Source organism: Tauraco erythrolophus, chromosome 18, assembly GCF_009769465.1.
Source record: "Tauraco erythrolophus isolate bTauEry1 chromosome 18, bTauEry1.pri, whole genome shotgun sequence".
NCBI classification, from domain to species: Eukaryota; Metazoa; Chordata; class Aves; order Musophagiformes; family Musophagidae; genus Tauraco; species Tauraco erythrolophus.
This window is the reverse complement of record NC_141482.1, coordinates 8,074,406-8,362,763: the sequence shown is the minus strand read 5'-3', so window position 1 is coordinate 8,362,763 and position 288,358 is coordinate 8,074,406. Positions and strand designations below refer to the sequence as shown.

The 288,358-nt window shown below is 40.0% G+C and overlaps 3 protein-coding genes across 6 annotated transcripts; 1 reads left to right on the top strand and 2 right to left on the bottom strand.

Annotated features, from left to right (window-relative positions):
* Positions 1–8,330: 8,330 nt before the first annotated feature.
* Positions 8,331–32,512, bottom strand: CSE1L (chromosome segregation 1 like). 2 transcript variants are annotated; one of them, XM_086623202.1, is made up of 25 exons: positions 32,481–32,512; positions 29,537–29,632; positions 28,872–29,014; positions 26,203–26,304; positions 25,617–25,762; positions 25,209–25,299; positions 24,837–24,944; positions 23,839–23,931; positions 22,384–22,551; positions 22,158–22,287; positions 21,412–21,477; positions 19,368–19,570; positions 17,837–17,921; positions 17,013–17,074; positions 16,133–16,269; positions 15,866–15,969; positions 15,198–15,295; positions 14,206–14,356; positions 13,499–13,707; positions 12,648–12,745; positions 12,360–12,445; positions 11,150–11,231; positions 10,558–10,704; positions 9,507–9,738; positions 8,331–8,817 (listed from the first exon to the last, which is right to left on the bottom strand). In XM_086623202.1, the coding sequence occupies exons 2-25, from the start codon at positions 29,619–29,621 to the stop codon at positions 8,728–8,730; spliced, it is 2,916 nt and encodes a 971-aa protein (XP_086479328.1). In that variant the 5' UTR covers positions 29,622–29,632; positions 32,481–32,512; the 3' UTR covers positions 8,331–8,727. The 2 variants fall into 2 exon arrangements, with proteins under 2 accessions (XP_086479328.1, XP_086479329.1); XM_086623203.1 differs by lacking the exon at positions 32,481–32,512 and adding an exon at positions 30,632–30,664.
* A 2,675-nt stretch (positions 32,513–35,187) lies between these two features.
* ARFGEF2 (ARF guanine nucleotide exchange factor 2) lies at positions 35,188–71,956 on the bottom strand. Of its 2 annotated transcripts, XM_086622820.1 has the most exons (39): positions 71,818–71,956; positions 64,523–64,553; positions 63,570–63,693; positions 62,693–62,839; positions 61,633–61,812; positions 61,011–61,230; positions 60,271–60,342; positions 59,831–59,979; positions 59,295–59,425; positions 58,530–58,764; positions 58,181–58,280; positions 57,815–57,954; positions 56,669–56,777; positions 55,971–56,172; positions 55,067–55,178; positions 54,280–54,485; positions 53,258–53,342; positions 52,993–53,164; positions 51,708–51,859; positions 51,393–51,521; positions 50,856–51,014; positions 49,523–49,670; positions 48,487–48,586; positions 47,596–47,636; positions 47,342–47,511; positions 46,580–46,731; positions 46,219–46,391; positions 44,915–45,075; positions 43,972–44,102; positions 43,744–43,873; positions 43,169–43,304; positions 42,216–42,354; positions 42,082–42,136; positions 41,706–41,820; positions 41,320–41,450; positions 40,063–40,231; positions 39,550–39,688; positions 38,407–38,524; positions 35,188–36,778 (listed from the first exon to the last, which is right to left on the bottom strand). In XM_086622820.1, exons 1-39 carry the CDS (start codon positions 71,954–71,956, stop codon positions 36,602–36,604), a joined length of 5,379 nt encoding a protein of 1,792 aa, XP_086478946.1. In that variant the 3' UTR covers positions 35,188–36,601. The 2 variants fall into 2 exon arrangements, with proteins under 2 accessions (XP_086478946.1, XP_086478948.1); XM_086622822.1 differs by lacking the exons at positions 35,188–36,778; positions 38,407–38,524; positions 39,550–39,688; ... (2 more) ...; positions 41,706–41,820; positions 42,082–42,136 and having other exon boundaries at positions 42,320–42,354; positions 43,183–43,304.
* A 28,877-nt stretch (positions 71,957–100,833) lies between these two features.
* Positions 100,834–257,801, top strand: PREX1 (phosphatidylinositol-3,4,5-trisphosphate dependent Rac exchange factor 1). 2 transcript variants are annotated; one of them, XM_086623099.1, is made up of 40 exons: positions 100,834–100,992; positions 164,904–164,975; positions 169,268–169,390; positions 176,562–176,666; positions 180,074–180,175; positions 190,540–190,701; positions 196,039–196,172; positions 199,573–199,688; positions 200,643–200,792; positions 204,271–204,418; positions 208,211–208,311; positions 211,910–212,013; positions 212,732–212,781; positions 217,188–217,263; positions 219,144–219,216; positions 220,555–220,697; positions 227,752–227,844; positions 232,010–232,158; positions 233,093–233,178; positions 235,687–235,823; positions 236,272–236,443; positions 237,733–237,920; positions 238,693–238,854; positions 239,429–239,639; positions 240,840–241,101; positions 242,134–242,340; positions 243,755–243,843; positions 244,232–244,314; positions 244,939–245,029; positions 246,780–246,908; positions 247,664–247,705; positions 249,634–249,851; positions 250,977–251,076; positions 251,720–251,863; positions 252,522–252,636; positions 253,083–253,149; positions 253,886–254,073; positions 254,749–254,851; positions 255,398–255,465; positions 257,759–257,801. In XM_086623099.1, the coding sequence occupies exons 1-40, from the start codon at positions 100,834–100,836 to the stop codon at positions 257,799–257,801; spliced, it is 4,965 nt and encodes a 1,654-aa protein (XP_086479225.1). The 2 variants fall into 2 exon arrangements, with proteins under 2 accessions (XP_086479225.1, XP_086479224.1); XM_086623098.1 differs by having other exon boundaries at positions 199,555–199,688; positions 240,843–241,101.
* Positions 257,802–288,358: the final 30,557 nt, after the last annotated feature.

The window sequence follows — 288,358 nt, the reverse complement described above, 5'->3', positions numbered from 1 at the left end:
TCCACATGATCTTCCTTGCAGGTTTGCCTTAAACCTGCCAGAAAAGCAACACCACAAACACCCCACAGATGAACAGTGGCTGTCGACATCACTGGCTATAGGATCACCCGGACGGACAAACCAAACGAAATCAAACCCTGCGTAACCTTCAGGACAGACAGAGCAGTGTAAAGATTTAAAAGGAACTTGTTGCTCTTACATCTCCTGAAAAACTTAGCGTTGTGATCAAAAAACAGTGAGCAGAAAATTGAGCCTGGTGCAGTGATGGCTGCCAAAGCCGGTGGTCCAGGAGGAAAACGTGTGGTGATGCCAGCATTGAGAAAGCAAGCTAACGCTGCTGATGCCAGCTGTCAGTGCTTGCACTGTGGTCTGTACTGGGAGAAGCTGGGGGCATCTCCTGCTGTTGTCACCCCATCTACACCTTTTATCGGAACAGCTGGACAAACCCAGTTCGGCCTCGGGAGTTTTGTTGCCCAGACCGGGCGCCCCTGAGACTCCGCAGGAGTCTGTAGCTGTTGTCACCTACTCTGGGCAGCCTGGGGAAGGAGGGTGGCTACAGCCACTCTCTCCGAGGGGTTCGCAGCGCCCAAACCCGCCGTGCTGCCGCCAGCCCCTGTTCCTGAGGGGGCCGGAGCCGCCACTGTCGCCCTCCGAGCTGGAACGGGGCTTTTGGGCAGAGGAGGATTGCCAACGTCCCCTGCCCGGGGCCGCCGCCACTCCCGCCTCACAGCGCTCGGGGGGCCCGGCCCCGCCGCTGTCACTGCCCGCGCCAGGGCGGCCAAGCCACCTGCCGCCCCCCGCTCGCCCCGGGGGCTCGGGGGGCGCCGCGGCCGTTCGGGCAGGAAGGGCCCGGCCAGCGGCCCCATCACGGCTCAGCGGGGGCGGCCCCGCCACTCGCCCGCCGCGACCGGCCCCGCTCCCCGCCGCGCCGGGCGCTCCCCCGCGCCGGGCCCCCGCCGGGCGGGGGGGACAGGACTGGGGGCTGCCCGCCCGGCCCGCCGCCGCCCCCGGGAGCCGGGCAAAGCCCCGTGCGGGCCGGAGGAGGGCGGGGAGCCGGGGGAGCGGGCCCGGCCCCACAGCCCCGCCGGCACGGCCCGGCACGGCCCCCGCTAGGCCCCGCCGCCGCCGCCACCCCCCGCCCCGCTGCCTCGGCGCCGGGGGGGGCCCGGGCCGCCTCCCCCCTCACCTGGCTGCCTGGGCTGCGGCTCCCGGGCCGGCGGGCGGTGCGGGCCAGCGGGCGGCTCAGTCCATGGGCCGGGTCCCGGGGGGGGGGGGGGCCGGGGGCGACCGCGGCAGCAGAGGGAGGCGGCGGGCACAGGGCAAACACTAAAGAGAATGAGCGGGGCCAGCTCCGGCGGGGGAGGAAGTGACGGCACCGCGCCGGGAGGCGGGACAGGCGGGTAGCCAATCGAGAACTGTCGAGTCCCCGCGGGCACCGCCCCCCTTTGCGCTCTCAGCCAATGGGCGCGGGGGCCGGCTCGGAGTACCGCCTCCTTCTTTGCGACTACAAGTCCCGGCGTGCCCCGCGAAAGAGCCGCAACACGCCTCGGCGCGGGGGGACTACAGCTCCCGGCGTGCCCCGCGCGCCAAGCGCCGTCGTGCCCGGCCAAGATGGCGGCGCGGCAGGCAGGGAGGGAGGGAGGGAGCGGGTCGCGGTTGTGCCGCCACGGCCGCAGGCTCCCTTCCGCGGGCGCGGGTCGTTCCCGGTCGCCTTCGTCTGGCGCCCGGCCCCCTCCGCGCCCGTCTCCTCTCGCCCGGGGACGGGCAGCCCCGTAGGTCGGCGGCCCGAGGGCCCCGGTTTGGGGGGCGGCTGAGGGGAGCGGTCGCACGCGCGGCCGGGCCGCGGCCGATGCCGCCCCCGGGAGCAGAGCACCCCCCCCGGAAGCAGAGCCCCCCTCCGGAAGCAGAGCCCCCCTCCGGGAGCAAAGCCCCCCCTCCGGGAGCAAAGCCCCCCCCCCCGGGAGCAGAGCCGCCCCCCGGGAGCAGAGCCCCGCCGGGGCCGCCGCCGCCAAAGCGGGCGCGTACGAGGCTCCTGCAGCGCAGCGAGAGGCCCGCCAGCCCGGCGGGGCTGCGGCTCCGGAGGGGCCGCAGCGGTGGGCGCCGCAGCCGCCCACCGGCACTGCGCACCGCCGCGGCCGGGAGCGCCTCCGTGCGCGCCGCCAACCCCCCTGCGCGCTCTGTGCTTCGCTTCTGCTCGGATGAAGCGAAGATGGAAGTAGAAAACGAGCATTTTATACACACATCGCTGCTTTTCTGGGAAAATAAAAAGTCTGAAAGGAAGGAAATAGCAGCGGTTGCTTGGCTGCCCCCCGGGAAGCCTGCTCTGCCTCTACAGAGAAATGAGGCCAAAGGCACATCTGCGTTCACACGGACACGTTCAGGTTAAACCACAGTGTAAATTTATTTTCAAAGCAGAAGTTAATAGCGAATGTCAGCCAATGCAACTAGGGAAGAGGACTTTAAAAAAAAATCTCAAATTTCATAAACGTGGTTGGGAAGGAAAAACCATACTGAACCTAAGATGATGTATCTCTTTACTTGTGTAAGTAAAACCAGTGACTACATAGATGCAAAATCCTTTGAACAGATACTGCCCAGGAAAAAAAATCCACAACTTGTGTGTACAGCTGCACACAACTGACATTATTGAACTCTGCAGCTAACTGGGGTACACTTAAATTCAAGCTCTACATGTGAATCTGAAGAGTAGATCTAAGGGTAGGTAAGCTAAATCTGTCTGCTTAGTCCCTATGCACAGCTTTCATTTGCCCTCTTTGCATCTACCCCTCTGTTTCCCAAAGACTACCCCTCTCAACTGCCAGTAATTAACTGCCTCTACCTTAACCGTGGTTCTCAGTTACTTTGTGATTGTTTCTGATGGACTCTTGAAATTGCTACCTGGAGTGAATCCCTGTACATCAGTTAAGGCAAAACCAAGATATGAATGTATTTATTTTGCATTAAGAAAAACTCCAGCATGCCGCTACCAAAGTCTATAATTTCTAGTAATTTCAGATTTGTCATACAAATTGAGCCGTTAAATACTGTTACATCACTTCAGATACCGTAGCTCTTGAAAGAAGAGTGAAAACTACCTTAGCAGCAGCATGCAGCTGTCCAGTGAACTTCTGACATCGTGACCCCCTCCTGGGTCACTGTAGCAATCAAAATGCCCCACAAGATTTAAATAAATGCCACCATTAATTTTTTTAGACTTAAGTGTAATTAAATATTTCAAAGACAACACTTTTCCTAACCTGTATGATTTCTTAAAGCAATACAACTGGTTTTTATAGCAAATCCACGTTAGCAGAGAAGTTAGCAAAAATTACAGTACAGTCTTTAACAGCCCCCAGTTGTGCTAGAACAGGTCAGTCCATTCCGTCAGAAAAAGACACTATGAGAACTTTTTGGTTTAGAAATATTTTATCTTTCTTAATAGGTAAAAATACATTTCAAGTTACAAGGTTGCATTTAAACCCTATGGCATCATTAAATCGCAAGTCAGTAATTTCTTCCATTGTCAGAAAAAAAATGTGGCATCCAGCCCACAAGATTTACTAACCAAATACATGTAACTTAATTCTACAGGAAATGCAAAAGCCTTCATATTTAGTGGGGAGAATCACAACTACGACATTTCAGCAAAAACAAATCAGAAATAAAACCCAAAATACCTAAAGCTCCATATCCATTTCTGTGTTTAATGTTGATATGGATTCCAAGGATACCATAAAGAAAATACATCATACACTTAAAACCCATCGACAATTTAGCATTTAAAAGACATTCTCCAGTATGTAAGTATACAGGTACATATCCCATATCACATTTAAACACGTGTTCGTATGTTCTTGTGCTCTGTTGCATAATAATACGTGCTGTTAGATGCTTTAATTAATCCGAGCCAGCAACAGTTACATTTCAGAAGGAAATGAAATTTCAACTGTTGTGTAATCATTACTGCAAGGCTTAACGCTGTCTATAACAGACACAACATTTGTGCAGGTTTTTTGTAGGAAGTTAGATGGAGACAGGGAATTAAAAAGCTATCTTTTTTTTTTTTTTTGGCAGATGAAGTTACGTGAAAAAATTCAGTTTTATGTTCTTTTGCCAGAAAATTGTGAACTTCTGGATGAGTGTAAAATCTGCACGATTGGGACAAAAAGTATCTGCAGCCAGATTACAAAGTTGAACATAATTTAACATTTGTCCATTCGTTTGAAGGAAATTTACTCCCCTAGTATGTGTATGATTATTAATTATTCAAAAATGTTACAAGACTTTTCCACTCTTCTTTATGAAGCAGCTTAAACAAGGACAGAGACCTATTTCTAGCTAATAATTTGTAAAAGATTTGAAATGTTAATTTTCTTTTATGAAGGAAGCAGTATTGTAATTATAATATTTTCAGATGTTCATGTAGAAATCTGATATTTGTTATTAATATATTTCCTTTGTTAAATCTTTATTTCAAAATACCTCTTATATCAGGCACAAAACCAGTGTGAATTTCTCTTCACAGCTTTTGAAAATGAAAACTTTTTACTAGGAAGCTAAATATATGAACTAGCTGTGCTAAAACCCCTTTATTCTGCTCTTCTGACATGTTTACTCATTTGTAAAAAATATATTTTACTTTCTATTAAGATTTATTACTTTATTATTAAAGTATTTTCTTCTATTCTCATATTGAATACAATGCACTAAGTCCAGCATAAGCTTTGACCTCATGCAAATGAGATGATTATTATTTTGAGATAAATTTTTTAAGCCTGTAGCCACTTTGCAACTACCTGTCAACTACCTGTCAATTCACTGAGCTGCTCCTGTACTAGCTGGGACATACTATTATTACCCATAGTCCCCAGGAACACCTGAAATATCCTCTGAATTATACTAAAGGCAATAATGACTCTATTTAAATAAGTAAGGGCAGGTAGAAGTTTAAGGGCAAACAAGCTGATTTTATTAGCCAATCTAGTGCAGGTATATAGATGCTGCACTGCAAATTGCTTCCCAAGTTTTGCCAAAATGTTTTTGAAGTGATTCACCAGACTTTCAGCAACATTTTTGACAGCTGGAAGCAGGCAGCCCTGGGACTGATAAAGGGAAGCTCGCTGAATGATAAACCTTTTCTGCACAAGAACAAGTGAACTTCAGGGAAGGGTGAAGAACTGCAAACAAACACATTGCTACGACCAGCTCTGAGCTGGAATCTCACACAATGCCTCATGGTTAACTCGTGCTGGTGACAGTACAAAGATATGCTTTGACAGCTTTAACCTCCCCCTTCTTGACAGCATTTCAGCTCTCAGGAAAGTTGTTTCATGGAAAGATCATGGAATGAGTACAAAAGTACACGCAACAATCAAAGAAGTGCAGCCTGATGGAAGGCATCTTCAAGCAAGCTACTGAGAACTTGAAGAAAGCCGAGTTTTCTGAAAGCAGAAGTGAGCTGAGGGAAAGAACGTGCTCTGGCCTCAGAGAATTCTCAGAATGAAACGTCTGGCTCGCTGCGAGGAGTGCTCTTAGCACATATTTATATGAAGAAACAGAGAAATAGGACTTGGCTTTAGTGTGTGCTGCCAACATTGCAGGAATGCTGGTAGTATCACAGCCCATTCACAACCCAAGAAAACAAGAACATGTACTGGTCTTGAGTGTGGGGTGGATTTTGTTTTGCCTTTTTCTTCTTTTTTCTTTTTCTCCCTTAAACCAACAACAAGGGATTTCTCCTGCTACAAAGCCTCAGAACATTACTTAGAAGCTGACAACCGCAAGTCAGTCAGTAGGCTCCAAAAAAGGACAGATTAGAGTTCCATCGTGTCAAAAGATCCCAAAACAAGTGCCTCTTTACCCATTTCATACTCAAAAAGGAGCAAGTAATCCTTTTCACCTTGAATTAGAATAATTTTCTACCATTATCAATTGCAAGGGAGAATTTGCTACTTATTTTCAGAAGTGTTTTGGAAGATTATCTCAGGTGATGGGCAGGAGTTAATTGTCTCGCATTGAATTAGATGCTCCCAAGTCCTCAGAAGATCCATTGGCACCAGATGTTTCCAGCCTGAGCTTTCTAAAGAAACTGGTATCTGCCTGTTTAACAAGGAATACACCAAAGAGTAGTCTAGAGAAGTTCAACAATCTTGCGAAAACTATTACGACATTGCTTGCTTGCATCAATTTCCACCAAACGTAACAGATAAATATAGCTGGAACATTGCGTTGCCTCCCAAGTTTTGAGAATGGGAGGTGTCAGAAGTAGCAGTGAAGGAGAGGGCACTGCTAATACCATTTGCCTGTCCTCCAAAGCAGAGACGCATCTGCTTGCCTGCACTCTACTTGCAAAGTTCATTTCCCTGGAAGGGTACGTGCTCTATAGAAACACTTGCATGCCTTATGAAATGTGCAGAATACATCAGGACTAAATAACATGCTGCTAGCAGTGCCACAGCCACGTCTGCAAAGTCTAAGTTATTCTACTCTGAGTGAGCTAAAGGACAAGTATGCCACTAGTATCTGTTGAAGTTACTTAGGCACTTATTCACACGGAATGTCTGTCCAACAACTAAAAGTCACATGTTGCAGTAAATGCAAGGTTGCAAACATTAAGATTCACTGATAACTTTCCATTCAGAAGAGACCATTTTTCTTTGAGTACCTCTCAAAAAGGTCCTGGCTTGTTGCTGTCAACTGTCCAGTTCCATCTATGGTTGGTCCTGGTAAGATACGAAGCATCTGTTCACTGCTTTACACATCGCAGCAACCTGTCCCCTAAAGAACTCTTGCTTAGACCTACAGAACTGAGATGGTCTGTTACAACGAGCCCCTTAACATTGCACAGTGCTGGAGAAGCCCTTCAGCACAATGTTATCCAGTGTACATGCACGGGCTGTCTACTGGAATAGATGCAAAGGTAGCATGTCAGATTACTGTTACATGACCACCAGTACCAATTTAATTTTGGTTCTTTGAGGCCGACAGGAAAAAAAGGTCTGTGAGTTCTCTGTAGAATTGTTCTCCCTACTATCCAAGGAAAAAGACAAAGCTGCAGAGCAGACACAGTTCAGAGTATCCTTTTGGCTTGCAGGCTTTGAATGACCACAGCTCAATTAACATTGACATTCGAGGTAGGCATTCAGTTCCTTACAAATGTCACACATCTCCTGTGGGGTTTCAGCCTGTCTATTGAAATTCATTCTGCAAGGCGCTTCGGCAAACTTTTAACACACATCACAGTCCCTCATCAGCAACAAGGCAGGTGCTTTTCATTATCACCACTGTATTATTTCACTCTTGAGAACTGCTTTCACTTCATACCTATGAACAAAGAAGGTCTCACACTGCATTACAGACCAGATTCAAGAAAATCTGTTGATGCCGACTCATTTAATACATTTTTAGGCACTTAGTTTAAATCCATTGTCTAACAAGCAACTCATTTCTTCATCTATAAAGAGATATGGCCAGCACGCACTCTCACATGGCAGCCACAGATACTCCGGAAGAACTGAAAGACAACTGATTCTCTGCTATGCTTCACCCTCAGTAAATGCAGTAACTTTCTTGATGCAAAGCCCAGCTTCAACAGGCATCCTGTCTACAAAAAAACAGTCCTGATTCAAGTCACCTGCAAAATTTCTGTGGATAAGTAACTAAAAAAATCTGTCACGTATGACGTTGTTTAACATCACGTAAGTCTGAGACTTCACTCTTATTCAGGAGTTTTTCAGTCTCTATCATTAGATTTATTTATAACCTTGCAGTACCAGCGCTCTAAAAGCCTATGGTCTAGTGGTCTGGTGCCCAGGCCATGTGAGAACACGGCACGGCTCAGGCACTTAACTAGTCACTTAAACAGCCATAACTACATAGTAAACTGATGCACTGAAAAGTCAAGGCTACCAAACCTAATCAGTAGATTTACAAGGAGACAGGGAGAACATCTGAGTTAGTTTAACTCGAAGATAACTGCTTCAGTTTCAGTACATCACTAAAGTCCACTTGGAGACTGGTATCCCCTGTAAGAGGGTGTATTACTGGCTTTTACTGCACTATCATGACATGCCTTGTTCAAAGAGAAGGGGTGCACCTGTTGATGAATATCAAGAGCAATAATAGCTTTGGATCTTCTGCCAAAGTCTGAGATTTGCTCCATATGGTCTTACAATGTATTTAAACTATTACTTAAGAAGAAGAAAAATCCTCACAGGCCCACTATTTTATATTCTAAGTTTAAAACATTATCTTTAAACCAACTACATTCTTCTAAAACAGTAAGCACACAGTGACAGGCATTTTAAACAAGTAGTACTTATTTATTCACAATTCAGATAAAGTTTAAGGAAAGACAAAAGAAATACAAAGGACAACATCAAAATGAAAAGGAATTTTAGTGACCGAAGTGAGTTTCTACAGCCAGTGCTCTCCATACATTTCAAAATGTTATCCAAACACTGCAGATGCAGATTTCAAATAAATCCCATAACAAACCGCTATGACTATTCCCTTTGAAATTAAACTGGGAATGGAAGTTAGCCACCTTTTATCTATGAGTACACAAACCACCAAATTCTTTCAGTTTCTGCTTAAAGCCACATTTATCTTTTACAAGATGGATTCTGCAATACATTTTCAAGTAGCATTTTTCATTTTGTCTGAGCTCTGCTATAAAAAAAAAAGTCAGTGTCAACCTTCTGATCTTGCTTGTGGAATACACAGAATTCAGAGCAGTGTCACACTTGCAGCTTGGAGGTATCCTTGGAGATACTGCAACGCTTCTGCGTTCAGACTAGTACTCAGCATTGATGGAACCTTAAAACATACGACAGAGCAGAACTGTCAACGTGTGTATACATTAAACTACTGTTATATCTTGTTAATCACTGCATCAACGTATAGTACGAAGTCAAGTGACATCGTGAGAGAAGCAGTTTTTCATTGTGAAAGCAGCTGTTGGAATTAAAATTCCTAATGCTGACAGTATTATGTACTTATCTGAACTAAATATGAAAGAAGAATAAAGAAAACCTTCAGTTATTAAAGTAGATATCTCAATGAAGCAAACATCAGATCTCTCAGGCAATCTTTACCTACTAAAATCTTGAACAAAACAAAGATGCTATGGGTTAAAATAGTTAACTGTAAAATTGTTAAATTTAACATGAGTTGCCTGAAATATCCTGAGCACATACAAACAACTGAACTGGAGACAACTATTAGTTATATACCTACAAGTGGATAAATTTTCATTTAAGAAATGGTATATTTGAGGCTTATTGCTAAATTAAGTAACATGAAAATATGGCCCTTCTAAGGTTACTAGGAAAAAACCTCACAAAAGCTATATTCCATTCAAGAATAAAACAGAGCAATACCTAGCATTCTGGTTATGACATACTTCAGTCTGCTGATTATGAAACATTAGCAAAAGAGATCCATTATAAAAAAAATTTTTCTCTGTAGAACTTAGCATTAGCATGTCATGTATAAAAATCACCTACCCTGCCTGGGCACGCTGTAGACAGCTTGTGAAGAGACTGTGCCAGATGGATTCTAGGATTGTTTACCATTTGACCTACAGGATCGTGTTCTTTTTTTCCAGCAAAGGCTAGCTGAGAGAATGCAGTCTGATATCCTGGAGTATCTTCTATGTCAATGAAGTGTTCTTCATCAGGGATAGTGTCATCCTCAGGCAGTTCAAAGAGGCCAATGAGGGCCTGCAGCAAAGGAGTCCTATATGGAAGAGGGGAGGATAAAATTGGAGTGCTTAAATAACGTTAGGACAGGGTGTATTTTACAAGAATGTTCAAATTACTGAGAATCCTTGACAGTTTAATCCTTGCAGATGCTTGCTTAGCTACTGAAATTTTAAGTGCCCAATCTAAGCTTGATTCGAAGAATTGTGGGTCTGTATATTTTACAGGCACAATGTAGGTGCTCATACTAAACACATGAGCAATGTATTTATTTATCAGGTCAAATTCTCATGAAACATACCTAAGAAAAACAATTATTTTCCAGATTACACCTTTCTCTAAGTACATGAAAGATTAAAAAAAAGTCCTAGGTCAGGGATCCAGTTGTTGTCATTAAATTCAAGCTACCCTAGACTGGCTTACAATCTTCCCAGATAGCTTACGCAAAATTCTCCTGTCAAGCTAAGATCTTACAGTTCCTCTGTCAGGCTGTTAAGTATGTGTGCTCAGGTCTTCTGACTAGCAGGACAGTTTAAAGTCAAAACTGGGCCTGGCTTTTCAGAAAGAATACAAGCTAAAAGAAAGTAGTGTGTTTTCTTAAATGCAGTCCTAGCTAGCCCAGTTAGTGCTATCTCCATCACAAAAATCTCAAACCAGTTCTGACATCTGCTTTAAAAATACAGTTTTATTTGTTGAGAAAGAGTGGTATGAAAAGCCTGAATTCAGCATCATAACAAGAGCAGGCCTGAAGAAATCACAACGGAGGGAGTTTATTTGAAGAATATACTTTGATAGCTCACATTTTCAAAAAATCAAATAGCCTCACTAACAGAACTTGAAGAAGTGTTCTACATACCACAGCTTTGTGTACTCAGTGTCCATCATAGGAGGACATTCTGTTAATATTTTTGTAATGCCAACAGCACAGATTTTCTTTTCAACTTGTCCAGACACTTTTTGGATTTCAGGAATTATAATTTTCTCCAAAACCATTCCAAACATCCTATTATGACATTAAAAGAAAAAGTATTAGAAAGCCTTATCAGCCTTATGATGACAAAAGAAAAACCAAGAACAATATGCAGCACTTGGAAAAAAAGAGAAAACCAGATAATATGTTATGATGCTGCCCTGCCACAGTAAATGCCTGGTAGAAATTTAAGCGTACAAAGTTTTCCACCTAGAGAGAATGAAAACATCACTCTTTCCTTTTTATGATCTGCTTAAGAGATTAATATCTTGAACTATCAACCAGAAAGGGTGGGCAGCAAATCAGAAAAAGAAAAATTGCTAGACAACTAAATCAACCACGTTAGAAGAAACATTTGGCTAGTCAAATTAGTGACAAATGCAGTTTGCAATTTTAGCTAAAGGAGACAACTATTACCTACTTTAAAAGATAAGAATTATACGGTAGTCTTAAATGAAAAAAAAAAACCTCTACTAACTTTGGCTGTATGCTGTCAAATATTTCCTGCAGAGCTAATGCCCCATATTTTACGCAGTACAAGTTTATGAAGACTAGGAAACCTGTAACAAGAAAAAGGTGGAATTAAAGCTCTACATGAAAACAAAACAATAGCTTTATGTTCAGCAGCAAAATAGATTCTAACAAGTTTTTCAAGGAGATAGAAGTGGCAATCATTACAAATGTTCAGTTCTAGTGAAGTACATTAACTTGCTGCCCTGAAGTTTGTCTAAAAACTGATCTTTACATGTACCACAACACACTACAACACAGCAGTAAGACAACCAAGAAAAGATTCAGCCCTTTTTCCGCTTACAGCAGTTACAAAGCATTAGGAAAGCTTTTTGCAAGTTTTTCAGATCAAAGACCAAAAGAACTCTCCAATGCTTTTAGCCGAAAACTTCATGCAGTGCCGTTTTCCAGAGCAGTTGCGAACCACTTTGCGTGGCCTTTGTACCAGAGCACAGATGCAATGCATTAAAAGCACCACTTGAAGTTCTGTTTGTGGAAGACCATTATAGGCCATCCTGGCATTCTTGCTTCCATCAGGTGGCATTAATCAGATTTTATAGGATTAAGTAATAGACATTACATAATTTGTGTAGTGACAGTATCATTAAAATAATTTAATCAGTATGACAATAATCTTTCTGTTACAGCAGGAATAACCAGAATACATATTTCAATAATTTGTCACAGCTTTGCTAGTTTAACACAAAGCCTTATCAATAAGTTAAGTCATATTAAGGCAGAATGACACAAATGCATAGAATATTTGACAGTAATAACACACAACTATGTGTAACAAAAGAAAGTGTGGTCAGTATTATTGTGTTCTGTGAGAGTGAAAGTTTGCTGACAGCAGCTGAGGATTAAACGGGGACACTTTCAAATAATTAATGATATCACAGAGAGTAAAAAAGTAAGAGGAATACAGAAAAGTCTTGTCCCTTGTTTTAGTCCCATTGCTTCAGTTTTCATGAATTAAGTGTCACCTGCTGTGGCAGCTGCCCTATATGCCACCCTTGATCACACAAATAATTTGAAGCAAGTCACTGACGTTAAGAGTCACTAGTGTCCCTTCATCTGCAGAGTCACAGGACATGACAGGATACTTATTCAGTACAGCTACATGTTCCAAACTGTTGGCATCACCAGCTCTGAAGCTTTTCATATCACAAGGAACTTACTTTTAATAAATTTTGTTGTTTTGGAATTTTGAAGTCTTTGGAATAGTAGAATGAAGATCTGTTTCCTGTACTGGTCAACCGATTCACTGGAAATTTAAAAGAATAGTTATTAAATCCATACTAGGATTTTACTAATGTCTCTTCACAGAAAACATGTATAGAATTGTTCAAAACTATTCTACTGATAAATGTGATATTTTTCAGTTGTTAAACATTAAGTGTACAAACATACCAAATATTAAAAGTCTACATAAATCAGCTTTGAATGTAATTTCAACTCATACTCACGGAGGCATATGCTCTATAATACTGTTTAGTAGATAGAATCCTTGATGGTCGTTAGCTTTAGAGGCAATCAACTTCTGGAACACACCCAACAATCCAGGCTGCAAGGAAAGCAAATATAAAACTCCGTACAACAGTTCTTCACATGTGACCTACCAGAAAATTGGCCCTTACCATTGAAGGCATACACCAAGGCAAAACCTTTCATAACCTAACACAAGACGCTGTTTCTGCAGTTAAGGAAAAGGAAGACAAATTTCTGTTGGGACCAAGCGATGCTCCTTTGAGCACTGAGATTAACTTTGATCAAATGAACACCAAAGCCAATTTGAACGTGCATGTCTGCTTCACCAATGGCATTGTCTAATCAAGTCTGACTATAGCAGATCATGCAGCAGAAATAACAGAAGTAAAGTATGCAGAATAAATCTCCCACTGAACTCACTAATCCTCAGATCTGCCAACTTTTTGGCTTCTCCTCACTCCTCGTCTGAAGACTGTTCTGAACAGAACCTCTGAATTTTCCAGACCCACAGTGTTCCCCATGAGGCAAACGAGACAGGAAAATTGTGGAAACTTACCTGCTCGCAAAAACTATGTGCAGGTATTTTACATCTTAATTGACAAAAATGTGACAGGCTAGGATTCATCTTATCCACATAATGGAAAAGCATCCAAAAAGCCTGCACTTGTAGTATTTTTTTGTCCTGCTACGTAAGCACCATTAATATATAGAACAAGCACAAATTCTGCACAAATCCAGCTATTCATTAAAGGAAAAAGTTCCCTATAACTTTTAATCTTAAGTCAACACGTCTAGAGGCACACACTGTGACTGTATCAATCCAACTTACAATTTTGTCAGCAGCAGCACTTGCTATTGTATTGGCACCCCGCTCTAAATAAGCCTGCAGGAGTCGGACCAAAGGAGGAATGTTTCCTGTCCTTTCCCATAATACTGGCTGAAGTAGATGAGGAAACAATGCCATATAGGATGACGGGATTTCATTTTTGTGCATTTCTAGAAGTAGGGACATCACTTGAAACACGTATGGAATGAATTCTGGAAAAGAAATGATGGCATTTACAAATTCAGCAAATATGGTCCCTGTTAATTCCTAGGAACCACATATCTATTGATTCAACCTACGATTGTATAGATTCCAACAAATAAAACCTCGGAGAAAGGTATCACTTCCCAAATTTAACTATTTGAAAAATTTGCTAGTGCTGTATATAGACAACTTCTATTTCCTCTATTTGTTAATGTTTCACAATGCAGAAAAACTACCAGAAACAAGGCAGTATAATTAAGAATAATAAGAGGCTTTGGGATAGTGATTGTTAGATATTTTTAAAATACAGTTTGTTTTAAAAGTAAGTTAATACAGCTGGTGTACCCTCTGAAACAACCCAGATGCTTCCCAAAAGTGTTTATTAGGACTGTGAACATGCTGCATTCTCACTCTAATTTCCTGTGTTACAGAAAAACTGCCATGAAATAAATCACAGCAACCAACTATAGTAGAGAGAGCACAAGCACTTACTGATTTTAATTTACCTTGCACATCATTCTGTAGTATCTCAGTGAACACCATAAACAAAGCCTCTTCAAAGCTTCCAACTGCATCAGGGTTTGCTTTGCATGTTATCCTTATTGACAAGCATATTGATTCGAACATGTAATGGTTAAAATGAGGTTTGCTTGGATTCTAAAAACAAGTTATAAAGAGATAAATCAACCCAAACTTGCAGCCAAGAAGTCTAAAGTACCAATTGGGAATAAGGATACTTATGACTCATTTATTAATATGCTAATGAAATTAATTCCACAGATAAAAGCAAACATAAAGACCTTTAAAGCATTAAGGTATTTATAAAAATCACCCTTCCTTTAAAGAAAAGTGTTTTTCAGAAGCTCTATGTAAACTAGCAAGCAGTTAAAGTATCACAAAACAAAAACTGAAAAAAACCCCGTATTTTTCAATCCTGTAAGTGTTGAGTCAATTCTTTATTGAACACTGCACACTTATTTAAACTCTGCAGCAAAGTTTAAACTATTCATAGTAGAAGGTTTTTTGACAGTTGATGAAGGTATTCTAAAGCATTCCCTAATGTCAATGTTCAAGAATATTAGTCCAGCCTGAACAAAAAACTAAGATAATTTTACCCAAAATCAGGAGGGCAATTGATTTAATTTAATCCCACGTTTCAGTGCCTAAATTTAATATTAGCCTCAGAAGCTTTACTGGACAAAGAAAAAAAGAGTTGTGAGAAAAATAGATTATTCTAATTGTGGCCTCTGCACAAGCAAATATTTGTACTAGAACAAACTGGTATTACAAAAAAGATTTCATATGCTGTTTCCAAATTTCAGATGAAAGCAAAGGAGAATGATTTGAAAATATGTCCTAAAAGAAAGGCAGTACTTCACTGGAAAGCTGTTTTAACTTATTTTAGTCAGAAAATACTGAACAATTTATAGTACTCTAATAGAACACGAGCAACAAGGTATACATTAGAAAGACTGCTCTAAAAGGTGACCATCTTTACCTTACTGACAGCCAGCAGTTTCTGTGTAAGCTGTGTGATGACAGAAGGGATGTATGGAATTATGGATTCCTGTAGCAGAGAAAAACTCCTCATGATGGCTGCAAATAAATTGAAAGTATTATCTTCTGGAGACATACATTTCTGTCATCCATTGTACACCTAAATCCTTTACCTTTTACTATTAAATCAGATCCCAAGGAATTAGGTACAGTGAGAAAGAGCACCTGCTGCAAGAGCAATCAATCTATAGTCATGACAAAGGACAAAGCACAGCCTCATTATCCCCATTCTACAGCTGGAGCATAGAAGATTAAGCAATTTTGAAAGACAATCATTTATCTTGGGCAAGTCTCAAATCTTGGTGTACTATTAGCCATAACCCACTCAGATCTACTGACACTGCTCAGGTAGTTGTCCTGACTACAAAGGCTACCATTTGAGTAATGATTTGTCACGATACGATTGTGTTTAATGTTTCTCTTTGGTACCATAAATTTAGTCAAAGGTGACTTACTACAGCCTGGTAAATAACTACAGGCTGTGCATACCACTTGAGCATGTCTGCATAAATTACATTTTTCAAATAAAAACTTCAGTAGCCTGTAACCATAAGCCTTTACCTCTAGTTAACAAAGTTACTTTTACATTGCAGAAGACAAAGCATTTACCTTTCATAATGTACTCATTTTCAGATGAGCCAGGAAGTGTCAGCGCTTTAAAAAGGTTCGTTAATAGCACTTCCACAAATGGTGCCATTTCTGCAGCTGTAATGCTGTTAAGTAAAACACAGCTCTTTAATGATGAAATATATTCACAAACTTTGAGCATTTTACAATACCGTAGTACTAAGAAATGGAAGATTCCCTACAGATATTTCTCATCTTTAATGGACAAAACCTATGTAGCAATGAATTTATTCCTGCTTGAAAACTTACAGGGTAGTATTATTTGTCCCTCTCATGGTAAACAGTCTTTCAAGAGCGTGGGCTGCGTAAGTGTGGACCACAATACTTTCTGCTTGAAGATGATTGATTAAGAGAGGAATAGATACCAACAGTTGTTCTTTAGGTACCTACAAAAATATGGCAACAAGTTATACACGTTACATAAAAATACAGATGGTTCAACACTAGAGCATAACCACTCTGAGCTGATCAGCTACAAACTGAAAGCTTGGCAAAGTAAGAAGTCTTAAAAGGCTCCTCCAGTTGCTAAATCACACCTTGACAACCAAGAGGTACCTATTTCTGTCATCATCTGTATACTTCCCCTGAACATCAATGTTGCATTTCATAACAAGCACATATTCCTAATGTGTATTTCTTTTCCCATCTTACTTTGTCTTAACAGACAATTAAGAAAATAACACAGTTTAAAAAAAAAATCACAGATATTTTAAGACATGAATAAAGGTAATTAAAATTTAGAAATAATACTCAATATATTTTCTTACTGTATCTCACAAATCGGAAAAGGTAAAGGACAAATGCTGCTGTACTCCCTAAGAAACACTGCAATGATATGAGCAATCAAATATATTTAGACTAACGTTCACTTGAAAGAGTCTGAGTGTGTCACAGAACTAAGCATGCTAAGATGTTCGGTGCTCCCGGAGCATACGGATAGCATACAGACTACATGTTAATTGGATATTTATAACAATACCATTTACTTTCAAAATAAAAATTCAGCATGAAGTGTTAAATGTGACTATCAAAATACCTGTTGAGTCAACATATGGCCAAGTAAGATAAATTAGGCTTGGCAAGTATAAAGTAAAATTGCAGTATATTTTTACATAAAAGAAAAACTTACTTGGTTTCTAAATATCATTATATATTTGATACCATCTGCTTTTAGCACAGGGAATTCATTCACTGCAATAGAAAAATAGGCAAGTTTTGTTGATGCTTTTCATATAAACGTGATTACTGAACACACACTACACATAGAGGTGACATTAAGCCATGATTTTTCCTCTCAGAAGTAATACACACGTTTTTCTATGCTGCTTAGTTTCTGCATTTCTGTATAGGCACTGTTAGACAGAAGAACAGTTTTAAGTACAAATCACACCCCAATATCATTAAATGTACAGTCTAACTCTTTCACATGACATTTCCCCTTCTGGCTCCGACTTGAACAGCATCCTATTACATATTCCAAGACATCTAACTATGTTCCAAATATCATAAGATAATTGCTGAACCATAAAATAAATTATGTGCCTTAAACCGAGACATCTGCAATCTTATCTACATGGACTGATACAGGCTGCGATCTAGCCTGCAGTGTTTTAACTTCTTAGGGCTTTGTATAGCATACAAGCTTGCCATAAGGTCTCAAACACAGAAATCAAATCACTTTGACTCAAAAAGTTTAAGCACATAGCTGATAGCCAACCATGTGTACATGCTCTGATCTTGCAGACAGCATGTGGGAATCCAACTTCATTTAAAAGCTCATTCATTGTCGGTCAAATAAATCTGAATTACTTCCCACGTGCCAAATGTTAACGGTCTTCTGTCTCAGAGATTATGTCGACATATGAGTGCTTGAGCCTTAAGAAACAACAGTCACTGTCAAGGCTGTAGACATATCACAAAAAACGTTATATCAAAATTAGCATTAAAACTTACCACTAGCAGATTTTAAGTCAGGTTGAATGTGATTCACAAAGAATTCTGTCAGATTAACAAGTTCGTTGGCTTGTGTTATTCCATGCTAGAAAAAAAAAACAAACCAACAAATCAACTCTGGGTTTAGATGTTGACATTCAGCTGGTTTTCTTACTCATTTTTGTGTGTTTTTAATAAAAGGAATCTTTTATTATGCACGTATGCACACAACGAGATTGTTGAAACTATCTTTAGTAGAGCGCCATCCTATTTCTTGGAGGAGGTGATCAACCTTCCAATCCTAACCATTCTATGATTCTTTTTCTCATGTTTTTAGTGTCTAGGTTTCAGTTGTGGCACTATTGAGGTTTGAAGTTACCAGCTCTGACTTGAGGAATAATAAATAGCATGTAACACAGTAATTATCAACCAAAATTTTAGTAAGATGCTGATATTTTCTGTCTAACTTGATACTTTTTTTGTGATTGGCCTTTTAAAAAGGAGAAGTTCAAGACTCAAATTCCAATTCTGACTTACAGCAGCAAAATAAGACTCTCATGAAAAATGCAACTTAGTTGTCTCTTATGAGAAATGCAACTAATTTTTAAACCATGATTTTCAGATGGATATATATTGGTCAAGTGTTCTAAGTGATGGTATCCCGTATTTGCCACTAAACAGCACGGAAAAAGAAAGACGTACAACTTAGTAGTTTTGTAACTGCTAGAAGACTCTAGTTCACATTATGCATCACGATTATTAGCAATTGCTGTGCAGTAGTATAGAACCAGAGTTTCAGGAGAAGACAGAACCTTCAGCAAAATTGCAGAAAGATGCTGTACATAATGTTTTACTATGTTTGCCTCAAATCTGTCTCGTAAAGCCACTGAGATCTGAACTGTAATAACATTTAAAGTATTTATTAGTATATTAAAATATGTTCTGTAGGACAACTGAAACAATGCTACTGTTTCCAAACACAGTTTAGCTCAGGTGTGGCTTTTTGATGTATCCAGCCTATTAGTTGCCTTCTCCCAAACAAGTAATGAGATCCATTTCCAGCCATCATTAGCATTCACATGGCATTTCCAAATACTACACACTCAAATAACAGGACACATTGGTAAATATAATGACAAGAACTGTAAGAGTCACTTAGATTCCTTCTAGTCTGCTTAACACTTCTGATCTCCTTCTGTAAAGCTAAGTTGGCCTTCCATGGCGTGCCAACTCTGGCTCAGCACCATTCGAAAGCTCAGAGGTTCTAGAGACAAGCTAATTTTGTTTCTTTCTATGGCTGCGTCACACATGTTAACAGACGTGCCGAACAGTCACACATGCTTGCTGACTTTGCCTGATCTATCCCAATATCAGATATCACTGAATTACCAACTGTGATAAGACCAAATAATGGATAATTTTTAACCTCATCAACTTAAACTACTACAAATAGCTATTCCCATTCCGAAGCAGCAAAAAATGAATTGCAGTTCTCATATACACTACAATATTGGAATGCATATGGATTAAAGTGAATAGAACGTTCAAGTACCTTCTGTGTTTGAGCTTTGGACGCCAAAGATGTAACAAGGTAAATAGCTGCATCTTTGTGCTTCCAGTTAACAGATGGATTCTTCGCATATTCTTGCAGCATAGAATTAACATATCCAGAAAAAATCCCTGTCACAGGCCCTTCAAAAAATTTGCACAAGCCTCTGACTAGGTCACAAGCTGCTCTGCGCCTGGTGTCAATATCTGCATGAGAACCAAAGATCCTTTGGTTATGAGAAAGTACACATCTTTTCTTCTTACTACACGTAATAACAATATGCAGTTTCTCAAGTTACAGCCACACCTCACACTAAATATTGCAATCCTCAACACTGATGCAAAAGAACACATTTAAGTCTTTTACTTACTGTCGTACCAGGGACTATTTGTACAACAAAAGAGGAACAGACACCCACCAATACTGCATGCATGGTCACAGGTTTCACTGCCCTCTAAAGAAAGCATCAGTAAGCATGAGGGGTCTTGACAATTATGCACTCGAATGTACTGGGTCTGGTTGGGAACGAGTTAATTTTCTTCATCGCAGCCCATATGGTGCTGTGTTTTGTACTGGTGACTAAAACTGTTGATAACACTTCAGTGTTTTGGCTGTTGCTGAAGAGTGCTTGCACAGTGTCAAGGCTTTCTCCTTCTCCTGCTCTGCCTTCCCAGCAAGTAGGGTGGGGGTGGGCAAGCAGCTGGGAGGGGACACAACCTGGACAGCTGATTCAAACTGACCAAAGGGATATTACAGGCCATGTAACATCATGCTCAGCAATAAAACTGAGAGGGACAGGGTTTTTGGGGAGGTAGCCACTGCTCAGGGACAGGCTGAGCATCAGTCTACATGAGGCAGGTGGTGAGTGACTGACTTTTTTTTTCCCCTCCTTCTCTTTTCTTCTTTCACTTAAACTGTCTTTATCTCTATCCATGAGTCTTCTCACTTTTATTCTTCCAATTCTCTCCCCTATCCCACTGCAGCAGGGTGAGGAGCAAGCAAGCTTCTGGGTGGCGCTTAGCTGCTGGCTCACCACAATGAACCAGCACATTTTTGTAAAAAATATCTGTAAAGTTTTTTTTTTTTCCTTTCTTGAAACAAGAAAGGTCAACTGGCCTTTAACACAATATAGTAACAGAAGGGACTGAAGGAAAATAAAACAAGTCAATTTAAATGCAATAAAGTACATTTCTAAAGTAATCTCTGAAGAACATAAACACTTCTTGCCTCAATTCTCTTTAAAGCAGAAGCAGTAAACAAATAAAAGCTACATAAATACCTAAAATGCAGCCAACTCTGGATAAGAATGATAAAATTTTTGCTTCAAAAAAGTTCAAAACCATTTTCCTCCAATTTTGTGCTCCACTCCAAGTGTAATTTCTTAAATCTATTATGAAGTGTCATTAATCTAAAAGCATCGGTCAGCAGTTAGCGGCAGAACAGCATATACAAAATTGTCACACATATCTAGATTTGGTTCATTTGTGCTCTGACCTGGCTGAAGACCAGACAGCTACAATCAGAAAATCCAGCAGCTCTGCTAGCACAGCACTGTGTTCTCAGGACAGTTACTGTACTGGTTTGAACACAGTGCTGGCGTACAAGGGCTGGCTGGTGTCCAGCTGGCTTGATCACAGATTTGTACGCAACACCAGTCAGAATTTCAGTTTAAACATGATAGACTACTAAATACAGGAACAGCCTATCCATGTTATTTAAAACTCTACACATAGGAACTAAATACACAACTGAGGCCACTATTCAACACTGACTTACAGGCTATATTTGCTGAAATGAGAATGTGTGCAATGCAGGAGACATACCAATCCAATTAAGGAGAAAACCCTATAAAAACAGTGTTCAAACCAGAAAGACTTTGTGATGGGTACATCATGACAGTAAACTTGATCAAAAACTGGATAAAATCTCATGTTGGGGGGAACCTTCCCAATTTCAAAAATAAGTTACAAAAGCTTCAGTAAATTGCTTCATCTCTTTAGAGCTATATTTAAAGTCCAAGTATTCTTAGTATAAATCTGTGGATTACCAGATCCTTCCAAATCCCTTCTTATATATTCTTCAGAATTATCTTCAAATGCTTCTTCATCAGCCGCTGAAAATATAAAATACGTAGAAGTTAAAAAACAGAGACCTTGGTATTTAAAGGTAAAAAGGTGTATTATTATCAACTTGCTATTTTCCCAAGTACTTTTCTATAACATTAATAGAAATTAACCAGAAATATCCAGCCACACTAGCCTGTTCAGCTTGTTGCTGCCTCACAAATTAGTCTTTCATACTCGTGAGTGCTCTGGTTAAGAAAAAGAAACGAAAAAAAGAAAGGACGTATTCAACACTAAGTGTATTTAAAGAGGCTTCCAGAGGCATAGAATTAAGAGAGAGAAGCTTCTTATCACTGCAATATTTAGATACTAGGATTGATATGAGCGAAACAAGACTTGGAGAAACAGATGTTACAATTTAGTAGGCCTGATATCCACGTCTATCCAGACTCCTTGAATTATCTTGCTACTCACTTTAAGTATGAGCAGTGATTGGTGACTTCCTATACTTTTCAATTTGAGATCCCAGTAAGACAGAAGAACTATTAGATATATTTATACAATTCTACAAAGCCCATCAGACAGCAATCTGCTGTGGAAACTTGATTTTGAATCTAGTATGAAAGTAGACCAGAGCTGTGCTCAATTCTTAGTCCTGCAAAGCAACACATCATTACAATTACAGTTAAATTTTATTGTGTCTTTGAAAATACAAGTCTCAAAAAGTTACCTCTAAATTCCATATTGGGAACAATAACTTTTTCACAGATGCTTGTCAACGTATTCTGGTCTTCAAACAGATGCTTGTAATGTGGTCTCTCACAAACTGAGGCCAGAAACTGGATTGCATTACTAACCAGCTAGAACAACACAAATGGAGCACATTCAGTTTTAGCATGACTGACCAAGTCATAATTCATTATTAAACTCAACAAGATCAGTTTATAACAACTTACCAAGTCATATTTCACTTCCTGGCCTGTTGTGACTAACAGGTTCCAGATTGCTGTTACAAAACGTGGCAGGTAGGGCTGGAATTCTTCATCATATTTTTGAGCATATAAAGCAGCATTATCACAGATTTGTGATTTCAAGAGCTCCAGTAATCCAGCTTCCTCTTCATCCTCACATAAAACAAAACTAAGAACTTAAACATCCAAACTTCAGCGCTACTTAAATATTAAGAGTACCAAAACATTAGAAGGAAATACTTACAACTTTTTTTACCATGTTCTAAATAGGTGAATGAAATCCCTTTCACTTCTCTAGAATTACTATATTGTGCTGATTTTATTGGAACTGTACTACATTTGAACTGAAAGCACTATGCACTTTAAAGCATTTAGACCTGATAAAGTTTGACACGAAATTAATTTACAAATGCAATAGGAAAAAGAACAACACAAGATGCTGAAAAATATGCTTAGAAAACATTGTATCTTGCTACTTTAAATTGGTATAATTGTGAAGATAGTTCCCTCCCCTTCCCCAAAACAGCACAGATGCTTGTGGAGCCACAAAGCAAAGCGAATTGGGAAACTGAGCTGAAATTAAAAAAACAAAAACCAAAACCCAAACAACCAAGCACCACTCCAGTTTCATATTCCTCCACCCCCCAATCCTCACCTTTCCCTTTTAATGCATATCACTTCCTGACTCAGTTCAGCACACAGCAGCATCAATGTCTGTGCCGGGCAATAGCCCACTGACACAACAGAAAAGTGCAGCAAAGCTGCTTTTAGCAGCAGCGTTAGCCTAAAACCACCACAAAACTCTAGTACATGATACACTTAATATGCCTCTCTGTGGAGTCTAAAGAAACTCATAGAGTTGCTTTGGCTCCATCATGTGGCAGACTATTGCACTGGATCTGGAAGAGACCAGCATTTAAAACAAAGCATGCACAAAATTAATTTAAGCCATTGATAACTCGGTATCATCTTTCACCTGTGAAACTACTAATTCTTGTAATTAGACAAAGACAGCAAACGCTAAACTAAAGTAATTTGGGATGTCATTCCTTCTACTTTCAACTGTTTCAAGTTCTTTAAGGTACTCTGTTTTCTAAAACACAGTGCATGAACCAGCTGAAAGGTACAGAAAACCTGAGCACTGCGACTCTCTAATGATCAGGTTACCTCCTTGAAAGAATCTACTCATTGATGAGTATCTGTAATTTGATTTCTGTGCACAGCTGGGTATACCTGTAACTGAGATATAACTTCAAGAACAGGACCTCAAATTTCTTAAGACAACAATACAACTTCTCTTAAACCCCATTTCTTTATAGCCATTCTATTCCTTTGTTTAGCCAACAAAGAAAACACTGCATTGTTCAGAGTTAGACCTAAGTCCTCAGTCAATCCTCTCCACTACACAGAAGCAAACCAGGAGGTTTATGCAGTACTTACATCAGTCTGCAAAAGTTTATTATCTAAAGTTAAAAGACTATGAAAATTTGTCATCCATGTTTCCATGTTATCTTCAAAAAACTCCGGAAGATCCTGTGAAGGAAAAGCATACATCTACATTTTCATTTCTGACTGCACTGCTTAGATAACATACCTACACTGCAAGTAGTATGTATCCACCTTATGATCTACTGAGGGACCAGGAAGAGTTGAAAACAATCTTCGAAATGAAACACTTCCCTCTCCTCCTCCTCCCAAACAAAAACCCTCCAGACAGAGGCTTGGAAATACAGTATTTCCAAATAAACTAGTTGCTTACACCCGATACAGCCTACAGTTTTATAAAGAAAGAAACTTACTGCCTCTTACTCTGGGAACAAACAAGCACAAGCCTCCCTTTTAACTCCAGCTTGCTCTTTTGCCCAATATGGAAGAACAGCTCGAGCAATCAAGGCACAACCATCAAATTTCAGACTTGTGTTCATGTTGAGACACTAAATATATGTCACCTCAGCAAAGTATCTTTTTACCATTTTTAATTTCGTGCATTTATTTAATGTTAGAAATTTAGATCCAATTTCAAAACACAAAACCCCACACTGCTACCAGAACTACTTGCTACTACAGGGCGGTAAGAGCTACTAGTTTTAAGTGACTCACCTACAGGAGTGAGTTCATGTCAATACAGACATACACATAAAGGAGCACAGCGGGTACAAACTTGGGCATTTAACTTCTGTCTTTCACAGCTCATACTCTGAGAGCTACCCATACAAGAGCTTAGACTCTCTTGAAGTTTTGTTTAGATAGGGCCAAGCTAACATGTTAATTAACCCCATCCTTACTGTGCCTTTACTCCAGCATTGATGCAGACTGTCAACTTTTATTTTTGCGATAAAGTATGGCCTTAAAGGCTTGCTCAAATGGATCCTATAAATAAGAGCATTAACAGCTTCATGAGATCAAAGCAAAACTATTAGAAGAACAAGGAGATTCACCTGAAAATTTAAACTGTAGAACAGCTTCGCAATTAGAATGAGAGAAGAAAAGAGAACCTTCAAAGCACTAGCATCATTTGCATGTGTGCTGCAAAGTTCAATAGTCGCCTAGAAAAAGACATAAGATTCAGTCAAGTAACACACACAAAACACGTCGACAAGGTATTGAAAAGTGTCACGTAACTTGTTTTTTTTTTTTAAACAGAAAGGCACAGTTCCTTTTCCTCCCTTTATCGATCCTGCCAGATCTCACTTAATGACTTTAGTTTAAACCTCCTGGACAGTTTCAAAGCAACTGTTCTCATTTTGCAAGCATTCACAACAAGTGATTCAGAATGCTAAGTTGTTTAGAAATGACTCCAGAAGAAATACCTTAAAGAGATTTGTCAAGGGCAAAGCAAAGGCATCAAGAACAAGTTTGATCTCTGTCCATAATTCATTTGATTTAAATTCATGGCGGTACCTGACAAGTGAAAGAAAAATGCATGAAAAATGTAATAGTCTTCACATTTGTTACCAAATTAAGTTGCATACAATTAATTTTTTGTGCTGAATGTCGAAACAAATTGTGTCAGGTAAACAAGAACCAAACAACATATTTCAAGACCATGCAAGGCGTATGATTTGACAACCACTTAAAGTTTTATTAAAAACCCCATAACCGTAAGTAGAAGCCACAACTGTAGATTTTGTAAATCTATAAAATTAAGTATAAAGGTAAAAATGTAGAGTTGAACAGAAATTTTACAATCCATATAATACCTCCCTTGTTTCCAATACCTTTTAAACAAAGAGTGAGCAGTGCGAAGGACCCCATTAATGACGTGGAAATCTCCACTTTGAAAGCGATTCACCATTTCTGTCAGTAAGTCTGGCCACTTCTGAGGAAAGTCTTCCCGACCAATAATACTAATAGCATCACTTAACTGGAAAGGAAACAAAATCATTACATGATATAATACCAGGCTTCTCATTACCAAAAAAACACAGCAGTCATGCCAGATTTTGCAAATACCTGAGAAAATGTTTGGTATTCTTGTCAGATTCAAAAATAATCGCATTCGATATCTACTACTTTTCACCGCAAATAAATAAATCTCACTTTAAATCCAATGAGTAAATGCAGCCTCACTTTCTAGAATTACCGTATTTAACTGCTAAATGCTAGAACTTAGTATAAGATTGCCTTTAAAAAACAAAACAAACCAAAACTAGGCAGAAGCAGAAGTAGCTATAACAATACACTCCAAGTTATTTGGATTGGGATGACCTCATTGGTAAGGGAGCTGAGCTCAGCAAATAACCAGAGCCTCTAGAGAAGCTCTAAATATTCCAAAAGTCTCAGGGACACAACCAGGAATATTACCTGCTTTTGAATTTGTTCTGGGCTGCTAAGCATCAAGGGCACTATGTTGGCTTTAATGGCTATCCGGTCTGATTCACATATTTTGTTCGGTTCATCCTCAACCTAAAATTAGAACACAATTAAGTCACGGGCATATCAGCATACTCTAGGCAACAAGCAAATACCAGTATTTCAGAAATCAATTGCTCATACTGATTTATGTAACTATTATGTTTTTAAAGAAACTAAGAAGATCTGTTAAAGATAACGCTTACAGCGAATCCGTAACTGCAGCATCTGAAAAAAGCTGAAAGAAATTACACCTTTCTGTAACACCTTGAACTGCTTTTGTCCTCCTCCAACGGTGACTTTTCAGATCAGCAGCTCAGCAGTAGTAAGGGTGGGTGCATAAGCCAGTAGCAGACAAAGCTTAACCAATAGTCTCCTCTTCCACCACATCAAACCACATCTCTGTCCTCACTTCTGCCAATCTCAGACTCATTTTTGTCTGAGCTCAAGCCATACTGTCTAGAAACTGGACATGAAGATGTGGTTTTGATTTTGTAACCTGCAACATTGACTTTAAGAGTCACCCAATCAGTTCCAAATATCAATCTGTTCAAAGTCCAGTCGGTCAATACTGCCAAATTGTAGTAGATGACACAGTTTCTACTAGAGAAATAAAATACTAAGAAGGAAGCTTGTCACAACCCAGTGACAGCAGTGATAGTCACGTTATCTGTGATGACAGCACTGAAGTTCAGAAACCTAGAAATTACCCAGCAATTAGAAGAGGTAAGCACCTCCAGAGAGTAATTCAATGTTCTTAAGATGCTTAAGCCAGATGGCACTACCGTCCCTCCTCCTACCTCCCTTTCACCATCTTCCCATAAACTTAAAAAGAAATTTAGTCGTTTCAAAATTTCAGGAGTTACGTTTAGCTATAAACAAGCAGTCACAAAAGTAAGACCCAAAGAACTTGCTTTTCCATTCTATCACATTGCACTGAATCAGAAAAATGTACAGTCATTATACATACATTAAAATCAGAAAAAAGATTATCTTTAAAACCTGAGCTTTACAAGTTTCTATGATGTGAAAGGCAGCAATAGCTGTATTCGGCAGGCTCCAAGTAGGGAGGCTGCTACACATTTAGACAGATGACAGAGGTGATGGAGAGATTGGCAACAGTAAATCCTACTAGAGTTATTTACGACATTTTTCAAAGAAATGAGACCTTTTTAACAGAACACGAGAAGCAGCACATAAATGAGCATTCTGTACATACTTCAAAAACAGATTTAAAAAAGCAAACTCTTCTCTCTCTCCAGAAGTGCCCTGTATATCTGGCCCTCCAGACACTACCAAATCCAAGTCCTTGAGTAGGCAAAACCCTTTTTACTTTCACTGAACTCTGCATCAGTCAAGTCCAAGGCTGCTAAATTAAACCATGCGATCTAGGTAAGCTAGCCTTAGGGTTGCATTTTATGTTCATACAGCTGCTCTTGAAATGAAAGCTTCCATTTTGGACAAAACAACGTGCTTGAAGCCACATAACAATAACAACAGTCCTCTGGATGCACTTACTGCATAGCATCTCCATCTACTCCAAAACAAAATTTCATGAATTACATCAGCAATCATAAAAAGGAAGCCACTTACAAATTTCTCCATAAGAGAACATTATTTCTACTTACAATATACTACAGATGAAGATGTAATTTGGGAGAAATGACTGAGAATACAGTATTAGAGAAAGAAAGTTCTAGAAATTTCATGCTAGACTGAATGCACTGGTTTTACCAAACATAACCAGATGAAGGAATGCTACAGCTTAATATCAGCGGGGGGGAGCAGGGTGGAAATCACATGCAAATTTGTAAATAGGTAGCAGCTAAGATGTAATAATGAAAAACTAACCACTTTCCCTGTAGCAAAGCAACATTATACATTTGGTATTTTTCAGATACAAACAGTACTTTCAGCAAGACAAAGTATAAACAGTATCAATTAAAATCTCTCATCACTGAAAGAGTTGAGCTCTCAAATGTAATACTTTCTATCATAAATTAAATTTCATAAATGCTGAAAGCTCTGAATCAAAAACGTTTCTGATCTTTTCGAAACAAAAGGATAAAATGGGATTAAATGGCAATATTTCCATTTGATGTCTACAAATACTTCTAAGTGTTAAACTGGTGTGGCCGCCAAAATAAACTGTCCCACACTATTCTATGCCCTAGAAGCACTTACATGAAAGGGAAGCTATTATCATCACTTTCAGCCGCAGTGCTGGCTCGAAATGTTTGTAACACTACAACAATAGATACAGGCCAAACTGGCCAGCTCATGTGTATGGACACTTCGCAACCATTTCAGTTTAAATGACACTACTGTTAGTTAAAGGGACTTCAGATATTGTGCTTCTGCAAAACATGCACGTAATATTAGAGAAAGTTATTGTTCATCATTTTATCACCCAGCTCTAGCTCTTTTCAATAGAGGGGACTCCGATGGTCCAGGTTTTAGTCTCTCATCAGTAGATTACACCTTGTGTTTGCTCTCTGAACGAGCTACTTTCTTTCACAGAATACAGACATACACACATCCTTCAAGGTTACTCTACAGTATCTTACTGTATCTTAAAAAGATTATTAAATCTTAGCACAACTACTCACTAGGATACCTACAATTCTCCAGTTCCTTTTAATATAATTCTTGAACGTTACAGATGCACAAACTTTGATGACATTTTCCTGTGATTTTTCCAGCAGCGTTAGGAGTAACAACGGATAATTCTGGCTTCCTTCAACTGACTCAAGAAACTTTTCCGCTGCAAGAGAATACACTAAGGTTATTTAATGCTGAATTGATTTTTCTAACTGGACTCCTATAATCCCTCAAGCATCTATTGAAAATAATCAACACATGAACACTTCCCCAGAGTTTCACAAGAACAGAAATACAGAGCAAGAAAAGGTACTGCATCTTCTCTACTACTAAGCTCTTTAATGCTTCTGCTATTAACAAAAGCTCTCAGTTCAAAGCAGGATGTGGAAATATTGCCTCCTCATTGCTTTTAAAAGCCTAACATGCTAGAAGTAAATCCTGGTTTATTGTGAACAGCAACACTGTTTTAAATATCAGCAGCACAAAAACCCCAGGAAAATAGGAAAATAAAATGACAAAAAGCAAGCAGAATAAATTCATATTTATATCCATCCTTCATTATTTTTTTTTGTTTTAAAAGGATACTGAGAACTTCTGCGAAGAGGTTATTGCATAAATATCCATACAATTTGTTACACAGAGACAGAAGGGGCAAAAAGAAACTGAAGTCATGAGAATCACTTACCAGGACGTCTTATAGCAGGATCTGGATCTAGTGTTTTCTTTAGATATTCAGTTAAAGTCTGTAAATTAGCATCACTCAGCTCCATTTTGGCAGAACCTAAAACCCGTAAGTAGTTTTGTTACAAACACGGATCAGAAAATCTGTCTTATAAACTACAGGTATGTAAAACTAGATTCCACAGAAGATACACATCAGGTCTTTTTTACTACATCTCATAAAGCACAGTCCCATCTTGTAAGTCTCATCCAATAAAACAACAATCAGTGTGCATCAAGCACAAAACAGAAAACATTCTGTTTCTTCAACTACATGTACCTGTTATCGTGTGGTTTGCCGAAATCAAACACCTAGAAGAGGATCTCACATCCAGCAAACCATGAACCTAGCACAGCCTTTCAGGACAACAGGAGCTTGGTTTTGCTTTTGAGAACTACTGTCAGACCCAGAAGGTTGCTCCTGGTTGACAAAGCTGAATAGTCCTGCCCTATATAATTGTAAATAGAACAATTCAAAGTGTATTGGAGAATCAAGGCTTGTTTAAAATTAAATACGCATTATCAAAGAGAACTCTCAACAGAAAATTAATTTTTTATAATGAGACAAAAGACTGTGCAAAGTCAAAGGGTTTGTCCATGCTGTAAAATTAATTTAGAATAGGGAGTTAATTTAAACTGCAATACTTATTACAGAATAGCTCTGTGCAATAAGTCTAAATTACTCCACTCTAGTAATCATCCCACATACGTTCTCCTACCTACCACAGTGCTATATTAACTTCACAGTTTTAACTATTACAATTAAAATTACAGTAACACTAAAACAACGGCAAGACATACTTTAATGGTCATGCTGTTGCTCAGGATATCATCATCAATTCCGCCCATCGTTCTTACCACCAGCAGCACAGTTCACTCACTACAAGTAACGAAGAAGTAAAGACTTCCATTTTTCCTCTGGTGTTTCTAATTAGCAAGCTAGACTGAAATTTGTCTGTCCCACTGTGGATTTGTTTTATGTTGACTATCAGTGCTATAAATATAATTTCTATCTAAGCATGCTTGCAAAGGCAGTGAGTTTTAATGACACAATTCTTACTTTAACTATGGCATCTGTATCATCAGAAGAGACAGCAACAGTATCCTCTTGAATTAAAAGAACGTGAATAAGTAAGAGAGATCCCAACATATTCTGCAAAAAGTAAAAATCCACCTAAAGAGTCCTTCCTCCCATGTTTCACTCTCCTTCCCTTTTTGGGGGTTTATTTGTCTGTAGTCTTGTTTACCAATTCACATCAACCAACACAGCACAGCATAAGCAAACAGCACCAGTAATAGCTGGCTCATCTGTTCTACGAAACGATCTCATGCATCATTACTATGATGTTGAAACTAACACTTAAATCTTTCATACATTAAAAAATGTAAATTATCTGCTCCAGGGAAGTTTGTAAAGACGAGGTGCAAACCCATGCAGAAATCATTCATGACAACTAAACTCAATTCAAATGGAAAACCAAACTGAAGAGGAGATGACAATCCTGAATGACCTTTTACAAATACCTCACATACACATGTGATTTAGGAAGCCATGTAAAAAACATAAAACTGAAGCCGACCGTCAGTTTACTTTGAAGGCCAAACGTGAAGATTTGAATCCACTACTCAATCTCTCATAGAAAAGGATAAATATTTTCACCTGCTACCTACGTACTCTTATTTTCTTTTCTTCCTCTAGCTATTTTTTTGTTTGTTTGTTTTCCATTACAAAACCCTGGTGGTACTCACCAGACTGATACGATGCTTTTTGCTATGTTGTGACATTTACCTCCTGAAAAGGCCACAGAAAACGAGAACAGCTTCAGACCACCTCTCCAGAAGAAAACCCATAAAATATACTTAATGCATGAACCACTTTAGCCAAATTACTGACAGACCACTCATGGAAAAAAAGTGGGAAACCCCATAACAAACAAACCCCGCTGCCCTCCAAGCCTTACACTGTGAAGAACTTCAGAGAACTCCGCTCCCGCAGTCACGCACCACAGCGCTTACCAAGCGCCACCTACACGCCTAAGGATGTTCATGGCGCAGATTTTGCGGGAAAGACTATCTTCACACCAAACCGAGCACCTTCACACTCACTTTCCAGCTCGCCAAACCGCAGGCGTCGGGAGAAAGGCAGCAACTGGCCACGGAAGCAGGAGCGCGGACCCATCGCCCCCCCGCTGCGCGCTCACGCCGCTTCCCTGCGGACCAAGAGGCGAGGCCGCCCTGACGCGGGCCGCCACCCGGGAGCCCTTCCGCAGGGCCGAGCGGAGAAGCCCCCCGCGCCCCGGCCACCGGCGGGGCTCATCCCGCTCCTGCCGCCCCGCGAGGGCGGCCCGGCCCTCCCCCCGCTGCCCCAGCCCAGCCCCGCTCCCCTCCCCGCTGCCTGGCGGCCTGAAACCGTCAGCCGTCCATCCGAGGGACGGGGCCGCTCCGTCTCGCCCGCCGCCGCCAGACTGCGCCTCCCACGCTGCCTCCCACGGCGGCGGCTCGGCCCGGCTGGGGCCGCCGTGAGGCGGGCCCAGGAGCAGCCGTGCCCGTGCCCGCCCCCACCGGGCCGTGGACCGCGCAGGCTAACGGCCCCGGCGAGGGAGCCCCGAGCGGCACCCACCGCCCTCAGACTAACTTGCTCCCCTCCCCTCACCGCCACCTCCAGACTGGCAGCAGCGGTAGCCAACGAGAGGAGCACATTGCTCGGCCCCAGAGGCCGAGCGCCAATCGCGAGCTGCGGGAGGCGGGCCGAAGCACCCCAGCATGGTGCGCTGCGCCTCTCGCTGCGCCGCGGGCCCAGCGCCCGAGCCCAGCGCAGAGCGGAGCGGAGCGGAGCGGAGCGGCGGCCGGCCGCGGGCCGTGGGGCCGCCCCACCGCCAGCACCGCCGGGCCGCGCGCCCCCGCCTCACCTGGCGACTCCTCCTGGCGGCGGCGGCGACAGCGGCGGCGGCTCCGAGCGCTCCGGCTGCGCTTCACATTCAAACCGCGCTGAGAGGGCGCGGCGGCGGCACCGTGACGGCATCACGCAGGGCGGCTACGACGTTCGGCCGCCCGGCCAATCAGCGGCCTCTCCTTCCCCGACGCTCTCCGCTGTCAGCCAATTGCTGCCGCGCTGCGCCCGGGGCGGCCGACCAATGGCCAGGCTCTTCCCAGAAGGCTCTGGGGCGCCTCCCGGAGAGCGGAGGGGACGGGGAGAGCAGGGCGGGCGGGGTGCGGGGCGGGGTCCCGTGAGGGGGGCCCGGGGGGCGGCCCCGCGCCCGGCGAGACGGGGCTGGAGCGGGGCGGGGGCCGCAGGGCCTCGGGGGGGACAGGACGCGTGGGCGGCGGAAGGGCAGAAGCCCCTTTATTCGTTATAGAAAGGGGACAGTAACCAGCGAGGGAAGAGGGGGGTGTTTAAAAAACAAAATAAAAAGGGGGCTGGACCGTACGAAATAAAAATCCAATAAGCCACATGAAAACAGAAGCAACACTTCGTAAAACTTTATTGATTTACCACGGGATTAAAGCATGGAATATTATAACAGTATTGTACATAGTATTCTCGTGTAGAAAACTTTACATAGTTTTTCATATATAATTTTGGTATTCTCTCAAAAATGTATACATCCATGGGGCAAGGACTGCTCTTTAAATTATTGATATTAAATGCACTTAATATGGAGATCTTCAAAAAACTTAGGCATTTTAAATATGTGAAAACGTACATTTTACACAGAAATAACATTAAAGGTGCTGAACAAACAATTTACATATTAAAGGGAGCTGCACTTTTGACAGAAAAAGCTGAGTTCTACTTCAGGCTAAAGGGTACTATTTTTAATCTTACTCCATATAGTAAGACTTAGCAAAAATTGGAGGGGGGGTGTTTGCTTGTAGTAGGGGACATTGTTTTACATTGTTCTTTTTACAGTTTGGAAAGTGAGATAATGAGACAGATAACAACCTACTGTAAAAATAGTATTTTCTTGTACTGTAAGAGACGATACAATCAACTACTTAAAGGAGTTTTTAGGGTTTTCCTCTTAGCATCCTCCCCCTGCCTACCTACTTCCTAGAGGATTCCAAAATAAGAATAAATACCATGCAGTCTCCATATTTTTGTCATTATAGGTAAATCAGTTTATAGTTTAATTTGTTGCATAACACTACTTTACAAGTCTAAGAGGTTACTTTTTGTTACTCCACGTATTGCACAGATGTCTCAGTCTCTACCAGGATATGCTGACACAGAACCTTGTCCTCATTCATAGTTCCACTAAAGCCAGTAAAACCACCACAGGCAGATAAAGCCTATGGCAGCAGAGTCAGGACAAGATCAGAACCAGCAGTGGCTACTGCAGGAGTTCAGGCTCAGCATTTTTAGCTTCGTTAGGATGTCTATGGGTTATGATCTTTCTGACTGTACAAGGGAAACCAAACAGCTGCTGTGAACACAAGTGTTTCAGGTATCTGACTGAACATCCCATTCTTATTGCTTTAACATGTACAATCAATTTCAGAAAAGTGACAGGATTAAGGCTGTTATAATCCAATTGCATTCCAGTCCCCCTTCTCCTTCACCCACCACAGTGTCTAGGATGTTGTGATGTCACATACCTAATTTCAGCAGTTTATAAATGGTATAAATACAATAAAAGCTTTACTTAAGTAAAAGAACAGTCTCAGAACTAAGGCGGAAGGAAAAGATTGATTAAAGGCCCTTATTCTATATGCAGAGACAGTACAAACATTGCACATTACAGTAAAGAAAGCCCACAATGCAACTGTTGAGTAATTTAAGATCTGAAAATTAAGAAACTTGTTTCAAGACATGAGTTGTAAGGCTTTCAAAACTGTAAAACACAGAAAGAGCATGCAACTTGAAAAATTTTGTGTTTTGATAGTAAAGGGTATACATTCAATGAGGCAGTGACACATTCAAAATCTGAAAAAAAGTTTCAAATATTTTCTTTAGGACAATCTAGAACCAAAAGAAAAGGAATAGCCTATACTTACAGATTTAAATAGACATAAAATAAATACTTTATTTTCACTGTAATTGATGAAGTGACATTACCAGGGAATGAGCAACTACACTAAACACAAAAGGACACTTAAAAAGCAGCAAGTTAAATATCAGCATTGTTTATTTTTCAGTCTTTTCTTATTGTAAAAATAGAGCCATGTATTCCTTTCTAATAAATATCAGTGTATAGATTTCATCTAATGGGTGTTTAAAAGTTAAAGAGCCACAACCATCATTTGTTTTTCTTTGGTTAAAACTAAAAACAAAAATGTGAAAGCCTTACCCACTACTATTGACTGCAAAACTATTCCCAAACAATGCTTACATGGAACAAGCCAATTTACTGAAGAGCACCATATGAACCCTTTGGAAATAGCTCATTGAAAAGAACAACAACAACAACAAAAGATAAAAAAAGATGGGGGGGGGAATGAAAGAATCCCAACAGCTCTGAGAGTGGAAGATCCCAAGACAACTTCCACTACAGTGACCCCACCAGGAAACTCAAAAAGCAAAATAACAGGTTAAACAATATCATTCAAGTAGGTTAGTTGTTTTGGTTTCTGTTTGGTTGTTGTTTTGTTTGTGTTTTTTTTTTTGTGGAGGGTTTTTTGTTTGGTTGTTTTTGTTGTTTTGTTTGTTTGTTTGTTTTTTTAAATACTGTTATATTTTAGGTTTGCTACTATGGATAGCACAGTAGTTAATACAATACCTTTGTTTAAAGTATTTTAGGAAGTGGAACCTCTCCTCCCATCCTGCCACACTCTTCCAGCTTAGAGAAGTCTTAAAACTTGAAATTCAAATTATTTCAAAGGACAAACCTTAGTCCTGCAGTACTTCAACTGTAAACTGGTATTCTATCATGGAAGCTGTTGTCACAGAAAACAGGCATTTGGAAGAAAGGAAGAAAAACCTCTAGGGCAAGCAAAGCTGCAGTGTTAAGTAACATTTGCTTCACCGATACCTTCAAAACATGGAAACGTATTGGTAACTCTTATAGTAAATGAACCATCTTAAGTTAAATTTTGCTAGAGCAGTTTCATGGGAATTCAGTTTTCTCTTAGATCAAATTAGGAACTAATAGTTGAGAACAAAAATGATTTGCACAAAAAGACAAAACTGGAAGTTGCAGGTCTGCAGTAAAAAGAGACGGAACTCGGTATTAAGGACAGGACTTCTTGCTAAACAGACACAATTACTAAACAGATTATAGTCAAGGGTACAAAAAAAAAGGTGGCTTTATTTGTTCTAAACCGTGTTTTTAATATTACTGAATAAGCTCTGTCCATGACCTGGCAATGTATGAAAGTAAATGGAAAGTGTAAAAGCCTTTTAAAACACCTTTAACTCAAGACTAACAAGCTAAATAAAGTAGATGCTATTGTGTGCTCCTGATGTAAAACCTGCCATAAAACCAAAAATAAGTCTCAGAAAACGAAGCACTGATAATAAAAAAGGTTTTAAAAATGACTTGCTAAACAGGAGGAAAACCCTTTCCCAAATATTCTACAGGCTGTCAACTTCACAAACCGTAACACACTGCCTGGTCTAGTCATGTACACACAAAGAAAAACCCAGAATGGTCTTAGGTGGTCATTAGCCACTGCAGTATAGTTTATTGTGAACACATGTGCTAACATCACAAGGCTATACAACTATATTCGTTATTTCCAAGGGGCATAACTTCTATTGAGGAATCCAGCTGATTTAGCAGATTTAGCTGGGAGGCAAGACTGAACAATTGATAAAAGACAAGACAGACTTGATCGTAAGGATGACCAGCATTGAAACAAAGAGACTTTACATCTACTGTATTAACTCTGTAAGCAATAATTTAAATAAAACTGCTGATAGTTTTGTAGGATGGACAGAACAGGATTTTTTCCTCCTCCCCGAATGCCATTGTAGTAAGAGTAACTTGCTGCTGTGTTGATACACCAGGGTCCCATTTTTTCCCCATCCACTTCAGTTCATCTCTGGAGCAGAGCTTTATGTACAAGCTGAAGTAACCAACCCTACTTAGGGCTACCATGAAGGTAAAGTCATCCCAGTTGTCCGTATCTGCTCCTCTGTTACGCAGATTTTGAACACAACACCTATACGCAGGAAGAACTTCCGTAGCACAGCTCGAAGCTCAGGAATCAGGTCAAATTGCATGATTTCACACAAGTATGGATAATACGTTGAAGCATGTGCCCTAAACTATCAAAGAAGATATGAAAAAAGAACGTTATTCTCTATTACTATAGGAAAGCGCAGTTTTTCCACACTCATGGGTACATCAGCTTGTTAAAACACAAAGTCTTACCCGATCAAAGGTCCCCCCTGGATGGCCAAAAGGCCATCAAGTTCTGTGTCTGTTTTCTGCAGCAGCCTTAGCAGATGTCTACAGGAAACCATACACAGAGCATGCAGTTGGCATTACTTCCCTAAAACGGACTATTTTGTAGCTCAGGGATTTCTCAGGCTAGAGGTGGTATTGGGGACTGCTTGTAGAAACACCCCCCTCTGGTGTGAATTTGTCCAGTTGCTTCTCCAGACTCTTTAAAATGTCACCCACGATACATAATAAAGCCTTCCACAGCTGAAGCTAGTATGTGAAGTATTCTCCATTATGTGTGTTTTTCTTTTTTTGCCCCCACTTCAGTGACTTGCCATCTCCCAAACTCATTCGCCATCTCTTTCAGTATAAGCATTATCAGTTCTTCCCCTCTTCATACTCATAACGATGTTGTGCATCTCTAATTTTTATTTCTTTTCTGGATAAAAGATAACTGAATAAAAGTCTAACATGCATACAGTTCCATGTATGGGAACCAGTCTATATATGCCTTATTCCTGTCACACTCTCTAAACCCTTCTCCAGCTCCATTATAGGCCTTTTGATACAGGGGATCAGAACTGCAAACAGTTTTTGAGATGCAAATCTGTCAAGAATTTAACACAACAAGAAATATGTTCTGTCCTCTATTCGTTTCCTGATAATGCTCAGTATTAATTACAGGGAAAGTTAATGGAACACTTTCACCACAGAACTTTTACAACAGAAAGATACTGGGATTGTGTACTAAAGAATAGCCAAATTGCCATATTATCTACACGGAGATAAGACTATTCTCACAACACGCCACAGCCATAGAGACATCACTGAATTGCTGCTACACAGAGAAGCCAAGCCACCACTACTAACAATTTCTTAAAAATCTTGGTAAATTGCAGTAAAACATTCCCAACTACACCAAAGAGAAGTGAAATTACAGACTTTCCAATACAGAGAGAAAAAAAAAATACACCAGAAAAAAAATACACTTTAAAAAAAAAGGATGAAGTGCAATAGTATTGGAAAGTTAAAAAAAAGGCAAACTTCCAGAAGTTTCTCTGCCATGTCCTAACATAGTGAATACTTGCATTCACCTTTTCCTCAAAAGGGCTGAGATCCTGAAAAGTATTTTCTGCCATTACTGTCAAAGAACCAGAAATCCAGTTTTATAGTGGTGAAGTTTACCTCTACCATTCCTGTGCAGCTGTAATACAGTGCAAGCCCATCCTTTATTGAACACTCATTGAGCTTTCATGCAAAAGCTCTGCAGTTATTCTATCAGTATTTCTGTACAGCTGTGAATTTAATGGATGCAGTCCAATTTTTACAATGTAGAATGCTTGCAAAAAAAGGAGATGAAGCGATTGCTGTGTTTCAAGGAGAGTACACGCCATGTGAGTAAGCAAACTAGCCATCTTGAAATATGGATGACAACAAAGACGGAATTCAACAGAAGCAGAAATGAAAAATACTTGAATGTAGACAGATATGACTTCCAGCTCATTCTTACCTTTTCATCACTGATTTTCAGTGTTTTTGTTAAAAGCAACAGCAGGAGATTGGTCCAAGCTTCTCTGTGGCTTTCTGAGTTGACGGTAATAAAATATGCCAGGGCTTCACTGCATACACTGATGAGATGACACAGTTCAGACAAATGATAAAGAAAACCCATAACAAGTTTTTATAACATGCACTGTTTGTCTTCTCATAGTGTATTTTGTTTTCAAGCAAGAAGTGTTTCCATGGGAAAGTTTTCTATCACATACAACGATTTCAATTACACAAATTTGTCTCAATGATTTTTCTGTTACAGTAGTTGTTACAGCTAACTGAACTGAAATAGTTTGCATGTTGTCAACAAAGAACCATGGAGTCAGAGGTGGAAGAGTTTGATTTTCCTCATAAGCCTTCTGTAATTAAAGTGTTGTCGCCTTCAACCTGCAAACATTATTTCCTGATACTTACATTGGGGCAGCTTAGACAACAGCGACATGAAAGAGTTCTCCCTCCAAATGTAGGCTGCTTTAATAAACATCTGCAGAGCCCAGCAACATGGATTAAAGAGGGATTACTATCATATTAATAAATTGCTGTAAGACTGTCAACACGAGGAACAAGACGTACCTCTTACTATGGCTTTTTTGGGAGCGCTATTTTAATTAAAGAAGGAAACTTTTACACACTGAAAAGATTAATATGTCCATGTGTGGTGACAAATCAGAATGCTACTGAAATCCACTGCATTAGTGCCAATAGCAAGTTTAACAGTTCTTCACATTTGATTAGAGATTAGTATTCTGAAGTTTTATGTACCAACAACTCCCTTGTCAAATAAAGGGGACCCAATACCTTTTCATATTTATTTAGCATGATTTTCTACATTTACCTAAGCTCCAGATATACAACAGCTTATACAGTATTCATAAACCACCACTTTCGTAAAGAAAAGCTTATGTCAGACAAGAAGGTGCTTCATTTATTCCAAGTAGATGGTTTCCTTAATGCTGAATTAACTTTTTCCTAAAAGTGGTCATATCCCTCTCCATATACATTGCAAGCTCTGCTCAGGAACTCAAACCAGAATATTTCTATCCAAGGATGTACCCTACTGGCTGAAAACACAAACGCACCAGAATGAAGCTGATACTCTTACCTAAGCAGTCGTTGCTGTATCGCATCCCAGGAGTCTCGGCGGTTCTCATCCACATACATTCGAAAGAGTATTCTCAAGCAACAAGCCAAGCTGCTGGTCTCTTGTTTTAACAGATTGGGTTTTGATTTACCCTTGAACCCTAGAAATCAGTTACACATAAGGAGAGGGGGAACATTGACATCTGTAGTTACTAGCCAAGAGGTAAAGTTTATCAACAATACCCTCCACTAGTGAACAGTAATGATTTCTTGTCCAGATAGTATTTCCTCCTCCTTGATTTTGATAGAGACCTAATCTATTTATAAAGACATTTAACTACAGTAGTACCAAAAAAAGCAGATAACTTAGGAAACAGAATTATTCAAGTCATTAGGAAGAAGACAAGTAATGAAAGCAGGCAACACTGTCGGATTAACTGTAGAGGTTACTGCAATGGCATACTTTTGTATCTTGATAGCTAAAGCTGCTAAGTTGAGCTCAGTATCTTTAGCAAACTAGAAATAAAAGTCTCACCTGCTCTCCATAACACAGTTCGTTGTTCATAATTTGAATTAAAGGCTTTTGAAAATGAATGGGACTCTTGCAGACAATCTAGTAACTTAAAGAGGTGATGTGAAGACATATATTTATACATTCCTTGGTCTTCTGTGTCAATGTGGATATCTGCATCCAAGGCATCTCGCTAAAAGGAGGTGGGATGGGGGGGGAAGAGACGAGTGTCAGTAACAAATTGCTTTTATATAAGCTTAAGAGACTTTGATACTTCAAAGACCATATAGTACTAACTCCAGATTCAATTTTTAAGTACAAGTGAAATATTGGTGCAATGCACCACGGCAGAACAGTCCTGTCAAATATCAGAGTTGTACTCTTTTCAGTAGAATATTTTAAAAGACAGAAGTTATGATCTATACTAGTTATTGTTAAGAAAAAAAAATAACCAAGAACAACAAGGGAAGAACCTCCCTTATCAAGGCATAAAAAAGTCATAGTAATACAATATAGAACATTTCTTCTCCTCTAGGAACTGACTGAGTAGGTCTGCTGAATTCTGAAAAACATGACAACAAATCACAAAAATAGTGCAAGTTTAACTGTTGCATAGTGTAGAGATTCCCCATCTTTAGTTAATACCAAGTTTCATTAAAATTGGTCAATATTTTTAGCTAATTTCATTAGGAATATAACTATACCATCCCCAAAACACTGCCTGAAGGCACTAGCCCAAACATCTAGCTTAGGACTTTATTAAACATAGCCAAGCAAGAGCTACCTTGCACTATTTCCTAGAATCAGAATTTTCAGAGACAAAGACCTCTCCGAGGCAGGTAATGAGTTAAATCTTAACCACTAACCTTGCTAAAGTTCAACTTCTGCATCTTGTACTGTATAAACACATAGAAGCTGAGTAAAGCCTCAACTGTGGCTAAATGAAGACAGTCGGGCTAAACAACAGAAAAGAATGATCTTCCCGAAACAAACAAAAAACCATTTTTGATAAGTACGTATTCATCATAAAAACAAATGATAATAAAAACAATGGTAATATAATAATTCAACAAGCAGACTGCCAGGAAACACTGGAGGCAGTAAAAAAAATAATAATAAAAAAAAAATCACAGTTTAAGAGTAATGACACCCATGTTCAGGGTCATGCTGAGAGTCAGAAAAAGGAAGAGACTATATACTCTATTTTCTAAACACACTTTGCAGCATTCAACAGTCTGTACTTTACTGCCACAACAAAGTTATAAATAAGTCTGATGGTACCTGAGCTGCAGCCATGTGCTCAGCATCTTCCTTCTTGCTTGTGGCCGGATAGAACACTATATTATCAATGGTCTGTATCAATTCCAGCTGTACCACACACTTTATAAGGAGGCCAGCAAATAGTTTCTGGTCTAATGAAACGCAGTAACACAAGTTTCAGAAGCAACTTATGACAGTTCACTTACAATAGGCAAGCAAAGCACCACATTAGCATTTTGCTATTTAGAGATCCTGTGAATGATCTCAGAGAAAATTTCTCTGCAAGGCATAAACACAAGTTATAAAGATATACCCCAAGTTTAAGTGCCCAAAAACTTTCTCTACAGAGCTACAGGACTAAGAGTAGCTATAAAAGTTCATTTAATAAATTTGCATGTTTTCCTTACTTGTATAAGGACCACCTTTCCAGCTCTCATCTGTTGGATTTGAAAGTTGACTTTGTCCTCTTTCTGAAGCATTTTTATCCATGCTGCTTAAAGACTGGTGATCTAGGTCTAAATCCTAGAAAAGAATGAAGAACAAATCTAGCAATCCAAAACACTAACTACCAACTAGCTATCATTTTTCAGATGACTTCACTAGTCTTAGATTCAAAGGCTTCCTGCATCCATTCTTTATATCCTATTTTACAATGACACTAAATACAAGCTAATGTCAATTCCAGTGTTTGTTGTCAATTATATTTGCTACAATAAAATATTTCGAAAGCTAACCTGACACAAAACCCTTCAAGTTAGTTTGTTGCACTGAATTAAATCTTACCAAGTGTTTTTCAGCTGAATCTTCCTCCATTCCTGCAGGCCTCCACGTCAGCAAGCTTCACAAAGTAAAAAAAAAAGTAAATATTGTTGCTCTGGAATCAGGTGTTAGTATGAGAATTAAATTTATGAACTTACACATGAGGAATAGTAGTTTTGAAGATTTCTAGCATACAATTGCATGTCTGGCCCCACACTTCAGGGTTGAATTTCTGTCCGTTTAGTATTACCAGGTTTTCTAGGCAGTTTGTACCTGATCGAGCCAACTGCTCATTATCTGTGAAAGAAATGTTCTGTATTTATCAACTTCTAAAACATAAATGAAGAAATAAGCATTCTCTATTACTGCTCCATTCAACATTTTACCAATATTGTGAAATGCATGCTATCTTATCTTGAAGCATACTTATAAAGTATATTACAATAATATCAAGCTCAGGAACCTACTGCATAAAAATACCCCAGTGTTTAAAAAACAGAATTCATGAAACTGAAATCCAAACAGGGAAGACAAAGGACAGGAGAGAAGCAGAAAGGAAGCATACAGTGAGACAAAAGAAGGAAGAGCACCAAGTAGAAACTTATGATTTCCTGCAAGGTAGTCACATTCCATGCTAGCAATATGCAGGATTTCAGGCATAAGAGATGGAGCCTAAAAGAAAACACATTCTCTAGAAAGTTTTATTTATGGTTGAGAGAAGGAGGATGGGGGAGAGAAAAAAGAAAAAAAAAAATCAGAATGCATGTGTGTGTGTATATATATGAATATATATATATAAAAATATAAATATAAATGAATGAGGTATTTTATCCATGCAGCCAAACGGAGAAAGGTTGTTCCCAGAGATAAAGACAACTTTAAAAGCTTTTGCTGTCACAATAGCACCATAAACACATTATAAACACATTAACAGAAGAGCTGCCTAATTGATTAAATAGAATGATGCTTGAATATTTAAGATACTGCTTGTTACATAACATACTGTCCTAATGGTAGCTTTTATTCTTCCAAAATACAGTTAACTTTCCCCTTCTTAAGTAACGAGTACTTAAAAAACATATTGATCGAAAGATACAAGTAAATAAGCTACCTTGTTTTACACACCAGTGTAACTGTGCAAGTATGTCAGGAAGAAGGATCTCATTTAAAGCTTCGTAAAATTGTGTAAATACATCACAGATTGCATAAAGTGCGTGGTTGCATGTAGTGGTCATCCATTCAGATTTCTACGAGAAAAAAATGAAAAGTCTTTGGTTTTACATGGGTTCTTCCCTGAGGATAGCACTTGGTTTATGCATGGCTATTCAAAGCCTGTGGCCTCTGAGGAGTCGAATTTAGACAAAACCAAAACGCCTCACTACTGCAGATGTCTTGTCAGAAGCATTTAGTTGCCCACATGAATACTGTTCAGAAAACTATATATTTTCACAACAAACCCTGAATATTCTCCTTGAAAACATCCAGACAGAACAGACAGATGGGTCAGTGGATACTATGACAAGTTTGATTCATGCCACAGAATACGGCAGAATACAATAATGGATCATTAGGTTTGGGGTAGTATAGGGTAGAAACACACTGACAAGACAAACACCGTAAACTGCTGCCTTGATTGCTTGAGCTCTTGAAAATAAGAACTCAAACATTTGCTACTTTTTGTTTTACCTCTGTTTGTTGTTCAGGGAGTTTCATATTATCAAAAATCCGAAACACAATTCTGAACAGATCTTGCCACCAATGCTTTTCGAAGGTATGGCCATAACTCTTCATTATTTCAAACATCACTGTTAAGCCTCTATAAACAAACCCAAACAAATAAAGGAAAAGATGTTAAAATGCATACCTGTGATCTCTTCAATAACTGAATCAAAAAAAAAAGAAAGACTTTATTACCTTGTTCGAACATCTAATTTGCAACGATTGATGATACAAGAAAGTTCAAATAAAATGGGAAACCATCCTCTGACCCATACTCTGTCCCCAGGAGCAACATTCATGTCATCACTTGTGTATTCCCTTAATACCTTGGAGATGGGCAAGAAAAAAAAAGATTTTAAAAAAATTCTCAAAAATCTTTAAATCTGACAGATTTAGATACTACTAGGGGCACAGACAGACTTGAAAAGTTGGCTTAGTTTCTACCGTAACACTCAAACCCTGTAAAATGTAAGTATAAATCTGAGACATAACTATGTGTGAAAATACTGGAGAGAAAAAAAAAGGAAAATAAATACTTAAATCCATTTTACTTGAGTCCTGCAACTTGTAAAGCCTTTAGCAGAGGCTTGGACTTTAGGAAGTGAGTTTAACAGTGAAAGGCAACAATTATATAAATATAGGTAATAAGGAAATCTAAATTTGGCATAAGCCAGTTCTACACTCTTCCAGCATATTGAATACAGCATGCACACCTTGCAATGGTAACATGCAAGGCAATCCAACTCCAGGCTCTTTTCAGGAAAGTGGTTATTATATTAAGCATTCACACAATAGACTGATGTAGAAAAATATGCATGTATGTTACCTAGACATAAGTAGGGTGACAGAACAAGAATTACTGTTGTCCAAGTAATCCTAATACTATCGAAAAAAAAGACTATTTCATTCAGTTATTTCCAGTTTGGACTGATGAGACTTAAAATTTTTTAATTAGTCCTAGTCTCCTGCTGACATAATATCAAAATGACTCCTAATTCTGAATGAGCTTTTAATACAAACACTTGCTGCTGGGAGACTGAAGTTTGAGCCCAAAAGTTCTTTCTTAGTTACAGAATAGTCTCAGTTGAACAGTAGAAGACCGTGTAAGAACACACAAGGGTAAAATGAAAGAAGATACCTGTGGTCTTTCTGAAACATATTTTGCACAATACCGAATAAGTCTAATAGCTTCCATGCTGGTGTCCGGAAATGCAACATTACAGGCAAACTCAGAGAGACATTTTACTGCATCCTGAAATGAGTCAATTGCTGCTGGGAAGTGCTGTTGAAAAATATTTGCTGTGAAGAACAAACAAATACACTTTTAAAAATTTACTGATACTGAAACCCATAAAAAAACTGGCACTGATCTACAGATGTCAGCCATGGTACACTACTGAATGGACAAATATAAAAAGACCAGATCACCTAGATTAAACATGGTTCTCTGTCTTCCCTTGCATGCTTCCCCATTCCACTCTACCACCCAAATTTGTCAGCATCCCATTTTCTCAGGTTGGATAATTACCAATTTTACAATCTGGGATTATTTCATGGCTTCTTATATGGTTCAGTTTCCTTCCACAGCATATACAACCCAAAGCTCTTAAAATATTTTAAGAAATAATAGGAGTAAAGCTTGATGTTGGCTTCCCTGCTGTGAATGAAGCTACCTAAATTTACCTAAATTATTTAAGCCTATAAGTATTCATATTCTGTAGCAAGAGAAGAAAAATCAGTTGGATTTCAGACTGAAGGGATAGACTGAATAGGAAAGAAATCCAATCCATACAAGCTTTTGAACAAACTACAACTCCCAAGATCCATGCAATTCAAGTTAGCAAAAAAAATTTCGTTACTATTTGCATTTATTAATACTGTCCATAGCTCTTTTTCACCTGTGTTACTTAAATGTCCTGACACTACCCTCATGGGAACATTAAGAAAGCTATGATCAATATTGAAGGTCCATTTCAAAAACATTTGAGTTGGTTGTCCTCCTTTGAAAGTGGCAGCAGTACGTTGTTCAAACACACTTTCAGAGCAGGTAGGCTGTGTGAACTGAACTCTACAAGCAGTCACATATCAGAGTCACAAGCTTTACGTCTCCCGCTATATGATACTGAATCAGCATGGAAGCTCGTGAAACGTGTTCCTTAATCCAAAACAATGTATAGTGACAGATGGGGCAACATACAAACTTATTGAATCTATTCCAAACTTCCAAGTTCTATAGTCAGTTATCTACAAGTAGTTTTTACTGTCCATAGCAATCAGGAGACTTAACGGGTAACACTTAGCCACAGAGTTTAAACAGTCTGGCTGCAAGATCTTGTGTTTACTTACCTTCAAATACAAAAGGCTTATTCACATGAGCCTTTTAAACCAGAATCATAGTAACTAAGCTAATTTGGGTACTCGCATCTGTCAAGCATTACTTACTGACTATATGTGCTGTAGTCTGAAAGGCCAGCTCCACAATATTCCCATCATGGTCTGATGCTGCTTGATGAAAGACTGCAAAGATATTCTTCCAGCCTGAACGAATATTACCAGCTTGAGAGTTCACCATCTGAGCAATACAGCGTATGACCATGTCCCGGATAGTTGGAGATCTTAAAAAAAAAAACAACCAAAAACAACAAACAAAACCACAAACACACAAAACCAGAAAGTAAGACTTTCACAAGTGGCACAATTTTACACTGTGCCACTTCCATGCACACGACAAACTAACCCACACCAAGTAACATCTTTAAGTGGTATTTAAGCAAGGTAACACAGAAATTGCAGTGTATCACACCTGTTTTTCTTCATAATATGCTCAAAAGGCCTTAGGAAGTCCTTCTGGAAGCGGAAGTTGGCCAACTCTCCCTTCTCAAGAAATTTCATTGACAGCTGCCTTAATGAGTCTACAGCAAAGATGGCAACATCTTCATTAGGGTTACATCCAACCTAGAAGAAAAGCATATTTTCAAACGCTTACCAGCTAATGTATCACTTATATGAGTAATAAATTCATCATTCGAGTTTCATGTCAGTCCACTAAAGATCACTAGTATGTTCTAGTTTTCAGATATTTAGAACACAGGGGATGGCTTTCTCAGTCATTTCATCCAACTAAAAAGACCCATGGATTTTGCATGCAACAATTGCAGAACTATAATAGCCAGCTAGAAACAAACAAACAAAATCTTAGGTTAGCAAAACCCCAACCAAAAATGGTCTAGTTTCCTAAGGAAAATAACTTTGTTGATCCAGGATCATCTGTATGTATTCCAGAGGAAAACTAACTTGGCATTTGATCAGAAGGATAAGACAATGGCATAAAGATAAACTACAAATACAAAATTATATGATGAAGTGATTAAGGATCATTCACATACACATTGCCATTTCTATTTACACACTTCAGATTTTTATATAGGTGCTTCCTTTAGGTGCCTTTAATGGATTTTTTTTTTTCCAATATCACAACCTACACCACTAAGAACATAAAAAGCAGCAGCTGATTAAAGAAGTCCTGCTATTCCCGTACGTTCTGTAACTCGATCTAAAAAGCTACCTTATTGAAGTGATCTCCAATCACGTGCCAAATCCTTGACCACTGAAGCCTTATCCGATTCATGTTGTAATATGATATCTCCACTATCTTCTGCAGGCTGAACATGCGTGGATGGTGTGGGGAAGCCAGTTCATCCATGGAAACAGCACACAGCCATCGGACAAAGTCAACTGAACATTAAAACACACTACTGTAAGTTCAGGATGTTACATCACAAGCGTTCCTGTAATACACTAAATGGTCAGGATACTTACCTATTGCATTTCCATCCAGCCTAGTTGATCCTGTAAATATCCTATGGAACAAATAAATGAGTTGCAGTTTTAGCTGCGCATCCACAAGAGTCAATCACATCTTAGTGCTGTAGGCAAACGTCAGCACATCTCCTGGTGGTACTTTACAATCCTCCATGCCATGAACTCTGCAACTGTTTTTTTCCTTGGCAGCAGTTCATGATGTTCTCCTAGTCTAAGCATTCTCTTCCCTGCTGCAAGTCAGTCTACTATGCTCCTTCCCCATTGCAGGAAACAGGCACAGACTCACATTTTAATCCGGGGCAAGTAGTGCTGGAACACTCATTTGGGTGACAGTATATTAAATTTCATAGGGAGAATAAAAAGACATTAAAAAAGCTTTGCTGCAAGACTGAAGTTCACAAGATCAAAGAAAATTGCATGGTTTAATAGAATAATGTCATTTATTGACTTCAGATACCTGTCCTGTTCAGGCTAAATGAGAGAAAAAAACAAACAACCCCAAATACACAGAATACATATAAGTTGGGGATTATCAGACAGATTTCTGAAAAAAAAAAGCTAAATACTGTAATATCAACCTAATTCTGGTCTTCATTGGCTTACTTCAAAGAAAAGGCATAGAACCACATGGATACATACAGTGCCTCTTCTCATAATACATTACATTAGCTGTAACGCTATTTAATGACAAGTTTTTCTTTTGTGAAAATTCCGTGTCTAAAGAGATACACTTATTGGGTCTAGAAAGAGCACGTAAGTATCAGCATCTCTCTCACAAGAGAAATAGGCTTCAAGAACAAAAGCTTCTGTCAGAGACTGCAAATAAAGCAAGGATAGTCAGTAACTTCAAGTCACGTTTTCCTCAGAAAGAGATTACACTCTCAGTACCTGTCCACTGCTACCACTACACTCTGTGAACTGGTCTCTCCCACAGACTCCTGAATGCTCGCCATATGGCGTTTATCAGCTCCACTTCCAACGAGGTTACCTGCAATAAAAGCCATAAAAAAACAATATCTAGCATCACAAAGTCACAGTTTCATATTAACCCCAACTCCATACAAGTAGGCAAAGAAAAGTGACTACTACTTCCAAATAGCTTGTAATTTACACGCAGCAGGTGGTGCCTTTGCCAGATCATTACAAAATTACAGATTCAGTAAGAAGTATGAGATTTTTCACCTTAGGGCATTGTGTTTTGACCATCATGTTTATTAAGATAAGATAATGTAATACTGTTTAAAAGACTGTAAATGAGACAGTATTGTTTTAAACTATTAAGTCATATACAAGCAGTTAATGCTGGGCACAGTTCTGTTATACTCAGCATCATCATTGTGTATAGCATCTACTCCAGAGTATTTTCAAATTAAAAGGTTTCCCTTATGGTTTTCCAAAGATTGAGGCAGCTTGCCTGGTCCCTCTAATTTACAGCTTAAAATCTAAGGTTTCTTTCTTGCACATACTGCAGGAACAATACAAACTGGAACAGTAAACCCAACATGCAGAGATAAGAAATTTCTTTGAAAAACAAGTTATCAATCATCGAAACCTCCATTAGTTCCTGAAGATAATGGCTTATGTTTTTACTATTAAAAACACAGCATAAGAAAGAACTGGTAATAACAGTTACAAAACCATGACTTAAGCATAGTAAAACAGTTTTGACAACAACGTATTCCAAAAAACAAATCTGGAGAAGTTCTGTTAAATAACTTAACCCAATTGCAAAGTTAGAACAGATTTGGTAATTACAAACCCATCTTGAAATATACAGTTCCAACTTCTTAAGTTTCATTAATCCAATCTAGCTTCCCCTAGAAGCAACTACATATATTTTAATATCTTATAACATTAAGCTTTCTTAGCCATTACACTTCACTTATAAGTGCACCTTAGTGAAGTTCAAGATTATTAATCTTACCTAATCCCAGTCCCATAAACTCTTCCCCTCCAGATGCATAGCCTTTAATGCTTCCTTCCCTTTCACGCCCAGAGCCAGATAAATACCGAGTTTTCACTCCAGTTCCTATAAGTTGTGCTAGTTCCAGCTGGCTAATACATTTCAAGATCTAAAACCAAAAATAGTTAAACATTTTTCTTCTGGACATCATCATTTCTTTTTTCATAACATATAAATATATTTAATGTTTACAACCTTCCTAGGTTCTCTAACCTTTAAAACAACTTTGACAACAGTAACAGTTCTGATGTAGTTAAAACATTATCAATACAAATGGAAACAAACTTGAGTGATTCATTTAAGATCACAAGCTGTCACAAATCATTCCAATACAAGAAAAAAAAAATAAACAGTACCCAAAAATCTAACTTGGATCTCTAACTACTAGAAACCTTTTTATTACTTCTCACAGCATCAACTTTAAAAAGTTATAAACACCTTGGAGATGATATTCTAGGGAAGTTCATTGTCTCTGGGAGATGAAAAAACTGAATTATTGTAGCTACCACTGAGTAACGATGTTCCAACACAGACAGTGAAAATGCCAAAATTGTGCCTTGCCATTAGCACAAATTTGACTATTTCTCCTTTAGTTACTCCCCCATTGCAACATCCCTTGAACTGGCACAAGTATTTGTGAGGGTATGCTGTAAGACTAGTCCAAGTAATTTGTCAGCTAGAGTAGCTTTCGGCTCGTACTATCATGTAGTCAAAGATTAGTGCCAGAGAACATCACATAGCAGGAATGCCCCTTTTAGCAAAAGCACAGACTCAGACTTCATTAAAAAGCTCCTGGAAAATATGTTTTAAGAAAATACATATGATCCCAATTGCTTATCCTTACCTATCCCTCATCAAGTTATTTTAGCTCTAATTTTTCATGTGATCATGGTGTCAACGCTGCCAAATGCTGCACAGAAATCTGGACCAGTGAGCTAGAATATTTTTATTTACATGAACAAGAATAAAGTAGTTTCTGTGCAGAATTCTCTGCAGTCAAATGAGATTCTAACATGGTTTTAATTCCATATCAAAAGCACCTACAAAAATTGTAGTATTTGGTCACATAGTGTCTATAGGGTCCGTTAAAAAAAAAGTAGTGCATTATTTTTATATACATACACACATATATAAAAACATTAACAAAGTAACACACTTGCATTATTTTAAACATGGTTGACACATGCTCAGAGCTAAATGTAGTTAATAAAACCTGAAAGTAGCAGAACAACAAAATCCTGCAAGTTTTCAAAGGACAATGCAGCTGCACTATTTAAACTAATCAAGTTTTTACCTCATGCCAAGAGTTCCCAAGATAGTTGCCATCTGTGTGAGCAACTGTAATAAGGGTCTTGATGGTATCTATGTTCTTCTGTTTCATTTCTGTAATACTGGAACTGGCGGTCAACAAGGAAAAACGAGCAAGGGCCTGTACATAAGCATCTCGTTCAAGCTACAGGACAGAGAAAAAAGCATCGTAATCAAGTCCCTGAAGAGCTAGAGAAAGCCACTTGTCCAGCATGCCTACACAATTTTCCTTCTATGTATAGTTGGCAATTACATTAGAGCACTTTCCAGTTGAAAGAGAGTAGGAGGCAAGTTAGCAAATGCTCTTAATAGAAGACTCAGCAATAAAAGGAATGCAGAGTTGAAGAAAAGCTTGAGGATATCAAGATCTTAAACCAAATCAAAACTAAATTGTAATATTTTATTTTACCATTTCAATAAATTAGATGAGACGCTTCATTTTCTATGTACAAGTTACTTGTATTTCTTCATCTCCCTCCCAGAGCCTACTCTGCCCTTAGCAAGCCCTATGTCTTATACAAACCTGCATTCCAAAGATACAGGCTATTCTAATTGCACACCGTATTCCTTCCAAACAAAGGGATGCAACTTCTGTGTCATCACAGTTCTGCAAGCCAACGCTGTAAGCTGCCAACAATGGAGTCCATACAAGCTAAAGAAAGGAAGAAACTAATTTCAGAAATCTATTACAATTTTAGCCCAAAACATTAGGTAACTGAAACCAAATATAGCCGAAGAGTCCACCTGTTGCATCACCTAACTCTTCAGAGTAATTTTGCACTTTTTTCCATGCTTAAAACTCTTAGCAATGAACATGCAAGGAGAACTTCACACTCACTTTGAACATGGGTCTGACATGATCCAGATGAGTGGCACTAGTAAAAGGAGCCTTTGCGTGGCTTACGGCCTCCATAAGGGCTTTAGCTGTTTTAGCCATTTGTTCCATCTCCAAGTTATACAGTAACCTCCGCTGCTTCTCATTAGCTACACCTAAGGGGAACATCACACGGTTGCATTTGTTTCCTTTTTATAAAAGCACATTCCACGTCTTTGCACTGAGCACCACAAAATGTTAAATAAAAGGTATTGCAAATGAAATCTAAAGACAAAAATATTCCAGAATGCTAGATGTCAGGAGGCTGTCATAGGCTGCAAGCAAGGAACTCCAGCACTAAACCCCACACCCCAACTTAAGAATTTAGTCCATACAAAATAACTAATTCAGCCCTTTCTTATATGCTACATGTTATGACCTAACCATTGGAAGTCAGAATACTCTATTAAGTCACTCTGCCTGTAAAAATGGATGGAAAATTCTTAATATTCTTAGGCTGACATCCTCAAAACAAAACTAGCCCTCACCAACTTGATGAATAAATTAATCACTTAGTGTTTCTTTATATTAAAGGTTGCAACTTCAATTTTCAAGCAAATCAATTCTCTTCCTATTTTGAAGTAGGAAACTTGCAAACAGCACAGAAAACACTATGCTGAAGATTCAGAATTCACTAATTTGAATTAAATTAATACCAGCTATTCTGAGTAAAAGCAGAGTACAGCTGGGGATACTAGTTTCTCATGTACACTACACACAAGTTTTCATTTGGTCTAGATAGGGACAGGTGACTATAGATCATGACAAACTCTCTGATCTCTACCTTTTTCAAACATTATTACAAGGACTGTGGCACTTACCAGCTTCTGAACTACAACATGCTACTGATAGGGAGCCAAAAAAACCCAGCCCAAACCAAAAACCAATCTGTTGCCTAGCACATAAAAATGAGAAGTTAACTTGCAAAGCAAGTGCCACCTTCAGTTATTCTACCATTTTCCTCCTCACATTTCCATTTAAAAAAAACCTAACAAAACTAGTTTCTAGTGCATCTCTGGAATGGTGCCAGATGCACTTGCACAGCCACGTTTCCATCACAGAAGTAGACGTATTAAGTAATAACCGAGCCAGTTTCATTCCAAATATCCATATTAGCCATTCTAAATGTAATTTCTGTCTTGCACAAACATTTTTTCAAAAAAGGATCTGAACTCCACTATGCCATCCTGAAAGTTACTGCAATAGTTCAAGAGCACTGTGGTCTTTCCAGTTTCTAGTTCCTTCTTACTTGGTTTACTACACTTGGTTGTAATTGCGTATTCTTTTGTCTCTTTCATTGCAATTTTCTTTCCTTCTATTTCTTCATAGATTGTGGATAAATACTCTACTGGCAGGTCTTTACTGTCGTTGATTCCTCGATTCATTTTAATGTATTGCTCCTTTGTCATTTTATTTTTTACCTGTAAAAGAGAATGGAAGTTGGCTATCATATTTTGAATGCAAGTTCCAGAGAAATTTGAACTTCTACAAGTTTGGGATTTTTTAATTTCTACCTGTGGACTGTGCAAGTCTGTAGTCAGCATTATAATAGAGTATGCCAAAACATAGGCAGTGTCAGCACTAGCAAATAGTGTTTGCCTAAGAGAGAAAAAAAAACAGAACAGGTTTTTAGAGCCCTAATTCCTCAACCCTTTAGCTTTATTTTTGCATGCAAGAAAAACACCCAGAAGTGCTATGCATTCAACCAAAGAGCTAACAGAGTCTAAAATTAGTCTTTAGAAACACATGAAGCCCCAAGTGTTTTAAAATGCAAATAAGAAGAGGAAAATATAAAAGTATCTTTTTCACAATGTTGAAAACTGGAATTCTCACGTACATTCCCAAGAGATCATAGATTATCCTTCTTCAGGTAATCCTACAAAAACTAAAGAACAGCTTAATTTTTCACTCCCAGGGTTTCATAAAGAAATAAACAAAATCGATCTGGTGATGCACCAAGTGGACTAAGGAATGGGAACCCATCAAGCCTGAACACCTAGCTAAACTTCAGTGCTAGTTTACCGCATTAGAAACGATAGCAACGCTGCCTACTTGTTGTCAACTAACATATATACATTTTGTTCAAAGTCTAATGGGCAAAACCCAAGCGTAACATCTTACTAGTTATTTATGCTATGTGTTTTTAGTTTTAGCAATTGCTACTTCTTATTACTGTTGTTTATACTTGACTGATCTACATTTGTTTAAAAACAGAACAACTAATACAGAGGGAAGTTTAACTTACTTAGGGCTTCTCTCTTCCAATAATTCCTTCTAGCAAGTATTTGGGATTTAATGAGAACACCAGCATCATTATACTCTCTATCCAAAATTTCCATTTTTGCCTAGCTACTAAAGAGGCTAGGACCAACAAAAAGAGGGTCAGGACCAATACACTAGCAATAAGATCTGCTCCTCACACAAGCCTGCAGAAGTTCCTGACCTGGTATGGATGCAAGTTGCACCTTGCCCACTAAGGGCCACAAACAATACAGCATCCTTCAGGCACTTCTCCAACACAAAAGTTTTGAATTACCGTTGGTTGCATTCAATATATCTAGCAGCAAACTTCTCCATTAATCTATCGATCTTCTGGGCTTCACCTGGCAGACGAAAACCTTCCAGAAATATGCGCAGAGCAGAGACAAAGTCTTTTCCACAGAAATCAAGCTGGTCTACATAGGCATACATCACTTCCTTGTTAAACTTGTTGCTTTCCCCAAGAAATTCTCCCACTTGAGTCTAAAAACACAAGAGACAGTTATTACTGTGTAACCCAACTGCCAGCTTTGCAAGAAAGTTTATAATACAAGAATTGCACAGCTGTCAGTTTTGTAAGACTGACACACTTCACTGAGCAGGCAGAGTAACCGTTAGAGGGATGACAAGGAACCAGTGTCATCAGAAAATGCCTTTAGTCTGCATATTCTTGCTTCCCTCACTCTCCAAGGCAAGATCTGCATTACTACACTCAAGGAAAGCTGAACTGTGCCAAATTTCACTTGCAGTAGAGAATTCTTTGCCACTGCAGTACGTGATATTCCTTTGCTGGCAAGATACTGTTAATGCAGATAAAATGCCTGCTCCCATTTATGGGGAATCCCTTCAGCCCTTTACTGTAAACATAGCTACTTCACTAAAAAGCCTGGGGCAGCAAAGAAATAGAAAGTAGCACTGGTATTAAGTACTTTCATTAGAACCCTTATACTTTCAGCTATCAATGAAATATGAACTAAAGAGAGCGTGCATACAAACATCAGAAGACAGGGGAGAAGATGATAGGGGCAAGAATATTAATTATCTTATGTTCCATGTAGTCTTACAGAACAGAGGCGTTCTTCTTGGTGCAAAAACTGTGCCATGTCCTCTGCTGTAGTGCCGAGCATTCCCTGCTCCTGTAGATACTGTATTCCTCTCTTTGGTTTTTTATTAAATCTATTCAGACAAAAACATGGGGAAATTGAGACATACAATTTAAAAATATCACACCCTATGAATTGGTTTGTTTGTTTACAGAGGCCTTCTAAACTGAAGATTCTGTGCTGTAGCTCTATGTCACTTTTTTCTAACTTGAAAAAAGTCCAAGAATGTGCAATAAATGTTAACTATATCACAACATAGGCTACATCTCATAAGGTACGTTCGGTTGCTGGTAAGCTTTAAGTGCTGGAAAACTCACTTAAAACCTGACCTTTTTGAAATATTGAAGATTAGAGAATTTCCATTAAATGTTAAAAATGATGTTGTTCAAGACCTTTTTACAGCACTTACAGACAAAGATCTTCAAATTAATGAAAAAGCACAGCTGGACAATGACTTAATTATCGAAACTCTGATTCAATAAAAGAACTGTTTTGAAACTCTGTTTATGAAAACTGTGTTATGAAACTCTGTTTACAGAGTTTATGAAAACTCTGTTTCATTAAGCCTGCCGGCTTAAATCAATTTTTTTCTAGGTATACACACACCTTCCTGTCTTTTGCAGCTGAACCAGCACAAAGGAAAGCTGTAAAACCACCCTCCACTTCACCCAAGATTTTACTGAATTCCTTTTAACTAAATAGCCTCCAGTGTTAGCTTCTGACACCAGCAGGCAAGAATCTCCAGTGTTAAGATCAATCTGTAAGTGTCCCTGCAGGTTTGACTGTGTAAGACCATAAGAAAATATGGTTGTACAGATGGGTTTTTTAGCAGTAAACTTTTCTTTTCCTGTCATACTGGACTTACAGTTCTATCCCATGTTCAATTATTTCCTTTTGTTGCTTGATGACTTCAAATTGTTCAGGATCATCTGGGACAGCAGTCTGGGTGCCAACACTTCCAACTCCTGACGAAACAGTGGAGTCCAAGGAACTGACACTACTCCGCCTCCCTCCACTCTCAAGGCATTTACCTTCAGCCATTTCCTGTTCAGATGGTTTATATGAACCTATTTATAAAGAGGACAAGATTTAAGTTATCCTGTTCAGTCAAAAACTTTCAGTTATAAAACTTTTTAGCACAAATTTATGAGTCAATATTTTATCATGCACACTTTTTGGCAGTCTACGTGAAGATGCCATATTGAAGCAATTCTAAAATAGTCCAACAAAAGGCAGAAAAGCAGCAACTATGGAGAAATTTTTGCACTTCAACTTAGTAACTGCAAGATTTGTCATGTGTCTTATTCTACATAAGTCAGCTTTTATAATGTAGACAATGGCCTGGCTAAAACTCTTCAACACAACCTGGTTATTTGAACCAGACACTTGGAGGGTCAGTCACTGCAACAGCATTAACAATTGTTTGTTAAAAACGATTTGTTTACACAAATGCAGTAATGTAAAAACCTAGCATCCACACTTCTGAATAGCTTCTCAACACCGAATAAACACAGGGACAAACTTATTAAACTAATTAGTCTCTCCATAAGGAAACAATCTTACCCAAGCTAGCCTGATGATTTGGGTTCACATAAAGGTCTTTGCTCCATTCTACCATACATTTTAGAATAGAAACCAAACATTCAAGCCCTTTTTTCCTCAGGCTTAGTTCCTAAAAAACACAAAACGAAAAACTCAAACCAATACACGTATTTCCACCAGTTTTCAGAAGGCACTACATCACACCATTCAAATCGTAGCAAGTTCAGTTAGGAGGAAATCTATTGGTTATGCAAAGTTTCTTCTCCTTGACTATTTAGGCTGAACACACCCGATCCAAAAGCAATCATAACCAGACTGACACCAGAACACACTTCAGGTGTTTTAAGGAGATGGTCTATTGACAAGTGATGTGTACAACCAAGGGGCAATATACACCAAGTCCTAAATGCAGTACCTTTGTTGTACGAATGATTATGACCATCCAGTAAGCCTCTATAGTGTCAGATCTCTTCACAAGCAAGACAAGTGTCTCACTACCTCAGCTGTAAAGAATTCTATTCAAAATCTGAAACAATGATCTCCTGTTTTTTACTTCCATCTTCTGGTCAAAGGACCATGGAGAGGGAGAAATATCAAGCGTTGATACAATTCCAGTTTAAGGTGTTATGTGTACTCAATTCCAAGGTCAACACTGGCACCAAGTTCACTTCAGCCCTGAAAGCCATTAGGCTGGGCTAGAAAAACAGTGCTTAGGACAAGGCCAATGTCAGAAATATCTGCTCTTGCTGAAAGTAGTCTAGACTCTGCTCCCCCTCTAAGGACTCGGAAAGAATAATTTTAAAAACAAAATACTTGTGGTGGAGATATGGCACAAGAAGTTTGTGCAAGGCAAACACAAGATGAAGCTACTGCTGGTTCATAAGCACCAGAAGGGAAGTCATTTGAATAAGGCAGAGGAAGGCTCAATTGATTGTCTCTTCCCTGGCAGCCCCACAAAAGAGTCCAGAACAAGTCTAGCGTCACAATGCAAATATGCGGCAAAATCATCAGCATCCAACTGCAAATTAGGTAACTAATAAAATGTAACACCAGGTTAGACTACAGATAACACAAACTACTGGAACTATCAATAATGATGCAGAGACAGCACCATTTATGAAAAGGTAGTACTTTATCTTCAAAGTTGGTTTTTTTTTTTTTTTTTACCTGTAAAGGCGTCATTCCCAACTCATGCCCACTCCGTCCCTGTGCAATTTTGGACAAGTCATTTACAAGGCGTTCAAATATATTAGCAGCATTTAAATCACAGTCATAGTTAACATAAATATCCACTACACACTGGGCATCTGGAAAAGAAAAGAAAGGCTAAGAATTAAGATTTAGTGCAATAGCATTTTAAAAAGGAATCAGTCAGTTGGAGCAGGCAGTGGGGATGAAACCAGACATTTAACCCAAGTACTATGGGATGAAATTCAGTTTTTCACACTTCAACATTACACATGACATTTGTCTTCAAAATAATTTTCATTTGCTACCAGAGGAAGTGACTGCTTTTCACAACAATGGAAGTACCTGCACAAATTCTAGTTAAAGTCTGAATCACCATCCATTTGTGTTCAAAGGAGCTTGAAGAAGTCTCCAGAATATTCAGAAAGATCTCTTTGAAGAACACCTGAAAAATAAATAAGGTAGAAGACCTGATGCTCTGAAACTTATTAGAACCATGTCAAATGTATAAATCCATTTCTATTCAGTAATTTCTCTTGAAGAGTATCATATCTTGCATATTAGAATTTGAATACAGCAGTAATAAATCAGTTTAGCAAAACTAAGACATTAACTTCCAAGTTCCAGCTGTCTTTTTATCGTTGCAGTATTTTTATTCAAGAACTCGTGCATCACATAAATAAAAGTCTCTCACCTCAATCTGCATTTTTAAATGGGTCTTAAAATTCGAAAGCAGCGTGAGAAAGATGGCAAGAGAGAGTTCAAATACATCAGGAACAGAAGAGACTCCATTTTTAGATAATGCTACACAAAGATACTGCTTGATTGCATTGATGAACATTTCATGTGTCCTGAAAACTGGACCAGCATTCTGCAGTACCGAGAGAAGAAGCTGGAGAGACACTATCTTAGAACGCAATTCATGTGATCTAGAAAAAAGTCAACATTAAATATATTTTTATCGTATTTCTGAATACATACTTGTATTCAACATAGGCATTATAGCACTTCTTGCATGTCAAGAAAAAGTGACTGCTATTTTAATTAATTTCAATGTGAGGATCAGGAGCAGTGGAAATAAACCTGCAAGTGATTCTGGATGACATTTACTATCTTAAATTTGGAGATTTTCCAGGAATGTTAACATCTTGGACTAGGACAATAGATGCAACCCAGTGCCTCCAAGAAGCACTCCCCCAACTCCCCCATCAAAAACTTCACAAATACTGTAGTCAAGGCCACTTCAACTGACAGGATTAATAAACCCGTTAGACCAAAAAACCCTTCAAGTATTAAATTTTTAATAGTCTGAAACAAGTTTCAATCCTAGATTCATCAAGCTAACTGAAACAAGGGCCTGACAAGCAAATTCTGAATACCTGCTTTACTATACAGCAGCTACCTAACTGTCCCCAAAAGCTACCTGAAGAAGACAGTGTAATAAATACAGTCTCATTACTTGGGATCTGGTGGTCCATCACCAAGAGGTTTCATGGAGAGTTTGCACAACGACCTGAACACAAGGAAGGCATCCTTTTGTAGAACATGGGAAAATTTGGCAGCAGCTTGATGTCCAGACACATCTGTTTCCTTGAGAGCAAGACACACAACATTAGATCCTCAGTGAGACAAAAGAACAGAGCAATTAGGAAGATTCCACAGCTCCTCTGAGAATTAGCTACAGATTAAAAAAGGTACTTTTGGCAAAGTTTAAACTAAACCTAAGCAGGACAAGTGTTCTGGACCTTTTCACACATGTTGACTGACTCTTCCTCTTCGTCCCCACCCTGTATTAAAATACAGCTAACATAATCAATTTTAGAACAGTTGTTTTCAATACCTACTTAAATTGCAGTTGCTGCTTCCTTTTCGACCCAAGCAGGACACATACATTAAAGCTTCTGTCCCTTCCCTCCCCCAAATCCCATTGTATTAGTTGGCACGATAAAAACACTTCTCCCTAAATATACATTAGCATCCAGTGAAGTTATTTACCAGATTATCAGTGGAGGAAACAGATTGCCCGTCATCTGGAATCCCGTTAGTTTGCACATTTTCACTACTAGAGCCAGAAAGAGCAGTATCTGCAGACTCTAATGCAGGCAGAGCCTTAACTGCTTCTGTTACTTGCTTTTCTTCAGCCACTAAATGGAAAAGAGTAAAACTGATTGAAACCACCCATTGAACTTTTTTATCCCAGGATTTTGTGAAGCTCTACAACCAAGTGCAACAGAAGCAGCACTGGAACTAGAAAGTTTCTCAGTTACCAGCAAAAGAAGAATATTGTGAGACTATAAAAACCTGTTCTTACTGCCTTAGTAGGTGTTCCTGACAAGATATTTAGTAACAAAAAAATACCTTCCATGGTTTTATAATCACAGGAATAAAATTTGGAAATACACATGCGACTGTTTTACTTCAGAAGATTTTGCTACCTTTCACAGCTGACTTGACCACATCTTCCAAGATGCCTTTAACCATTTCCTTTCCTCCATCAGATGTTTCCTCTAATGAAACACACAAAGACATAATTTCAAATTTAGTACTTTTGTTTAGGAAGATGGAAAGGAGAAACATGACAGACGCAGAAGGGTTAAAAATGATAAATTTTCTTTAGTAGCTCTCCTCTAAAACCATTTCCAATAAGTCATACAAAAATACCCATTGATGTTATTTCCATTGTTTAAAACAAAGCACTGCTTTTTAATGCAGTGATTTTGTCATTTGTATTTATAAACTATTACAAACTTTTAGTTTTGGAATATCCTACATTTCTAATTCGGATACAGTATATGCTTACGATAAGGTCTTCACAATACACACTATTTTTACCACAGGACTTTAATTCCCTCAAAGTGATTCTGTCACTTCCCACATACCATGATTATTCTCTTCCTTTCCTTTTATCAATCTAATCAAGTCAAATTCCATTATAATTCCATATACATAAACTACATATAGTTGCACCAGAATTCTAGGGAAAACATGAGCCTTTCTTCAATGATTATAATGTTGTAGACATGAGCTAAGGATGGCCTGTATACTCTGAATGAGAAAACACAAGAATCACGATTTGAGCCAATAACCCCAGTCACTGCTCCCAAGAATAGCCCAAAAGAGTATTTTCCAATAGCAACATGGTAACTGAAAGCAGAGACAACCTATTCTTGTTCACCTGATGCTGAAAGAGTCAGATCCTGCTCCAACTTCACCTCTCTGTTCTCTGCCCTCTCAGGCTCACCGTTCGCTAATTCCACACTTGGAGGAGCAGTGGGTTTGCCTTCCTGATAGCTGTGCTTTAACTGACCGATCTTCGGAGACTTGGACACCACTTGAATTGCAGGAGACTGGGATTTTTGCTGATTTATTTTTTCTACTTCTCTGGATTCTTGTATCTTGAAAAAACAATATGAAAAAGTTAATCTAAGGCACAAAACATAAGGGAAAACAGATGTCCATGACGGCTGATGTTCCTTTGTGAATTCACGTGTTAACAAGAAACAGTGAAAATATAATCACTTGGCCAGTCAAATTAAACAGATGCTCTTGAAGTTTATTTTAAAAGCATCCCATCTTTGTTTGTACAGAGCCATTTGGCATAAACTACAGTGTGAAACCTTGTTATCAGCAAATAGCTTCATATTTTGCTTCATTGCAGGATTTGACAGGTTTTTTTTTCAAATTACAAATCAAAAGACACCCAAATACAATGACAGACCCACTAAAAATAGTAATAAAAGTTTTCTGTTCATATGTCAAGCCTAAACATTTGAGATGAGCAAAAGTAATATACATACAGCTTGATTTTCCATCCGTGTAAAAATGACATTTAACATCTGCGTAAGGGTAGCTTTGGCAGTTGTCTGATTAATAAGATTTTTACTGGCCAGATAGATGTTGTAACAGGTTCTAACAGTCTGAAGAATTGTTCCTTCATGAATTTCTATATACGGAGATGTTACTGCAGTGAGGAGAGCCTGAAAAAGTCCATAACACAGTAAAAATGAAATCTAAGCAAGTAGGCAGCAATACACTTCATGCTGGTCTTCCATAATAATCAGTGGGTTTGTTTCGAAACACATACATCTGTAATAAGACTTAATAAGGAACCTCTAGTTCTCTGAAACGACATTTCAAATCTAAGAAAGTTTAACAGAACTTTCATGTATCTCTGACCTCTCCTGAGCTGTTGAAAGTGTTTTATTACAACTAGTTTTCCACTAAGGGGATATTCCACCTCCAAACAAAACAGTTTTCGTTATATTATATGGCCTAATTTCTGTGAAAGGGCCAATTGGTCTACACTGCCATCAATTTGGTAGTTAGACTACCAACTAAGTTGGTAGTTAGACTACCAACTCCTAATCTCAGCTACGCTAGCCCAAATAGATATCAGAACCAGAACACACAGCTCTGGTACTACAGTGCTTTGTTGAGAACATATACTGCAGATCTCTCTGGAAAAATTGACCTGAGAGCAGACAGGCTAGAGCAGCAGGTCATGATACTGCATTCACAGTTACAGCACCTTCAGTTGAAGGCTGATAACAATTCATTGTCCTAATGAATGTGGGCATTACTAGCCTGGAAGATGAACATCAAGCTGTCTGCAAGATAAGGTATCCAGACCATGGCTCATCCCAGAAGGAAGGACAAACATTTATAAAGTATTCCCTTATGCTCTGCTTCACCAAGAGGAAATATATTTCACATACCAAGTCTGACCTGGTGACAGCCTCCTTAAATTCCATGACACATCTAACAGTGTAAGTAGTGCTTCCCATTAAATTTTTTTCAGTTACAAAATCAAAGACAGAAAGCAAATTAATACTGCACCAAATGAACCAAATAAAATACCTTAATTATCTGCAGTTGTACTCCTTCATCTGTTTGAGGACCCTGAAAGCAATTGCAAATGGTTTCAACTATTCGGTCAATCAGTCGTTTTCCAGGAGCTCCACTGTCTGGAGCATTGCCAGTGATATGTCCATATGCAATGAGTTTCTAGTTAGAAAGAATGCAGGTTAGACAACCATATCATGTTAACTAAACACAGCTCAGTACATCATAAAAAAGGGGGTTTTAGACAGTGTGCCTCACTTAACCAGTTTTAACACAACAATTTAACACCATCGAGAGCCTGGCTACCACATACTTGGACTGCTCACACATCTAGACAAAGCAGATTTAGTAAGTGATGCATAAGCTTTTTCCACCCAGGCCATTTCTTTCTACCATAACTAGACAATTTTTTTTTTTTTTTTTTAACATCAATCTTTGTACCTATTCCCAACAAAAAGGTTCTGTCCTTAAGCTGCATTTGTTTTTTTCTGTAAGAATCTAAGAAGGAACAAGGTAGAAAGATTCCAGCATCTGACCTCCCATCACATCAGCACTACAAGAAACACCATGGTAAATATTTCTTTTACAGCACCACAGATGAAACATCTGTACTGACGAATGTAAGCATTCATGAGCTCCAATAAAAGCTTGCTTCACTAGAAAACAAACACACATGCATTTCTGACTTTGACAAGACACACTGTCAGCCAAGTCTGGTGATAACCTATTTTGTATGGTTTATGCACCTAGGTACCCATAGTGGGGATCTTCACAGCTGTATGTACTCAGGACAGTATTACTACTGCACTCCAAGAATGCCAACAGCACACAATATTTTTGGAACTGCATGTTTCTTCACCTCATTCTGTCCAAGTTTAAACAGCACAGTTACCTGTAAACAATCCAGCGAAGTACTGACAATGCGTGGAGATTTTGACTGGCAGGCCAGTTCAAACGGAAGGAAATATTTATCCGCTTCAATGAAGTTTGCTTTTGGTGGAGCAGCAGTGCCTTCTCTAGGTCAGATAAGAACAGTCAGTAATTCTTCTAAACACGTAAACTACACTTCCTCTTTTTCTAAATTCAAAGCTGAATGGTACATAGCAGCATACAAATGTAATGCAAGTTTCTCTCCACATACTTTCTTAAAGAAAGCTCAATTTTCTTTAAAAATCTGATCTTTTTCATATATTCTTCAACTTAACTCCTCCTTCACTACACTCCAACACTGTCCCGGTACCCGAAATACCTACACAACTTAAATGATAAAACTATCAAAGCCACTCTGAATTAATTAAACAGGGCCCACATAAGGAATAGTAAGCAAAGAGAAACACATTGAGGGCTCACTTTAAATCATAGCACGGTGCTGGAAAAGTATTTTAAAATTTGGATTTAAGTAATATTTGAATCGGTATTCTTGACCTAGGTAGTTAGAGCATGTACTATCAGAGCATACTTACTGCTCTTTATGATTTCCTATCAGGCTATACTAGTAAAAGGAAGTGGAAAAACTAGCACCCTTTTGCAATTTTTTCACAGTGAAATTCAGAGGCAGTTATGGCTTGAGGACCCATACCCACGAACATTGTGTAATCGGAACACACAGGCCATTGGAGATATCCCTGTTCCTTGCAGGGGGGTTGGACTAGATGACCTTTGAAGGTCCCTTCCAGCCCTAACCATTCTATGATTCTATGATTCTATATCACGTTTTTGGCAGAAACGTGTGTAACTGGGTATTCACAAATTCATTGCCGTAATGTAGATACACTCTATCATTTCCACTGTCAAATTATTCCACTTGCTGTTTTCTGGCATAGTTAACAAAAATTAACAATTTACCTTTGCTTCTCCAGCTCTGCTTTTATTTCATCTGAAAGAAAGAAAAAATATTCAAAGCATTTACAACCCAACGTAAGTTATTGTTACCAGTAACACAAATAAGCAAAATGTAATAAAGCAAAGCTTTTGCAAACCAGGAGTCTTACACTTCAGAATTTGCGATTCCTGTCCTGTAACATCTTCAGATTCAGAGATCATACACAGTTATGCTGTTTTTTGGAAGGTATATCTCTCAATTTCTACATGAAAAAGCTATTTTTTTTCCCGAACATTCTTAACAAAAAGTACTTTTAGAAAACACAGGTATAGTACGTAAATTTTACTCAAGAGTAGGTCTACATCATAGAGAGCTCAGGTCTGCAGAAGCCTTTAAGCCACTGCATAAACCATAAGTTGAATGCATCATCAGACTTTCCTGTTAACTGCAGCGTTAGTTAGGCTGCTTTTGTTAAACCTCACATGACACCAGCTGAACAAATAAACTCCCAAGAGATAAGAAATCTTAAATGCATGCTGTCATTTTGCCAGTGGAGCTTTTTTTAAAAAAAAAAAAAATTACATTTTTAAGGAGCATTCTATAAAGTTAAATACAGGAAAAAATGCTTCTTTCTCATTTCTTTTGTATACAGCAGCAAATCCTAAAGATCCTAGTACGGCTTTTTGAGGATTTCTAGCATATCACCATGACGCACAATACCGACCAGATACACCAGACACAGCATAAGCACATACTGCAAACACTGACAAAAAGAATATCAAAACCAGCACACACAGTGAGGCTGCACAGCTACAACCATTTGTAACACCACGTGGAATCCTGTCCATCCCACCCTATTTCATGCGCCTGCAAATGATGATGCCTACAAAACTTGTTTCAATGGCAAAGTTGTCAGAAACAGATCATTCACTCAATACTCGTTCTCCACAACTCCGGAGAGGCACCATTGTTTGGGATCAGATGTTCAGAGTTCAGATGATTTCAGTGTTGCCTGTGAACCTCAACAATTTCTTCAGTCTCTGGAGCATCAATACACAAAACATACTAACAAACAAGGACCACAACAAACACGTATTACAGGTTTTTGCACTGTCCTATTGCTCAATGGATGATATAAAAGTTAATTTTTGCAGAGTACGCCTATTTTTTAACATTATTACCTCTGTTTTATAGGGAAAACAGAAGCAAAACATGGACAAAACCTGTATAACTACAAGCTATGAGTGATAAGCTACATCCAGGACTGGGACTTGCTATTCTGTCTGCCATACTCTCTCGTTAATGAAATCCACAGTCAGCAGTCAAGAAAGAAGCAGTATGACTTCCACTAGCAATAAATGATGTAACAAGAACTGAAGGAATAGTATAGAAACAGAATGGTTTGGGTTGGAAGAGTCCTTAAAGATCATCTAGTTCCAAATCCCCTGCCATGGCACAAATCCATCCAACAGACAAATTGAAGAGTCACAGGCAACAACGTGACACAGTTCTGCTCAGAAGCCCACCGTTTCCTCACCCAGTGCATCACACACCCCAGCAGTTTCAAAGGAGAAACGATTTTCACTTGCTGGTATTGCACAAGCCAGCGGCAAAGTGATGAGCCGAGCCAAGCGCACAGCCCCAGCGCCTGGGATTTCAGAATTAGGAGTAACTTTGCAGCTCTGCAACAGTGCAAACCAGCGTTGTCATCCCCTAATAATTTAGGTTTCAACTGGTAAGGAGAGTCAACAGAATGGAGACTGCTGATAAGAAATAACCAAGGTTTCCCATGCCAAACAGACAGACAATGTAAATCTGAACTCAGCACCACTACTTGGATCACTGTTTTCTTCATTCCAGTATCCAGCTGATTTATCAACAAGATGGGTAGTCAAAAGTTCAATTCAGCAAAATTTGAATTCAGTCCTTCCTCTTGATTTTATTAATTTCACCATCTTTAACACCACATGATGATCCACAGAGATACCAAGAATAACATACACTAAAGGACCCACCAATTTATTGTGTCCCTATTTAGATCTGTCTTATTATTAGAGCACCTTATTATTATACAGGAACTGGTTGCTTAAAAAACAGTTTTCTGAGTAGCTTTACACATTCAGAACACTTAGTCCTGCCTCCACGTCTTGGCAGAGAAAGGCATATTTTAGCTACAGCCAGAATCCCAAGTACAGCAGGATGCCAGGGTGGTCAGCTATACCACAGTTAATGCAGTATTTCAGAAACCTTATAGAACCAGGGTTTACAGTGGTCGTCTTTTTTTTTTTTTTTAACAACTGCAAAAACTCAACACTCTCTGAGCTAAGTTTATTTTTCCAAAGCAGAAAGTGCTCGAGTTAGCCAAATAGTCCTCCTTGCATCAAAACCAATTATTTGTCCAGTTTGGAAATAGATGACTTCCTTAATGTGATAATGTTTGGGTCAAGTCAGACTAGACACCTTTTGAATACTCAGTTTTTTTCTATAGCGCATGAAATAGAAAGTTATTTTACATAGTAAAGAGTTGCTGCAATTTTTTCCCATTAGTAGATTAATAAAATGAATATCAGAGAGAGTAAAAAAAAAATAAAAAACCATTCAGCTCAGGGAATGCAAGTTTTCTTTAGGGATTTTCTTATTTGCACACTTCCCTACTTCCCACTCCTTCTCAGCAGCTGCCACTTCAGAAGTTCTGGACAAGCCTAGCTTTTGTGATCTTTGAGCTGAAGATGAAACCTGTTCAATATCCACTAGTCTGGCAAGCCTATTACTCAAAACTTGTCTCAGTTCATCCAGTTGAATTTTGGCATCCTTCTTTCCATTGCACTCAGCTACTGGCAGAAGGAAAGCTGAAGTTCATACGCACCATCTTCATTCTGTCATACTATTTCGTGGGAAGTAGACAGGGAGGGCTTACTGGGGGGTCCCCTTGGAGGGTGGGCAGGGTCCAAAATAAAAATTCCTCACTTAAAAATCAAATTGTTTGTTAGAAAAAAAAAAATAAATCAAACTACAGGAGGAATATTGCAGCAATGAGTCCACTCAAGAAAATAAAAAGATTATTTTGTAAAAATTTACTACTAGACAAGAAAATGGTTTTGTTGTTACAATATATTATTCTCAGCTACAGAAATGTTCACTTCAACATTTAGGGTGTAACCAAGCAATGCTATTTTTTCCCAAATCTTTATATCCTACTGAAATAGTTTCTCTTTCTTTCAAAAAGATCACTTTCCCCCATAGTGTTTATTAGCAAAGCAGCATAGCAAAAAAAGTTCTGAATCAAAAGTTCACGAAGACCTTAGCCTTAAACAGACATGATCATGCCCATCTTTACTTATGTTAGATTCTGCATTGGAAAAATATGTAAGAATAGCATCCCATATTAGAGCAACAATTCTACTCTCAGAAAGATATCATAAATTAAAAACAACAAAACTCCACAAAAAACCTAACCAAGGCCTGACCAAGGTCCCCACAACTTTATTATATAAAGGTTTTTCTAAAAACCACATAAAAACAGCTGGACCACAACAGTATTCTAATAAATAACGCTGACAGAAAAGAATAAATGAAAGGATGAAAGTAAGTTAGAGGCATGCCTCTGCTACTGATTGCATCAAGATGGTTTGGAAACCTCCACGTCTGAAGCACTCATTTGGTGGTCTGACCACCAAAACTGCGTGAAACAGAAATTGTTGCCCAACTGTAGTCTGTTGCCATGAAGAGCTTGCCAAGCCCCAGGCAGGCACAGCCAGCTTCCAGGAACCTACCCACCATCACTCTTCTCTTCAAGACACGGAATTAAGAGGCACAGCTCAATTCCCTTCCACAGCTACAGAACACAGTCTGGATTTTGGTCAATGTCTGGTCACAGCAACTGACACCTCGCTTGGTGCTTCTGGTACCAGAGCTACCTGCTCCTTCCAAGGTCAGAGTGTGCAGGCACACATCACACCTGCTTCAGCCACAAACACCTTCAACTCCGGGCACTGTGTGCTGCCCACTCGGCGCAACCCTTTGAGCATTCCTACCAGGCAAAGGAATATCAAGGCCATAATAAAACCAGGACAAAGCTCATGCTGAGAGTAACTACCTTTCTGTATTAGATGGATGGTTTAAGTTTGCTTATATTGAAAACTATCTATTAACATGGGGGAAATAATCGCCTGCCTGCAATTAGATGCATCTTCTGTCAACATAGTAAAGTTTGTCTCAGTGGAAACAAACTAGTTCCTGTGTAGAAAACGGCACAGCTCGTGTTAGCACAGGACACAAGCAATGTCTTTCCATAGTTTGTCAGAACACCAGACAGCACTGCCAATACAAACACGGGGAGCAGCTGCAAAAGCTTCCCTCCCCCCAAACCAGCAAAGTCTACTGCACTGCCTAATTCCAGGCTGCCTTAAACTTAAATCAAAAACTCCAGCACTCCACATTTATTGATTCTATGGATGTACAGAGAACCCTTTAGAAAAGGCTGCCACACTGAAGCAAGACCATTTCCTCTTTGCCCCAGCATCCTCAAAACATGCTAGCCAAGAGGCTACTAAACTAAGAAATGCAAACTCATTTCAGACATCACTCATTTATACAGACCTTAAACACACAACAAGATTCCTACATGAAGGCATGGTTTAAGAGATGATTTTATTAAAAAAAACCCCAACTCATTAACAAGCTAACTAAACAAATTGTGTTGTTTACAAAGCTCAAAGATATGTACATGAAGGTGCCCGGGCATTCAAAGAAGGCCACATAACCAGGTTGGCTGCACAGTATGTCATTACAAACAGTACTAACAGGGCAAGAGTAATAGTTGGTTTGAGTCCCAGGTGCACAATTAGCATTAGACCAATATGAACTGCTGTGATACATACTGCCCGTGTTCCACTGTAAATTTTTCAGGATGGAGATTATTTCAGTAGATTTACTAAGAACCATGTGTACCTAGAGCTCCATGTAAATGCTTATTAAGTAACTATTTATGTACAATACACTGACTGTCTGTTGGAAACCAGTTTTCTTAAAACCACAGTTTTCTAAAGCAGAGCAGAATAGCTTCTCTGTTTAGAAACTCCATTTCTCCCAGTCTCTCCTGGGGCTTACTGGCACTAAGAGCACGGGATACAACTGTTACATGCAATTTTCAGTAGTAATTTACCTAAGTTCTCAGGCCCTGAAGACATTCAAAATAATACAGAACTAATGTAAAAGAAAACAAGAGTATCATTCCCATAGAAATATATTCCTGTCTCACCAAACAAAAAACTTAAAGCATATGTAATTAACAGAAACATTACAGCAGAAATTGTAGAAATAATTGCAGGATAGTTTATATTAGGTAGTTCTAGAATACATCAGCTCCTCTCTATTTAGAAAAAGGATGCATCATAGACTTCCCTAGTACCAAGAGCAGATCTCATTTACACCTGACCCGTGCCTTACATCCATAAGTTTGTGTAGATTACGAAGTTTGGCCTGAATTCCTCAGACTGCAAGCAATGTTCTTCCCACGTTTCCTAGCATATTTACTATTGTGGAGCACTTGATAATGAAGCTCACACTTAATCATAGTTCATTACTTACTTAATATAAAATACCAGCTTAATTAAACTTAACTAAATGCAAATAAAGCTGATTTATTCATTTGTGTAAAAAAAGAGCTTAACCTAAACAGAATAAAGTTTGGGGAAAAAAAAATCAGATGTAAATACAAGAAACTATATTCACACTGGCAACTTAAAATGATGAAGCAACATTTACCAAATATAACCGAGATCCTTCAGTACAGTAATCAAGGCCCTACTAGGGCAGGACAGTTGGGCAACAGAAGGTTATCCTTTCATGCTGCCCTCTGCTTTAGTCCAGGAAAGCACACAGACTTTTTTTCCAAGCAAGGTTAGCAAAAAAAGGTCGATGACCACAAGCATTAACTAAGCTCAAACATACTGTACCTTAAAATAAACAGACATAGCATAGTTATAAGCCAACACTAAGTGCTAATAGGTGGCTATTGCAGAGTACCCCTCCCCCAAAATCATAATCTTCAACGTGTGAGTAAACAAAGACATTCACTAGTAATCTTTCAAGAAAAGTTCCCTTTTGACCCTCTAAATACATTTACATAGCAGAAAAACAGGTTCCCAGTCCTGTAAATGGGTTGGGTGCATGTTGCGTGGGTTAGGGATGAAATCAGGAAAAGGAAGTAAGCAGGAAAAGTAGTCTCTAGCTGCTGAGGCACACGTGTTATGCTACTGCTCACAATGTCAACTTTAAATAATAATAAGAAATACTCTTCTGTCTGGTTACCCTTCTCTGCATATGCTGTCACTACAATTAGCTTCTACAAGTTTCCTGAAGGTGTGGGAAGGAAGACAACAATGACAGCTATTTTGCAAGCTTGCTTTCACAGTGCATTTGACAGAACTTGCATCTGCCCAGTTTCCTTACATACTCAACCTGTCTTTTCTTCTTTTCTGGATACAGTAAACGTTGCCTAAGTAAAGGAAAAATATTTGTGCAAAGCAACCAAAACTGTAATAGGTATGTCACCTTTGCAGAGTAAGAAAGGCCACAGAGAACTCCAACTGTAAGAGCTACACTGCTTTACCCAGTTTGTTTTTATCTCTTAATGATATACCATATGTTTTCAGAACTTTAACACGGAGAGTGTTGAAGTTCATCAGTTCGTACTTGCAGGAGATTTCAGGACCAGCCCACCAACTTCACAAAAAGTATTTTCAGCTCTGAAAGACAGCACAGACATTGTACGCATTCGGCTACACCGCTGACTGTTTTTACCCAGTCCAACCATGAGTTGGAGATAAGACGTCAGAAGATCACTAGCACTGGAAGATCTAAGACTCCACAAGTCGAGGGCCTTAAACAGCTTATTTCCTAGTTTGAAAGCTTATAATTAGTCTTCTCAAAATCGGTTCTAAAGCGACAAACCCAAGCCCCTTCTGCTTCCTATCGAGACCAGAACTCAGTAACACAGATGTCTGCGGGCCTTCCCCTCTCATTCGCACATCCCGTATCCGAGAGAGAACTCTCCCCCTCTCCCAGGTCCCGCGCCCAGCCAGAGCCCCGCCGGCGGCCTCGCAGCTGGGGGCCCGAGACTCGCTCGCACCCCGCCGGGGACCCGACGTGGCAGAGGACACCGCCCGGGGCCGGGGGGCGGTAACGCCGCCTCCCGCCCCGCCGGACCGGGCGAGCAGATTCCTTCCCCCAGTCGCCAGCGGCGCCTTCTGTCACCCCCCGGCCGGGGAGGGATCGTGGCCCCCGCCCGGCGCACGGGCCCCGCGGGCGGACTCACCCAGCGCCACCTGGCAGGCTCTCCGCAGCTGCCCGTGCGGCGGCCGCTTCGCCTCCTTCTCCGCCAGGATCTTCTCCAGGGCCCGCGACACGAACATGCTCTTGGTGCGGGCGTCCTGCTCGCGGGCCGGGGGCTGCATGGCGCGGCGGGGCAGCGAGGGGGGGGGGGGCGGGAACCGGCGCTCAGAGCCCGCGGCCGCACCGCGGCCCCATCGGCCGGAAGAGACGCGCCTCCCTCAGCGGCCGCCACCGCACCGCCGCCACGGCGCCGCCATATTGGCACCGTCACGTGACTCGGGCTGCCACCCCGCCTGCCCGCGATGACCTCCGACCCCTCCGCGGTGCCGGTAGCGACACGCGGCGTGGGGGGCGGGGCTAACGGAGGGGGCGGGGCCGCGGCGGCGGGCTGCGCGGCGCGGCCCGGCGGGGCCCGGCGGAGCTGTGCTGGCGGAGCTGTGCTGGCGGGGCAGCGGGCCGCGGTGCGGAAAAACGAACCACGGACCGGAGCGAAATGAAATTAACGGCACCTCCCCGCAGCCGCGCGCTGCTGGCGAGCTGCTGTGCTCGTTATGGCGGTCGGCGCGGGGGTCTGCGGGCGGGGCCTGCCCCCCATCGCCCGCTTCCCCGGGAACGGCGGCTCCGGCACACCGGCACAGGGCTCCCCCCGGCCTGCTTAAAAAATCAGGCGCTTTTCTCGTCCCTGCGCTTTCTGGGTGCAGAACCCGATGAACTTCCTTGCTGTAAAGCACGGTGCTGAAGTGGGTGTTGGGCTGTTGGGTCTCGGGCACAAATTTCGGTATCAGAATTGCAAGGATGGTTACTGCCGCAAATATTTGTACTGAACAAGGTACTGAAAGTCACATCCATGTAATACTCATTTTTATAATGCTTCTACGCATCTCAACGTTTGCATTATCACTGTTAACTGTCACAGAACGAGTCTGTGAAGAGGCACTGAGAAGGTGCACATGTGAAAGACCCAGACATAGCTGTACACTAAAGAATCACTGAAAATCAAATTTCAGGTCCCAGAAATCGAGTCTCATCTTAAAACCTTACACCCAGTTGCATTTCCTCCCTTTACCCTTTGCCCTTTGCCCTATGTGGTAGGGTGCCTTGCACCCAACATCAAATTCTGGATTCTTTGAAAGCCAGTCTAATCGTTGAAAATAATCGGTAGAGGTAATTTACTCCATTGATGCTCTCCACCATAATCTGGCAACCACCCCTCGAACACAGTCATCTCTTCTATGTCATTCCACAATGGACTTAATCGAATTAAGACAACCACATCTGAGAATACAGGGGCACATTAGATTGTCTAGATAGTAATTTTATTTCCCTATTTCCCGAGCAGCAGAACTCTAATTCTTTAAAACATCATTAATAGATCCTTAGTGTCAAGTTGTCAAGAGCTGCAATTTTTGTGCTAGAAACCACTACCAAAGGCTCCAAACCCAAACATCTGTGCAAAGCATTCCACAGGGAAAATGGAGAGGTGCTTTGTGATGACCTCTACTGTCCAGAGGTTTATGTGGACTGATTCATACAGAGCTGAGGACTCCATTTGTATAGAAAAACACAAGTTAGAGGATGGTAAATTAGAAATTATAACAAGGCTGGAGAAGAAGTTGGGAAGAGTCTCTATCTGGAAACAATTTTTAAGGTTTATTAGTATCTCAAGACTCGAGTTTTCCTTGGAGATCAACAGTTCCAGTATGGGTGTAATATAAGTGTGATTTCTTGGCATGTCATTAAATCACAATTTATCAGGGTGTAGCTGCCTCAAAAATCTGCTAGTTATATCTGTTCTCTTGACAGTAATAATATGTTCTGCCTCTTCTGCCAGCAGAAAATCTACCATGTAGTAAAGGTGAGACACTGTTGGAAGGTTAAAGTCCTTCTGAGAGTGTGTCAGCTGAAGCTGTCATAAGGCAACTGACTTGAACTTTCCTCTGCATTAAGTGAATAACGTGTGTTCAGAATGAATCACTATTCCAAGTCAGAATCACGGAAATGCGGGGCTGGAAGCACTTTAAGAGATCATTTAGTCCATCTCCAAGCACAAAGGCAGAATGTTGCCTCTTCGTGAAAAGCTCTAATAGAGGGGATTCAACAGCTTTTCAGTTACTTGCCTCCAGTGCTTCACTAACTATCCAAATAGGAAATTCAGACTCGAGTGAAAAATAGTTGTGTTGGGAAGGTGAGAAAATGTTATTGCTTCTACTAAGTTTTTATTCTAAGTAGTAATGCTAAGGAAATAAGACCTGTCTCTGGAAAAACTATGAGTTCAGCCATAACAAGACAAAGTGTGTGATTATTAGAATAAGAAAAGGAGAAGAGAGCTCAAGAATTACGGGATGCTTATTAAAAAAGGGGGGGCTTTCATCCTCATTTACACTAAGGGTTATTGTAATTATTTACATTCTTACGGACAGGTCCTTTTTACACTCGGAAGCTCCCAAAGAACCTCATCCTTTATTGTTACAGATAATGTTCAGGTAAGACTCTGCAGACTTTTGTTAGCATCTAGAATGGCCTTGCCTTGCCTGCCTTTTATTATTGTAGGATTTGAGGCAAAAGGAAGCAGATTCCTGACACAGACTGATTGTGCAAAGACCAAAGGATGCACAGTCGATCACACTGTTGTTTCAAATATAAAAATTTATCCGACACAGCCTGAGAAATGCATATATGCAAGATCTATTGTCAGAGGTAACTGGGATAGACTACTCCTTGATCCACCAGCACTAGCTTCTGAAGAAGCTGTCCAAGGAACAGCCTCCTCCCTTCTCTCATCAACACTGGGTCCCAGGCACAGTGGCAGATGGTTCTAATTGCTAACCCTTTTTTGCAGAAATTTACTTTTTCTCTTGATTAGGCTTAATGCCTGTGTTTGATTTTTGTATGTTCATGTGTAATCCATAAGCAGTAAACAGATAGCTTGTCATCTATGCTAAACTGTCTCCTTGCCAACACCAGTGATCTTACACTGCCCAGGAGGTCTGGAGTACAGACAGAATCTTTATTTTCCTTCTCTGAATGCTGGTGAGATATCTTTGGACATTCTTTAAATGTAATGATGCACTGCAGTTTTGGACAGGTTGAGGGGCAGGACACAGCAATACTCTGCTCCATTTGAGTGAGCAGGCAGAAAGGATGCCAGTAAATGTACAAAATCTGTGAAGAAAAGGAGGTTGGAATACCATGCTTGTGGCATCTGTCTTGCTACATGCAACAGGAGTTGGTAACAAATCATGATCCTTCTTATTTCTTGTAGGTGCAGCCGACTCAGAAATATCCTGATATCCCCAAATCAAGGGAGCCTTGGAAGATGACACAGGATGTAATATCCGTGAGAAAACAAAACAAAAGAAAACAAAAGTCATCTTTCTCAGAGAAGAGAAAACTAGAAAACACCAAAACCTATTAACATGTCTTCAGTTAATCATGCTAAGATGCAGATGGGCCTTGAGAATGACCAGAAAAAATATGTCCATGGTAGTCTATAGAAACTGAAATAAGGGCTTTTAATGCTTTTCTAGTTTTCAGTTTTCCAGGCTGGTCCAGTGGCTTGAGGAATTGCCAGCAGCTCAGTGCATCTGTGTTTAACGCTTCTAGTCAAGGACTTTCACCAGAAGGTTAAAATATACTTTGACCACAATAGCTTGAGGTGCAGCAGAACGTTCAGCTCACTCCAAGGGCAGTGATAACAATTCTTGTCTATCAATTGGCAGTAAACGGCACTGACAGGCATGACTTCATGTAAGGAAGGAAAGGTGATATGATACGATATCCTGGAGTTCAAATTTCTGTGGTGGGGCTTAACATACATCGTGGTTTAGTCTGGCTGGCAACTGAATGCCACACAGCCGCTTGCTCCCTCTCTCCCACCCTCAAGGAATAGGGAAGAGAATTAAAGAGGAAAAGGGAAGGAGACTTATGAGTTGAGATAAGAGCAATTTAGTAATAATAATAACAACAACGACAACAATAATAGTAATAATAAATAATGGATATATTTATATATAATGATAAAAATATATACAAACAAGTGATGCACAGTATAATTGCTCACCACCTGGTGACCAGCGCCTGTCCGGTCCCAGTAAATGATCCCGAAACAGATAAGTCCCAATATCGCAATCACAGATAAGCAAGAGGTCCGACGAGAGCGAGAGAGAGAGAGCACTCCGAGAGTCCGAGAGTGAGCGCCCTCAGAAGAGCGAGTGCCCTTTTTTCAGGTTAATCCTCATGTTCATACTGGGCATGACGTTGCATGATATGGAATACTTTGTTGGCCAATTTAGCCCTCAATCCTAAGTATAAGTTCAAATCATAAGGGGAGTTGTGGACGCTTCATCCTGGCTATGGTCCCCCCCGAGCCCGTTGTGCTCCTGCACACTGGCAAGAACACAGCAGCTGAAAAGTCCTTGAGATCTCAGTGCCAACTATAAACACCAGTGTGCCGTCAGCCTTCTTCTCATAGTGAATCCCAAGCTAAAACCAGAACACAGAGTTGTTCTAGCTGCTAAAAAGAAAAACTCTGTCCCAGCTGAAACCAGGACAACATACCACACTGATCTGTTTCTCTTGGCTGAAGCGATCAGCTGTTATTATCAAAATATAAAGTTCTAATCATGTTGGAACTGCCTGTTCTCTGGTGTTGCGTATGTGATAGCAATACTTCTAACATATTTTTCCAGCAAAATAGTTAACTCATCAATAATTGATTGGCTGCTGTGTAGCTTAAGACTAGGTTTTATGAGAGCTCACAGGCAAGAGACCTTTCTGAAACAGACCAGTGCAAGTAGCCAGATCACTTTCAGGACACCTCCTCAAATAAACTTTTTGGTTTCCCTTTTTTTTTTTAATCCCAGGGCTAGTGCTATGGGATGTAAACTGATTACATCCTCCCACCTGTACACAGTTTTACTCAGATGCTACTTCTGCCTCAAAAAACCAATCTAGTTCTGGTAAGGAAGCCTTCTCTCCATATGCAGACAGTGGCAAAAGAAGGGTAAGACATTAATTTTGGATTCTATCTCCTTTAAAGTGCTCATGTTTGAAGCCTTTGTTATTAGAGTTCAGATTTATCTTAGTTAAATGCAGGAGCTTGGTGACCGAAGCCCCAAAATCCAAATCCTGGTTCAAAATAGTGTAGGTTCCTCATTTAGGCGTATCAGTTAAGTGCTTAATGGTAGGTGGGATGAAGTGATGTACACTTGGGTGAAACACGTATCTGAGTTCTTATTTTGTTTTCTAGGTTTTATCAAATCTAATGGGCATGGAAATGATCGTATAACATTTCAAATGTATCTTAATTTAATGAATTAATAAAATAAATTTTAAATTAATTTTAAAAATCTAATGATGAAGAAAGAATGGAGTAGTCTAAATTTTCTCCTTCAGTACTTGAAACTCAAACAGCATAGCATTACATTGCAAAACAATGAAAGGGACCAAAATGGATGCAAATAGTAATAAGCAACATCACAGGGAAAAGAAAATTAATAGGTTGGAAAGATCATTTGAGGCATTATAAGTACATAATATAATTTGTTATAGTTCTTTAAAATAATTTGCTAGTTTTGCCCACAAGCATTTAGTCTGCTGGAATTATTTAGCTGGAATATCAAACCTAAGACAAATTAATAAACAGACTGTTTAAGTGAGTGGAATTTAGCAAACCTACCCCCACGCTGTTGGAATTCACATGGTACTTGGCTGAGCACAGGGCCAAGTCTATACAAGAAGTGCTTTGGCAATATAAACCTATCAGGATACTATAGGGGTAATTCTAGCAGTGATGTTCATGGCAAAGGTCTGAAGCAACGAATCTGCTAATTTTGCCCAAACAGTTTAGAGATACGGCTCCATTATCCCCCTCCCTGATAAATTGACCCTCGTGTGGTACCAGTAAAGCATTCCCACGATGAACCACTAGAATTGCAGTTTTGTCTTTATCATGTTAAGCACAATAAGAAATGTTGCCAGCATACCTGTATTAATCACAGATTGAATTTCACTGCAATTCTTGTTAAGCATAGAGCTGAACTATTTAACAATAAGACTGCTGTATAACATCTTCACAGACCTACCGCTTGTAAATACATTGAATTCAGTGGATTTGGATTTACAGCAATATGAGTCAGAGTCAAATTTACCCCAAGGAGATCCATTTTGGGCTTTCTAATAATTGGTGTATCTGCTAAAATATTCAAGTAGTTGATTCCCCTCCAGTTCTCTAATTGTTTTCTAGAATTATTTATCTCTATATTTTTATTTTATCTTGTTTTGTTTTGTTTTAATTTAATTACATTTTATTTTATTTTAAAGGAATCGGGACACATAATCAACTGAGGTAAACATATATATATATAGTTTGGTGCCCCTTCTACAAATTTGTTTGTTTGTTCACCTCCAATATCTGCAGTAAAGAGCAAGCATGTTCCTCTGGAATTTAGTTGCTGACTGTTAGACAAGTTCTGAAGCCAGTTGTGTAGTTTATACTGGATTCTGCTTAATGTTATGTAGGGATCCAGTGTTTGGTATATTGTACCCATACATTACACCTCCACATGCTAGCATTTTTAGATGTGTATTTTTCAGACATGCTCACAATCAGAAATGTGAGCTAAAACAATCCCCCAAGAACTGCCCGCATTTGCCATGGCTGTCTATACATCTGATTCTTAATTTGCTCACCTTAGTGTAAATCAAGGGTACTTCTATTGTTATCAGTGAAATTACAGTGATGCAGAAGTGACATGACTAAAAGGCAAATAAGGCCCTGAATCTTTTTTGAGGGATGCTGACTTAGTTATTGACACAAAAAAAGCTGTAATTACTGTCAGCAGCATTGCAGAACTAATTAAGCGGCAGAAGCTCTTCATGTATTGTCAGCCAAATCATTAATTCTGATTTTAGGATTTTTATTGTGGGACAGGATTAGTTTGCATGGGAGAAGCAAAATAGATAAAGGCTAGTTTTTAGGAAATGGGTTGAATAGACAGTTTTACAGAGATTTTTTTTAAACTTGTAGATCAATCAAAAACCTTGCCTTTCAAATCATATAGTAGTATCTAAATTCCTAGGTGTAGGGCTACAACTGAGGTTATGGTTTGGACTTAAAAAAGACAAGAATCAAGACGAGGCTTCAGTTACAATGAGCTCTTTCACTGTTGGTGGCACTGAAGCACATGAAGCTGGTGAATGGCAGCCTCTCCTATGTAAAGTTTGAGTTATAGGTAGGCTCGAGTTTGAGACTTACTGAGATTAAAGAACAGTTATCTATGGACTTTCGCTCAGGAACAAGTGCTCATACTGGAAGATGGAATCTATTTCATTTTCAGACTACTTTCACCTCCCCTGGTGATTTGCAACAGAATCATCACTGTGATTAGGATTAGAGTTGTGGAACTAAAGTTAGATCTGGAGGAGAAGGCACTCTTGAGTATAGAGCTTTGTATTAATAAGTTGAGGTTGAGAGTTCAAGAAAGGGTTAGGCCCTTGTAAGAGAGTAGAGCTAGTGTTACACCTGGTCTCCAAGCATCTATTTGGCTAAATTTAAGGCAGGAAATGTCAACAGGTACTGAAGTATGTTTAGTTTTGAATTTTGTCAAGGATTGAGTTTTGGTGAGCATTCTTCTTACGGCTGGAACTCACTGGGTTTTTTCTAGGCCTATTTTACAGGGACAAATTTTCATTAATTGAGGGCTGGTATCATCAGTGGCTACAGACATGTTTGTCAGGCTGAAAGCAGTTGCTTTCTTCACATTAACAAGAGAAGCGAGACTAGGTTTAGGATTAGGATGCGGGTTAATCTTTGGGTTCTGACTCCTTAAGGGAGGTTAGGCTAGAGTTTATAACAGGTCTCTGGGTTCACAGTGGCACTCATACCACCAAGGCTTGCCAATTACATTCATCACTGGAGGTGATAACAGTCTTTTCTTGGCATTAGAATTAGGGTTAAAGTTCAGACTCATCAAGGGAAGTGAATTAAGGTTAGGCTTGAGTCTGAAAGGCATGGCTACATGAAATGCACTGCAGGATCTATTGGGATGATGCAGACTGAGGGGGTTGGAGATGGATTTCCTCTGTAGATTTAAAAGTAGTTTGGTGACTCACATCCTTTTAACAATTCCTATTATGCATAGCACCAACATCATCATTATTTTAAACCAAAAGAAACAGTCATCCATGCCAAATGGAACATCTTGCAGGAAACAGTTTCGCACAGGCAGTATAATCCAAAAAAAATAATATATGCCACTCATCTCTGGGTGCCATGTGCTGGAAATATCACTATATAGAAAATCTAGGCATCTGAAACAGATTTGCAAATTTCTTTTCTAGGAACAGGCATAAAATTATTAGATGTCTTTTTGTCTCTAGGAAACTCTTTGGACTTGCTCCAGGAGAGTACAATGGATCCTGTATGTTGCATACAGTTTGTTTATGGGACCTGTTCTGTCTCCTTGACTTCTCTTCAGTTTGTTCTACTTTCTCACCAGTTTGCTTTTGTATTACTTTTAACAGCCTAAGAAATAGTACTGTGCTGTTTACTCACCAAAACAGCACACCTGGTAAAAATCTATAGCTTACTCTCACAAATGTAATAAAATAGGAAATTTGAGGAACTGAAACGTGATCTGCAGCAGTACTCAAAGGTAGAGTAAAGCCTTTCAGCAATACCATAGTTTACAAAACCTAAGGGACAAAATAACTTCCAGCAGAGGGCTTTACTCAGCCACAAGAAAAGTAACTCAGAAATACTGGTATTTATGCCATAACAAGGCACTCATCCCCGTGATGATATTCTGCCTAGGTTAGGGTCCATGACAAAGAACAGCAGCTCTTTTATATGCTTTCCTGTTTTATTATTGTCCTGTGTCTCACTTGTTTGGGCTATTGTAGGTCTGCCACTGTGCACGCATGTGACAGGATCACATGCTAGGAACTCCCACCCGCAACCCAGAATGGCTCTCGTTTCTGTGTTCTTGAAATAGAGCCCTCTTCCTCTTTGTTTTTTTCTTTTTCTCTTTCACAGAAATTTGAGTATTTTTAACATACAAGCACATTCTTTGATAAGTTGGCGAAAGAGGAGTTAGCGTGCAACTGGATATAAAAGCCAGATTACTTGAATCATTTGTACCAAACTAATGAGTTAACTAGATTAAAGACTGCTTGAGGATACGAGAAAGAAAATGTGGAAGAGGTGGAGAATAATTCTTTTCAAAATCTGTAATTAAAAAAAATGCAACCCAGTGGATGCAGCCTTTATGAGAGATTATGACCTTTTTCCATTACTTACATGCAAAAAAGGTTAGGCTGGGTATTATTCAGAGGTGTTGCCTGAGGTGATCTGTGCTCTCACTGGGTAATATTCTGGGCACATATAAATGGAAACAATTAATTCCCACAGAGCATTTTCCATGCTCACTTAATGTAAGGACAACAGCTGCAGAAAGATTCGTCAGTTCTGGGTGGGACCTTGTCGGATTGTCAGAAATTTAAGACTATGAGCTCACACAGCCAGACTGCTACTGAATAAAAAATGGTGTCTGCATGCAACATTGGCCTTTCAAAAGGCTCAGATCCCTCCTCTCATCCCTGCCTGTTTGAAGCATCACTTATTGCTAAAGAAACTAGTTCTTGCGCACGAATCTAGATAGTTTTACTTTGCCCAACTGGAATCCATGGGTGTCTCTAGATTGTATTTCATAGGCCACTTCATGTCTTCTGTCAAAACAGTTCATGCTGCAGGAAGTCAGCAGGACTGATCCGAAAGTCAGCTGGAGCGTACGTTGCAGATTACACAGTTACCCAGGCAGACTGAGTGGTTTAATACATCCTTAAACAATCTACCATCGGGTGCTGTGAGGCAGCCATGTAAGTGCAAGGCCACAGCCAGCCTCGTGGCTCTTATTCCAAGGCCACATAGATTAAACCATTTAGTTTTATTTACACAAAACACTCAGAACTCCTTTTCATTATTCACACTGGGAGCAGTACGCATTTTATTGCAGAAAGCATTGCTTGATGCAGCTAATAGAAAGTTTCCATACAGCTTCTTAACTAGAATGCTTCAACAGAGGCAGTTCAGTGGTACAGGGAGGAACCTGCCTGCACCTTTGCAAGCAACCCTACAAAAATGCAATGAACAAAAGGGTATGAAATGAGAATAAATGCCATTCAACATTGTGACAAGCCAACAATCCACAGCATGCCTTGATTCTCCAGGGTCCGCAGGGATTGCACAAGGCAGAAAGGAAAAGCTTTCACATTTTCTGAAACATTTTATGTCCTTTTTATTTGCTAGTCATGCCTGAACTGCCCTTATGGGTTTTCAAACCACTTTTGCCGAGTGCAATCTATTCATCCAACCAGGGAACAGAAACATTTCCATGTGATTTACATAACCAACTAACATAATCACCTTGCGTTTCAAACATCAATTGACAGATGGAGGCAATGACAGAAAGTGATAGATAGAATATGATCTATAGACTGAATATATATTCTTTCCCCTCATGAGTGTATCATCATGAAAACTATGCTTCACTTATAAATCCCAATTCTTCAGGCAGCACAGAGAAAAAAAAATATTATGGAATCAATACATGGATTGAAAACTAAGCCCCCAAACCCGCGGAAAACAAATAAAAGAATTTGAAAGATTGTCTACAATCACATCTACTTGGGAACATTTTATGGAAAGAAAAAGCAGGTAGCACCCATGAGCAAAGAATTTGCTCTGACTGACGTGCCAACCTTTGCTCGTAACTCCTACTGATGTCCATGTAAGGTTACAACTACCTGGCTCTTTGAAAATCAAGTCTGTTATTTAGGTGGTTACAAATGCTGTTTGAATTTATCCAAATAGATGGCACAGCATCAGCAGTATCATTGCATTTGAAATATTGTTGCGTTTGAAGTATTGTTAGTAGCTGTGAGCACATCTGCATTGGACTTACAATTTGAAAAAGCCAAGAGAGCTCGATGCCCATGCTGAGTAAGATGCACTGTTGCCGATTACTCCATTGCTTTGGAATTGCGTTAGGTTGGTTTATCCTTTTTCCAGTCTTAGCACTTATTTAAACCGTTTTTCTTCACTTGAGGGCGCTGAGAGCCTAGCTTAGCTCCGGAAAGGGACTACACCACTTGAGTTCACCAGCAGTACTGCTCAGAAGTAGCACAAAATGAAAAATTTAAAAAAAAAAAAAAAAAGGAAAAACCCCAAAACAACCAAAAAGAAAGGATCACTACAGTGTAAATAATGATTTTTAGTTACACATATTAACATGATGAAATTTTGGGTGCTAGAGGTTGAAAGCAACTATTGTCATACCGATCATAACAGATGGCTGTGTGCTGCTCTCTGCCTTGGATCAGAAGATGACCAGAAGCGCATCCAGGAGTAGAGTGTCATATCTGTTTCTCTGTGATCAACACCTCTTCCACACAAGCCAACGGACCGATCCGTGCCAGAGCTAGCCCATGAAGCTAAACAGAGACCTAAAGATTTGTTTGTCTTTGCTTCCATCAGGTGCGATCCTAGTCCTCCCCAATCCATATATGTCCAAATTCACAGCTTCCATTCAGCTCATTTTAGTTCCAGGAGTTAATATTTAATTCAGTGGCAGATCTGGTCCTCTTACAGACTTGAAGTGTTCACTTAATTCAGATTATCTTTCTCTTCCCTCTGGCTTCTCCTTTTCAAAGAGCTTTTTATGGCATTAATCTACACAAGTAGTCTTTTGATTTTTATTTTAAAAGATCTATAAGCAGAGCATCTACTTTCTGTCACTTCTTCACAATTGAACTGTCATTCAAGCTGTAAAGCACTAGTTAAACGCAAGAGGTAACAAAAGCAATGTTCCATTGATGTCATAAGCAAAGCCACTTTTCCTAGCTAAATCACATATGACTAATACATTGCTCATGCTGATGTGCCGGGCTGTGGTTTAAATGTTTCTAATGACGTTCTGTAACTATTTATATGACTACTGCTTAAGGATAATGTGGCAGTCAATTTTAAACATTTACAGTCTGTTTAAGCTAGAACACTACTTCCCACCATGGGTTCAGATATTTTAAACTGCTCTGTCCTCCTGGAATTTTTCAGCTGTAGCTTGATTTTGCTTGCAATACTACATGAATAAGAATGCGACAAGACAGGATGTATTAATTATTACACGTGCAAAATTAGAGCCTGAATGAAGGGCTGCTATAAACTGTGGGCCCTTTTAATGCTGATTTCATTGCCAAGATTTTTCTGCTACTATCATAGCACTTTAGCCTCCCTTCCTGGCAGGCATACGTCCCAGATAATCCTCCCTCTACTAATTTATGTTGTTAAAAACTAGATGGCTCAGGTCCTCATGTAGTCAAGCACAAACACTAAGGTGAATGTGGAAGAGTAAGTCTCCCTTCTTCATTGTAGGGCTTCCCCAGTTCCGTTCCCCATCCTGGAACTGACTGTCTATAGAAAAGGAATTTGTCTTAGAGCCTCCAGTTTCCCACCTGCTAGCTAAGAAACAATGAGCTCTGTGTGGTCACCTGAATTCCCAGGTTTCACTGAAGAAACATACAACAAAAAACAGATTCTGCCTCCAATTACAGACATGTGTAATAAAACTCGTGATCCCTTATCAGTGTAATACGGCTGCTTTGTTACAGTAAATTGCATAAACTCCTGCATGATAAAACACTGGCTTGTTCTTGATATGCCTTCCTGTTCCTAAAAGTATTAACAGTTCCCAGGTAAAGAGATACTTGTTCTCACAATAACAGACACTTAACTTTTGGTGGTGTCTTGGCCTCGTGGCCAAGATAGATACCACTATCATGTCATAGATACCACTATGTATCTATGATGTGTTATCTTTACAGAAATTTCAAATGCTTGCAATGGCTTCCTATGCTTGTCATATTAAAATGCAGCACTGAGAATTTAGAAATCCATTTAGTATAGGCATATGGTTAAGTAATATTTTACTATAAATAATAAAAAAGCAGAAGGAGTAAGAGATTAGAAAAAAATAGAAGCATTACTTCCTTTCTGCACCAGCTAATTCAGACAAAGCCAAAACACAACCAAGACGTTTGGAGACAAACAACTTGGTTGCATTATGCCTTTCAGCATAGTCAATCAGATGGGAAAGACCTCGAATAACCTGGTTTTCCCTGCTCAGAAAGCATGGGTGCACTGCCGATGCTCCGTGAAGAGGCCACAAGCCAGGTCACAGCGTTAATCACTCAGCGAGCTGTGAGGCCTAAGGAGAAAGATCCACAGTTACAAGAAAATGATGTGCACGCTGGTATCATAAGCAGTGAAATCCCCTCTAATTTTGCTGCATGCATTTAGAAGCTGAGAAGGCAGAAGTCTGGGGATCTCACCAGCATTCCCACAAATGTGCTTTGTCTCCTACGTCAATTGCACAACCTAACATTTTGCTAGCAATCCAACTAGCCAGAGAGAACTACAAGGAACAGTACAGCTGGTCTTGAGTTAATAAGGACTCACTGCCATGTAATGTGAGTTTGCCTCAGCTTAATACAATCATTTCTAGGCTCTGCTGGAATACAGCACACACTGTAGTGCTGTTCAACCATGGAGAGAGCTCGGAGAGAGGCCGAATGGGAGAATGGTTTATGCCAAAGAATTTCTTGGCCAGGGCTAGTTTAGATCTGGTTCATATTTTGTCTGAAACCTCAAAATCTGTTGATAACATGGCTCAAATGACTTTGATTATGGCTATTCTTATATGCCAATGCCCAGCCTATAAGACTATCTGTTTCAGCCCTTAGTGGCTTGGGTGTGCTTTCCGTATACAACAAGCTCACAACCAATACGTCAGTCTATAAAGTATTTTACTCCAGATTAAGGAAGGAAATAAAGAACAAATATAGGTCTCTTATGTGACCCTCCCTCTAACACATACCTGTAATTTATGTGTAGAACAACCTACAGCTTCTGTCAGTGGATGGCAAGTCGGTTCATTTAAAGATACAAAAAGCAGAAAAAAGAATCAGAATCTCTTTCCTGTTCTAACGTTGTAACACATGTGAAAGTTTAGGACAAGATACAAAGACAAATACTAAATATGTCCCAGGTGCCAATGTGAGACTGAGTCAACATGTCCTGGTAAGATTACTGTGGTAGCTGAAGAAGGTACTTTTCTATGGTGAGAACCTGGCAGCCTTGCTCACTGGTTAGCTTCTTCTACAGTGCTAAATCCAAGCATTTGTGAAGTAGGAATACAGCTTCCTAAATTATCAGATTGCCATAAATGCACGAGATTTTACAGAATTTAAAACTGGTATCTTCTCTATTAGCCTTCTGATTGTAAGGATTCATTTCTTGAAGATTTTCTCTCTAATCTCAAAAGTTGTGTGTCCACTGGAAAATGAAAGAAATGCTCTCACAAATCATGGCTCCTTTCCTAAACCAGTAGTGGCATATCCTCAATGACAGGATATGTGAAACCGAGCCTAGAAATCGCTTGTTTCTATCCAGAATGTCACTCAAAATAGCTCTGACTAGGGAGACTGAATTAGAATGATTTCATCCGGAGATCTCATAAAAAAACGTGATCACATACTCTTTTCCTCCACTCTTGTAACATCTCTCTACTTTGATGAGAAAACAGGAAACACATTTAATATTTAAATGACCAGGACAGATAGGACGATGTTATGATTCTCACAGTTAAACTCTATGGAACTTCAGAATAAGTGGGACAGCACATCAGTCTTCTTCACAAACAACCATTTATGATCCTAAAAGAGGAAAGAAATAATACGCAGCCTTTAAACTTAGTAGCTACCAAACCAGGTAATCAACCTGCTAGGAACAGCACTGTGAATATGGCAGATACACATATATTTGTACACGAGTGTAGTATGTCTACTACAGTCTTCTAAAGTAAGAGAAAAATGTCAAATGAGGCCATGAAGTCACCCTGTCAAGAAAGAACAACCATCAACATGATAACAGTGGAAGAGACGAAGAGCTCTGCCCTTTACATGTTTAGGGGTTCATTTGGTTGGTGGTTTGACATGGTATTAGTGGAGCCCTCTTCCTGTCCTGCTAAGCCCCTACCTGCTCAATATATCATAAAAAAAAGTTGTAGTCTATATTACATTTGAACAATGCCTCACTGAGGACTTCTTTCACATGAGCAACAAATGCACTTGGGCTTTCCAGCACGTGGCATAATGTCTTAATGTCTTCCAGCCCACATAATGTCTTCATCTCCCAAGACACACAGTTCTAATGTCAAATTAGGCACGCTCAGCAAACAGTGCTCTCTTCACACTGAAATGAGATTTGCAACTAACTGCAGTGCAAGAATAATGGGTTTGGTATAATTTTCAGAACTATTTTCAAGGTTTTTAAATTATTTTCCTCAAAATGTTTTAAGATCATATTAGCTGATTTTCTGAGGGAAGAATGTGAGTTATTTGGCTAATTCAAAAGCAACATAGAGTAGCTCAACATTACTACTGAACATAGCACTGCGCTGCATACAGATTTTAATTGCACGATGTGTATTTGTGGTCGAGGGCATACAAGGAAAGAAAGCCTTTCAAATAGAACAGAAGGCAGATAACCAGGGAAAGAACACATCTATCTACGTGTACGTGGTTGCAAGTAAATTCAGTGTTAATTACAAGAATTACCATTAAGCTGATGTAAAGAGCTAGTTGTAGCAAATATGTCTGTAGTGCAAGACATAAATCAAGAGCGTACAATGCCTAACAGGTGGACACAGTTCACAGTTTGTATTAGCTACTTCCTTGGCAAGAAGCTTCTCTGGATTTCTGCCCGGGGGCCAGGTGCTCCTCACTGATTGACAGGGCTAACCTCACAGCACTTCCCCACTGGCATATTGCTACATATTTTGCACTAGGAAGGAAACTCACCCTAAAAAAGGGATGCAGAATGGACAAGAAAATTCTTGGGAAACAGCACTTGTCTGCACAGTAGCTCAGTTCCCAGTCCAGCATCCACAGAAATTCCTTGTAGATCTTCTTTTCCCTTCTGCTGCCCATTTTTAATCATTTCCATAGGGACTGATTCTATTTATTCTGCTTGGCTTCTAGCTGTTTTCTCTGCTGTCCAGTAATGTACTTACTAGTGGATTTCCCAAGGGACTCCACATTTGATTCACTGTCTCAGCTCTCTAAATTTTTTCCAGTTCAACACTGCTTGCCCTAAAATCAATAAAGCCAGATGGTAAAAGAGTTCTCCCATTGCTAACAGTGTAATTGAGGTAACCAATGGATTACTAAACAAATTATTAAGTGGGTATTTATACGAGTATTCAGGTGGTATTAGCAAGACATTTCATCATGACTTTTATATACGATTTTCTCCCTCTCATTCCCACTGTTTTCTTCAAATCCAGATCTCAGCCCTTCTGTGTCTTTCTGACCAACTTACTGCCAGCAGTCTCACACTGAACTTGCATTCCTACCCAAAGAAGCTCTGTAATTTGAGGAAAGGACACTGACGATATAGCTAAACAGCATCAGGCAATGTCATGATATGAAGAAAAAAACATTTGACAGGAGAGGCAATATAGCTGCATTTACACAGTGCTGTGCCAGAGAAATTAGAGCAGCTGTTTCTGTAATTAGTCTACATACAGCACTCCACTAATGCATTAATACTCTTCTACCTCCACAGTCAGGCCTCTACATGAGTATTCTGCACACTGCTGACATTCTACCTTTTACCTTATAATATTTTACCTTGAAGTAATTTACAAAGGTTAATAGCCATATATGGAATATGTGAGATATACATCATTCTAAGTCAATAAAAATTAAATTCTTCTTTCCTTATAAAGCCAACAGGACTGATCAGGTTTTCATCTGTCTCTTTCACAAGAGAACTTGGATTTTCTCATAAAAAAATCTGAAAAACTAACACTTTGGTTAAAACCGAGATCCGCGGTTTTCATTTTTTTTTTGCATTCCAAAGGATCAGCAACATTGTCCAAAGAAAGCAGACACTTCTCCCACAGAATAATTTTGTTAAAATCCCGTATTTCAATCAAAAACAAATTAGAGATATTTTTTTTAAGCGGTCCTGGCAGAAGATGTTCCTTACTGAAATTGTAGTGGTCTGGTACCTACTGGGTAGAATACAAGACTCACGTGACTTAGTACTGTAAACCACATCTTCAGATGTGCTATACAGAAGCAGATAAAGACACTTCAATCCTGAAGGGCAGTCTCTGTTCATTGTCATAATAACAAATATATGTAACAATAATAGCATCTGTTAGGAACATAATAGTGTTTAGACAACCAGAAACGCAACAGAATCTGAAGATGAGATTTTAAATGTAAATGTTCACATATCCAAATATGATTAACTTCATGGCCTATTTTACTGAACAGCCACTGCTCTCGCTGACTGGCATCAGTGTGTGCTCCTGGTGAGCAGCAGCCCTACAACTAGTCATTTTAAGAAGCTTAACATACTCAGGCTTGAAAATGTGAGACTTTTTTCCTTTGATAGTCTTTAGAACCATGTCTAGGCCAGAAAAACTATAATCACCTAAATATATATAAACATTAGAAACAACTTGTCTTTACAAAAGACAAGTGTATTTATTTTTAAAAAATAGCAGCCAGAGTGAGAGAGCAGATGGGAAAAACGTTTTTGCCAATCACTGCTTTTGACTGGAGAGTGAGAAGTCTAATTGAGTGGAAGGACGCAATGAAATTGAGTAGCTCCCACACCCTGAAGTGCCTGAGAGGTGGAACACCCAGGGCTGGATAATCACTCACTTGCAATCTTTCCTGTCTGAGAGGTGATAATGAGACTTATTTGCCGCACATGCAAGTGCTAGTTAGACTTGCATATATCTGAGTGCCACGGGACTGACTTCCTACACATTCTGTCTTGTGCACAGAAATGCCTGTTCTGCATTGTATTTTGCGTTCACATAGGTAATAGTGCAATTGTTCGATTTTGCCGACAGAAACCTTGTATTCAGTAAAAATGAAGGAAACAGAATACTAAGCTACCAAAGATCCTAGTTTCAGTATAATAAAGCCTGTCAGAATTTCTTAAAACCGAAAGGAGCTGGATGTTTGCAGATTTACAGGGCTTTGGCAATTGCTCTCCACCTCTGACACACACGCCTGTGCATCAGCCCTGATTTTTCTTACTAGTGGGATGACTTCAGTCACAAGGAGAGCTATTAGTAGCACCAGGAATTAAATTGATAAGTGACCTTTTCTCTGACCTTTCATCTGATCTTTGTATCTCATCATTCTTGTAAGAACTCAGAGAGTCATCAAGAAATGTCCCTGGCTTTTACTGTACAGTACAGATTTTACTCATGCATGTACAGAACTCTTCATGTTTTTCACAAAGCCAGTTCAAGACAGTTCCTTGGCTCCTTGGTTCAGATTTAAGAAGACTTGTTTCCTTTCCTCTCAGCAGGAAAAGCTTCCTTTCTCTGCTCATTACTGCATTCATTTATTCTCCATTTGCTTTTAGGTATTCTTTAGAGGAATCTTCATTTAGACAAAAGGAGCTTTGTTCTGGTTTGGCCTCTTGTATCTTCTGCCTGCTGGGCCAGAATTAACATGTGTAACCCAACGGGCTAGTGAGCTCTCCAGTCACCCTTATTTTATTTAAGCTTATTTTCTTGATCCTTTCAGTGCTTCCGAAATACTTAATGAGACTAAATATTACCCAACCAAAAGAACATATTGACAAAACTCAAGTGTGTATGTGTGTGGAGAAATTGAGGGTATGGGACTGATTCCTCCTCTCTCCCTCCAGACTGGTTCAGTTTATAAAGTGTGAAATGATTTTGCTGTGCTGTTTTCTCTGGAAATTTTTCCACAACCTTCTTGAGTGTTTCTGTCTCATCATTACGTTGGCACTTTTGGCCCTCTTTTTAAAACTCGTATTTTAGTGCTCTAGTTTCCCCCTTTATCTCTATACTTCATTACTTAAATCTCAGCTATCATTTTAAGGAAATTTTCTATAAAAAAATTCAGTTGCAATATGTTGTACTGACATAGAAGAAAGAAGCTGTTAAACTGTCCTGGTCTGGTGTTATTAGGAAGGATGCTCAATTTGAAACTAAAATGGTTCTGTAATCTTTTCAGCCAGCAGAGTGGAAAAATAATTTCCATATCAGAGGTCATTCAAATGAGATGCGGAGACTAAGATTTACTGAACCCACCCCCCTCCACCCTTCGCCCGTGGGTATTGCCAATGACTTCAGCTGGCCTATTTGTATGATTACCTTGCACAAGCTTTGTTGCTGCGACCTGATGCGTACCAAACAGAAATCTAGCCAAGGCCTAAACTTCACATACAGACCACTGTCTTCTACCTCTCTAGAGAAGCACAGGAAAGATGGGGCTCTGCAGGGATTTGGTGCTTGAAAAATAAAAATACAGCTCTAGTGCAAGACATGCCCAAAGCATCAGCCATTCAAAGAGAAAGCTTTGTCTGCACACAAGGTGTTTCTTCTCCTTATTCTTGGGAGAAAGCAAACGTAAAAGGCTTTGCCTTCTTCCCCAGGGACTGGCAGAGCTCAGGGCTGCTGTCTGAAGTCTGCAAGGACTTCCAGAAAAGTCTGAATTGTGGAGGTCCACTTCAGGGCTTGGGACTATTTATGTAATAAATCATAATGGAGATCAGCAATGGGTGTAAAGGTGTAATGTTTAGCTGCACAGTCTAGTTCAAGTCAACATCCTCAGAAAGGGAAAGAAAATCCTGCTTAGCAATTTATACTTTATAGTCACTTAACACCAGGGTGCACCTGTGAGCTATAAAATCCAAGCATCATGCATGCTGAAGACAAACACCTTAGATTTTGGTAAGTACTTTTTGTTTAAATAAAGCATTCTGTATCGTGTTAGCTACATTCAGTTCAAATTAACTTTTTTTTTTTCCTGAAAAGCAATTCAAGCATAGCATTGAGTCTACATGGTGATATTTTTCTTCAGTTTGAAAAGGAAAGTGTATTTTTTCACTTATACTCCAGTCAATCATTCTGAACAAAACTTCAAATTTTCTCCCTCTGGACTTAGACTAGAAATTTTTGGTCAAAATTAGAATTTCTCAAAAGTACTAAGCTTCTGAAAGCAAAAGGGGCCATAACTGACATGTTTGCCATCGTTAATGCAATGTGATTGTTAAGAAAGCTGCAAGAAAAAACAGATCTGCCTCGTTTCCTTCCATCTTCTGTCTAAGACCTTCTCCCTGCAGTGTTCTGGGCCATTACTGTTTACACCAAGCTCCATCTTCTGTGGCAAAGCATGTAGTCCTCCTCCTAACGTTAATCTGCTGTCACTGGCTTCCTGTTATGACTTGTGCAGCATTTACACTGTAATTAAAATGAAAGTGTTCTGTGATTTCACAAGTGATACTGTCAGTTTAATGGCATTTTTGTTGCTACACCTACTTTAAATGTTGCTGTACTAAATTAGCAAGAAAAAAAGCAGCCCTCTTTGAAAATACCAATAAGGCAAAAAAAGTCTGATTCCCATTCTCTAGTGGGATTGCTGTAGTCATTTAGTATTCTATTAGATCTGGGTGATGATTTCCAGAATGTCTTCTACTCCTACACTGTGAGCTCCCAGCCCATGCACTGACCTTATATAAGTGGCTGTAATTCCATGGACTGCATCCAGCATTGATGTATGCAGCGGTGCAAGGCTATAGTTTCACAAATGGCTTTAAACTGACTTGCCTGTGAGTTACTGCCGAAGGAGGCAGTCCCATCCCCAGCCCTGCCCTTACCACAAGATCCTATGCTTCCTCTCATGCCAACAGTAGCTCCTGGGGGCTGCACACTGAGCCAGCCAGGGAGCAAATCTGACTAAAAAAGGACCTTTTGTTTGTTTGCCTTCCGGTTAATTTTCAGCTGGATCAGCTTATCAGTTCCTGATCCCATTCAACACAGTGTCACAAAGGAGGTGGCGAAAACATACAGCAATGTACAAAGGGGAAAAAGTGTAGCTCACACTTAGACTGACTAAGTCCAACCATAAAACCACAGTTTAAGCTACACATAGGACTAAATTTTCCCAGTTACATGAGTTCAGTCCTATGGATACAAAATATGTGCAATACAATAACTATGAAGAGAGTTTTACCCTAAATACAAGATGGCCAGGGAGACCTTAAATGGCGAAGTCATGTATTATGACAAAGCTATTATTTTGTGCTAATGTGATATCTCACTAGTTCAGCCCATCCTTAGTAAAATATCTTTAGTCTACCAAATGCATGTCTCCTTTACTCTTAGTATTTAGTGGAAAAGAGTTCACATATCATCTCACAAATGCATATTAGGTTACTCATGTCCTCCAGTATTAAAAAAAAAAAAAAAGACCAAAATTGCAGGTGCAGACAATAAAAACCAGAAATTACGTCTCTGTTCAAACACATTTGGAGCACCGAGTGTCAAAGAAGCAGCTGATGCAGCATCATGTTACACTGTCTTGCTCCTTTCCCTTACACCAGCACAGGGAGCAGGCCCCAACGGCGTCAATCACTTCGGCATGATCTGAACTTAAGCATGTGAATGATCCATCGAACCTCCTGAGCACATCTTGCAGTTGAAAGCCAGCAGAGGACAGATTGATGAACTATGCCAATCCCTAGCCCCTAAAATGAAGATCTACATCTTCAAACCACTGAGGCACACAGAAGAAAGCAGAGAATAGAACTGGAGAAAAGAAGAGCAGATGGATGGCTGCTGAATAGCATGTACTTCATAAAACATTTTTTCTCTGATCTTCAAATCTCTCTTCCATGAGGGAGACTCTTTTTTCTGGCTCTAGTTATGAAAACCACACGAGTTTAGAAGTGGCTGCATAATTCTAGTCTCTACCTCTTTGTTACCTTTTTATACACATTGGTTGTGCTGACACAAAGGTAGGTGGTTTTCCCTGTAAGATGTATTGATGGTTGAAAATAATACACATGCCGTTAGGAAGAAGCAATTTATAAACAAAAAACAAGCATCATCATTTGTGTTATTTTTTCTTCATGTACCTATAGAGAAAAAAAGTACAAAAGTGATGTTTTCTTGGTTGTGTTAGGTCAGGGCAAATACTTACTTGCAATACAATCTGTAAAACTTCCAGCAGCCTCTCTTAGTACTCCTCCAAAACAATAAATATCCTAAGAATGCTAATTTGTCAGCAAAAAATGTAAGGAATTGCAAACTTGTAAATGGTCTCATATGGGAAAAAAATCACTTGGAACAATCCCAGTTTAATTGACTATTTCATCAAAATCTGACAAACTTCCATTTGAAAAATAAAAATACATATTCACAAAATTAAAAAAAAAAAATCATTCTACTTCTAACATATTGAAGTTTGATGCATCTTCTTTTCCCCCACCCCTAGTTCTGGTGCTTTAGATGAAAGTACCTGAGCCTGCTGTCAAGACAATGTTTCTCTATTGTTGACTTTAGAGGGTAAAGATCATATCACATAGCATTATATGTCAGGAATATAGAAATGCTTTCTGCACATTACTTAAAAACAAAACTGCTTAAAAATATCCTAATTGAGCAAGACCTTTTGATTAATTAAACCAAAAATCTTCTCTCAGTTCAGAGCCCAATGAGAACCTTTAATTACATAATCAAAAATTGTGTCAGGAAAGAGCATCATGAAAATCTAATTAGCACTTTTTAGTACGTGATTAGTTTTAAGTAGGTGGCTATGATTGAGGAACAGCAAAGACAGGAAACATGATAAAAAAGGTGAATGAGGCAGTAGAAAGAAAGAGTATCAGAGAGTGAGTAATAACAAATACAACCTCCTCCCAGAGAGGTCTTCAAAATTGGATGTCTTGACTTGATCATAGAATCTATGAAATAAGACTTTCTTCTTCCTCAATTATATGCATTTAGGATTGACACAAAGGTCACTGAAGCCTATGAAAAGGAAATAGGCTGTGTTTCCAGTTAATTAGCGAGTTCAATACCAGGAATCTGTTCAAAAAGTTTTGTCCATCTCACCTGACCTTATGATGGAAACAACTGTCCATTCTTATTGTGCTGTCCCTCTGCTTAAATGAAACTGTGATGTAACATTTTACAAAATGTTGTGTGCAGGTCCCACGATATAGTTATAGCATCTCCCTCTTATTCTCAAATCCTGAATCCTCTTTGTCATGAGGTTGTGTTAGCCTTCAGTTTCCTCTGGGATATTAGAGGTTATCGAGTAAGTAGGTACATGGGGACACCAAGGAGAAGCACGGGTTTTCAGGCACTGCTTTCCCATCACACTCCCAGATGGCCTGAACAACACCACGGTTTAAAATCTGAGTTGCTGACTGGAACTTGTGTGACATCATGGGAGCCCCTTTGAGTGGGGTCTGTAAATTGACGCTGGGAACTGTAAATTCCTGAATTCCAGTTTTGCACATATTGACAGCTCTTGGGCAGCTACTTCAGCTGTCTATATCTCAGTTTCCCCATTTTCAAGTGGACATAACACTTACCTCCTTCTGCCACAAACCGTGAGTCTAATTAAGTGCTTTCAGAGTTTAACTGAATGTGTATACAATATTATCCTCTAATCAAAGAGAATTCCATGCAGCCCTGCCTAGTAATTTCGTTTCTTTGTTCTCCATGCTCATTCTAAGCCTCTATTGTTCCAAGTCACTGTGCAGTCAAGTTACCTGAGCATTTTTATTCTAAAATTACTTTTATGCTGATGTTAAAAAAGGAAATGCAAATGCTCCACTGGCAGTCTAGGTTCCTGGAGAGAAAGAACCTGAGAAATTATTTCTGCAAAGCTCACTGCAAACTACCCTCTATATCTGCTTGAAGATGAATCATTTGTAGCAATCAAAGGGATTAATTCTTAGCTAGAATAAATCAGCAGTGGCTTTAGTGAATCAGTAAGCTGCAATGAGTTATATAGGGGTAGGTGAATAGGTGATTCGTGCCCAATACACACATGCAAGAATCTGATTTCAATTACACTGATGGAAATCTCTATTAAACTACACAACTTTGACCGAAGTTTCTAGAATTACGCTGCATATCTACAGATACAACAATGGTGTTTAAATTAGCTACTGTCATTCACGAAACAGTTCCTGGAGTCAGGGTTTATTCTCTGCTCAGCAGCAGCCATAAGAGCAAACAGCATTTTAGAATATATGTAGAAACAGCAGACAGAACATCATGGTACCACTGAGCAAGTTCCTGACACACATACATCTTTACTGTATTGCAGAAATCCATTACTATCATCTCTAAAAGGATATAGTAGAACTGCTACAGGTACAGAGAAGGGCAGTAAAGATGGTCAATCAGGTTAAAATGGCTTCGTACAAGAAGGGTCTAACAGATGAAGGCATTTTACATGATGTGGACAGCACTGAGGGGAAATACACAAAAGGTCTGCAAAATCTTAACGGCGAGTAAAGCATGGACAGTGATTAAGCTCTATTTCTTGCAATACTAAAGTTAAGGTGCAATCAAGGAAATGTTTTTTTCATACAGTACATCAGTAAATGTGAACCAGTTGCTAAAGGATGCTGGAAAAGCCAAAGTTTATATGTGTGCAAAAGGTTTTAGGAGCATTCATTGGGGAATAGGCCCATTGGTGGCTATTAAAAACAATGGTCCAGATACAACCTCTAGCTCAGGAAATCCTTAAACTACCTTGAGCCAGGTACGTCATGCATAGGTCTTGAGTGCCAAAATTGTTTTGGGGAATCACATTTCAACTGACCTATTGATTTCCCATGAGTCCTTGGGCATTTCTATACTGCTCACTGAAATGGGCTGTGGATTAGTAAATGCTGAACTGAGAGGGTACATTTAGGGTGCCCTATGGACATCATGTACCAGATCTGGAAAGAGTGTAACTGTGATCATGTGAGCAATAGCTCTGTGATGCCTGCCTTTCTGCAGCACTTACCAGCTCATACGCAGCTCCATGCAAAGCTCATTCCCAGCTCTAAGCCTCTCCCAAAGTTAGCTTGCCATATGTGGACTGTTAGAGACTCATATTGACCAAGAGATCCAGACAAACCACCTTGTACGCTGACATACAGGAACCTATAATTCAGTGTCTCTTTTAACACCAGAATACAAACATACACACAAAGACCCAGTGGAGATCAACACAGGAAAGGAATGCTCAGATATCTTGTCTCTTAGATGCACACCATATCCAACACTCTTTATTGTCCACACGATTTTCACCACAGAGAGGTTCAATAAACTGTGAAATTGTGGTGTACTAAATTCCACTGAAAAGATGTATAAACATTTTCATAAGACAAAGCATGTGAGGCTGGAGTTTTTTTAGCCCCTAAAAAAAAAGTATAGGATTGGTTCATATAAATCATATATACACTGTGTGCACAGACAAAGGGTCACGCAGAATGTGTAATGCACTTGAACATCTGCCTTTGTCATCAAGTCACATTAAAACTAAGCATGAGTGGCAATTTTTTGATAAGCCAGAAATAAGGATTTAATTCAAAATTTCCTAAAGTTAGCAGAAAGGACATCTGTTAACTTCAGCAAACTTCAGAATGGTATGGTTTTGGGAAGCCTGATGAACAGATATTCTTTCAGAAAGGAATAACAATGGTTAAAAGAGAATAAAAAAAAAAACAGTGGGAGAGTGGCAGGTGGGTGGTTTGTCAGATCTTCCTTGCTGAGGCTAAAGGGTATATCAGTATAAACGAATAAATTCTACAATCACTCTGGATTTCTAAATCTTAGTCTACAGCAAATACGGTCCAAATCACATCCCACACAACTTTCTGGGAGCTTTTGCAGCGCCTTCAGCACACCAATAACGAACAATGTTTTCTCCTGTAAGAGTGAATGCAGCTGGTATGCAAGACAAACACGTAACTGATGATTATTTTCTTTGGTATTGTGATACCATGCAGAGACCTTAGCACCTTGGTGCTGCTGTGGTAGACAATGTACAAATAAAACAGCTCCAAACAACTTACAAGCACATGTAAATTAATTACATCTTCACGAAAGATGGTGAATTTCATGGTAATTGATATGTCAGCCTCCTGATAATTGACTCCCTGACTGGTTTACGATGTAGCAGTGTATTTTGTTTACTTTTGAAGTGCTCACTTGAAAAAGATATTGGGAGTAAAAATTCTCTTCAAAACTGAACAGTAGTTGTAAACTACTTGCTTTCTAATAATATAGAAAAATGAAAAAGAAGTAAAAAGAAAACAAGCTAGAAGGAACATATATTTGGTTGAAGCTTCATTAAGTTAACACAGAATATATTTTTAAAAATAAAAGATCTTGCTCGCTAATTACAGATTTTTGTCTTTAAAATGAAAAGCCATGCCACCAACTAATAAAACATCCATTCTGAAGGATTATGTGTATGTCTGAGATAATTTGGAAGGAAATAAACAGTAACTCAAAAGAACTCCACACTTCATCAAAATGAATTTTCCTACAGCTAAATGAAAACAATTTCTAAAAAGAGTGAAAAATCTCCCTTTAATTTTATTGCAAATATTTTTTCACAACATTTTAATCTTTCCAAGTAATATCCTTTTAAAAAACCCTACATAGTAATGCTTCTAATGTTGACAATAAAGCTAGAAAAATATTTTGAATCAACGCAGCTCATATACAATGTCAACAAAAAGGCACAGTGGTTCAGGCATTGCTCAGATAGCATCACACTGATTCTACGATGGCCTCCTGTCTCAACATTTGCTACAGAAATGAAATTATTGTAAGACTTTTGAGGCAAACACAGGAGACAGTTAACAAATTAACAACTTTAAAACTAACGACTTTCTCGTTCAGCCACAGGGTGGGGGCGTAGCTTTGGGGATGCTAATTTTTCCTAACAGAGTGTATTGTTATTTAAACCGTTAGGATCTTTCAGTAGAGAGTCTTGCCACTTGCCCCGAAAGAAAAAACATTTGACGATTTTTAAAAAGACATCAACTGGAGACATACTAACCAAATAAATGAAAATGCTGTAGTGACTGTCAGAAGAAAACAAAAGGTTAAACATCAACAATTTGAAAGAAAAGCAGCGAATTTAGAGTCTAATCTGACCTTCTGAAGACTTTTCTTCTCTGTCCTTGTGTCAGGCCTGTCCTGTGGTGCTCGTTCATCTCCCATAGCGCTCCTCAGTACGGCTCAGATCTGCATAAAATCCAAAATTATCGCTTGCTATTCCCTTCCCCTCAGAGCTTTTCCTTCAGACCCCCTACATTTAGGGAGACAAGAGCTTTCCACATTTTTCTTCCCATTTTGAGAATCATGTTTCAGACTGACATAGAAAGTTTAGAAAAGGAAATGTTTCCCATTGATGAGGTTGCAGAAAGTGGTATCACAACGTATGTTTGTGAAGGTGCATGTTGCACACCTTGACCCAAGGCTACATCATAAAGAGACGTGGCAACCTAATATATTATTGTTACTTGATAAAGGCAATTTCCACCCCTAGGACTGAAAGCATCTTAGATACTTGCTTTATAGTGCAGACTATAAAGACTATATAGTTGCCTGCTGCAACTATATCTTGACCCTTGAAGAGCTGTTTTTTCATTTCATGTAATATGATATCCACGAAGCCTAAATCAGACTTCAAGATGACAATTGTGTGTCGCCAATTTTCTCCTGCATAGAAAACTTCAGGGTAGAATAAAGACAATCAGTCAAGACAGAAAAAAAGTCACTGTTAAGTTAAAATACCAAAGAGATATTTTGTTTTAGCCTGAGGAAGACAATGACTTATTCTGTTATTTGTGTTAGTGTTTAAGGTAATAGATTAGATGGGTGTCGCTATCCTTACCACACTTAAAAGTTCACATTATTAATGTTTCTAAAATTTCCTCTTGAAACTTTTTTTTTTTCCTTAATATGAAATAAATAAATATGTATTTGTCATCTGAAGAAATCCTTGCAAGTTTTCTTGTGGTGTAATGAAGACGTTTGGAAGAATCTCCACTGGTACGAATCAAGTTAGCTTTTTGGAAGTCCTGCGCCGACTCGGTCTATTTTTGTGTGCACCTTGCCTCATTCACCCCCGCCCCTCCGCCTTGCACTCGCTTTGCACAAGCAGTTGCAACCAAGTTATAAAAAAGACATATTTTTGATTCGCGGAAATGAAACGCTCATGTTTGTGGCACACATGCCCTGTTGGCATGGAGGTCTGCGACAGCTTATTTCTGCCTTGTGCGTCCATTCTGCACGGGTGTTCCTGCGGGCACCTCTGAGCTGGGGGTGTGTGCCCGCCGCTCCGCTCCGCTCCGCGCCGTGCCGGGCAGGGCTGCGCGGGGTGCGCGGTTCGCGTTACCGGTCCCGGGTGTGCTGGGAACGAGCGGGGCGAGCACGGGGTGTGCGGGGGGCGCGAGGCACGCGTGAGCGCAGGGCGCGAGGTGTGCGGAGCGTGCAGAGGATGAGGAGTGCGGGTGCCTGTTGTGAGGAAGCGCGGGTGTGGTGTGAGGGGCTGCGGGGCGCGAGGTCCGTACGCGTGCCGGGTGCGGAGCTGAGGGAGCGCTGGCGCGAGGGGCGCCTTTAGGCGGGAGGGAGCGTAGGTGAGGGAGAGCCTCGCGCCCGACTCCCGTCCCGCCAGGCCGCTGCCCGCCGCCAGCCCGGCCAGGCCCCCGGAGGCCGGGCTCCGCCGCCTTCGCCCTCCCCGTCCACCCGGAGGCCGGGCTCCGCCGCCTTCGCCCTCCCCGTCCCGCCCTCCTCGACCCTCCCCGCCGCCGGGGCTTCCGTTCTGTCTTCATTCAGCGCTGTCTCGCCGCTAAGCGGTCTCCGCGCCGCTACCCCGGCATGTCCCGCAGCCGGGCTCTCCTCAGCCACCGGCCCCTGTAGCGCCTCCACCCGCGGGCTAGGCAGGGCCGAGCGGGCGGCAAGGGGTGCCGTTGCCCAGCCGCACCGGGCACTGCGCGGCCATGGGGGGCTCCTGAGGTGGCCGAGGAGAGCGGCGGGGAGGGGGAACGCCTCACCCCGCGGCCGCCACCATGGAGGCGCCGCCGCCGCCACCCGGCGCCCCCAGCGCTGCGGAGCCCGCCGGCTGCCCCAAGGACACCGACCGCCAGCTGCGCCTCCGCCTCTGCGTCCTCAACGAGATCCTCAGCACCGAGCGGGACTACGTGGGGACCCTCCACTTCCTGCAGTCGGTGAGCGGCGCGGCGGGGCGCGGGAAGCCCCCTCCGGGGCACCGGAGGGGGGGCTGGGCGGGCGGCCCGGCGCGGCGCGGAGCGGCTTCTCGGGAGGGCCGGGGGCTGCGAGCGCGTCCCGGCACAACTTGTGGGAAGTGCCCGGGGCCAGGCCCCGTGCGCCGAGGGAGAGTTTCTTCTGCTCGAGAGGCTGCGGGGGTGCGTGGGGGGAGGCTGCGTGTGAGGGGCCGCCGTGGGCAGAGCGGGACCGCCAGCGGCGGCGTTTTGTCCGCCGGTGAGGAGGAAGCCTGCCGCCGGAGCGGTGCAAGTACCGGATCTCGCAGCATCCTGGCGGTGCCGTGGCCGCTGGAGCCACGCGGGTGTCTCTGCCTCGCTGGGGGGTGACAGGGACGGATCCAGAAATGAATCTGCTTTACAGAGTACCTCATCCCTTTTGTTGCTGTTGTTGTTGAGGAGTTGCTGTTACACCCACTTGGAAACTCTACCCGTACTGTCTGTTATTTATAAATAAATACTATGTATATTTTGCTTTAATGGTAAACATAAATATGTGATTGGGCTGGGTGTGTCTGTGCATGTGGAGACGATTATACCCGTTCTCTGAAATTGTCCACGGACTAGTTCAGAAGTAAAACTCCATCTGAATATTTCCTTTTTCCTATATAGACTCTAGATGTGGAATTCATCAGCATACCACCACACTCCTGCAAATAACTAGACGAGCCTGCAGTAAAAGTTACTAGATAACAGATATGCCATAAAAAAGAAGAAGAAGAAACTTTGATCACACAGAGATCAAGAATCAAAGCAAGGGAAGTCTCTGCAGAGATTTCTAAAAGATTGGTCGGGGCAGAAATTCTTTCTGGTGTTTTGCTAGATAAGTACTAGCCGCTGATTTCATCTAAATGGGCTTAGACCCTGGACCCTTTTTGACTTGTCTTTCTGGCAAGGTTTTGTTTGTTTGTTTTTAAAATCAGTTTGTCTTCAGTGTTTTCCAGATTCACCCAAGGGGCAAACTGTCTAGCATAAAAGACAAATGGAAAGGATGTGGTTGCTTTATGAACTAGTCTCTACTTAAATCCTCCTTTTCTTTCTCAAATAGTTGAACTCAGAGCCTTTCATTTCAGAAAGCTTCCAACCGAAGTGCCAGTTAGCTTCATTGAGAACTGGGATTCTGTCTCAGTGTGAGGAGATTCTTAAAAAAGCTGCAAGTTTCGGAAGTGCCCCACCCTACAGACAAAACAAAAAACAAAACCCTCAGAAAACTCCTCTGTCCTAAGTACTGAATTTGAGATTTTGTCAGTTGCAGACTGGAATGCAGATTCAAGCTGTGTGTATTTTTAGTTTCAGTTCTTACAGCTGAATGCATTCACAGTGTTAATGGGATTTTCATATATTAAAAACCAAACCAAATCTTTTATTTGTTTATGTTCATTAACTTGGCAGTTTTCATAAGAGCTGTAGTGAGTAATGTGCCTTAGGTGATGGCGGGAGAAGATACTGACAGTACCCTTGGCTGTGTTCTCAGGATGGCACTGCAGACGGTCAGAGCCCTTCACAGTCACTTTGTTACTAGCTACTTGGTGTAGATTGGCTGTAGTGCTATCCTGAGGGGTTGATTCTGATAGTGCAGCTTTACCTCCCAGATGGAGTTTGTGTTTTGGCAATTATGTTTGGATAAAGCACTAAGGAATAAGATCTTTTCCTGTCTGTAGGCCTTGTTTTAGAACAGTGTTCACACACAGGCTTAACTTTAAGCATGTGTCAAATGTTCATGTGCTGTCCCAAATAATGACAGCTTCTTCAGCCATTGACCTAGTTCTTATGGGCTGAACCTTATACAACTGCATTCAGGTAGCTGAATGGCGTTAGCACCATGGAAAGGAGAATGAGGATCTACTGCAGCACGTGAGAGTAAAAAGAGTAGTAGTGGGATGAAATTTTTAAAAATAAAATTTGGAGTGAGAAATATTTTCTGCATAAATTTAATGCATATGACTTAATACCTTCTAATGAGATACCACAAAGGAAAGAATTCCGCCCTGCCTCCCACATTGGACAGCTGACGTGACATGCAAGTATAGTATCTATAGAGTTGCTGGAATTACAGGCAGTTATAGAGTGAAAGTTTTGCCTTACGACACTAATAAAAGTAATGCTGTAGCGCTGGGACCTGGTATTCTCAAATCCACTTGTGCCTCCCAAATAAAGTCCACTTTACTCCCATTAGTTTGTTTTTCTGAGTGCTCTGACATTACTGCATAGGATCTGCTGCTTCTGCCCCAGGGGTCTCTTTCTTACCATCTCACGTTCTGTGTGAGTAGCACTTACTCAGTGCAAAATAAATGTGAACTATTACACTTTCTGGGTACTGCACCTAGTTAACACTCAAATGTGGTTGGGTGATGTTAGTTTGTTTTTTTTTTTTATAGCGCGAATTGTACTGAAATTGATTACACTTCCAAATGTTGCAGAAGCAATTTTGACTGTAGTGGAGAAAAGACTGCAGTTCCTCCATGCAGGACAGCTCCAGTTCCCAGATCTTACAGAAGGTTGTTCCTGTCAAACATGAGATGAGAGATATGTGTGGTACAATTTCTTTGCTTGAGAAACTTTAATAGCTTTGATACATAAAGGAAGGCTAAATCTCATATCTTTCTGTCGTCAGAATGAGTTTTCCCTCAGTAGGATGGGACAGTTGTGCTTTACAAAAAGGTTAGGTGAGGGAATTTGTGCTCTTTGTTAAATGTTTGCTATTAAAGCCCTAGTCCTCATTAACTATTCTCAATAAACAATGTTTTAAAAAGCAAACAACAAAATTCTATGGGTTTATTCACAGCACTGAGGATACTTGCTAACAGCAGCTTCCTGTGTTCCCTGGTAATGTAAAAGAATCTTGTCAGTATTTAATGCTATGGATTTGCAAATAAATCAAAGTAACTTTGATTTGTTAAGAATGTTTTGGTCCTTTTTAGAAGACTAATATATGACCATGTTAAAGGAAAATTTTCCCTCTTCTTTTCTTTTTTATTTGCTTAGAAACCTTTTCCTGCTAAGCTGCAAGGAAAGTGAGTTCGCTATAAACATAAGGACTCAATCCTTATTTGCTTTGCCTAAAAGGTAGTGTTACTTATTTTGCTTCCATAGATTAATAAAGTGGGTATTATTAAAGTTATAGAATAAGGTGTTCTTTTTTTATCACAAAAAAATGTCAGTCACCATGAAGAATGTTTTGCTATGAGTTTTGTACTCATTTGCTAAAAATTTATAATAAATAAAATTAGTCTCTAGAATCTGTTATATTTCATACCTCAAGTGATTCTAGCAAAAGGGGTTATATCTGCAAATTTAACTTAGTTGTCCTGTGCCACTACAGCTAGATTAGGCTATTCGGTCTTTTAGATTTAATACATACAGTTAATTTTTCACTGTGTGTGTTGTTTGTAAGATTTTCAATCCATTGAATTTTGGACTCAGGAAGACATTCCTAGTCAGCTTTGGGCCTGTTTAGTTTCTGGTACTCCTGTTGATAGGTCGCATCACAGTATTGTGTATCCGAACCATGGGGAGAATAAAAACCAGTAGCTTTTCTCTGTGGTGTGTTCCAAATCTCACAAGATGAGATGATCAATTCCAAGGGACATAGCTTTTTTTTTTTTTAGAGACTCTGGGTTTTATATTAAATGGTAATACAATACAGATATGACAGTCATATGCATATCATGATTTTGGTAGTCTTACTTTTCCTACATTAAGCCTCAAAATGAGGAGTTACCATCCTGAGAGAGGACCAGTTCTTTCCTACCAGCTCTGATCTGAAGATCTACCAGATTTGAAGTTATTGAATTAATTATGAATATGCACATGCTGTATTGTGTCCTGTCTTATCTACCATTTTGTTAGGCAGATATGATGTTGCAAAATACAGAATCCTCCTTGGGGAAGTACTGTGTAAATCAGGAGTATTAATAGATAATACTGCAATTACTCAGATATGTTAAGAACTTTACTACTAAAGGCTCATCACACCACCAAACCTTTTAAACAGCAGGGAGAACTATGGGGAATGGATGAAAAATGTACGCTGCCAATGTCATCAAAGAACACTCTGATCAATAAGAAGCAAAGTGGAAATTGTCAGAAGCTAATGGAACTTTCTAAAAGTTCCTGATGGAGTAAGATAACTTCAAATAGATAAAGGCAGATAATTCTGTTGTAAGTCTCTGGTGAGATCATAAAGATTTTTATCTCCAGTCTCAGCTAATCCTTTGCTGCCTTTGGTCTCTCTAACTCTGCAACATATGCAGAAATATTACGTTTTATAAGTGATCTTGTAAATATTTCTTTTCTATGTGACAAAACTAAACCGGGTGATAACTAGTTTGAATGATCAGTCGGGTAAATGTCAAAGCATCTGTTGGTGGCATGCGGTCTTGCTAGCATGCCAAGGCTGACAGGAGTATGTGGCTTATAGCAGAGTCCATGGATACTGAGGTGCAGTGTTTGCACGTTGCAGCCCTTAAGCTTACCCATTCTCTAGGTATCTGTTCTTGCATGTGTTGTCACTCTGTGTGGAACAGCCACAGACAATTCATTGAGAAAAGAAAGGTTGGGGTTTGTCTGAATGCTGCATGGTCGTTCCACAGAATCCAGTCAAATCTGTGATACCAATATTGAAGCAATTAAAGACCAGCTTTCAAGTAAGGAGGCATAGTAGCCCTGAGCAATTTCAGACATACTCATTGACCATCGTTCTAAAAATAGATTTAATAGTGGGTACGCAACAGTTGTCAGTGTTTAAAGGTTTGGTGTACCAGTTTGTAGATGTAATCATGTGAATTATGTGTTGAAGTGTAGTAACAGTAATTATCCAATACACTAGATTGCTAAGGTAGGTATTTTGTTGCATGCATCTTTTTTTTGCCATCCTTTAATTTCACTGAACACTTAGCTCAAACCTGTACATGCAGCTTCCACAACTTAGCCAGGTAATTGCAAGTATATAAAGCCAAATCGTTCTCCACGTTGTATATAAATATGACTCTTAGATCTTTCCAAAGACAAACCACCAACTTGTAAATTTTAATCTCAGAATGACAGGATGTACTTTTAGCTTGAGCAATTGCTGTGTATTCTGTGCAGGCATGAAAACAGTATGAAAGTTGAACTCTCCTTATCAGACAGGTATCAAGTTGGATAAGTAGTTGTACCTGTACTATTTTTAGGTTTTAATACAATGCCATCCTTTATTTTTATATGAGGACTAGAAGTCTTTTTCCATCTTATCAATTGTATAAATATATTATGTTAGGACACGTGCCATCAGATAAATTAAACCACATCCTACGGACTCAAAATATTTATGTTATGCTCCCTTTTCTTGCTTGCTTTGTAGTTGTAATTGATCTAGTATCTCTGGATTTTGCACTCCACCCGTCTTGAAATATGATAAGCATCGCAGGCTTTTTTTTTCTTCCTCCCTTTTCACAATCTTGTTTGCATCCACGATTAGGGCTCGGGTGCTCAGAGTAGCAAACAGACCATTTGTCTCAGCTGTGAGGTGTGGTTTCCTGTCCTACCCTGTTCTCTGCCTGTTGCATCCTCAGTAGATACAGATAAACTCTGACTTTGGAAGGTGAACCATATGGTTTGGGTAATGTTGCTCCTTTATTATGAGACAGCTAAAAGAGCAATTGGGGAGAGGAAGGAGATGGAAAAGGAAATTTCTTTGGAAGTAAGCTGAATTAGCCTTGCTGTTCTGTTTCAGTCAATCGGTCACATGCACTCACCTGTAGCCAGTTGTTATGATTGTGAATGATCCAAGATTTTCTACTGTTGAGTCTTAACAATATGGAATGTTTTTCTTAAAAGCCTGGTTCCTGACATTGAGGAAGATCGCAGCTTTCATTTTAAATGCTATGTTTGTAGCTATGGTTGTATAGCAAATTTTGAAGGTACAGCATCAGCAAAGCATAAATACTGATGAGTTTTTAGGGGCTTGTGTTATGACTCTTGAATATTTGGGGCTGGCAGTTCTGCTAGTAGAGTCTTCTATTCAGACTAAGTGTCGTGCAGAATTAGCTGCTAAAGGCTAAAATGCAAACAGATGAAAAGATTCTTTTGCTCTTGATACACAGAGAGAAAGTGAAGAAAACAGTCTGGTTGTAGAAAGTGAAGCAGAAGTAAAAAAACAGAAAAGCAAAACAAAGTGAAGAGAAGGCTCTGAAAATATTTATTGATCTGAGCCTGTGGTCTGCAGAGCCTGGTTTGTGAGCCATGGGTCTAAAAGTAGGGATGGAGGATACAGAATTCCCAGGTTCTTTTCTACTCTGAGATGCATATCTGAGCTTAATTTTCACTTGGAAAATTATGTGACCAGTCCATGCGTTTTGCAGGGAGGCTTTACAAATAAAAGGCATATAGGCATACAGCAGGTTTCTCATACAAACAAAGCTGTTTAGTTCTTTTTGTGCTCTCACAGAATCTCCACAATGAGAAAATATCAATAAATCCCCGATGTAGTTTCAACAGCTTACTGCTACACAGGTGAGAACTAGACTTCCTTTCTCTTTGCTTCCCTTAGCTCCTTCCAGCTTGGTGTGCATCTGAGCCTCGTTATCCTTCATCTCAGACCTACTTTGGTCTCATTAACATCATTCAGAATGAGGTGCTTGACTGGACTCTGACTCTGCATCTCTCCCTCCCCTCTATTGCAGTGTATCCAGCAACCAGCCCTTTCCGCGTTTGTCCCTCCCGCTCACTCCGGATGGCCAGTCCGTTGTCTGAACATGTGTCCGATCTCTAGGCGGAGGCAGAGTTTGGCTGCCCGTGCTTTCCCAGCACCGCGCTGATGCCTGTGCAACAAACTCGCTTGCAATAGCATTCGGGGAGCTGAGGAACAGAGACCTGGGCTTTGGCAGCAAAGGGGCATGCAGATCAAAAAGTGAAACAAGCAGCATAGCAGAAATTATTTGAGTGAGTGGCTCCAGACACAGTTGAATGCGTGCTTGATTTTGGAGAATTTTTGGCTGACTTTTGCAGAAAGCAGACCGATACCCATTACAAGAGCTTGTTTGTCCCTAAATATAGGAAGAGAAAAAGTTTGAAAGCTTTGGTAATTTCTTCCTAGGTCACACAGTGTTTGTGCCAGAGGCAGGAGTACCGCTCTGCAGAGGATGGAAATGTGGTTCTACAGTTTTACACCATATTGTAGAAATCATGAAAAATAGTCCTTGGAGAGGATCTTGAAAAACCATCCCATCATGTTCTCATCTGAAAGGGAAGGTGATTTCTGATGTTTTCTCCTGGTGTTAGATGTCCTTATTATTAGAAATGTCTGCCTAATACCTCATGTAATTCTAATCTTTTTTGCAGTGGCACAGAGGTGATATCTCTCTTGCATCAATCCCTCAAGTATTTAATAGATGTTTTCACATTTCATTTCAGACTAGACTAAATTGTCAATTATTTAACTTTTTTTCTCAAAAACTATTTATTTTGCCTCTGATAATTATCTGAATTCTCTAATCTATATGTTGTTGAACTCTAGTGCCCAGAATGCAGGCACATTTGAAATGTGCAACAGCATAATTTCTCATCAGCTACGGAGACTTCATGTGCAGGAATGCAACAGATGCAAAGTCATCTCTCATACAGAGACTGAATGCTACCTTTTACTGCTTTCCCGCTGGATCACAAACAGGCTTGGACTAGGGATTGCACCAACAGTGTGCCTAAGACCTGAGCAAAGTTTTGGATTTAAATATTACTGCAGATGAAGATTCCTGCTTGATTGGCTAGCCAGCCTGATTAAAGCTTTAACACTGCCTTCTGCGCATATGATGGAGTCAAGCTGTAGCAGACATTCAGAACTGCAGTAGCTCTGTTCTAGGAGAGAACCTCAGGCTGGTTATCGGACTAAAATGCCTAACTCCTGCATATACAGTCCTCTTTCACCCTTCTGAAGAGGTCTTGGTTCCCTTTGAACTGCAGATCTCAAGACCAGAGTAAGAGAAAACAGCTCTGTGGCGAGAACAGTTCCGTCACTCTTGCTAATGATCCCTCCTCCTTAGAAGAGTACTCATTGCTTACCACAGCTGATAGCCATATGTCAGGCGTGAGACAGTGGGAGCTGAATGGGAGCTCTGATAGGCCCTTGAAACTTAGTGACAGAAAGACAGGTATTGGCCATTCGGAGCATCGTGATGCTATGAAAGCCCACCTGCTTTTTCACCCAGTGCTATTAGCACAAGAACTTGTCACAAACTGGCTGGCACTGTGACTTCCTACAGTTCCAGAAAAACAGCTGCAATTTTATGTCAGGTATCTTTGAGGTGCAGAGAGGGCAATAGATTTCTACAGCTGGATTATTTAAAGATTAGGGTGGTTACTGAGATGATGGGACTGTGGAACTGAGTTAAAAGGAACATTTATATCATGTAAGGATATTGGGTCAATCTCACTACTATTACCATTGCTGTAATTGTTTTTTACAAGAAAGCATATCAGCCATAAAAATAATACCTTGCTGCAACTTATCTGATGTCTTGTGACTCATGGGGTAAATTTTGTGACCATGTCTCAACCGACTTTCATTTTATACTTCTGGTTTTGCTTGTGGTTCATTCTTGTGCCAACAGGTTAATTTGTTTATTCCCAAACCACTTAGCTTGCGTAAAATGAGGCTTTGTTTTGTTTTGGTTGTTTTTTTTTTTTTAACAAGCCTGTCTTTAGTCATTAAAGATATTTGTAGGCATAGTCATCATGTAGTTGGCCTAGTAATACCTTTTCAGTTTTGGTGTTGTTTTTTTTTTTTTTTTAAAAAAAACAAGCAAACAATCTATATGCAGGATGCTGATTATATATTCCCTTGGATTTGTCCGTTGTTTAGTTCCCGCTGTCGAAGAGTTAGGGCCGACATTTTCAGGGCTCCTTCAAGCATATATTAGGAACTGGCTTTGCTGTGTGTTTTGGGGTTGATACCTGATGTGATTGGCTAGAAGTTTGACTTGCACAAATCAGGCTACTGGTTTAATTTTGAAACAGTGTCACTACCAGTGGACCAAACCCATGTTCTTTCTGCTAACATGTCTTGCCTAATTGTCAAATGAGCAAATATTGATAGCTGAAAGGTCACACTGCTCATTCCGTTTCTTGAGTGGACCACGTCTAAAGAGACACTAGCACAGTCCCTTTACAACTGTGAACCCTGACTGCTGAGGTTGCCTCCAAGGAGTGATGCTTGTCTTTGTGATCTGAGAAATTTATTAAGAAACAGTTTTGAATCTGTGAGACTCGTTTTACTGGATGGCTGGCAGATGTTAACTACCTTTGTACATGATAGACGGGCTTAGGTTTAAAAAGTCTAATGATATCATCTACATCTTACACGTTTTTCTTATCTACAGTAAATCACTTCAGTGATAACATTTTCGTCTTCAAAATTTTGCCTGCTCATGCTTCTGGCATCCTAGTGTGGTTGAGTAAACTTGGAAAAACTGCCATGGGATACATGAGGAAATACATGTTAGGAAAGAGAGGAAAACATAAAAGGTTGCATTCAGGGATTATTTTGGAGGCTGAGGAAGCTGATAATGAGAGAGTTCCCTGATACTCAAAGTGTTGTATGTCCTGGTGGAGGGCCCCTGTTTTGGGGGACAGACCTTCTGATAAGAAATTTGCATTTTAGTGAGTTCTTATCTCGGATAGGTGGGCGGGTTTTAGCTACACAGCAAAGTTTGTGGTCCCATGGGACTTTCTGTCTAATCTGACAACTGCTTTGAATTCATCACCTCACAGGGAGCCGTTTGCTGTTACCCTCATCACCGGGTGGCTAAAGCCCCTTTCATTTTGTTTAAAGGGGGCAATAACAAAAGGTTGTAAAACTTCTGACCTGGTAAAATGTTTCGAACTCTGAAACCTGATTCTTAAACAGAATCCAGGTTGTTGTGGGAAACAATGGACAAGCCTAATGTAGGTGTATATGAGTAGGCTGTGTACTATCACAGAGGAGAAGGCATGGAGGCAAAAGTTTATGTCTTGTTAGATCTGATCAGTGGTTAATGCCCTGTATTGTTAGGCAAGAGACTTGGGCTAAAAAAATGTAGTAACAAAACAGTGCCAGGCTTTATTCTCTGGCCCTGAGGCCAACTGGCATGATCTGGTCTTGTCTTGTACCACTGAACTCTCTGAGGCCAACTGGCATGATCTGGTCTTGTCTTGTACCACTGAACTCTCTGAGTCTCAAAGTAGGATGGCTGCATTCAGATCGCCTATTGGGAATGGTCCTTGGCCCATCCTAGTCCTGGCACTGTTGCCTGAAAATTGTTTAGGAGATATGCTAGTGGGCCCAGGCTAAAGGGTGCCAGGAAACAGAGTTTTCTAACAACTGCAAGGCTCAGGTCCGTGTCCTGGCACTGTTAGCTCACCAGCATAGGTGTAGCCCGAGGGTCCCACCCGAGGCTGCGGCATGTCTTGCTAAAATAGGGCTGTGGTAGAACAGTGATGCCCGTGGCAGAGCTGACACCCAGACTCAGTGCTAGCTTTTCTGTGTTGGTGGCTGATGCGGATGGGTTTATTTCCAATGCTGTGTGTGTTATGTGAAAGTTGTAGGTGCTCGGCCAGAAGTGTTGGAAATGTATTTGTCAGCTTTCCTTAGGTTTTGTCATGACTGATTCTGTTGTTGTCATTACTTGAGGTCTTCTATTTTCATAATCTGTGGAGGAGGGAGACAGAAAGGAAATACAGTTTGAATGGGTAGGGACTACTTTAGGACAGTGTGAAAAGAAACTGGATGTTAATTACCTAATTCTGAGTGTCATTACTAACAGTTGTGAGCCGAGATATCATAGACTGAAAGCACTTTAGTCCTTCACATGAAGTGCTGCTTGCTCATTTCTGTTTTATTTACTTCCCTTTTTATTTTTGCATATCAAAGGCTTCAAATGATAATCACTGGCAGTTGCATATAGTTTTTTAGCTCATAATCCTCTGGGTGCTGGTGGTTCTGTCTCTGTTGTGTTACCGACACTGTGCTCAGAATCAGCTCAGATGGGACGCAGCTGTTTGAGGGGAGGGTGTTGACAAGGCACAGAGTAAGGGAAGAACAGCAGGGGAAGATTTCCAAAGAGAGCTGGAAGCGTGTTTGCTAAGACCATTCAGTTGTCAGAGGCATGATCCCTCAATAGGAAGAGGAGGAGATGGATATTGGGACGACATTTTTCCCAGAGTTCGGCTCCTTTGTCGGCTCTTAAAACTTTACATGTGAAACTATCCCTGTTGCAAACACGTGTCTCCTTTGCATCGACACAAGTGTTTTGTTCATGTGTGAGAAGAACATGTTCTGAAAACTTGTCAGTAAATAAATAATAATTTTCATTGCTATATGGAACAAAGATTTTTTTTGGGGGGAGATATAGTTGAAAAGTGAGATGTACCAGTTAAGTTAGTTATACAAGACAGAAGTACCACTGGAGTTTTTTAACTTTGTCCATTAAATGGTACAAGACGCAAAATCCAGTGCATTTAGTGTTACAGTACCTGTTTTGCCAGACTCTCACTGAGTCAGACCTCCAGCTTTGCCACCACTGAATTTCTAGAATTCTGCCACATTCAGTCCTCTGGATTCTGCCATCTCTATGAACTTTATCCCACAGGGTGCTGAAGCTGGGAGGAGCTGGGAAAGCTCAGCCTGTTCTAGCAGGTGCCTTTTGCCTTGCAGTATCAGGCATGTTTCTGTGTATGGAATATGAACATCATGAACAGCAAGGTACATTCTGGGAATTCACTCTGACCTCTGTTTCCTTCCCCATTAAAAAACAGCTTAATACGCATCTTGACATAAAGAAAACTAGAAAGTACAGCCAGCCTCTTGATTGTTTTTTGTCTGTTACACTGTGTGTTCAGTATATATGTGTATATCATCAGAGATCCTTTTGCTCAATAGAGGCAACGCATCTTGCTTAAGCGGTTTGCACAAGACAAGCCACAATATTTGGAAAGCAAAGTATGAATCAAAATTTTTAAGCATACAACAGAGGAACTGAAATTTGCCTATCAGCAAGCAAGAATTAAGTTGCAGTGGCAGCAGTTGCTATGTCCAGGTGGTGTGTGTTTGGAGGCAAGGCTGCATGACATCAGTTCTCTTCTGATGTGGTTCTGGGTGAGCTGCTGGGGCAGCATAGTATCAAAAACCAGCTTAACCCAGTGGAAAGAAAAGTCTCAGGCTATTTGACTTAGAGAAGAAGAAAATTTGCTTTGAAGTGCATTAAGAATGAAGATACTAGTCTGTGGTTATGCAGCACTTTTTTGGCTGTATTAGCTCAAACAGAAAACCAGTATTTAGCAGATGGAGAAACTGAGGCACAGAAAGCTAAAATGACTTGTCCAAAGGTTACAGAGGAAGTAACTAACAGAGCTAGCAACCAAAGCTAAATATCTTCTCTTCATTCCTTACCTCTTTTAGGAGAAAAAGCAGAGCAAAAGATGTCACACAAGCGATACATCTTTTTTTGTGAAAAAGTGCAACAAAAATTTTAAGTCTTTAATTCAGTCTTCTGGCAACCAGTTGACATATCCTTGGCAGTTAGCACTTGATAAATTGGTGGTTTTAGCTCAATTCCAGAGGGCCTTTTAGGCATAACCAGAAGCAGCATTGCCGATCTCAGTGCACAGACGAAGAATCATGGGGATGGGAGGCACTAACAGTTTTCCTTTCTGGGAGTGCCTCTGCTGGATGCGAGAGACTGTGCTAGGAGAGTTTTCCTGTTGTATGTGAACAAATGGTGTAGAATGTAAGTCTTGGCTTTTCAGGAATTGCCAGTCAGCAGCTTCCCATTGCTCTCAGTGAGTAATAAAAATGTAAATAAAGCAGCTATGTTATGTCTCACAATTACTCAGTGGCAGTTGTCTGAACAGTTGTGCTTATGCTAGAATCTCAGCAAGTGCAAGTGCAAACACTCAGACATCTGGTTGTTTCACACTTGCCTAGTCTGCTTTTGTATGTGTTAGCTGCTGAGACTAACTCTTCTCAACACTATGCAGAAGTGCTTTTTAAAGCAGTAAGTGCAAGCCTGACTTCTGCAATCAGGCACACATTGAGCACAAAGGTTGTAAAGACAGAAATGAAGTGTAAATGTCAGTGGTTTGAAGGTACTGCTGGTGTTGCCCCTGCGTTCACTAGGAAAAGCCAGTCTGTTCCAGCAAAGTAAAACTGTCGAAGGCCAAACTGAATCCAAGGAGAGGTTTGGAAAAAGTTTAGTTTTAAGAGTCGGTATATAGAACATTTCACTTGTTTGGCTTCCCTGCACTTCTTGATTTTTGGTGAGGAGCTGGAACTTCGGAGATGCCACAGAAAGGAAGTTTCTTCCTCCATAATTTTTTAGCTCCAAGGTTCAGACTTGTAATTTGAAGGCGAATTAAAGAAGTAGTTGAATCCTGAAATTCATTGCACAAACCTATCCTTCGGGACAGGTGGGTTTATTTTTGGTATGTTTTGCACCTCTCTGCGCACTTCTGATCTTCCAAGGCTTCAGCTGCCTTCTTTTATTAATTTTGAAGCTACATCTTCAGTCAACACCCTTGGTGAGTGTTGTCTTGATTCTCCTTATTTTCACATAAAAAGACTTTTATCCACCAGTTTTGACTCTGTCAGAGGCCACTACTGCGTTGTTCAAACTAACACAGTCCCAAAATTTAAAACAGTAGCACAACATCTCTCTGCAAATCATGATACTATTGAACGTTTTGAATGAGACATCGGTGAGATTTTCAGGGAGAGTGGTTTGGAGAGGGGTGGAATAATACCCTCATAGGAACATTACCTTTCCTTTTCTCTCACCTCTGCTGATACAATCTTTCTAGAAAGCCAAGACTTATGCTTGAGTCACCTGGTATGGTGGATACTGTAGCCCAAGATGGTGTTAGACTGTTTTTCTCTACTAAGTTCAGTATCCTTGCACCAGTACAATCTCCTGTTGTGTCTTGTTTCCCACATGACAAATTTTTGGTTGTTCCCGCATATATTTCTATTCTGTTCCACTCCAGCAGTTTATGAGGCAAGGTGGAGGTACCGTTGTCCCAAGGGGAAGGAGAGGAGAGAACATTGTGTTTTCAGCCTCCTTATACCTACTTCTGGAGCAGAGTGGTGATGCTGTTGCATGGCTCAGAGAAGATGGACACGTGAACGCACTGGGACTGGTTGGTGCAGAACACAACATTAATATTGTGGATGCTTTGGGATTACAATTTCAATATTTACTGATCATTGGAAATGCCAGTTGTATGTGATATTACCATTATCTGGAATCCCTATTTCACATCATTATCTTAGAGTACAGTAGGCCAAACCAGAAGATATTCCCACCAATTTCACTCTGATTCATTGCTTAGGGCTTCGATTTATAAGCATGGTTTAAGTGGGATGAACATGACAGTTTGCACCGTGCCTGTTTGCCCTGCTGCATTGCTAGAAGTTGAAGTCTTTCGGTATGGAATGGGTGTCTGGGGTTTGTATCTTAGCTGCTATAGTTTGCAGCTTAATGTGTAATGTAGACTAAAGGCTGTGGTGCTTTGTTTAAATGCTTAAATGTTGAGTTGTAGAGAGCAGTGCTTAAGCAACAGATGCACGTTCTGTGCAATCTTGTCTGAGACAGAGGTGTAACCTTCAGGAGAGGACAAGGAGCAGAGGACAATAATTGCTTCAGCCATCTCAATTTAAATCAGTTTGCAAATGGACAGTCAGGGCCCTTAGCCCAAATGCATGTTAATTAACAGTTTATAGTTATCTGTAGGATAGCAACTGGAATGGCTGAGGATTAGGCACTTGCCTGTTGTGCCAGGTGTACTTTAGACGCAGTAAAGTATGAAGTGGTGGGGAAGATACCTTTCAGACGTAGTATTTGCCAGAGCTCTTCTGCTGGAGGTCTGAGTTGGTGCTGTACACCCAGGCTGGCTGACAGTACGCTATGGATATTGGTTTTATTTGGACTGGTGTGAGGGCAGTAGCTGTGAGGGTAGAAGACCTCTGGCTTTGCTGTATGACTGCTCGCATCTAGATTGAGCTCTGATGGCTCTTCCAGCCCTTTACCGGTCACCTAAGTTATCTGCAGTGAACCTCCACGGTAAGACTAGAGCTTGCTTTTTGGAATCAGGAAATGTTAAATACAGATGATATTTGAGTGACAGTTTCAAAAGAGGAAGAGAAGCATGTGCTGTCTTAGTCTGCTTCTGTTTCTAGGCTTATTTTCTTATGTTTGCTGTGTAAGCAAGTTTCAGCTGAGCTAGTGGAGCTGGTCAGAAGGGTTGAGACTTTTAGATGAAGTGAAACAAATTCCTTAGGTTTGGTGTCTTTTTTTTTTTTTTTTTGGATGTGGAGAGTAATTTAGACTTGAGTGTACTTTTTTTCTGATTAATAATACACCAGCTGTAGCACTAGTGACAGAAATCACAATCTTTTCATTGCAAAGCTTCTTGTTTAGAGGTGTATTACCTGTCCATTCTAATGTGCATGTAAGTGGAATTTGACTAAATGAATCACTTTTGTCTTCACTCATCATTATATAAATCTTTTCTTAAAGGAAACGTCCCTCTCTCCCAGCAATCTAAACACCAGGCAGTGACATGAACTAGTTACAAATCTCTCTGTATGTTGTGTGTCTTGGTAACATGATATTCAGTTATCAAACTTCCTGGTTTTTCTGGGGCAACTCTGCTGCCTTTAGAAGCTTTCGAACAGGACGTACAATGCCATCCACCATGGAACATCCCTCCGATTAGAGGACACTCAGCATTATTTCCAGCACATGCTTCTTTGTATGAGGCTCTGTGATGCTGTCAGGATTCTGGGATGCCTCTCCAAGGGATGATCTGCTTTGAGTACCTGGAAGAAAAAGGTTTGATGCTCCGTGATATGTAGATCTCCTTAACAGCACTCTTCTGAAAATGAGGGTTCTGCCCAGTGAGGCAGTCCTTTTATCCTACTTTGTCCTTGTTAGTGGAGTACTCTGTTTGTAGGAGTGACGGGCAAGAAAGAGAAAAGATGCTTCATCAATTTCAGGTTAGTTTCAAATGTGGAGAGTGAAGTATACTGATGTGCGAATGAATCCTATAGCAAGTTCTCTCCTCCACATTCTTCTCTAATCAGCACTGAACTGAGATCATTGCGAGATGTGCATGTTGTGCATACCAGAATTTCATACCCAGTGAAGAGGCTCTCATTGGTTTCAGGCAGAATATATTTCAGGAGAGGTGGATAGTAACCATGAAATGTTAATTCTCCAGGTGTTTGGTCTCCTCTTGTAGAGATACGGGTTTAAGCATGGGAGCGTCAGTATGAGACAAAGATGTAAAGTCTTAATGTCAGATACCATGAACTAGGAAAGTTTTCATGGGTCCAGAACTTGAGGAAGGTAGTTGTAGAAAGGTGTCCTGGTTCAGGATTATGGGAGAATGCTGAAAAGTTGTTAATTTAATCTTCAGAGCTATGGGGCAGGTTGTTTTCTTCTTTTTGATATCACTTGCACAAACCCCCTCCTTTTTTTCCTGGATTAGTCTGCCCTTACTGTTTACTTGCCAGCTTTGATTGTAGCTGCCCCTATAGCAATTACAGTATAAAATAACTATTTTCAAAGTGCCTCTAGTACTTTTTTTTTTAATCTTCAAGGTGATAAACAGAAGGGTGCAAACTGCTGAGAAATAAAAATATTTTTTTTTCCCCTTCATGTGAAGGTTCTCAGTCATTTTGCTTATAAAGGAAGTATGTACCCGAAGATGTAAAGAAGATGGCAAGAGAACAGATTAGAAAAATAGTCTTTTACATATTTCAGATTCAGCAGGATTTATAGTCTGTATATGTATGTAAAAACTTAATTTTGCAGACAGTATTACAAAAGCAGGAACGGTAGTATTTTCTAAAAGACCTCTGAAATTGGTTTTCTGTGCAGAAGTGGTGAATACACAACAGAAGAGGGAAGGGATTCGCCTAGGTTTGTACCCGCACAAGAAGGTGTGTGTGGCAGTCCCTGCCTGCTCAGTGCCTGCAGTCTGCACACTCTGCAGCAGGAAGGTTCTGCACCCTCCTTCCTGCCCAGGAAGAGTAAATGATGAGGCTGGGCTAGAATGCTGTCACCAGCCTGCCTAAACATCTTGTTTGGCAGCAAACTGCTGTGAGTTTGGGGCAGTTACCTGCTTTCTGTGTGTTTGTTTCTAGTTTCTAAAACTTATGCCAGGATAGTTCTTCCCACACCACATACATACTTTGGCCATTTATTAATGGGATGTACCTTCTAGAACACAGCAGAATTATGGGATTCTTGTTTCTTGGTAGTGAATTCTTGGCTGTTACTGATTTAAGTGGAGTCTTGATGAGTTTACATAGCATTCATAACTCCAAATTCATAACCTATGATGTGTGGTACCAACTGCTAAAGCATGCATGAGCTGGAAATCTTGGCAGAGTCTGGAGTGGGTTATGGAGGGTATTCATGCATAAAGAGTGTGGTACTAAATATAGATGATGCTGCTCCTTCTCAGCAGCTCATATCTGCTTTCCAGGTCCTCAAATTCTCCAGTTGCAGTAGCTGTTTTTTCAACAAAACAAACAGAAATAAAACAACAACAAAAATTTTGCTATTTTTTCATATACTACTGTGTAAATCTTTCATTAAATAAAATGTTAGGGAGGTGTAGAGTCACTTCAGTGATGGGAACACAGAAGAAACTTCAATCCCTCCTGCTCTGAATTTTTAAGAGAGGAAAAAGTAGAATCTACAAATGAGCGGAGGAAACTGAGGCCAGCAGTTCTTCAGAGGCAGAAATAACTCAAACAGAATAAGGTGATTGCTCCAAAGGCTGGGTATGAGGGAGCAACAAGAGAGCATTTCTCTTAATTTCTGCGTGATAGCTTTCTTGGAGAGCAAATGAGCTCACAGTAAGGCATAGGTATGCCCTGGAAGAGAATTAAAAGAAAGGATTTTTGAAAAGAGAAGCAGGCTAAAAAATCCAATCAGAAGACTCAGGAACTGAGATCTTCTTTTGCCTAAAAAAGCAACTGAAGAGCCGTTAGCACTAGAAGAAACTGAAATGCCATTGTTCTGACACAGACTTCATACTCCTTCCTGTGTGCAAACCTTAAGTGTTTATTATACAAGAGCAGGGAGCAGATCCATGTTTCCCCTGTCTGTATTTGCCACCTAGAAGTACTGCTTGGACACTGTGCTAGACAGTGTATGCAGCCTTGGCTCTGCTTTTTTAGAAAATTAGCATGGTGATCATAGAGTTTACTGAATAACAGCTGGATACCATAGTCTGTTCTTTGTTCATCTGTATTTGTGACAGACATAATCATCATATGAGGAGAAACCGTGTGGACATGGGAAAAAGATTAGTTGGCTATAAAGCAAGGAATTCTGGAAAGCTCTTTGAATTAATCTGGTAGTGTTATAAAATCAGACACAAGTAATAAATTCTTACACCTGTATGGCTAAAATTGAAAGAATTCTTAAATTATCCATTTTGTTATTGAAGTTCTCTGCTTAACAGGACAATGTCTAATTTTGTGTATAAGCTTCCTAAGTTGTTGGTATCCAGAAAAGAACACAGGAATGTTGTAAAAGTGAAAACTTGAATGAATTTGAACTGCTTAGGCTGAAAAAGTTTGCTGAGATGAGGGGAGGTAAACTCTTCTCTGGATCCGTAGTTGATAGGACAAGAAGTAATGAGTTTGAATTGCAGCAACTGAGAAAATTAGGAGATCCTTTCAAAAAAGTCAGGATAATGAAGGCAGTGGAATAGACAAATGGAATGTTGTGAAGTGTCTGAAACTAGTTCTTGTTGAGGAATGAATGAGACAGACTGCTGACAGAAGTGTAAAAGATATTGTGCACTCACCTTGGAGTATGGAGTGGCATTCCACTCTCTTATAGTCCTGGTTTCCTTCATTCTTTGATTTTTAAACAGTGGAGAGGAATTAGTTCAAGGCTTTTACAATTGATTTCAGGCAGCTTTCCTGTCTGATTGTATCCTCTTACCTTGCTTTATGTATTCATAACCCTCATCCTTTGATCTCATTGAAATTTGTCAGGGCTCTTTAATACATCTGAGTGAAAAGTTAGGGAGTTTAGCTTGAAGTGTCTCCTTTGGTGCCCTCCAACTAAGCTGACCGACACTGTGCTGAAGCAAAGGAGTAGCTCACACAAACGGCTGAGAGCAGGCGCGGTAACTTCCAGCAACAGAGTGGTAACCAAGTAGAAGAGATTGTGAAGTCCTAAATCGCTCCCAGTCCTTAGCCAAGTGAACGTGACTGAGCTATGTAAGCCACTCTAAACAAGTTACCCTAACTTCTCCAAAAGCCAAGCATATTTAAAGCCAGAACACATCCTTAAAGACACATAAAAGTGTGGATTATTTTTAAAAAAAATAATAGTAAAACAAGTGAAACAAAAGTAATCTTAGAACTATTAATATTTCCAAAGTCAGACATGTGGAATCCAGTTTTACAGTGCTGTTACCAATGGTAGGAAGGAGTACCATGAAGGACATCCTGTGATACAGGGTGGATTTTTTCATGTTTGGTGGAGATTAATCATGTTAAAATTATTGGCCTAGATCCTCCCTTTTGCCAGGTAGCTTCTTTTCTTTCTGGTTTCAGATATCTCCTGCAATATGGTGACCTGAAGATTTTGTGGCAATCTGTGTTTGGAAGCTCTCATCTTGTGTAAAATTAGCCAAAATCTCTTTAAGTGAGCTGGTTTATGTATTTTAAATACAGAATGTTTCAGAAAACTCCTTCCCTCTTCTATTTCATTCTTATGTGAAAAAAATCAGCTGGGTTTAAACTGTCTTACATCCAAAAGAGAGCAATATAGATTGGTGACATGAATTGGTGACATGACTGACAGAATACTAACATCCTCCATCATATGAGGAACACATTTGTTTTGCACCTCTTTGCGTTTTTTTGTAGATATGCAAAATCACCTAACTTGATTAAGAACTTTCTCCTTCTAATTGGGACAGCGTGCAACTCCCCCATGTTTCTGGCTAGTCCCTCGGGTCGAAAAAGCATGTTTTGTCTGCCTGGATTCTGAAAGATACAAATCTCTGGACCATTTTCAATTGTGCTTTGAAATTCTCTTTCCAATTTCTCCTGAGGGGAACTAGGCACTGCCTGTCAACTTTCCCTACGTGCCTGGCTCTGCTATCTCTGTACAGGGGAGCACTGTACTAGAATGGAGGTTTGCTGTGCAAATGAAAGAATTTTGCCCGTTGTTCGTAAGTTACAATTTAGCTCCAGAGCCTGGCTGGTTTAACCTTTTTTGAATGTTCTTGGCATGCAGCTGCCCCCTTTCCAGTCATCTTTGTCCTGGCTACTTTCGTTTTGCTGCAAAGTGGCTTCCTCACCTCACTTCCTTACTGGTACAGCTGCATTTTTCACCCTTGTAGACAGCGTCTTCCCCTTAGCACTCTTGCCTCTCAGCCTGATATTCCCACACTTTATAAATACGCTTGCACTGGTGCCATACGCTGTCCCTCCTTGTTTATGGAGAGAGTTGCAAATTTGATCCAGATGGTGCTATTTTCTGAAGTCTGCTTCTGAAATCTGTTTGCAAGATACGATCTGCCTGAGCATATGCCTGGTTGGCATTTTCAGGAGATCTCCTTTCAGGTCTCTCGGTTATTTTTGCTGTATCAAAGTTGTACTTCCTTAAATGCCTTGAGTCAGTGGGATTGGATCCTCTTGTTTACACAGCAGCACAGGTAGCGTCTAAAAGCTGCTTACACTTAATTGATATTTTGTCATAATCGTTTGCGAGATACTTTGTGCTCTTCGAGCTTAATGAGAACAAAATATTAATTTTTACGATACATAATAAAATGACAATTAATGATACCATTAATAATATTTACTAGCTTTGTATCAAGAGACATTTGACAGTAGCTCTAGCTGTGATGGGGGATATGGTTTCTCCAAATGAGTAGCAGAGCACCAGCCACGTTTAATGGTACATGTGCTTACTGGGTGTGTCCGAGGTACCCAAGACCACTCGAAGCTTGCGAGTCCTTCTTGGTGTCTCTTATGGACTTTATCTCATGCAATTTGTATTGCCTCTTTTTCTTTTCTCTCCCTCTGTTATCTGTTTACATGCTTATGTTCCTTTGCTCTCAAAACTGAAAAAAAAAATCATCTTTGGAGTGTAGTGTGCCTTAGTGTTTTTTCTTAAGCTTGAAAATCATCACAGAAGGCCTTCAGGATGTCTCTGACAGCTTCAGTTTTACAAAGTTGTGTCTCTGGAGAGCAGAATAAAAAAACCCTGCAGTTATACAGCGGAGGCGTGTAATGACGTATGGTGAAGTTTGTCCTTCTGTCAAATTGAGACCATCTCGTGGAGTAAGAGTGTACCAGCACTGAAAGGCTCAGAACTCAAAAGGCAAAGAATTAGAATACCACTCTCCCCACACCCCGCTGCCAAAAAACTCTACCAAAAACCCTTTTGATTTTAAAGACGGCTTAACTCTTATGGCTGGTAGGCCTCTGCTCTGTATCATTTGTCATGCAATTAATTTATTGGTCCATAATTGTCGGTTTACACATTCAGCTGCTTCTAGGTAGAAATCATGCTGGCAGTTTAGCAGGAGGAGCATGGGTGGCATTGTCTTCTTCCATGGTAACATGAACTGTGCCTCTTTATGGGACAGAGCTCTGGTTTGTCCATGCGTTTATGTCCATTAGTTGCTGGCTCTGAGGAGACTGGAAAACTAATGACTGGGGAGAGGGGGGAGGAATAGTACAAATGGCTTTTGTCCTGAGCTTTCAAATCACAGTGGCTGCATTGCGAAAAAAAGACTCACAAACCAGAAATGTTTTACCATCACCTTCTGCAAATTCAGGGTCAGGGGAACTTAGCAAAACCTGCTTTTGAATGTTAGTGCCACACTGCACAAAACATGTAAGATAGTGACCAAAGCCTCTTTCAAGTGACCTCCAGCTGCTGTTGACAACTACTGAACAAATACATGCTTTGATGTGTAGAATTGTGGAGGCAATTTGACTGCTCTGCTTCAGTGGATATAAAACCTCAAGAGTGTGTTAAGTGCTTGGTAAAAGAGGGGCTGGAGCTCTCTTCTGTAGCAAAAGGGCAGTTGTTCTGTTGCCTTGCATTGGCGTTGCAGCTTTTGATAGTTCTGTTTCTATAACCTTCCAACACAGGAGCAATGCATATATTTTCAGACAACATGTTAATAAGACTAGCCTCTGGAAGAAGTTATGACACCAGAAACCATTGATATTTGTGAACCACTACTTGATTACTTGGCAAAACTGGTATGTAGGACTGGGAGAAGAGTTACTTCTGCCACATCTATCTTACCAAGAGTTACCATCCTAGCAGTGACAAACTTAAAAATTCACTCTTCCAACAACAAAACAATGTTAACTGAGGACCGTCTTGAAATTTGTTCCTTGGAGGAGTTTAGCTTTGCTGTTGTTACTGCCTCTCTTCGTGCACCTCTGTAAGTGTTGTGAAGTCACATGCACGTCATGAAAGCTCCCAGTCAGAAGAGATGAGTGTGTAGCACAGAGAGAACCTACGAACAAACAACCAACTGATTGGTCTGCCTTCTGGTATTACCCTGTTATTCTTACAGCTCTGCAAAGAGATTACGGTGCTGCTTCAAGTCGTCTTCATGTTAGTGGAGTGCTGAGGCAGGTTGTTTAGACCATGGACTTACCCATCTTTTGTATCTTATGCAGTGTACTGCTGAGCAAACTTTGTAAATGTTTGTTTTAAATCACATAAATCTCCAAAATTGAGGAGACTTTTCTAATTCCATATGAATATTGGCTCAAACCACCACATAAAAAGTACAGACAACTATGTTTTCTCACAGCAGAATACACAGTATTGTACTAACCCTTGCTGAGAAGGCCTCCTTTCTTCTGTGCTGCTTTTTAACTAATTGGAATAAAATATAACAATAAAATGGTGTGGATTTTTTTTTTGTTATGTCCTTTTATGATTTTTGCTGTTATTACCAGGGAAGTTACAACTGGTTTCCACATGCCGTGTCTTTTCTTATTGAGCTACTGGGGCAAGGGCTGAGTTGTTGGGGTCATGACGATGTGAAAAAAAAGAAGGGGGTCAGAGAGAGGTGCCCGGTTTGCCCTGTTTTAACTGATTTGAAAGAATAAGTTGTCTTGGTTTCATTAATACTTTTGGAAACTTTCTGAAGGTCCCGAAAGAAACAATGGATGAATTTTCTCTGCTTTCCTTCCCCTTCCACCCCTGCCCCTTCTTTAGATTTTCTTTTGGTCAAATATTCATCTCTATGCCAATGAAGTAGATTCTTCAATTGCTTCTTCCAGGTAAGGTATTTGAAATGAAAATCCTATCCATCACATGTATAGCTTAGTTGAAAAACTGGGATGTTTCCTGGGTTTTTTTTTTTTGTTTGTTTGTTTGTTTGTTTTTTTTCCCCTGCAGATCATGGCATTCTTTCTCTATATGAAAATTTTCAACCAAGCCCCAGGATTTCCTACAACACAATTAGTTTAATTTCAGACTTCTTGTTCAAAGCTTTGTGTTTTTTGGTTTTTTTTTTTTTTTTTTTTTACACTTTTGTGTTGAAAGAATGCTGAGAGTAGGAAGACAGCATTTTCCTGGTGAATTTTTACACTTCAGTGAATCCAGTGTTTTCAGTGGGGAAAGCATATAATCCCAAATTTGTGAGATACTCTTGTGTCAGGTGATTGTCTCTGACACCGGCAGGTGATGATTTAGGACCCCTTTCTCATGGCTGACACTGCAGTTAATGTTCCTCTCCAACAATGGCTGAGGCAGGAGCCTGGAGTTTCAGATTGCTGGGAGCCAGAGTGGGAGGGCTGCGCATCCTGATTTTACAGAGGTCACAAGCAGTTTTGTCACTGACTTAACAAACTATGAGCTTCGTGATCAGATTCTCTTCTGCCCTCATGGTGGTTCAGTAGATGAATTAGGCTAGATAGCTTACTCTTGTGCCTGCTTCTGTAAAACAAGATAGTATCTAGACACAGAGTGGTTATGAAGCCTACTTTATTTTCTCTGATATACTTGTATATCTTTGGAAGCCCCGCAGGATGGTGAATTTTAACATTAGTGTTGTGAGTTTTGTGGGCCAGATGAGAGAGAGCAGAATGACAGTGGAAAGAGCAATACAAGGGTAAATGTATGTACACCATGAATTTGCCTTTCATGATGTTTTTGGGTGGATTCCTTAGTAAGGGTTTCCCTTTTTGCATAAAATCGCAGCATTGTAGGTGTCTGGAGAGCTTGGAAAGACAGGAGATGGAAGAAAGAGGTGAAATTTTGGTTATCATATGGCACAATTAACTAACTAACTCTGGATGGTTTGTGTCTGGGGTTCACTGAGCAATGGTTTGTGTTACTATGGCTCTTGGTTTTGACACGAGATTTCTCCCTTTTTGATATAGGAACTGAGAGTCCAGCATGGAGTATAGATCCTTTCAAGCTGGACACTTGTTGCCGTGTTATTTACCTTTTTTTGTTTCACACTACAGACAGTGTTAATAAACTAGATTTGCCCAGTAAGTGAGAGTGGAAAGTGGACATCACTGCAACCAGAACTCATGTTGCAATGGGGAAACTGGAGTGTGTGTTTATCTTTATTGCTGCTTCCCTGTAGTTAACTGTTGCCAGAAGTTAGAACTTTGGTTTTAATGTTTTCCTTTGAAACTCGCTGTATGACACAAAGGATCTCACCTTTGCAAAGGTTTAGCTTTCAGTCAACTGCTGTTAAGACAAAGCAGTCTGCCCACGCATTTAGCGTGAGGAATAGCAGTGGGTTGTTTTGTTGCGTTCTGCTACAGACCTTGACGCAGGCTAGAAATTCCTGCAGAAGCCTGGGAGCCATTTTAAGAACAGGTGCCAGCCTTTGAGAGCTTTGCTTTCCCTTCCCTGCACACATCAACATCTCTGAGAAGCATGAATTTGATTTATAGGGAGGCAGAGAAAGAAATGCAGGATGGGAAAGAGAACAGGAAAGAGAAAGATTTGAGAGGAAGGAGGGGGAAGGGGAGAAGTGGCCAACGAAAGGAAAATGGAGACAGACTGACAGAAAGACAGAGAAAGAACTGTTTCCTCTTTTCTGAGGAAAGGGAGCCTTCAAATCAAGATGACTCAGTTCAGCTGTGCGGGCCACTTAATACCCATGAACTTGCAATTAAATGCGGAAGTGGCAGACAAGAGGCAAGCTAAAAGAAGATATTGTTAAATACTCGGCATTGGAGGATGCAGGGGGAAACTCAGAAAGTGGACAGAGCCCAAGTCATGAATAAGCACTCAGTTTCCTGGGATTCTGCTGCTGGTGGGAGGAGTGCTGGAGGTGCTGGAGGCCTCTGTCATTCAGAAACGCTGCAGTGGCAGAGGCCCTTTGTCCTTCTCCCCTGGGCGCTGCCACAAAGAGAGGTTTTATTCAATTTCATGGTGCTGAGTTGACAGGCCTTTTTCTGCTCAGCAAAGGGTTCCTTCCCCAGGCCAAGCTCTCAGAGAGCTTTGCAGAGAGGCTCTGTGAAACCCGATTGTTGTTTGGCTTGGAAGTACATTGTTTGCTGCTTGAATTTTTCTTGATCTTTTGCCTAGATAACCTCAACTGGTTCCTATTTTGCTTTGTTACATGTGCCTGATCAGCTTTTCCTGGATTATTTTATTATTTTACAGTATGGAGACACCTAGAAGGAGTAAGGACTGTTGCTTTGTGGGCTGGCCAGAAGGTTCTGAAATGTTTTTGTTTTCTTTTGGGTTACAGGGTAAGAGCTTACCTACTCTCTTAACAACAATTTGCACGTAATTGTGTGTTTCTAGTAACCTTTGCTGGCTGGTGAGAGGTAGTTCCCACTTATTCCTGTAAGTCTGTTTTACATCCTGCTTCTGGCCAGAAGGTAAACTCTTACAGTTGAAACGTTAGCTAAAGCTTTGAAAGTATTTTGGAGTTCTTCAGGCTGGGAGATGCTCTATGTGTGTAAGGTTCCTGGGAACTGGGGACGGACAATGATTTGACGGGATAGGATAAAGCTATCACATTTATTCCCCTGTCAAATGTCTTTTGAGTATTGGAATGGGAAAAGATTTTATTAATGTTTATGAAGACCTTAGTGGAACACAAAGGATGCTTTGCTGACTTTAACTTGATCTACAGAATTTATAACCTGTGAGAGCAGAATGGGCATTATCATGCCGTAATCTGCCAAATGCACTGAAGCAAAGGAGATTTAACTTCAATAAGGACTCAAGAGAAAGTGAACGCATTCTTTGGGATGAAACCTTCTCATGAATCTGTGGCAAGCATCTGAAATGCTCATGTATTAAAGATGTTTCTGCAAACTAGGTTTTTGAGGGTTTTTCATTACTCTAAGGACTAACACAACATTCGGATTATAGCATATGATTTGAACTGAAGTGTGTATATTATTAATAGCAACTAGGATGTGTCCCAGCTTGTAGAGAGTGAAAGTAGGTCATTCTGACTCGTCTGTAGCATTACGACTCCAACACCAATTTGCCTCAGCATATGAAATCAGGCTGAGGGAAGCCCTTGAATGAGGTGGTTATTTTGATAGCCTTTCTGACTGGCACTGTCGTAATATTATGCCAGTTCCTTTTAATTTGATTCTCTTTCCAAGGTTGTGCCTGATTGTTTGGAATTGTTTAGAAGGTTATTTTATTTCTTTCATATATACAGGATTGGATTCTAGAGGCTGATCTGTGTTGGTGCTGCTGTAGAAGGGACAAGCAGCAGCTTTTTCTGCTGTCATTTGACAGGGAAGATATCCAGAAAGTTGATGCAAAGCTAGTAGTTCTTTTTGTTACTACAGTGTTGTGTGGATTAGGCATTGTTGTAAAGGAGACATTTGGCTGCTTGATACCAGTTGTCTGCAAATTGTCTCTATGGTGTTAATGTAGCTGTTAACTAACTCTCTGTTGCATTTGTAACTTCTCACAGTCAGGTATACTGGCACTGGATAACATACTGCACTACCCACTATCAAGTATAGATTCCTAGTAATTACAGACCTATAGTGGGAACAGCTTTGTGTGAATTTCTGATTCTGTGCCCAGCACACCTTGCTGTCTACATAATATGCTCTCTCACACCAACAAGATGCACCCAGGCATGACTGGGAAAAGCTATTGAAAATTTCACCCCTTGTATCAGTACAAGCAACTGCTTTGATCATAAGCCATGAAATGATTGGAAGTCTGGGAATGACATGTAGTCTTAAGCGTGTTATGGCATTTCTTTTTTTTGGATTGGAGGAGCTCCCCAAAAGTTTATGGAACATATCAGGTTATCATATCAACCCAGAAGAACTGGGTTGATAATCACAGAACAGGATGTGTCTTAAATACATGCTATCAATATAGGCTTGCTGCTTGTATTCAACACTGTCAGACTTGGACCGAATATGAAATAAAGCAGCTCCCCAAATTGAGACTGCTTGTGTCTCCCAAACTTTTATTTGTGGTTAGGGAAAGCCTTGCTGGGAATTTTACTCAGAGTAGTTAATATCTCCCATCATTTCCAGCTCTCAGTACTCCTGGCTAACTTGGTGATTTGGCCTTTGTGCAAAGATTCTTGTCTAAGGGAAGAAGTGTCTGTTTATAATTTTTACTTTCCTCTCTGTTTTCAAGCATATGGAAAAAATGTGGAATAAACAATGTTGAATAAATTTACTCTGCACTGTCATCTCCATGATTTAATCACAAACTACTGGGGCTGCATTGTGCTTTGCCAGCATGAACATTTTATCTCATGAGGCCTTTCAGGCTGCTGCATGAGTTGTCTTTGCTGCCTAAACCAAATTCCATGGTAAGGGTTATTGCCCCATGGCAGGCAGCCATTTGACTGTTTCTTGGAACACTCCAGCCCAGTGGCTAGTTCTAGTTCTGTTACTGTGACCAGCATGTAACCTGTGATTCTTTGCTTAAGCAGAAGCAGACAGGTAAGAATGGACAGCAGATTCATGGGAGGACAGGATGAACAATGGGCAAAAGGACAAGACTTTAGATTCAGGTGGGAATCAAAGGCAGGTAGAGAAAATAAACATTTTTGTTCCTAGCAAGATTGATTGCACATTAGCAGCTGGAATTGATGTGTGTCAAAGATCTCTTCTTGCAGTCCCACACAACAGCCATATGGTAGCGCTGTAAAGGAGTTATACATCAGATGATCTCCAGCTGTCCCTACCTTCAGCTGAAGCCTCACGCTCTTTTGCCCTAATGTAAGAGATGCCCCTTTCCACTCATATTTGTGTTTCACTGGGATTTCAAAATAAAGAGACAGGAATTATTTTCTTGGTTTGGGTAATATTTCTTTTTCTCTGTAGACCATAAAGCTGGTTGCCCAGTGTAAAGAAATAGTATCATGCAGGACTCTGAGTAATGTAGCATAGAATGCAAACGCAGCAGCCCTTGGTAACGATACCAGAATTTTAAAAACTTATATGTGTGTGCGTATTTAAATGGGGAAGTAAGAAAAGATGGCAAGGAAAGCTGATTAGTATCAGCCAACATCTTGGCAGAGGCTAGGGCAAACTCTCAGAGTTGGGTTGGGCGAAGTGGTGCAACGGAGACAGATTGTACTCTACTGGCTGAATTCTCTGTTGGATTCAGTGCAGACAGATGATTCTGGCCCACACTTTTCAGGAAGGAACTATTTCTGTCAGAGGCCAAAGAACAGTCATAGTATACAAGGAGAGAGATCCAGCACTGCAGGTTAGGGTGGCTGAGTATCCTGTAGTCAGGATGGGTAGTGTTAAAGAGGAAATGCTGTCTGTTCATGGAACATGGAGTAAGGGATGCATCTGCATCCTTACTCAGTGTATCTGAGGTGGATGGACTTCATACAGCTTAAGTAAGTGTAGATTCAGAGGAGCTTAGTAATATCTCACCATGGCGTGTGTTATGTCTTTCCTGCACTCTGTGTTTCATGACTGTTGCAAGTCCCTCGTTTTCTCTTGGCAGTTTGCATCCTTTTGCATATGTAGACTTGACCAGCCTCACCAGTGTGGGATGTGTGAATAACATCTTCCCAATTCTTAACCCAATTCTCTCTAGAAAGGTGATCCCCTGCAGTGATTCCTCAAAATGGCCCTGACTGGTAGTCCTGTTGACATTTGTACAAAAAGTTTAGGCTATTGTGAGAACAGGTACATCCATCTTTCTCTCTGCCTAAAGAATGCGGGGCTGCTGCATATTATCTGAGCAGTTGTGACATCTCAAGTGTAAGTGGAATGAATCTTGCGTTCCCCTTTTGATGGGTTTAATTTTCTAAAGTGTGAACCCAGCTTTTTTCTATCAACCCTTGAATCCTCTAAAAAAAAAAAACCCAACTCAAACCCAAAAGCTTATGAAAACTGTTGCCAAACAGTTTTCTCTAAGAACGAAGTAACTGAGGGCTGTGGAATGTGATATAAAGGGTCAAGAAAACAATTTTTTTACTTCGTTACCTCTGGTACAGGTTCTGGAGTCACCTGGATTTTAGCTGGGAAAACTGTGAGCAGAATGTGAGTTGATAATTTTGTTTCTGTCCTAGTGAACTATCAAGTTTTCTTTGCTCTGTTGATACAGGTATTTTTTTAATGACCTGAATCTTTCTTGACTAAATCTACGTTGTTCTGATATCCTCTGATATCCAGGCTTTTGAAAGCTGAAGCAAAGCAATGGGCTCACTTAGCTGCTGTTGGCTGGAGCTCCCTTGGCACTCACTGTTGCTCGTCTGTTGTTGTACATTATTCAGAGGCAGTTGAGTGGAGACAGTTTTATACAAGTTCACAGGAAGAAAATGAGGGCAAATCTCCAGGAGATGGTTCTGGCTGATAGTACGTTCTCCCAGATGAGACCACTGCAGAGAGGAGCTGCTCAAAATGATTGCGTTTCCTTCTCCTAAGTTACTTGTTACGGACACCAAATCAAAGTGAGCTCAGGAATAATGCAGAGGAGTTTTTAAATCCTCATATATTCCTTGCATCTTAAAGACCTTTTGTAGTTGTTTAATGCAGCATTTACAAGGTTTAAAGCTGTGTCTGCAAAGATAATGATAAATAATAAAAATACTTAGCAAGACCCAGAGTTTGGAACTGAATCACTGCTCCTCACAGTATTTGTCTGTCTGAAGAAGTATGTAAGTCTAGAGAAGAAAGGGAAAACTAAAGAGTTAACTCTGCTTACAGCCTGAGATCAGCAGGAAGTTTTGGCACTGACTCTAAGGGCACGTATAGGAGGTCTGAAGGTGATATGTGTGTTAAGTCCTGGTCTAAAAACATCACAGGTGGAATGTGTCTCTTTATGTGTTGTTGTTTCAGTATTTTTTTATTTATCATCTTTGCTGATATGTATATTTAATTGGTGAGGTGCCACAGTCTTGCCAGCAACTATTTTGGTGGAAAAAAAGATCAATTTGGCTTGGTGGTTTTCCTGAAGAAGCATTGTCAACTATTGAATTAAATATCTTGTCATAATTAGCCCTTTCTATGAAAGGAATATGGCATCTGAGTCCAGTCAGTGACCTAAAAATCTCATCTACCAGCCATTAATAGAGAGGGGGATATTTGTATAATAGTCTCGCTCAGACCTTTACCTGACATTCTCAGGTTTACTGCTTTTACTGCTTTCTCTTGTAGTCACTTGGGCCAGAGGATGGTTTTCATATCTGCAACCTGGTTCTGCATCCAAGACAGTGTAGATGCTAAATATTTGCTGTAGTGATAACATTGGCATATGCAAACAGAGCTAGCCTGTATCATTGTTGTTTTATTATGTAGCCCCTATATTTTACATTTTTATTGCTTGCAATTGAATTAATTCGAGTGAACGTCATCTCACTGGGTCAAATGAAATCAAGCAAATAGCATGCTGCCCACAGAAATTCTGGAGCCTTCTTCAGTCTTCCCTTATGCCTTTTTCCTGCATTCATGTATCTTACTACAATAATTTCTGGATCAAGCCTGTGTTTCCAGGGGCAGAATTAAAAAACGTGTTTTGAATTCTAAATCATATTGAGTCCCGCAGGCTGCTTTTGTAGATAGCTTTGATTTCATGTGTGTCGATGTTCAGCACTTGCTTCGACTGCTATATGTTGCTGCTAGAGATGAATTAGAGATGCTTTTTGCAGCCTAGTATCCAGGAGAGAGGGAGACAAAGACAGACCTTTCTCATCTGTGATCTTTAGCAGAGCGCTGTTAGTTACTGGAAAGGGATATGATCTTGTCGTTACTGCAGCAAAAGAAACTGGAGTTCATGCGCTCTGTAGTTCAGCAAGAGAGTTATGCTGTTGTTTGGATCACTTTTCTGTGCATAAAAGATTTTTTTCACCTCTTGGGATTTCATAATTTCTGGATAAAAGATTATTTTTTCCCTGTTTTTCTGTATTCTTTTCCTTGGATCAGACTGGGTTCCCAGGAAGCCTGCAAATAGTTTCTTTAGAAGGAGCTTCATGTGGCACTCTTGAGGCAAAATTCAGCATGTCATGTGTAACCAAATGGCCTGCTTTGTTTCTGACTGACTTTCAGTATTCCCCTCTGCAGCACAGATGCGTGCTTGCAAAGGACTGGAATGACAGTGACACTGCACTGAGGTATTAGGAGGAAGAAGCAAGTAGGAATGAAGCAATAGAGAAGGTGAACCAGTGGGAAGTGGGCTCTTTTTTTTTTTTTCATACGCACCATTAGGAATATTGGAAGTGACAGAAAAGAAATAGAGCTGAAGGGAATACACACGCACAGAGCCATGGCTTTTGCTCATGGGCTAGCTATTTTTGCCTTTTCTTCTGAACTAGCCTTTCTTAACATATAAGCCAAGAAATGTGGCTGGACAGAAGCATCAGGTTTTCTGTACATGTGCAACATAGCCAGTATTGCCCAGGAAGGGATAGCTTCTTGCACAGTACTCCAATTTGGCTTTGAAAAGGAAATCCTATGCTTCCAAACACAGACAGAAGATAGTCTACCAATCCATCAGGTTGAATAGGTCTGCCTTGGAGCATCAAACAGTGCCAGGTTTTTCCAGGCAATCCCCTCAGGAGCTGCTGCCCCAGCTACTGGCCAGCTGGAGGTTTTTCATTGCCACAACGGTTTTGGAATTGGTTTCTTGCACCCTTCCCTCCTGTTTCGTGTGACTAATTACTGTGGTAAATCTAGAGTCCTCTCACCCTGAAGAGTTAAAAATTATTTATCAAGAATTGCTTTGTATCGCGTCTCTGCTTGTGGGAGTCTGTGATTTCTTGCAACTAGTAACTCAATTCAAATGAAGACAGGCCTGAAATCCAGGGCCCCACACCTATCAGGTAAGTGCTACGATCTCCCCCACAGAGCTCTTGGTTTGAAATTTTTCACAGCTTGGCCAGACCCTGCATACAGGGAACCACGCTGTCTCTGAATCGGTGTCTAGGCAGTGTTTAGCAGTCTGGCTCTCTCTGTGTCACCTCCGCTGATAGACCCAAATGTCCTTGTAGATACTCATCACTTCATTGGCATTGCAGATTTGCTACTGAGGCTTCTCCATCACTTCAGCAGGGGTTGGAGCAGGGGGGAGGAGTGCACGAGGACTGCCCATCAGACAGCTCGGTACCATTGCCTCCCTTTTCTTCTGTTATCCTGTAGGAGATGTCCCAGTGCCTAATTGCTGAAGCAGATGACTGGGTGGAACTGGCCTCAGAGTGCCAGAACTTTAGATCTACGGGGATAGATTTAATGCCACATCATAGACTATGGTATAAATAGAAGAGTTGTGATGCTGGAGTATCCTGAGAAGCTAACCTTAAATTAGGGGTGTGGTTCTGAAGCTGTTCCCATGGGTGGAAAGAATATAAAGGAGAGACTTCTATAACATGTACTTTCCTGTTTAACCCCAACAGTACTGGTTAATGTGTTACACTGGAGGAAATGGAGTGCAGAGTAAAGTCTCTTAGCAGGAGGAGGAAAAGAGGGAGATTTAGGTGACATTGGTCAGTGGGCTGTAGATCACAGGTATCTATAATCTCTCACGAGACTGAAAGGAGCAGCACAGTGCTGACTTCTGCAGTGTACAACTGACTGCATGGCTCGGGCATCTTTGAAAGGAGTCAGACTCAAGCAATGCTGTATCCTTTTGCGAAAGAAGCTAAGCTTTCAAGAGCCCAGATCAGTTCCTCTAGTGTGTTACAGAAGAATCCAGAGTAGTTATACTGACTGGGTAGAAATTATCTTCAGGGAAGTCCAGAGCAGAAGTTAGCTCAGAATATTTTGCCCAGAGAGATTTGATCTTTACTCTGTTGAGGCAAATACAGGTTAATATTCCGTTCTGTACTTGGCCAAAAGAGAAGCTGACATGGCTGCCAGTTGGTTGTGTCTGTGCTGGCAGAGGCACACACAGTGGGCAGGATAGATCATTTTTTCCTGTGTAACTCCCCTGAGATCCTTGAAGACCCTATGGGCAGAATGGGGTGACATAAAGAAGAATCAGGCCTAGTGATTTTCTGAATATTATATGAGAATCGAAATTCTCCCTGTGCTTGGTGCAGAGGAGTGATTGTGACTGCAGTGAAGAACACTGAGGTGTGTTGCAGTGAGTGCATGGATGTTACTCGTTTTGGGAGGCCTTTAGACTCACTGTTCCCTGCTAATGCATTTAGGGCTGTGATGCATTACAGGCGGAACATCTGGCTTGGTTTTTACAGGCATCACTAAAGTGTCATCTTCTCTTGAAGTGTTAAATTCCACAAATACTGTAATTCTAGCCAAACTGAGAAGTTAAACTCTACAGCATTGTGAAACTTGAGCTTCACGTGGCTGCTTGCGTAAGGCTGGAAAGCAAACACAATATTGATTGTGATGCACTTAGGAATTGTACAGCACTGAAGTGAGGTAGATAGTAACTCTCCCTCACTTCCTTCCATAGTAATGTTTTAGATATGTCTGAAAAATATATCCCCAGTCAGACACTTTTGTTGGTATCTTATTTGTTTCACTTCCATGCAATTTTGGTGAGGCTGACAGGCTTGACACTTTTTGAGACTGAGACCTTCTGTTGCTGCAGGGCAAACAGGCAGTAGCAGCATGCTTTAACCTTCAGTGCAGTGCACCTAATCTGTGTTTGAAAGGAAAGTTAAATTTCTTTCTACTTAGATCAGCAACAAGATTGCAGATGAGTGCTTCCAGCAGTGGTGGTTTTGCAAGAATTAATTTGTGACCCACAGAACTTTTTTCACATGGCTGCCAAATGAGAAAAATATTAGAGCATTACTAGAGTGAGCTAAATTCAACTTGATGGCCACATTTTTTATATAATCATATAAAAATATTCAGATGACTATATTTTAAATATTCTTTACCAGCTCCAAGCCCCTGAAGTACCCAGTCTTCTCCTCTCTGTATCATAATTGACTACTAGCTATACAGCAACAGAATGAATCAGCATGTGTCTTCCATTCATGTGTCTTGCCCCATGTGAGAATTACAGCTACTTTGCTCCTGAGGTGGTAGATAACCAAATTACAAAAGAGTCCGTATTCCAAAAGGAGTAGGGAGATCAAAGTAAAATGTTGGTCAAATGATGCTACAAAATATCACAGAAGGTTTGCTGTACCTGGATAATGCTGAGGTGATCAGCTCATTGTTCTGGTACAAAGCTGCTCGTCTTGGCTTCCAGAACATGGCAGAGTCGTTGAGAAAAGGTGGCACTTTTCATGTGTGAAGACCATCAGTTTTACAGGAAAATCTCGAAATTATTTTGGCCATGGTTTTCATGGAATTCTAATCCTCACTGAGGCAACTCATGACATCATCTTACCTTTTTCTAAATAACCGTGATTTCTTTTTTTTCTCCTGACTAAAGAAAAGGGAAGTCTTGTGTTCTTAGAAGGAGTATTAAGGTGGGTTGAGCAGTTCTGTGTATGCAGCCCTTGCAAATGTGTGATTATGCACACAAGGATGAGGATGAATCCATTTCGTGGATCTTTGGACCTCTCTGATTTCCTCTGGAACTGATTTTCCATGAGCTGAGATGGATTTGAGTAAAGCAGAGAGAATGCTAACAACAGGGCGCTACTTGAATAGGAGCTTTTGTACAGGCACAATGTGAGCAAAGCAAAATGATAATTGTCTGTCTTCCTCAAAGGATGATTTGGTGTCATATTTCCTAACAGATTCTGAGGTCAATTCTTTGCTAGAAACAATGGGTCTGTTATTCAAAAGCCAATTCTATCAAACAAAATTTGATTAACAGCTACAAATGACAGAAATATAAAAAGATATTCAATATATGCATGTTTAAATCAGAGAATTAAGCAGATCAAGAGAAATGCACGGATTCTTGACTTGTAAGCCAGAGGAGCCATCTGAAGAGAAAGGACAAGTGAAGTAAGAAGGAAGTTTGCTCAGTCAGACCTCGGGGCCCTTTGAGAGCTGAAGTAGCATTGGGTGAAACCGTATGAGTCTGCGCTGGCTGTGGGAGCCTGGATCTCACCACGGCCCTCATCATTCTGTCCTGCCCTAGACAGCATGTGCTTCCATTTTGTTTAAAAATAAGCCACAAATTGTCTTCTATGTGACTGAAAAGAGAAAGAACATCCCAGCATATAGTTATCTGTGCAAGAGTCTGCCTACAGTATGATCAACTTCATTGAACAGCAGAAAAAGTAGTTACTGAGCTGTTGTGACTAGACTGCTGATGATCACGCTAGTTAGTTCAGTTTACATAGGTTTGGCTACTCGTGCTAAACGCGTCGTAAATGTACTTCTGAGTCTGCAGAGAGCCTGACAGAGGAGATCTGAGATGTCACACATCTAAGTGCTGCACTACCTGTGAGGACACTCGATAATGGCAAGTGCGTGAACATTTTTCATGAGATGTGAAAGAAGGGGAGGACTTGCCTGCAGAGTTTACTGTGAGCAGCATCTCCTTGGTACCCAGAGTAGTTCACATGTAGAGATCCCGCCATTTGTTTCTAAACAAAGTATGGTCCAGTTATTTGGATGATATATTCCAATGTAGACCATTAGGAGACAGAAACATGCTTTCATTCCCAAGGCAGCAGGAGGAGGTGAAGGCAGCTGATGTCTTGCGCTGCTTTTCTCTCTCCCCAGCAAAAGTGTCCCTAGAGCAGCTGTTCAGGAGGCAGTGGACAGTGGAGACAGATCATGTAACCCAGCTCTGTGAAAGCAGAGTCATACAAGGTGTTCCAAATTAGAAACGAAAAACATCCACAATCTATCTGAGTGGCTCCCTGAGTTTCAGAGCAGTCTGGTGTCCAGCAGGTATCACTGGTGTCACGGATCAAATGCATACTCAGGATGTTGGAAAATTAGACAGATTTCTGAAGCTGACTGGAGCAGTTGAAAGTTAGTTTTCTGTATTGGAAACTGCTGGCCTAAACCCTTTTTTTCTATGTTATTTGTTTCTCTATTAGTACAACTTGAAGAGTATTAAAGAATTAAATGTACAAGTCATCATTAGTATTGACTTTCAGTATTTTTGTTATTGTGAAAAAAGATTTGCATCTTGAAAGTACATAAGGGAAAAATTTGTATTAGCTTCATATTTATTAAAAAATATATCTTCTTGTGAAATGTGTATACTTTAGGGCCTGACAATGTTTTTAGTTCTGAAAGCGTTCTATAGCATTTACTGAGAGATGAGAGACTGTATGTGCTTTCATGCGGATCCTCTACAAAACATTGTGTCCTCCACTGCTTGTTTTACGGAATTCAAGCTTCATTCTGTGCTAACCTCATTAACTTCATTATGCAATTCTCATCTCTTCCCCAGAGACTTGTCCATTGTCACGGGCAGCTGCGTTTGCTTATTACAAGAACCTCAGTCATCGATGTAAAGCAAAGCTCTTAGTAGAACCCCAGGTTACAATTATAAATCAATTCAAATTTCTTTTTACGTGCAGTAGCAATATATAGCTTTGGGTGCATTCACCCTAAGGGCTGCTACTTATAGATATTTTAAATTCTTTTTTCCTAAAAATTGTCTTCTCTACTAGGTGGAAGAATAAGTGCAGTTTTGTGCCTTGACAAGTCAGATCTTATTTATTTTCAAGATGAATAGAAAAAATGAAAGTCCTACCTCTGGAAATTTGTGTGTCTCTCAACAGTTCTCAGACATGTTCTAGTGCATTGCTATGAAGCAGACTGAGTATCCTACAGGCAGAACTGGTTGAAATTTGGATTGTGCAATTCAGATAGATCCTCTTATATGTTAACTTCTAATATTTCAGAAAGTGCTTTCGTCCCAAATCAGGACTAATTGGCTAGCTCTAATTACGAGAGTAGTGGGTTGTAATGTGAAGGACGAATCAGCACTTGCTTTGCTCATTGTGGAAATGGTTTATGAGTTGGGGCTGTCCAGAAGCTACAGCTCTTAAGGACAGACTGGCTTTTGCAACACGATTCCATATCTGTTTAGGCCATAGTTTCTTTTTTAATCATAGTATTTATGTTTTGCAGAACCAGAGTTGTTGCTACAGATAATTGATGAACAGAACTAATACATTGTAATGCTTATGTAGTAACTAGGACAACAGAATGTGAGAAGCAAGCAATGCAATGTTGGCCCTTGGTCTCAGTCCAGGACAGTGAATTGTTGTGTTAAGGGAAGAGCCTAAAGTGTCTCGCTATTACATCATCGTCCTTCTGGGTCAAAGGGACTTTGCTTCTTGCCCACTGTGGAGAGAGGTGGTATAATTTCACCGATCCTCTCCTGGTACCGTATACTACTAGTGCACTGGAATTTCTTATACGTGAGCAAATCTAAAATCTCTGGAAAAGGAGACCCCTCACATCAGAACTGGATTCAACTTTCTAGGCATGATTCCAAGATTCAAATGCTGCTGAATGCTTTGGGAAGAACTCAGAGCTGACATTTCTCTGGGAGATGTTAATGAAAGGAAGGGGGTGAGAGGCGGCTGGTTTCCTTAGGAACAGAAAGACCTTAATCGTTCCGGTTCTGCATTCTTGTATTGGTTGCCTGTAACATTTTTATGTTGATTTCGGGATTCTTTTACATTCACTGTACTGCAATAATTAAGAGATTTGTGAGTTTTTGATTAACTTTCTGTCATCTGATGTATGTCGTGATTAAAAATCCCTGTATTATTTTGCATGTCTCAGTTTGATTATCAGAACAATTTATAACAGTGCTTCTTGAAAGCAGAATTGATTTTTCTAGGGACATCTGTGCTGATCAGTTGTTCGTCTTATTTATAACAAAATTTAAATAGCATGCACACTTCTCCTTTTAAGCACTCTAAGCAGTGTAATTTGCTTGCATTTAATAATCATATTTCCTGTGTTGTCTTTTGTGGGCACTGAAGTTGTAAATGCATTTTTGTTGGTAAGACTTCAGAAATAGAAATAGAGAGAAATGCAAGCCATCAGTAAAAAAAGTCTGCTGTGTGCAGAAGTACTACTAGGAATATCACTTGCAATGGGAGACGTACCTCAGTCTTCTGTAGTTACTGCAATGTAAAATTGATGCTTCTGGGTCAGTGACTGCTTATGTTGCCATGTGACACTTTGGTAACTGAGCCTATCTTTCTTTGTGAGGAAGGCTTTCAGCTCCTCATATTTCTTCTTAGTGGGTGAATACTGAAGAAAGCACTGGGGAAGTAAGTTTTCATCGCACTGTTTAATGTGGCAACAACTTTGGGGGCTCTAGGGAATCCTGGAGTTACCAGTCTGATCATGTCATCGTTCCTCTAGTTTCTGGAAGGGAGAGTTGCTGAACTACCAGGCACACTGAGGAGATCTTAACTTTGGTACATTCTGCTTCCAGATAACTGTCCTATGCCAATCAGGCATGTCTGATGCTTTCATTTTGTTAGCTAAATGCCCCAAATCCTGGGAATGCTGGAGATTCGGGAGTGAGAGCTTCATCAACTTCATGAATCCTCAGATTTAGAAAATAGAACAACATCCCTTTTTCACCATCTGCATAACATCCTTAATGAATAACAAAAGAGCTTTGGAACAAAGACGAAACAGCCGTATTTTTTATGAGAGGGTTTGTAGGTACGTCGGTTTATAATGGTTGCTATGTGAGAGTGAGGGCTGGAATCCATCCCTGTGTTGCTGTGGGACATCAGTGTCACACTTGATACCTGAGCAGTAAAATCACATATCCTATTTAAAATGCTTCGTCAGATTTCACCCCATAAATAGAACCTTTATGGAGAATTTTAGAACTGGAGCTCCTCAGGAGTCAGCATCATTGCAATCAGCACACACAAATAGTTTACTTCAAGCTATGAAACTGGGCCTTGAGCAGATCTTGAATCAAAGAAACTGCTGGCAATGTCATGCAAATATCAGCCTGACAAAGGCTCATACTTTTTGGTGCTCTCATTGTGACTTGAAACAGGCATTTGAAAGGATGGATAGAGCTGGACTGTGACTTCTTTTATTATTTTCATGTAGCCTTGTATGAAAAAGCATTCATTTCTTCCCTGAATTGTTTCTTCCCAACCTCTGCCTCCCACTCTTCTCCTTACATGCAGACTTTAGTCCTTGTTTTGCACAGCAGGTGTGCTCATGTAACCTAAAAGTGATTTTAAACCAAGTCACTACTCTTATGCAACCTGTTTTTAGCAGTGATTGTTTGCAGTTTGGCTTAGATCAACTGGGAACTGTTGAAAACTAACCTGATGTGAGATACTTCTATAGAAATCAAAGCATCTACATGGAGGTTTGCACCTGCTTAACTAAATCACTTTGAATCAACAAGATCAAAATACTGTCCTTTCCCCACATTTGAAAAATCTCATACTTCTTCATTGTCCCTTAAAGTCTGGATATGAGTAATTGCTTCAGCTCAGTTATTGTAGCTGCCTCATTTCTGGCCTCAGTGATAACGATATTCTTTCCTAAAAATTGTCCAGTGTTTGCCAAAGTCAGCTCTGTGCATCAGCAAACCATTAGCCTTAACTTCATCAGCAATCCAAGCAGTGAAACACTAGTTTTGGCTTGGTGAAGGATTTTGACTAATTTAATTAAACCAGTGTAGACTTGTGTACAAATAATTCTTTACGTTCACTAGGTGAGCTAAAGAGCTTTAGAGTTTTGATAAGTACTGAAGAGTTCAGTGGCTTTAGCTGATAACTCAGTGAAGTGCCAGTGAATAAAATGTCTTGCAACTGTTCAGACTAGACCATCTGAGTTCTTAAAAAAGAAAATAATTTCTCTGGTTTCCTGCACAGGGCCAAATATGGAGAGAATATGCTAGGAGGATGTCACTTTATCCTCTTTCATGTTTTGTAGTTGTCAGGCCGATCTCTGTAATTGACTTAACTGTGTTCATTTTGGCAAACTGTTTTAATTCTCTGTACCTTATTTGAAGAGCAACATGTATCTATGTTATTATTTTGTTTTTATTGTTATATTTGTGCTTTGAAATCCCTTTGCAGAGGGCCTGGAGGGTTGTAAAAACATGATTACTGCTTTTATAAAATGCCTTGAGTACCTCTGATGACAGACTCAAAAGAAATGAAACTTTTTTTTTTTTTTTTTGCATTGTCATGGAATTTAAATAATTCCCCAAGTGTCAGTACAAGTAGGGAGTCATTCCAGCAGCTGATATACCTCCGAGTAATAATACCTGCTTTTTATCTCTTCTGTTGTCCACCTCGATTGTAGATAAGCTATGGCTGTCTTCATTACAGTGGAACAAGATGTGAATGGAGCTCGATACTACATTATCCTACCACTGGTACCCTCATGGAGCAAAGAATATTGTTGACTCATGATTTTAGCAGCCAGCATGTTGATGGTATCAATAAGTGCCCAGGGATATTGTAGAGTCAGTGATTTTAAGAGCGCCTGCTTTATACAAAGAAGCTGTAAATTTTTGTGAGAGACATGTCATTTCTGGTGTACATCATGTAGAGGGTTTGGGTATTAGCAGAAAAAAAATGCCGCTTCCTTTTCCATGCAGCCAGTTCAGAAACAAATCTGTCAATCCTGAAAGATGATTACAAGAGCAATTTTAAGTGCATGTCCTACAAAAAACTATCAAAAACATAACGTGATAAAATACAGGACATGGAAAGAATAACTTGATGATATTCAGCCAGTCACAGAATTTGTATCTGGAACATGGACAAGAGATTCTACGTTGGAAGTTTTATCTGGTGAGGATTTAAAACATTCTCATAGTTAATGGTCACCATCATGAGCCTTTGGACAACAGAGTATGTCTTTTAATGTGGTAGAGGTAGCCTACACTAGTTGATGTGAATGAATCTTTTAAATCTGTTAACATGAAGTTTTTTTAAGGAAACAGTTGGAAATGTTCTTTATTACTGCTTTTTTGCTGTATTTTGAAAGGTGTCAGCGACTGAGGTGATGAAAACCAAGTGCACATAGGAGAGGGCTTTTTTTATAGAGTATGTTCTAGTCTTCATGCCGGATGAGAATCAGCAAAGATGATTTCCCTTAAGAAAGCAGTATTCCCTGCACTTTTTAGGCAGTTAACTTCTATTGCCTTTGAGTTCAGCCGTATCGACTTCTGTCACTATGTAGTTCAGTCGTATCGTTTTTAGCTCTAAGAGCTTTGCTTTCCAGCCCGAAGAATACTACAATGGAAAAATAATAATGCAGGTTAGACTTAATTGTCCTTGGTGAGTGGAATGGTGAGGAGAAAGGATTGAAGTGCATTTGCCAGTGTAATTAGATGCTTCTGTGGTATATACCTCAGGGTATATCATAAGATATAGGCTGATTGATTTAATTTTTTACTGATATGGAATAGCTTTGAAGAGCTCAACTTCCATGTTGTGATCAAGCAGTTTTCTAGTACCTGCTTTCTTAAAGTACTCCATGAAAAATTGATGGTGACTGTCATGAATAGAATGGTACTTCATGTGCAAGGCAGCTGCATTAATAGGAGTTGTATACCTTTTTGGCCATTCGTGAAGTTAAGAGTAGCTCTGTGCTGTCCTTCATTTGGTTTGCCTTATATTATCCTGGAAGCACCAATTTTTGATTCCCTACCTCACCCTCACTAAAATCTGATGCTTTAAATCCATTGCTAGGATGTAAGTTCTATTCTTCTTCTCAGATCCTTTTTTCATGTTCCCTACATGAAACCTACGGATTGCTTTTATGCCAGGGTGCCAGAAGAAATTAAAACTAGAGGGATTCTATTTGTATCTGCTCCAAAATCTGTATCTTAAACCAGTCCCTCAAGAATGTAGGTAACTGAAAACAAAAGCTACTAACTGAGAATGGAATAGCTCTGTGATTAGAATGGCTGAACTCTAATTCTAGTCCTGCTGATGGTTGTAGTTTGACTTTGTAATCCTCTCAGAGGTCTACATTCATGACAAGTTGGGTTCCGTTTGCAATCGTTCAGCCTCTATAGCCAGTGCCCAGTTTTCACAGGTGGTCACTGCCACGGCTTGTATTCAGGCAGTGTGAGTCTTGTCACAAGACTGGTGTCTGTTCTGCTCTGTTCATGTTTCTTATTTAAGGGCAGGTCTGCACAAGGATGTTTCTTGTCATGGTAGTTTCTCTGAAGGGTTTGGTTTATTCAGATCCTGTTCTCTCTCTAATGACTCTCAGCTTACCATCTAGTATAGTTCCTACAGCTTTGACATAATTTAAAAAGCATATATCTGAGTACACACTCTCTTAATATTATTTATACAAAGCAGGTCAAATGTGGAAAAAACAGATGGCAGTGCAGTAAATGGAAAATTGTTCATGGAAATCTAATACTCATTAGAAAAGAAAACGCATAAAACCCCAATGGGGGCCAGGTCATAGATGTAACGGGTAAAAGAATAATAGAGACTTAGTCAGAGTTTAGGCTTTCCTAGGGGATAGCTCTTCACCTCAGTGACATACCTAGTGCCCCATTGACTTGATAGGATTTCACCTGTATTTCACACATGAAAGGAAATAATCCACCTCCCAAAAACGGGATGCCAGGTACCTGGAGAAGAGGGTGCCCTGGTGTGTATTAAGCATTACAATGGGAATGTTATCTCCGGAAATTATCAGAAACTAGAAGATTATACTGGTGGAATGAGCAGTTGGTACTTGCTCACTTATCTTCCTTAAGCAACTGCTCCTTACCACTATAAGAGAAAGATTGGATAGGCTTTGTCTCAATCTTTGTAACATTTACATTGTCACAGTGAGGATGCAGACAAATTATGCCTTTTCCATTTTACAAATGAGGAATACAAGTGGAGAAGTTAAAGTGATTTACTGAAGTTGTAAGTGGCTTATTCCAGGTTTAAATGGCAACGTTTTATTGGTAGGTTTAAAGTCAGGCATTGCTAGTTTGTCGTTCTGTGTTTAAATTTAACAACACTGAATAGATTGTGACTAGAGAACAATAAAAATTAACCCTCAACACGGAAAGACAATGACTTTTTCATCAGTGGCAAAAGTATTTTTCTCTATACAATCCTGTGCTATTCTGGCAGGGGGGTGAAGTAATTCCTTTCGGTTGGGGCTAGTCATGTTGATTTAAGAAGCTGAAATCTCTAGAAACAATACACAAGAAACACAAAGGGTAAGAATAAGCTGGACTCTCAGGAGAGAAGCAAATGAGAAAAAAGTCTCTTTATACTTCCTGTGAACTTCTTTACCCAAACAAAAGTCTTGGACAACTGAAGAGAGGGAAAGTGTAGAGAGGGTTAGAGGAGCTTGAAGATGTATACGTGTTTGTATACTTGTTAATACAAAAAACCCATAAGCCTTAGTATAAGCCATAGGTATTTTGGTTTCTATAAGATCAAAATCCTTTTAAACCAGTTTGAAGTTGCATTGGTGGTCTGAGATGCAAGCCATGTCCCGTGATGTCTTACCAACGGGGAGTTAAACATTAAATGTTTTTCTGAGAAAGAGGTAGGCGATGAGTGCTTAGCATGAAATTGGAGATCCAAATGCAGAGGCACCAAGACTGAGAGGAACAGATCCTGCCAGATCTGAAACCCAAGAGCATATTTGAACTAAAAGGCACAGAGCAGTCTGATGCGACTGCTGTCCTTAGCGACCTCCATGCACTGACCACACGGAGCCAGTGTGGGGTTGTGTTTCCTGTCCTCATGAGGCCCGGGAAGTGGCTGTCCCATCAGGAGAGCAACTACTTTCTGGTGTAGAAGTGATGCATTTGCTTTCCTCTTGCCACTAAACTAGAACAAAACATCCTATCACATATTGTGAATCCAAAAGCAAGGATGTTATAACTGGATTTATCAAAGAGTGAGAAAAGAAACAATAGGGCATAGAAATCTTGGCAAGGTATGCAAGTATGTTCCTGGGGAGTGCACATTTTGCCACCAAACTTTTTTTATCATGTCAAAGACAGCACTTAATTCTGCTTAAAATTAATAATTTCTGGGACAATAGTTAGGCACGTTCTGGATTTTAAGCAACAGTTCTCTGAAGTCACTCCACTGAGACGTAGACTAGTTTGCACTCTAGTGCTGTCTTATGCCAGGGCAGCATGTGAAACTTTGTAAGGAAAAGTTGGCCTCTATTCACCTCCCTCACTTCTTTAGGGTCTGCCTTTCTCCTTCGCCTGTATGTTCCTTCTGCTGTTTCTTCTGAAAAAGCTGAAGGAAAGAATTCTGAATTCTGGAAGGAAACTGTCTCTTGTGCTGTACCTCCTTTTAAACAGGCCCTTTTGGATAATTATGATTTCAATGTGAACATGTATATAGGTATCATGAAGCTATTTGATGAGAACAGTGGGCTTCAGTATATAAAACTGTCTTTGTCCTTGCATAGCTGTACTAGGATTCTTTTACTTTGTTATCCAGTTTCTGATCAAAGTTTCCTCGTATAATTACCTGAACAGATTTAGTTCTTCCTGTTTTAATATGATCAATGTTCTGTTTGTTTTACAGAGGGGTTTGAAATACTGTAGTATTTTGCGTAGACTTTGCTTAAACAGCACCATCCCTCCTTGCAAATTAATAGTGGTTTATTAAGCTTTTGTACGAAAGATAACAAAGCCAAGAAGCACTTAAAACAGATTTTCCCTGTAATAACCCTGTGGTTATTTTGTGGCTTCAGCATTCAGATCTCAAAAATTTGTTCCTTGAATTAAATAGAAATGATATTAAATTAAATACTGTCAGCATCTTCTATGATGGAAGAAAGGCATTTCCTAGAAATTGTTCTACTTTGTTTGGGGAATAAGGCTTAATATTATTTGTTATAGTAGTAAAGTATAATGTTTTTAATTAAAAGCAACGGATTTTGAAAGGAATGCTAGGATAATTGGAAGGTTTGGGAGTATGGGACTATAATTAATTGTCAAGTAGTCTGAACAGTCATTGCCATTAACTTCCTGCCTCCCGTATAAAGTGCCAGCAGCACTATAACACATAGGAGGACCTTGGATCCAGGGCCATGAGTTACATCTCAGAAGATTTCTGGCATCCCTGCATGCGTGGTTTGTTCCTTTAAGAGTTCTGCCCTGAAGATAAAGTTTGGTTTGTGACAGTTCTTCTGTAATTAGAAGCATTGCTGGCAGCTCCAGGGCAAGGGGGTAAGATAAAGATGAGATACCAGCCTGCATCTACGCTCAGTAATTGACAAGGCGTCAGGAGCGATATGATGAAAGCTATGTAAATGAGCCACTATGATAATGAGCAAGAGATCCCATCAGTAGGAAAGAACCCATCACCTTTAGGGCTGAGGTCAACACTTCTTAATTCTGTAGAATCATGGCAGTTCAATCAGCATGTGCGCTTGAAACAGATTGATCCTTTATTACATGGGAGAGTCAATACAGACAGTGAGTGTAGAGTAACTCACGTTGTCTGTGGTGTCTCAGTCTGTGCATCTGTATGTAATTTACTCTTAATATGTCCTTCCATCTGCCCAATGCAGCTTTTCAAACTAACCAGTAATGTATTTGACCTCTCCTTGTCTTTCCTCTCAAGAAGTTCTCCTGTTCTGATGGAGTTAAGCAGAAGTAACAGCATGTTCCTCCTGGTCACCCAGTTGTCTTACTTGAAGCTCGCACAAGCTCGTGTGATGGATACTTGCTGAAGGTCCTCCAGTGCAACCAGTCTGCCTGCACTGACCTTTGAAACTATATGGTTGTCCATAGCTTTACAGTAGTCTTTAATAAATAAAGAGCATCTGTACAGTTTCTGTATCTAGCAAGCAGTGGTGAAATGCTCTGCTTTACTGTTTACCGCTCCAGTTGCTAGAAGTCATAACACAAGAAACAGCATGTAGACTTTGTGGATGATCACATCTTACCTTATGTTGCTTTCCAGAGCAGTAAGTGAAGACAACAAATATTTGGATTTCTAGATGTGGAGAGCCAGGAGTCACTGCAAAAGTATTGGAGTAGGCAGCAGCCTTTCCCATTGAGGTGTCTTGCACGGCTGTGAGGCCTGTGCTGCTGGAGGGAGGAAGTCGAAAAGGAAAAACCAACCACCTTGGCAGTATCCACAAAGGGGTTGCGATACTGACTTTCTTACAGTTCCACCTCAATCTAGAGCCACTCATAGCATGACAGACCATATTTGCTGTCAAAAAACTGAAAAGATAGCAACATCAGAATTGAATTGAACACAGTCACCCAGCTGTACTGGTGATAGCGTTTCTGGTTGTGAGGCTTCCTCAGTAGAGCATGCGGGCATGTGCATTGCCTCGAAGGAGGTTTTGGGTTTTTTGGATGGCAATTAAAGAATAAGTAAAATAAATAAAAAGGCTTCTTGTGACATCCTATGCTTATTACTTCCTGCTGTGGTTTCTTGGTGTTTTGTATTGCCTACTTTCTGTCTTCAGTGGTTGGGTGACAGCAAGAGCAAGCCACTGTTCTTTGGCATGGCTGTTTTTATGTTGTCAGGAATGTTGGCATCAGAGCTGTGCATTGGTTTTTCAAAGTTCAGTTAAGTGCTCTAAGATTTTTTTTGGTTGTTATTTCTTGTTTTGCTTCCCTTCTGCTTCCTATCTGGGAGACTAGTGGGGAATATTTTCCTCTGGCTGAGCTTTCCTCCCAAAACATCCAGCAGAAGTTATGCCTTTGGCCACACCGAGGCCGTGGCTTGCTTGGCTCACAGCCATTGGTGACCAGACACGAAGCTGCACCCGTGCAAACCTTTTGCAGAGTGGCAAAGACTTGTCTGCACTGGCTTCGCTAACAAAGCCGCCAGAGTAAGCTGCTCCAGTGCCAACTGAGGCTTGCAGCAATTTGCTCTATATACATTACGGTGAAGCTAGAAGGATACTTGGGTCTGGCTGCTCATGGGTCATGACCAAAACCCAATCCCTCAGTGCAGGCAAGACCTGAGTTAGGTCTCCAAGTCTTCTGTGTGCTTAAATGTGGAAAGCAGGGAGCATACATTGGAAGTTGTTGACTCTTTGCACACTGTGTTGTGTTCCAGCTTAACAGATAGAAAGTGAGACATGGCACAGAGTCGAGAAGCCTAGTGTACTCTTTGGGGAAAAAAAAAACCCAACAGGGAAAATGAAACAGGTGGCACTGTATAAAATAAAATGGGGAAGTTTATTAAGTACAGGGAGGGTCCTTAGATTGCTGAGAGACAGATAACATGTTTTGTTTGTAGCTTCATCACTGCTGAACTGCCTGTTACTTGTAGTTTAAGAACAACCAGGCTGCCATTTTAACAGGGAAAAAAAGGCAGTGCTGAAATGAAAGCAGCTCTCTGTATTGAGTGGATAGATGGAGAAGGCTTGACACTGAAGTCACATGTCTTTGCTTTTGAAAATTTTCAAGAAAAGCTTTGTGTCATCCCACTCCCTGAATATCAAGCTGTGCTTCTTTCTTACATGTACTTGCTGCTCAGTTGACACTTCTTATGCACGCACCAGCAAGGCGTTAGCCACAGGATGTTACAGTGAAATGCTTAAGCCTCTGTTATTTACTTTGTAGTCCAAAAATGTAGACAATGGTAGATTAGCGTAGCAAGTTCTCCTGTTGCTTTGGGCTTGATGCATACAGAATGATGGACTGTTCTGCTCTACTGGGCTTCAAAGACAGGATGTAAATCTAAACTCCAGTTTAGACCAAGCATTGCAGCTCCATCCTCACTGTCTCCCCAGTTTAACTTGAGTAGCTTGGTATGTTCTAGTGGAAGATGGATGCTCTCCAGGATAAGTTTTAGAAAGCATGAAAAGAGCTGTGGGTGCAGTAGCTTAAACGGCTCTAATTTGTGTCTAACTTGCTTACGTATATTACCAGTAATGCTCAAGTGAGTGGGCGATGAGGCAGTCCAGGAAGCTAAGGTGGCTGCAAGGGAATTACTTAATTTTTGTGTGGTCAGTGTTTGGTTGGTTGAGTTACCTCCGCTGACTGCAATCAGGCTGCAATCGCCTAATTGCATAAGCAGCAGTGTTGGTGCAAGGCAGGGGGTAGGAAGCAGCCAGGGACTGGGTGCAGAGTGGGTTTTGGTTGGAGTAATTGCTTGTGGAATCATGCCCTTATTTCCGTCTCGTATTGCTTCTTTAATGCCTAGACTGGAGGGAACCACAAGACAGCTTTCAGTGTTGACAGATTGCAACAGGAAGATGAGCTCTTTGCAGGTCGGAGAAGAGTGGTTCCCCAGAGCACGGAGAGCAGGCAACTCTGCTTGGGCTGTTAGCAGAGAAGGAAGAGTTGCAGTCCCACTTTAACTCCTGTCTGCTTTATCCACCACCTGTGGTGCATTTAAACAGTTCCTTAACTTGATACATGGCTCAAATAAAACCAGAAAGTTTTTAATAAAGAATCCTGTATTGAGGTGATAGTTGATGGAGCATCAGAATTCTTTTCTTGGGATCTTCACTGTACAAGAAGGCAGAAACAAACTCTCTAGAAAAGATGTTGCCTCTATAAGCTTTCAGGGAAATTTTTTATAAACACTCCTAAAAAGCTTTTATATCTATCCTATTTTCTATCAAAATGACCAACACTTTAAAACTCAGATGTCTAAATGCAATTTTGTATGTACGTTTTGCCTTTAAGCTGGCTTATGCAGTTGTGCTTAGGTATGCAAATTGGACGTGTTTTTTCTCTGAACAGTCAGCTATTTAGGCAAAGTAACTGTGTGAAAATACATCCACAAATGGAGCCTATTTACAATCCAGGACCTCACACTTTATTTGTATAAGTAAAATTTGTTACTGTTTTAATACAAAACTGAGTTAAAACAGGCATTTATTTAATTGACAGAACTAGAAAGTCCAGCTTTATTTATGTAGGGAATTCCGAGCATCTGAATAGATGCACCACAAGTCATTGGCAATCTGAGACTGTTGCTTTTATTAAATTCTGGGGTGTTTTTCCACTCTAAATATTTTATTATAAATAAAAGCCCTGCTATGTGCGAGCACTCACAAACTGGCAATCAGCTGGGTTCACAGATGCGGTTAGGACTCTTGCAAAGGCCAAATTCAATCCAGTGTGTAAACGTGGTGGATGAAGTGTTAAATAGGCTATTTGCTTTGGCCCAGCATGGGCCTGAGCTTTGGCAGCGTATTAGAAGTTTGTTCTTTGGACTGGTAGGATGGTCGTTGGGGGAAGTAGTGCCAGCAGTGTCTGAGGTGACTGAGATGGGCTTGGATGGGGAGCTGCTGCAGTGACAGATAGGATGAACGCAGGAGTATGGGCTCCAAAGGGAGCTCCTTGTTTGGATTTCTTGGCTATACAGTAGGTGCTACTATTCAACCTCTAATGAAAAAGGCAGCCAAGGGGAAAATATCTGAGAAGAGAAAATGGCAGCCTGAATGAATAGACTGCTAAATGCACCAGTCAGTGCACTGGTGTGTAGGCGGTGTGGTTGATGTCCTTTTCTTAGCAGGGACAATTCCTATGGCTGGATGGGGGCGGTGGGCAAAGCCATATCTAATCCTAGCTCCAGTCTGCAGATGTGAAGTACCTGCATTAAAAATAGTTTGTCCCAATTTTCAGAGGTCTGTCCTGGTGATAGGGCCTTAAGCTGCTTTAAAAAATCGTTTATTTTGCAATGCAGGAGAGAAATCTTTGGTGTTATTGGGAAAAGGATGTGTTGCAGAAAACACAAGTTGGGTTGGGGAGTTGTGCTTCACATCTCCTAGCAATGTAACTTGGTTGACCTCAGATGAAGGGAGCTCAAATTTAGGCTGTTTCTCATTTGAAAACATCAGAATACTTTGAACAAACTGTTTTGATCACAAAGCCACTTCTAGTAAAATAAAAATTTTAGTAATTCCTTTTAAGTTTTTATGTCTCTTTGCACCTCTGTAAAGAAAGAGGCAAATGGATACGAAAGCTACGTTTCGGGCTTTGCTCTAGAATATACATGAATTAGAAACACCACTGTTAGCTCACTTTCAAAACGCTGCCCTGCTAACACAGCACAAAACGTTTGACCCGTCAGTTCTAAATAGCTCCAAGTGAAGATGACCTTTTAATGTAGCCTATAGTTGAGAGCCCTGTCCACCCTGGTACATACCCAGGCAGCACTCGTGTGTCCTCGCAAACATTCAAAACAAGTCAGAGGCCATGGGAATGCTCGGGAGGGCAGTCTGCTTGCCTGGAGCCATTCAGTTCAGGGTCTGCTAGTGAGCTTCACTCTCTCTCAACTTCCCCTTTATGTTTAAATATAATGGTATAATTCTTTACTCTGATTCAGAGGAGCTGGGTTTAAGACTGTGTGTGATATGATTGTGTTCTGCAAGAAACATATGTGCAGAGAAGAAATGCCACAATGAGAGGGAGCTTTTCTTTAGTCTGTCAGAACAAAATAAATGTATGTTAAGGGGAACTATGAAACCCAGCTCTTTGGCTGGCTTGGGGCAGTAGGACAGGCGATATTTTTAGATTGTGCTCTTGTCTAGCTCGTTGACCTGTCAAAATGGCATAATTTCCAATTGTTGAGAAGGAATGGGACAGGTTACTGTTGAGTATTGGATGCAGTGAAAAATTTAGGTCTGACTAGGCACCCCAAACTGATGCTTTTTTGAATAGCCCAAATATTTATACCTGTAAAACTAGGCAGGAACCCTGACTCGAATAAGCCCTCTGAGGATGTTTCTGAGGTGCTCTGTGGAAAGAGGTTGGCTCCAGACCTCTCTACAGTGGACTTGTGCTTCTCTGTAGGAGTTAGAGGTGTAGTGCTATTTGGGAAAGAGAAAAAAAAAAAAAAGCAAGGTCCAGAAATGACATTGCTTTCAGGGAGTTTTATGGCTTGGTTAAAATTTTGGCATCATATTTTATAATTAATTGGGGATTTTCTCCTGCCTGTTTGTCCAGTTCAGTCTTTGCTTACTCCTTTATTCCAGTCTAAGAAAGATGGCTGAAAACCACTGTGTGCTGTCACCATGAGCGGCTGCAGTCAGATGGTGCGCACGTTCACAACGGTGCAGGCATGGTTAGGTTGGGCTCAGTTAGGAAAACGAGCTCAGATCAGCTGCTGTACTTTCAGCAAACAGCTCTTCATCAGCTTGTTTGTTCCTGCTCAGGGGCTAGTGACGAAAAATGTGCTTGTGAGATTAATTTTCTAATTCCTCTTTTAAACCAACATGTGAAAGATGCGCTTTTTTTTTTTTCCCTCGTTTTTGTGTGTAAATAATTGCAAATGCGTCAAGGTAGATTTGCAAGGTGCAGCTGTGCGTGCAAACCATCTTTCTCTGCATGCAAAGCATAATCAGCACTGACTGAGGGTAAAGCACATGCAAAAGTAGCAGCTCTGAAGCTGTGTTCCTTTCTTTTCTGTGGTAGGAAGTGTAAATGCAGTGGTGTTTCTTTAAAAAAAACACCCCCCAAAAACAAAAGAACAAAACCAACTCTAAATTAACAGCTTTTTGGACTAATTAGATGTATTGAAATATTCCTGCCATGTTGCCTGGAAATACCTCTCCTGAGGTGAAATCATGATGTAGCGGAAACTAGACAAAACTCTGTGGTTTGTTGGTTTTTGTTTAAAAAATCAGTTGAGTGAAAAAGCCTGAGTATGTGGATGGAAAAGGTGCATTAAGTGCTGGGTAGTTTTTGCAAACTTATTCCCTGTACATACTTCTAGAGAGGTTGGTGGTCTGATCAGAACAGCAGGGACTTTCCTTCGTATTTACAGAATTATTCTTTAGTGAATGATGAAATTGCATACAGACAAATACTTCTTGTGTAGTCAAAATATAGAAATAGATATCTCTGTAAACAGGTACTTTTTTTTCTTAGAAGACATACAAGCATGGCTTAACCAGCAGTTTATATGAAGACAATAAATTGGAGGTTAAACTTTGCTTTCGTGATTTTGGAGGGTGGAGTGGTTGTGGTGTGCCACATTGTCTTGTGCCTTTGCATGGGGAAGACGAAAATGCGTATCAGCAATCCTTCTTGAGATTAAGTTTCCTTTCCATTTACCTGTAAAAGGTTATCCTTTAGTTCACAAATAACATACCCTAACTGCTGGTTTCATGAGGTGGGAGAATTCATAGCAGAGAGAGCTTGACATGCTGTTTGCTTCTTGAAAGTAGCCCGAGCTGCATGAGCCACCCATTATCTGGGTGGCTGCGGTAGGAGGGGAGCGAGCCGATTCCCTGAACATCAGCCCAACCTGCCTTTAACAGAAATGGCTTGGGACAATCCGAGTTCCCTCTATTTAATCCTCCTTCCCTTCTGGGATTCTACTCCTTTTCACACATATCACATATTTTTCCATACATTTGAAGTTCTTGGAAAACCTTTCACAGAGAAACAGCCGCTCTCCTTAAGGCTCTAGTGGTGAGAAGTCCCAGAACGTCACGGCCCTTTGTGGAGTTGTACTGCCTCCACAGAAAGCTGCGTTCCCCATTGTCACACCACAGGCACTTAAGCAGATTTCTCTCAGCAGGAAAGTTCAAGCTCCAAAGGCCAGGAATGCTAACGCTTGTGTGCTGCAACCAGAGCCCCAGAGCTGGTTATGAAGGAGGAAAAGTTCCATAAGAATTTACAGGCCCAGCCAGGAGCCCATACAGACACTGCTGCTTGTAAGGAGCCTGAGGGGAGCTGACTGCAGTTGCCTCACAGGCAGATATTGGGATAGTCCTCCTAAACTAGAAGTAACCTTGGAATTTAAGTGCCTTGACCCATGTCTGCACCTGTGCCTAGTATACCTGCATGAGATTGTCCAATGTAGTTATTGCTACTTGCTGCCTAAAATCTGGTGGCCAATATGCCTGAAATCAGGACAGTTTCTCTGGGATTTCTAGTAGTTGCCTCTCATTTTACCTCAGCTATAAAGACTGATTAATAGGCACCTGTGAGTGGCATAACAGATCTGATGCAAATACTTCTGAGGGCCTCTCTAAGGTGAAAATGTGTAGTTTTTACATTTAGATTGTGTTCTTTTGTAGCTCTGAATTTTATCAGTTGAGAAGGTAACAATTCTGGTTCAATCAGCTTGCATTCTTGGGTCCTTTAAGCTTAAGAATCAAACACAAATATTAAAAATTATACGGCATTTCAGAATTTTATTGGATACACAATCTGAATAGAAACCCAGTGTGTGTAAATCATTGCAGGAATACTGTTTGTTCAGCTTGTTAGTCACTTATATACACATGAATTGAGTCAGATAGACATCTCCTTGAGAAGATACCCATAGAAGCAATCTCAATATTTAGATCCAAAGTCTGATACTAAACTTGTTTATGAGACTCTAAGCACTTATCAGTTGGACATAGATAAAATGTTTCTAGTGAAACAGAATCCCTGGATTGTTGTTACATGTTTGCAATGTAGATCGAGTTGGTGGGTCACCTGAGATCATGATGCTTGGGCCCACTGTAGATTGACAACGTATTAGAACAGTGTCAGAGAACCTGGGTGGCAGTAAGCTGTTACTGGCCTGCTTTGGTTAGCTCAGAGAGTCAATATAGCTTGAAAATTGGTATTATTCGGTATCATCATATAAACTCAGTTGAAAAGATTAAGGGCCAGGTTGTCAGGTGGGTCTACTCGCATGCAAATCAGTGAGTTTATGTGGATTTACACCCCCTGCACGTTTTGGTAGTTCTGTTTGCCTGACCATTCACTTGAAGTAAAAGTTTTAACTTTGTGGCTCTGAAATTACCAGCTCATTACACATATTGTGAAACCGAATATGCAAGACAAGATTGAACATTTTTATGAGGGGATGACACTGGTGAAGTCTTAGCCTATGTTGCAACTCACTAAAAAAGTTCCATGACTTAAATAATACTAGGTTGAATATTGTATTTTTTCTGTCTTGTCTATTTAATGCTTAATGTATTAAGACCACCATTACTGGATTGAGAAGGAGTAGAAAAGGGAGAGAATATCTTTCTGATATGAAAGTTCTTTAGCTTAGATTGGAATCTTGAAATATTAATTGAAGAAATTCCAATTTTTGCTACAATTACAGTCACACCTGGCCTTTACTATTTTTGGGGGACCATTTGATGTTACTAGTCACTCAGATGCTTTTACCTCCCTCTTGAGGTATATGTAGCTGTGTATAGCCTGAAACCTCATTAAATATTCCCCGGTACGGATAGGAGTTCAGTAGTTGAAGACATCACTAATCTAGAACTGCTTGCAGTCTGCAGGCTTCTCTGTTATGGACATAATGAAGGTAATATGGGTCATATCCTGAAGTATTTATATGTTGTTTACTGGGCCCTTACTCCTGAAGCAAACTTTTGTCAAAGTAACATAAAGGCTAAGCAGACCCAGACTTGTCAGGATTTATTCCTCTACATAAAAGAGGAATGAAGTAAAACACACTATTCAAACAAACTACGTCCTGAAAGCACATTGAAGAGTTCTGTAAGAGTGCAGTAAGATGATCAAAATCGTCTCATGATTGTTGAACAGGGAGAAAGACATAAAAAAGCCATAAAAGGAAGAATATTCCAAAGGCTTGAGAGAATTAGGCACATAACTTGCTTAAGCTCCTTTGAAAATCCAACCAAATACATTTTCTGTTGATAGTGAAAATGGGCTGAAGTCATACAGGGATAGATATTCACAGAAGGGCATGCTTAAGCTGTTGGTCTGCAAAGGAGAAGAAGGTTTTTTAAAAATCTATGATAATGAAAATATTCAAAGTGATTTTGGGGTAGTGTTGAGAGGAGGGAGAACATGAAGAGGAGTCAAGAGAGACAGAGTGTGGAAGATATGAAGAAATTAGTAGAAATGAGTCCTGAAGGATTTCAAAGGTGGAAAATGTAGCTTCGTTGGACTCTGAAATGAATAGGGATCTTCTGACCTGCCTGAGGATGCAAATATTAGTGACTGAGGGAGGAGGGAGTAGCAGAGGTCAGGGCAATGGTAGAAAAGAGACAATGCACCCCTCTGCAGCACCAGCCTCTCTTTCAACCCAACAAGAAGTTTTTGTAATTCAAATGAAAACAAACCCTCCCTAAGAAAGGGATCTCTCTTTGGAGTGAGAAGCTGTAACATATTTCACTCTCACTTCCCTTTGGTTTCACCTTCCTTCATCAGTCAATGCATGAATGAATTTAGTCTGACCTGTTTTTGTTGTTGCAGAATTCCGATGTAAACATCAGTACACCGGAAATACAGATATAATCCGGGATCTTTTGGTGCTTTATTTGTAAATTACTTTTTTTTCTGGAAAGTACTGATAGATCAATTCACTTGTGATGCGTTGCAGAGTACTACCGTGCTGAAATGTCTGTGCACATTAATTTTGCATGTGTCAATTTGCAATGCCCTCATGTTCGTAGCATCCATGCTGAAACACAATCATTGTTTCACTTTAGAAATGAATCAGTAACACTTACTGCCCTGGAACTTTGTATTTGCAGATGCTCTAAAACTGGTACAGGCAAGGAGGGTGCTGTACTCTGAACTTGTCACCCAGGCACCCTCTTGATGGAAAGAGAAAGGCATTTCTAGAGGGTAATTCAGCCTTTCTCTTAAACATCACTCCTACAGTACAGTCACTCCTCCTTTGAGTTGCATTCTGTTGTAGAGGGAACCTGTATCACTAACTTAGGGTAGGCTTCAGCTTTTAGGTGGGTGCAATTAAATGAGGTGAATTCTAGCCACAGTGATATGTGACAGAAACCATTTTGTGGTGAACTTATGTCAAGAGAGTCAAAGTAAGTAAAAAGCAATTGGAATGTCTGACTCCCTGAAGCACCACTGAAAATCCCAGCACTATGCAATGCCAGTGTTTTGCAACTGTTTTTCATTAACTTTGATGTTATAGACAGTATAACACTCAATGGCAAGACAGATCTAGATAAATCAGCCAAATGTGGTCATAACTGCATGAGCCTTAAAATGCAGGATTGGTTAAGGACAAATCAGTTTGATTTTTTGAAATATCTCAGGCATATAGCTTACGTAAGCAGTGGGTATTTTGCTTATATAGTATATAAAGAAATAATCTAGTTTATTTATTCAAGCATTTTATTCATACATATACTTACATAATTTTAAACAGCTGAGATTCTGAATGCTTGCCTGTATTTGATTTGGTATTTATCAGGATTTACCATATTTCAGACTAAAAAGTGAGGAAGAGGTTTCGGATTGCCATGATCAGTCCTTAGTTAATGTTTGTTAAATTGTGAGTATCAGTGAAGGTTTTGTAACACGTATAGGTGTATTCATTGCTTATATATCTATACAATTATAAAATATGCCTGTTGAAAGTATGCTTCAGGTAAAAGGATCTCTCCCCTTTGATACATCTGGATTTTGCAACTGAAGCTGCATTTGTTTTCTGATGGTCTTTGCAGTTTCACCTGAGATGAAGTCTACTTTTTTGCAAATGGTCATGCAGTCTTCTGTGGGAAGATATGATTCATACTGTAACATCCATGCTTTTTTGTGTGTAAAATGATCATTATTCTAAGTGACAACACTGGAATGAAAAAAATCTTCATAAAGGAAGGAAGTGTGAGTTTTGGGGTGGAGTTGAGGCATATAAGCAAAGATGACATTGTCCCCAGGGATATGGGAGTAATAGTTCTGAAGACAGAGATCTTCATATTTGCTTTCAAAAGTAGTGAAATGAGTATCATAGAGCATTGGTGATCCATGTAAGTAGTTCATTTCATGTCTAACATAGCCCAAGGTTATGCAAGGGCTGTAACCTTTGGAAAAGAAATTTCTTTTTAAAAACTGTACAGTAGAGTCTATTTGACCTTCTGCTTAGCAGTAGGCAATGATGCAAGCTTACAGCTCAGACTGCTTGAACTGTTTGCAAAGAATGCTTTTAATATTCCGTAATGTATGTGACTTTTTTTTAAATCATCTTGGTTAGCTAATAGTTTAGTTCCTCTTTAAAGCCAATTTGATACACAGGAAGCCTGAAAATTAGGGCAATAAAAGATATTTCTGATGCTATTTCCTCTGACTAAACACCTTTGCCTACCAGGCAAGTCCCTGTTCAACTGTCTGCTGATGAATTAATTTGGCTGCAGATCTGAGCTACTTTTTGCAGAGTTGCTCTCTCTCACAGCTGTGGCTCTTTATTGTTTTAAGAGGATCTAGAGAAAAATGCTCTTCATAGGTGAAATACTCTGTGCAGGAATTTCACCGTAATATACTCATTAATGCTTAAGTTCTTTCTTCCTTTACCAGGCACTGATAGTTTAAAATGTGTTTTTATTGAAATCTTAATATAGCAGCCAGTAATTGAGCAATGAGTGAATACAGGATTGCCAGTTTACAGTGTAAGAGGTACAGTAATATACCATTTAAAAGTCATAGACCTGCTTCAGTCTTGCTCCATTTTACATGTGTAATGCTAGTGATGTCAAAGGAGTTGCTTCTGATTTCCAATGTTCTAACTGAAATTTCACAACTGAAGAACCTGAATCAGGCCGAGTATTCTACATGTGTATGCTGGGTTTTGTCTGGGGAGGTAAGAGATGTTTGAAAACCCCTTGTCTGAATTTACACAAGAATGACTTCATCTGTCTTTAAAATCCAGCAGTCTCTAAGAGGGAAGTCAGTAGATGTCGGTTAACAGTACTGCAGACTGTTCCAGGAACAACAGAACTAAAGTAGGTTCACCTGCAGTTGAAATGAGTTGATTCCCAATTGGTGGGTAACCCAAAGCTGTGCCAGCATTCAGTGAAAGATCTGCATTCAGGTGTTTACAATATGCTTAAAGGGAAATACAGAAAGACTTCGTTTTCCATAAAATGCACACTTAGTTATGAAGGGGGAAAAAAAAGTTGTGATGGGATTTATTTTGTATAAATAGCCCTGTGCAGTCATTGTTCTGTTATTTGGAGATTATTTATTGCATTGTCTTTTAGACTTCAGTGCAGGTGAGAACTGCAGTTCGTGTGTAGGATGCAGGATATTTATGTTTCCTGTCATTTGTGTAGAGCTTTAGCTTATAAACTGCCTGATAGAAAGCAAAAGAGCATGATCAGGATGACAAGGTTCAATGCGAACAATTGAGTAACACAAGTGAGGATGCACCTGCTCTTAAAACACAAACTCCAGCAAACATTCATTTTAAATCATCAGACTATTTCAGTAGTGCCATGTTCCCACAGGACTTTCGAGCTTCTGTGCTAAAGACAATGGAGGGTTTTTTTGGTATCTTACTTGTACTGCAATGGAGGCAAAGGCTTATCTGTCAGCCACATTTAGTGGCAACACTTATTGAAGTGATAAAAAAACAGAAATTGAAATTACACTTGCAAGTTTTTGTTCAAATCTTCATGGCAAGTTTTGTTCTGTGTTGTCAGAGACACGTTAACGCATAGCCCGTATGCTGTAGTTGCAAGGTGAAGATGTGAGTGATGGTCAAATGATGAAATTCATTGTCCGTGTCCCCTCTTCATTTTTCACTGTGAGCACATTGTCTTGGAATCAAAATGTCTGCACTTGCAAGAAGCTTTAAAGAATTGATTGCACAAGTGTAAACCAGTTTATTAATTTTAACTCTGAAAATACTAGGCTTATCTAGATCCTGTGTTGTTCTGAATCAGTCTTGATCACTGACGAGTTTAACAAAATTGTCTCACTTGTCTCGTACGGGCCATATGAAATTGCAGTCATCTGTTCAGAAAACAGGTTTTACAGGATTGTGCTTTCAGATATTGCTTCTTCTGGATATGATAGCCGTTGTCTCACTGTTTGTCTGTTTCTGTTCTCCCTTTCGTTTCCCTCAGTTATGCACAGCTTGTCTGCCTTGCAGTTTAATCAGAAATCTCTTGCTATTTCTGAATGTTTGAGGAAGTGTCTGCCTTAGAGGTAAATTTTGAGAAGAGGCATGAGCAAGCTATCACTGCCTCGTCCCTCGTATTTGCCATGTGTTACTTATGCTACATAGAAGGTGGCAAACACTGATTTTCCCTGACAAAGTTAAAGCTACAAGTCAAAGTTCAGCAAGGGCCATTTGAAAAGGATTTGAGAGGAATCCCAGTTGTTTCAGTCTGTTTCGTGTAAGAACAACTCACGATTAGCAGATTCTTTCCTTCAAGTATGCTTTGTGGTTCAGAGGTGCAGCAAAGACACTGGAAGCCGCAAGGTTTCATTGCAAGAGTAGGTTGTAAGGATAGTGAACTGAAGAACAGAACACCTTCATGAAAAAGGGCCCATTGAAAAGTGCTTATTTACTGAAATGGACCTTTATACCTGAATTGCATTCTAGATTTGCCATGTGTTTGTATTCGTATTTGTTGGAAGGAACTTACCCAACATGACATGGTGCAGAAAGGAAGCGTTTCACTCTGCTCATTCTAATTTGTCACAGATTTGCTTGAATCTTGCAAGGCATTTGTACCGTAAGACAAACTATAAGCAGTGTTCATGCATGACGTGAGGAGCATCAGACATGGCCTGCTGAGTTTGGAAGCGGCAGACCTCTAGGGCAACAAGTCACAGTGCACAAATACACGATATGTTGATGCAGCAGCAGAATTTTAAACAAAAACAAATCCTCTGTGGACTGTTTTCCTAATGATTAGCACACACTCATGGAAGATGAGACCTTCACAGATCTTTTTCAGGAGAATGGAAATTTATCGGTCTAGTTTCACATTTTTTCCTTAACGTTGTGCCGTGACCTGTTTTTGTTCCAGACCCATGGACTCTGCTAGTCTTTCTCGCTGCTTCTGTTCTGCAGGCGGTAGTCCACCAAACGGCCTGAGTTGCTCAGAGGCCTGGCCCAGTGTGAGCACAACAGAACACTGTGAACGGCAAGAGAGCACATGCAGCGTCTGTGGGGATACAGAGGAAAGATGTCATGTTATCTGCCATCTTTTGTAACTGTTTTTTTGTGGAATTTTTAACCTGATATCAGTCCTGACCAGCGTACAACAAGCAGATAGAAGGGAGCAGTGTCTCCTTTTGTTGCCTGTTCATCTCTCTCATCTCTTCAATAGTGTCGTACTGATCCGATGTGTGATTGTTGTTTCAGTATAGCGTGTGTCGTAAGCTGCTGTCTTTCCCTGAATCCCTGATAGTAAGTGTAAGAAACTAGCAGCGTGCTACAGAAGAGAGTTCTGCTTTTGATTGCAGCAGAGGTGATCATGATGATCCTGTTGTGTCCTAGGAATGATTTGCAGAGTCCCAATGGAATGTTTTTCAAGAGCTCCCAGGAAAGCTGACCCCCTATGCTTCCATATATCCCTGGAGGACAGTGAGTTCATTTTTGCAGAGATTGAAAGTGTTGCAGATGAAGAGGATTATACTGACAGGTCCTGAAAATTCCTCATGGCAAATGTCAAGGACTAGACCCCTTGAATTTGTGTACGAGTTGTGTAGAGTGTGAAGAGGTTGGAGCAGTCAGAGAGAGTATTTGCCCCTGTAACTTTTTAGGTGGCCAGAAAAGCCTTTACCCCTCCCTTCAACTACTTCTTCTCTAATAACAATGTGCTTTGGAATATTAATAAGATATGGGCATGGCAAGTTTCCTAATATTCATCACCCTCTCTCTTTTTTCATCACCTTTGTCATGTCCTGGCCCAAATACCTGTCTGATTGTCTGGATAAATCGATTGGTCTAATAAAAGGTGATACCATGCCCTGTAGCTATGTTTTCTCAAAGAGAGTTGCTTACTACTTGTGTAATGGGTCTTAGTCTGTGTCAGCAGGTGAGTAGAGGGATGATGTTGGTACAGATGAGCTTAGAGCCTAGTAAAACCGATAGCACAAAAAAATCACTTGAGTTTGAAAAACACTGACCTGAATGTCTGAACAGCATCTCTGAGAAAAGGGCTGCTTTTTGCAAGCTCGAAGTGGTTTGGAAAGAAAGTGATATTGTCATGTGAACAGGGCATGCAACAGTAGCTCTATGAGCTGCTGCTTAGTAGCTTGTGTTTATCACGCTTTTTAATTTGAATGACTGTGTTGCAAAAGATTCTGTTTGCACATCAGAAGGTATTGAAATCTGTGCAACTAAGTTTTGATTTTTTTGAGGGAGATTGCATTTTGGAAAGTAGGCTACTAAATTTCTAGGACCAAGATCTCTTGTAACTGTCTTGTTTTATTATTACTGGAGAGACTGCTGTTCATGCACATCAAGACAAATCAGAGGCTGTAGGAGATTTGACAAACTATCTACAGAATTGACTGCCTCTTTCGCTCTTGCGTCTTTCATCCTTTCTACTCTGTTCCTGCTTCTATGCCTTTCTAATTTTTTGTTTCATTTTTCTCTCTTCTTTTCTCCCTTTCTCACACTCACATTAAATGATCTTTTCAGACAAGCGTCACAGAAAAGCTGTTTTTTAGATTATCACAGATTCTGCTTTTTATTGACTAGCCTATAACAGCTAATTTGATTTGCACGTCTGTTTACCAGCTTCTATTATTAGACCCACCATACTGAGACTAATATGCAAGTAACTATTAGTCACCAGTGGAACTGCTAATTGTGTAGATTAATTAATCATTCCAATTGGATTTGTTGTCTCCAAACAGAGATGTGATTAAAGCAAGGAAAAGTCTCTGCCTGGCTTATCTTTTGAGAATCAGTGTCTTTAATATGATATGCTACCTCATATAAATCAGATGCCTGATTATTAATGCTCAGAAATCACACCCAGCACCAAAGTGGGAGGGCAACAGCTATTCCTATCAATCCTCCTTCCATTAGTCATCATGCTGAACACTTCAGCTCAGGCAGTTCCCTGACTGTTGCCAAGGTGCTGGGTAGTACATTAACATCGCAGCAGTTCCTGGCCAGATTATTGGCAAGGTGGACTGGCTGGTTCTTACGAAATGCCTCTTCCGCTGCTGGCACACGTCCTGTTCCTTCAGCGCAGGAATCGGTTTCTCAGGCGTCCTTGTCCACACAACCTGCTCCAAGCTCTCCATCCCCAGCTAGAATCTCGCCAGGATCTCCTTCCTGTTTAGCAATACAAGTGAAGCAATGTGGTTACAGTCCTCGAAATTTGTTCAAAAGCAGGTTGAGAATCTAGGACCGAGAACAAATGTAGGGTCTGTGTGCCTCATTAATTAATCTCTTTTTTTTAAATTGGTGCCTGTCCTGTAAAGTGTGAATGGCTGACAAGTGACAGAGCACCATGGCTAAGCAGAAACAGTCATCTGCCCCTTTTAGTGCTGGAAGTCAGACAGAGGAACATGTTCACTGTCTTCCAACCAAAATACCAGAGGCAAAGGCATTCTTTGAGCTCTAAGTTTGGTTCAGTGACATTGATGCTTATCAGGGTGTAAGCTGCTGCCGATCGCAACACGCAAAAGGAAAAAAGAAAAATCTGAGTGTGCATCAGCTGACATGGGCATTGCTCAGGAATAGTTCAATGTTCAGAAGGAATAGTTCAATGTTCACTATCAAGCTGTAACAAAGCTGCTTTGTACCATAAATACAAAGAAGTGACCCGCTTCCCCTCTCTGACTCAGGTGGGTAAGAAAAGTTCCTTTTTTCCTTGTTCACCGCACTCCCAGGACTCACCCCTTTGTATGGGAGATAAGTGAGAAACCACTAATAAAGACAGAGAGGAAAGCCCTCTACCCTTCTGTGCATGGGTCATGTAGTTTATCACAGCAGATTCTGTCCTCACTGGCTCCCCTTCAGTCTCACCTGTGGATATTTGCAGCTCTCTTTGCTGTGGAAGGTAAAATTCCCTACTCTCAGTTCAGAAGTGCCCTTTAGGCAATAGTTGCTAAAGCACTAGAGACTGCAGGTAGAAATCCCATGCAGTGTGCTTTGCTAAACCCTTCTCACTGGATCAAATGTGTTGTAGGTATGTTCAGTGCAAGCGAAAGTAAGTCCCAACTTCTAGTAGCCAGAATTACGCTGTGAAAGCTGATATTTGGATCACTGTCTATTTGTATCTGTCTGGAAGCTTTTTATTGATTTGCCTGTTAAAGCCAAATTGTGCAGAGCTGAGGGAAGGGGAAAACCTGGCCTAGGTTGTTCCAGGTTGTACAGACCTTCCAGCATTGTTTTGTTTGTTCTTACCAAATGAAATACAGTGCACAGTTAATGTGTCCAGGAGCAGTCTTGGTGATTTCCATTTCCCTTTCCCCACGTATTGAGTCTGTTTGAACTTGTCCATAACCCTCGCTCAAAGCTCTGACATGCCTCATCTCCTGCAGCATGAATGTCCTTTAGCCGTTCTTTGCAGTTCTTTTGCTGACATACGTCTTGATATGCATCAGGCACGCTTCCTCCACAAGTCAAAACAGCTGCATTTAGAGGGAGAGGAAATGTTAAAAGGAAAAAACAAACAGACCCTTGCTGTGGTCTGTTGGTAGTAACAGATAATTAAGTCTAAAAGTTTCAACAGAGGCAAGACATTTATTGCCAGGTAAACCCCGACAACATTGTAGGAAATATCTTTTGCGTTACCCTGAATGCAACCCTGAGCAAGAACTGTGGTGGTGATTTGGGAAATGTTTACATTCTTTTCAGTCTTAAAGGTAATCAGCCACACTGTGTTGACAGGAACGTAGAGGATATAAAAGAGTGAAATCAAACTGTCTGAAGCCATTTGAACATAATATTTTTTATCTCTGTAGGCATTTCTTCACCGGATCCGGCAGAATGCTGTGGACAAAGCAGAGAAGTACATAACAGAGGAGAATGTTAAGGTATTTCTTCTGTCTTCCTCATTTTCTTGGTAGGGAGAACGGTAGGTAATGAAAGGCTAGATTCAGGGATATGAATATCAAATATCCCTATGTCATACTGATGCTTATTATTAAACAGGTTCCCTAAGGAAAAGAGGATCATGTTGACAGTTTATCTGTCAATCTGTTTGCTCATTCATATAGCTGTCATCTTCCAGCAATTTTTCATCCCACCAGCTAATTTCAGTAAAATTTGACAACAGTCTAGTGTTGTCAGAGATACTAACTTTTGGCAAGATTTGCGAAATGGTGGGTAGAGGACAGAGAGGCCTTTTCAGTGTCTTAAAGAGGAAAGGCAGGGAATGCAAAGCCCTTGTCTATTTTGCTTGACTCTATTAATTTACCCAATTTGCATCTGCTGTCTTTTACAAATGTAAAATTTATAGGGCTTATGAAAAAGAGGCAGGAATATTGCTTTGTGTTCTAGTGGGAAGGAATTTGAGTTCCTGGGGGAGGACTAAGTAGTGGAAGACCCTTGCGTGAGGAGGTTCGTGAATGAATTTTACACTGGGAAGAAATAGGGGACACAGAACACAGAGCTGTGAGGTACCAGCTTCTTTAGTGCCTCTGGTCACAGGAGGCCTTGTTGCTGGTTGCTTTCATAAATACAAGCAACACTTTCTTGTAGTAATTTGGCTTAAACCCCCTCTTTGTACACAGATGTATGTGAAACCAAAACCCCCTTTGTACATGTATGCAAGGGAAACCTGACATCAGTGGGACAGGGTGTAGCTTGTTTGCCGTTAGAGGATTGCTTATTGGGCTTGCAGTTGATCCTGTAGCTCCTAAATCAGCAGAAACTTTACACTTGTGTGAGCAGGGCACAGCAGTAATAGGTATATCACACCAGCCAGTGCTACTGCAGCTAGCATGTGTTTCCCCAGGGCTGGTTCCTTCATTTCATATCTTGGTATTGCCTGAATGTATAGAGATCCTAGCGGGGCTCGAGTCCCTGTTTTTGCTGTTCATTCAATAGGCTAGCGATACTGTAGTATTGACTGACTGGCATCAGTAGCAAGATGGCTTGGCAGCTTAGTGGAGCTAAGCCTCTCACTGTATTTACATTTGGAAGTCCCTGCTCCACAGCAGCTCATCATCTAGAGTCTGAAGTAAGTTGGGGGATGACTGAAGAAAATGTAGACAAGTGATTAGTGACAATAGATCTCGTGTGCGGAAAAGTGTGCAAAAAGTAAGCTCTGTGTGAGAAATAAACCTACGCAACCATTTGCCAATTTGATGAACAGCCACAGATGTTGATGAAAGTTATTATTCTATCATTATTCATATATCATCAAAATGAATATTAACTGTGACTGCCGCATAATCAGTGCAGTGCCCACAAAGCCTGTGCAGAAGAATCTGTATTTTCTCTGCTGATTTAAATGTATTTGAAGTTTCATCACACTCCTCTGGGGAAGTACCATTTCATTTTTGTGTCATTCTTGAAGTGCCTGAGGAGTCTTTTTGATGCCACTGTGAGACCTGGTTTATTCTTGTATTACAATACCCAGCTTTCAATAACAGAACTTCTCTTCAGTAATAAAGGGCCTATGCCTATTGCTGGTGAAATAGAATCACAAAGGCACGCTTCTGAGTCAATATTACTCCCCCTCCTGCCTCCCTTGTCCCCTTACCCCAAGTAATTTCATTGGCTTTCCTGCAGGTGAAAGATACTTGTTCTTTCTTTCCTTCTTCTTTCTCCCTCCTTGCTGGTAGAGGCAGGACAAGCAAGGTGGTGTTGGGACTTCTGATGACTCTACCTGCTAATATTAAGTATCTTGAGTCACTGGAGAGCTGTGAGGTTGCTGGCAGCACCAAAGATGGTAGCAGAGACTGTATAAATGTTTTGTCAGCTTCTGTAAGGAGAAGCCTGTCTTTTCCTGTCTGTCTTCATGCAGCAGAAATGTCTAGAGGAAAATACAGGGTATTCTGGCAGTCACTCACCTCTGAGCAAAAAGAGAAAGTGCTTTTTAGGATAATTTGGGTTATTGCTCCCAGTATTATTTTTGCAGGTTTCTCCTACAGCTGGTGCTAAGCACTGGAGATTTCAGTAATCTTTGGCCAGTGTATCCCCTTCCAGAAAGGCCACATTGAGTTCTGTGCCAGGCCCAGATTTTACAAGTACTCCAGTAACTAACAGCTGCAGCAACATCATAAAAAAATGTTTTCAGTTTACTCGCTGCCTCATGTGAGAATAACTCTACTGATGTGTTAGTGTTAAGCTACATTCACAGCAGGGCACTGATGCCGCTTTACTGATACAGCAGGTTGAAGGCAGTGCAGCTCGGGGGTGTACACAAGCTGCCAGGGCATAGATGCTCGCATGGGGCTTGTAAATGGTAACTGCGTGTTGGATATAGAAGCACATGCAGTCAAGGTCTCTCTGCTGCTTTGATTTTCAAGTGACTGTTGTTATCTGTGAATTCTGCTGCAAGCAGAGCTCTACTGACCACCACAGAATTCATTAGATTACACAGATATTCCTTGGATCAAAAAATACCCCCCCGAAGACTGCTCCTGAAAGATAAAATCATTCCTGGCAGATGTTTTCCTCTTCCTTGTTAATCTCCTTTTGGCACAGCTTCTGGCAAAGCTATGCAGAGAGAGGCTACCATGTCATCTCATCAGTTTCAGCCACATGACAGGACAATAATACGCTTTGCTTGAATTTGCACTGAAAGTTTTCTGGAAGCACTCAAATGGTCCTAGCTCCCTGTCCTTTATTTTGGTTCAGAGCCCATCAGAGCAAATGTAGTGTGTTGGAATCTTTTTTCGCTTATTCAGAGCTAGAAAGGAGCTAGGAAGCACAAGTGTGCATTAATGATGGTGCATACTACCATATCTCATTATTCTTAAAGTGAGAGGGGAGCAAAGGCAAAGCTGCCACATGCTCTGCGTGTGCAGCCAGTGTGCAGGAGTCAGAAATACTCTGCCCATCCTTGAATACAGGTGTAGAGTTGAACCTGGGTACATGGCAGACAGGAATGCTCCTTGAATTCCTAATCTTGTCTAGCTCTGCAAAACTAAAGAGAAACTGATTTTAAACTAGGAATTGAGGATTCATTCCTGTCTTTAGTGATTAGACTTAATTTACAGATTATTGTTTTTCTGAATTACAGCCACACCACCAGGCTGAATCAGCATCACATCTGGTGATTAAAATCCACTGCATAAACTTGGAAAGCTTAATGTTACAATAAGGTACTTTGGGAAGGGTTGGAAGATGTTAGGCTCGATAACTTCCCTCACAAAATACTAGGGAGATGAAAGCTGATTTGACTGCACTGCAAATCTTCTCTTTGCAACTGGCGTAGTTAGAGCAAAGTCATAGAAAATGTTGTCTGCAACATGTGTGTCTCTGCAGACTCTAGGATTTACTCTGCCCGTTCAGGCTTTCCTCCAGTGGCTGTCAATACTGATGGCTGTGTCACCATCCATCAGGCCTTCTCCCCCTCCGTAGCTAGCATTCCATCTCCTCTATGTGTATTCACGCTTTCTTTTAATATTTTGTATGAAAATGATTAAGACTTACAAAGCTTATGTGTTTATAGCAGCTTTCACACTGGCAGTTTATTCCCTTTTGCACATGTATGTTCAAATCACTGGGGATTGTTTAACTGTGAGATTGCACAATTACCTTTTAGTACACGTCTAAACTAGGGGCCTCTATCTCATCATATACATCTTTTAGAACCACTGAGACCGGGTGAAAGGGAACTCTAAAATGCTGCTCTGGTGGTGTGCAAGCATTTTACACTGTTCTGTACTCCTGACCGCGAAATGCCAGATCCCGCATGGCAGAGATTTGGTCTCTTATTTACAAGTACGTCTTTGTGTGTGATAGCTTCAAGTTCTTTTCTTCCAGAAAGTAATTTATCATTCATGGGAAGTAAAGGCAAATGACTTCCTGCTTCTATCTCCCACAAAGTGAGTTTGGTCCTTGTGGTTTCATTCACCTGGTTGGTCTCATAGGAAATCTTCTCTAGACTTGAAAGAGATTGCTCACATTCATCATGCTCAGGTATCTGGAAAGATCACCTTTGTTTACAGTAGGTGCTTTAGTAGCAATAAAGATTTCTGTAGGGGGGGCCAGGAAAGAGACAAATAGAGAGTAATTCATTCTGTATAGTCTCATATGCGCTTTGGATCCTATCATGGCAAGTCTAGAGCTGCAATATTTTGGTGCTACTACTTGAACAAAAACACTCTTAGATATATTAAGAGCCATCAATGATTTTCTCTTTATATTTCAGATCTTATTTTCTAACATTGAAGACATTCTTGGCGTTCACAAGGAGTTCCTGGCTGCCCTGGAATTTTGTTTACAACCAGAACCTCAGTCTCAGCATGAACTGGGAAATGTTTTCTTAAAATTTGTAAGTACAATGACTTAACGCTATCTGAAAATGCAGTTTCCTGTCATGAGCTCCATGCCCCTTAGTTAGCCCTAATCTCTAAGGCTTGTGGCAATACTATGACAATGTGTGTCTTGTATGGACGTTGTAGGTAGGGTGGGAAAAAACTTGTGAATGAGGTTAGAACAATGGAAGCCACATCAAACTCAGCTAAACAACAAGGAATTTTTAGAAACTCTTCCTTTTCCCATTGAGATTTTTTTTCTGTTTTTTTTTTTTTTTTTTTTTTTCCTCACCTAGCTGATTGTATTTTATTGCTGAGAATTCGTCTGCTCGGTTCAAGTGTTTCAAAAAAACCAGTGTAATTTCAAGTAAATGAATAATTTTCATGTACTTGAAAAAAAACCTAAAAAATTGAAACCCACAAAGATCAAAATTAAACCAAAGGACAATACATCATTTACAGCAGCTAGTGTCTGTGCATGCATTTATCCTTCAGTAGATGAGAGGTAGCGTGCGATGGCTTATCTTGCTGAAACACAGCACAAGTTGCAACGCACAACCTGCACCTGCATTCTGAAGCTCAAAATAAGTAAAATCTGGCTTTTGAACTTGCAACACTGGCTCAAGAGTGCTAGTGATCATATGATACAGATTGACTCTGCCAGTTCCAGGTTGTGTTAGAACATTTTGACTAGTTATTCTTGTGTCATCTAACTTTATGCCTGATAGCTGTATTGTTTGTTCTCCTACTACATCCATGTGATCATATGCCCACCTGATCCAGTCAGATTGGTACTGCTAGGTGATCCAGGAAAGCACAGACCCATAGTAAGGACTGTGCATTTGCAGCTTATGGTCCCTACCATTGCTTCTGTCATTGTAGTTTGCTTCTTATACTGTGAATTCTTCCTGTGGTAGATTTTTGTTTTGTTTTTAACTTGACCTGATTTTCAATCATGTATGTGTTTCTATCCTGTGACTAATATGTACATAGAGCATACTGTATAGGCAAGATCAGTTGTTGCATACACTTAGTTACAAGCTGGACTCATTTAAATGCAAACTTACCTAATTTACATGTATAATAACTTGAAGTTGCACAGTTTTTTCACTCGGAGCAGCCCTCCTGAGATGCTTGAAAATTAAGAAGCATATACATAATAGACATTTCTTCAAATTCCTATTAACTGTGTTAAGCCACAGGCCAACTTCCTATCGAAATACCTTCTATTATGCTTTCGTAATCAAAATTCATGCTTTCACAGTTCATCAGGTTTGAGTGGGCAGCAATTATACTGCCGTTCATCACTCATAGAGCTTTACCAACTGCCCTCCCCCAGTTTAATATTATTTATGCTGCGAGAATTATTAAAATAGTGTTGGAAAGTGTCATAATGAGAACATGCCCAAAATTGTATCAGATGTGGGGACTGACTGTCAGCTTCAGAAAAACGTACTGGTGAACGTAGCTAAGCCTTGAATACTTCCCAGAATCATTGCCTACCAGCAAGATGTGCTGTACTAATATTTAGTATTCATTAGTGATGATATCAAAATCAGGTGGCTTTTGAGTGATACTGTCAAATTGTCTACTGTGTTTCAGCGTGGCACTGAATAACCAGAAATGTTAACATCCTGTCATTGGCTGGATTCGAGCCTGGTGTATTAGTCATTCGTAGTGTTTTCTTGTATAAGAATGTATAATTTTGTAACTTTATTACTGTTACATTAATAATTATGTAATGTTCCTTATTTATCAGACATGCAACAATAGAGGAATCATGCAACTGTAATGCACAGGGATGAGCACCGGTGAGAATTTGTCTTCTCATAGGGATAGTGTGGCTGAAATCAGTTTACACTGCTGTCTGTGGAGTGTGTTGCAAATTACGTGTACATCAACTGTTTCATGATCCCCTAAGGAAGAAGCAGCTTATGCAGAAGGAAGTAAAACATGTATTCATTTCAGAATATATAGAAAAAGCTCATCTCATCCATAATTACTTTAAGGAAGTATAGCAATAACATTAGGAGCATTGTGGTACCTTAAGTCTGAGTAGGGAAGAGTGAACAGAAGGTTTTCAAGAGAGGAATCATAGAATCATAGAATGGTTAGGGCTGGAAGGGACCTTCAAAGGTCATCTAGTCCAACCCCCGTGCAAGGAACAGGGATATCTCCAACTAGATCAGGTTGCTCAGGGCCTCGTCCAACCTGGCCTTGAACGTCTCCAGGGATGGAGCATCCACCACCTCTCTGGGCAACCTGTTCCAGTGTTCTACAACTCTTATGGTAAAAAATTTTTTCCTAATATCTGTCCACGTCACCGACAAGATGTTGAAGAGGGCCGGGCCCAACACGGACCCCTGAGGGACGCCACTTGTGACCGGTCTCCACTTGGACATCGAGCCGTTGACCACTACTCTCTGAGTGCGGCCATTGAGCCAATTCCTTATCCACCGAATGGTCTGTCCCTTGCATGCAGATTGTGCCTAGGTTTTAGAAGACAAGCTTCACTGTGGGTATCTGGGAACGAGGGAGGTGAAATTTGTGCCCTGTCACAGCAAAGGCTTCCATAGTGAGTTTCCAGCAAGTGACAGGGAGATGTCAGTGGTTCAGAGGGAAGTCTTCAGTTCCTCTCTGCTCAGGCTTCCAAAGCTCCATTTCCCTAATTGGGGCTGTTCTGATGAGGCAGAGGCCTGCATAAAAATCCCTGTGCCTCAGAAACAGTACTCCTGAATGTGTTTCTATGGTGCTGAAACCATTTTTTTTTTTTTTTTTTTAAATGGTGTGCAGTATTTTGCCACCACAGAAAGCCCTTGCAGCACACTTGAGATTTCCTGGAGAAAACGCCAGCTATTCTCTTCCAGTCATGCACTCCTGCAACATGGCTGAAGAGCTTTTTTCAGAGTGCATGTTGTTAGCCAGTTATCCAGGGAAAACATGGGTAACGTATTGCTTTGGTCTTTCATTTTGGATAGGGTTCTCTTGTTGCAATGTGCTTAAAAGAAGTGCTCGGAAGAACGCCCTCAGTGCTGCTTTTTCCTTATCATCAAATCACAGAGTACCCTCAGGGGAGTTTGCAGTGAGGAAGTGACGTAAAGCCTGTGGATCTTGAATTTATCGGGGTATCTCCTATCATGATCACCTATCAAGGTCATTCTTAGATCTAATTATGAACCCAGTCCTTGTTAGGAACAGATGTAGCACTGGTGCTTTTCTTCAGCAACTCAGTGTTAAAAAGGCTCAAAAATTTGGTGGATAGCTTGAGAATTCTTGAAGCATTGTTTTTTCCAGACACTGCATTTCTTAGTGTTGCATGTTTCTGTAAGTTGCCCTGTGTCATATATACTTGATAGAGATCCCCAGATTCCCCATGGGGAGTTCCACCAGGCTGCAGTGTTTGGGTCCTGTTAATGAGATCTATGTATCCTGAATTTCTTCTAATCTATTTAGACCTGACTCTTCATAGTTTACCTCGGCCTCGAAGAGCCTCACTCAACAACACTCCACCGATCTTCAGAAATGAGACACTGCTTTGAGTTGTTATGAGTCTCTAGGATCAGAGTTATCTGTTTATAATAATGCTGGGACATTCTCCCCTGGATCTCCAGCTCAGGAGGATTCAGATCTTGAGTAACACCTGAAGCAAGCAAGCAAATTTTTCGAGGATTCCAAAAGAGTTTGCAATCCAATCATTGCACATTGACTTTTTAAAGTATTTTAACATATGACGAAATGCACTTGCTCTGATATTCAGGTGTGAAAAATTGTTTTACTTCAGAAGACAGACATTGTTTGCCCTAGTGTGCTCGTTTGATCTGCTGATCCTGAGAAGTTCATTGGCTGATGCTAGGTGCTAGAATTTATTCTGGAGTTGTAACTCAGTATGACCATAATAGGCAGTAAAGAACATACTTAAACACTTATTCAAAATTGAATCTGCAGCCTTAAAAAAAATGGCATGTAGAAAAAGTCTTCAACATCAAAGAGAGCATCTTCACTGAACCTCTTCAGCAGAGGCTCTTTTGTGCAGGTCAATGAAAATGTGTGACTGTCTGTGGGACAGAAGGGTGGAGAATTGACAGATGCCTCATTTCTGATGTGATGTAATAGCTAGAAACTTGTTCAAGGGAAATGTGTTTTCTTTTTGGTTTAGGAACAATGTTGCACAAGTGATAAGTTTTACTAAGTCATCAGGGATCTTGTTTTGTTGAGAATTAGATCTTCTCTTTTGTTTAGGTTTTTCGTGTTGATGGAATTGGTTTCAGTCTGCTTTGAAACAAGAAAATGCCATGCCTTATTGAAAGTATGTCCAATAAAATTGTTACAGTTTTCCAAATGGTATATTTGCTTTTTTCTAGTCAAATCTGTTTTCAAATTTGCATGAATTTGTGGACAGTTCTAATGGACCCAAAATAACTTATTTGGAGAACAAACTATTCGTTAAAGATTTTTTTTTTTTTAACCAAACTAAGAACAGTATAGACTTATTTTTGTCACCAGATCAGAAGGTCTAGCTGTGTATCCAGTAGATTTGCTGACTAAGAAGGTGACATTTATGTGGTCACATCTCTGACCGTAATTGCACTTTAATATAGTGTAACTGCAGGTTCAGAATTCCTGGGCTAACATCTGTAATTATGTAACTGGTAGTTCCTCACCAGGGGATGGGAGAGTCCAGGACTGAATGTCACCCAGAGAGGAAATTAAACACTTCAGACACTGAGTAATTTAAAGCATAGTTCTCATATTTGTGGGTCTCATGCGTGGAGGACAGCTGGAAAAAACTTGATGAAAGCACACTGATGTGTGTATAATTATTGTATTGATTTGAGCTGTAGCAAAGGGATTCTGTCATGATCTAAATATAACCTCCCAAAACTCCAGGAACTCAAAGCAGCAGTCAGAAACCTAAGCAATGACATTTTGTGTGCATTGATGTAACGGAAGCTGTTGTGTTAATGGTTGCTATTTTTAGTTTCAAGCATGCTGCTTGTGTGCATCCAGGGAGTTGAGGAGAGGTGAGAGGAGGAAATGTAGGAGAAAATCATATATCTATCTTCGCATTCTATAACTCTCTAGTTTTTATGGTTGAAAACAATTCTTTGCCTCTTGATTACCTCTTTTCCGTGGTGCTATGGACCCAGCCCTGCCCTTTTCCTGCATCTGGTGGTCAGAAGCCTCTGTTTCTTTTCAGCTTCCCTGTATTAAACTCCAGTGCTAATATAAACAGCTGTAGATGAAGGATAGAAGTCTCGAACATCTGCATTCCAGCTCTTCGCACCATATTCTTAGTGGCTCTTGTTTCATTTGCTTTGTGCCATTGTTGTTATGTTTGGACGTACACCTGTTTATTCTCAGTTCTTCCTTTGGAAGTATAAGAAGGGAAAAAAATTTCATCAAATTAGTGATAAAGCAAACCCAACAGCATTTTACAGTCTCTGAGCATATACATCTACCCATTGAGCATCTGACCAGAATGTCAAATTCTCCTAAAGTAATATTAGCACAATTTGTTTTCCATGTTACGATAGTGAAGGGAATCCCCAGTGAGTGCAGCTGTATTCCCATGGATTCATTTTACTTAACTCCTTCAGCTGGCAGTAGTTTTTTGTTTAGATCACTATGAGCTATCTTAAAAATAGCTAGATGCTGCAGATATCTTCAGCTAATACAAGAAGCTCTACATCTCTGAAGAGTGCTAGGAGTCCAATCAAAACTCAAAAAAAAAAAAAACTTCCCAGTGCTGGGGAGATGCAAAGATTCAGATAGAATGTTTTCAGGCCAGGATCCTAAATAGAAAATTAATGATGTAAATGCCACAACAAACTCTGGAGGGCATTGTCTACATGGCATGGTGCCCTGAGATGCCAGCTCTGAAAGGCCATATTACCCCTGGCTGAGTGCCACGCTAATGCATCTGAATTACTTTTGATATGCAAAGTAGCTTGTCTGAGTACCTCTGCATGGCGCTGCATTGTGGTATAGAAGCCGACCTGTAGCAGGAAAGAAACTACTATTGTGAGAAACTTGCAAAAAAATGTGAGTTTTTTATGTTCTGAATCATTTAACCTGATTAAAGTCTAATACAATCTCTTGACCCCCCCCCCCCCTTTTATTCCAGTGAACGCAATACTGGAATCTTATAATGTAGCTGCTGGAAGTTCAACCCTTCCCAGCAGCCTTGAAAGAATCAGCTCACTCCTTGCCTGATCTGCTCAGGCATGGAAATAGTTGTTACTGTTTCTTTCATGGATAATTTCAGTGTTTCCAGATATCTAATGTTTGCAATGAGTTCAGCATCTCTGATTGTTTTATTTAGAAGAAGTTGCACTGTCTTCAATTCTGGAGATCAGTAAAGCAGAACTTGATGCTACCAGCTGACCCTTGTTTCTTAACAGGGGATTTCATTCCACTGCATGTGCTAGTGGCTGTGACACATTCTAGTGCAAGTACCTCAATCTAGTTGTGAGGCTACCTTTCCCTTCCTTTAATTTCTCTCATTCGTTGGTTATTTTGTGTGTATTTGATGAAATTCTTCCATTTAGGGAAACTGTTACGGACAGCTGGCCCACCGTTTAGTGTTGCATCGAAATAGTGAAGTTTACTCCTTGTTTCAGAACACAGAGTGAACTAGCCAACTCACTGGGGCTTCCCTCAGCCCTGAAAGGCAGGGGATTTCCAGTTGGTTGCTGTGTGTTATAGTTCCCCTCCAGATCCCTGAGCTTCTTCCAGGTCTTGGTTCTTCCCAGCCACCTCTGTTTCTTCCTCCTACAGGAGTGGTCAGCACTGCTCAGAAATGTCAACCCCCTTGTTCCTGGCTTTACTCTGCTCCTGGCTTCTCTGCTGGAATATCCTGACACACATGCAAGTATCCCTGAGATAGCCAAATCCATTATTTCAGCAAAGAATATATTATTTTCATGATTTCTTCTTATAAGAAGAAAAGTGCTGGAAATCTCTGTGCTTAGAAAGCTGACATTAATTTACAGCAGAGTAAGTTAGGAATGAGTGTAACACCTCTATACAGTATTCACATTAGAGGAGTATCACTTGCTTCATGTAAACTGCAACACTAATGCCACTCCGAGTGCACACCCCCTTTGTAAAGAATTTGGTATCAGATTGTGACAAAACAGTCATTCCAGTTTTGTCTGAGTCAATAAGTTCCTATGCTTTTCCTTGCAGAAAGACAAATTCTTTGTGTATGAGGAGTACTGTAGCAACCATGAGAAAGCACTCAGACTGCTGATGGAGTTGAACAAGATCCCAACAGTGAGAACATTCCTCCTGGTAAGCACCTTTTCTAGCACTCTTGACTTAATGATCTGGCTTTGCTCTGTACTCATAATAACCCTTTGGTATCCCAGGAACGCCAGGCATTTTGCAGACATTACCCATTCCAGGTATGCAGCACTTAGGATGAGTACATATTGAAATCACTGATGAGTTCAGGCACAGAACTAAGCACGGCTCTGGTATGAGTAACTTCAGTGGAAAGTGTTGTGTGGTTTGTTTTGTTTGTTTTGTTTTTTTTTCATTTAAAAGAAGCAATGGAAAATTTTGGCAAAGATCTGAAAGGAGTAATGCAATAAGTCAGCAGCAGGGGCTGTGGACTAGTTCCCAGTGGATCTGATTCCCTGCTCAGTTCTCTGACTAATTCACCATCTGCAGACTCACCAGAAAAATGTGGCCTCCTTCTGACACTCTTTTCCCTGGGAGTCCAGTAGTGGGCAAGAAATGTAGTCTGGATGAATTCTTTTGTGTCATTGCTGCTTGTATCAAAAATGATGCAACTCTGCATCTAACCCCTGATGTATTAATATATATTTTGGGAGGGACTGTGGCATACAGCCTTCAAATGTGTCTATAGAGGCTGGGCTGGGAGGAAAAAGAACCAGTAGACAGTGCCGTCTGCCCAGTGTTCCTTGTTTTTCTTTCTTTTCTTGAATGTTTCTCCTCCTAGCCTTCACCTCAGTTCTGCTTGATTTTCGTGTGTCTTGTTTTCCTGATCATGGATGCATGGCACTTGGAATGGGGTTGGCGTGTAGGTGAAGGACTAATTCAGCACATCAGCTTTTTTGTCTATTAAATGCTGTGAGGTGAAAGAAAGACTGTCTTTTTGCAAAGGACCTGCTTGTCACCCTTTTGGAAAGGAACTGCTCCTCTTTCTACTCATCTTTTTTCTTTTCTGCCAAAGGTCTGCTCTTTCCCAATATAGTACAGCAAAAGAAAACTTCTGTGTAAATGTCTGTCACAAGGAAGGCCAGAGCATTCTTTTAGCCACAAAATATAGGCCTCAGAGGGAGCAGCAGGGACAAGCACTCATGCTGTTGGGTAGTCAGAATCTCTTTGTCATGTCTGAGTTCTAATAAACCTTGTTAAACCGTTAGTTTGAGTCACCAAATGACCCTTTCCTCATTCGTGAGTTCCTCTGGATGCTTCTGTTGAGGAAAAGTAATGAGAAAGACGAGAGACAAAAGTGGATGTGAACATCACCCTTCCCAACCTTCAGAGTGTTCTTCACTTGCACTGGATTGGCAAAAGCCTCCTGTCTGTGTTACTGTCAGCAGCTGCCCAATTACGAGGCACATACAAGATGTCACACTGTCTACTGTGGCTTGCTGCAGCACCTGAATCCAAGAGGCTCTTAAAATAGCAGTAAATATGGGAGTAGAGGCTACACTGAAGTGTCTACTTTGCTGTGGCTGCTGTAATTTCTTCCAGGCCTCCCTTCTCTCCTCCACTGCCTCCTAAAGCCAGTGCTGTAATGCCACCATGCAGAGAAAGCTGCATTAAAATACAAAGCTTTGCTTGTGAGGGTAGCTTTGGCCTGATTGCCCCCTCACAGCTGCTGAAGTATAGAATGTGGGAATGTGTCTGAAAAATCAGTGAGTGTTAAAGGGCAGTTTTGAGCCCAGAGCTAGAGAGAGAGCTGAGAGACGGGAAGGACTGAATCACTCAAGACTTGGAAAATTGGACAGAGAGCATTGTGAGCTGGTAGCCAACGCTGCAGATCTAGAATAGCCTGGGGAAGGGTTATTTTACAGACAATTGTCTGTAAAAATACCAGTTAGGACTAATGAGATTTATGTATGATGTCTGTGAACGTTCCTTGAAGAGGGGGATTGTTGAACTACAGCCAGAAGCCCACTAAATTTCAGTGTGTCTGAGCCACAGCACACATTTCACTGGGGAAAATGTTATCAGTGATGCCCCAAAGCAAGTACCTCTTGGCTGAACTGAATTTAAACTTCAGCTTCTGTTGACAGAACAGGTTTGCTGCTGGAATGATTTCTGGAGTAAAGTTGTCCAGATTCATGGTTGAATGTGGCAATGTAGACTAGTTTATCTGAAATAGATTTGAAGTCCATCTGAGTCCACTACCTGTCTCTGGCAGCAGCCAACAATAGAATCTTCAGGGAAATGTAGGAGAAGCTCGCAGAAGGTCAGTACTTGTTTCTCACACAGACATTACAGATTATTGTGACAAAATAAAGACAGGTCAAGGACTGTAGTTTTTTTTTTTTTTTCCAATGCTGTACCCAATTCTTTTACTCTCCTTCCACATCAATCCTGAGAAATGAATTTCCGTAATCTACTGAGAAGTTGAACATCGTGTGTTTTGAGGTAGTGTGTGCAAATTTGTCTGTGAAATGATTCTTCTAAAGTGCAGGGCCCCTCCAAATGTGTGTGAATTCATCGTGTGAGTGTTGCAAGGGTTGATCAGTTGCCACTTCTGTTCCTCAACCTAAAATCTATTCGGACTTGGATTTCTTTGTGTATTGGTCCAATACTTGTCCCCTTCCTTACTGTGTTTAAACAACATTTAATTTTTCTAAGTAATTTTTCTAAGCAGAGAAATGCCCTTTGCTTTCTTTCTGTTTGGAAGTCACAGCTTCACAAAATTAAGGCTGAAACCTAATATTTTTCTTTTTTTTTTTTTTTTAAGAGCATCAGAATTAATGAAACCTGATTTCCTTAAATTTCATTGCCTCTTGCACCTCCTACCTACAAGGTAGCCTTGCCTGCATGTACTGTAGCTTTTTTTTTCTGGGCAAGCAGCAGCATGTGCTGTGACTGGTTGAGAGCTACATGTATGCGGGTTAGCCAGCCAGTGTGCCCATGCTGTTTGTCCAGCTGTGCTTAGACATAATGTTTTGCTAGATAATTGGTGGATGTGATGCAGATGACTCATTTGTTTCAATTCCACTTTGATTTCCTTCAGACATAAAGATTGGACTAGGGTTAAATACATGATTACTAGTTAGTAGGCTTTATTTTAACCTTCAAGAGTTTCTGGACCAACAGTGCAAGCTTGGCATAGTAAACGAAGACAAATGGTTGTATGAATTGTAGGGGTAGGCTGAATTCTTTTAGGTAATGGTGCACCTAGGTTTGCTGATTGTCATCCTATTGTTATGGCATTTTTTGAGTCACCAGCTGTATAATATTTCTCTGGGAAGATACCTTTCTACACAGCCACTGTTATCCACAGCAAATTTTCTTTTGCTAATGCACAAAGAACTTTGCAGGCTTGATGGCTGTATTTCAGTGGGGAGAGGTCTCATTTCCTGTATCTTAGGTGTGACAAAGTGCTTTCTGACTGTAATACGTGTTACAGGAATACAAAATCATGTCAAAAAACATCTGAAAACTTTATGTCTCAGGTAACATTTATTTCTTTTTTTTGATTATAGGGTTGCATGCTTTTGGGAGGCAGAAAGACGACAGACATTCCACTAGAGGGTTATCTGCTGACTCCAATTCAGAGAATTTGCAAATATCCACTTCTGCTTAAGGTAAACCAAAGAAAGTATTTCTCCAGTTGATTGTTTTATTCTTGGAGTGATTCTGCAATTTTTTGTCCCTGACTTGTTGTCACTGCTCTGTTCCTGGTTTGCACTTCTAAAAGTTAGATCTTTTCTGAAGAAAATGGTTTTTATGGGTACAGTCAAAAGCTGGCTGATGCTGACGGGCTGCTAAATCTTGTAACGGTGTGGGTGGACCAGACAGTGTAAATTACTAATGCCTTCTGACGTCAGTTCTCTTCACATGCTTACTAAGGCTTGTGAGTGCTCTTCTGGCCACTTCCTGAAAAGCTGTGTTCAGATAGAATTGTGTCAATGTTCTGAGGGGACTGGATGGCTCTAGGGACTGGGAATGAGACATGTCTTTCATCACAAGGTCTCTAGTTTGAGTGTGTTCAGGTCAGTAATGATCAAAATCCTGTATCATCTGACAGCTGTTTGGCGGCTGGTTTGAAAACTGTTTGGTCGACTCAGACTGAGTTCCCAATGGACCGGTGTCATTGCAGAAATGACTACTGCAATTGGCACTAATTGGCCCCCTTGCTAGTGTTCTTACTCTAGGAGCTGAAGAATAAAAGACCTAAAAAGAGCTAACTTGCCTCTCATCCCTCAGGTCAGGGCTGGGTCACATGCCTGATGGGACAGGAGAGGGAAAAGGAGGAAGCGATTCTGGGAGAGCTTGCATCACTGGTGGCCTTGTAGCTACTCTGTGGCTAACAGCCGTCAATCTACAGTGATGTCAGTCTCTTTCTCAATCAGAGTACATTACATTTACTAAAAGAAAATTAATTACTAAAAAATATAAGAAATTGTCTCATATTTTGAAAGAAAGGTCCTTTCCTGAGTTGTGGAAGAAAATAATTCTGTGATGAGCTGGTGCTCTTGGTCTCAGGCTGAACACTTAAACCAACTGTATGTCATGTAAAGCTGTTGCAGTGCTGTGTCCACACATTCAGCATGAGTAAAGATTTTCATAGCTGCAAGCTGGTTAACTCAATACTGATCTGTTGTTCCTTTTAAAATTTTTTGTTTCATCTGATAAATGTTTAAATTATTTCTTCCCATCCAACTGGGACTTTCAGAGCTGAATTTTCAAAGTGTGTCTTTCCTACAGGTTGTCTATGCAACTGTGCACGAACCCATCTTACAGCAGACATTCATGCACCATTCGTTCCTTACGGACCTAGCTACTGGGGTTTATGTGTATACAACCAGTTTATCAGTCCAGTCAGTCTATCCACAACTCCACTTGCAGTTTGAACAAACAAAAGCACACGTGATTTAGGAACATAGCAGGAGAAACTACTGTGTGAGGCTGCTACAAACATTTCTTCTATAGTATTAATAATAGTCAAGACATGGCAAGGATGCCTAGATCAGGAAAGCACCTAAATGGCTCCAGCTCTGATATCTCTTTGGAAGGGTCTGGTTGTGCAGAGATAGTTGAAAACCTAATGATGCCTCGGTTTAAGTCCACTGTGTTTATTTGGGGTTAGTGCAGGGAGAATTTGGTGCCTACTCAGTCTGTGGATCTGCATGGTGATTGTGAGCAACATCCATGTGCACAGAAAGTGAGTTCCTATGGAATCCGATGTGGTAAAAAGACCGGGGGATGTGGGGACCTTAAAATGTGCGTTCCTGACCAAGTATTTTGATAGCATTTATGTTTTCTCGTTTTCACTCTGTGGTGTGTTGTGTGATTGTTATGTAGCTATGTGTTCAAGACTGAAAATCAGAGGTTGTTTTGATTCCTTACAGAGATTCCTTTTCTGTTTTCCAAGAAACTTCAAGCAGAGGAAATAGTGGCTGGGTTCTTACTTTTGAACTGATCTCTACATTTGTGCTGTTACTAAAAGATGAAGTGTTAATCTCCTGCAGATTTTCTGTCATGGCTACTCTTTGTATGAAGGGAGTCATTAACGGGTACGGAGCCTGAAGACTAGGTTCCTTCATCTAGGTATTCCATGCTGGAAACATCTTAATCCAGCCAGAGTGGTCAATATCTGGTGTATCCTTGTTATGCTTATCTAAAAGTGATTTTTAACCAGTTTTGTCCCAGTATTTTCTAAACTTTTTCGAACAAAAGATCACTGTGTTACCATTCTGCATTCCTCTTGTCTTGCTCTGTGTCTGTGACAAGCTTGAAGTAGCTCTGAAGTCAATGTGATTTCATGTGTCAGATCTGACCACACAATATGTGGACTACCGGTCATCTCTGGAGCACAGTTTGGGGATCTCAGCTCTAAGCCCTGCCCATGGCTGTCTTAGGGAGCTGCCTACATTTCTTCTGCATCTCAGTACCTCTTCTTTTCTCTTTTTAGTATGACTTGGCTGCTGAAGGTCAGACCTGGTTAATTTCTAAGCTTTTTGGAAAACGTGATTTTGAGTGGTAGATTTCTATCAGTTTGAATAATCTGTAGACTTTTTATCTACTGAGGGAAGTTTGACTTGTAAATTAAAATCTCTCTTCCATTTTAAAAGCTCTTCAAAATATTGGAATTCCAGAACCTGCCAATGCTACAAAATTTCCTGAAATCTCAGGGCTTTTACTGAAATGCCATGAGGATGCTGGCTACAGAAACACACCTAAAAGAAATGCACACCTTTGATTACAAGGTAGTAGCGTCATTGATGCAATGGCATTTTGGTATTCTTCAGCTTAAATTTTCCCATTCCTCTGTACCATTCTAGGGTGGGTCTTTTGGAAGGTATGGAGTTCTGTATTGAGGATTGGCAGAGCTGTAAATGGACCAGTTTATCTTGCTTTTCTCTAAGAATTTGTTTTGCAAGGGGGTAGTAAGCTAGAACAAAATAAATGTTTCTAAACCATAATTCAAATCTTTTCAAGTTCAGTGGCAACCAAAGTCATTGTGCTCTGGGGATCAAACATTGGCCTGTGGAAATAAACGAGTGGTTTCCACTTGGTCGTATGTGCACAGTTTGTATGTCAAAAGGCCTGCTGGCACAACTCTCCCTGCTTTGATAGCCAAAACCAAGACCAGCAAGGCTAAAACTGAAACAGTGTTTCTTGCAAGATAAATTTGCCTTCTGACGCCAACACTGCACCTTCCTTCTGGGATGGCGACTGGTGTTTGGCTGTGGTGTGGTTCAGCCAGACCCGTGTGTCCTGTCGGACAAACAGGCGTGAAGGGAGCGAACGGGAGGAGCTGTGACCCGGCCTCTCGGCATGTTGCATTCCATTTTTCTATGGATTTCTTTTTGTATACAGGCTGGTATAAATCACATGCTGTTCATGACTTGAAATTTCCTGGACAGGAAATAAAAGCTTTAAGAAAAAGCTGAGGGGAATTTCGCTTTGATTAGGCAACAAATCTGCCTAAGTCAGTGAGACTCTGCCATTACAAGGGGTTGTTCTGCTCAGAAAATATCTGTGTGTAGTTGGTGCTGATTCTAAAGGTAGTGAATGAATTGCATCCCATTTAAGACTTGTTTGATCCTTGCTAGCACGAAGTTACCAGAGTGGACACAAATGTTTCAGACGTGAGAAGAGCTAAGGGAAAATAGAGCCTGATCAGTTCTGTTAGTGCTGACCAGGAAAATGCAACTCTGCAAGCAACCAGAAAAACCTCATAGATTTAAAAATAACACAACCCTGAAATTAAGTGTTTGCTCTCCCTTTGCTACTGAACTGCAGCTATTGCTCCTGAAATAGCTGTTTTGTATTCATGGGGATTGGATTTTATTCAATCTAATTCCTAGGGCAAACAGATACTATTGTATTCCAACTGATTAGAAAAGTCATAGACCAGAGCTATCCTACTTTCCTCTTTTACTTTGTTTTTAGCAAGAGTTTGTGAACATCTAGATTTCCTGATAACTTTGATACGACCTTGTTATAGCATAAGTATTTAGTATAGCTAAGTGGTTAGATTTGATAAAGATGGTATGAACACAGTTATTCAGGCTTGTCTGTGTTTGAAAGTCAACCTAAATAGCAGGGTAAGGAACATATTTAAAATACTGTGATTGTTTTTTATATGATATGTGAGTATTCTTCATCACAATGATAGCATCTAGCATGGAGTTAATTTGGGTTACTTAATTAGGACTAATATAATGGAATATCTCCAAGTGCAGATATACCTTAAGCATATATTACCAAGAACTTCCAAAATAAAGTATGACATCCTGCAATTGGTGATCTTATGTTTTCCCGTCCTCTGATGAGACCGATGGAGACAGAACAATGGTTCAAATGATGGTGATTGATAAATTTCAATTTTATTTGTAGTTTCCATTTTTTATGAACCAAACATTGCAGCTTTGGAGTGGCTGACTGTAAACAGGTTTTTTTTGTTCATTTGTTTTTAAATTTTGGTTGCTTTCTTTGGAAGTCTGTCTAATTTGCAAGCATTACATATGTTTCAAAGGGTGAGACTCAAACCTAGCCATGGCGTTTCATAGTCTATGTGTAAATAAAACAGTAATGATATTAGTAATTTTGTCCTTAATACAGTTTTTGTCTACTTCAGACAGCATGCAAGAAAATGAGCACGGATTTGTTGGTCAGTAAATTAGTTTTATCCCCAGGCCGAAACCTTCCTAATGTGACTTCTATTTCTATTTCTTGCTGTCAAAGTTCAGCAAATGGTCTGGAGTCTGTTTAGGGATGTAGGTGATGAGCTACATTATAAAATGTCCTTAAAAGTGAGAAAGGGGCTTGGACTGGGCTGGAACAAAGCAAAACTGTGCTTGCAGTGATGGGCATTGTGATTTGGTAAGAAGAAAAGAAGCAAAGGCAAACAGATGCACAGACCTTGAGAGAATATACTGTGTGAGTGGCTTCAAACTCCAGTGCGTGTATGTACACTGAAAAGCTTGCCAAGTAAATATTTCTAGCAGAAGGTTTTGGATTAAGGCAGCTCTGTCTCACCGATAATAATTGTATAGCTCTGTATTAATTAGTGTGAACTATACTACTTCAGAGTAGAAGCAGCTGTTGTGTAAACCAATCTCTGAACAAAAATAGCCTTTTTCCCTTAATAGAGATCATTTATGTCAGCAAGAAGAAAACCCTAGGGGAGTGGCGATCATGAGTTAATCACACCATTGGGGGTGGGGATTAGGAGCAGTCCTTTCTGTCTCCTTCCTCCCAACACACAAGGAATGTGCAGCACATGATAGCCGCACCCCTAGGAGCTCCTGATAGCCCGGTGCATGTCACAGAGGTTGTTTCTTGTTTGATGTCTGTTCTCTTAACGAGTTGCTCAGAATCCAGCCAGGAATGCACATTCCACCCCTGATCCTTTAAAAATATCTCATAATGTACACAACTCCATGGACGATTTAGGGCAGTAATTATGTATTGCTTCATGTGATGGAAAACTCATTGGTCCCAGGAGGGAAAGAAAAACCAGGATGCAAAAAGCTGAGTGACCAGATTAAGAATCTTCTTGAATGGGAAAGCCCAACAGTGAAGCACACGCTGGCCTTAATAAATGCAGTGCCTGGACTGTGAAAGGGAGAGATAGCAAGGCAGTGGTGTGGGTATGGAACAGGATGAAGAAAGGTTAACTCACTGCCTCCTCTCTTCTCCCTCTCGATTTTTCTCTGAGCTATCTAAGGAACAGAACCTTCTAATTAGCCATAATTGAATATATTTAATCTTCGGGGGGTTGAGGGTTTTTTTGTTCTCCCTCCCTTTTTTTTTTGTTCCCAGGAAAAGTGATGTTGCTCTTAGATTCATGGCATTGCCTGGTTGAAATCCGACTCTATGTAACACAACATAAAGAATTATATATACCCTACAGAGTTGTAAGGAACACTGCCAATTTATAAATCATACTTTCATCTTCCACGCTTTTTATATATGATCATAAATAACTGGTAATATTTATAACCCTGGAAAAATGTTTTTGTTACATTTTAATTTAACATATGTGGTAGATTTGATGGCATATTGAACATAATCAGTTTTACTGATTTATTGTTGGTTGTCTCATCTTTACCCTGCAGAAACATTGACATAAATTACACATTTTAAAATACACTGAATAAAAAAACCTGCTTGGCAGGTACAAAGATAGAGCCTGGTGTAACATTTATTTTCTGGTTAGTTTAAGTGGAAAATAAATTTTAATACAAGCAAATATTAAAAACTGTAAAATACAAATATAGAACTCCTGGAAACATTTGTATTCACAGATAGGTGGTGGTGTGTTGGGTGTTTTTTTTTTTGTTTGCTTTTTTTTTTTAAAAAAAAGAGCACATTATGCAGCTGAACTGTTTATTGACACAACTTTTTGAACTGATAAGCAAAGAAATATGTTGTCTTTGTTATCTGTGTAATCCTGAGATGTTCAGTAAGTAACCAATGGATTTTATGCATGCACTGGTTTGTAGTGCGAAGCAAGACAGCCTGGCAAGCAATGATTTGCACCAGTCAATGCACAATGTTAACATTCATTGTGCAAAATCCATGTTAAGCTATGTCTGAGCATCCTCAAGAGTATAAAGATAGGAGGAAGGAATTTTTAAAATATAGAGACTCGTAAATTTAAGCTGCAAAACATGTGTTCAGTTGTCAGTTTTAAGTACACAATCATTTTTGTGTGGCAAGGGAGGACATGGGGAAGGATGACAGAGACTTCTTTTTTAAAAAATATCAGTTAAGCAGAATAACATCCTTTTTTCTAGGAAATATTAAAATTGTGTTTACATTTAAAAACCCTCTAGTTTCCTCTGCCTGCCTGCATTGTTCGCTCATCATCCCTCCTGCCACCTCTTTGCGTCTTCCTGTGTAACGTTCTTTTTGCTACGAACTACGAAGTTCTCTCTTTGTAGGTTTTTTTGGTTGGTTGGTTTTTGGAGGTTAAACACAATTAGCGCATAGACAAATGCAAGAGCAGCTGATATGTCTTACTGCTTCTGTGAGTTAGTTCTTATATTTAGATTCTATCATGTTTAGAACTCTCTTAGCCTTAAGCTATTTAAAGCCTCATCTGAGACTGAAATCCTGGAGTTGGAAATCTTTTACTCCATTGCATAATCAAAAACTGGCATTTCTGAGTAGATTGGACGTAGGTGTCCTATCCTTCCTTTCTGTATGCTGTTCAAGAAGACACAACAGCTGGATGTAGATGTCTTGGAGTGCTGTTACTCCCTTTGTAAAATGAGTTGTGTTCTGTGTGTAGGTGTTTTGAGTGGCATAATCAATCTTTGCAGCTATTAAAGAGGAGTGAAATAAAAGGAAAATTCTGTGCCTAGAGGCTGCAGTTCCCATTTCTGTCCTAGTTCTTTAAAGAACAGAGATTATTTTTTCTTTTTCCGCTAGCTTATGATGCGGAATACCTTTGCAACTTTTTTTTTTCTTTCCCAAAGAGAAGAGAGAAAAGTCAGGATTATGGTGAAGATGATAGAGGCTGTGAAAAAATACCAGCTTCTCTGTTCTCTACTGCTGTTTAGTCTGAAGGATTAACAAGTCTGTAGCTAGAAAGGAGATGTGTTTTATGCATTAGTTTAAGAAACTCTGCAAGGAATAGTTTTGTGTAAGTGATAGCAACCTGATTTCCTGGCCCTGTTAGTGCACAAGATGCAATACATAAGACAGTAACTCCAGACAACAATATATATGAGCTTTGTGGAGGACTGGACAGTCATACCCAAGGTTTACCATCTGGTCTGCCTCTCAGCTGCCTTTCAAAATGTTGTCAAATGCTCTCAGAGTTTACACATCATAAACCTGTCACTAAAATAAATACACACCCAGAGCTCCCTGCCTGTATTTCAGAAGTGCTGGGCTCTGCTCGTTTGGGGAATGGCAGTGTCAGAGCAGCACGACACTTCCTCAGATGGCTTGAGACTAGGCAGCAGTGGGACAGGTTCTCTGACTGTGCGGCTTGTGCTGTTGAGGCAACTGGCTGCTCCAGCCAGCACCTTCCCTGCCTTTTCCAGCCTCCTCTCCTGCTCCTTGGGCAGAACTGTAGGCAGCTAGCGGGAGTGGGAAGATGCTGTGTTTATTGCAGCAGAGGCCTGCTGTGGATGAAGAGTTCTTTCTCTGTGTCTTGGTGATGTTTCAGAAGGGGATGTTTAGACAGTGCTGGTGTATACGTATCTGTTTCCAAAGCAGTGTGAGTGACGCTTGAGCTGCAGAACTTCATCGATTTTTAATGAGAGTCATGTAGCAAAAATTCTGCACTCTGTTTTGAAAGCATGGAGCAGAGACTAGTGTCACCAAGTTGCAACAGCTCTCTCCCGCCTTTTTGTTTTGAATACTTACTTTCCTTGGCCTTATCTTGAGCAGAAATGAGCTAAAAACATCCATTTGTGAAGGAATTCTGTTTGGGAATTTCATTTGTGATATCAACTGATATTTGTAGTGGTCAACCTCTTTTTCCTATGCTTATGTTACGTTCTAAATCATCCAAGAATTTAAGATCATTAACTCTGTTCTCTTAATGGGATTCCCAGTTGTCAGCATATTACCTGTCTCCTCTGTCATCCATCTGACAAGGGCCATTGTCAATTTTCATTTGTAATTTTCTGAAAAGAGAAATTGTAGCTATGAGTAAATTCTTAAAATACCAAATCTATGCAAAGAACTAAATAGTTACATTTCTTTGGACAAACGTCTGACATTCCCGTCCATTCGTTTGCGCCTTCCTGTCTCCAGGATCTGTCAATGTGGGAATGAGAGTACCTCCCATTGCCATATTTTAATTCTCTTGAGACTTGTCTCTTGCATTAGCTAAAGGAGTCTCAGTGGCAAAGCAGTTTAATCTGAAGATGCAGTTTTCACTTTAAAAGGTTCTGCAAACCAAGAAGTTAATAAATAAATAATTAAAATACTTCACGCTTGTGTAACTCTGGGTCTCAAGATAGTTTCCTAGTGCTAGTGAATTAAGACTTGTTCTAACCAGTGTGAGGAGGCAGAGAGGAAGCACTGAGAGGATCTGTTGAAGGGCGGAAACAAACCTGTACTCCTTTTAACTCTAGCTTCTTCCTTTCAAGTATGCCTTCCAATTAGTTACTATAAGTTAATGCAAGCTTCAGCAGGACTGAACCTTCAGCCCATATCCCTCTACTCTCTGACACGCCATGTATCTTTAGCCTAAAAGTAGCAGGTAAATTGATGGAGAGCTTGTGTGTGGACATAAGTCAGTTTAGGAGCGGTGCTCGTATTGCAGGTTGTGTGACCGTCTCAGGCGAGGCAAGCCCCAGTAATACGCAGGATTGTACCTGAAATCAGAGTATGTCAGCGCCAAGCAAGACAGCATGGCACAAAGATCTTTAAATTAATGCCAATATGGCAAAATTTTGTGTGGTGAAGAGACACTTGCTTAGGTTAATGTGCTGATGTGGAAAAGCAAAAGACAAATCAAACCACAGATTAAGCCTAGTTGGAGCCCATGGCAGGCGTTTGGGGATTGCAACCGCTAGTTTTGGATGAACAGAAACTGCAGAAGGCTGTCTTTGCCCTTAGCTGTGGGAACTATGGATTGAAGCAATTTAGCTATGTTCAGACCACAGTGCTGTGCAGGCTCTCTGGCTGTATTCAAACTCATTCTTGTGTCTCATGCAAAATGATGCCATTCAGCAGTAATTTGCCATTTAGACACAGGACTTTAAAATAACCAAATAACATGTTGAGGCAAAACAGAACATAGTGAGAAAGTTAAATATTCCAGGCAATCTAAAAATGTGGGTCTTAAACACCATATTATGTATCAAGATGAAATTACCAGCTTAGTTAAGGTTTCTTTAATGTATTTTTATCCAATTGTGGCTGACTTTAAAATACTATTGGTCTAAAAAATTATTAATGTTGAGTTGACAGTGGTTACACCTTTTGCCAAACTGGTTAATATTGTCAGGTCCCAAGTTTTCCCACTGCTGTTTTTCAGTGGGCAGTGTTTAACTGGCCTGTTGTGTATGGAACCAAGTGAAGCAGAGTCTCTCAGGAACTCCTTCAGAGCACAGTTCTTCATCTTTATGTTAATCTCTTCAGTCAAAACGTGCCCCAGCCACCTAAATGTAATCTGGTGAGGAGTCCCTGCTAAATTCCTGCTGCTCTCTTGGCCTCTCTCTTTCCCACTCCAGCACTTTTCCCACTTTGCCTTTTGGGTGGCCCTCTCCGCTTGCCATATGCCTGTCTTGGAGGTTAAAACACTGAACTGTATTCCAGAAGGTCTTGGTTCTGCAAGTGACTTGCAGTTGGACAAGTTAGTTACTCTTCTGTAAATTAATTTCCTCCTTCATAAGATTATTATTATACTTTGTGACACATAAAAACATGGGACACATTTCCTATAGGATTGCACACTAATGCTTATGCCTTTCCATGAGCCACTCCTAAGTTTACATCGCATGTTTTTTTTTCTTTTTTTTTTTTGAAGGAATTAGCTAAGAGGACTCCTTCTAAGCACCCTGATCACCCAGCTGTCCAGAACGCATTGCAGGCAATGAAGACAGTCTGCACAAATATCAACGAGACCAAGAGACAGATGGAGAAACTGGAAGCCCTAGAACAATTGCAGTCCCACATTGAAGGATGGGAGGTATGATGTAGGACTATCAAGCTTCCTGGAGGCCTTTCACGACACAGTTTAATGGGCTAAAGTTTAGTGACTCACACTGTGTATCGGGATTTCTGCTTCTTACGTGATGTATAAATACTCTTGAAGGTGTGGGTGGCATCACTCTGATGGGTTTAGAATTTAGTGTTTATTTTGGATGTGCAGACTGCTGCTAAATTGTAGCAGAACAAATGGATTATGAAGGAAAGGTGTTAAAGCTAGAATAGATTGAAATTTCAAATGTGCAGATCTTATGTGAAAGATGAATAAGTCTAGAAGATGAAATCAGGACTGGTCTAAATAACAGAAATTTCTCTTTCCATTCCAATAAGCCTTTATTTTTCCTGTGAGCTTTGAAAGTTAGCCCACTTAACTTCATACAGATTTCCTCTATAAAGGATAAAAGTTAGATATGCAAGCGTTAGATTAGAAGCAACTGATGTATTTGTATTAGCTCCATTTAAGTTACTCATGGATGTGTTTGTCAGTAGGTGGATCTGTGTAGGTAGAAGCATTTATTATGGAAGGGAGAAAAATAAGAGAGACTAGAAAGAGTAAGAAAACTAGAATGTGAAGCCTGGGGGGAGAAGAAATCTGGAAAAAGAGCCACCCAGTAGAAATACTGGGAAGTCGGGATGGTGTGCAAAGGGTTGGCACACTTTATCATCATATCTTCTGATGACTTTAGTTGAGGCCCTTGAATCAGTGGAGTTGGAAGCCTCTGGGAGGTGCACCATAGAGTCAGTGGTGTTAAACGGTCTCATGGAGAGATTGGCGTCGGTGTTTAGTGAGACTGACGTTTAAGATGTCGAGGCTGATCATTGCCAGCTAAGGATTTCTGAGCTGAGGACATTTTGTTAGAGGTCATGTAAACTTCCTCATGTTCAGACTCTTGGGTACTCTCCACGACTCTCTTTTGGGTTGTTTTTTATCTTTCGTGTATGTTTTAAACCTTGCTCATTTTTTCCCTGAAGGATGTTCTTGGCATCCGGCTAAAGAAGTGAGAACAACCCAGATATCCAGCTGTGTATTTTTTGGATAGCAAGCTCAGCAAACAAAGTCCTGTAACGTTTTGTATAGCAAGACTTCTAGAAGCAGTTAAAACCATTTCAGGTTCAATGCAACTCATGGGTCACCTAGGCAAGAGGCATGGTTTGAACTCTGGGGCCTGGAGCATGACTATCGAAGTGTCCGTGATACCATAAATAAAGTGGTATCCAAGCTTACTGCTTTTTAAATTTTTAGGATTTAAGTTATCTACAACAACATTGTGGGGCTGAAAACCCTTTCAGATTTGTTTATATACACTGTTTTGTAACAAAATCGCCTTGATCACTGAGCTCAAAATTTCAAAAGGAGAACGTGTTTTTCCCTCCCAGTAGGCTGTGGAACATTTCTTAATTATCCTAGTGGCATATTAAAAGGAGGAAAACAAGCTTTATACATTACAGATGCAGGCCAGTGCTCAAAATGATGGCATTCTTTTCTTCTGTACGTGTAAAGAAGTTTGAAAGTGATTGATTGTTTCCTATCTTCAGAGTGCTAGGGGTCTTGTGTTATGGCTCTAGAGCAAGGTCTTATGTTTGTAAAAAACTTGTTTTAGTTCGTTCAGATGTATTTCACAGTGTATTCCTAATGAGAAGGGCTCCTAACTTCCATCTATGGAAAGCTGCGATTGTTGAATCAAATTTTTAGCTTAACAATGCAGTGCTATAAGCTACAGAGCAGATTGTAGGAGGAAGTATATAAACTCCTCCTATATATAGGCATATATTTGCCTTATCTGGTGGCAATATCTCCTATGAAATAGATTTCCCTCTTCTGTTAGCATGGATATGCATTCTGAAATATTGATGCCCTGTATATATGATTATATACCATACATACTAATTTGACAAAGCCTGCAGCTTCCAACGCTTTTAATCCAAGGCATCTAAATTGTCAAAAAGAAGTGAAGATCAGCTTGCTTACTTCAGCATGAAGTTTGGCGTTAATTTGTTCACATAATTTGGAACAGGCTCCACCTTGTCTAATGTTTCTGTTTAACCAAACCAGCAGTTTCACTGGTTTCTATGACTTTGCATTTCCTTCCATTTGTCCCAATGCACCATCCCTGGTCGGATCTTCATCCTATTGCCATCGATGCCCCGCTCAGTATTTCCAACATGAAGAACAACGTAGCACCATTTTGCTTCTGCAGTGTCCCTTCTTGCTCTTGAGAGGTACCCACAACTTCACTAAGAGCAGTAGTTGTTTTTTAGAGCATTTTCCTCAGTTCAACATTTTTTCTTCAACACCTCCGCCCACCAATCCGCATTTCCCTCTCTGGTACAACCATCAGTGTTACTGTCATACACTGAGTATATACTGCTATCATGCTGTCCATCTCCTTCTGAGACATTATAATGAGGGGACCTGTTAAAGTAGGCCAAGTCTGGGAAGCCACTGAAGGCCTGCAGCTTAGTCAGAGATCTGTTCATCAGAATGAACTTTGCTCGGATTCATTCTTTTGGAATGCACAGAATCCTTGTAGATGTATGTTATGGATTAGTCTCAGGCAGGTCAATTTGATTCTACTTAATCCTTCTGGGAAACAAAGATGAGTTTAAAAAGGGGAGAAAGAAAAGTAGAGGATGCATGAGAAGACCAACTTTTGTATAGAATGTTTTTGTTTGCATAGTGAAGAACAAGTTGACATGCTGTTTCTATTAATTAGATACTGATATTTCTGTGAAGAGATTTCCTCTTCACGAGTCCTTGTGAATTATTTTTACTGAACAATTGCTACATATCCTCAAATTCTCCCAGACTGAAATGCATAGGGAAGCAAAACCCCCATCACAGAACAGCATGAGTTGTAAGATACGTGTTAGTACTTAGGCAGATCAATCATTTTATAATTGGCTTTAATTTGCAATTCCACCAGCTATGATGTTTTCTTTTTCTTTCCCTTTTTTTTCCCCCCTGCAGCGTGGTCCCACTTAGAAAGGTGAGAAATCCTATGTTGTCTCTGAAAACATCAAATAAGTCTTTTTACTCTGTTTCTTACTATTGAAAATCTCTCAAATTGGTGTAAATGGGAAACATCTAGGTCAACAGCAACCAGGAAATGCAGCAACTGTGCTTAGATACCATCATGATAGGTCTGATGGAAAAATAAAGATTCTTAGATTTTAAGGCGAGAAGCAACTGTTGCAATCATTTGCTTTCACTTCCTGCACAAAATAGGCCAGATAATTTTACCCAGTGATGCTTGTGTCGGTAAAAGAGTGACTCCAGTTGCTGATGTCACTGTGCTCATTGCTTTTGCTGTATTCAAGTATCTTTCTGAAAATCAAGCACCTGATGTTGAGGTGCTCTGAAGCCTTGATTTCTGCGTGGGCCAACCACATGAGGAACATGCTTCTATGTTGTAAAGTCAGTTGGCTTCTGTTCCTATTCGTGTATGTGTTACTGGCCTTTGGGGTCATAATTCTGAGATACCGTGGTTCTCCTGGAGATAGTAACGGTCATTTTCAAGATAACAAGTGCTCATTTCTGGACATGTATTAACTCTTTCTATAGAATGGTTAAGAAGATAAAAACATATCAGGACAGCAGATGAAACCATTGCATCTAGCTATTTCCTGCATCGTTCTACCCAGAACGTATATTAAACACATGCGGAACACACAAATTGGTGCTGCATACTTGGCAGCCTTTAAAGAATAGCTGCTTCCTTGTTAACTAAAAGCAAGACAGGGACAGCAGGCTGGCAAGGTTTGATTTAGAAAATGATGTAATCAAAGCTTCATTCACACCTTCAGAGTGACTGCTTTGCATTTAAAAAGGCTGATTTCAATTCAGTGATTTCCCCTGAATAGCTTTATGGCAGCAGACTGTGCTTTCCTCAAAAAAAAACCCAACCAAAATCTCTCATGCAATGTCTAAAATCGTTCAAACAGATCTTTCTGGGGGGACTTTCTAGGTGGAGCTGGATTTCATGCCTGTGCATGGAGATGTCTTCAGTTTCTTTAAGTGGGATGAATTGTGTTTTACAGAATATTTCTATTATTTGTGAATATAGGATTACTGGACCTTTGGAAATCAAGCAGTTTTGTTGCTAATGAGTGTCTCGCAATCCAAAGTCAGTTCTCTTTTCCTGTAAGACTCAAGGCAGTGGGTCATATCATCTAGATTACTTCCTTATCTGCATGCTGACCATGGAAGGAAGTTACCGTTTCCCTACGTTGTTCTTTCTTACAACTCAAAGAGAAATGCAAAAACTAGTAAGTGATCCAGAACTGGATGGTAAATGTTTCCAAGGCCTCAGGGTGTTTTTCTGAAAAGGAACCTTTATTGATAAGATACTCTTGTACCTTTGAAGTAATACCAGATCAAGGAATTTAAGGTTAGTGTCTAAGTTTAGTCAGTGGAGCAGTTGAGGAGCAGATTCCCAGCTGTGTGCATTCAGAAGGTAAGGACACTTGGAGTTTGTCTGTCCGGAGAGCAACCTGGGACAGACCTACAGTTGCTTTTCATTTGGGCCCAACTGCTTTGGTCCTAAAGGGCCCCATTTAAAGGTGTGTATGATTACTTTTCCTAGGAATAATCTGAGTGACAGTTTGAGGAGTGAATGGCTCAGAGGAGTCATCTACTGTGGTTTTCAGCTTCTGGGGATCCTCATAGGCTAAAGTGTCTTGAGCACCAATCTGAGGTATTTCTAAGGCTGTCTAGTGCATATAATGGCTTGCACTTAGCAGCTAACCCAGTGTCCGGGACCCAACCTCTGATTTTCATGGCTATGTTTCTGACTTGCATGTGTTTATTAGAACTCCAGAAGGGAGAGCACCTGTGCACGCTTCTAGTAAAAGAGTTGGAGAGACATATCACCACTGAGACAATTTTGCAGAGAGATAGTCAATAGTGTCATATGTCAGTATCAGAGCTACAATGTTAGGGAAATGTCATTATTTTTTCATAAAGCATTCCTAAAGTCATCACTTGTGATATTTGCAATGATAGCTCAGAGTATGGTGAGAAGACTAATGGTCTTGAGAGACTCACAATACATCTGCTTTTAGAGTGAAAGATTTCTTCAGGAAAAAGTCTCCTGGAGTTTAATAGGGAAGATATATTGTAGTGTTTTGAGGACTCAAAATGAGAAAACATGGTGTGTTTAGCCACATTAAGAAATTGAGGACTTCCTCCTTGTGAGTATATCAGTTATTTCACAGTTTAATGACATGCACATAAATTAACAGCATTTTAGTAAAAATCTTTCATTGCACACACACACACAAAGTTGAAAATAAACAATATCTTTTTTCTATGTTTCAGGGGTCAAATCTGACAGATATCTGCACACAACTCTTGCTTCAAGGGACTTTGTTAAAAATCTCAGCAGGAAACATCCAGGAGAGAATGTTCTTTCTATTTGATAATCTACTGGTCTATTGCAAGAGGAAATCCAGGTAAGTCCCTCTGTCTTTACAGTTTTGTAATGGGACCACTCAGAATTTTTGTCAGTAGAAAGTATGATCGGTTACTGATCGCTCACTGTATTTTGTAGGGCTGAGTCACAGGTGTGACTTTCCTTTGTTTTTGACTGTTGCTGTTACTTAGACTATATGAGAAAGAAGTTACTATATGGCAGGAAAAATATGCCAGGCAGTAATGGGGTCCCCACCCTGAGAATTGTGTGATCCAAAGACAGAAGTTGATACAGTGCAGAAAAAACACGGAGTTCGTTCTTACAGCTGGAAAGCTTCCCAGAGCAGATGAGTCTCCAGGAGTGATGTGAAGGAGGCCTTGCCAACTTTCATTGTGAGGTTATTCCAAACTAAAGAGAGTGATGTGAAAAATGATATAAAGCCAAGAAAAGGGAAAGTAGAAGACTAAGAAAACATTAAATAGATGCAGTGCACAGAGGAGTGAGGAAGAGATGAAGATTAGCAAGTTGCTGTTGAGCATTTACAGCCCGTGTGCTCTGTGCATTGTCTTCCTTTTTTATCCGAGTAATAATTTTTGCATCGTTCCATCTTACAAAACTTAAGCATTATTAATACCTACTGCTTATTATTGAAATAGCATTGGCAGTGTGGAGGGCAATTCCTTCTGCAGCCATGATACTTTATTTCAGTTCTGAAGCTTTTCACCTTCACAACTCCAGTCTCATTCTCATGTCTTGGTCTTTTCTGAATTTAGAACGCATTCCCTACTCTCCAGATTCTCTTCCTTCTTCCTTTCATGTAACCTTTTCCTGCTTCTTCAAGTTGTACTTCTTTACTGGTGATGACCAGGAAGAATAGCCAACCCAATCAAAAATTCTCAAAAAACAGAGTTTTGTCTCTACAGAAAATTCTTATCTCTCAAAACTTGGATTTATTTCCAGGTTTTTGTTCAATGGAAATTTTGGAACCATTAAGCTGGGAAAATATAATTTCAGTAATGCTCAGACTTTTTGTGTGGATAATGCTGAAACCGTACAACATAAATACAAATTGTTAGGTGAAATCTACATTATAAATTATTGGAATGTAATATAAACTTTTAAATTAAATTGGAAAAAAATTACTCAGTTAAATCTTAAATGGCCTTTAATATTATCTGCATTATATAAGCAGTCTGCTTATAAATCTGAAATATAAGCATTCTGACTCTGATGTAAATAAAGCAAGAAGGATGAAACATTTTGTTTTGACACTATGAGATTTGTCAGAATTGAAACTTCCATATGAAACAGAGTTCAGAAATTTGTGTCTGCTAACAGAAAACTATTCTCTAAAAAAAAAAAAAAAGAAAAAGAAAAATCAATTTGTATATCTAATCTTTTACTTCTTCAGAGCTCTTAGAAACGGTTTTCTGGTTGTGTTTGTAGTTCAGGTTAGCCTAGCCCCTCCCATGCGCTGTCCAGGCATTTTTCCCGGAATACTAAGATTTAGAAAACAAAATGTTCTACTGCCTTTTAAGCAACTCTCTGTTTTTGTACAGGAGGTATTACTGAGCTACTCTGTAGTTTGGCTTGATTTTGGAGGAGGCTGCTGTAACACTTTGATTTTCCCAAAGGATCGATATTGTTTAACTTTGTCTAATAATGTAGCTTGAACTGATGAAATGTCCAGAATCTGATTTCCATTAAAAAGTAGAATATTTTATTAAGTCTACTTGGAATTGCCTAATGTAAAAGATATATTTAGAGATTGCTGAGCAACTTTAGATTTGGATGTTTTTTCTGTCTAGCTGCTATTTATAATTAGTCCAGGATGGAAATGAACGTCTATCCAGTTGTACTCGTGTGATCATTTGGCCAGCTGCTTGACAAATAACTGACATGTTAGTCAGTTGGGAATTGGGAAAAAAAAAAAGGCACTAAAAACTGTCAGTGTTTGTTCTTGAGTTGAAATTGAACTACTTGATTCTCATCTCACTTGTGGTTATCTTGTAGAAGTCACTGGAGTTTTTCTCGATAGAAAAGTGCAGTCAGAATTCAGACCTCAGTCTTTGCTAAGTAGTCAACAATGCAGCTGTTTGAATTTGGGCATCATGTCTTTTCACAATAGCATAAGTCAGGAGTAGCCTTGTTGAGACCAATTTAAGATGTGTTTAGAATCAGAATTAGATCTAAGACTGCAGTCTCATCTTTTTCAGAAGGTTGGGGAAGTCTGACAAACTGATGACATAGATTTTCAGGGCTGAATATTGTTTTGTGTTTTTAGCAGGATCACAGACTGCTGTTTAAATTGAACCCTGATGTCAGGAACAATATGTTTCGTGTGGGGAAATGGTCTGGGTATTTAAAGGGTTTCACTGAGGCTGCCGGAACAGCCTTTCTTTTGACTCCAACAGTCGTCTCTAGGAAATGATCTAATAGCTCCAAGATCTCAGTCTCTGTCAGTCTGATTGGATGTAAATGTATGGTCATGACTGAATGTTTATTTGTCACTAAAGTTAGTTGTAAAAGGAGAAATTGTTCAGAGGAACTTGATGAGTCTCCTTTCACTTCAGTTTGTCATAGATATTCCACTTTGACAGAAATTTTCTCCCCAGCTGTTTTTTATTGCAATGTTCTTTGACTATTATGAGCTCCTGGCAAGTTGCCACAGCAATCCCTTGACTGTACAGAGTTTGGACACCTGCCATCTCAAATGATAATCATTTGATCAGTTGTGTTCTGGTTCACATAGCAGGGTTGTTCTTGGATATTAAAGCTTAGCAGGTGTCTGTTGGATAGGTTTAAACCTGTTCTGGACCTAAAAATCAGAACATAACTAGCGATAAAAAGTGCTTTCTTGAGATTTTTTTTTATAAGATACTTCAACAGAGACGCTATAAAGCTTATGGATAAGGATGTAAACGTTTGTGCTAAATCACTGCAGCAGCACTTTCAGAAATGCCATGTACAACGACATTGAACAGGTATACGACAGACCATGTGACACTGGCGTTTTACATGTTTAGTTTCACATTTGAAACTCGGTACACGTACCACAAATTTATCGAAGCTTTAGGCAAACAAAGGAGACAAATGTAACATTGTGTCAGGTGATATTGCAGTTTTCATCCCAAAGCCGTGTGCAGTTCAGTTGTACTAGCATTTCGATCAGTTAGTCACCAAGAATGTATATCTAGAAGGCATCCCAGTCTTCACATAATCTTGCAAAATTGGCTCTTTATCACCATGCTGACGCTATTATATGGTTATCTTTGTCAGCGGATTGAGTATTCCAATTATTTAAAATCAGAGATGTGATCAAATACCACAAAACACTATATTGGAATCCTTTTTAAATAGTCATATCTCAGGTTGGTTTATGCATGTGTATGTTACAGTCTTTGCTTCTGTGTTCCTAACAGTCTAAATCCTCATTGCAGAGTTACTGGGAAAAAAACATCCAAACGGACAAAGTCAATCAATGGGTCCCTTTATATCTTCAGAGGCCGAATAAATACAGAAGTCATGGAGGTGGAAAATGTGGAAGATGGAACAGGTAAGAGACCAAATACTGTCTTTTAACAACACAGCAAGTCCAGATCTTGTGTTGGAAGTTGGTACAACAGTACTTGTCCATCTCCTTAAATGAAATTTTAAGTAAGCTATATAACTTCTGATGCCTTCATTGTCAGACCAATTTATATACTTGAAAGACTGTAAATGCTTTCAGGCATCAGTCCTTCATTCTGAAATGACCTTATAAAGTGTTTGTGTACCCAGAAGCTTGTCTGTTTTTTCTCCAAATCCAAGTTAATTTAGTAAAAGATACTTTATCTTCTTTCCATCCATTCTTTTCTTACATCTTAAGCCATTACAGCTATAATAACAGAACTTTTGGATCATCTTCTCATTTAGAATACTACCAAATATTAGTCTTAGCATCAACTCAGTAGCACGGAATGTGGCCATGAAAAAAATACAAGAATGCAGTTGTGTTACGATTCTTGTATTCAGACACGGGCAGGAAGACTGGATGCGTTTCTGATTTCATCCACTAAGGCCACACCAGCCCCTGCTCCTGTTGTGAGAAATCAGGAATTAATATTCTGTCCTTTAAACAGTTGACATGTCCTGTGGACAAAAGTCCTTACAGTGCAAGAAGTTAGCTTGTCTCCAGAAAGTTCAGAACAAATAACCTGATAAACATCATAGACTTTTTCACTGATGTCATTGTATTTAAAATATTTTAATTGTTGTTCTGAGGTGAAATTACAAGACTCTTAGGTCTGAAGCGTTCAGCCAGTCGAACACCCTAACCATGGATACTTCTATTAATATTTGTACATCCAGAGTGATAAGTAGCAACCAGTCATATGGACAGTCAGTAAGACTGGTGCATGAGGAACACCTCCAGAAATCAAGCTCTCTTTAATGAAGGTGTCCCACACTGATTTGATTAAAGTAGCAGGCCTTCTGTTCACTGTGTGTGTTGTGCTTTGGGTTTTTACAGCAGATTACCACAGCAACGGCTACACTGTCACAAATGGCTGGAAGATACACAACACGGCGAAAAACAAATGGTTTGTCTGTATGGCCAAGACTGCAGAGGACAAACAGAAATGGCTGGATGCTATAATCAAGGAAAGGGAACAGAGAGAGAGTAAGTGAATAATGTATTTTCTAATGCACTGAATAAGCTTCTGTAAAAAGGAGAAATGTATATGCATGTATAAGTATCTGAAAGAAAAAGAAAAGGTTGTGTTTTTTCCTCCATGGACAGAATTAAAATAGGTCCTTAATGACAAAGAAAATCAAGTGATTGAAAATAAATATTTCTGAATGTGTACCTTGGGGGTTTTATGGACTTATGTCAGCATATGTATATTTTTATTTACCAGAGTCAATTTCTTTGATGCATTGAATTACTGTGAAAAAATTACATTTAATCAATTTCGTTTTGTGATCTTTTATTTGTAAATAAGATAAAATTGTGTTTGTATTTATCAGTAAAAGGAAAGAAGAAAATCCAGCTTGCAGTCTCTTCCCAGAGGCAGTGACACAAACTTATTCTCACAAACTTGGCCTCCATGCTCTGGAAATAAACAGAACAGTTCATGGAGAAAAACTCTAGAAATATTACGCTTAGACTGGGAACAGTGACAGATGTATGCAGATGGTTGTCACTTTTATCTTTCCTTGAGGAATGAAACAAAGGCTGAGCTTATCTTGAGACAGTGTTGTACAATAGAAGCGAGCTCACAAAGCCATGAATCTGGGTGGATGATAAAAGTTCTGAGTTCCCTTTAAAGTCGTAACTATCTTTCACAAATGAGCTTGCTTCCCTCTTTGCTCAATGGGGGCAACAATAGCTCATGGCCAGAGGAAACGACACTTATTTTAAAACATTCTGTGCCTGACTTTTAGAAGTAGTTCCCCTCTCTGCACGTGCAGCTGCATTAAAGATATAATTGCTCATCTGTGCTAATATTTAAAGAGGTCAGTGCTGAAACCCTTTTTTAGTAGTGTGTTTTCAGAACTTGTGCTTGCTAAGCAATAATGCTTTAGATTTTTAAAGTGTTTTAAGAAAATTACAGATCTGTCACTGAAGTTTGATGAAAGCAGAAAAATCTAAATCCTTTAGTAAATGTCCTTTGAAATCCAAACCTTAGTTTTTATGTTACAATACTTTGTGTCTAATCTGCTGAACGCAATGCACATTGCAGTGTTATTTGTTACCATACAATAGAAAACATTTCTAATAAATCTTATCATATATGAACCACAATACACTATTTGATAATAGAAAGGATGCTACTTTCAAAATGTAGATCAGGCATGGTGTAAATTCAAAAGAACTACCTGATGGCAACAGAGAGAATCACTTGTGGGTTTTGTTGTTGTGGGTTTTTTTTTGTTTGTTTGTTTGGGCTTTTTTTTATGAAAAGGAAGTGTTTTACTGTTCTGAGCTGGTGGTCTGTGCTTATTGGTGACTTCTGCATCCCACTCTAGTGTAAGGATCCTGATCTTCCACATGATATATTTTTTAAATAAAATAAGTTTATTGGCTCTTTTACCCTCAGAGTGCTAAATGATATCTCTAAAAGATCCATGAGTCCCCGTATTTCATAGTGAGCTTTCACTTTGTGAGGTCACTAATGCTCTTCAGAATTCCTGTGCATCAGGTAAAATGTGTAAGGAGAGAGAATATTCAATAAGAAATAAAAAGACAGGAATGGAAAAACAGACCATATATAAACAGAGGGCTTTAGGATATGGGGGGAGGGGTGGCTGAAATAAATATTAGGAAGGGGAAAAAAACTATTCCTTAATAGAAAGTTCCTCAAAGTTTTCTATGCTGCATTGGCTAGTAAGAGTGGATTTTTTTGTGATGCTTTTTGTCATACAATTTTATGATGTGGCAGCTGATGACAGGCACTCAGGATAAGCATAGATATTCTGGCAGACATTCCAGGCCTTATTGGAAAATCTTCTTGGGATCAGAGTACTTGTAAAGTCACAGAGATATCAGTGTTTGGATTAGAAAGCTTGGTGAGATTCCCAGTTCTGTAGGATGAGTTGGGTAGAATGTGCATTCCAGTCTGCCATTTACATCGGAGCTCGGGGAATTCAGTGATGTAAGACCAGCATGAAACATGTATACTATTACACAGGCTGCTTTCTATCACAAGTTCACATTGCAAATTAGCGTCAGCTACGCATGTCAGCGTTCGCGTTGAACTGGATCACAGTATTGGAGGAAGAAGAGGATGGAAGAATAACAGCAGGAATAACAAGGAATAACAGCCAGGAGATTTGTGTGGCCAAAACCTTTAGCCAGGTATTGGACATATGAAAGAAATACTGTATTTGAAAGACAAAATTTTGTGCAAGTCTGGTTTCTGGAATGTGCATTTCAAGCCTCTAAAACAAATGCATTAAAATTAAATGCATTTTCAAAAAGCTAGAAAGCAGCTCGGATGACACAGAAGACTATCAATTCATTTAAGTATCTTACCATAAAGCAAGAGGATTTATGTCCAGTTAGGGTGAACTGCTCTTCCCAAAGAATGTGCAGTTTTCATTTTCTAGCCTTACACTGATCACTTAAATTCTGCCTAATGTCAATCTCTGTAAAAGTTAGGCACATAAGTCCAGGACCCATTCAGGCTGCCCGTTTTCTAGCTGATCTTAGAGATGTCTGAAATCTAGGCCTTTGTTTTGGACCCCACGGTTGCCTAGATTTGCAAGTTCTAGAATAACTTAGCTAGAAAACAAAACTATTTGTTCAGGCTAGAAGAGACAAAACATCACAGCAGCAAACTAGCTTTTCTTGAGTGCTGTCCTCCTGAAGAAATTTGCAAATCTAAAGAGTGTCAGAACATGCCAGTAATGATGATAGTAGTAACATAGACACCTGTTGTTTTTAGAGATCATCCTCCTGACTGTAGCAGTTTTCAGGTTAACATGAGCTATGGGGAAATTTGGACATGAAATTTTCTCTATATTCAGTTATGTATCATGCCTTAAATCATTCCGTATTTCTTTTATTGACTGGATAATAGGATTGTCAAACTGTATTTTTAGTCTGGGGGTATTAGTAAATAGGCTAATTAAGAAAGGATGAGAAAATATATTCCTGTCTAGATTGGATTTATTTAAGGATGTGAATTTGATTTCAGCAGTTTTGTATTTTTGGCTTCAAGTAATAGAACACTCAAATTGACTGCTCTGTCAAACATTTAGCTGCCTTGAACAAGTCTTATGCTGGCGCTTATTTCAGGGTCAAAAGTGAAATTGGAACAGGAAATCAGTTTCAGAAGGTATATGTTTTATCTTCCTTTGTTTGGAACATCTCCATGTTCTGTAAACCATTTTACTTTGTGTCATGTGATGAAACTGTAAGTTTAAAGCTACTTTTTAAAATGGAAAAGAAAAGCTGCAAGCGTTTTATTGATGCTGAACTCACCAATGATGGTTTTGTACTCAGATAAATAAATGACCCAATTTCCTCCTTATCTGGAAAATAAGTTTATTTTTTATGTTTCTACTACTTTTTCTGTTTGGCCTCAGCTTTTGACTTTGAATGAACACTTTATGTGATGTTAAAGATCTGAAGGAATTTCTGCTTTGTATTCCAGGTTTGAAGCTGGGAATGGAGAGGGATGCATACGTCATGATTGCAGAGAAAGGAGAGAAGCTGTACCAAATGATGATGAGCAAGAAAGTGAACCTTATCAAAGACAGGAGGAGAAAATTAAGTACTGTTCCCAAGTGCTTTCTTGGCAAGTAAGTGGCATTTGAATTAAAAGGCCTTTTCATACCAGTTAAAAGAATGGACTCTGGATTTTCTGGGGATGGCATTGTGAGGTCAGATTGGATGTGCTTTGATGCAGCTTAATTGTAAAGGCCATAACCCCCATTACAGTTGTGTTTTATTAAAACTGATCATTGATTTCTATTTCACGCCATACACAGGCTGTATAGTGACAGCTCATTCTGTTGTACAGTAACTCATACAACTGTTTCAAATTACCAAAAGGAGTAAGAAAAAATACCTTAACTCCCACCAGCCCGTGGCTGTTGGTGGCCTAACCTGTATACAAATCCTCTTTTGTATACGAGCAATCGCTTACCAGGTGATGTTTGAATCCAGCAGAACTGTCCAAGTCTTAGGACTGAATTTAGAAGTTTCCTATTTGTCAGTGTAACAGACACAAATGAAATTTTGTGCATCAGGAGACCTGATGAGTTTGTTAGAAGTATAGGGCTTTATTGGCTGGAAAAAACCCTCTTTCACTCAGGCTAGATATTACAAAATAATTCTTAAGAATGACATGTATGAGGCAGTGGAAGAGAGACCCTGTGGATGAATCGTACCAATGATTAGATGTGGTAGCAGTGGGGCTGGTGTAGGGAAACATCCTGCTTGGCACACAGGGAGGCACGTTAGTTGACCTGAGAAGACTTTTCCGCCTCAGCTGTTTATGATTGAAATGATCAGCTGTGGGAGGAAAAACAGTTCTAAGAGGCAGATTATCCATTCATTTCCCTTCCTCCCTTCCCTCCCTCCGGTCTCTGTAACAGCAGTTTGTGGGCAGCATTCCCTGTGTACAGGGTGTGGAAATGATGCATTGTCTTTCTGCCTGACAGAACGCAATCTGGAAGCATAGGCTGGTGATATTTCAGCTATAAAAAAGTTCTTGGTTTTTGGAGATTTGATTGCTTTTTTCTTCTCCCCCCCCCCCCCCCCCCCTTCCCCGAGTTGATCTTGCTGAATTCAAATTGAAACCTTTAAGCTCTGATTTTGGAGGTGTGATATAGCGTTTCCTATTTTCCATGCAGCAAGAAGTACCAGATCAGAATCTTATGTTCTTCCAGTGCTGATATATATTAGTCTGTTGTGGATTCCCTGATATTTTGCTTTGTCTCAGGTCTTACCTGGGATTTCCTGCCACTCCTTTTTCTTTTAAAATGTCTGGTTTTTCACATGCTCCGTAATCTGTCCTGCTCATTGCCCTCAGTTTGCTTGATAACCACCTGTCACTCCAGTAGTGATGACCTGACGTAACTTCGCCAATGAGTGACAGAGCCCAGGCTGAGACACCTGCAGGTGTCTTGGTCTTTGACAAAAGCCCTATTTCTGCTGATATCTTTTCAACAGTCGCTTGTTGGTACAGTCCTGGCAACTCCGTTGAGTGCAACTCAGTCACTACAGTCCAGACATGACTCACAGAGTTTTCGTGTAATTCCTGGGGCTACCCCTGAACAATGTAAAGGATATCCTTGCCATGCTTCTTTTCAGTGCTGCACTACATGGATCGCAAAACCTTAAACTGTATCCAGCTTCTAATAGAGCAAATCTGTTAACTTCAGGAGATTCCAAACATATCTGATCAGATTGCACAAACCTGGACAGGTTGGGTTTTCCTATGTGTTTCTTGAATAGAAACCCAACTGTTCCAAGTCCCCTGATTTCACAGGTATATGGGAGATGATGTCCTGACTTGCATGCCAGATGAGAACTGAGCATGGCAGCACTGAGTAGTGAGGATACTCTCAGTTGTACTGGAGAACTGCTTAGGACAAGATGAGGAAACAAATCAAGCTTTGCTGTCCACTTTTTGAGTTGATGCTTTTTTAGCAACAGTCCAGCATGCACCTGAAAAACCTCTTGAAGTATTTCTGGATCATGAACTTTTTGGTGCTTATAAAGCCTTCAGTACAAATCATTACTGATTTTACTTATAAATCAAATGGCACAGAAGTCTTAAAGTAGCTCTTACGAAAACCATCCCATAGTTTTGAAGCTTCAAGGCTGTGAGAGTAGCATTCAGTTATTTTCCTTTTTCAGCTCTCAATTTCAAACTTTAAGAACACTGCCTTACATTTAGAATCCAAATAAACTCCAGGGACACACTTCCAAATAAAAGACACAGGAAAGCTAACAGGATAGTAATGTTCCACTTCAGTTTTGGGCAACTGTTTAAGTGCTGTAAACTGCCATAGTCCCATTGCACTTGACAGAAAAATGTAGAGCAACTGGGCATTTACCCTGGGTGCCCAGCGTGTCTGTGATGGGGCACTCCACAGAGTGTGTGTCTTGAATTCTTAGTAATGGATGCGGAGGATCATTCTTACTTCTCCTCTCTCTGCAGTTTATATTCTATTTCAGCTTTTAAATACTTCTAGAAACAGTTCAGAATCACTGAATTGATTGAGAATTGAGAATGAGCTTTCCTTAGAAGATAGAGAGTCTGACTCATCACTACAGTACTTTGGCTTTAGGAGTTTTACAAAACTCCACTGGTTTCCATGGGATTCCCCTGGCGTAGTTAAATAGATTCCACTTCTTTTTCTACAGTATGACAGTTACAGGGTAGCCCCTCAGCAAACCAAAGTTTTCAGTATTGAAGTTGTTGTTATTTTAAAAACAAAATGCAAATACTACCTACAGCTTAGATGAGTCAGCTCTGATAAACATGAAGAGATGAAAAATACTTCACTTAGAGCCCACAAGTGGAGGCATGGATACTGATTTTGATCAGCAGCAACCCTCTGCACACTGGCAAGCACCCAAGTGGTTTATTGAACTCACATTTCCCATATGTCGCTCTACTTTTGTATATTCCTTTTGTTCTTCTCTATGAATTTAACACATTTCTAGTATAATTGCTAATTAACCTGGCAAACTACTGAGCCCCCTGGGGCTTTGGCAGTGCTGTATTCATCAGGCTTGCAGTGTCTGTTTTCCTGTACTTACTGTTTCTCCTTGAGTAACATCCTATATACCTATCCATTTTTGGCTTTTATTCTGCCCAGATGCACAGCACTGCCCCTCACCAGAGAGAAGTTTTGTTTTGTGCTGCATGAGCAGACGGACTATAGATCTCTTGTCTATAAATCAGAAGCAACATTTATGTATCTGCCAGGAACACACTTCAGTAAATGACCTTAAATTAACCTGTCAGTGGGACTTGTGTGCTGTCTTACTGCTCTGTGCTTGAATTCAGTAGGTTGAATCTTCTGTCCTAAGTCCTATTGTGATTCCATTAGAGCCAATGCAGTTATACCACTGGGGGGGGGACAGAAGTCAGACCCAGTGAAGAAAGGTGAGCGTATGTAACCAAGTCAGACCATGAACACTGCTTGGAGGGAGAGCTTGGATCGAAGTAGCTGTTTTCTCTACTGTTCAACTTGTTGTTTTTAAAGTCATCAGTTAATCTTGCCTTCCTTTTCCCTGTTGGATGTCTGGATTGCTCGATAAAATAAGGATTTACAACATCTTTATAGATCCAGCCAGGTGGAGTTTCCTTTTGAGTGCATGCTAATAATGATGAGCCTAAGGGGAATGGGGGAAAAGTCACAGACAGAAGATCTTGATCTTGACCTTCTGCAGAGCATTTCCTGCAGAAATGTAGGAAATTGAGCCACCTAGCAGAGGTATCATCCCTTACAACAGTTTACACACTTGCTTCAAGGAGAGAATCTCCTGTGGTTGGCTGATGATTTGCAGAGGCATGCGTCTGCTTATATTCAGAGCTAAAAAGCTAATTGATTCTGTTTTGCTTCCCTTTGCAGTGAGTTTGTATCATGGCTCACAGAGATTGGAGAGATAAGCAAACCAGAGGAAGGGGTCAACCTGGGACAGGCACTGTTGGAAAATGGAATCATTCATCATGGTGAGTGCTCCATGCCATAAAGCGATGTCAGATTTCAGTAATGCCCTGGAAATGAGGGTTGAAAACTGACTGCAGCTGTTCACATGATGTTCAAATACTTTCTTGTACCATACCCATCAAATCCTCAAAATGTTTATTAGACTTTTGGATTAATGAGTGGGCAAATTTGTGTCATGAAAACAGGACTTGTTGGGTATCCTGAAAGTGTTTATGCCTGTGGTTGCTTGATTTCTCCGCAACATCTTTGTTGCAGACTATATCAGGTTTATATCCCGTTGTACTTTGTGTGTTTGAAAATCTATACTGATCAATAAATATAGCTTTCTGTAGGAGACATCATCAATACAGAGGACATTCTGTTTTTGAATGGGGCACAGGTACGAACAGAGTGAGGGGCTCCAGGTGATGGGTCATTCTTTCTAATGAGACTACTTGTCATAAAGAAAAGAGATGATGGAGGATTTGTTGTGAGATTTGTTCTTCCCAGCTTATTTGGCAAGAATGTCTCTCTTTAAAATAGAGATGCACCATATTTCTTCATCACACCCAGCAGATGACCTTGAAGTGTTGTGATGAGTATTTTTGGAAGAGTAGGATAGTGCATACAGAAGTGCTGCATGACAAAAGTAGCACAAGATGCTTGTCTGAAAATTTTCTGTGCTGTCTGCATTTCTACTAAAATAAGATCTTTCTCCAGATTACGTCCTTTAAATCCAGATTCATCCTGCTGTTTCCTATTATTTTCACATTACATTATGTAGACCTATTCTAGTTAAACGGCAAATGCCCTAATTTCAACTTTCAGGTGAGTTTAGCTGCAAAAGGCACATCAAAGGAGTAAGATATTTAGGTCTTAAGATGCCAGTGGTCTACATATCCATGCAGTCTCTTGGAAACCAATTTAAATAGGGGAACCATTTAATTAGACTAGTCTTGCTTTATTCTCTTGGTAACTCAGCTCCACAAACTTGTCTTTCAGGTGACAATGACACTGTTAAGAAATGATGTCTGTTATCTTCTTGTAATTAACACATAGAGAAATTTAATATGAGCAGTACCATAATTTTTCATGCACATATGCTTCAACCTCCATGCTTTCAGGCATGTTCAGACTTCGAAAGGCTTTGAGCGTGAGCTCAAAAGCACTGAACACTTTTGAGTACTTGGCCCTAACTGTGGCTTTGGAGATCAGAAACACTCTGACTCCAATGTGTAGGGATCCCCTTTTGGATGAAGAATTCGCTTCAGTGCTCACACCCTCACTTGCCTATGTTCTGAATATGTACACTTATATGTGCACTTGCACTCGTGGTGCAAAAAGCTCTCCTAAGACTTGTTATTTCATGACTGTTTACCTTGCCATAACTTCATACTTTGACATTTTTAGCAATGTTTTTTTACTCTAAACACAAATTTACAGCTCAAAGAAAGTTGTGCTGTTATATCTACTGCTCCGCTTGTTCAAACGCCCTGAGCAAGACGCACCTGGTTTGGTTTTAATGTTACCTTTAGTTAGAGTTCCTGATGTTAGTGTCTCCAATGGCAGTTACTGCTAGGCACTGGAAGGTATTTGCAACGCTGCGTTTACTTGAGGAAATATCGCTTGAGATTTTGATGAATCATTAGACATGAAAGTATCCCATTATGTGTCTCCTAATGTAGCAAGAACTTAAAACTTAAGCACCATAATGAAGCCCTTACCCCTATTCTACATTAGGCAATATCTTTTATCTTTTGTTTTCATTTGGCATAACGTTATTGTCAGGTGATCTCTCAGCCTGCCTGAGGAGCAGGGCCATAGGAGATTGCTAAATGCTGAGCTCTGTGTGTTTTATCACTCAGTTTCCTCTGTATCTCCCTTAATTCTGGCTATTTTATCTGGGACTGCTGATGTGGAACTTCTGGTACCTGTCACAGAGAGCAGAAGTGATCAGAATGATCAGAACCTCATCTGTTGTGTGCCAGATGCAAAAGACGCTTTCTGCAGACTCGATTCTCAACTGGATTTAGAAATACAAAATCCACAGCATGCAGATGCTCAAAGAAGTCAGTAACTTACACAGCTTAGAGATTCCACTGTATACAAAAAGATATATGCCAGATCCTGCAAATTTTGTTTTACTCTGTGAAATTAAGGAAAAATATCCCAAAAGCAGGAATACTAATTAAACATTCATAGGCAAGGACGTCCTGTGTAATGTGGGGAGTCTCAAGAATTTCTGGTCTCTACTGCTTTGAACAATTATCCTGCCCACTCTGCAAGGGACAGCCTAAGCCTCAAACTGAGTCCTGGTACTTCTGTGTCTGCCTAATCCAGTTTTATTATCTTTAGTCATCCAGTGCCATCAGTTTTCTCAGGTTAATCAAACTTAGGCTAAGATGCATCTTAAATAGAATAAATCCATATTTTTTCTCAGTTCATCAAATGCTGTGCTTACTCTTTGATGTACTGCATCTAAAATATTTAAGAGTTCTCCAACACAAAGATCTGGCCATGGTTTTGTTACATTGGCAAAGGCAGGAAAGATTACAGTGACTAAGCTGCCCCACCTTATCTGCTGTCTGCTTTCATTGCTCTTCTCTAGATTTCCTCCTCCTTCTGTACATACAGGTCTCTGTTAAATTAATCTGTGAACAATGGCATTTCTATACTACGTATTTTAAAATGTGGAAGATACTTCGTTTCTTATTTTGAGTTTGAACAGTTGTTAACCCTTTTTGCTTATAGTTACCACTTATTTGCTCATCAGTGAAACAAATATTTTCTACTAGTTACTAAATTACTATCTTCAGCATGAGGGTTTCCCACTTCCACATTCTGTTGAGATAGTTTACCTTAGAATAGGATAAACCTACATATAATAGGATATAGACTTCAACCCTCTTCTAATTTGGTGCATTGGATAAATCTGTTTGAAACTGGGTATGTTTTTTAACTCTCTTCCGAGTTGGACCAGTGCTTCTTTTGAAATGGTTCCTTATCACACTGAAACATCTTTTGTGTCCTTGTCTTTAAAGCCTGTCAGTATATAGCGTTACCTAGTAAGATTTTAACTGCCCTATTGTGGAATGGCTATTATGGCTGAAAAATCAGCCTCTCAAAAATGCTATTTAATTTTTAGAAGGAACTCACTAGTAAATACAGGAACCATGGTAGAAGAATACCTCTAACAGCTGTAGTTCCTCCTACCAGTGTGCTTCCTGCTTTTGGAGTTACAGAACTTTGGACAACTGCAAAAAGGACTTTAGTGCTGTGATAACTGTTGCAGGAATTTGCAGGCACTTTGTTAAAAACTTATCGAAAAAAGTCAGATGGTCCCAATTACCTTCAATAGGACTATTTCCACAGCCTCACATGAATTGAATCTAGTGTAAAAGGAAAAAAAAATCAATTTTGTTGGAGCTGCTTGTTGGTGGAACTATTCAGAAGTGCACATAAGCATATATATAGACAATAAGGGGAAATACGAAGAGCTGTGTCCTCTCTTCAGAAAGTGATAGATATCAGCAAATCTTTAGGTGCAGACATACCAACTAGCCTATGAAGAACATGGCAGGGTAGAAAAGACTTATTTTAATTACCATACTGATGCTTTAGTTTCAGATAAGCACCAGTTTAAGAACGAGCAGGTGATGTACAGATTTCGCTATGATGACGGAACGTACAAGCCAAGAAGTGAATTGGAAGACATCATGTCCAAGGTTTGTATTGTCACTCTTAGTTGGAACCTTGTGATTCACCTAAGAACCACCGAGAGAGTTTGCTCTACCTCTGAATGTCATGGACATGTTGTGCAGGAGATCCCTAATGTTGTTTGTCGTTGTAGTATTAAGCTATCCATCCTAATGTCATAGGAGACAGCCACTCTAGGAAGGGGAAGCAGAGCTTAGCAATAAATAACAATACAGTTGTGAGTGCACCCAAGACTGCTGATTACAATCCTAATATAGTGACAGAAGATCTTAAAAGAAAACAGTAGGCCATAATACAGCATGTCTCCTGAAAATCTGGGCATTATGGTTCAGGGAGATAGAAGAGATCAATATTTAACTGCTATTCCTGGTAATTGTATGTCAAATGAGTTCTGTTGATCTCATATCTGCCCATATACCTTTTAATAAATTGGATTTCTTCTTATGGACATCAGTTCATGGGTTAATTGTGAGGAAGTATTAATGGAGAAAATGTTGGAATGGAGGTGATTAGAGATAAAAGAACAGATTTTTTGGCTTCTGGAGGCAGGGAAAGAATAAAGAATGTTTGACAGAGAGGATAAGGGAACTGTTTTGAAAAACAGTTAATCAATAGATAATTCCAGCTGAGTAGAGACATCAGTGTCCAGGTTTTGCTAGCTTTAGCTAGTCAGTGTTTCTTTGAAAAGGAAAAAACTGATAATACCATGCATCTTTCCTTCTTCAGGGTGTGAGGCTCTACTGCCGACTACACTGCCTGTATACTCCAGTGGTGAAGTAAGTTCACCTTCATGATCCCCTTGTGTATATTATCTGGCTGTGTTGAAAGAATGACATGTTATTATTGAAATCTTTCTTCTTTCTTGTTATAAACAGTAATTTTCTGCATTTTCTTGGCTCTGTTACTACCCTTCTATCTCCACAGTTTAAATCTGTAGTTGTACTTCTGCTGCAGGATGTTGGAACTGGGATGTTGGAATAGCTCTCACTGGTAGAGTGAAAGGCTAGTGTTACAGTCTTCCTGGTGTCTGCTTCCTCTATCAGTTCATGAGAGCTCTTAGCATGACACAAGTTTATTTGTTTACTCCGGCATTTTCTGTGAGTTAAAGTGGGTGTGATTAATAAGTGACTACTGATTCAGGGCAGATTGTGCAGTGTGATTGTAGCTGCTGTATTATTTGGGTTATAGAAAATGTAAACAGATCCCAAAGTGATGTAAACAGATGCCAATGTGATGATAGGGTTCTTTCATTCAAAGCACCCTAAACAGACGAAAAACAATCTGAAGTGGAATAAAACATGAAGCTGTAATTTGAAAAAAACCTGGAAAATTTTGGGTGGAATCTTCAGAATTTAGCTGTGTATAAATAAATGCTGAGGAATAGAGATAATCTGCAAGTGTTAACTCTCTTCCCAGCCCCTGGGAGATGATTTTCAGATGTTGTTGCCTTACTGTGACATCAGATGAACGTTTCTGAACATAATGGAGACCACCCTGAGCCATGTAGATGTTCTGTTTATGATTGAATGTTACAATTGAAAATTAGGCATTTTCACTCAGGAGAACTTCATTTTTACATACGAAAAACTGATGAGGAAGTAAAAACCTCTGGCGAGCATGGCTGGAGTCACAAATTCAACAAAACTGACCTCTCGTCCCTGAGTTGTACAACAGATGTTTCACAGAGAGATGCCATAATCATGCTAAAACGAGCAGCAAAGTTAGATGGAGTCCATCAGTCATAAATTTGCCTAATTAGATCTCTGTTTTTTCTCCCAGAATAGCCATTCTACAATAGTACAGATTTCAGTTAGCCTGAAGGGTATGGAGAAAGCAGGAAAGCGTGATGCAGCCCTTGGTAGGCAAAGTGATTATGTGTATGCATGTGTGTATTTGCATATACAAATTTCACTCCTTAAGATGGCAATTCACATGCAGAGTAGGAATAGTGGCAAATGAAGCTGAAAAAATTCCACTGACCTCAGGGTACCCACAGACTGAAAGGGATGTAGTCTTACGCTTTAGGGAGTCAACAAGGACAAAATAACTACCATACGTCTGTCTTGCGGTGCTTTGTCGATGTGCTGTTTTTGTAATAGAATCCCAGCTGGAGAATCTTTTCATATCAGGATTAATCTGTGTTAGTAACTGTATGAATCTAAACTGAGTATGACTACTGACAAAAAGCAGACTCTCAGAAATTTTAGAATTCTTCTGGATAGACTTGATGTTCTCAGTATGTTCAGGCTCTTCTTCCTGCCATTCTCTTTCCTACTCACTCTTCCTTTATCTCTGTTAGAAAACTGAATCTCCTAGGCTGTCGTCCTTTCGTGTCTTCTTATGTCTTTTTGCCTCTGACAAACCTAATGTTAGCCTAAAGGAGCTAGCTTTTAGCCAAGTGAGATGTGCAAAGCCTATTACTTTCTGCTACGCCTTTGGACCACTGCTTTATCTGGCATCTTCAGACTGCTGATCCCTGCACTCATGCTAGCAGCATTGATGAGGCCTACTTTTCTGGTGGAACCTTGCTTCTGGAAAATCAGCAAACCGTTTGGAGTAGCAGGTGCATGTGTCAAGAGGATCCGGAGGAATCATGAAGTTCAAAATTCAGTTATTTTGTTGACTACCTTGGAACGTAATTTTGCTAAGTTGTCTTCCCTGGAAACCTGAGATTTTCCATGTAGCCTTTGCCTTTATAATTTTCTTTAAGGAAACTTTGACACTGATGTATTTGGAGGACAAAATGATATACTCACTGGAAACAAAGCATGCTACTTTGGGAGATGGGACATGAGTGGTAAAACACTTTGAAAAATCTTAGATGTAGAGAACATTCTGAATATGTCTCTGATCTAGTTCAGGGAAGTTGTGAAGGTGGGAGAACTTACTCTCACCTATACGTGTGATGGACAATACTTCAGTGCATAGATGGGCTAGACTCTATGAAGAACATGATATTCCTCCAGTTTGTGTGAGGCAGCAAGGTTCTGCCAAAATTTCAATGGTTCACACATTTATATTTGACTATTGACCTGGAGCTCATGGTTCTGGATAACATTCTGTGATTCATGCGCTACTCTTCTTCAGGCTAGATTGAAATAGGAGGAAAAGTCAGTGAACTAATGTTGAAATATTCATCCTGACAAGCTTTTAACTACAAGCAGTGAAAGACCGGGCCTTGGACCAAGATCCTGATGCCAGCTTATTCAAAACTCTACCTCTATGTCAGCATCTGTACTAAAATGTTGGGAGTTGCTTCTCGCAATCTGGCAATGCCTACTCATTATTACTCAATATTTTAATGCTTTGCTTTATTGTTCTGACATTTCAAAAGGACGTTTTCTCAAGATAAGAGTGTGAGAGGGAAAAACTGCCCAGAAAACTCCCACAGTTTTGTGCTGGGTTTAGCACATTACTGAAAGACAAGTTAAAAAATGTGTGTTTGCACTATGAGGAAAGCTTTTGTTCTGAGGACAGGTATTTCTGGAAATGCTGTCATGTTTGTGTTTTTTTTTTGTTGTTGTTGTTATGTTTGTTTGTTTTTCCCTAAGTTCTGAAAGTCTTGCTTCCCTTGCTAATTCCTCACACCGTGCATTCTGCAAACACACAAGTATTTCTGCTGCATTTATTTTCAAAAGACAGTCACAACATATTTGTATGTGTAGACGATTAGTAAAAGGAAAGCACAAGTAGGATGAATTTTAGATGGTGGTTTGATTGTAGATTTTTAGAAAAAAGGAAATAACTAATGGTGTGTTGCTGATGAAAGAGATTGATTTGACAGAACTGAAGAATAAAGTCTTCTCTTGAGCAGCTGTATAGATACATCCGGACTGTAAAACAGTCACAGTGGCTGTGAAAGTTTCCTCCCTCAGTCATGCCAGTGGACCTCAAGCTTGAAATAGAAGGACCACCTCCAAGGGTGAGAGGAATTAATTCTTCATAGCCATTCAGCATTTGGCCTCTCTACTGAGACTTTTAACAAGAGGGAGCCAATTAATGCAAATTAATTGTGGTAATGGCTTTTGTGATGTGGAACTAGGAACTGGATCAAGACCACCAAACTTATTTCACACAGGCCAGTAAACAGCCTTAAAATGGAAACAGCTTTTCATTCTCTCTTGAGCTGGATTAAATCCAGTGACCTGGAGATGAAAGGTGTTAGAGCCCAATGTCCTGAGCCACATAGTCCTCTTATATTTGTATCAAAATTCTTTAGAAGTGTTTTATGAACGACTAAAAACATCAATTATCTCCATGGCTCTGGGAAGAGGAATGGAAGAAAACTCTGCAACAAGTTACTACAGAGTTTCTTTTCCTTATTTCAGGAACCGTGCTACTCTCTACGAGGGATGTGTGTGAGATGGTACAAGTTGTATTATAAGACCTAAATACAACACTTTTTGTTTACAATGGCTGAAATTATCTAATGCCATAAAAGAACACTGTGTACTCTATTTGTATTTGGCTACTTCGTGATATTTTGCTAAAGGAAGTAAAATCTGAACAGGTACAGAGAGTCAGGAAAACTTCTCTTGACAGAGTAGGCTAAAAGGTGCTTAATTCAGTGAGCCTAAGAAAAAGAGGACACAGGGAATATGTAGGGTCACTATCTGTGAATACATTGATGGGTAAACACAGGAGAAGAACTATTTAAGCTTATAGATGCGGCTGGTACTGAGCCAATAAATGTAAACTGCACATGAATGGATTAAGGATGGAAACTAGAAGATGACTTCTGGACAGAAGAATGTAATTTTTTTTTTTTAACAGGAGCGATGGTGGCAATATTCTAACCTGAGTAAAAGCAGCAGCTCAGTACATCTGTGAAAAGAATGTCCGGATTGCCTCTGGCAGGAATATGAGCTCTCTGAAGATGACTTGAAACAACACCTAGAGAAATATGAAATAACACTGCTCTGTTTTGATCTGAAATATCTTCCAAATTCAAGTTGTTAGAAAAGTTTAAAACCTAGTCCTTTCTTCTAGAGAAAAAGGATATCTGCTTCCTATTCTTTGTCTTATTTATTTGTTGCTGGGAGTATCATTTTTTTCTTCCATCTATAATTCTTTGTTCCTCAACTTTGTAATAGTATGTCACAACAGTATATGCAGGTTTAGAGCATAAAAGAAATGGTTACCTTTTTGTCCTGATTTTCCCTGAATTCTCTTTCTTAATTAGAGACCGTGACTACCACCTAAAGACCTACAAATCAGTAATCCCTGCAAGTAAACTAGTGGATTGGCTTATTGCACAGGTAAGAAAATTTTAAGATACTGCTGTCTTTAACAAGTAGCTTAATTTTTCAGTTCCATTTAAAAGTAAATAAAACACATTTATCTAGAGAACATAATTAAACATATTCTGATTCTTTGAATTTAAAATCGTACGCTGTTATTGTTCATTTGGTGAAAACATTATTTGGCAGCTTAAAGAGGAACCAAGTCCTTTATTAGCCCTAAGAGTGGTGAACTGGATGTTCTCGGGGATCTTCTATTTCTCTTGATTTTCTGAAGACATTTGAAGCAATGTTGATCTCATTTAATCTTGTATAGGTGTGGTACAATTTTATTAAAAAAAAAAAATCTAGAGTTTTTCACCAACAACTACACCATTGTCTTCAGAAATTGTAGTCGCCCCACATTTACCTTGTAATTACAGAGAAGAGCCTGTAGCTTGGGAAATTAAAAAATTACCTTTGGTAGTCTAAAGCAATCTAAAGGGAAAGTGTGCCATGTTGCTCATCATCATAGAGTCGAATGCACATTCTGGTTTTGTCTTAAATAGTGGTCTGATTCACAATCACATTAAGTCCTCTACTGCCAAGATAACATAAAGGGAGGCTAGTTTGCATCAGAATCAGGCCTCTGACAACCAGGGATGTTGTCCTTCAGAAATGTTTCCTGCAATTGCATTTGACATCCTCCTACATTAATAAGATTGATATGATTTATGGTTGTGCTGTGCTAAATAACTGGATGAGAATGGAGTAATCAATTGTTTTCCTGTTAAGAGCGTAGAGGAGAGCAAGGATATTAGTACTGAGGTTGTCATACCAGTTGCATGTGATTTAATTATTCATGGAAAGCTGAGGAAAAAAAAAAAGTCTATTTTGGCCAAAGAAGAGAGGTGAAATGAGGCTAATCTGGCCAATATGATATTTAATCATAGAGCTGTAGGCAGTAGAAGGACTCAGAAAGCAAGGCAAAACATTAGCTCTTGGTCTGGAAAAGGCAGCTCATTCCCTTCCTCGTTTTTCTGCATTCTGGTAGGCTACTCTGGCTGTTAGTTCTCCTGTTTACTGAACTTTTCATTAAGATCAAACGAGGATGTACTAAAGCCAGATATGGAGATACAGAAGACTGTAATTGATATTGTGCATATGTACATGTATACAGATGCAAAGATGAGGGAAATCTCTTCTGTGCTTAGTTAAAGGAGAATATTATTAAACATTTAAATCACTGTCTGTGACTTAGATGAATTGCTATCCATGAGGCTAAATCAATCTCTTCTAATAGATCCTTACAAATAGTAATTTTCATGGGGGTTCACTTGGAGTTTTCATACTAAATTGAACTATTGTCTAGCAACCATTCATGCTTTGGCCATATTAGCTAACAACAGATTTTAGTGGGAGCTAATGAATACTCAGCTTTTTGCAGAGTAGTGCATTTATTTAACTGCTCAAATATCCACCTTTCAGTTTAACTTTAGGCATCTGTTCTTGAAAATCTTGGTGATGATGTCTGGTCTGATAATCATCTGTTACACAAAAATGCTGGGATATATTTATTTCTGTTTCTGAAAATCAATTTGCATCATGATTTTAGTCTAGAAACGGTGCAGAAAAAAATGAGGACTATTGTTTGTTAGATTTAGTGACATAGGGATGACAGTCTTGAACCATAGTCTAGAATCCTGGTCTTTGTACTCCTAGTTCCTGTAGGAGGCAAGAGATGCTATATATGGCAATGAATGATATTTGGGCAACGGGGTAGCTACTTTAATTTCTTGCTATTGTTCTCTACAAAGAGCATCCTACTAATTTCATAGCCACAAGCTATGCAGCGGGGAAGGGGAATAATTTAGCTTAGGAAGTTGTCTGAGTTGTAATATTTATCCTCTTGTTTCTAGGGAGACTGTCAGACTCGGGAGGAAGCTGTTGCACTGGGTGTTGGACTCTGCAATAATGGCTTCATGCATCATGGTAATGCATCAATATTACTTCCCACAGCCAATTAAAGGAGCTCTTACTTCAGTCACATTAGCTGACTGACTGAAAATCCCTTTCTGTATGCTGTGTCGTACTACATGCTGACATGTATACAATTGCAGGGGCATCCTAGCAGGTCATTCTAAAAAGCAGTCTGCGAGCATCCCCAATGTCTAAGCCTGGTTACCTTCCCAAGTGAATCCCCTGGCTAATGGTTATGGTGAGCCCTGAAGTGATTAGACAAGGTAGAAGGGGAACGTTTTTTCACTGCATCTCTTTCAGAGCCATCAGACCAATGCACAAGTATTGTGCTGAAATATCACCAAGAAATGTCAGGTACAAAGTAAAATTGCCTAGTTCTTGTCACTTGGACACCAAGCACAATCCTTGGTGCCAAATCTCTGAAGCTTCTAAATCTGAAGTGCCAAATTGCCAAGTTAGACATTATCCGTCCTCAGTGATGCTGCTGCTAAACTGGGAAAGTAAAGAAACGACATCTGTATCAGTATCAAATAGCACATACCAAGGCCTAAGAGTAAAATATGATTTGTCCAATGAAACATTCAGTTTTAGTCACAAATAACATTTGGTGTCTGTATTTTGAGTAGTGTTTTTGAGAGCAGACTATTGTAAATAACTAATAGAGAATTTGCATAGTGTTTGATAAGAATTTAAGAATAATTGTTTCTCTTTAAAGAATTTGATCTGTTTTGAGCCGAAGTAAAGTTTTGGCATTCATAGCATCCTTTGGCAAGGAGTTCCTTTGCCTAAGTACATGTTGAATGAGGAAGTTTTCTCAAATTGCCACTTGCTGCTTTTATTTGAAGCCCCTGGGTCTCATATTTGAAAACATGGTAAAGAACTTTGTCGCATCTTCCAGAATTTTATAAATCTCATTTCCTACTCAATTTCTTTTTAGGTTGAAAAGCCATGATGTATTTAGCCACCTCACTTACCTTTAAACAGCCATTTTTACTCCTCTTTGCTCCTTTTATAGTTTTACCATATTAATTTTGACATGGGAAAGAAGCAAAAGGTATTGAGTAGTGTCTTTCTTCCAAGAGGATCTTCTGCATTTTATTTGCATTCTACATGCCAGGGAGGTCAAACATTGTGTCATGAGCTACTACGCACTGTGAGGAAAAGTACATCCCTAAAATACAGTAGTAGCTTAAAGATACAGAGCTGAATAGCTGACTGATAGGGATACATCTGGTCTTTGTTCTGTAAAGACTGGGGAAATGTTTAGGATTTCCTTTAACTTTCTTTTTTGTTTCTCTCTTTCTTTCTCTGTGTAAATGCATGTATGTATTTCATACATATTGTTCCCAGTCCTGGAGAAAAGTGAATTTAAGGATGAATCCTTATATTTCCGCTTTTATGCTGATGAGGAGATGGAAGGTACCAGTTCCAAGAGCAAACAATTACGTAATGACTTCAAACTTGTGGAAAACATCCTTGGAAAGAGTCTTCTGGTAAGAAATATATTAATGTACACCTTGATGTTTCTGCAAAACTGATACTGTTTTATACTAGAGGAGAATTAGAAGGAAAATTATAATAAAGTGGAATTTAAATGAGGAATTGCACCTCTAGCTAGACTTTTCTTCACTGCATAAGTATTAGTTCTTGAGCTACTTTGCTGTGCAGCTCCAACTTCTGTAGCTCTGACTCTTCTAGCTGGGCAGATCACATAGCTTGTTCTCGTAGCAAGGGATATCTATGAGTTGCAGGGTCCCTTCTCTAGCATCTGACCATCTGCCCGGGAGCTTTGGATTCACAGCGCACACACACACGCACACACATGTGCAAATGCAAGTAAGTTCCTGCCTATTTCTGATAGATCTCAAGAAACAAGGAGACTCAGAGATACGACCATTTCATCCAGTTCACAGTCCAACCTCTTTCTGTTCCCTTGAAGCCCTTGAGAGAGTCTGGAAGTGAGCTGGGAGCTGGAGATATTGTCTTAGCAGGCACCATATGTTTCTTGAGTTCGCTGAGCAGGCACCACAGTGTTGGTGTGGTGGAGGAGAAAGTAATGGGCACTACTATCTTAGGACGGGTCTGCCATCAAATTTAAACACAGTTTAAGCACAGCTTAAACACTCTTATATGTGAGTTAGATTCAGATGCCAGTTAAAAGACTGATCAGAACACAGATATTTCGGGATGCCATTGTCTAAGTGATATGAATATGCCCTGCATTACTTTATCAAGTATCAGCTTTATTTTGCTTATGGAAACCATTTTCAAAATAATACTGTTCTTTATGTTCATGCTTTTGCAACATTACTGTCACCTCCAGATTGTCATCTCTCTAAATGCCATAACAGTCCTTACTGCACTGGGATTATTCTAACGCCGTTTGGACTTGGTAGTCGAATTGGTGCAAACACTTTGTTCAGAGATCTTTGTTTACTGCCAGTGGCTCCTGGCCCATCTTTTTCTCCTTTTGAACACTGGCAGAATGCAGGAGCAGGGTAAAAACTTGGGTCAGAAACTACAAAAGCAGAATTGCTGGAAAAGATCCAGAGGTCCATTATATGGGAAAATTTTTCCTGTGGTTCACACAAACTTCACTGTCTCGCTGTTGTCTTGTCTTCCTGGAGACCAATCTGTGTTTGAATGGCCAGAAGTAATATTTAAAGCACCATGGTCCCTCAGAATTTTTCCTCTGTGCATTCAGTGCCAGAGACTGGAGTGTTAAGTTAATGCGATTATCCTCATGAAGAGTTGTTGGATAAAGGGAAGCAGTTAAAAGGTGGTACACTTTGTGTTTTTCTTTTTAAATTTTTCGTTTGCAAAGCACTCGGAGATCAGTTTCATGTAAGTTGATGGGAACTGCCATTGTTCATGTATTTCTCGTTTTCCACCTTATCAAGACAAGACGGTTTGAGGAAACATATTGACTAGTATGTCTCCTCCACTTTTTTCCTGTCAGTTCAAGGCACTTCTTTTAAAATGCCAAAACTCACAACGGTGATATGCTGGCTGTGAAATGAGGGATTTAAAGTTCTTTGATTCTGTTTTCTGTTAATGTAATAATAATTTATTAGTAGTCACTAAAGAGACAGAACAAACAAGCAAACCTTGCACATGGACTGTTTACTAGTGATTAATTGTAGTCCGAATTAGTCCTTCCAGTCACTCCATAATTTGGTAATTGAAATATTTGCCACAGAAATCATTTTGATATTACTATTATCAGAGTTCTGAAGTGCATCCATCAGCCAGCTTATGTCAAAATACAGTCCCATCTCAAAGTAAACAATCTAGAATGAACAGCACATGCTATAAAAGAAATCTTCTACTTAGAGGGCACAGATTGTTGTCAAATGAGTACTAGTCATGCTAAAGTTACAAGTTGCCCTTATTTTCACAAATAAATCAGCAGTCCCTTGAATGTTTGTAAAGAAGATCCCACAAATAGCAGTACAGTAAATGCATTACACTTATCCACACAAAAAATTTGTGCCTGACTTCTGTGTTATTTTGTGTTTAGCAATTATGAGCAGCTGGAATCCTGAGACTTTGCTGTCTGTGGAACATGACTGCATGCCTCTTTACACTCATGATAGGGCATTGAGCTTTCCCATCCCTCAATCCTACCATAAGAAGTTTAACGGAATTTCCTCAGCACTGGCTTTTGAAACATGCCTTTGCACTGCCATGAAATCCTAGCTGTTTAATGAACAGCTTCCCCCACTCCCTTCATCTAAGTTTGCTCTATCACCGGAGAACTTGCCCTTGAAAACAGAAAACAACAGAAGCTTTGGAAAATGTATTATTAGAAATGCCAAGGAAAAAAGTGCTTTCAGTCTGGAAAAATGCGCTTCAAACAAAATTTAATACTCATTTATTTGTGCAATTGTTTCTCATTGAAGGACGTAAATCTTCACAAACTGAAAAAATATACAACATTCTTTGCATAGTTGAAGAGAATTTGGATTTTGGATTGACTCCAGGCTTTGTGACTTGATTACTGCAGCATGCTGTTAACTTGTGATCAGCACCTCTGCTTCTTAGCCCAAGCCAACCGCAACACGAATTAAAGCCGGTAGCTTGGAGCGGAATATCAGACAAGGATATTTGCCTGTAGAGATGCCCTCCAACAAGTTGCCTAAGAGGTTCAATGCACACACGCTAGTCCCCAGAAGACTCCAGTGTACCACTCACCTGATCTCAAAAGAAAAGCCCTTCCAGTAATTTCTAAACATACCTGCTTACGTTTTGTGTAGCATTCTCAAAATCATCATCCTGGATTGGAGATCTAGACTGTAAGTCTAAACCTCATCAATGTTCCAGACCTGTGGTATCTCCTACATTCCTCCAGAGTATCCTGCATTTCTTATTCTCAGTAGTTTGTTGCAGTAGTTGCAGGAGAGAGTTGCCATGTCCCACTGCAGTTCATAGCCAGGGTTGTGGCATGTCCTGGAATTCAGCTCCAGCAGGGGCCTGAGTACTGTAGCATATTCGATGAAAGCCAACGCTTTGAGCACAGAAGTCAGGGCTACCTGAGTTTTAATTTAACTTCTCACGTGAACTCATTGTGTGGCTTGAGCAAGACCCTAAGTCACTCCATGCCTCAGTTTACCATCTGAAAATTAGGATGCTAAATCTCATTTATCCACATGGCTTTGCTACTACTGTTACATCTAGAATCAGCTTTGAAAAGGAAAGTGTCCTTACAATTCAGCACTGCAGATACCAAGTTTTTAGATAATAGGTAGTATTATCATTTGAGTTCATGTCTTCTCCGTTATAAACCAGCTAATCCAATAAACTTAGCATTCACCTTAAAATTCTTATAAAACTATAGAACATATTTCTCTTGTTATAACTATGAATAAGTAATAGTAATTTTTGTTACTCAAATAAAGCCATATTGGTCCTTATTAAAAATATATTCTATCTTTAATCATTCCAGGAGAATTATTTTTGTGTGGTGTGCTAATATAAAATTACCTAATTCTGCAAAATTCAGCAGAGAGCAAGCAAAAAAGAATTTTCCCTTTGTTCTTCATTATACTAGTGTACCACAGTTTATTGTAGCTTGAGAATTCAAATAATTGATTTAAAACCCCCCTGGGAAAAGAGCCACTGATATGAGCCCAGCCTATAGGGATTTGTGATCTCCCAAGGAGTCAGACTGGCAAGTCCGTAACAAGAGGCAACGATCATCCAGGTGTATGTGGCCAGATAAGGGCTTTGAGTGGGTACTAAAAACGACAGTGAACTCCGAAGGGGAAAACATCCTTTGGGCTGTAAATCTGTCACTGTTCAGAATGAACAGGTCAATTTCAAAGCTCAGAAACCAGAAGAAACTTTGAGTCATTTTGTATATGTTAAGCCCATTTTGCTCATGTGGCAAAAGATACCTTTAAAGATAATAGCAGTAGAGGTGGCTTAGAGTCTGGAGCTTCTCATTGGAAAGATATTTTGTCTTTTCAAATTTTGCCCCAGAGCTTTGGACTTTTGAAAGGCTGGGGAGACCAGAACAACCTGTGAGATGAAGTGGTAGCTCTCTTTAACTGAATGCTGCTGAGGGCCACAGAAACCTTATCGGTTTTGTGAAGCATTCAGACTTGACATTGTCTGATAAGTCACTGCTCCTTAAGAAATTCTTAACCAAGTCAGACTGTTCAAGTGTGTGTCTGACAGAGAAGAGTTTATTCTGGAGAGCTGTAGGGAAGGCTGTGAGAGAAGGATGTGAATCCTGGACCTTAGTTTAGGAAATAATGGTTGATCTGCCTATGCTGCCTCTTCTGCTGCTGCAGTCCCCAGGAGCTTAGGCCGAGAGTTCCTGCTTCTGCATGAACAGTAGGAGCAGGCTGGAGAGGCTGCCAAGAGTGAAATAGATTGGGTTCCTTCATCTCCTTCACTGGCAGAATCTTAGTGCCCAGCCCAAGGCCCTTCATACGTGTGCAGTTTGAGGGATCAGCAAGTGTGGTGGGTAAATCAGACACTATACCCTGTACATCAAATCAAGCTCTCATGACATTAACATGATGCAATGCTAGAAGCCACCACATAGCTGAGCATCAAGCTACTTCACATCTGACAAATTTGCCTTCATAGGCACTGGGCATCCCTGTGCCACAAGTGTTTTCCGAGTCCGTAATCCTCCTTGTACAGGAACGGGGAGAAGTGGAGTGGTCCAAATGCGTGGCATCATGACCCACATGCCAAAAACGCTTCATGAATGTAAGAGATAAAGGCGTAAAAGACCATTCTTTGCATAGCTTTTCTTCTACTTAGTCTCCCTCCCCCATCTCTGCCAAAATTCTCTTTGAATATGTTCTGACTACAATTGCCCTGTGGTTTTGATTAAACATGCTTATTTCTCATATGGTCTCGTTTTTTAACATGGTTGCCTTTTAAGATTAAACAGCTGCTGCCTTATGTTCAAAAAACTGATTGGATTTCAGAGGCACAGAAATAAGTCTTGTAGTTGGCAAGTTAGTTAATTGCTTTGAGTCCTTAGGGATGAATGGTGTTCAGCTGTGGAATTGCAAGGTATAACTACTTTATAATAAAGCATGAATCATAGCCTTCTCCAAGTATGGTGTATTGAGTATCATCCATAGTCTGCCTTTTCGTAACAGAGTGTCCCCAGTACAGCAGCATCAGTATACAGAATGTGAGATTTCTTCCTTTACAACGTGGTGATAAAGTTCCTAATGTTGATGCAATGGGGATTCTTAAAACTATTTTGGTTCTTTGCTTTCAAACAATAAACTTTTGCAGTACTAATGAACAGAGCAGGTAGGTTATTAAAAATGATAGCATATAAAAGATCTTCATGCATAGTAATGGCAGCTGCACCCAAGAGATCATGTAAGTTTGTGTAGCTGCTGGCTGCGTAAGTTTGGCAAATCAAAGCCTCCATGTTTTTAAATATCTTTGCACATTTGCTTTCAAAATCCCATAAAAGAACCTGAACAGTCCCTTCAAATGTAAAATGAGAATTGGATGGCAGAGCTATCCTAGAAATTTTTCTATTTAATCCCAAATATAAAGTGATAAATGTACATATTGTGTTGGGCTCAAACTCATTACGCTTGCAACACTAAAAATCTAACCAGTAATATACCCAGTTTTCTAAGCTGTCCTTTTATTAAACATGCATAAATAGCATTGCTTCTGAAAATATTTTGTTACAAATATCCAAGAATGGCAAGCCTACTTTTCAGTCTTTTTGCTTTCCTGTCCATCATTTAATCTGAACATTATCTGATGAGAATTTTTTCCCTGCATATTTGTGTCATGCATTATTTTGACATAGCTGTATGACTCCTACACGAAAGGATGATTCTATTTCTTTAATTTTTTTAAGGTGAATTCCAGTAAAAGGACAAAGTTTATAGTCTGATGACATTGGCTTAAAAAAAAAAAAGGACAATATTTTAAAATAATGCGGGAATCATCAGAATCAAGGAAATAATTATCAGTTTGGGTTTTTTTCCCAGTGCCATGCTAGATTATAGATAGCCTTATTTTTCCTTTTAACTCATTCTGATTTACCAGATGGTTCTTAAATGTGTGTTTGCACAAATGCAAGATGTTTATCTGGTAGAATTTACCAGTGGCCAGGCTTGCTTTATTTTTTTAAAATAGGAAGTGAGTTGTTAAGCTTTTTTTCTCATTGTTAATAAACACTAGAGAAGGATGATTGAAACATATATTTGCCATGATTTATGTGATTTTTAAAAATATTTATAAGGTAGTGTGTGACCTCAGTGCAAATAAGAGGAAGCAGATTCTCAGGAGCAAGAACTACCAAGTCCTCTGTGAACCATGAAAGGTACAAACTGAGCACATGACAGGAGTCTTGTGTTTTTTCCCTAACACAAACCTTATGTGCCTGTTCTTTAGAGGAAGGACCTATAGATGTCAGAAGTTGTTCTCTCACTGGTCATCCAGAATTTTAGTTAGCAGACCAACTATTATGATGTAACTCGTGTAGTATTATCTATAAGAAATAGGCCTGAAATCCTCAATTTACTTGAAACTGATATCTAAGAAGGACTCATTGATTGCTCATTATTTGGTATGTGGGATGCATTTTAAAAAATAAATAAATTACTACAGTTTGATCTGTAAGTACATTCACCAATGGAAAATACTGAATATTGATGAATTCCATAACCTAAAAGTGAAAGATAGAATGAAGAGCTGGAAGTTAAAACCAAATGCAGTTTCTAATAGAAGAGTTGATTAACTGTTGGAACAAACTCTTAAGGGTGGGCATAGATTCTTCACTTAAAGACTGAGGATCATAACTGGATAACTCTCTGGAAATTCTTCTTTACTATAGTAAGAGCTCAATGAAGAAATAACTACATTAAATTTTATGGCTTATGTTACGTAGGAGATTAGACTGAATGACCTGGTAGTCCCTTTCAGCGTTAAGATCTACAAGTCTATGTCAGTTGTGGCTTGCAATTAAAAGTCCAATTTCTCATCTCCATCCTTCAGCTTTTTGGCCAACTCCATATTTATGAAGCGATACCTTGTGCTCTTTTTAAGATTTCACCGGAAGAGGATGACTATGGATTTGACATGGAAGAAAAGAACAAAGCAATTGTGGTGAAGTCAGTTCGACGAGGGTCTTCTGCAGAGGTATGACCTGACATTCATAAATATTTGGGTTTGGTACCTAAGAATGTTTCAATTCTTTGAAAAGGTACCAAACCCTCCTTTTAAGGTCTGTTTGATTTTTAAAGGCAGCTAATAGAAAATTGAGTATCTTCTACAATTCCTGTGGTAATAATAAACTGTTTCTGTAAATTGCTGAGTGTTTTGACATCTTTGAGTGACTTGCTGGATATTTTTGATAAGTGATAGGACAACAGTTGTATCTCTGTGTGATGATAGTGTACCCCAGGTTCATTAGCAACTTATATTTAAGGAAGGAGGGAAAGTAACATTGTTTTGGGATAACAAATAAGTTCAATGAGAAACAGGCTTATTTGAGTGAAAGCTGTATTTTCAGATTTGTATTTTTTCCTTAAAAAGCATGCACTCATTTCTCTCCCTGGTATTTTTTTAAGAACTCTACAGAATATATTTTCTTTGTTTCTTTGAGGCACATAGATGCCTCAAATGTCATAGGATCCGAGTATTTCATAATCATCGGTTTATCTGTACAAAACCCTTGAGTGGATAACACAACGTGATCCTCTGCTTACCTAAATAAGGCACAGAAAGACTGAAAGTCTATTTTTTAAAAGCTATTTAGGTGCCTTTTAGCACCTGTCAAGATGAGAGAGGACTAAATGACTTGCCCAGGGTTGTTTCACAGTAAATTGTGGCAGCACACAGACAGTACTGCTAATTAAAAGTCCAGGACAACCATTACAGAATTTTTTAATGTCCACATTCATTTGTTGGTCACTGTTTTAGGCTACAGATAACTCCTGGGTAACTCACCCAATACAAACAGCTGAAGTGGAGAGACTGATTTTAGCGAGTTGAGAATGTCAAATGGGAAGGAATTTTGAACTGAAGTTCAATATTGTAATTAAATTATTTCAGTGTTCTTGATTCTCGTTTATATTATGGTCACCAAAGAAACCAATTCTATGCTCTAACTCATGTTCAAAATCAACATAGATTAGCCAAAAATTTTATTAATCCAAACTTCTGCTGTAAACCATTGCCTGGCAGATAATCCTTTTGCCCTTTCTTTGGCTGAATGTCTGTGAAATATCCTGTGAATCTGTTGTGTTTTAAGACAACAGAAGCACACAATTTTCTAAGGAATTTTTTTCTTGATCTTCCAAGACAAACTATCTATGATCATGAGGATGTCTTTTCAACTTGATCTTAAAATATTGCTCCAGAAAAGAACTAAATCTGCATCTCTCTGAACCAGAATGCTGTCAGCTAACTCTGGAAAGACCTGAGATCCAACAGTAATGCATTTCATTACATTCTTGGGTGTTTTTAATTACTTTGTGATACTAGAAAGATATCCAGCATGTAGCTCTGTGTGGCTCAGCAGCTGTAGGCCATTCAGAGACCCCATGCCTGCTGTCACACCCTTTAAGGACAGCAGCTTTGCTTCACAGTGCCCATCACAGTGCACTGCATTCATTAAGACTGTCAGACTTTAGACCAGAATAAGATTCCAGGTTCACCATTTGAGTGGGAAAAAATCTGCTACTTGCATGATTAACACATTCTGTTTGAGTTTGGGATTGTGATCTCTTTTTCCTAATACACCTGGAAAAAAAATGTCATGCACAGATGATGGTGGCACACAGCATTGAACTTGATGCATGTGCAACAAGAGTCTAAGTTTTTTATTCAAAATCAGAGTTGCCAAGCATTATGCTTTCTATTCTTAGTGTCTTCTTTTCTTACCAAGATTTTTTAGAAACTGTTTTGTGAGCTGTTAGATTTACCTGTTCCAGAAGCAGTTCCCAAACTGTGTTTAAAAGTTGTTAAGAAAAGAATTGCTGGAATATCAAATTCCTGTGCTGATGGGGTACTAGAACTGCAGTTTAGGATCTCGTTGTGTGTTCACCTTCTCGGTTTCAGCCCATAGATAGAATCACAGAATGGTTTGGGTTGGAAGGGATCTTAAAGATCATCTAGTTCCAAGCCCCTGCCATGGACATGGATACCTTCCCCTAGATGAGGTTGCTCAAAGCCTCATCCAACCTAGGCTTGAACATTTCCAGGGATGGGGCATTCACAACTTCTCTGGGCAACCTGTTCCAGTGCCTCACCACACTCAAAGTGAAGAATTTTTTCTTTAGATCTAATCTAAATCTCCCCTCTTCCAGTTTAAAGCCATTGCCCCTTGTCCTATCACTACACACCCTTGTAAAAAGTCCCTCTCCAGCTTTCCTGTAGGCCCCCTTTAAGTACTGGAAGGCTGCAATAAGATCACCCCAGAGCCTTCTCTTCTCTAGGCTGAACAGCCCCATAGCAGAGGTGCTCCAGCCCCTGGATCATCTTCATGGCCCTCCTCTGGACCTGCTCCAGCAGCTCCATGTCCTTCTTATGTTGAGGGCCTCAGAGCTGAATGCAGTTCTGCAGGTGGGGTCTCACAAGAGCAGAGTAGAGGGGCAGAATCACCTCCCTCGACCTTCTGGCCACGTTAGATAGAATAGTGCCCTAGTGGGCACTGCTCATGCACCTTCTCTCCTGATCCTGACTGACGAGCAGCTCTCAGCCCGGGACTCTCACCATACCATGGTCCTGGCAGCAGCTGCCTGTGACTGTTAACGCTTGCTCAGGTCCCCTAGACAGAGGGTCACAAAAAAACATACAGCATTGGTTGGTTGATGTGGACTGTGGCACATCCTATGCCTATCCCAAGTTCGTGTGTCTTCAAAAAAACATTCAGAAAGTCAGTGGCTCCTCAGTTTGTACTTGCTCTTCCTTTCTAACCCAGCTCATTTGCAGGTTAATTGTAGCTGGGTTTATTCCCACAGGTTTTAATCCTGGTGCTGGTTTATGAATGATGCTCTACCAGAAGGAAGCAACAGTAAAAAAAAATTATCCTTTTGGGAGGTGTGGTTGCTGTCTTACTCTGAACAGCCAACTGACAAGCATATGTTTAGTGTTTGAACAGAGCATGTTTCACAAGCAGCCAGTTGGCCAAAGGCCACGCAGATGAGCAGCAAATAGCAAGCTGCTGGCGTTTTGGAAAAAACAGTGGCCCGAATCCAGACAACTGCATTGAGCTGTCATAAGGAGCATCCGCTACTCAGAAGCTCTGTGACACTGTAGGTCCTTAAGAGTAAAGATACATGCTGTTTACTCTTCCTTAGCCTGGTTAGCTCTGTCTCAGTAAAGCAGCAGATTTTTATTTGAAAGTTGCTGGTTTGTAGAGTTTGATACGTGACTTTGTACTTCATACATTCATGAATTTGCGACGATTATGTGCGCAGGTAGGTGTCCTCTATGCACAAACAATAAGTTAGGAATATAAAGAGGTCATTCACAGGTAGGATGATTGCAGGTATGCAAAGGGTTTAGCTAATTGCACATACATTAAGTGTGTGAGCTACTGTAAGAAAATCAGGTCTAAAATGTAATGACTTTAGAAATTTATATAATAATTACTTTATAATAAACTCATCAATGTCAGTAAATGCAAATAGCAGAAACATTTCCATTGAATTATAAACTAAAGTTTGTCAAATTATATCTTAAGTTAAAATCTCTATTGCTACTTATTCCTATTATCCATTTTAGAGATTATTTACAAAAGAAAAGGAGATGAAAAATATTATTTCCAAGTACACAGAGGATGTTAGAATCATAGAGTGGTTTGGGTTGGAAGGGACCTTAAAGATGATGTAGTTCCAATCCTCCTACCATGGGCGGGACACCTTCCACTAGGTCAGGTTGGAAGCCTCATCCAGCCTGGCCTTGAACACTGCCAGGGATGCGACAGGACATCCACAACTCTTGGCAGCGTGTTCCAGTGCCTCACCACTCTCATAGTGAAGAATTTCTTCCTTATATACAGTTTTTAGTAGTTCCCTATTAAAAAAAAACGTAGCAGAAAAGTTCAGAGATATATCTGTTGCGAAGTAAGATATATTTGTGGAGTAGCATATTTATACACATATTGGTGAAATCTCTTTGTTTTCTGTAAATGCAAACAACTTTAAGGGTGACTGGCAAATGATTTGATGAACCAACACTGCATGTACAGTATTCCTAGGAATGTCTGTAAGAAGAGAACAGTTGAACCTTGAAGCCTGAACTTTCAGAGATGCTGCCAATGATCCAAAGTTTTCTGTGGTGTTTCTTTCCTTCGCAGATGGCTGGCCTGCAGACGGGAAGAAAAATCTATTCCATCAATGAGGACTTAGTATTCCTACGCCCGTTTTCAGAGGTGGAAACCATCTTAAACCAGTCCTTCTGCTCACGAAGGCCGCTTAGGCTTCTGGTAGCCACCAAATCAAAAGAGTAAGTGCCAAGATGGGCAGACAGAGAAGGTTATCAAGAAACATTGATTACTAAATATTTCTTCTACAATTTGTAGTGAAAACTCTGTAAACACTTTGCTATGCAGAAGCTGTTCAACAGGAAAATAAATGACACAAACGAAAGAGATACAAGAGTCATAGGTTGTTTTCGGTGATGAGCCTTGTGCTTCTAGTGCAAGTTAGGATGTATTATCCTTGTACTGCAGTTAACTTTTGGCTTCCTCGTGTGCTAACAGAACTGATTCGTGAGGATTGTCGTTCTGTCTCAGCTGTGAAGCTTCTTGGACTAGTATATGTCCAAGGGAAGGCAATTTCTACTCCATTAAAGCTTGGCTCATTTTGGGATACTCTAACTATATCAGCTCTAACAGTTTTTCAGTCCATTTTTTATTCTTATAATGAGGCTTGGCCCTGTTAATGTCTTGTGCATTATTAGATTCTATAATCCCAGAATTTGCCATAGAATTGAACGTCTCAATGAGCTCTTGATGCTAAATTCTAGTCCAGGATGTCTTGTCTCTCTTTTTTTTTTTTTTTTTTTTTTTTAAATGGAAAAGATCCTCAGCTAGTATAAGTTAGCAGAGCTGCACTGAATTTTGCCTAGAAACGAAAGGGAATGTAAATACCACAGAAAGTTTCTATCCTGTGTTATTCACTTAAAGATACAATAAATTTGGAAGTGCCAAATTTACATTAACAAATATTGAGAATCTCTCATCTACCTTAGAGAATGAAGAGGGAATGGTTGATTTCTTCAGGTCTATTTATTTGTTATTTATTTGTAAACTATGTGGGTGCTTTCTTTAATCCAAAACACAGTTGTGAATGATGGGGAAAGATGCCATTAGAACTGCCCAGAGCTGTGACAGCCTAACTTAAAATGCTGCTTTTTCTTCTCCCTGATTTACCTTCAGGATTATTAAAATCCCGGATTGTCCTGAAGCACTTTGCTTTCAGATACGGGGAGCAGCACCACCATATGTTCATGCAGTAGGAAGAGGTAAGTAGAGAGTAGAAGTATAGTTAAGCTTGGAGTACAGCTAAATGTATATACATGAGCATATAGAGTGTGTGTGTATGTATCTCTTAATCAAGAAAGATCCAATTTTATTGTCAAACTTGTTCCAAACAAGTTCTGACAACTTATTTTAATAACCATGGTGACTGGGAACTCCTTTCATAGAGGAGGATCACATTCTCTGTGCAAAACCATAGAACAACAGGTAGTTCTACCTCAAAGTGCTTATAATCTAAAGAGAGTCTAAGAAATGGTGTGATTATTATGAACTGAGTGTTGGGTCACTAATCCCATCAACACAAAACAAGGAATAACTTAATGCTACAGTGGGAGAAACTTGGTGATACTGCAGTCTACAGGACTGTGTCAAGACTTGAGAAAGCATTGTCATTTGGGCTCTTGCAAGCTAGAAATGTGCTTGTTTCTTCTCAGACTACTAAGATACAGCTTTATAGCCACAGGGAATAGAAATTTAAAACTGAGGTGGCTGAGAAAAAGTTGAGGTATAATGCTGTCTGTTGCTTCCTCAATATCTTTGCCTGTGGTCAGCCACAGTTTGGAGCACTGCAGTTGTGAACATGCTGTGGGATCAGCAGGTTGGTAGACAGATCATATTTCTTAATAGACATCACAAAGTATGGTGTAACATTTGAAGACTGCTTCTCCCTTTACATGGGCTTATACTACTATATTATATTGTATTACCCATATGAGATAGAGGTGAACTGTTCCCTTGGCCTTTTTAAAAGGAGTAAACACAGTTTGACAGAGATATTTACTACTTCCATAACTGAAATGTGAATTGAGCTGCACATAAAGCACAGCTCTAACCGGTATTTTCAGCAGATGCAGAAAATACGGCCTTTTAGACGTAGCAGTTCCTTCCTTCGGAACAACTCCTTATATCCAAGTATGTACCGTTGTTACGCAGACAACAGACAGCGCCCACATCCAACAAACGATGTTCTCAGGGAGACATGCTTACTACACTCCTTCAAAACAGCACCTGTAACCACTTTTTGACCGTCTGAGGAGCGCAAACTGAAATGCCAGCTAGAAAGATTCTCCTTTTTCAGGAATGTGCTAGCAAAAGACAAATTGTATTTGGAATAAAACTATATGAATTTTGAGTGACGGTTGTTACAGGAGAGGCCTAAGCCCAAGTGTTCCCACACCGTTCAGGGAGTCACACTCACACCACTGGAGACTGCAGTGAACCAGCGTGTGCGCTTTTGACTCCTCGCTCACACACACGCACCCCCAGGTGCTTCCTTTTCCTTCAGGCTCAGCCCTGGGTTTCCTGTAGCAGTGCCTCAGGCATGGAATATTTTAACAAAAAAATATTTAAAAACGTGTTCAGTTGGTACAGCTGGAATAAACAGCTCGAGTTGGGTCTCTCCAGAGAGAGGGACCTTGGACAAAGAAATCCCAGGACAATTATATCCTTACACCTTTGCACCCGCCCCTCACACGCTCTTCATGCACCTTTTTTGTCCATGGTGATTTCTGGTCTGGGGTCTTCTAGCACCTTGGATTCTTTCTGTGTCTCCAGGCAGGCCATTAACCGTTCTTATCTTGCTGAACTGCAGCTTCTGCTCATGGTTGTGGCCTCTTTATCTTCTGGTTTGTGCTTGTTGCACACCTGCTCGCTGTCAGAACATGGGAAACTGAAAAAGTCCTTGACTTAGGATAAACACTACTTAGCAACAGCCAAAACATCAGTGTGTTATCAACACTATTCTCTTACCAAATCCAAACTGCAGCACTGTATCAGCTACTAAGGAGAAAATCAGCTCTATCCCAGCTGAAAGCATGTCTAGGAGAAAGTTCACAGCTTGTGGCCTACGGCTTCAGCAAGTCTTGTTGCTAACGCTAAGCAATGGATTCTGTTTGAGCTAGAAAACAACTACTGCAACATTGGTGCCTTAAAGTTTATCACTTTAACTGTAGATTTCTAGAAGCTGGATTTGGGTCTGAGTCGTGTTCACATGAATCTAGAATACATCCACTGAAGTTGGTTGTTGCAGTCGAGATCTACTCTAATTTTAAGTACATCATAGTCTGTTTCTTAGACCATGGAAAATTGCATAACAGGCAAGTGTTCTGTAACTTTCAAGTGCAACAGGCTGAAAAGAATATAACTGTTTACATTTAAGCAAGACCTCGGCTAATGTAATCATAAGGCTAGAAAAGCCATATAAGAATCCCAAATGATTTCCCACTGGAATTTCAGTTTCTAGCACGAATGAATTTAGGTCTAGGAGATCTTGGTTCTTCCCAGCACTACGGAAAGTATGAAAGATGGATGCATGATGTCTTTCTGATACAACAGAGCTCTCGGAATACTTAGTAGTAAAAGCATCACAGCATTCAACTAGCTTTTCCTTCTTACTCTTCTTAACAGAAGCCGTTTTCAAACTTTACAGTTTTCTCTTCCATAGTCAGATGGATGGCTTTACAGTCTTAACTTCTCTCCTGTTGATTTTTCAGGTTCTGAAGCTGCAGCTGTAGGTCTTCATCCAGGGCAGTGTATTTTGAAAGTTAATGGGAATAATGCAACACATGGAAATTATATGGAAGTTTTGGAGCACTTTACAGCCTACAGGACCAGACAACAGGAAGCACTGGTATGAGTACAAAATCTCAAAGGAAGAACGTTAATTCCTGCCCTTCTTCTGTCCTCCCCTCTGTGCTTTTATGGTCACTGCATATTCAGAAAAACCATTTATGCATCTCTCTCTTGACTTATTTTTTCTCATGCCAAGGTCCTGGTATAACTGAGGGAGCTGATTACAGTTGCCTATAGTTGCAAAACATCTACGAATAATACACACACCAATTCATACACTGCATGCAGTGCTAAATATTATTAACTATTGCTAAAACTAGAAGTTCACCCAGATACTGATCTAGACTTTTCATTCTCTGTAGTTCAGAGGAAATCTGGGGGAATGTTGATATTTCAGCCAACTTAGAAGATACAAAATTGATAGCTAGATTCACCTTTGTAGTCCAGACATACAGAGATTGGGCATTTTTACTCAGGTCATAGCTGAAGCCTATATCTCTTGAAAGGGGTTGTACCAGTGGGTGTACAGAACGCATGAAGACGCCGAGGAGGACAGAGTTCAGCAAGCAGCATCCACTGCATATCTTAATGGCAGTCATCCTGGCTCCAGCAAAGACGACTCTTCACTGGAAGGAGGTACAGAATTGGATCCCCTTCAAAATAGCCAACAGGAATCAGGTAAAGATTCTCCTCGGGGAAGGAAACCTGGGGTGGATTCAGGGCTTCAGGAAGAAAAATTGCAGTAGAAATGTAAAGCGTAGTTGTTATTGTAGAATATCTCTTGTCTTAGTAAAGCTTTATAATAGGCTGAGGTCTGCCAGAGGAAGCATTCTTATGCTGCAGTTTATTCAAGAGAAGGAAAAAATCCAGATACACATAGAAATCATACCCCTGTGACTCTCTGATCTTTACAAGAGAGCCACTTTCTGGAATGAAAAGGCTCAGCATTTTTAGAATCATTTGGTAGCCCTTGCAAACCAGGAATTTATGGGCAGTACCAGCTGGAGAGGAAAGGTCTGTAAGTAACCTAGTATAATCTATGTTTTCTGTGATTTAAGATTAAACATTAAGATTTTAAATTACTTTGATCTGGAGCAAGTTTTCAGAGCATGTTACCACTGTGTCAGCAAAAGGTGTGGGTGTATTTCCTCCAACTTAAGAAAGTGTAACTCCTAAAAAATACTACTTTACCTTTGTGTTGAGAGCTTATTTGGAAATGTAGATGTTAGGGCAGAATACTGAAGCCAAATTCAGTCCAAAGGACTGAGCCTGGGCTCTCTGAATGCCATTGGCAACTTCTCCAGGAACAGATGCACATCTGTGTGGATCTCATCTGAAGTCTGGTGAGCCTGGTACTCTAATGGTCAAACAGTGCAGCTCCACAGTGGGACAGCTGGAACAGTGCCCTGGTAGAGGCATGTGAGCAATTCTCTGGCGAATCTCAGTCTGACTATAATTTAAATCTGTTCTCTGGTGACAATAGCATTGCTGTGTGTTAAAAATGTTATCTGCTTACCCCACCCCTGCCATCTCAGTCTTATAGCTGCACAGAAAATGCATCTGGAGGGTTTCCCAGAGTTGGACAGAAAAGCAGCAGTCTTCCAGAGGGTCATTACGAACAAGACTCCGAGATTAACATACTTCACTTCCCTTTGAAAGCTTCTGCTGGGGTCTGTGTGTCTGAATGCTGAACAGAAATAGTGTCCTGTGCATGAATGTGTGCATTCACACATGGAAGACGATCAGAATGTGGATTGTCTAAACCTCTGTCACTGTCTCCAGTAGTGGCCAATAGCAAATGTCTTCCTCAGAATATTCTCCCAGCCTCTAGCAGCGTGTGGTTCAGAGACTCCTTGAGCCAAAGGTTGTGTCTTAGTGTCTTTGCATTTAATAATACCTCTCAACAGGTGTCTCTTCCCTGTGCATGTGTGCTGCCAGGCACTTCTAATGACTTTTTTTGGTTCCAGCCCAGACACCACAGACCATCAGCTCTCCACTGGTCATTGGTGAAGAAACACCCCTTGTTAGCCTGACTGTGGATAACATCCACCTGGAGCATGGGGTAGTGTACGAATACGTCAGCAGCGCAGGAATCAAATCCTTTGTCCTGGAGAAAATTGTGGAGCCAAAAGGCTGCTTCAATCTCACTGCAAAGGTACTGGAAAACATACATGGCCAGCATCATTCCTAAAGAGAACAGGGAAGTCAATAATACAGGCACTTCTCTGGTGGCTTGGCTTGGCCATCCGAAGGATGAGGTAGCACATGGCCTTCTCAGCCCTGCCTGGAGTTTTCTTCATTACAAAGCACCAAGTTACAATAGCTCATTTGGTGTGAGCAAGTCAGCAAATGCTTCCAGGATTTCAGCTGTTGAGTTAGAGAGAGGGCAGCCCTCAACTGTGGAATTCTCACTTTTATCTGTCTGGTAACATAACTTTTGCTGATACTCAAGATTAATCTTTTCAGGCAAGAATTTGCTTTACCTTGGAAGAAAATCAAGCAGCTTTTTGCTGTCTGATAGGCTGGATGGGTCACTAAAGGAAGCATGTAGAACTGCTGCTGTTGGAAAGCAGCAGTGCACTTAGTGTTTTGGTCATCTGTGACAGTAACGAGCTAATAGTAAATGTTTCTGTCACATCCCAGTGATGTTATTGTGATGTCGCATGAAAGTACACCGAGCAGGTAACTTTGACAGTGCACAGTGGATATTTTAATCCATTTCAGTTATTCTAAAAATTTTTGAGGCATGTTTTGTGACTCTGGCGATTAGACATGGTAGTGATTCTCAGACAGTAATAAAAGCAACTCGTTCTGAAGGCAGCTTTATTCAACCATGACAACATGAGGGGCTTTACCACTTACTCAGTGGAAGAAAACTGTATTTTCCTTTGCTGTCAAGTCTCATATCATCCTGTCTTTTTGTTTAGATTTTAGAGGCCTTTGCTGCAGAGGACAATCACTTCGTAAGGAATTGCAAAAGACTTATATCCCTAAGCAGTGCTGTGGCCACCATGCCCCAGTATGAATTCCGGCAAATCTGTGACACTAAGCTGGAAAGCATTAGCAGAAGACTCACAAACTACCAAGAGGTACAACGCTACTAGTTATCAGTGAAGTCTCAAGACAATACTTCATTGTAATAACTGTGTCTTGGTATTCTTTATTAATGAATCCAAACTGTTTTATAAGTAGGTGTCCTAGAGGCATGAAAACAGCCCTGCTGCCTGTTGAAGTTGCAAGTTATTGATATTGCCAGTCTTGAGGAAAAAGGACCTTATCTGGAAATCACTCCTTTCAGCTTGTCAGAGCTGTGGCTTGTAAAGTGTTATCGCGGGTTCATTTCCACCATATCAGTGAATAACTGTGACAACAGAATGGTCAGTGTCTGATTCAACATGACCATAAGTATAGTGTATCGTAGTGTAAACAAACTGTGTGCTTTTTCGTGCAGTTACCTGAGCTGTTTGAAAAGAGGGTCCTGGAAGGTATAGCTAATTGCTTTCATTTGTTGTTTTATCAGTTGTTCTTTCTTTAATGTGTTATTCCAGCTGCAGCAGAAATCATGTAATTCAGGAATAGGAGGCAGCAAGAGAAAAAGATTGTCTGCATTACATCATAGTTGTTTGCAAATGAAGTAGCATATGCTTGCTTTGTTTCTCCCAGTTTGCAGATGAATTGAAAACAAAGGTGAGCCCAGCCTTCAAACAAGCCGTCATGGAACAACATTCCCTCAACAGCATGGATTTCTGCCCCACCAACTGCCACGTTAACCTCATGGAGGTGTCATACCCCAAAAACACTACCTCAGCAGGGAGGTCGTTCAGCATTCGCATTGGACGGAAGCCCTCTATTATTGGTCTTGATCCAGAACAAGGTGATAATTAACTTTTAAATTGTACTGATTTTGTCTGCACAAAGAGCTGTGTCTTTCCACTGCTCAGCAAGGTCAAAATAAGTTCCAAAGAAACACATTCTTGCCAGTGCCCTTTTTTCCTCCTTAAATTTTTTTAGTAAAATGACAGCCTCCTTGTGTTGTAAAATAGTAATGCCTTTAAGCACAGAGAGGCTTCAGATCAAATGTTTTTGCTAGCCTCTAGTGTGGTCATCTCATGATAATTAACTGTCCTGGAGTAATGTTTGCACTTGGTAGAGCTAACTTCCTGGCTAAAAGAGGTGAATGAGGGCTAATAGCCATGCTAGTGCTGTGAAGAGAGGCTATATTCAGAGGGAAAACGTGAGTCAATCAGACTGTAGTGCTGTTTTCTTTTGTCATTAGAAATAAATTCCATGCGTTGGAGATCTACTCTGTCAAGAGGATCTGTTTTCTGATAAATAGCTGCTACATAGCATTTGTCCTACAACCGGATTATTTGAGTTCCAACATTGCTTCATCATGATCTCACCTAATGTGCTTCTGATTGTCTTGTGAAGGTCAGAGTGCAGGAATGTTTGGAAGAGACGCAGGGAAGTGTAGACTAACCAATGGCATTGACTATTCAAAATGAGGTCAATAAGGAAGCCCTGCTCACTTGAAGATACTAAAATTCCATAGTATTTTTAATGTGAGCTAAGATTGTTAGCAAAGTACCATACCAAAACTGTCAGCATTTTTAAATGAAAAGGAATTTTATTTATCTTCTGTAAGGACATAATCCTATTTCTTTATATATATATATATATATATATACGTATGTGTGTGCGTGTAAATGTTTGTAAAGCTGGAATAATAATATGGACTAACTCCTGAGAAACTGAATTCATTAACATTTCAACAAATGCTTTTAGGTACTATTCATGTTGTCTATATGAATATATGTGTAGACACTTGCTGTCTTTATTTCCATAATTTAACCTGTTTCTAGACTGCAGTATATTTAAAACATCTAGTTGGCATGCCAGGAAAAAAAACCCCACTTTTTTTTAAAATGTTTTTGTTATAGAATGTAGTCATATAAAATAATTCTGTGAAATTTTATGTTTTCCTGTTAAAACTCCACCTATTCTAAACTATCATTATTGGGATGGAGTGGGGAAAGTCGTGAGAGCCATACTAACTAGAGCCTTCAATGTCTAGCAGGTACCTTAAATCCAGTCTCATATACTCAGCATTGCATCACCACTATGGCTGCACCATCCTGGAGATGTCTGACCCCAGAAAACGGAGATCTTGATGGCAGCTTTGCCCAGCAGAATGAAGGAGCAACTCAGGAAGAAAGGGGGCTCAGTTTTCTGCTGAAACAGGAAGATCGGGAGATACAGGACTCCTACTTGCACCTTTTTAACAAACTGGACATCGCAGTGAAGGAAATGAAGCAATATGTCATTCAGATAAATAAGTGAGTAGAGAGTCCTGCATGCGCTGCAGGGACCCGTTCTGACAAAACAGAGGCACGAACCTCAGACAGCACGTGGTGCTGCTCAGCCCCAGCCGTCATGCTCTTACACCCACCTGCTCACACGTGCGCTCGCCTTACAGCTCCGTGCTGGTTGTGTCACACCTACTCCCGTGCAGATTCGCCAATGTATATATTACTGTCCCTTGCTCCTAAAAGTCTAACCGAATTCAACAGCCACTGTTTTGCTTACTATATATTCCAGTATAAGAATCTATTTGGTACCACCAGTGGGTTTGGAATTCCATACAGAGTCTCTACCCTTGAGATTTTGTCTGTCATAAGGCAGACTAACCAAAACTTGTGATTTCAGGCAGCTTTCTCTATGGCATCTATGTTTTCCTTTCCAGTTTTTGTCTTTTTCTCTTTCTCCTCATCTCTCCCAGTAGTAGTAATGAAGGATTTGAGTAGTGCGTCTGTGTATTATGCAAAACGGGCAGGGTTTTAGTAGCAGGGGCTTGCAGGGGTGATCCGTGTGGGAGAAGGCCATCAGCTGCTCACAGCCGCTTCCAGGAATGACAGTAACAAAAAAGAGCAGCCCATCCTGCACCAAAACTTCAACTGACCATAAAGCAGGTGGAGCCTTGGCTCACATGTGTTCAAGAAAGGGTGGCAGCTGCTGGGTAGAGCCAGCGAGCTGAGGCACTGCCTTAGAGGAGAAACCCACCACCTTGGGTGGAGAAAGTGAGGACTTTGGTGAATTAAAACTGGAGCCCTTTCAGGCCACTATGAGTACAGTGATGAAGCTGTACCTTATGGAGACAGGGTACCTATGGAAACAGGACCTTTTGTGAGCTGAGATTCATGGATTTCAATGAAGCCCTTTCCGAGCTCACAGTTCTACATAGCTGTAGTCTGTAAAATGCTGGCGAGGTCGCTTTGGATTTCACACAGCTGAATTCCAGCCTTAGTCATTATACCTCATTCGTGAGATGATCGACTGGTCCCTGAGTGCTGTGTGTTTTACTTCTACAGACTTTTGTCCACCATAACAGAACCTACAGAAGATGGTACCTGTGAGCCACCATCTACTGAGGAGACATCTCCACCTTCGCTGGGAACAGAAGAGAGTGATCCTGACAAAGCCGAGCATGGTGGAATCAAGAAGGTCTGTTTCAAAGTTTCTGAGGAGGACCAGGAAGACTCTGGACATGACACAATGAGTTTCAGAGACTCCTACAGGTTAGTCTGAAGGTTTTGCCACTCCTGCCTTGCTAATACAATGTTTCGAAGTTCTAATCCAGGTATGGTTTCAAGAAGCAGGTTATTTTCCAGTCAATCAATTATTCTATATTCTCTCAGTAGAGCATTCACTACCTATAGTTATTTCATTACATTTATTACCACAGAGACATACGCAGCAAAAAAACCTTTTCTCATAACAATGTCAAAATACTAATGCTTCAAGAAAATTGAATAAAATGAAATAAATAGGTCTAATGTACTTTCCCTGTATCGTAAGCTGGAAACTACAGAAGCTCAGCAGAGTTTGTGGAGTGCTTGGTCTTATAACAGCTACTAGTGTAAGGGGATGTTTCCCCCCAGTCCTGCAAACAATTTTCCCAAAAGTCTTAAGACACCGAAAACCAGAAATGGACACTGAGTTTTTTATTTTTAATGGGCCTTTGAAACCACAAATGCAAATGTTTATTCAGCTGTCTCAAAATCTTGGTTTTGGGACATGATTGACTGCTGCTTCTTCAGGAATATTTGCTACCAGAGGAAATCTCACACACCCCAAATCTGTCTTTCTTGGGAAGAGACATTTGGAAACAGTTCCAGAAGAAATGGAACAACAAGTTGCAATCAAGTCTGACCATTGCAATTTTGCATCCTTAAACAGGCCGTTTTTACACTTATAGTAAGGCCACAGGACTTTGCCTGTACGAAGAAGCAGATGTGTCACTTAATTGGAGGGGGGCAGGCTGAGATTCACAGCCTTTCTGGTTAATTTATTAAGGTATGGTTAGTGTGAAGTGAACTTTAAACAAGGAGATTTAAACAGAGGAATTTTCCAGGTGTGCATGAGCCACCGTTGATGTGAAGCCAAGTGTAGTGACTCTTCTGCTTCCTGAGATAATTTTAGGATCTCCAGTGCCTTGTTCTCCAATGGTATAGATTCCTTAATTTTCCTCTTCCATCTCCAACATCCGTGCTGCTGCAGCTTACGTGTATGCTGGAGTTGGATGCTGCTAATATCCTGAGAACTGGTAACGCATGTTGAGTTTGGTGGAGATTCAGTCTCGTAGATTTTAATTATTTCTGAACTACTGGATGCTCATAAGGCGTGTTTTAATGATGTGACCCAGATGAGGTCTGTGGTGGGAAGTCCCTTTGCATTATTTATAGGATCCAGGTGATATATTAAGCATTGAGCGGTCGCTACTAACGGAAAAAGACATCCTCTTACAGTGCCGGCCCCGGAGGCCTTGCTTAATGGTTGTTCTGCCTGTAATTAGTTTTTCTTTTGTATGTGCCCAACAGAATTAGTTTTGGGGATTGCAGTGTTAACATAAACAGGATGATGATGATGATCTATCAGAGGCTGGGTTTAAGGACAGCTTTTTTCAGTCACCTTCTTTGTTTTTCATTCCAGTGAATGTAACAGTAACCGAGACTCAGTGTTGTCATACACCAGTGTGCGGAGTAATAGCTCTTACTTGGGCAGTGATGAGATGGGATCAGGTGAGTATATGCACAGGCTACACACATATTCCTCATACCAGACCCTCTAGCAGAGCTGATGAGTCTTTGCTGATTATAAGCACTTGCATGTGGCAGTTGCAAATGCGGTTTCTTCAAAACTTATCACAAGAAATAGAGATTTGTTCTTTTTCTGATGAACCACAGTAGATTTGTGACATGTAAGAAGTATTAGGCAGGGATAGGGATCTTTGGTTATTGGACATTTGCATTATATGAAAAATCGTGAGTATCTTGATCTATGAATTAGAGAGAAAGCAGCAATCATTTTTCACCAGCTCCAGTGTGAAGGTGTGCTGCTGTCATCTGTGGCCTCATCACAGATTATGTTTGTTAGACAGTTAAAAGCTTTTCATCTTTCCTTTATTAGGAGATGAGCTTCCCAATGATATGAGGATTCCTTTAGACAAGCAAGACAAACTTCATGGCTGTCTGGAACATCTTTTTAACCAGGTATGTAAAGCATTACTCTTGCACAGAATTGCTTTCTCTTTATCAATGTCAATGCAAGAAATATGAAGTATCAAATTGTTTATGAAATTCTATTTTGAGAGGAGGCAAACTATCAAGGTTTTGGGGTACAGTGTAAGCAAGTATATTATAGGACAGTTTGAGGAATCAATTTTGTCAACATTCAAGTTGCCTTGTGTGATTTAAGCAAGGTTGACCTGCCTATCTCAGGCATTAGACAGGGGAAAAAAGCTTTCATGAAAAAAAGGAAAAGGTGAACAAAATTCTAACAGCTTGTATAATCGAAATGGATCACATTGACAGGTCTCAGGACTGTCCTCACAAGTTTAGCCAACAGATGTCTTTGTAGATGTGCAGCACCAGAGAGTCGTTTTGTGTTATCTTGTGTCTCATCAGCATGTAGATGATCACTGTGCAAAATGCTACATTCAGTGTGAGAGGTTCTTGAAGCCAGTTCATGGTTAGAAAGTCTTAATACTGTTTGCCAACAAGAAATCATTCCAAAATACAAACAGTGTAATGACTTTGACATTTTCCTTGCAAGAGTTCTGTTCAGATTTTCTCTGCAAGTCTTACTAACACTGATGGAAAACATTCCAATTGTAGGTTGATGCAATCAATGCACTTCTAAAAGGACCAGTAATAACTAAGGCCTTTGAAGAAACAAAGCACTTTCCAATGGACCACAGTTTGCAAGGTAAAGAAGGAGGTTGATTGTATTTAATAATGTAATTTGCCAGGACTCAGGAGCTTAACAGGAACGAACCACATGTGCTGTATGACCACACAGCGTTTCTTAACTGTGCAGTCTGCCTAGTCACGCGTTAATGGCAGGTACCGCATCTGACCTTTGAAATTTTGAGTCCTTAAAAGGTCGTTTTCATATGAATTCCTTCTGAAACACACAGAACACTTTTATTGCCGCTGAATCCTCACAGCTCTTTCACAAGTTTCCAAATCCGTCCCTCGGTGTGGACACAGATATATATCTTAAAAGGTACAAGGTAGAGATAGGTCAGATAAAAGGTAAATGAGCACTCTGATAAGCTGATGAGGGGCGGGCCACTGTGGATCTGAGGCACCAAAAGGTTCTGCCTGAATTTGCTTAATGACTTACTCTGCTTTTCTTCAGATGGATAATTGCCAGAGTAAACTCATCCTCACATGACACTTATTTTGAAAACTGATTCCCATAGAGAGCAGACAAAGATACCATGTTTTCTTTTTCCTCAGGGAGCATGATGAGACTCTGGTCTTAATGGTTTTGGGGCCCAGGATGTGGTTTCTTCTCTTGCTGAAATACACAGGACTTTATTTTCTGAACATTTGCTTCATTTCCTTTCCCACTTGAAATCTGAAATGTTTCCTACTATTCCTACTATACTTCAGGTGCTGTAGTCATGTCCCCCCACTCCAACCTTGGACAAGCTCTATTTTTAAGTTACAGTGGCAAACCCTAGAAGAGAGATTTTTTTTCAGCCTTTTTTTCCCCCCTGACTCCAGAAATAACACCTGTGAAGTTCTGTTGCATGAACTCATCTCTACAAACACATTCACATTTATGTAGAATATGTTAGTCTTTCCATGCACTGTTGGAATGAAGTGAAGGAATAACAGACACCCTGCGTTCACTTCCTTTATTTTGTTTTGCTTAAACAGAGTCTCATGTATTAAAACTACATTAATTACACTGAGCGAGTCTTTTAGTTAACTGATGTTAACTGATGATCCCGCATTCATCGCCCTAAGGAACAGACAAGCCCTGCTTACTTTCAGCTGGAATCCTGGCCCAAAGTGTCTATTTGATAGCTACCATAGGCACCTTTCAGTGATGGATGTAAATTTGGATGCTCTCTCGTTTCTGTTCATGAGGAGTTATTTGACAGATTTTCTGTTTCTCCCCTGCGTATGCATTTTACCACCAACAATGGGGTGTTTGCCTTAGCTACATAGCTAGGTCGTAGAGAATAAATCTTCTACTTTGTAATTAGACAATTAGCTTCCATCAGGTGAAAGAAAGCAGAATATTTCATAACTTCTCATCAGTATTACGGCATGTGACAACTGCAGCCAAAAAGTTGATCCAATTCTGCACAGCCAGAGGCTCTAGATCCACCCGCTATAGCTGCCTGCACCTTATTAAAGGCAGAGAAACAGAAAGGAATTCTCTGCTTTGCGAGCAGTGCAGAGCTCCCTTCACTGTGCCTGTCACCATGTACAGAACTTTTAGTCCATAAGCCTGAAAACTGTGCTAGGAGGCTGCTGATGATAAGATTATAGGAACAGCTTTTTTTTCCTTCTGTATTAGATCTATTTAAGATCTTTTTCATTCACAATTGTTGCTATTGATACGGTATCTCTGCCTTCATCTGTATACGTTATAACTCGTAAGCTGCTCTCAGCTATGTAGCATTTTTTTAATGGCTCACAAACTCCATTTTTTCTAGAATTTAAACAGAAGGAAGAAACCACAGTTAGGTGCCGGAATAATATTCAAGCCAGCATTCAAGAAGATCCATGGAACCTTCCATTGCGCATCAAGAACCTTGTTGAAATCATACAAAAACACGTGGAAGGTCTGTAAATAAGGAGGAGTTTGTTATTGGCTCCAGGGAGAAAGGATCCTGATCTAATCAAGTCTAACAGTGCATTTTATTATTTCATCTCAATTTGTAATAGGCTGTACTGGGCTCTAGAGAAGAACAGGTGAAACAGAAAAAACAGGGGAAAAAAAAAAAAACCAACCCTGAAAAAAAGAGAAGAACAGGTTATTGTTTGCAGGGTCCCAGTGCTGTATGGTAAAATCTCAACCGTGCAGCAATTCCAAAGAACTTTCTCTCCCTTGTTTTATTTCATCAGCCCATTCAGACAGGATGATATCAGACTGATCTATTTCCCTGTGCTTTTTTTAACCCTTTTAGAAAATGGAAAGAGAGATGCTTGGTATATTCCAAAATGAAATGAATGCTACTCAGATATTACAACATCCTAAACCATTGCAGTCTGGTTGAACTGGAACAGAAGTTGAATCTGATGTTTACAGCAGAGTGCAAAGCACTGGACATAACTCCTTCGGGATTCATCTACATGCACAATTTGTTTCCAATAATTCATGGTAGTTAACAGAGTGTTTAGCTTGTAAAATTCCTTGATTTACCCCTTGTTCCTGTTTCAGTCATTAACATGTCTTTGCAAGTAAGGACTATTGAGTAAATAGCAATGGCCACGCAGGGGCCAGGCGTTGCAGGGGGTGAGGAGACTCTTGACCAAATGCAATCAAATCTACCCTGGTATCACGTTGACTAGAGCATCCTTTTCTTCACTGTTTCAGATGGGAAGAATCAGCTGCTTTTGGCCTTGTTAAAATGCACAGGTAAGGGCTTTCGATTTGTTGCAAAACAACATGTATATACAGAAGTGCCTAACAGAGTTTTATGTGCATACATCAGTATGATAGGTTTTTCCCTAGTGTTTAGGTTTTTCCCTGGCATTTTATGGTAACGTTTCTTGTGCTCTGCATCGAGGGCGACTTTTCAATGCATCTGACATCTGTTCTTCAGTCTACATTATTTCAATTCGCTATAGGCTATTTGTGTTACCTGGCTGGTCACTGATGTTTCACAAACACTGTTTTCCTTTTTACTGTCTTCATTTTTTAGCTTTGGACAATCCTCCTTCCCAGACAGCCTTTACTGTGGTGAGAACATGCAGCAAAAATGAGACCTATGGTACAACTTTCTGTGAGACCATGAAGTCCGTCATCTTTACAAACAGAGCAGGGGTGTTAGGAGTTAGGACTGTGTATACTGAAATGATAGCCAGGAGCAGACTAGGAACCTAAATGTGCAGGCAGCTCCTAAATACGCTGTCAACACCATTGATCTGTTACCAGGCACAAAACATTGTGCTCACAGACCAAGGGACAGGCCTTTCCCAGAACGTGTAGTCTTTGTGTAATTGAACACCTAGTTGGTGTGCTTTTGTTGGAAAATGAGGTAATAAATAACTGGAATAGGCTGTTGCTATCTCCCTGTGCCAGGTTTGATTCTCAAGCCTTTATAGAAGGAAGATGAGAGATTTGCATGGCTCTAAGTCACCTCCCTGCTCCTGCCAGGGCTGGTCCATGAGTCATAGAATCATAGAATGGCACAGGCTGGAAGGGACCTCAGAGATCATCTAATCCAACCTCCCTGTCATGGGCAGGGACGCCTCTCAACTAGATCAGGCTACCAAACCAGTCCGTCCAAACCAGCCCGTGGCATCAGTCTGGTGTCCGTAAGGGCTGTTTTTACTGACAGCAGATGCGATGACTCCCTACGCCTCTACCTGTGCCCCGTCTCCTTTAGCGTTTCTGTGAACACCCTCTGGAAAGATGGAGGAGCAGATGGCACTGAACTGGCTATGGCAGTTTATTGTACCTGGGATTCCCTTGCCTTGAGGGCAGTCCTAAGCTCTCTTTGCCTTACTTCCAGCAATGCAGAGGGGTACTGTTGGAAGGATTGCTTGCCCTTAAGCTGAGAACATGTCCCAGGGCCTGGAGTGTATTAGTCGGTCTGTTGTGTTCAGTGCTCTATAAAAATAATTCAGATCTTCAGAGCCTCTGGGTGATGTCTTCAGCTTCCTTCTCTGGGGAATGCTGCCTTGACAATGAGGCACTGCTGCACTGCAGTGCCTGCTGGAGGAGCCCAGGGTGCCTGGGAAGCAGCTCTTCACTTATTCATGTGCCTCTTTGGCCTGCAATCCCCTTAAGTGTGACGAGGTTGATTGGACTAGCATGTGGCTGTCTGGCAGGCGGACTGGAAGCAAAGTTAACACAGGGGAAATTCTCCCAGGAAACATAAACCAGTTGGTACTGTATGGGCAGGCCCAGTTAATGCATTAAGCATATGGGAAGCCCACAAAATACAGATGGAGGGGGGAAGATGAATCTCTAATAGGCCAGGAGAGAAGTAACGGCAGAGACTTTCTTTCAAGAATTCTTTTGCTTCTGTAAACATAAAGGGAATCAATCCAGATAACACTAAGGAGTTGCACCTCTTCCCAGTCAGAAGGGCAGATGGCAGAGGCAGTAATAGACAGCCAAACGGACTAGAACGTTTTCAGCCGTGCACGTTCTGCTGCGACGCTGTCTTTGTCTGTACGCCCAGGTCACACAGCACAAAGCGGTTGTCTGCTCGGTCTGTGCAAAGCTGTAGCAGGAGCCAAACGTCATGCACACACGCACCAACTACTTCTTTGGCAGTGAGACTAAAGACAAGTGTACTCATGACTTCTTTGTGCTTCTCTCTCCTTCTCTGGCAGATACTGAGCTACAGCTAAGACGTGATTCCATCTTCTGTCAGTCTCTTGTGGCTGCTATTTGCACCTTTTCAGAGCAGTTACTGGCTGCTCTCAACTATCGATACAACAACAACGGGGAATATGAAGAGAGCAGCAGAGATGCCAGCAGAAAATGGCTGGAACAGATAGCAGCCACTGGGGTTTTACTGAACTACCAGTCTCTTCTCTCCCCCACTGCGGTAAGATGAGAGTTGTGGCACCCTTGGGTCCACTCACACTTGCCCGTATGCTTCTCTGCCCTCACAGCACAGCCAGAGCCCTTCGTTCTAGCAGCACCTTTAGATTCTCGCTACAGCAACCTCTGGAGATTCCTGCTGCTGTCAACCATGTACCAATATTCCATATCTTATCGTTTTCATCTCCTCATGAGTACTGGACCCACTGTCACACGAGAACACTGCAGGAATCTGTCTGCCTTTGTGTTTGCAGTAACGCTGCTGCGTTTAGGAAGGTTTTACTGCTCAGCTGTGGGTGACACAGGTGTGCCCTGACATCTCCTGGTGAAAACATGTATTTCAACAAATAGGTGAAAAAGTTCTGAGGATTTCGCATGCAGACAGCATGAAAATTGGCTTTTGTTCATATGCTGGCCACTTTTGTAGACTAGATAGGCTGCAGTCTCTCTCTCACTTCTGTGGTGCTGGTATTGGAGGCACCATGTCTGAGGAGCAGAGGAGCTGGGCTTGCATAGTTCATCTGTACCTGATGAACAGATTAGCCACAGCCATGGTAGCTAAGCTACCGTAACTGTAAAAATGTTACGAAAAAAGGAGCATAAAAATAGACAAGTAGCTCTGGTACTACAGAGAATTGACTTTTTTTTTTTAACTTTGTAAACATTTGTAAATGTTGTAGATCGAGCGTGGGATTTTTTAAATACCATCTAGACTATATGTGTATGTAACTACTATTGCTTCGCATTGCGTGGAATGCATGGATGTGTATTTCACAGTAACTGATAGGCTGTTCTTCACATTTGTAGGCATAGAGTAAAGTTTGGAGAAAGCTTGAAACTTTCAACTAAAGTTTGAAAGTAATTTGAAATCCCTTCAAATTACTGAGTCCTTAAACCTCTCTGCTGTCTTTGAGTTACTTCAAATGACACCTAAGCAAAGGGTAGCTGACCTCGTATCGCAAAGTTAGAGCCGTTAGTAATTGCCTGGCTGGGATGGAGTTAATGGAAAGCTCCACTTTCTGCTCTGTGTTTCCTGACCCAAAGCACGCCCGTAACACCTGTGCCTTCCTGCCATTGATCTCTTACTGGCAGATTATAACCTATTTATATCTGTTTCTTTGCTCTACAGAAGGAGGAGCGTACCATGCTGGAAGACATCCAGGTCACTCTGACTGAACTGGACAAAGTTGCCTTTTATTTCAAACAGCTGGATGAAAGTCTTGTAGCAAGTGAGTATTCTCTGTTTCTTTGGAGCTCGTTTTTTCATGTTTGTTTTATGGGTTAATATCCTCGATGATTATAAATCTAGAAGGCCATGTCAGACCTGGTACTGAGCAGCTTCTCTGAAGCACTGGTGCATTCCCTCAGCTTCCACTGCAAGCACACAGCATAAAAAGCAGGACTGATACTGTGGGATGCTGGTGACGTGTTCTCTGATTCGTAACTATGGTCTGATTTCACACACAGGGAGATGTGACAGATGACGAGCAGTTCCTGACAGATGTTTGTAATTCACCACGTTACCTAAGGCAGAAGGACTGTCCCTCCCCAGCTCTTCTGAGTCCTGTGTCCCACCCTGCTCTCACACACCTCTCTCCATGTTTACTGACTATGAGATGCCATGAATTAAGATGGGATTTTCATTATTAACCATGTTTATTGTATTAGCAGCAAACATGCTAGGTTATGCTAGCTGTGTATCTTCTAAAGTATAACATTTCAGAGCCTCCAATCTCTCGGTAGAGGCTCTCCCATTCATCTAATGGTGGAGATGTGAAATGTCATTAGACAATCTAACAAAGTCACATAGCAGTGGTTTTGCGTTTCTCCTGCTGTGGTAAAGCAGCAAGTGTTTTATCTTTATTTCTCCAGATACTCATGTCTTCTACCACATTGAAGGAAGTCGTCAGGCCTTGAAGGTTATCTTTTATCTCGACAGCTACTACTTCTCCAAACTGCCTTCTCGGTTTCAGAATGGGGGAAGCTTGAAACTGCACACGGTGCTCTTTACAAAAGGTGTCTATAAAAAGCTTTCTTGTGAAAAATAAGCTAACCGATGGTGTTGAAAGATTCAAAATAAAGAGTGACCATAATGCAGATGAGAACATAATGCAGATGAGAACTACAGACATATTTAAGCAGCAGATGTTTCTATTCTAGGAAGACTTGGGGAGTGCTAGATTTTAGAATAAGACACAGTAAATAAGAACAAGATATGCCTGTTTGGGAGTTTTTTATGCCTTCCTGTAAAGGCCATAGAGACATTATATTGGGTTACATGGACAATCTGATCTAGTATGATATCAGGAGATGTTCCCAGGCTACAGAGAAGTGTTTTTAAAAGCACACACCATGACAGAATTATCTGGGCTGGAAATTGACTTGATAAGCAATTATTAACACCAAAATACAATACAGGAGATTTCCTCCTTCAGGGGGATATTAGTGGGAAGTAATTGCTGTTCGATAGAACTGCTTTCTGTGAAGCTCACCTTTATGATACTACCACTATATTCCTATGCTGGGAAATGCCTTAAATTTATGCAGTAACAGAATCAATCTCAACATGATCCAACAGTCACTTGCTGAGCAGTGAGATGATATAGAGATAAATAAATAAATGAATAAAAAGAAAACTAATAATGCAGGTTTGGTAAAATGTTTTCTTCTTCAGCTCTGGAGAGTGTGGATGGGCAATCACAACCAACTGGTTCATCTCTAGAAGAACTTCCACAGCAAATTAATGGTATTTCACTTGAAAAAGTGCAGCAATACTACCGTAAACTCAGGTATGTCATGCTCCTCCTTTGCCTTAAAAGACATTGAAGAGAGTGCTCCTTGCTAAGAACTTTAACATTTAATGAAAAGGAGATTCCATTCCTGATGATTTCTTGTACAAATACGACTTCTGGATATCCTCATCGTGTGGGAAACTTGTGAATTTTCTCCTCATAGTTGTGCTTGTTCTGCAGTAGTGCACTGTACAGGATGAAATTCCCATCTAATTTGACTTCACAATTTTGTGCAGAACTAAAATTACGTTAAAAAGGGGATTTGGAATATTTTAATACAGACTCTGTAAGTTAGTAACGTCAAAATGGTTCAATAAGAAAGCAGATCTTGAAGTACAAGATTTTTGCATAGCCTTCTCAGATGTTTGATACAGGAGAGTATACGTCTGTGTGCTTGAAATGAAACACACCAGTTAATGTAGTCCTTGCTGGCCTTTTTGCAGGACATTTTACCTAGAGCGATCAAACTTGCCCACTGACTCCAATACCACTGCAGTGAAGATTGACCAGGTATTGTTATTGTGTTCATTTCTGCGTGCGTTGGTCTCCAAGATCCCAGTCAGGGGATACCCATACGGCACACCTGTACAAACCCAAACATCATTTAAAAAATAATCCCTGCTCTAAAGAAGTGATCTGAACTTCTCTGGAGCTCAACTACAGTTCTTTTGTTTAGAAAAAAATATGCAGAACTGGAGTAGACACAAACCCCTTCACTTAGGCTCTAATAAGACTCCATATCACCCTGACTGCCCCTGCTAAATATGGTATCTGATGTTAGACAGAATGAATTCACGTTCCTTTCCCACAGACTCATGAACATAAACAAATGTTCAATTTGCAAGTTTTGCTTTGTTCACAGTTACAGAATAAAACAACAGAAAAATAGTACTTCCCAGCATCTGTGTAAAGGCACTAAGTGGGGCAGGTAACATATGTGAATATATGCATATGAGGCATTAAATACTACTGCAGGGAAGACAAAATCAGAGAATATTTTTGCAATTGTAATATACATTGTAAATGATCTGTGTGATTTGTGATAATTGTAAAACATTGCCCCAAGCCTAATAGTTTGTATTTTTCCACTCCAAAGATGATATATATATTCTAAATAGCTGTTGCTGTGTGTCAGTTACTCCTGTGTAGATTATTGTGCTTAGACATAGGATAAAGAATTGTGTCTTTGTAACTGAAGGTGTAAGTCTGTCACTGATGAATTTTTTTGTTTTATTACTTTGTTTAGCTCATTCGCCCCATTAATGCAATGGACGAGCTTTGCAGGCTGATGAAATCTTTCATTAATACAAAACCAACCCAGTCAGGATATTCCAGCGGTAATACATCAGGAGCTGGCCTGCTGCCTGTATCCTCTGAGCTCTGCTACCGGCTGGGAGCTTGTCAGATTACCATGTGTGGCACTGGGATGCAGAGGTGAGAGTTAAGAAACCCATGTGATACTGGTGTGATAAGAACTCTTGTCCTTTCCAGAGACTGAAGCAATATATTTGATTCTATTCAAAGCAATAAAGAGGTAGATTGTAAGGGAATATAATAAGGACCTAAATCTACTGCAATCTTTATTTTAGGGCAGGTTGTGACTTTTAATATTGACGCACAAACTTTTTTATATTTCAGTGCAACAACCAATGCAACTGAGTGATCTCATTGTTATAACTTTCAGTCAACTTTGTCTTCAATCACACACTGAAAATGTAGGAGGTTGCTCAAAAATAACTTTAGAATCTTGGTCTGTGCAAGCATTGATTCTAAACACACCACTGTTCTTCCAGTGTCTCAAAACCATTGAGTAAAGAAAAGAGTAACTTTTAAGAGTAACTTTACATGAATCAATGCAGAAGAGCAGTGAAACATAGCCTTGTAGTAATGATGCTAGAGACTCAAACAATTGCAGTATCTTGGTGTAACGAGACTGGAAATGCAGGATTGAGGTCGCTTTGTAGTTTTGCAAGTAAAAATCCTAAAAAAAGCAAATATAAGTACGCTAGCTAACAGAAGTCATACTTAACAGGTAAGTGTCCTGCACATACGTATTTATACATTTTAAAATGTGATCTGTGATGTAATATCTCTTGTTCCCATGTTCAGAAGTACATTGAGCGTGTCCCTGGAGCAAGCAGCCATTCTGGCTCGGAGTCATGGACTTTTGCCCAAGTGTATCATGCAAGCTACAGACATCATGCGAAAGCAAGTAAGTATTGGGATGTATGTCTGCTGCAGGCACCGTTTTCATCCCAGTAATATCACGGTACTAATACCAAGTTACTTCGATGTGGCGCTGTATTTTGTGCAGTACAAACCCGCATTGCCAAACTTCTATTAATGTCTGAACAGCTACACTTACATTTGACAGGAACAAATTAACTTTTGCATGTACAGCCATTACAGCAATTAAAATATATGCCTCAGTGTACATTATTTAAAGTGTGTGTCTCGATGGTTAGAAAGTATCCAGTACATTTAAGACAATTTGTGTATGTAAAAAAAACAGGTCTCAGTCATAGTGTTAAATAGTAGAAATTCCCTAGTGCTAGACAGCAGTGCTTGTAAAGTGCTTTGGGACTAATTCCATCTTTTAAGTAAACACAGATGACTAATGTATCCACCTAACGGGTTCCAAATCTTCTAATAGTTAATGGATTCTTAAATAGAAACCATTCTCCCATTATAATATTTTCCCCTAAGGAACAGATGCTTTATCGATACTGTCAGTACCATAAATTTTCTGTTTCCTTAGGGACCAAGGGTTGAAATCTCTGCCAAGAATCTGAAAGTGATGGACCAAATGCCACAGTGTGCACCTCGGTAGGTTGTTGTGCATTATGCGTTTTATCTGAGTGCTGGTTTTATGTTTCTGTAACAATTGTGGAGTTCCTGTCATAACAAAGATCTCCTTAGTAGCAATAGTGGAAAAAAGAAAAAATTCCTGTTCTTCCTTCTCACTGTACTAAACTAAGTGCACTGTAGATCAATCAGCTTTGCTGCTTACAATGAGGTTTCTGCGTTTTCTCAACAAAACATAACTGATCAGAGAAGGGTCTTTGCTTGGACTGTTGCTGTGAGTTGGCAAAGCTAGTGATTGACAGCCATCTTGTGGAATGCTTAGAAAGAAAAATTCCTGAATGGCAGATCTAACAGCAGATATGCAAGGATAATTCATAGGCTAATACTTGTGTGTGCTCAGGAGAGCTTGACTGTTTAGTTGTGGCAGAACGGGGACGTCAGGTCCGAGTAACCATGCAGTGATGCAGCTCTAGGGGAGATCAGTTACCCAGGGTTAGATGTGTTTTTGACGAGAAGACAACTTTGGAAAGTGCTGTACAGCTGTGAATCTGACTGCACCTGATGGGAGCTAGACACCCTCATCATCCCTCTCTACATGTTCATCATCTATGTCTCCCTACGTACTCTCTAAAGAATACCATTACCTTTAAAAGAAAGTATCTCTTTCTGGCCAATTTCCGCCAATTTCCTATATCAGAGAGAAGAGAATATTCTTTATAATGAACTGTAACACGGCATTTCCCCACAATGCTAGTAACAAGTTGTCATGATTTAGATGACGATACATACAGAATCAGTCTGTACAAATATCATAGAAGCTTCTGATTCTACTCTTGGTCATGGTGTTGTTTACACGAAGGCAAAACAGTTCTGGCATGCAGGAATGAGCACCTGAAAAGATCCAGTAAGGTCTGTGCCACCCCTTCAGACAGAGTATTTGCTAGCGCTAGATTCCTCCGAAGAACACATTAGTGTCAAGAAGACTCCTTAAAACACCGGTGTCTTATTCACTCATTAACTAAGACTTCTGAGTCAGTCTAAACAAGCACAAGCCCCTCACCCCCACCCCTTCCCCGTCTGCTTCTCAAAATGTTTGTAGGAAATTATTTTAAACTTTACAGACTGTGATGATGCTAACTGTAACAGTCTGGCCTTAGGTTATTTTCTCCGAGACCTTAAAAAGAACAATATTTCGCCTTTAGAAACTTATCCTTCCATTGGATTGTAATTGCTGTTTCAAAAAGGAATAAAATAGTAGTGTGTGTTGGCTCTTGTACCGTGTCCCCAGCGTCATCATCAGTGTTTTAGCAGCACGGTTATTTCGCCTTATTAATGGCTCTACATTACTTTGGTTCCATCTTTATGACCGTACCAGCATGCTGTGTTCAAAAAGAAACAGCTTTACAAACAAGTCCCAACATGAGGCATTTCTCTTCTTTCGTATACACTCTAAATCACAATGACAAATTCCAGGACTATTTACTTGGATTATTTCAGGCTAATAAAGCCTGAAATATTTATATTTTTTTTAATCTACATTTCAACACAAAATGGCCTGAATATTATTTATAATAATAAATACATGTGTTCCTACTGGGATCCATCATCACCATGTGAAATAGAACTGAGCAAAGTTAAAAGGACATCTGGTGAATTAATATTAATTCTCAAGATTATATTTCCTGGCCTTAAGGTTTATCAAACTCTCTAGTAGCAGTCTGGAAAGAGAAGTTGTAAACGACTTGAGTGGATTCAATGTAAAGTAGAAAAAGCCGAGAAAAACCCGCCACAAACAGTCATGTGCAAATGACAGTCAAGGTGCACATGACTTGTCGGCTTGCCCCTGACCTCCATTTGCTAATCTTGTGATTCAGAACATTTATCTGACAGCGTGATCACTAATTTTGAAGTTTGTTCAACCATGTCATCAAGCAAATATGTTCTTTTTTCTCTTCGGTATCCCAATCTCTATGAGGAGTGAACTCTTTTGTTCAGGAAAAATGCTGAACTGGGTTTAAAACAAAAGTAGACAGAAGAGACTGTTGAAGACTCAAACTGGGCCAAAGATAGAAGGGAGTGACGCAAAGTCTCAAATAGTGTTTAAACAATAGTTGTAAATACTTTAGTTAATAAATCATTAGTGGTGCTTCTAAATTTGCAATTATTACAATTAAAAATAGCAGTATACTTGATCTTGGGTTACCTCTAAAGCTTGCAGATGATAAAGGAGAAGCTGACTCTCATATACTATGCCAGTAACTGAACGTTATCATCCTTGTGCTATTTAATACCACACTCTTCATCTGCCTTAAAGACTCTACAGGTTGTGCCAGCCACCGACAGACGGGGATTTATAAACACCTGCGTTGCAGCATCATTAAAGCGTTCCACTACGAGCAGCCCTGTCTGAAGACCTGCCCCACGCTGCCTGACACTGATGGTGCTAAGTCAAGAGAGGAAGAGGCACTGCTCTGGTCTGGGAGGAGCTGAACCTGCTGAACCCAGGCCCCAAGAATCTGCCTTTGATCTCCTGCAGCACGTGCAGGGATTCTTGTATTTCTTTGACTTTCTGAAGAGATTCTTGAAACAGACACCACAGAGCGAAGATGTACGTTACTGCCATTTGGTAGATGCCTGGAAAAGGGACAGTTCTATTTCACGAAAGCGTGGTTTGACCTGATGACTCGTTTGTGCTGCCACCTAAAGTTGTGGACTTGAAGATACGGATTGGTTAAGAAAATCCAGAATGACGCATCTCTCTCTCACCATACTGCCTCTGGCATCCCTTTAATTGCCAGCGTAATTTTGGTCAGCGTCCTTGAGCAGTAGCTTCATAAAAACCACCTTTTCATGAACTGACCTGCACTTTCGAACAACACATAGCACAATGTTTATTCAAATACAAATGTAAAGAATTTCTTCTGGAGTAATTTTCCACTTCGGCCTAGTGAGAACCAATCTCTTTATGCTGCAGAATATACATTCCATAATACTTCTTAACATTATTTCTTTTTACTTACTGTAGCTTTCAGGTTTTTGATTAACTCTTTCTACTAATGTCCTATTATGTACTCCGGGAATACAGTAGTATTTAAGAGGAGAGATTGGGAGTGAAGGATTTTAAAGGAAACTTTACAAAGGAGAAATACAGTCTTGTAATCTGATTATTTGAGCAGATGTAGTTTTTAAAACAGGTCAGAAGAACTATACTTATTTATGTGGAGTGGAATATGTGTTTTCGATCATGTTATTATATATACAAGATTTAAATAAAAATTATATTGTTTAAAATGGGACCAATATGCTGGCAGTTACACAGCTACTCCCAGTTTACTGAAAAAAATCTACATTATTTAAAATCTTTCGATATTTAAGTAGCCTTTAATACAATTATTAAGAAGTATTAGGGATGCTTTTAAGTTAAAAGAAAAAAGGAATCATGTATATAATGTACTTTATTTTTTCTTGTTTGAAAAATTGTTCTCCATTCTGTCAGTATTATCCTAAGCACAGTAATTTTTTCCAAATTACTGGCTGAAACTAATTGAAACATGTCAGCAGTCTCAGGACAGAAATAATGTTCTTTTGGAGTGAGTGCCTTAAACCCATCCCTAAGGAATTTCGTTGGTAGCAGGTCTTGGTAGGAGGGTGTACAGGAAACTTACCGTTCCTCTGTTTCTCCACAGCCTCGTTTGAAACGGTTCATAGTCAGGAGATCCAGAAGCGCTGTGCAGTGATGTATATTCTAGAAAATAAAGGTTTGGGGGTTTTATTTGTCATGTTGTTTGTTTTTTAGCTGGCTTATTTTTATTTTATTAACATCCAAACCAACTCAAAAACTAAAGTTAGAATTTTTTCCATTTGGATATGAAAGTCTCTTAATTTTTTTTAATCTACACTTCAACACAAAATGGCTTATGACAAGTTTGGGGATGCAGATTGTTCTGAACCTTGTTTCTTAATTTTTTATTTTTTTTTTTTTTTTCTTCACTCACAGACTGAGATAGTTTTGGGGAAGAAACTTGTTTTGTTTCATTTCGTGCTTGTAACTGTTTCCTCTGACCTACAGCAACCTGTTGCAGGGCAGGAGGAGGACAACCCGTCAGTTGCCAGCTGTCGGATACAGGGGTTTGTTACTGAGTATCCATTTCGTACTACAGCCAGATGAGAGCAGATCATGATTTCAATGCACTTTTTGTTAATTTTGGAAGAATTATTTTTGCCATTTGCTGTTGGAAGAAGAAATGGATGTTTCTTTACTGAATCCTCAACTTAAAATGTACTTAGTATTATAAGAACTGTAGGAATACCCCAAAATAAAAAGAACACACAGGCCAAGATCTTTGCTTTGTCTACGTCAGCTCTGTTCAGTGGAACTGCAGCAATTTACACGTGTAGCCTGGTGAGGGTCCTGGCCCACACTGCGCAGTCCCTGTAAACGTTAAAAATGCGTAGGGGAGTATCTGAGGGCATTTACACTGTGCACTGTTCTGCACTGAAATGTATATGTTATTATCATTGAAAACGTGACAGAAGTTTTTATTATTAAAAGTTGGTTTATATTATAAGGAAAGGAGGTATGATGTTATTTTTCTGTTGTACCCTTCAGTTCCTTAGCTCTAAGCTCTGTTGAACAGTGTAAGTTCTGATATTTGCATGGAGTGATGAGGAGTCAGAAGTTTAAACCGTAAGGGAAAGGTGGATTTTGCTGTCAGCTCAAGCTGGTGGTGTAGAGCTGGATTCTTTCTGTGTGTGCAGTGCCGGCTACAGATGTGGTTTTCCTGTTAAAGCAGTGAAGAAAAACTGTTTCAATGCTGTAAAATTGCAAGGTTTGAACTGGTTCGAGTGGAAAATAAGAGGGCAGTGCACAAGCCAACCTGCAGAAGAGTCGATTAGGTCTGCGGAATTTCCGTGGCTAAAAGCAAAGTGAGAATCAGGCCTGCCACATCCCAGCAAGGGCAGATTTCATAGATCTGGAATGTGTGATACGCTGGAAGTGTGGAAAATGTGGAAAACACAGTTGAGATGGAGAAAATGGAAACTAGCAGCATGGTTATGAGGTGTGTAAGCAGCAGGCTAACGGCAGGAAGGCAACACTGAAAAGTAAGAGGGTTGAGTGGTAGCTCAAACAAAAGTGGAATTTCTTATGCATTAGTCTTGTAACTGAATTTCCTTAAGCACTGAAGCACAGGTACGGCGAGGCCGGGGCTGGTGTTGGGCTGGGAGGCACTAATCCAGAAAGAATCAGGGTACACATGAAAAAAAACCTGGAGGCTTTGAAAAACGAAGGGGATGAAAATTTACAGTACAAATATGTACAGTACAAGTGCTCATGCACTTGAAGATTACATAAAGCATTTTTCTCTATTTCTTCTTAATTGATAATAAAAGGACCTTGGTTATAGAGCACGTCACAAGACGACTCCGATGCAATTTGATAGAATCATGAAAGCTGAGCCTGCACTAGGAGACAAATTCCCAGTTGAGATGGAGAATTACTCAAGCTGCTGCGCAGAGGCCAAATAATGAAGTGAAACCGCAGCTGCTCGATGTTGCGGAAAGATACTCAAGTGGCATCAATACAGTGGGTGCAGTTCTGCCAGGTAAGACCAGGAGAGCTTGATTCATGTAGCCTGAGACACGAGTGTCACGGATGTCTTTGTAAGAAGACAGCAATGAGAGACACACAGACAGTTCAAGCTAAACATAAATACAGTCCCAAGGAGAAAAAGGAGTACAGGCAATCGGAGATAAACATTGGCTGGAAATTATTCCAGACCCTAGAGCCCCTTTGTTCCCAATCAGGCTCTAACAAGAACGAAGTCACTTTTATGAAGGGACTTGGAAAAGGCACATCAGTGGTGCCTGGAGCCGCAGGGCCAGGGCTGCCCTGCCCAGCCCAGCCCCGTTTGGCTGTGACAGGAGACAGTGTGAACAGTTCCTGCTCTGTCTGCTCTTGTCCATGGCATTTGCAAAGGTGTAAACAGCTTTTCAAATCCAGGCCGTGGCTGTCTGTCAGCATTAGACATTTTCATTTTCTAGTATTCGTTTGCAGACTGAAATACTGGGATTTTTAGATGAGAAACCACAGATTTAGACAAATACACATCTCATTTCCATTTAGAATAAAAACCATTGAAACAAAAAATCCACCTGGACTGAGGCAAATCCTTTTTCCTCTGTCATATTTTCTTATCAGCAAATGCTGATAGTTTGGGAATATTTTGAGTACTAATTATTTCATGATTCTAAAGTGATTTAAAGATATAAAACACTAAGCCCTAACAATCAGAATTTCATTGTAAAAATAATTTGAAACACTCCTATTTCCACAGCAGCATATACAGAATTTCATCTGTCAGAACACTTGGCAATGTCTGACTCAGCTTCTAAGCACTTGGCCATTGGTCATCGATAAAGGGGAAGAAAAAACCCCAATAAATGGCTCCTGAAACCAGCTTATGCACAAAAGCATAGCACAGGGACTTGTTGATATCTTCGATTAATACAATAACCCAGTACAATTTGTATCTAAAACTACTCTTTTAGTTCAGAGAAGGCTGCAATAGCTGTTTATATTAATGAGGAAGAAAAGTCTTCAAACAGCAAAAAGTATTTTTACCACTTTTTAGAATGAGAATCCTGGCTTAGATTAGCACCGTGAAACCATTATCATGCCCTTGGGTTCCAATCCTCCTGTTCCTTCCTACGCAAAAATCCTTTCTGTTTCATGTTAAGCGAGAGTGCAATAGCAGTTTTGGTGGTGCTGTTGCAGCAGCACTACACTACATGGCTAGAGGATACTTTAATATAAACTGACAAAATTTTAGTGTCCTTAAAATGTGAATTTCTGAGTGCTCGTTCTCACCCAACTTCCTTTGCTGTACTGAGAAATTCACTTTTCCTCCCTGTTGCAGGTTGGGGAGGGAACTGGGGAACTATTTTCTTACCACTGGTATTGTGAAGATTCAAAGGAGAAAAATGGTAAAATGCTTTGCAAACTGTCAGTGCTTTACATATATAATATAGTTCTGATGACTTGGAAAATGGGAAACTAGATGGAAAAAAGGATAAACATCACAAAGACACATATAAAAAAATCTCTGCTTTTAATTCCCATTAATATATTGATTGAGAGTACTTGGTATAAGGAAAGACAACTGAGTATAGTTTTGATATACTTGCTCTGCCCCATTTCGGGATTCAGAAGTACTGTGCTTTAATACCCTCAAGGAACCAACCTAACATATCTGGTTTTGTTAAGGAAAAAGAACAAACTCATGTGTGAAGTTTCTTCAGGCTCCCTTATCTTCAGCAGTTCCTACTCCTCAATTTGAAGAATATCAGAATTGAAAACATAAGTAAATATTAGGTGAATAATTTTTTAAAAACACGGTCTTGGCAAGAGGATATTCAATTTGGATTTTAGAGGAGCACCTTTTCATTTGTAAAAGAATGGATAATTCTTTTATCACACAGTTTGGCCTTAGGATAATATTGTTTATTTAAGACCCTGCTAATTGTCAGCGTAGGTACCTTGCGAGTCAGGTGCTGACTGTTGCAGTCGGGTGTACCAGGAGAACGATTTGCTGGTCCCTGGCCCCCCTCAGCTGAATGGGTTGTGCCTCTGTATGCTGGAGCCTGCGCTGCCTTCAGTGCGGAATTAACGACAAGGACCTGATTATCTTAGAACAATAGGTTTGCTCTTTGGAGTTAACCTTTCACAGATGTTTCTAGATGAGCTAGGACTGCAGAATGAAAATCACTGCACTCACTGGTAGAATGCCACAGAACAAACAAACAGCTCATTGAAGAGGATAGAGAACTTTTGAAAGGCCTTTATCTTTGGCCCTTTTTACACAGGGCAGGAATGGTCACAGTAGTCTGACCATAGGTTAGACCAAACGTAAAAGGCGATCAGCTATAGGAGCCCAAGTGAGATTGCTGTAGCATTACTGCATTTACATCTCCTTTTGCACCTGAGATCAATTACCTCGTCTGGGCAGGGTGGCAATGCTGAAATGACACAAGTTGTGTAATATGTTTTTGCATGAAACAGAACCTTTCAGGGTTTTAGGAAAATATTCCAGAGATGATATTTTTCTATCATTTTATAGGATTGGCATTTTCAAATGTTTTGTAAAAAGAAAAAATGTACAGAATATTTGAGAGGATTTTTCCAGTTAAGTTTGAGGGATTCTAGTGTACTAGTAGTGTTATATTTTTCTTCATGTTTCTGTATTTTTAACTAAGCATGTGTATCCTGCATAAAGATAAAAGTCTTAATATAATTTGTTCAACTTTTTGTGTTGTATTGTCTAATCCGTGTTGTCATTTTAGTATTAGTGGCCTGGGTGTGTTTGGTGTGCTGTATCCTCTGTGTCTGTCAGAGCTGAAATCAAACCACTCAGAAAACACTGCCCAGATGGTCATAACGATGGGACTATCAGGCAGGATTCAGAGTGCTCCTCTTGGGTTTGGAAGGTTGAAAGGTGTCTGCACAGGGGACATATCTATTGAGTTATCGAAAATGCTTGGGCTGGTGCTTTAAGCAGAACCTTTTGAACTTCAAGATGACTGAGAAAGTAAAAACTGTGTTTGCTGATCAAGTCCTTTTTTGGTTTGTGGGATAAGGGACAATTAAAAGAGCTCTTTCCTGCTGTGTGCAAGCTGCATTCTGTCTTTGCAGGGCATGAGCTAAAGAACTAGATCTCTTTCCCCTCCTCTGCAAAAAGACAGACAGAACTGGAGCCAGGAAGATGCATTGCTGCCTTTGATTCCCCCAGTGGTGCGTCTAAAATTTTCCTTGACCCTGAAACTGTCACAGGTCCTGAGTTTTCCCTCAGAGTATTAAACTCAGCTTTTTATGTGCTGACACTTATTCAGAATACCAAAACTGATTTATTTATTATTTACATAGTGTGTGTTTTGCACCAAGTGCACGGCAATCCGGCAGTTAGAGGGAGGAAGTTCTGGACAGCTGGCCAGACTTCCCTAGTCACCTTCATAAATGCCTCTTGCCTTTGACGATACACTCAGCTTGCTAGTGCTCTCAGCTGTCTTTAAAATGGGAACTTTTCATTTTCCTGTCTGTCCAGGAGCTTAAATGTGGGGAGACTTTCCGTTCACTGAAAGAATCAACGGAAGAGATTAAGTCTGCGCACATGGAAGGGTTCAATAGGTTTCCAAGAAAGAAGAGAATAACATAAGAGTTAAAACCCTTCATCCATGCCTCTGATCAACATACTACGATTTGGGCTTCCTTAGCTTTGTAGAAATAGAGAGAAACATGTCAAAGGACAGCGTCAAGAACAGTTTTGTTTGTGGCTTCCCGTGCAGTGAAAACCAAACTTCTATTTTGTCCCATGATGGCACATTGAGGTATGTTAGGTTTTGGTTCTTAGTCCACATCACCCTGTCAGATTCCCTAGGTCCTCAGAGTCTGGTAACCTGAACATTATTACAAGGCAAGGACAAGCTTCTGGATTTAACACCTGCAAGAAACTTAAATAGGTGCTACTGGTTCAGAAGCTCCTGAACTAGAGGCCTGTTTCAGCCTTAAAAGAGTTGAACATACGACACTGGGGCAGAAACCGAAGAGAAACAAACTAAGCCAACATGCCATGGGTAGCAGCAATAACGGGCTACTCTCCAAGCGATGTTTTATGCTGGCTAAAGTGACGGGAATCGGAGAAGGAGGCAGTCGGCACATGTCTCCCCTCTCACAAGTTATGCAGGGCTGGGTGGTCACACCTCAATTTTTAGGCGATACCGTTCTGTTTGAGAGGCTACTTCTACACAGGAGTAAGAGTAAAATCAGAAAAATACGGTAAATAGGCATAAGGAATTCAAATTAAGAAACAGAGACCTCAGCTAGTAAGTGTTCCTTCTGAGGGAATGCAGATCACAAAGGGGACGTTGAGGTAGTTTCACCGAGTCCATTAAGATCCCTAGCCCAATGTTTCTCAACCCACCAAGAGCCCAATATTTCCCACGTACCTTATAAACACTGTTTTTTATAAATTTCCCATCCTTTTCTCACTGGTGAATTTGACTGGCTTGCTCTCCAGCCTGCTTTCTGCTTTGATTCTAATCACTTGGTCAATCAACTAGTCACTAGAAAAAGAATTGACTGCTTGCTTATGGGAAAACAATTCAGATATCTGCTTTTTTTTTTTTTTTTTACTGTTCAGACTAAACGAGGGGCAGGGATTGTGACTGTGCCAGTTCTTTGCCTTAGAGTCTGAACAGTATCTTCAATAGCTGGACTCATAAGTTGTCTTGAGGAAAGAACAAATAGCACCAGGGAATCTTCAAAATGAGAACTTGTGCTAGTGCTCCCAGTACTAAACCCATCCGTGGCGTACACAGAAGTGAAGTAAAATTCTGCTGCCTTAGAACAACAGGGCACAAGAGTAAGTAATCCCAGTTTGGAGCAATAGGAACTATTTTTAGAAGGTCTCTGACAACTCTTTTTCCTTGCATAGCCACCAATAACAGTGGCTCACCCAGGGCCGTGCTGCCGCTGCTGTTGAGGGTGCCAAGGGGCAATGCTGAAGACCTGCTGACAAACTCCATGCGCTGCACTTCCTATCTGCTCCCAGCTCACCAGCTGCTGTCGTCATCTGCAGGGAGACAGCTGCAGCCCAACCACACCAGGACCAGGGCACCCCAGAGACCATCTGTTTCCAAACTTTCCCCACAGCAAGACCAAAACTTTAAATCTGCCAGGATAGGGGCTGCCCACTTCCTGCAGGCACAAATATACAAAGGAAGTTTTGGGACGAAGGCACAGTACTTGTCTTTGCCAGTCTCCACCCGGGCACTACATTATGCTAGGCAGCTTTTTGCTACAGCTGACATATGGCCTGGATCATCAGGGTTACTTCCATTATTATTATTATTATTATTGTTATTATTAAATCTATTGATTTATGCTTTGTTGTTGTCCTGGGCTCATTAAAAGGCTGGGAGTACTCTTCAGTGATTAACTGTTTTCATCTTACAGATAGCTTGCTGTTAAAATAAATGTCTGTCTGTCTTGTATCGCTTCTGTTTTACACTGACAATTTAACTAATACGTCCCCCTGTTAAGCAGCAAATGCCAGTTACTCCAGGTTTATCCATTGGTATCTACACAGCTTCGATAACATATCTCCCCCCTGGCCCTCCCTTTCAGGTCATTACGTTTATGGAGACAAAGGTGATGTTTGGAGAATGTTTGCTGCGTTGAACATCTCAGTTTCTATTTTCAGTTGTGTTCTCCTTATCCCAGGGTCTAGTAAACAGCTGACAGCATTTTGAGTCAGTACAAAATAATACCTTCTCTGTGAAGCAAAAAGAAGAAAGATTACCTTTTTGCTGGTTTTCCTTCACAATTTAAATGATGCCGTGTCAAAACTGTAGTTCTGTTGCTTTTTCAGTTGCAGAAGCTGCGTCCAATTCTGCCTGTGATTAAGCAAAAAGATGAAAAGGGTGAAACTGGTAAGTGTGAAAACGTAGGCTGAACAGGAAATGTACAGTTGATAAAAATGGTAGTACAGTCCCTCAGGTGGAGCCTCAATCACCTGGGACTGACAAAGCACACAGCCTGGGCGAGCAAAACTGAGCAGTGAATTTGCTGCAGGAACAAGTGGTTAAACCTCCACGTTGTACTAGTCAGTACGTTAGAAAATGGTTATAACAGTCCCACTGGGGCCTCAGATCTACCATCAGAAAAATTACTGATACATTAATGTAATTTTTCTTGATATATCATATAGGACCACTTAGCCATTGGGTTAAATTCTTTATAGTTACATATCAAAAAGGTAGTCCTTTCCCAAAGGAATTTACAATCTAAAAGCTTGTCATTTTTGGGAGGGCATTGGTATTGTCCCCAGTTCCTGACAAAGGAGGCTAGCTAGTATAGACAACCTGGACAAAAAAACCCAACAGAACAAGTCCTGTAGTTGTAAGACTGTACGTTCCAGGACTAAATTCTGAAAAAATGGCTCACATTCTTTATCCATTTCCAACTTGATTGGAAAGAAAGCAATAAAATTCCTGATTCTTACACTTCTAATCTGACCTAAACTGTTCCCTATCCTGTTGGAGTTTGTTTGCTTTAGGATACTGTTTCTTCAGCTTCCTCTCCTATTGCCAGTAATTAAAGGTAGGTAGCAGCTCCCTGGCTGGTGGGAAGAGCAAAGAGTTACAACTACTTTTCCAGTCAACCTGGAGAAACTGAACTGCCGCTAAATAGAACTGCTTTTTCTAAGAAGTCAAAGCTCCCTCGGAGCTCTTGAACAATCCTCCTGGTAGTTGTGATTCACCATTTGAAAAATACTTCTCCATGCCAAAACAATGACTCATTTTGTAAAATGTCAATTAATGCCCTGCAGATTCTGGAAAAAAATAGGTCTGTTTTTAATGAATTAGAATTAAAACTAGTAATTAATGTTTGAATCAAGTGATTATTTTCTTGATCCTGCTTAAAATTAAATTTGGTTATAAGCAGTTTGAAGGCAATGAGCAAGGAATCATTATTATTTAATCAGCTTTAAATTACTTACATAATTACTTACATGAGTGACGTATTTTCATCTTAATTAAAAATAATTAGTACTCCTTTATCTCAGTTTTAATGTGCAAAAATCAAATTAATATTATTAGTGGTGCTTGAATACTTGCTTTTTTGGATGGTATTTATCTGCAAATTATTGCATGAAAGTTAATGAAGCTATCACATGAATGCATTGCTTGGAAAGAGTGATTTGGAAAGGATGCATCTTTTATCTCTGATTTCACATGAACTCAGCTCTATTTTATTTTTCTGGGGGTTTTATCAGAGTTTTTTGAAATAATAAGAAATTTTATAGCTAGTACAACACATAGTGTGGTTTGCTGCAAGAAATAACAAACCTTGGGCCTCATTTCTTTTGCCTACTCTGGCCTAAATCAAATCTAGATTCCATAAATTCAGTAGGATCACAATGTTATAGAGTTTAAATAACCCAAACTCAGCAACAACCGACAGGTTTGAATATATAATATTTATATATAATATAATATATAATATGAATATATAATTTGAATATATAATATTTACAGGCTGAAAGAGTTGGGGCTCTTCAGCCTGGAGAAGAGGAGGCTCCAGGGTGACCTTATAGCGGTCTTCCAGTACCTCAAGGGGGCCTACAGGAATGATGGGGAGAGGCTGTTCAGGAGGGCCTGTTGTGATAGGACAAGGGGTAATGGTTTTAAAATAGAGGGAGGTAGATTCAGATTGGATATTAGGAAAAAATTTTTTACCATGAGAGTTGTAGAACACTGGAACAGGTTGCCCAGAGAGGTGGTGGATGCTCCATCCCTGGAGACGTTCAAGGCCAGGTTGGACGAGGCCCTGAGCAACCTGATCTAGTTGGAGATATCCCTGTTCCTTGCAGGGGGGTTGGACTAGATGACCTTTGAAGGTCCCTTCCAGCCCTAACCATTCTATGATTCTATGATTCTATGTAACTCTAACCCAACGAAAGTTTCCAACTTTTTGAACAATGTGGCCCAAACATTACTCTAATTCTTGCCTATCTATATACTATTTCACATATCATCATGCATTCTCTTACTAGTAGCATAGCATCAGTTCAACTACCTAAAAGCCTTTGCTTAAATAGGAAGGCAAGATAGGGAAAATAGCCAAAGTATTTTTACCTTTTAAGGTAATCTAAAAGGCAATTTAATTGCTTTTTAAAGCAGTTTAACAGATGGAGATAAAAAGGAGGATCCAGTATAATGTCATTAGCCAGAAGTGCTTTACGGACCACATATATTAATATTTCTCATTAGAGAATTACACTAGGGTTTTGAGATGCAATCTAGACCATGGCTGCAGTTGGCTTATTTTTGTAAGGAAGAGACAATTACAAAGTTCGGAACAGAAGTTTGCCAACTGTTCAGGATCTTTGGGGTTTTCACACCTACTTCGTACAACAAACAATCCATGTTTACCAACATATTCCTCCAGCTTCAGTGGTTAGTGAGTGCCTGGCTGCATCTTTTGCCACCAGCTAGTCAACACAGGGCTATGTTTACTGATGATCTCGTATTTCATCTTCTGTGACGCGTTCTTTTGACCACACTACTCTTACCAAAGATGCTGCTCTTACACCTACCTTTGGCATTTTGCTGCAGTGAGATAAACATTTTCCTTCCTTGCTCACTAAGGATATTATCTGTATTACCAGTCCTAGGAGGGCCTCCCAGCTCCTGTCTGAGTGGTTGTCAGCTCTGGGTTGAGATCAAGCACTTGCTGTATCTGCTTCTCCTCTGACTGCTGGTTCTGACTAACTTGCAATAATATGTCTTTATGTCCACAGCATCCCTATAAAGTAGGAAGCACTATTTCCCCACTGTACAGATAGGAAATTAGAATAAGATCAGAGATTTAATTCTAACTGAAATGACTGTGTTAAAATTGTTGAAAGACAAGAAAGAAATGGCAGATTTCACACAGGACGGCTGAGATTAGCACTACACTTCTCAGATCTGTCTCGGGATCTGCCAGGACTTGTTCACCAATGAAGTGAAAAAAGAGGGAAAGTCTTGTGAAAAAAATTCAAATTATAAAATGTTATTTACAATAACAAAATCCAAAGCAAATTAAAAGAGCTGCACAATAATATTGCAGTAATGAGTAGCTGAAGTGATTAAACTGCAGAGTATTGGTCACATGAAATAAATAATTAGGCATTGGATGTACAAAGTCAGATTTTAAATTTGATACCTGAGCTTTGGAAAATTTTTAAGGCTTTCAAAAATTTGTGGCCCGTTCCCTGGAAACATTAGTTCAGAGTTCTGTGGCAATCATAAAGAAACTAGAACAATAGAATTATTAGGAAAGGAAAAGAAGCCATAGCAGAAAACCTCATTAATTCCATGGTGCACCTGAGTCTTAAACATTATAAGAATTATTCCTATGGTTTAAGACTCCAAACGCTTTTGGAGAGCCTTGAGGAGGCTGGGCTTCCTCTGACCACTGAAATCGTCCGTCCTTTAAATTCAGTGACTTCCTCCTGAACTTCCTCTCTGTATACACCTCAGAAAGCTGCTTGTTGAGAAACTCTGGGTTTTTCTTTCCAGCAAATGAGTTTCCTTTAGTTCGGGGGTTTTTCACCATTAAAAAATGTAAGAAATACTTTTTAGAATCTATCTTAACTTAATATTTAAGACCAGACTCATCAGAGTCTCAAAATGATGAAAAAAAGCCATAGGAAACCACATATTTTTAGCTTCCTTCCTCATTACTAGATAAGTTTTATTCATGAATACTCATAAAATTGTGAAATACATTAAATCTCATGGAAATATCCCTATTTAGCAGCAGTAAGTAAAACCCCTGCTGATTTCAACAGCCTTTTTCAGACATAAAAGCAGGCAGGGGGAAAGACTTTATGACAAGTAGCCACAACTTACAAAACCACTTAGTATGTCTCTTTTTGATAAAGGTTCCAGGAAACTTCCCAATTTCCAACTAGTAGTGGAATTCAAGCTGCAGTTTCAGCATCCGTCCGCGTTAGCAATCCACAGCAGCGGCAGAGGCGGTGCCTTTGCCGGCTGATAAACAGCCTTATCCCGCTTTGCGTGTGGAGACATCAAATACAGAGAAGGTAAATTAATATGCCAAGATAGCAAAGGAGAGAATGAGATTCATCTCTTCCTCAGTCCGAAACTTCTGCTGGGCCAAGCCACCTTGCTTATGGCTTCCAGAAAGTTGCTGGTGATCAGCACACAGCCCGTGCAGGCTTGCTCCCCTTCCAAAATAGCCAAATACTGGCTAACCGTTAAAGTTGTGCAAGTTTTTACCACACTTGAAAATACATTTCTGGATTTACGTTCAAGGAAATTCATAAAAGGACACATGCATTCTTCCAAATTAATGCCGTATTAAAATTTATTATATTAAATTTATTTAATATAAAATTAAAATAATGCCGTGAATCTAAAATTTGCCTTGTCAGATTTTGAAAAATAGCAGGGGGTGCAGAATTAAAACTAAAAAAACCTGTTAAGCAAAGAAATTTCCAATATCTCTTTACAATTATGCTGTCTATATGTCAAGCTGAGAGTGCATTCAGAGTACTAGGTTAGGTTTTCAATGCTGCCTGTTGTAGCTGGATCCTCTAAAGAGGGAAAAGAAGTGAATATTCAGTTAGCTCCACTGGGATAAATTGGCTATTTGTCAGTAGGACATTTCAAAAGAATAATCCATACAGCCCTACACACATACATAAAATGATGAGCTTTCCAAACCAGATACAGAGAGAATTCAGCTTTTCTATGTGGAAAGATTCAACAGACCCAGTAATGACAAAGCAGGTAAGTTACTTGTAACTGCCTTAAACTGGTCCTCCCGGTGATATTCTTTACTGCAGCTGAATGACACTCAAACAGATGTGAAATTGTTTCTTACCTCTGAAAGCCAAAGGAAATGAGGAGAATCTCTCCTAGTCTCTCTCTCTCCAAATGAATTTTCGCACTTATTAATATGAGCAAGAAGCAAACATGCCAGCAGGCACAGGAAATTGTTTTTGGAAAGCAATTTTCAATTGATACAACTGAATGATCATTATTAAGGGCAATTATTAAAAATGAATTTCACTGTTCATACCTTTTTGCACATGATGTCATTCTCCTGATTTGTTGCATAATATCACTCCAGTAGTATTACTTTTTTCCCCTCTTGCTTATCTGGAGAAACCACAGATGATGGACTGCTATAGAGACTCCCCACAACTAGCTTCAAATATGTTCAGCCTCATTAGTTTTAGACAGACCAGCCCATAAAAATCTTCAAACATACTGAGAGGTTCCATGTGTATCTCAAAACCAATACACACAGCAAACTGCAAAATCCCTCAAAATAGATTTAAAAGACAGCACAAACCTCTACTCCCACTCCTTTCACGTTATTGCAACAGTACGACTTGAATGTGTTCAGAATAGTACCCCCAACAGTGGCAGCTGATGCCAGTAGGTGCTGAAGCGCAATGTCTTTTCCATACACTCCAATTACATGGAAGTGGCAGAGGTTTGGATTGTCAAACTATTCAGTTATTGCCTGGCCTTTAGATAGAGAACGTTTGTTTCCAGTTTCTCACTGTAACCCCGTGTTCCATGAAACCCACAACAGTTAGCGCTCAGAAGAAATTGCATTTTGGAAGATTAACTAAGTCAGACTGTAAGGATAAGTGCACCATCTATTTGCTCTCTTACCAAGCACTTACAGTGCATCAGCTTTTGCAATAAAAAAAAGAGAAAGGTAAAAGTCTCAAAGAGCAAGGTTAAAAGGGGATGTTATATTTTAATCATCTGATTTTTTTTCCCTTTTCCATAGAACAGTGAAGAGCATGGGACAGACAAAGGGAAGACTGAGACATTCTTTCATTTCCTGATTAAAAATACCATAAGAGATGATTGCTTCACAAAACCACGTCAGGATGCATTTTTTCCTGTTTAAGCCAGCTTCCTCACAGGAAGAATGATCATTTGACAATAAGATTAAAATGATTGCTAAAGGATCAATAGCTAATCCTACAGATGAATCCCATCGACAGTATCTAAAAAGCTTTTGGCTAATTCTTTTGAACACGTGTCTCCACTGAAAGCAGGGCAAGTGCAGTCAGTGTGAGGGGAGGGAGAATTTGGTTCCTGCATTCACATCTCCCTGTATACAGCTGGTTTAATTCTGCAGTAAGTGCTACAGTGGGATTTTATATGGGATGCTGTAGAACAAAGATGACAATATGCCAGATTGTAAAATAATATAATATAATTTTGATATTTATAGTTTCTTTGCAATCTTTTATCTTTTATGGAAGAGATTTTTCATAAATAACTGTCTTTGTGAAACCACAAAACATCATCCCTTTATACATACGACAGTGAGAAGAGATAGGTTGGCATCCACCCATGTGATTGACATATCCTGCAACACTGAAATCCTTAGCTCTTGTTTAGTCTTTCCCTAGACAAAACTGATACAGAAACCAACAGATTTCCATTGATTTAGTTTAGTTCCCTGAAAATCCCTTCCTTTGATTCTAGACGTTGCTTGGCAAAACAGTTAATGTATGCATAAATGTAAGGTCAAACAGGTTGGTTGCCTAAGAGCAAGGGTACACAGTGTACATGGAGAGCCACTGCTGCAGCCAAAAAGATGTCCAGCTGCACGGTTCTAGTCCCATCCTGTGCTGGTTTTGGCATTTATCCGACTTTTCTGTGAGCTGATTCAACTTGCTAACTCAGCAGAAATCTATTCATTCTTTAGCTGATGTGTTTCCTGCTCAGTTAGCAAGCTGAATCAGCTCACAGCAAGGTTCAGTGAATCAGTACAAGGTGGTGGGAGAAAGGCTGGAGTGCGGCGTGGGGGAAGCAGGCTGTCCTCCCTTCAGCAGAAACGAGCTGTCTACTGCCTTCTCTGTGCTGGGGAACGGCACTCTGAGCTGCCTGAGTAAAATCCGGTATTCACCTTTCTGGAACTCTGGACACTGACATACCTAAGGAAAGATTTTCCTGGTGGTCAGTTAAGGGGTGCAGCCACAGGCACTACGATTACTATGGACAAGGTTTCTGGCAGCTCAGGATGTTACTGTTGCCAGGGGCTTACCATTGTCTCCCTGCTGCAGCTCAGGCCCAAATCTGAAGAAACAGCTCATGTCAGCACTTCTCATCTGCTTCAGTGCAAAGCTGAAGGGCTCACTTTGTTCCACCACTGAATGCTGTTTGGCAAACTTGGGCTGACTGTGACATAACGCACAAGGAGCAGCTGGCCAACCTACCCTGTCAATGCTCTTCGTGCATCCACCGAAGGCACAGTCCAGCCATCTGGTGACATCCATCACCTTTTGCGCAGCGATCACGGCCTTCAGTTTTACACTTCAGGGGAGGGGAAGGAAAGTTGAAAGAGGAGAGGAGAGCAGGAGGTTCAGCGAGGTGAAGGACCCTGTGAGAAGATTATAAAACTAGTGATCACTTGTTCAGTAGAAAGGAACACTGCGGAGCCTACTATACATGATGGCCCTGTTCTGCTTAGAGATTTAGAAAAGTATAGTCTTGACAGTAAACCTGAAGCATAAAAACCGTTAGGATGAAAACCATTGCTCTCTTCACTGGTTCATCCTTGAACCAACAGAAAAGCAGAGTGCTGTAGAACAGAACAGCAAAACAAGTGCAATCTTCTTTCACTGACTCCCAGCTCAGCAAGGCTGGCAAGTGTTTTTCTGAATTGAGTTTAAAGATCAATTACCAGGTTAGAAGTAAATTCTTTTGCAATTTCTATCATTGGTGAGCTCCAGAGAGGATTCTCTTGTTAGTGGTATTACATCAGATCAAAGCTTGTTTTCAGATGCTGTCAGTTAACCAGAAAGCAGCAAAAGAATTTCACAAAGGGGAAAGAATAGTCTTATGAGGCTCTGAAATTAATGCTCTGCTGGTCTTAAAAAATCCATGATTAAATCTGCTACCATTCCTGCTTTGCTTTCTGCTGTGGTCAGGCTTTATATCAAAGACAGTTCAAAATCTTAATTTGCATTCATCTTGTTTGTCTATTGAAGATAATTTTAAAAAACCCAACACTTACTGGGCCAGGTTTGATTTCTTCTAAATTATTTCCTGGTGATAGGCTTTTTGCAATTATCTGTTCTGCTGCATTTGTTTTTTTCTGCACTATGGAACATTTGGCTAATACATGTGATACAAACATGCGCATCTTCAGGGCATAACAAAATGCTCTGAGATCATTTATTTACCAGAAACATTTAATGGGATGAACAGAGGCCTACTGAGTATGAGAAAGAATGCTATAAATTACTCTATGCTGTTTAAGAAGTAAGAACATGAAAACCTTTAAACACAGAGTCCTTTATCCTGAAAGTCCCACAGTCTGCACGGTGGGGAGAGAAAGACTATTGCACTTCATTGTAAATATGAATGGAAACTATGAATAAAAAAAAAAAAAAAAAAAGACTAAATGTTGATCCTAGTCTTGTTGTCGAGAACAAGTGTCAACTTCTGGCTAAAATTTCTCTTGCTTGCAGAGTCAATTAAGAGAACAGTGGAATTAGAGCACAGAAAGGATGTGAAGCACAATGAATCTAAATGTTAAGTCAAGTACTGTGCGTAGCTGCAGGGCTCTGCTTTCATTCTTTAAGGATTCTTTCCTTGTAAAACACAAGCCAAACTGTCAAAATGTTGCAATGGTACTTTCCAGATTTGCCTCCTTACTTATTATTTTTTTCCAGACACCACGATATACACCACGATATATAGAACATCAACCTTTCTGTTTTACTGGCTGACATATTCTCTCCAAAGGTGGCTATATTTAAGTGGGTTTTTTAATTACTTCTGCCTATGAACTCAGAAGTCACAATGAAGGCAAGATGTTGGAAGATAAAAATTAGGAGATGATAATTCCAAACTAGTATTTGGATAAATAAGTATTCGACTTATATATAAGCCAGAATTTTCTGATGAAGAAAGAGCACAGAAGATGTGATCATACCGAAGATTAGATTCCTAGGGGAAACATAAACACCTTAGAGAAATGATTGTTCCAAATAAATCAAAGGCAATCGTTTCGTCCCCTTTCACATGCAGTCACAGGAATATTATTTAAACAGTAAAGTAAACATAAAGCATTTACTGACAATATATGGTGCATTAAGAGGAACTGATGACTTTCAGCTGTGCCCTTAGCCATTCACCCCAACTGATTTTTAAGCTCTTGAATGGCCTATGCTGAAATGGTCATTTCAGGAAGCAAAAATAAAAGTACAGACACAGTTTATGTTGATCTGTAATACAACGGCGTATTGTTGATCTGTAAAGGGTATTGTTGAAGAAGTCTAAGACATTGTCTAATGAAAGAATGCTAAAATTGTCTTCCTTTTATAGTACAGATGGTTGACTTGTCTTCACTCACATAACACACCAACGATGGAACCATGTACAGATCTGACTAGCCAGGACCCATTGGACCAGGCTACCAACCTGCGATGAATTAATTGCTCCATTTCTCTCTGAATGGTCAGATAAATAACTGGCATAATAATCATATCTGAATGGTCTACACCGAATCCATGGGGATCGATATCCCTGCTCCCAGGCAGTGGGGTGATGGTACAGCTCACTAGTGGGTGGAGGTATTTTATTATTCTCTGTCTCTTGACCAGGAGATGGCGGTAATTCCCTTTGCAGAAGTAAGAAAGCTCAAAAAAGATACTCAAAAATGCAGGCAAGATGGTTTAGGGGAGGGAGAAAAGAAATTCAGCAAACAGCCTGCTAGACCTAAGTGAATAAATTTATGTTGCAGATACAGAAGGAATACAGCTAAGCTCGTTCTTGTGACTTTTCTCACTATTTCTTTGGTGCCTGAAAGACAGACAAGTTATTGGAAATATATACAGCTCCCAGAGTTTTCAGTTAGGTATTATTTTTAGCACTAATCACATCTGCATATTGCAGAAAGAACAACACATTTCTGGCTGACATTCAGCAGCTGTATGTTAATGTTATTTGTGAAAATGTGCTGGAAAGCTTGTACGTTAGGAAGAACTTGAATATGCAGAAGAGACCACCTTCCCCCAGGCACCTCCACACCATATTCTTGCACCAGTGCTGTGACTCTAAACGTGCAGCTTAGCAGCACTCCTCCGTGCTGTTACCCCTTTGTGCTGTATCCCTCTCTCTCCTGGCAATTTTATAGATAGATCACATCCGTTATTGTGCCACCCTTAGAACATGTCCTGGGCACCTTCCGTAAATCCTCTTCTGCCTCAGACTCAGCCAACCCTTTCACCTACTCACATCATTGCTGAACTTGCCTTCTGAAAGAAGCAGTAGGAATTGTGTGCCTATGCCTGAAACTCTTACTCTCTGGCCTGCAAAATGCATATGCACAAAAAATTATTTTGAAATGGTTTATTTCCCTCATTTTGCTCAATTTCTACAAATAATCTACAGAGGATATACCCAGGCAGGACTGCTGAAAGATACAGTGTATTTGCTGTGGCTACTAAAAGGTATTAGTGATGACCACGTTTCAAACTCATATTTATTCTGGAAATATAAAGATTATAAATTTATGAAATTACCATGACAGATCCATGTGTAGTATAATTGATGTTGCTTCATTAATCTCAGATATATGCTGATTTTTAACAACTGAGAATCTGGCAGAATGAGTGGAGGAATATAAAATTTCTCGTCTGACCAGTCAAAAGAGTTAAACATTTTTAAAATAGTGATGAACATTCCTGGCAAACAGCTCGCAGGAGCTCCCATGACAGACATCTTTTTCATCAAATATTCGTTACATCATTACAAATATACACCGCCAGTAAGTCAAGAATGGTATGTCCATGTAAGAAAAGGTAAAGGTCTTTCTGTAAATTACGTCTTGTGGATTTTAACAGACTTCTGCAGGATGGATTATGTAAGTAAGGACTGTTGGAATAGGACCTTCTCTGCATCTTTGTCATTTTACTTTCTATAGGTATGTGTGATGGTTTCAGTGGTCTGTCTGAGCCATATAACTCTGTTGTCATCTGTATCTCATAGAAAAAGTATTTATCCCTGCCTTGTCAGTCTAAACTCCTCCTCCTACCCAGACAGAACAACTCCTCACGTTGTCTTTTCGCAGGCTAGCATCAGCTACTTTCGTATCACTCTATCCTCCCTTCCCCAGACATATAAATTCCAGTCCCTTTGAGGTTATAGTGTCCCCCAGGCTTACACTGAAGCACTGCAGATAGATAGTACAGCCGAAGTTCAACAGCTGTGTGCTGGATCACACTGTGTCAAGAAGGTATCTTGCAATTAAATGTGAGCATATTCTGTGCGTGCTCCAGGCAAGCTGGCTGAACTTTATTTCCAGCCAAGAAGCTGAAAAGTCACATTATCACAGCCTGAAGCATCATGGAGTAAATTCACACCACCCAGAGGGTGGAGGACAGGTATTGCCTTTCTAGAAATAATTTTTGTGCGTCTACAAAAGCCAGTCCAGTTTTAGCTAGTTTTGGATGCAACCAGTCTCCACTTAGGATCTCTGTTTGTCTTAAGGGGCAATGAAGTTCTTTGTGATGGCCACAGTCCAGTCCTGTTTGGAGAGACTGTCAATGTCTTCAAATGAGTTAGACAATAAGTGGGACTGAAAGGTTTTTTGAGGAACCAACTTTTGAATGATTCCACCACCTTCAAAAAGATTGCACTTGCATTTGGGTAGCTGTTGCAATCTGTCATTAAGGAGAGTGGCAACTTCTATTTCAGCCATAACATGCAAGTTAAATGCAGGCTTTAGTCTCCATGAATTGAAAATATATGTTGACACTAGGAGTCACCTGGATGGAAGCACACTGCCATGGCATTAACAAAAACAACATGGAAGAGGTTAGCATTCTCTCTTCAATTCACCCAAAAGTTACGGTTCCAAATTTACTCCAATAGAACATGGAGTTCCCCGTGTCTGGAAATCAGAATCATGCTCACACTCAACTTCAATTTCCTTCCATCATAAATTTCAGTTAACATTATTCCAACCTGAGCACTGGCACCAGATGTGTCCCTTCACTTAACCACTGCAACTTTTTCCAAATGGCCTCTGATCCTGTTGGTTGTCAAGCCGCAGGATAAAAAAATGCTGTCAATAAACATAGCTTTAGCTTCCTAAGCCCCTCCATGATTCTCGTTTTAGTCAATGTCAGAGTAATTGCAGTTTCATATGATCAATGTCCCAGCCCAAGTACAGTCCTCCATCTGCATAAATATTTCCTGAGCTGTCTTTTCACCTAGCCCTGGGAGATCAGTAATTGTTTTCTATTATAATCGTTTTACCATTTCAGTCTTTAGCCTCGAGTTCAAGGTGTCTCTGAGTTGCCATCCATGTGAATGTTATTCTGTTTTCAGCATAATGTCCTTCCTCATTTGTACTGTCATATCTCCTTCTCCTTTCTCAGTGAGAATTGCCTGTCTTTAAACTCCGTATCTGGGTAATGTAATATTGCAGCCTATTTCCTGAATCGACCACATTTCAGTTACTCCAATTACACCAGATTTGTCTTTAAGCAGCAGATGTCCTTGCTCTTCCAATCTTGTTTTCTGTTTCCTGCCTCATCATGCCCTCCAGCACACAAAGTATTCACCCACTAAACAGTAAACAGAAGCTGGTCTGCCTCAATCAGGCATTTTTCATACCTGTCTAAATGGAAGAGGGGATGGTTTTGCAGGTATTATCTCCGTGAAACAGAAATTTAGGATCTTATATCAGATAGGGATTGGCCCCAGTTTCAACAACAGGAGATGCTCAGTAAAACCCTCTAACACAGACAAGGCAAAACAGTGTTACATCGGAAGAGCTTTCCCATATTTGTAGCTCACGTAAGCTCCTAGAGAGTCAGCTTTTCCCGACTAGAGGGAGGCACGTACCTCAGTTGTAAAAAAGCATCTGTACCAGTTTCTGCTCACCAGCTGCTAAAAGCTAGAACAAACGTCAACGCACCTGTGAAAAGACAGGTCCAGAACTCATAGATGTCTGTGGAGATTTTCACTTCACTTGAGAGCTTTTGGATCTCAAAGTCAGGCTCTTTGTCATACAGCTTACAACATAGGTTTTGACATTTATTTCCACAGATATATCTGCATTAGCAAGAAGACCATAATACACCCTTCCTGTGTCCTTAGGCTGGAACAATTACAGTCCATCTGTCGCTCTGCCTTTATTCCCAAGAGGATAGGCACGTAGCCTTATATTTTCTGGTTTATGCCTGCAGGAACCTTGGCTGTGCTAGTGCTACAACTCTAAACACCAGAGGCCTCTCTCTGCTCTAGGGAAATACAGCTTAACACCCAAGCTCATCAACGTTAGTCATAAAAATGGCATAAGGTTTTCCAGCTCACACACTCACTGCACATTTTATTCCATTTCTATTTTACTTGAATACATGTGTTGCATATGAATTAATCAGGCTATGCCAGAAGCATCATTCCAGAAACATATTTAACTCGACAGCCTGCTCAAGGGGAACAGCAGTGTTACTCATTACATACTGGACTGAAAGTCCTACCAGAGCAGAGACTTCCAATGGAAGCTTGCTTTCCCCTCTCTGACCTACCAGAACAGAGAAATTGCTATTCCCTGCCTCAGTTCTGAGCAACTTATCACCATGTTGGATTCAAAGTGGATGTAGTCAGGATATGAAAACTCAGAAAAAGGACAATTTTGTTTCCCAGAATATGCAAAGAGGAGCAAAATTATAGTCCGTTGTCTGCAAGTTCAGTAAAAACAAACCGACCTGTCTGTGTATGTTTGCTTTCTCTAGTATTACTTTCTGAGCTACCAAGTTTAAATTTCTGCTCTAACTACATTCAAACTACAGAGCAATGGCATGTATTAATGCATCCTTCTGTAATTTCTTTCATATGAAAAGTACATTTTGTCTCTGTTTTCTTGCATTTAAAAAAAATCAGAATGTTTGGCATTTTAAGCGCCTACAAATGAGTTAAAAGGATGCCAAAAAGAATACATGTTAAAAGTGTGATTAAACATTCTGTAACTGAAACACATGAAGTATCAGTGACACGAGGTTCTTACCAGAAAAGCATCAGAGAGTTTCCATTGTGGCATTTCTGAGGGAACAATAAAATATCATGAAGCCCTGAGAAAGCACAGTCAGGCACGTGACCACTTAGGAACTTGAATTCAAGCACAAATGAAATAATATTATTAGAAATATTTTTTTCTCTTCTTTCACAAGTCTAACCAATTTCTAGGGCTGAAGAGAAGCATAAGTTAGCAAGGTCACAAATACTATGAATATAAAATGTCTAACTCGTATCAGCTCTTCTGAACTCCATAAATAGTAGTTAAATGATCCTCACAGCTCCCAGGCTAAATAAGTCACCCAATTTTACAAGTTGAAAAGTACCAGCTCAGGTGCCCCATCTGACATGGGCATAGGCATTCTTGATTCAAGATACCTTGCCTTGATGAAAGTCAGATGCAAGGGATGGAAAAAAATCCAGATCTGAAATTTCCATCTTTCTACTGTCTTATTTGCAGAAGAGGAGGAGGAGATGAGAAATGTAATTTTGAGAAGCATCTTATGGAGCAGTGTGCTGTGCCCCCTTGTGTAAGGCTGGGCTGTCCACCAGCAGTTAACTCGGCTTTCCTTTTCCGTGCTTAGCTTGTCTGTCTTCATAAGGTCAGATGTGCTGGAGAAACTAGGGAAATTACAGTCCCACTGCATTTATACCATTAGTGTTAACAAAATTCTCTCAGAACCAGCACACTATTTAGAGCGGTATGAGACCCATCTTAAACAAGCAAAGCTCAGTACTGTGACTTGTATTTATTCCACAGGTGCTAACAGTGGAGGTCTCTGCAGTTTCCCTGAAGGTCCTTCATAATAAGAGGTAATTTTGTATCACTTACATACACTGTGCACTCTCAGATTGCAACCAAAACAAAAATTCTTACAGAAAGATTTAGCTAGCCTGCCTTTATAGATTATAATGACCATTCCTAGTCCTAACTGACCAGAAAAGAGATGGCAAATGTCACTTTTATCTCAAGCTCACAAGCATTTTCTGTTGCTAGAAAGGAGATGTGATTTCCCTCCTTAGGACAGGTGGTTTCCTTGGTTTCCTGGCAAGAAATGCATATATTTACAGTACTAACACTCTTACTCAAGCATATGTTGCCAAACATTCATGTCCTAGAAATGTTGCAGTTTCCGATTAGTTATTACACAACTATGTATAATGCCATATGGCCTTAATAACATGCCTGTCACTTTCAGAGAGTAATTACTTCAATTTTGGCAGCATTAATCTGCAATATTTGCTGTCTTTCTGGCTGACATTGTAGTGGTGCAATGCAAAAGTGATCAACATCTCCCAGGCTGTGAGAAAGGCAGTGTCTGAACAGATTACAATTTAAATAAGACAAGGGCGTTTTTGTGAAAAACAATAAAGTATTTTCACTAATACTATTTTTAAGAATATTTGGGAAATGATGAAGGGACCACGTTACTTACATAGAATTGCTAGAACTCGCCAAGATTCAAAATTTGAATATAAAAAATAAAAAAGCAGAAAAAACTCTGCCTGTTTCCAGACCACTCCAAAAGTAAGAAATACAACTGCTAAATTAGAAAAAATAATTTGTTATTATATTCTATGATCAACAAACCAGCTAAGAACACCACTTATATTTGTAGGCCAAGTACAGATTTTAAATCCTTGTACCAATCTATTTCTGGAGGATTCTAATTTTAATGGCTGGATAAAAGAGATGCTGTGGCTTTGTAACTGATTAGAGATCCTCTACAAGAGTCAACGAGCTGGATGTGGCTGCCCTCTAGGTATTGCAAGGCTGCTTCATAAATTTGTGAAGCATTAGTTCACACGTGACGAATCACATATATCAGTGTAGTCTCGAATGACTTATGACCTGATTTGGTCTCATTACCCATGTAGTGAAGTGATGTCTGCCACTATTTTAATTGCTTGCAAGTCTGAGAAGTAGAAACAGAAGTCAGAATTTGTTACCTTGCACAAACACCAAGTAAAATTAACATGCTGAAAGCCTGGACTTATGTTCACTTCATCCTGTGCATACATAGACTAATATCCTGTCAAGACCTACACGTGTTCTTAGCATCAGCGTATGAGTCTGAGCAGAACTAGAAGCAGAATGACATTCCCACGAGGCAAGACAAACAGCTCAGAGACAGCACAGGGCTGTGCCATACCTTCCTTGTCACAGCACTCACAAGAACCTGTGAAAAACCAATGTTATCGATCATAGCTTTGATGAATGATCATACTTAAAATGCTCATCCTATGATTATACTTAAAATACCTGCATGTAGATCTTTTCTAGGCAGACAGGAAGCCCACCTGCTGTAAATGGCCAATAAAGTCTTCATTTGCTATTTTGTTGTCTTCAGATGGGCAGTCCTGACCACAAACACAACACCTCAGTGCACCTGGGCACTTGCAGAAACTGCTTATACTGAATAGCCTGGACTCTTACAGACCCACTCGCACAGCCAGCATCCATACGCTTATGCCCACTTAATATACTCGATATGTTTGTCAGGGTATGGACCTATTCCAGGTTTTACAAATTTTTTTCTTGAATGAATACTTTTGCAGTTACTATTCCATATTAAATTTGGATAGATCCATGTGATATGCTACCTTGATGCTATAACAAGGTTTATAAATAGCAATATAAATGACCGACACCCCGTTTAAAATGAAAATTAACACTATATCCTGTATCCATCTACCAGTTGGACATACATGTAGAGGAAATCTCAAGCAGGGATACAATTAATGTACTTGCACAGAATACAAGTGATTATTTGTTGTTACCAGAATACTGGTCATTACTCAGTACAGAACATCTCTACATGGAAAGGCAGGGAATTCAGCTATGCGACAAAACTGTGATGTCCCTAATGAAAGAAGTCACTTTGGATTTTCAAGGATTCCACTGAAAAAGAGCAGCCTCTGTCCCTACAGAATGAGAGAGAGACTCAACAGAATTTTAAAAGAATAATATCACAGGCTTTGTCTGATTATGGAGAAGACATTGGCTTATTTCTAGGCCTAGCAGTTGATCGTTACATACGTCAGTTATCATTTACCATGCACAAGAAGATGACCATCCATTTTTACCTCCCACCACGTATTTCATTGTAAACAAGGAATAGAGACATTCCTCCAGCGTGTTCTACTTCTCACAAACTGTCACTCATTTGTGATACTCTCATTACAGATTATAGTTTTTGAATAGGGCAGAATGATTAATTATTTTTGTGAAACAACACAAGCTGATAAATGACAGGCAGAAGGTACTTTGATATAAAAATCCCAAGTCCAGATGGGCACAAGTCTATGAAATAAAACAGCTTTGAAGAGTCTGAAAGCAGTTAAGGTGTTGCCATGGTCAGTTCCAATAATAAAAACAGGCTCTATTTTTATAGGATATACCATAACATACAGAGCAAGAGAGTCTCTTTTTGGTGGTGTTTGTTATCAAATTGCCAAAATCCATATTTATTTCGCTGGTTGAGTTCAAAACAAAGCAGAATGCCTACACTGCACACACTCCTTTGCTGCTGCTTCATTGCCCTCTGAGCTCTACAAAGCACTCAAGGACACTGACCAGCTGTTTATATCCTCAGATACAGCCAAGCAATTCTTTAACAAGAATTTTTATGCTATATGATCTAATCCTGTGTGAACATTTTAGGTAACTTTGAGCAAGAAATCCCGCACAGCAGAAGTCACATAATCGCATTACTGTCCCCAGGGGCTAAGTAGCCGTGTTGTGACGGACTTTGCTGAGCAGGGCTTCTCCAGGCAAGTTTGGCAGCTCCCTGGTGGTAATTCAGGTATCTGCTTTGTGCAGTGCAGACACCCTCTTGTTTTCCTTTACCTGAGATCAAGATCACCCTCAGCTTCGCTTCTGCTGTTTCTTTCCCTAGCCGGACTGGTTCCACAGTCTGTTATTGCAGATCAAGAAATATACTTCTGATTTATGTATGTGGCTGCTGTCGAGATTAAAAATTAATATTAACTCCTTCATTTCAGTGGGAACTGCTGCATAGCTAAAAAATGAAAACATTGTTTCCGCATTTTAAACAAGCAGGGACTGTGCTGTCTCATCAGCACTTGACAGAATTTGTGGCCACCCTCGTGAGAACTTCAATATAAAGAAGTGAAATAACGCATGCCCATCACTGTTCTGAGGTCTTCCATTGCTAAGGGAGCTTTTTTTGCCCCTTTGATCACTGAAGTTTGGTCTGCTGTCAGAGGCAGCATAATTTCTGGTGATTATTATAAAATTTATTATAAAATTATTGGTGAAATATTTCAGTCTGATTTCCTGCTCATATGTGCCCTAGAGTACACCATACCCTAAAAATATGCTGCTAAGATCAAGCCTGAGTTATCTGTGGGAAAGAAGAAAGCACAAAAGAACAGAGTGATCAGTTTTCTACATGCCATAAGCTGCACACAATGATCTTCCCTGTCAAAAGTCACAAGACACTTGCTGAGAGGGCCAAGGAGGAGAGGGACCTTCAAGAGTTTACAGGTAGGAAATGACATGGCAGAAGGGATTTGGAGTACCTGCAGTTTGGTCCCACGGTGACTGAGAAACATCAGTCTCAGCAGCCTCTGTAGCTCACTTGCTCTAACAGCCAGGAGTCAGGATACCCGTCAGACCTTACTCCAACAGCACAACTGTCTGCTCATCAGGTAACCCGGCCCAAAAAGGAAAATGCATTTGAAGCGCTCGGAGTTCCTTGTATTTCCTTTACCATTCTTATGGCAGTATTTTGTACTTCTAAGCCTTTTAGGAAACCTGTGAATTATATAAACTACATAGGACTAGGATCCTTCAATGTTTATAGAACACCCTGAATGATTCAGCTGCATTGCTGGGAATCTGACATTGCTCAGTTCTAAGAGGCTGCTTAGATTTACACAGTTCTAATTTGTTTGAGTTGTTGGGAATGATCAATTTCTTCCTGCAACAGGTTTTGCTAAAAGCTTACGATGTGAAAAACTTCTGAGATGCCACCAGCAAAACAGCTCCTCCAGTTGAACTGCTTGCCCAGAGCTCATTTCAGAAGGGTGGGAAGTGATTATGTACCAAAAAAACAGACATCAGGCCGTTTCCTTTTCTCTTTGCTTCCCTGTTCCTTGCAAGTGAAGATGGCAGCATCTACTAATGCAGAGATTCCCAACAGAGGAGGTTCCTCATAAGGATGTGACTTGGTGAAATGAGGAGTAATGGAAGCATATAATTTTCTCAATGCTTTTCCTATAGTTGCTGATCTTCTGAATCTGAAAACTCTCCATTGGTCTCTAGTGTAGAAATGAATACAAAAACGAGAGAGCAAGGCAGGTGGGTGTGGGTTGGAAAATAGCACTTCCTAAAGAACAAAACTGAATACAGCAGAGCAAAGATAAATACTCAGAAGGTTTCAGGGACACAGTTTTAGTTACTGAAGAAATTGAATGGCATGCCCATGGATTTTACAAACCTGTCATAAAGAAAAAGTCATTCTGATTGAATCAATCCACTCCAGAAATTTTGGAGATAGAACACTCTTCAGAACTCAGCTACAGAATCCATTTTTTCTGATTTAAGTATTCATTAAGCATCAAATACGTACTACACTACATACATCTACACCACAATTACCAAATGCATACTCTTAGCCAGTAACAAACGTGAGATAAATCAGTTGGAGTAAACCTTGGTGAAAGAGACTAAAGTTAATTATTTTGAATCCATGTTTAGAACAGGCTAAAAGAATGCATGTAGTTTTACTATTATTCAGTTTTCATGGGGTAACTCATTAAGCCACAGTAACTCAATTGAGTGTCAGATATTTAGTGGCTCATCTAATTATGTAAACATGTTTAAATGCATAATTATCACTTCTTGCATGGTGCAATTGCACACTTAACTTTTAAATTAACAATCCTTTTATATTTCCAAATATCCAAGTGATAGAAAATTATAGCATATTTATGTGAGAAGCTAGATTGTATATTAATTGTTCTCATATTTTTCCTGTCCAAATACAAATAATTTAAACGAGAATTCTACATCTAAGTAGAGAAATCCTGTCCCTAAATACCCTTGTGGTTCTGTACCCAAATTACTTTCTTCTATCAGCAGTACTGCACAGCCTTCCAGAAGATGGATGCAAGCACAGTGATTGTTTGTTTCAAGGTTGCTATTAAGAAGGAACAAGATCAATGCTGTAGGTCAACACAGGAACTGGTGGAGGCATGCTGCACCTGGATGGAGGGTGTAGTTAGCAATATTTATGCTTACCAGGCTATTCATTCTCTATGGCCTGCAGTGTATATCTATAATTTCCCAAGACAGATCTGCCATTACATACATCACCCAGTGAGTGCAAACAGAAAGATTTATCAGCACATTAACAAATGACTTTATGAAGAACAAACAAATATTTCCTTCAGTGAAATTAAAATTAAATGTCAGTGGCATGGCTGTCAAATGCTCATCTGCGCTCAAATTGGTTTGTACTGAGATCAAGGATCAGATACTTTTTCAACAATTCTAAATCTCCTGAGGGTCAAACTGCGGAAAAGGGACCCAAAAGATGGATTGGCAAGTAAGCAGGGAAGATAATAGAAAAGCAAAAGAAGAAAATAAATGGAAGATTACTGGCATTAGCAGAAATCTATTTGTTCTGCAGAAGATTTTAAAGAATCAGCACCATTTGTCTCATTATCAATGCCAAATAAGTGCCAATGAGATTGAGCATTGCCACTGTTCTGAATACCAAGGAAATATGCTCTGCTATGTGTGATCTCCAAAAATTCTTTTAAATACTATAGAAAACTATGGTTATCAATAAACGCTCACAAAGACTGACACAGTGGCACAGCATTTGATTTAATCCCAGAGTCTAACCCCTTTAAAAACACTAACACCTTCTTTAGCAGCTCTTTCTGCAACCTTATTCATACATACACAAAAACCAGGAACAAGTTAAAATTTTCATCCTCTCCAAGCTTATACTGTAACTAGGAAAGCAGTATCAGGTGTTCTTATCAGTCTATATGCTATACATTCACAGATCCTACAGAAAGAGGCTGTGTCCCTCCAGTTTCTCTGTGTGAACGTGTACTAGTAGCTGCTTCTGCTGGAAAATTGATTTTCTCCTAAAACTGCTGTAAAGTGAAATGGTTGTTTCGAATGCAGCAGTGCACCATGGGTGCAATTTAATTTACAAAATCCAAGCTCTCTTCATGAGCATCTATGAATCTTTGCCCTTTAGACCAGAACTATCATGCGTCCCAGCTTGCTAAGCCC

Coding starts and splice junctions, on each gene's coding strand:
- ARFGEF2 (XM_086622820.1), bottom strand. CDS start 71,956: ATGCAGCCCCCGGCCCGCGAGCAGGACGCCCGCACCAAGAGCATGTTC. Junction 46,392..46,579: donor CATATTATGAAGAAAAACAG/GTGTGATACACT, acceptor TTTTTTTTTAAG/ATCTCCAACTATCCGGGACA. Junction 41,451..41,705: donor GAAAGGTGGTCCTTATACAA/GTAAGGAAAACA, acceptor GCGTTTCATTAG/ACCAGAAACTATTTGCTGGC.
- CSE1L (XM_086623202.1), bottom strand. CDS start 29,621: ATGGAGCTGAGTGATGCTAATTTACAGACTTTAACTGAATATCTAAAG. Junction 17,075..17,836: donor TGACTTAAAATCTGCTAGTG/GTAAGTTTTAAT, acceptor TTTCTATTGCAG/TGAATGAATTCCCTGTGCTA. Junction 10,705..11,149: donor TTTGACAGCATACAGCCAAA/GTTAGTAGAGGT, acceptor ATGTCATAATAG/GATGTTTGGAATGGTTTTGG.
- PREX1 (XM_086623098.1), top strand. CDS start 100,834: ATGGAGGCGCCGCCGCCGCCACCCGGCGCCCCCAGCGCTGCGGAGCCC. Junction 200,793..204,270: donor GGAAAGGGAACAGAGAGAGA/GTAAGTGAATAA, acceptor TTTGTATTCCAG/GTTTGAAGCTGGGAATGGAG. Junction 242,341..243,754: donor AGTTTCAGAGACTCCTACAG/GTTAGTCTGAAG, acceptor TTTTCATTCCAG/TGAATGTAACAGTAACCGAG.